The sequence below is a fragment of the Zea mays genome, chromosome 8 (genome assembly GCF_902167145.1).
Source record: "Zea mays cultivar B73 chromosome 8, Zm-B73-REFERENCE-NAM-5.0, whole genome shotgun sequence".
In the NCBI taxonomy this organism is placed as follows: domain Eukaryota; kingdom Viridiplantae; phylum Streptophyta; class Magnoliopsida; order Poales; family Poaceae; genus Zea; species Zea mays.
Genome location: NC_050103.1, coordinates 30,738,182 through 31,026,539, shown reverse-complemented (window position 1 = coordinate 31,026,539; position 288,358 = coordinate 30,738,182). Strand labels below are relative to the sequence as shown.

The window sequence follows — 288,358 nt, the reverse complement described above, 5'->3', positions numbered from 1 at the left end:
AAGTCTTGTTGCGCAAGAGCTAAGAACTGAGTAAGCAAGAGCAGATGGCAAAGAAAGCGTACCAAATGACATTGCGGTGTGCTCTTATTTATACGCCTGGTGCATTGAGAACAGGAAGGTGTTTTTTCGGACCTTCAGCTTAGGGCCTTCGTCCATATCGCAATTTGAATTTATAATCCCAACAAATTAATATTGCGAGGGGCTACTGTTGGGGGCCTTCGGCTTCCGAAGGTCCTCAAAAACATGATTTAACAATGTTTCTGGAGTACAATGTGTGAACAGGTATCTTCGGACATGAGTTAAAACCACAACGTGAAGAAGCACAGAAGGGGTACGAAGGATGGCGCGGAGCCGAAGCTGTGTGTAGAAAAGCTTCGGCATGATAACGGAAAGGGAAACCGACTTAAAGATGAAAAGGCTATTTGGACCTTGATGAATTATTATAGAGTTATTAGCAGATGTAAAGGGCATAGGTGTAATTTTACATGGATTACGTCTCGTGCCTATAAATAGATGAACAGTAACCCTGTACTGTTCACGCTGACTTGGCATTTGCTTTTGCGTCACGCTTGTACTTTTACCTTCTTTCAAGTCAAAGGTACATTTGTAACCCGATACCATTTTTATTTCTTCATAGCAATAAAATAGAAATGAGTTGATAATAATACATAACTGTTTATGTTATTTTTTATATTCCATGTAATTCCTTTTTCATTATGATATGTAGTAGTTATGAAGGTATGGCCTTCATGACCTTCGTCCGAAAATCATTATATCCCAAGGGAAATAATGCTTCGAAGGACGAAGGACCTTAACGTTTAACATTTTATGTGTTGCCTTGTTCTTAACTCAAAGCATTTGAGAACGAGTCCCCAACAAGGTTTGTATTGTATCTAAAGGAAGTGAAGTATATTGATAAATGCAGCATGCCATATGCATTGCATGATTCATTTGCATCTGAAGTTTTGTCGTGACCTATGGTCCGACCGTACCGGTACAACTTAGCATCGTACGTTGCTCGAGGAGGGGTACGATGCGGTTTCATACCCTCAGAGGTATGAAGGCAGAGGGCATATGCATTGCATTCACATGCATTCATTGAAGAGATATTTGTAGATATTGTTGACACATGGAAGTGTTATACAAACTATTGTGGTTGTTCGAGGAAATGAGATGTTATTGGTTATATGGGGACTATTGAGTTCTATATCTACAAGTATTTCTGATCTTAATTGTATTTCCTGTAAAATGTTGATTAATTCATCTTGTGGTTTAAATATCTCGTCAAAACAATTTGCTTGCTGAGATGTTTCATGTCACTCTTGCATATATTACTCAATGCAGGTACTTGATGCTTATCAAGGGGAGTGGGAAGTAGCGGCACGTTGCACACATTGTTTAAAGAACCAAATAATTAGTTTGGTTATTGACTTTTGAGGTTCCTACTTTAAAGTATGATGTAGGCATAAGCTGGTTCATTCGTGGTTAATCGTCCTTGATGAGAATTATATCATACTAGTATGGTTCATTTTGTATTGATATATCTATTTTGCTTCTGCAATGCTTATAAATACAAAGGAGACGCTGCCAAGTTTTATTTTTTTAGTGTTCGGTTGTTGGTAGTGAAGTCCAGTAGCATCTCGGGGTGTTTGTGGATCTCGGGGTGTTACACCACCCTTTTCTATTTATGTGGTCAAGCCTCGACTCATGACATACGTGAGCTGGAATGTGTGTACCATCTAAGGCTCATATGCACCCATCAAAGATAGGGGCATAAGGTCTAAGCTTGTTATGCACTTTAGAAAATGTTGGATCCTTTGGACATATAATGGTTTGTGCAAAACCATACATTGCATCTGCCACCATAGCCATTTTTCTACTAATGGTATCCAAAGACCTTTCGAATCTGTCTCTAATTTGGCGTGTCGCTTGTTGTGTCCCACATGCCCATAAGAACATCCCTAATGTCTCACACGACTTGTGTTGACCTTAACCCGTGATACCTTACTAAAGTATCATGCAATTCTATAAAATAATTTGGAGTCATACAAAAATTGTCATGACACTTCCTAAAGTCCCTCATATTAAGTTCCACCCATTACCGTCCTGTCACGTGTGGCAATGGAGATGGAAGGTAATCATAGGAGCAAGAGTATACGAACGAGAAGCGAAAGCAGCTAGAACGGCCGCTGCACCAGCTTGCTGGAATATGATGGAGCTATCATCATTTGTCGTGTCGCTATGGCCGGAGTCTTCTGCACTACTCATCTCGGAGTTGCCTACATTTAACAAAAATGCAATACTCATCTCAAATTTGATTGTAAATCATTCAAAATAGAAATGCAATACTTAACTTGTATGTTATAAAACTGAAGTGCACAAGCACATAAATAAAACTGAACTGCAATATGTCCGCAAACATCAAAGCGACCCAGAGTTATTACAACACACACATACTGTTGGGGGCCTTCGTCTTTTGAAGGTCCTCAAAAACATGATTTAACAATGTTTCCCAAGTGTAATATACATACAGGTACCTTCTGACTCGAAATAAAACTGTACACGATATGGAAAGCATGGTCGAGACGAAGGTTGATGCAGTTCCGAAGCTACGCGCAAGGGAGCTTCGGCTCAACGGCAAAAAGAGAAACCGACTTAAAGGGGAAAAGGCTATCTAGTCCTCGATGGATTGTCCTTAAGTCAATAGTAAACATAAAGGGCATGAATGTAAATTTACACAGGATGCGCCCTATGCCTATAAATAGATGAACAGTACCCTCGTACTGTTCACGCTGACTTGTATTCATTCATACGTCACGCTTGGACTTTTTGCCTTCTGTCAAGCCAAAGGTACAAATGTAATTCGATATTGTTCTTATTTATCCATGATGATATAATAAAGATATATTAATAATATCATATGATTATTCATGTTATTTCTCATGTTTCATATGCTTCTTCTTTCATTAATGCATACTATGATGATGAAGGCACGTCCTTCATGACCTTCGTCCGAAGATCGTTATATCCTAAGGGCAAAAATGCTTCGAAGGATGAAGGGCAATAACCTTTAACATTTTGTGTTGCCTTGTTCTTAACTCTTAGCATTTGAGAACAAGTCCCCAACATTGGTGCCCACCTCCGGTGTACTCACTTCCATAATCTTCGGCAAAGCATCAACCTTCGTCATGCTGCCGAAGAAGATAACAGCGCTAGGGGCTGCACTGCAGCCACTGGACACAAACCAGGAGACTTTCTCTCTCCGAGAGGCCAGAAGCCAAAAGAGAAAGGCCACCAGTCCAACACTTCAGGAGGAGGAGTTGGACCAGGAGATCAGGAACATGGAGATCATTCACCAGCAGTTGTAAAGGAAAAAGGAGAAGATGGCTCGGCTGGCCGACCTTCAGAGGAAGATCGATGAAGCTACTAAGGAAGTGCGTCATCTTACTCAAGATGATCATGACCGAAGGCCCCAACACTGGGAGCTTCGTCAAGAGGGCTCATTCAACAAATACGAATGGTACGATGATTTTAATCATGGTACCTTTACTTTTGATGATGCTTCTCTCCTGGCAGCAGAATTGCAGGCTATTCCATGGCCACAATCCTACAAGCCACCTTAGCTACCCATGTACGATGGGCACTCGGACCCAAAGCAATTTTTGATGAGCTATGAGGCGACAATATCCTCATATAGAGGTAACGCAGCTGTCATGGCAAAGTCCTTCATCATGGCAGTCTGATATGTGGCCCAAACATGGTACTCTTCTCTTCGGCCAGGGACAATCACGTCATGGCAGAAGCTCAAGGACATGCTGGTTACCAGTTCAGGGCTTTCAGATGAAGCCAGTCATAGCTCAGGCCTTGTTCCAGTGCACACAAGACCCTGAGGAATACCTTCAGGCGTATGTCCAAAGGTTCTCGTTACTAAGAGCACAAGCGCCCCAATGAAATTGTCATTGAGGCCATGATCAAGGGTCTTTGGCCAGGACCTACGGCCCAATACTTCGCCAAGAAACCTCCCCAAACTCTGGAGAAGCTACTTCAGAAAATGGATGTGTACATCCGGGCTGACAATGACTTCCGACAAAGAAGGGAAGAGGCCTACAAATTTTCTGAGATTAGTAGGGGTTTCGAAGGGAGAATCCACCCTAGGCATGTTAGATCAATCCATAGTTCTAGTCAGAATGATGACAAAGGAAGCCAGCTTCAGAGGCCACAGCACACCTCACAGTCTTCGGGATAGCAGCAAAGCTCCTTCAGGCCGCCAGCTCCAAGGGGCAGAGGCGGCAGGGGCTTCGGAGGAAGATATGGAGATCAGCCCAGGAAAATTTATTGCTTATTCGGTGGTGAGGACAAAGGCCACACTACAAGAACCTGCCAGATCACCATCCTGAAGCAAAAAGAGATTGCCGAAGCACAAGCTTGGCAGAATCAGCCGAAGCAAGTCCTACATACTGCTTCGTGCCATTCTCCCTACATACCAGAATATGTGGGCAACCAACCTGCAGCTTCTGTTGCTTTAGCAAGCCATTCAGAGGCTTCTTGGCCTCAGCTCCCACCGTCGCCACTACTGCAACCTACTTACTCTCGAAGCCAGCAGCCAGAAGGGCGCCAGCACTCCCAACAACAACGTGAATTCAGGGAGGAGTCCGAAGCTCATACATTCAATAGTACTGTACCAGAATCAAAACACATATACTGAACAATATCCTGCTTTTGAGATACTTTTACCTTCTAGGCTATTTTACTTTTTGAATAAGGAACAAACAATGAAAATTTAGTTTTAAATTCTTGATTTTTGCTTCTATCAGAATGAATTTTTGCTTCTATTAGAATGAAATATATCTTCTTCACAGATTTACGAAGCTCAAAAGTCATTCCTAAGGGAATGCAGATAAAAACCAAAGCTACAAAAAGGCGTTCCTAAGGGAGCGCAGCGTAAGTTTTGTGCTCAAAAGTCGTTCCTAATGGAATGCAGATCAAAAATTGATGAAGCTACAAAAAGTCGTTCCTGAGGGAGCGCAGCGTAAGTTTTGTGCTCAAAAGTCATTCCTAAGGGAATGCAGAGCAAAAATTGACGAAGCTACAAAAAGTCGTCCCTAAGGGAGTGCAGCGTAAGTTTTCTGCTCAAAAGTCGTTCCAAAGGGAATGCAGAGCCAAATACCGCTGAAATATAAGGCGAAGAAGTTCAAAAGACGTTCCTAAGGGAATGCAGAACTTATACCGCCGAAATAGAAGGCGAAGAAGTTCAAAAGACATTCCTAAGGGGATGCAGAACTTATATCACCGAAATAGAAGGTGAAGAAGCTCAAAAGTTGTTCCTAATGGGATGCAGAGCTTGTGTGTTCCAGTGTGGGCGTGTGGGTGTGTGTCTTCGGCTTTCTCATCATTTCGCATCATATCATCACATCATTTCGCATAACATCACATCATATATCATATTGCATCAATGACACAAGAATCGAATATGGAGCTGATCTACGACAAATGCTTCGTCAAAATGAAAATGTGCTAAGGCACGAAGTAAGCTTCGGGAAATATAGTTTCATCCGCCTTGCATAAAAGAAGGGATCTCTCTTTGCGAAGCATGGATATCTTTACAAAGCATGGATCTTTTTCTTTACGAAGCATGAAGAGAAGGGAAGGTGTTTTTTCGCCGAAGGCTCAAAAACGGTATGTATGTAAGTTTCATGCATCGCAAAGAAATAAATTGCAATAATTTACATATTTGATTCAAAGTTACACACATCAAATATCATAGTTTTGTTACAATAGAAACCTAATCTTCCTTCATCTATTATATACATCAAGCTTTTCAAAATGTTTATTACAACACAATCTATTCCTCTTTAAGAACTTCCTCTGCAACTTCGTTCAGTAATTTGTTAACAACTTCGTCGACAATAGATTCAGCCATGTTTATGATCTCCAGTGCTTCCTTCATTTTTGGATCAGCTAGGGGATCGAACGGTTTCGGCGATGGAGATAATTCAGCTGAAGTAGGAAAAATTATTTAGTCCGAAGCCACAAAAACAAATGCCGAAGCTAAAAACCAAGAAATAATACCTATACGCTTTTCGCGCTCTGCAGCTTCTTCAGCTCGTCTTGCTTCTGTTCGGGCATCATACTTTTCTTTATAATTTCATGGGCCATCTCTCGGCCACCATTCACCCAGACATCATTATAGAATTTTCCTCCCATCAAGGTTGCTTCAGCAGAAGGATCCTTTGTTTCATCCACGGTAAAGACAGCTTCGGCCCGGGCTATGGTTTTAATATGATCGCATCCGGCCTTCTCCAAGATGGATGAAATCCCCCACGCACCGGAAAACACGCAGACATCCCCGTGATCACTCAAAATTTCTTCGAAGGTTTTCGCTTCTCCACTTATCCATTCAACGACGCCTTCAGGGTCGCCTTGTATGAAGTTTTCCTCGGTAGAGTAGGCACCCACTTTGGCGAAACTAGTCTTCAATTTCTTCACACAATCCAAGGATTTCTCGAAGCACCTTTCATTGGATTGGCGAAGTTCTTCAACATTTTTCTCTAGATAATTTTTCCAGTACTCGCTGATCTCTCGGTTGGCCTGTGTGAGTGCGCAATTCTCTTTAGCTTCGGCCAGCTGTTTACGAAGATCTTCAATTTCTGCTTTCTGGGCTTCGGCCTGAACTTTATAGTTAGCTTCGTCCTCTTTTACTTTATTTACCAAAGAAATCAAAATTTTATCCTTTTCTAGACCTCCGTTTCTTAGTTCAATCACTTCTGAACGAAGGTTATTCAGAGCCATTGTATAGTCTTCGTCTTCAATATTCTTCTGTGCCCTCAGGGCATTACTAAGAATCAGGTCCTGTAAAAAAGAAGAAAGAATTAAGAAAGAATTAAGTATGACAATGAAATATGCTAGTTTCCAACTTAAAAGTAAACTTTTATACCTTTATACGGTTGTATGCTAGGGTATCGGCAAGAACATCCTTTGACAAAATTGAAAGGCCATCTTCCAGCTTCGGGAATCCCATGCTTTTACCTATCTCCCGGCAAACGGATATTTCTTTGTTGTCCGGGAGACAGTATAAGAAATCATCTTCATTGCTTCCATTTAAAACTAAGGCTCCTTTAGGATATTTCAGTTTTTGAGCATAATGCCTTGCTTCAGCGATTTCATCTTCGGACAATTTCTTCCCCGAAGCATGTCGAACGATGTCGTCAATATTTTCAATTGGAGCTTCGAGAGCAGCAGTCTCGATCTTTTCAGGTGCAATCTGCCCTGCCATTTCTTCCTTAGGCGTGGTAGGTTTCGCTGCGACAGGCGCTGAAGGCCCAGCTTCGGTTTCAGCTTGAGCTTTTGTAGCTTCGACTTCTGCTTGCTTAGTTTCAGTTTCGGTTTGCGCTTTGGCAGCTTCAGCAACTTTCTTTGTAGCAGCAGGGCTCAAGGCCTTCGTAGTTTCTAGCACAGCATCAAGCACGTTGTCCATCCTCCTCCTCTTGGGAGTTGTGGCAGAAGTGTTGTGCACCTTCGGCAGTTTCGCCTTTGTCGGAGGGCTCAGAATTTTTGGCATTCTTATTATTTCTTCAACCTTTGACTCTTCAACCTTATTTTCGACTGGCTCGACTGCATGCATCTTCGGCATTACGGTCGGCTCTTCAATGCTCTGTGTAATCGAAGCAGTTTGTGTTGCTTCGGCTGCTGAAGTAGACCCTGTGCCAAATTCAGGCACTATGACCGGTTCAATGTAGCACGGCCGGTGGGTCACAACCTTAATCTTTTTGCCCTTCGACTCAGCTACAGTGGCCGAAGTGGCAGTCTTCCTCTTTTTCTCTTGCCCTTTTATTGGATAATGATAATCAGGGTATACGAAGCCAATAGCATCAAATACCCTGTTCAGTCTTTTCTTCCCCCGACCTCCAAAGGTTGCGAACAGAGCATTATATTCGGCCTTGGAGTATGCTTCAAGCATTTCATCACTGGTAGCTTCGATGCACTTCAGCCAGTCATCGTTTGGCTCATTAAACTTCTCCCTAAATCTGAAGGTATACTTCGGTCGGACTAGACCACCTTCACTAGAATCGGTGGTGGTCTCCTTCGACATATCCCAGCTTTCCACAAGTGGCCATACCCTGAAGGACATATGCTCTTGAACCAGATCCCTTGTGCCAATGAAGGCACACACAGTGCTAAAAACCCTCTGACATGCTTCGACATTGCTATCAATTTCCACCTTTGGTCTTCGGAGGCCGAAGCGGGACCAGATGGGTCGCTGCATAATTTCTTTGATGTCTTCCCTTGCCTTTAAATCATTTTTAACAGAAAACCACTCCTCCATCCAGGCTCCGAGCCATCTCTTCCGGAATGTTGGCACCGAGTGGCTTGCATTCGGGCGAGCAATGAACCCGTAACAACCGAAGTTGTTGTGGTACTGTTCCTTACAAATAGCCTTCGTCTCATATAAAAGCTCGTGCATGCTGCAGAAGCATTTCACGTTTGGCTCTAGCGCCTGACTCCTTACAGCATAGACAAAAATCCCCATCCTCATTATAGCTTTGGGGGTGATCTGATGAAGGAAAATCTGGTATATCTTCAGCACTTCAACCACAAACATGCTTAAAGGGAATCGAAGACCAGCCTTAAAAAAGCTTCGGTAGATAGCAACTTCGTTTTCCTCAGGAGCAGGAACGTTGTTGTCTCTGCCAGCTCTCACGATAGACATGTCCCAAAAATACCTTCCTCTCATGTTGTCAAGATGACTCTGTTTAATAGTCGATTTTCCGAAGACAGTATGGCTTGGTTGCCAGGGCCGATCTTCAGAATCTTCGTCTCCGCTTTCCACGTCATAACTATCACTCTCATCAGAATCTTTGGATAAACCCTCCAGGATCTCCTTAGTGATTTTCTCTGTATTTGTTTTTGTTGTGGACTAAATAAATCCAGTAATGTAAGGATCTGCAACCTTCTTCTCTTCAAATAGCTTCGTCTCCTCAGTCAGCTTCATCTCCTCAATCATTTTTCCCCAGACATGGTGCAAACGCGTCTTTAAGCCAAAGCTCAAAAAGATTGAAAATCTAGCGAGAGCTAGTGAGCAAGAACTAGAAGTATGAGAAAATATTGCAAATGGCAGAGATGGCGTGTAGAATGCTACCGGCGTGGGTTCATATTTATATGCCCAGTGTGTTGCAACTTGGAGGGCCCCATTTGTCATTGACTATTGCTATTCTAGCAAAGGGAAGGTGTTTTTTCGGACCTTCGGCTTAAGGCCTTCATTCATGTCGCAGTCTGAATTCATTGTTATAACAAATTAATACTGCGAGGGGCTGCTGTTGGGGGCCTTCGTCTTCTGAAGGTCCTCAAAAACATGATTTAACAATGTTTTCGAAGTGTAATATACATACAGGTACCTTCGGACTCAGAATAAAAATGTACACGATATGGAAAGCATGGTCGAGACGAAGGTTGATGCAGTTCCCAAGCTACGCGCAAGGGAGCTTTGGCTCAACGACAGAAAGTGAAACCGACTTAAAGGGGAAAACGCTATCTAGTCCTCGATGGATTGTCCTTAAGTCAATAGTAAACATAAAGGGCATGAATGTAATTTTACATAGGCTGTGCCCTGTGCCTATAAATAGATGAACAGTACCCCCGTACTGTTCACGCTGACTTGTATTCATTCATACGTCACGCTTGGACTTTTTGCCTTCTGTCAAGCCGAAGGTACAAATTTAATTCGATATTGTTCTTATTTATCCATGATAATATAATAAAGATATATTAATAATATCATATGATTATTCATGTTATTTCTCATGTTTCATATGCTTCTTCTTTCATTAACGCATACTGTGATGATGAAGGCACGTCCTTCATGACCTTCGTCCGAAGATCGTTATATCCTAAGGGAAATCTCTACTACTACATAAGTCTCTATTGTAGACGTCCACATTGGCTGTGGTGCACGGTTATGCCCTGAGCGCTCGCCCGCCCGCAGCACTCCTTTCCATCGATGGCGTCGCTGCGGCATCCCCCGCAATCAACTCCCAGATCCCGTGCTCATCTCCCCGCGATCCCCCTCCCCAGCTCTTCCACCCTGAAGCACCACACCTCCCACCATGCACTGCATCGCCCCCCGCCTGCTCCTCCTCCCACTCCCGACCGCCTCCCACCATGCGCTATCGCCAACCCAGACGCCACCTCTTCCTCCCCTTCTCCCCTCCCGCGCCTATAAGTTCCACCTCGCCTCGGCACGCTCGCCGTCCCGCGCCGCCGCTTCGGTTTTCGGCGACGACGAGGATGAGATGGCGCGTGCGTGCAGGGCTGCTGCTGCTGCTCGTCCTGTGCCTTCTCCCCCCGCGACGACGCACTCTCGTCCCCCTCCGCCTGCGCGCACCGCCTCAAGCCTTGGTCTTGGCGTGCCCAATCCCCCACCTCGTCCTCCTAACGCTTGTCCCCGCCCGCTCCCCACCCTGATCTACCTGTCTCTACCCTTACCTCTTCCATTTCTACTTCTCCCCGTTGCTGCTCTGCTCCTGCTGCCACAAGAGTATTCGCCTTCAATCGTTGCTCACGCCTGTGATTTCGTGCAGCACGCCGACTTGTTTGCCGTTTTTTTTTGCCGTCTTCTGTTGGATCGGATTTGTCTGGATCGCTTCCGAGATCGGATCTACGCTGTTGCGGGTCAGGTAGCATCCTGGATACCCCTTCTCTTGTTATGGTTAATGTATGTATAGCGAATATACTACCGTAGTACTGTATTAGTCTACCACAAGCTTAATTCGTGCCACTCAGGATCGGCCTTTGCTATGCGGCTATGCCTGGAGTTCGTTCACCTTCACGATTGCATCTCTGGAACTTAGTATTAGCATCTAAATCTGGATGTATGTGGTATGTCTATGAGGATTGAGGAGGAATAACAGCTACATCTGTTCTTGTCCATGTTTCTGTAGCATCAGTAGCGCAGCGTGGTTGTACGTTTGCTGTGTTGTTGTATCACTCTTTGTCTCTGCAAGTGCTAAACCAGTCACTTTATGGACGGTGGTTCCTGTGGTCTCGAGGGAGCGTCGGTAGTGACATCTACTACCAGCGCTGGTATTCAGCTTCTGCCAGAGAAGCACTGCACCGATGAAGCTTGTGGAGCCATGGCGGGCAGTAATGGTCCTGAAGGAGTGCCAGTAGTGACTTCTGCTGATGACCCTCCGACCCATGCCGATATTCCATTTCTCTGCAATTCAGTTGATGAAACCTGTGAAGCCACAGGGGACGGCAGTGCTCCCTTGGATGCTCAGATATGTACGGGTTTCTCTAAGTTGATCAGCTTGGAGGTGAAGAAAGGCCTCCAGAAGTGCGCGACGTTCCCACCCTCGTCTAGTCAGCCTCAGCAGGAGGATTGTTCATGCTCCCATGTAGGTGATGGCCTCACGGGTGCTCCTACTTTCTGGCGATCTGTGTCCTTACCTGTGAGTACCTCATGTTAAATTATTTTACCATTTGTCTTAAATGATTGCTATTGTACTTAAAGTTCTACTGATAAGTCGTACGCTCTGTACTTGAATGAGATCTTTTGGTTGCGATCATTATGTATGTTCAAAGTAATAGATGGACTCCATCTTGGTTATTTTAGTGTTCGCTAGCAGCCTTAATACCTAATCAAATCAGGTTCATATTAGCTTTCCAGTTTATCATGCTCATACAAAATTAGCAACCACCTTTTGGAATGCAATAATACTTTGAACTAATTGAAAGACATACTGGTTTTGTTGTGTTGACTGAGTGTTTTCTGGCTAAAGCTGAACACAAACTCACCATATAAGCATTTCTTTCTATTGATTATCTTCGAAAAAACAGAGCTCAGTTCCAATTGTTTAAAGTTGCACATGACCTGACATCCGCTGTCCAAATGTAATTAATTGTTTGTTCTTACTTTGGCTATATTGGTAAGCTTGCATGTGAATTGAAAGCTTGCTCCAATACTGTAATTGGTAATGAAGAAATGTTTAACATTTCAGGTGATAAATACATGTGTGAGCTAAATCTATTGATCTGCTTGTTTATGTAACGGTACTTCAAAACTGTATCACCGGTTATGTCTTGGCATGCTTCTTTACGGATCTGTTATCCATGCATGGCAGACAATAGTTGGCATTTTAGCAGCACAACAATATTTCTAACTATTAAGTGTTAATTATCTAATGTTATTTCTAACTATTAAGTGTTAATTATCTAATGTATTTAATGAAGTAACACAGTTAGACTTGCCTAAAGAGGCCAGTGAAGCTTCACTGGCTGCATAGAGAAGTACTTTTTTATTATCATGTAAATGCATGGTTCTTTGGAACCATTTGGCCTATCTGATTAATTATTACTATAACCGGGAACGGGAGCCCGAGGCTATAACCCGGACTCCTCGCCCTCGTACCTTGTTGCTGGCGAAGAGCGTCATCAATGGCGAGTGGAGGTTCACTACACAGTAAGCTCCCTCACTCGTTTCTTCCCCTCCCCCAAACTCTAGAGATTCCATCCGTGATCGAGGCCGGTTCTCTGACCAAGGAGGCCCGCCGGATCTTGGAGCATCATTCGCGGTCTTGGCGCGTCTACACAACTGTATCCTAAGGGCGTCGAAGAGGAGAGACGGTACGCCGGTGGCGACAAGGTACGGTAGATTTGAACTGGAGTGTGGAGGTATCGTCGGCCAGTGCCATCAGCGATGGGTGGAGGTTTCCGTCGAGTCGAGGAAGAAGGAGCGCTTCGTGTAAAGGTAGCACTGCTTGCTCACGTTAATCTTCCCTATGCCTACATCTATGTTTTGGTTTTGCTGACCTGCATGAATACAGCCACTTGTTTTGGTCCTTGGTATGTTTTCTATGTTTTGGTTTTTCTAATCTGCATTGGAAGGCATGCTGTTGGTAAGCATTGTCGATGCTCTGGTAGAATATATCTTGAGTTACAAATGCGAGCTTCAGTTTTCACGCAACTTCATGAAAGCTTAGCTTTATAGCGCAGTTCAGTGTTAATTATTTAATTTTGTAGGCAATAAAAATGCATTTCTTATCCTTTATGGTAGACATTTCTGTCCTTTGCTACTGTCTAACTGAATAGCTGAAATACAATGTTTTCATTGGTCGATTAATATTCTATCCACTTGAATCACAATCACTCCCATAAAGAAAATTTCTTTTCCGTAATTGAAGTTAATGAACAATACAACCAGGGAATTGTTTTGCATCCATTGCATGTCATTTTTAGGTACCAAAGTAAACAAGCTCTGGACAGATTCACTTTCAGTTTCAGTGATCCTGTTTGCAACATCCAAGCATCCTGTAATCACCTGTATAGCAGTTACACCTGTTCATGTACATGCTTTTAACAATAAATCAACAACCGACATGATAGCTTTATTGTAGATGTTGTTTGTTTATTGTTATTATCTTATCGGAAGTGTCGTCAAGGAAGATGACGATGGTGGTAGGGATCGACGATAGCGAGCACAACTTCTACACGCTGAAGTGGGCGCACTACAGCACTTCTTCCCGCCGACCAAGCTGCAACACTACTGCCTTGTTGTCGTCACCGCCAAGCCCTCTGTCGCCTCCATTGTTCGCCCTGCCAGCCCAGGTATGGGAATCTCCAATCCATGTGAGGATTCAAAGCTAGACTAGATGTAGCTTCTGACCTATATGATTAGTTATATATGTATTGTAATTGATCAGTGCAGGCACCGCGGATGTGCTGTCGTATGTGGGGAGCAGACAGTCAACTTGCATCTAGGTCTAAATAAAATAGTAGTGATTAAATCTTTGAATCTGTAGATCAAACCATCTCAAGTAATTTTAGTTTTGTTATGAAAATTTTTAGCTTAGATGAAATAATTGCATTTTGATTATTAAGATTTAACATACATCTAGTTCTATGAGGAAGGAAATCATAAGTGGAGATTGAAGTTGATCAACTTGACACTCGAATAAAAGAATCAACAAGTATTGCAAGTGCTGAAAGTTGTGACTACTCAAGTCCAATTGCTTTATCGCACAAGTTCTGGTGGAGATACTTATTCTGGAATCTTCAAAAGCATCAACGTTAGTGTTCAAGGTTAGTATAACAAGTATTGCAAGTGTTCAAGGTTAGTATAACAGAATCATTTTAAAACGAAGCAACAGGTCAGTGCCTTTGAAATTAAACAACCAAAATCACTGTAAATTAAAGTCCCTTTGAGAGCTCCTCAAAAACAATCTGACCATATTTTATGCTTTTCTCCACCTTATTTTTTGACTTTTTCTGGACTTTCAACTTAATGCTTCTCTACCTGTTGTCATACCGAAGCTACTGCTCCTGGAAGAGCATCACCAACATATCCCTGATGGCCCTCTCTGCTTCATGCTCCAAGCACTTGGATGTTCACCTTGAAATATAATTATTAATAGGGACTGTCCAAATACTTCAGCTAAGCAAAATAGCGACCTCCATAAAAAAGCAACCTGTAACTATCTCTGAAAATTTTGAAAAAACTGATGGTAACTGATAAGCTGCTGCTAGCAACTACCGTCGCCTATTTGTTTTGTTTCAGAAAGTTAAGGTGCATGAACCTCTGATATAGCATTTGACACACTGTACTTTACACAGCACCCAGGAGGAACTCTTGTGTGGGTGTGGGCAGGGCTAGAAGGAAGAACCATGCATGCTACTACATTCATATAATCTTTTTCAGAGGTTTAAGATATCAACACTAATCTAACTTTGATTGTCTGAAAGAATTTATCATGCTGCTGCTTACTGTTTTCGGTAGGGGGTCAATGCTTACTTTAGATGTGCAATAATTCCTCAATATTAAACCGAGTTTGATCAAGTACCTTGAAGCTACAAGTAGCAGTGATTTGACAGGTTAACTACTGCCTGAAACATGATTGCAAGTGTTCTTAGTATATAGCTCTTCTGTTTTGATATGTACAGGTTAAATGACTTGTACCAGAGAGGTAGTACACGGTTTGGTTAGTTTCAAAGTTCTTTTGTTTCTCTTATAACTCATGCACTGTGTCCGTTCTTTAATAAAACTTTGTAGTGGCGTTGCCCCTCCTGATCTTCAAAAAAACAAATGTTCTTGGTGTTAGATGTTTTCTGTGCTGATTATAAAGAGGAACTAGGAGAAAGGAGACTAGGAGGGGCTGGATATCAAAAAGGTGCTTAGGGATTTTATTTTTGTCAATTGGTGTCTAAAGGTGTTAGCTCGGTAATGGAATGATGTTTTGTAAAATTAGACTGATTTAATTTCTCTCTCTCTCTCAATATATATATATATATATATGATAGAACCTGAGGAAATTTCTCTTTACTTATTGGGATCCCTTACTTATTTCAAGAAGAACAAGTGACCATGTAGCACCATACGACACTAGGTTGAATGGCTGATATTGTGGGTGGGCAGCGAGATGACCAAGGACTGATCACTGGTTACGGAGAACGAGTAAGAAGCAATTGTGCTAGGATAGGCCATAGATGTATTGTCGCTCAATATTTTTTCACTTTGTCTATGAAACCAGGGGGTTTCGTGGGTGCTAGATTCTTCATTTTTTTCTACGATGTCATCGACGATCGCATGGTTTGATGGCTTATGGTTTTGGGATTGGTTTAGCCGACTTGCTAGGATTGAAATTGTTGTATGATTGCTAGGATTGAAATAATTATAGGATTCAGAGGAGAAACCTGACTCTGATCTGATGACAATTTGAAGGAACAATCAGGCTCAACTCAGAGAATGCACACCCCCTGCATTACATTTATCGTTCTTCATGTACCGTCCCTTATGAATGAGTGAACATACAGAATGGGAAGTCGCTGCAACTGTTTCAAGCTGCGAGTTGTAGCTGGAACATTTCTAAAGGTATTAGTAGGTGACTTGCTGCAGCAAACTTGAACACACAAGCAACAAACATATGCTTCAGGTCCTTGATGCTACCAACAGGTTTGCAATCCTATGTTTACAAATTTCACCTATGCATCTACTCGTCTGACTGTATAATTTTTGTTTTTAGAATTTGTAGCAGCTAAAAATATCATCACTTTGTGCATGGACTGGGCCCATTTTTATATATTTTCAATTCTTTGTTTAATTATTGCAGGTAAACTCTTTTAATACTTTGGTTCACCTAATGGTAGGAACAGATGATATACCACAAATGTTTTCGACCTAACAAAGAGGGCATAGAAAGTAGAAGTTGGCTGCTCCTTTAAAGCATCAGTTTCAAGTAGCCATCAGCTGAAATCTGCCATTGCTGAAACAAGGTGAAAAAATGCAGAATGGACTACTTAGAGATAGCTACACTATCGATGCATCTACATCATTTTGGACTATATGGGACACCATCCGTAATGGTTGATCTTGTCTACTGTGCTTTGGAGTTCCTTTCAACTTTGCTTGGAGCCTTTCATGCCACTGATGGAGTCATATGCCTCTGCCCAGAAATTCAGTTTCTGACTGAACTAAACGGTGGTGGTTTGAATCATCGTGGTTCACTAGTTTTCACAATATTGGGATTCTTGGCAACCATGAGGACATTATAAGATTCTTGGCTACCATGAGGACAAGTTGGTATCCATCTTTTGCATAATCTTTTACTATCTGACGTGCCATTTGGAAAGTGGGGGAAATCTATGCATCTAAAAATTCAAACATATTTAGCAAATGCATTCTCAAAATATTCACCCAGATGACAATCGCATGTTTTGTACATGGCTAAATTGGCCACTAACTCAGGGTCTTGGTTGCAGATTGTTGAATTACATTTTCTACGTCTATTTCGAAGCGTCGATGGCGGATGTCCGCACACAAAATGCCTTGATGGGTCTGGAGGTTAGTGCTGTGCCATCTACATACTCTATAGTCTAGGGATGACTCGATTTATTTACAATCCTTCTTCTGAAACATAATCAGTATCAAACATCTATTTTAAATAAGTGTTAAGCATGTGTCGAGAGTGTTTGCATCCTTCTCCTAAGTTATTAACCCATGGGTTTATGTGTTTTTACAGGAAGTTGCAAGTTTCCTGCGTGTCCTTGGCTGCTATCCGTGCAACACAATAACGATCTGAGCTGCAACACAATAACGATCTGAGCTGTTGCGTCACACTGTCTATCTTGGTTGCTCCGCCTTGGAAGACCAGAGTGGGAGATGGTTGCTATTTCTGCTCGAGTTAGCGAGAATAAATACTTTGTTTCGATGGCATATCGGTTGTGGTTCTATTATGACATATATAACATACTGATGTTATTATTACTCACATTATCTATGCTATGTTGAATAATCATGTTTTTAGTTATATTTCTCCTTCAATTCTATTCTTTCGTACTAATTATGTCTTGTAGCGTTAAGCAAGGGCAATATACAAATTGGTTTCAATGATTCATTGCATCATATTACTCCTGTCTTTAAGCAATATAGTTTGGATTCACATTAGCCTTGTAACAAAAGTAATTTCTAAACGTTATTATGATACTCCTAATTGGATTGTTACGCTAGACAATGTGACATACAACTAGGTCATTTGAATTTTGCATGCAGTTGAATAACAGTTTCCTCTTCCCTTGTTTGGAAGAGATTATGGTCATTATACACTCCCGACTGAATATGAACACTCTTGAAATACATTGCGAAGCTACAGAGGATCGTCATTAGAATTGCATGAAGGTGCTGATGGTTTCAGCATGGATGCACTGCCCCACATCATGTGGTTCTAGAGCATATACTTGTCTTGTAGCGCCTAAAAGTTTTAGTAGCATCAAATGTCAAAAATATATCTTCATCCCCAGAAAATATTAGTACTTCATAGGATGAAAATTGTTCAACCTAAAATAATTTATTTCTTCCATCCTTTAGGTTGTATGCGAAACCACTGGATTGAACAATTCGAGAAATCTACAGAGGAAGTCGTGAACAGCTATGCGCAAGATTGAGTCTAAGGTCTGTAGACCCTTTACTTCATACAAGGGCATGCCATTTCCCCGTAACTTTGATGCAGCTCCTTTAGCTATATAACAATAAAAACCAGCGATCCTGCAATCCTGAAAGGGTGAATTTATGGGAGAAGCATACAACTCCTTTAGCCAATGATTCCAATGAAGCACCACCCTACAAGAATAAGATATATAAATTAACAGGGTATAAAAATGATACTAATCACATGTAGTAAAAGAAACTTAATCTTTCCACTGCATCACGTATATCTGAGTGCTCCCTCTTTTTTTCATTACAGTCTTTTGATTTCCATTTTATTCACGTGTAAGTGCTCGATGTAGGTATACGCATCTGATGGAGGACATGTTGTCTCTACTTTCGCATATGAAGAAGGACAACCAGGACAAGGTCGAGTCCAAGCAGAGCAAGGGGAACACGCCGAACAAGCTGCTTGAGCTCAGGAGTTGCTCCAGCTGCCTTTCTTCGAGGTATAGATATTCTTTACAATATTAAGAAGTTTAAAGCTGTCGAAATGGTATGATCTGTTATAAGAATAACGCTAAAAACATATATTCTTTCAATTTAAGCGGTATCTTGTGACATGAAGTCTTTTTGTTTTGCTTGCTTTTACAAGATTTGATTTCACATCCACTTCCTAGATAACAAACGAGCATGTTTAAGACATTTGTTGGACTTGCTCTAACACTCATATTTTGTGGAATATTTTGTACTCCGTTGCAACGCATGGGCACATACCTAGTAATGCTTTGAAGGATGAAGGGCAATAACCTTTAACATTTTGTGTTTCCTTGTTCTTAACTCTTAGCATTTGAGAACAAGTCCCCAACAAAAACTAAACTCGAAAACTTAACAGTGAACGTCAAAGCATTATTACAAGACCACACAACAAGCTACTTCGAAATATGATTCCATTGGAACCTAATCCAATGGAGGCATCCCTCTTTAGTATTCAAGTGAAGGAAAAACCTCCTATCTATACATTTTTGCATAGAATATTTTCCATGCAGTACAAATCAGAGTCTTCATCAAGTCCATCTTGCTTTAAGACTACAACTTCGTCAACTTCTTCTTGTCCACGACTAAGAGTTCTCCGGTTTCTGATGCAAATGGACTAAGAAATATTAGCAATGTGCTCTTCCAAATTCATCTTTATCTTAGGAGGGCTATCCACTGTGGCTTCCCTGATTGGCCTTTTGGACGATGATCTAATATTGGAGAAACCCACACCATCATCAGGAGTATCCTGGCTGCCATAGCTTCGCGGGGGCTCACAGACACCTCTAGAACTAATCAAATTGCCACTATCGTGTGTGGTTCGACCAAACAAACTGTAAAGCTCATCAAGTAAGGGTGGTGGTTTTCCTCGACTGCCCTGAGTACTAGGATCTGCATTTGAACATAGTGCAGATTTAGTATTGGTCCACAAAATAAAAAACTTGTAATCAATTCATGAGCAAGGTACCCCTTCCTGGGACCCCCAGTACGAATCATCAGCCACTATACCACCAGTCCTTGAGTCAAGGCCAAACCCAGTATGGTTCTGCAAGTATTGCCAATGCTGGAAAGACCTTCGGAGCATGTTAAATTTGTTTTGCAGTTTTTTGTTTTCATAATCAAGACCAGTCTGCTCTTTGAAGCTACTATACACTTGTTGCCATCCATATTTAGTTAAGCCTATGCTATTGAAGTTATTAAGGTTCTTCTGAATGATGCATAGGTCAATGAATATTTTAGGTGTCATCGCATCCCAGCTAGCACGGTCCAAACTCATCTGTGAGAAAGTTGCACATCCACGTAACTATTTGGAGCAGAGGACATGTAGTAAAAGAAACAAGAACTTGCCATGGTAAAAGAAACAAGATAAGAACTTGTTGTAGGTCAATGAATACAAAGGCACATTTAACAATTTCTAAAACAGAGAACATGTAGTAAAAGAAACAAGATAAGTTATGCACATAAGAACTTGTCGTGGTAGTTGTTTTGGCACGCTTCTAGCGTAGGTTGTACTGAATAGGTGCAGTTGTCTTGCCACATAGGTTGTACTGAGTAGGTTTGTCTGGGGAACAAGAATCAGTGAATGAAGGTGCCAGATTGGGCTATCTTATGCAGGAACAGGGCCAAAAAGGAAGAGTGATGTAAGACATTAAAATGGAGGCATGAGGGCAGATAGCAACAGTAAAATGGAGGAACTAAGTAGTTGACCTAGATCCACATCTTGGTGTTTGGCACGCGGTGTGCAGTCGACGGCCGAGCCTGCTGCCTACTTCACTTCGGTTAGGACGACGGAGGGAGGCCGGATCCGGCAACGACCACAAAGGGAGGCACGAGGTGGCACGTCGGCGGCTGGAGCAAGAATGGAGAGTAGGGACAGTACAAGGGCGTCTAGAGCAGCGGACTGCGAGGAGACTATTGAGGTGTATATACTTAAAATGATTTCTACTGGTGGTTCTTACAAAGAACTGCCCGTAGAAATGATTTCCACAGGCGGTTCCTTAAGCCAGCCGCCAATGTTAATTGAGCGTTTTCACTAGCGGTTCCTTAAGCCAGCCTCCAGTGTTAATTTTTTTCATTGGCGGTTCTTTAAGAGAAACGCTAGTGGAAAGTATTTTTGGGTTCTAAATCATCAGATTTCATCAGAAATGTATTAGTTAACAAGAACTATGCTTTATTCATTAAAAAGGATTGTTTCATCCTAGTACAAACTACTACTTTTCCTACCAGAATAAGCAACCATGCAGCAGTCGACGACCCTTGCTAGGAGGCATCTCATCGCATATTTGGCTTGCCCCGCCATCATCATCGTCGTCATCGTCGCCACTGCTATCATAGTCACTGCTACTGTCATCGTTCTCGTCATCGTCGTTCGAGGAGTCGATGCTCATCCAATGTCCAGACGTCGGGTCGTCATCCTTGTCGAAGGACTCCACATTCGACGATTCTCCGTCGTACGTCCAAGATCAGTCAGTGCTGGTGTCGGAGTCCAGTTCCCCGTCAACGAGGAACTAGAGGTCGTCCCCCTCGGTGAGGTCGCCGTCGGATTCCGATGCAGCCTCAAAGTCCCATCCATCTGCATCCCAGTGCAAAGGGGCCTGTTTCTCATATGCCGGTATAGGATCCCACTCTGGGATTGGTTCACGGATAGAGGAATGGGAGACAAAAGAAGCAGAGGAATCACTCGGTGATGTCGCCATGGGTGGAAGGAAGCAAGATAGTTTTTTTCTGAGTTTGTAGGCGATGAATAGTGGAAATGTGGTCGATGAGCATTTAAATAGATTAAAATCGAGAACTGGATAGACATTTACGCGAACTTCGAGGAGCAAAGAGGCATTCAAAGTTGCCGCTTCGTGATTGGCGAGCATAATTGTCGTTTCAATTCTACAGGGACAGTTGAAAAGACACAATTGTTTAACATGAAATGGTTTCCACTCACGGTTCCATAAGACAACCGCCAGTGATATTTTCACTGGCGGTTTCTGAAGCAACCCACCTCTGAACTTTGTATTATAAATACCCCTTTCTCCCCTTACAGGAATCTCGGAACCAACTTCCATTGGAGGCGATTTTGGAGGTCTAGATTACATAAAATACAATGGGGGAGGTTTTGATCTTCATTTTTGGAGGAAGGTTGCTAAGAAAGGTTGGTTCTATGTTTATTTGTCAATTTCTATTCATATTATTTCTCATTTTAGCCAAATTTTGGATCTAGCCTTTTACCATGTGAGAGAGAAGAGTGTAGCCACGTTTTGTATCTAGGGTTTCACCATGTTTGGGATAGAGGGAGAAATGTTTGGTAATTACGGATTATTTTTAATTTATTAGTTGTTATGAGGTAATTGGTTTATAATTATGTTTGAATTGTCGATTATTGTTAGAGATATGTTAATTGGGTATTAAGTTTAGTTGTTATGAGGTTGGTTTATTAATTATGTTTGAAGTGCCAATTTTTGTTAGAGATATGTTAATTGGGTATTAAGATTTTTTTGTTTATTAGTTGCTAGGAAATTAAGTTTGGCTTATGTTTCTGTTGCCAACTTTCATTGGAATGTCAGATATTTCACAAAATACAAGTGGTAGGTTTCGTTCTTTAGTTGTTAGGAAATGTTAGTTTTTTCCCTTGCCAATTTGTGTTCTTGTGTGTTTTATATTACTTTTTATAAGTAGTGATGGAGAGGACATCCTAGATGTATAACTTATCCAGGCTAGATCCATCATACATATCCGAGGTCCATAGCTTTATTGATGTCGCTATGAAACATGCTTAGAGAACAAAGACAAAGCACATATATTGTCCATGCATGGACTGAAAAATGTTGTTGTATTTGATGACACAAACCAAATCATATCTCATCTGGTCTGCTGAGGATTTGTGAAGGATTACATAGTTTGGACAAAGCATGGAGAGGGTAGCTCTTCGCCTTATATGACTGGAAACCCTAAGGATGACAGATTCCAGTTCATTCATGGGACACACCAACCTCTTCCACAGAGCGAACATGTAGTGCCAAATGTTACTGATCATGGTTACTGTGGAGAAAATGAACATGATAGAACTCATGTTCTGCCAAATGTTATGGATTAGGAAGATGCAGAGTTGTTAGATGCAATGTTGCGTCGTCATACGGATTCATCGATGTTCTTCAAGAAAGGTATGGAGTCCCTGAAGAAGGCAGCAGAAGAGCCTTTGTACGATGAGTCTAAAGGTTGTACCAAAGAGTTCACGACGCTCCGGTCTGTGTTAAAGCTATTGATGTTAAAAGCTAGATATGGTCTGTCTGATGCTGGCTTTGATGCGTTCTTGAGTATTATCGCAGACATGCTTCCAAAGGAGAACAAAGTGTCTGCCAACACGTACTATGAAAAGAAACTAATCAGTTCGTTCGCTATGGATGTGGAGAAGATCCACGCGTGTAGAAATCATTGTATCCTTTTTTGAGGTGATGATTATAAAGACCTGGAGAGCTGCCCAAATTGCAATGCAAGTAGGTACAAGATGAATAAAGACTATCCAGAGGAAGATTTTGTTGCATCCGTGTGTAAAGGAAAGAAGCAAAAGAAAGTCCCAAAGAAGTCTTCTTTGGTGATGTGGTACCTCCCCGTTGTCAATCGATTGAGGTGTTTGTTCGCTAACCCTGAGGATGCCAAACTTATGAACCAATGCTTTTGATGAGCACAAAAACGATGGGAAGCTTCGACATCCAGCGAATGGGAAGCAGTGGCAAGATTTCAATGTAAACCACCGAGACTTTGTCGATGAACCAAGAAATGTTAGGTTCACACTGAGTACTGATGGAATGAATACATTTGTTAAGAGGAGCAGCAAGCATAGCACATGGTCGGTGATCCGTCACACCCGGATTTAAGGGATAAAGCCGGGTGCGTCTCATATGTGCGCCAAAGAAGAACATCACATATCATTATTACATAGCGGAAGTCTTACAAAAATAAATGATAACAATAAAGCGAACTAAATATTATTCCTTGGTGCCATTAAGCTGATTGGGAGACGCCACCTAGATAAGCTCGTACTCTTCGTTGTAAGGCTCCTCCTAGACCACCTGTTCTTCTCCTGTGGGGGGGGGTTATATATCGCAAGTGTGAGCTCACAAAAGATCATAGCTCAACAAGTTGTGGGGAATAATGTGCATGAACTCACCAAAGGTGGGAGATCATGTGAAATGTATGGCTGATCGACAATTAAAGGTTAAAGTTGAGCATCGCTTTTAATAAGTTGGTCAAATTTTATTAGCAGTTACTAAATGTAAGTAGATATGAAACCAGAGTAATAATATATCAAAATTAATAATAAACCACAATGCGATGCAAATGACAAATTGAATTTAATTCCATAAATTAATCATGCGAGAGTCCTGAGCTGCTCATGACCGAGAGCACGGCTAGTATACTAGTTTTACACTCTGCAGAGGTGGTACCCTTTACCCACAAGTCGTGTATCCCATCTAGCCAAGGTTTGCAAGGCCCTTAGACACTACCGAGGTGAATGGCTAGGGATTCACTACGAGGCCTTTACAAAGTTCCACTAGCTACAGAAAACACGCTACAATTTCTAGGAAGAGCAATGCAGGAATCCCCCCGTCTGACCGCCATCGCAGCAAAAACAACCCGAGAACCTCCCTACACGCCAACTCCCCTACTGCTCTTGCCCCTTTCGGGTAAGGTCATCCTCCAATAGCTTTCCTAGTTAGTCAGCCAAGGGCGTCCTATTCCACCCTTGTGGTGGCACGTGTTTCTCAAGTTAAGCTCGATGTTAAAATTAACATAATTTTCTTACCATGAACAGAAATAGAACAATAATAAAGAATGATCATGTGTAATAGTTATCTCATCACCCAAAACCATATATAGCAATAGCAAAGACTACCCAAAAGTTCAGGGGTAAACAAGGTGAAAAGATATCCAAACTAGGGTGGCCTATTGGGTCCCATCACAATTAAGCCTATGCATGATAAAATGATTATAGAGAACATTAATGGGTAAATAAAAGTGGTCAAATGCACAACTTGCTTTCAATGAGCTCTTGCTCAGCAACTTCTACTTGCTGAACACCTAGATCCTCGGCCACTGGCTCGTCTACTCGAAGCAATACAAACAAACATGGTACAAAGGATAAATTAACATCACACCAAACATGAATACAGAATACATAGTAATAATCTATGCAACATAACAAGATTATAGGAACAAGAATTACTAAATTCGAAGTTACGACTTTTAAGTTATGATTTTTCGAAGGTTTCATGTGTTCGGTACAGAAATGATTAAGTGATCAATTTTAATACAGGTTTCATGATAAAATAGAGACACTATGTGATAAACAATATTAATACCAAATTAATGCAACTGGAATGGGTTCAAAAGGAATTAAAATAAATTTTCTATGAATTAAACAAGTTCTTGGAATTAATTTTGCACTAAAATCATTTTCTGAATAAATTTCTCTATTTTACTTAAAGGTCTGGACTACACGCACTAATAACAGATTGCTCAGGGGCTTCTACGTAAAAAGTCTTAAGACTCATAACCCATCTGTCCTGGACTGCAGGTTGGTTTAGTTAAAACACAGGGGCTGTTACACAATTCTGTCGCGGCGAAGAGGTATGTAAAGATGTCGGTTGTCCGATCCTACGTGAGTGGTTCAGATCAAATCACAAGGGCAACAAAACGGTACACTCTATGGGTCGTCAGATCGCAGATGAACGGTCGACATCAACCGCGACTATGTAAGCGATCAGGGCCATCTATCACCAGATCAACGCCCCGGTTCGATTAAGCCGAAAGGGTATTCGAAGATCTAATCCTGGCCACCCCATCTGAATCCAACGATTCAAGATGATCCTACCCAATTCGCCGTTGGCGACAACGCGATGAAACACGCGCCCACGGTGGCGCCATTGTTGCGCGCGGCGCGCCGACATCCCGACCCAAATTTTTCCCCTGATAGTGCTAGAAATCATTCTGGAGACCTATACGGACTAGGGGCACGACTGGTTACCCCAGATTAGTGTGGCTACGACCTGATCCATGCGACACCGTGGCACTGCGACAATGGCCGAGCGTCGATGAGAAATTCTCACCATCTAGGGTCACAATTACGGGTGCTTGTTGGTGCAACACAAGGTGAGGCCCCTAATTGCAGATCGGGATGAGGATAACCTAGATAAGGTAGCGCGGAGGCTCCAGTCCACGGTGACGCGCGACCGCGGCCAAAATCCCGTGCCGCCGATGTGCTTCAACTGGCCACGCGTGGTTGCTTCCTTCAGTTGGCGAAACGGCACGCCCCCAGAGCAACCTGAGGACTTCAGAGTCGCACACGAATGCTTGGTCACGAATTGGCAAGCGGCAGCGACAATGAATCCGTGCGATAGCAGCGACGCCCAACTTCCCGAGGTGACCCGAGGACTATGAGAGGAGGAAGAAGGGGTGAGGGACACCGGGCGTAGGGTTTTATACCCTGGAGGGGTCGGTGGCATCCGGCCAGAAGGGAGCGCATGGCGCAACATGTTCAATCGTGATTGTCGTGAGGTGGTTGAAGAGATGGAACTGACAAGAGTGGTCCACCCTGCAGCAAGAGTGCAGGAGTCGCACAGTGCGTGGATGACGGGTGGGGTCCTAGGAACAATGAGCGTACAATGGCTAGCGTGCGAAATCCGTCTGGGTGGATGGATGGTGGGGCCCATCAGTCAGGACTGAGAGCGATTTGGCGTGCGCGAGGCAGTCGCAGGTAAGTGGGTTTGGCGTAACAGTCAATGGTTGCGCGCGGGCGAGCGACTGACCGGGGCGGTCCACTTGTCGGCGCCACCCATATGCTAGGCTTAGGGGATGTGGGACGAAAGGTGAAGTCTGGCCCAGGTAGGTTTTCTTTCTTCTTTTCTTTTTCCTTTCTTTCTATTTTTTCCAAATTCAAGTGTTCAAATTGTGACACCCCAGTGTCACCTAGGGTTTCTCTCAAGTGCTAACCCAATAACCATCATCTTATGTGAACCAAATTGAGCATGAACATCAAATTGACTTAAAGAATAAAGGATCCACTAAGTTTATACTTAAAAGCATCATGATTCAAAAACAAATGAGTTTTCAAAAGGGCAAAATGTTGGAACCCTAATAACAACCCTAATTGAGCTCTAAAAGCAAAATTTAAGAGATAAGGCAAAAGAATATGAAAAATATAGAATCATGACTTGGTCCAAATATAAACATTGAAGTATAATTAATAAGCAACAATAAAGATTGAGGAAGCTTGGCCAAAATAAGTTAAATAAAACCCCAAGCAAGCTTCTCAAGTGGGGACTCAATAGGGAATTCTGAATTTCAGACCTTGAGTCAAAGATCAAGCGTGTTCACCTTGATCCCTAGCTCAAATCCTAATGACCCCATTGACAAAAACGTGTCTCACTAACCCCTCTATCGCATGCTAGAAGATGGCATTGGGACGCATGCCCTAGACATGACAAAACCTTGGATTTGCCTCGGGTTTGAGCAGAGAGACAGACCAGATTTCCTGGCTCCAAATCTCTGAAAACCAGTAGGCAAAATCCTATGACCCTCACACAAGATCGGTAGCTTGTAGGGAGGAGAAGAGGTTTTGTGCACTGACCAAGGTGAGAGCAGGCTCGGATGAGTGACCACACGCGCCAGAACTTGGGCAGAACGAACGGGCACACGTGTTCGACCCTGGTCGGCACGCCGGCGCTCTCCCAACCCGCGCGCGCTCGCCCCAGCGTTCAGTCAAGTCCACTGCATGCCCTTGCCCTCGGTCGTGCCTGCCCGCGCCTATAAAGCCTCCCCAGGCGCGTCTCACCCCACCCCGTGCTCACCTTCGCCGGCCAGACGCCCCTCCTTAGCTCCGGCGAGCTCTTTTCCGCCCGCCATTGCCGCCAGAGCCTCGGCCACCGTGGCCAGCTAACTCCAGTCACTTCCAAGCCGCGCTAGCCGCTCGGTTAGCTTCGCCCTTAGCTTGTGAAGCTTCCCCAGCCCTCGGACCCGGCAGAACTTCACCAGAAGCCCAAGATCGCCCTCACCGGACTTCGGCCGCCCGCCCGCGCGTGTAGACCGAGCAATCCGGTGAGCCGTTCTTCAATTCCTCGCGTGCACACCTTCCTTGATCCCTGGTGAAGCTCTCTGACCCGTTTGATTAGTCAATTGTGCCCTAGATAGGCCGGACTCCTCGCCACCGACAAGCTCCCCCGCCTGCGCACGTGGACCGGCCGACTCCGACCATCCCCGACGGCGACCCGCACATCGCTGTGACCCTCAAGACCTCCCCTACACCCTCGGCCACCTCACCGGAGCAGTCTCGCCGCCGGTAAGCCCCTCTGCCCTTTCTTCCGCCGTGGGTACTGTTTAAATTGGGGGAAGGACCTCGGGTTAGGATTAGAAGAATCCCGTGGGTTTTCTGAATTGTCAGCGACTCAATTGAATAGTAGCCCAAGGGCTAGTCTGTAAGGAAACATAAAAACACCCGCCAGGGACCCCGTTGCAAAGCAGTTTTCCATTTAATCATTTCTGTTTAATCTTTTTTATAAACAGAGAACTTAGAAAATTCATAACTTGAAGAATACTTAACCAAAAATTGTCAAACCAATTTTGCTGGATTGTAAATATTATGGACTACCAATTAAAAATGCTAAACCCTATGCTTTTTGTTCTAAATTTTAGAGTTTAGAATTAAATACAGAAACTGACCAAACCTTGTTTAATTAAGGAAAATTAGTTATGCTTTTGTGCTGAACGTAAGAAAATTTGTAGATGTTCAAACCCCATTTAACCACTGTTTAAAAATAGTAGGAACCCCAGTATTGAAAATTCAAGTAGGGATATCTATTAAAAGCTATTTTTACCCAAAACTTAGGAAAATCAGAAAGACCTTAGAAATTAGTGACCAGTGGATGAAATTATTTTTCCTAGTCTACTTCAGTAACAAAGAACCTAGGAAAAATAGAAAGACCTCTAGTCTAGAACAGATTCCAAGTGAAATGTTTTATTTAGCACTATTTCAACTAAAAATAATTATTAGAATTATAAAACTAGACCCAAAGTTATTAATAAAAATTTAGTGAACTAGTGATCACCAAAACCCCACTGCAAAAATAACAAACACCCCAGCCCATCATTTTAAGTAGGGTAGATAAATAGAACATGATAATGAGTCATATTTTGAATAAATCATTGGTAACCCAAATGATGCAATAATGGGCAAATAAAATTTTGCTAGATCACTAATGAGATAGGCCACCAGAGAAAAAAAATGCAAACCCATTTAAAGGATGCACAATAATGCCTATTACAAATACTTCATGAAAAAGGCCATTTAATCCAAAGAATTCCTACCACCCCTTCCTTTAAGCAAAAGGATGCCAAACTTTAGAATGATTGCTCTTGCGCAAAATAGAAGCTAGGAAAAATCAGAAATCTGTTGTTTGATGTTTTTCAAATATAGTGGTAGTAGAAAGCACCCCTTTGGCTAGAAACTTGGGAAAAACATAATTAAATAACTGGTAAGTATTAATGGCTAGAAAATTTTGCCAAGTCATGTCTAAACGCCAGCAAAAATAAGAATTAGAAAATTTCCCACTATTAAATGGTAGTTGTAGTTCAAATCACCTCTTCTGCCATAAAATTTGGTAATTTTGTCTAGAGAAAACTGTTCACTTTTTGAACCCCAAATTTTGAGACAGAGAATTATACACCAGTGATAAGCCATTGTAATTTTTACAGAATTTTTGAAAAATTATTAAGATAACTTGTAGTTCAAACCTACTCTAAAAACATAAAGGAAATCAAGGGAAAGAAAGGAAAGATAAATCTCGCCCCAATAAGTCCAAATTGAAATCTTGACAATTCTCGCTAAGACTTTAAAAAGAAGTCAGTGGAACACCAAAATGAACTTACCACTTAGTTTAACTGAGTGTGATCTAAATTACTAAGTATACCACCTAAAAATCTTTAATAGCAAGATTTAACTCTATCTAATTTAAGTGGATCATTCACCATCAAAGTTAATTGCTAAAGCACATATCATACCATGCATGTATCTTACTCATTGCATTCATTAGATTGTAATCTCGCTGACGGAGAGTACGTGCTCATTCCCGAGCATGGAACTGTCCAAGAGGAGGACCAGGACCAAGCTCCCGAGGCTGCTATCGAGAATCTCCCCGCAGCCCCAGCTATTGAAGGCAAGCCCCGGTTTTATGCATAACCGTATTATTATATGCTACTTTACTACACTTAATGCCTGTAGGATTGTAATGTGCACTTAAGTGTAGGAGTTGCTTGAAACCTCTAGTTGCATGAACTTAGGATACCTTTTTTGAGATGGATACTAGTATGCTAGGTCGAGTAGTTGCTATGCTAAATCAGGATCTCGGTAGAAGTCGAGTGATTTTTCTAGCACTCGCGCGAGGTCAGGAATTGATTGTATTCATCTTGATAACGGGATCTATGTTAGTCTATGGACTTGGATCCAGGGAGGATGCCTTGTCCATGAGATAGGAAAAAGGAATTAAGGATAAATGTGTGGATACCTGAGTCAAGCTTTTGAACGTACTAAGCACATGTCGGGAAATATGGTAACCGGTAAACCTAGTACCTGAGTGAAGCCGAGCGTGGACTTTATCCCTCACGCGACCTGAGACTGGGTCTCCCATGCTAGCTATGGTGGGTACAAGTGCGGTCACTGCACGACGGCAGCCGGGGTCAGTGGAGCATTGTATGCCAAGGCGGTGAGGCCTGGACGCGAATGGGGAATCGATGGGGACGGTTGGCATGTGTGGGGTCGGAGTACCCTGACATGTCGTGTGTTTAGGTTTACCTTGCAAGGATAAAAACCCGATTCGAATCGTCTGCTTCTCGCAGCTAATGAGACTGCTTGACCCCTTGTACTACATTGAATAAGAAGTGAAATGAGGTTACATGAGATAACTTGTTGATTGTACTAAATGCTTGTTACCATGTATGCTTAGAAGGAGCAAACTTAGCCATGATAATGATGCTAGAATTTGAAAAGCTAAAAATTGATTTTTGAAATAGCTAGTGCTTTTGGCAAACCAAACCCCCTCAGCCAAACAGCTGCATGGTCTAGAGGTAGAGGAGTAGTTTCCTCACACCGGGTAAGTCTAGCTGAGTATTAGTATACTCAGCCTTGCTTGTTGCATAATTTTGCAGGTACGCTACAGGATATGGTTGATGGTGTGACTTGGCCTACCACCCTGCCACCGGGTTGGACGGTCGAGTGGGATGCTGCTTCGGCAGGAGAGGAGCACGAGGAGTAGTGGGTTAGGCCTTGCCCATTTCCTCGCTATCGACGACATCGATTATCCGCTGCATTTTATTTCATGAACTCTTATCAGCAACTTGAAAAACTCTGATTCATGTAATAACTTCAGTACTTAATTTGAGGTTTCCTGCTTTATTGTATTTCTTCTGTGACTCACCTTTGAGTGAGAATGTGGAATTTGATCCTGGTTAAGTGGCTTTATCAGACTGGATCTGAGGGACTAACGGGTTATTCCGATTTAAGTGTGTTATGGCCCATGAGGCGTGACTTAGGCACTTAAGCTGGAATAATTCGGGCGGTTCCGCCACATAAATGGATTTGAATTGGTAATTTGAATTTCATACTTTCATGTGGCTAATAAAACCTTATTATGAATGATACTACCTCCTTTTGAAATAATTATCACTTATTTATTGGCATAGTTATTAGATATCCTCCATTCTTTAACTCTATTATTCCCATTTTATTTGGTGCCCTAATTTGAATTCGAAACTAGACTCACCTCCATTATAAATTTTGTGTTTGATGCACAACCAAACAAAAGAAGTCCAACATGATGCATGGGTTACTTATGTGTCATTTATTAATTATTCCCTTTAAACATGGTTGTTCTCATGTTCTAATAAATAGAGACAAAACACATAAGAGAATTATCTCCTTTAATATGGTTTACAAGTTTGGGTATTACAAATCCTACCCCTTTAAAATGAATCTCGTCCTCGAGATTAGGAAGGACTAGAGAAGAGATGGGGAAATTCTATTCGTAGCTCTTCTTCTCTCTCCCATGTAGCCTCATCTTCACCGTGATGACTCCATTGCACTTTGCACATCTTTATCACCTTATTCCTTGTAACTCGAGTCAAAGTGTCGATGATCTTGATTGGATATTCCGTGTAAGTCAGATCACCTTGAACACTGAGTTCCTCCATTGGTAATTGTTCCTCGGGAACACGGAGACACTTCTTGAGTTGAGATACTTGGAATACATTGTGTACATCAGACAAATGATCATGTAGCTCCAATTGGTAGGCCATCTCCCCAACTCGCCTAAAGATTTTGAAGGGTCCAATAAAGCGAGGGGATAACTTGCCTTTAACTTTGAATCTTCTCATTCCACGAATTGGTGACACCTTGAGGTACACGTGATCACCCTCTTCGAATTCCAGTGGTCTTCTTCGATTATCAGCATAGCTCTTCTATCGAGTCTATGCTACCCTCAAGTTCTCTCGGATCATACGAACCTATTCTGCTGTCTCTTGAATAATCTCAGGCCCAAAGAACTGTCTTTCACCAGTCTGATCCCAATACAAAGGAGTTCTGCACTTTCTGCAATATAAAGCTTCAAATGGTGACATTTTCAGACTGGCCTGGTAACTATTATTATACGAGAACTCAGCATATGGTAGACTCTTGTCCCAACTGCCTCCATGCTTAAGGGCACAAGCTCTCAACATATCCTCAAGTACTTGGTTAGTCCTCTCAGTTTGGCCATCAGTTTGAGGATGATAGGCCGAACTGAAGTTCAACTTCGTATCCATGTTCTCATGAAGGCTCTTCCAAAATTTTGAGGTAAACTGTGATCCTCTATCAGAAACAATCTTCTTCGGTACACCGTGCAAGCACACAATTCGAGCCATGTATATTTTTGCCAATTGAGAACCCTTGTAAGTGGTCTTGACCAGAATGAAGTGAGCCACTTTGGTCAGTCTATCCACGATCACTCATATGGAATCATAACCCTTCAGAGTGCGAGGCAATCCAGTGATGAAACCCATACCAATTTCTTCCCACTTCCATTCAGGTACTTTTAATGGGTGTAGCAGTCCAGATGGTCTTTGATGTTCAACTTTGACTCTTTGACATACATCACACACAGCCACGTGTGCGGCTACATCTCTTTTCAGCCCATACCACCAGTACTTTTGCTTTAGATCCTGATACATCTTAGTGCTACCAGGATGAATGGAGTAATCAAAGTCATGGGCTTTCCTTAGTAAGGTTTCTCGGAGGCTGTCTATCTCAGGAACACATATCCGGTTCTTGAACCATATTGTGCCTTGCTCATCCTCCGTAAAGTCTGGACCTCTACCTTCAGCAATTAGATCTTTGATCTCTTGGATTTTAGCATCACTGATCTGACCCTTTCGTATTTCCTGCTCCAAGGTAGGTTCCACTTCTAAAATTATCCCTTAAGTGTGTGCAACTATTCCTACATTGAGTCTTCTAAAATCCTCTACTAACTCATCAGGTAGCTGGGCGACAATAGCTGCATGGACATGCTCTTTTCGATTCAAGTCATCTGCAACTAGATTTGCCTTGCCCGGGTGATAGTGAATCTCCAAGTCATAATCCTTAATGAGCTCCAACCAACAGCGTTGCCTGAGGTTGAGGTCTTTCTAAGTGAAGATGTACTTTAAGCTCTTATGATCAGTGTAGACTTGGCATTTGGTTCCCATAATGTAATGCCTCCAAATCTTGAGAGCATGCACTACAGCTGCCAGTTCTAACTCATGAGTGGGGTAGTTCAGCTCATGTTTTCGCAACTGGCGAGACGCGTAGGCGATCATATGTCCCTCTTGCATAAGAACACATCCCAAGCCCTAGCGGCTCGCATCACAATATATATCAAATCCCTTCTATAAATCTGGCATAATCAACACTAGGGTTGACATCAATTTAAACCTCAGTTGATTGAAACTCTCTTGGCATTCATGAGTCCACTTAAACTCTTTCCCCTTCTCCAATAATGAGGTCAAAGGTTTCTCTATCTTGGAGAATCCTTCAATGAAACGCCGGTAATAGCCCGCGAGTCCTAGGAAACTCCAGACCTTCGTGACTGAACTTGGTATCTTCCAACCTACTAATGTTGTTACTTTAGCTAGATCCATTGAGATTCCGTCCTTGGAGATGATGTGCCCAAGGAATGGTACTTCATCAATCCAGAACTCGCACTTGCTGAACTTGGCATAGGGTTGATTATCCCGTAACTTCTGTAGAACCAAGCAGATGTTCCTCATGATCAATATCATTCTTGGAATAAATAAGAATGTCGTCGATGAATACCACGACAAATCTATCAATATACTCCCTGAACACCTTATTCATCAGATTCATGAAGTAGGCTGGTGCATTAGTTAAGCCAAACGACATGACTGTTAATTCATATAGACCATATCGGGTCGAGAAAGCCGTCTTGGGAATATGAGATGGCCTAATCTTCATTTGATGATAACCCGATCGAAGATCACTTTTAGAGAATACTCTAGCACCTCTCATCTGATCAAATAAATCTTCAATACGAGGTAAAGGATAATTGTTCTTAATTGTGACATCACTAAGTGATCTATAATCAACGCACATCCTTTGTGAACCATCCTTCTTCTGTACAAACATAACCGGTGCTCCCCAAGGTGAGGAACTCGGTCGAATGTACCCAGCCTCCTGTAACTCCGTTAACTATTTCTTAAGTTCCTTTAGTTCTTCTACTGACATCCTATATGGCCTTTTTGAAATAGGAGCAGTTCCAGGTAAGAGGTCAATGACAAATTCAACTTTCCTATCTGGTGGCATCCCGGGTAACTCCTCTGGAAAGACATCGGGGAAATCTCTAACCACACGGATGTTGCTGCCTACAAATTTCCCATCTACTAGATATACAGAGGGTTTGGTAGAGGCGGTTATGGTAATCTCGACTTCGAATCTTTCTCCTTTAGAGCTGGTGAGTTCTACGGTTCCCCTAGCACAATGTATAACTGCCTTTTCTTTTCTTAACCATGACATACCAAGGATTAGGTCTATACTCCTCTCCTCTAATACTATAGGTGTAGCCCAGAATTCCCTTCTCATATGTCAAGGTTAATCTGTTTGTCATATAATTTGCTTCAACGGGCCCTTTAGGGGTAATTACTATAAGTGGCTTTTCCATATTTTGAAGCGGTAACTCATTTGTGTTGGCGTAACTAGCAGAAATGAATGAATGCGTACCACCAGAATCAAATAGTATTGCTACAGGAATTGAATTAATATAAAACATACCAATAGCGATGTCAGCTAAGTCAGCGTAGCATCAACACTGACTTGATTGAACCTGGCAATGTTGAATCCCTTGCCAGAACCTAGAGTTGGTTGCTTGCTTTGGACGGGTGTGCTGGGAACCCTCTTCAGACAAACATTGGCATAGTGCCCAACCTGACCACACTTGAAGCATGTGGTGCATGTGCTCTGTCCTACAGGTCTCGCCAGGGTGCTAGTGGGGGCAGCCTGACGAGTATGTGCAGTCTGTGGAGTCCCCTGTGGTGCATACTACGCTGATCGCTGTCCTCCTCTAGGACGAGCTGGTGTACCCTAGGGCAGAACATAGCGAGGACGAATGCTACTGCTCCCCTGCCCTAGGTGATCGCCTTCCTCTTCATTTCACACAGCTAAACACGCTTGTGTTCAATAGCTAGAGCCTTGTCTAGGAGCCTCTGGAATGATGGAAAGGTGGGAGCAACCAGTGAATATTGAAGTGGTCCATTAAGTCCCTCCATGAAATGCTCCTGGTTTCTTTCATCATCTGCCACTTCGTCTGGAGCATACCGTGATAGCTGAATAAACTTGTCATGATATTCACTGACTGACATGTTGCCCTGCTTTAGTGATAAGAATTCCTTCTTCTTGATTTTCATCAGGCCAGCAGGAATATGGTAGTTTCTGAACTGAGTAGTGAATTCTACCCAAGTAATATTATTGGCATCATCATGGGCAGCAGTGTAGGAATCCACGAATTAGCAGCGGGACCAGTAAGACGACCAGAAGCATAAAGCACCTTCTCCCGGTCAGAGCATTGAGCAATATTTAGCATCTTCTCCACTGATTTTAACCAATCATCAGCATGTAATGGATCTAGAGAGCTGGCGAACGTAGGTGGCTTATGACTCATGAACTCCCGGTGCTTGTCCCGGGGTGGTGCTGGTGGTGGTGGTGGAGGCATTGGTGATTGTTGTTATCGTACCATTCTCTCTTGCCTAATTTCTTCTCTCATCTCCTGCCTTTCCTACCGCATCTCCTGGCGTTCATGCCTCATCTGAGCTTGCATTTCTATCATAGCATTTGACATCTGTTTCAGCATCTGCATCTGAGCTACGACCACTGGATCTGTCCTAGCCGGTGGAGGATTTAGAGGATTCATTTCTGCTTGTTGTTGTCTAATAACCCTCATGTTGTGTGGGTTGTCAAGTAGATCGATTCCACCTCCCTTCATGGTATTGACCATCTAGGTTAGAAACACATGGTAAGAAAGAATTGTAGACAAGATGAGTAGCTACGAGACATGATCTTTTGGGGTCTTATTAGCTAAGTAGATTAGTGTGTCACCTACTAAGGCTAATACATTACCTTATGGTGGTACATGCTAAAATGCCCTGCTAGACTATTTCAATCAATCAAAGAAGCAAATCAGGCATTTATCATCAGAACAATCATCCAAACACTTTAGATAGAGAAAATAATTTTAATTTTGTCTTAGGTCTCCTATCTCTTTAGAGGGTCACACATGTAGGATTCCAAGGTGTGAAATCCTTCTTGTCTTTCTAGAGTAGAAAAGATAAGAATAATCAGAGGAGAACAACAAAAGGTGAGACAGGATCAAGATAAGTATAGAAAGAATCAAAGTAATGGTAAGTAGGTAAGGGTTTTGTCCAGTTCTATCTACGTCCTATAGTCAACATTTCCTCTGATACCACTTCTATCACACCCGGATTTAAGGGATAAAGCCAAGTGCGTCTCATATGTGCGCCAAAAAAGAACATCATATATAATGACAAAGTGTATAGAGATAAATGTCACAAGTATCATTAATACATAGCAGAAGTCTTACAAAAATAAATCATTACAATAAAGCGAACTAAATATTATTCCTTAGCGTCATTAAGCTGACTGGGAGACGCCACCTAGATAAGCTCGTACTCTTCGTTGTAAGGCTCCTCCTGGACCACCTGTTCTTCTCCTGTGGGGGGGGTTTATATATCGCAAGTGTGAGCTCACAAAAGATCATAGCTCAACAAGTTGTGGGGAATAATGTGCATGAACTCACCAAAGGTGGGAGCTCATGTGAAGTGTAAGTCTGATCAACAATTAAGGGTTAAAGCTGAGCATTGCTTTTAATAAGTTGGTCAAATTTTATTAGCAGTTACTAAATGTAAGTAGATACCAAACCAGAGTAATAATAGATAAAATTATTAATAAACCACAATGCGATGCAAATGACAAATTGAATTTAATTCCATAAATAAATCATGCGAGAGTCCTGAGCTGCTCATGACCGCGAGCACGGCTAGTATACCAGTTTTACACTCTGCAGAGGTGGTACCCGTTACCCACAAGTCGTGTATCCCGTCTAGACAGGGTTTGTAAGGCCCTTAGAAACTACCGAGGTGAATGGCGAGGGATTCACTATGAGGCCTTTACAAAGTTCCACTAGCTTTAGGAAACCCGCTACAGTTCTAGGAAGAGCAATGCAGGAATCCCCCTTCTGACCACCATCGTAGCAAAATCTAGTAATAGTTATCTCATCACCCAGAACCATATATAGCAATAGCAAAGACTACCCAAAAGTTCAGGGGTAAACAAGGTCAAAAGATAACCATACTAGGGTGGCCTATTGGGTCCCATCAAAATTAAGCCTATGCATGATAAAATGATTATAGAGAACATTAATGGGTAAATAAAAGTGGTCAAGGGCACAGCTTGCCTTCAATGAGCTTCTGCTCAGCAACTTCTACCTGCTGAACAGCTGGATCCTCGGCCACTGGGTCGTCTACTCGAAGCAATACAAACAAACATGGTACAAAAGATAAATTAACGCCACACCAAACATGAATACAAAATACATACTAATAATTTATGCTTGTAACGAGATTGTAGGAACAAGAATCACTAAATTAGGAGTTACAGCTTTTAAGTTATGATTTTCCGAAGGTTTCATCTGTTCGGTACATAAATAATTAAGTGATCAATTTTAATACAGGTTTCATGCTTAAATAGAGACACTATGTGATAAACAATATTAATACCAAATTAATGAAACTAAATGGGTTCAAAAGAAGTTAAAATAAATTTTCTATGAATTAAACAAATTCTTGGAATTAATTTTGCACTAAATTCCTTTTCTGAATAAATTTCTATATTTTACTTAAAGGTCTGGACTGCGCGCACTAATAATAGATAGCTCAGGGCCTTCTACGTAAAAAGTCCTAAGACTCAGAACCCATCTGCCGTGGACAGTGGGTTGGTTTAGTTAAAACACAGGGGCTCTTAAGCAATTCTGTCGTGGCGAAGGGGTATGTTAAGATGTCGGTCGTCCGATCCTACGTGAGTGGTTTAGATCAAATCCCAAGGGCGACAAAATGGTACACTCTATGGGTCATCGTATCGCAGATCAGCGGTCCACATCAACCGCGACCATGTAAGCGATTAGGGTCGTCTATCACCAGATCAACGCCCCGGTTCGATTAAGCCAAAAGGGTATTCGAAGATCTAATGCTGGCCGCCCCATCTGAATCCAACGATTCAAGATGATCCTACCCAATTCGCCGCTGGCGACGACGATGAAACACGCGCCCACGGCGACGCCATTGTTGCGCACGGCCCACCGACATCCCGACCCAAATTTCCCCCTAAGGCCATGTTCGTTTGATCCCAAAACCATAGGGATTGAGGGGGATTGGAAGGGATTGGAGAGGATTTTGACTTGTAGGGGATTTAATCCCCCTCAATCCCTATGGATTGGCACAAAACGAACATGGCCTAAGGGCTTGTTTGGGACAAAGGGTAATGGAGGAGATTGAGGGGGCTATAATCCCTCACTATTCAAAATTAAGTAGTATAGGATTCTAGCCCCCTCAATCCACTCCATTACCTTTGATCCCAAACAAGCCCTAATAGTACTAGAAATCATTCCGGAGACCTATACGGACTAGGGGCACGACTAGTTACCCCAGATTAGTGTGGGTACGACCTGATCCACGCGACACCGCAACACTGCGACAATGGTCGAGCGCCGATTAGAAATTCCCGCCATCTAGGTAGGGATGGCAATGGGTACGGATATGGGTAAATAACTGCGGATAATTATCCATTGGATATGGGTATGGTGGAATTTGATATCCGCGGGTACAGTTATGGATATAATAAGGTATCCACGGATATTTTTTTCGCGGGTATGGATATCCAGTATCCATACCCGTTACCCAATGGATATCTAACAAATGGGCCATCTGGATTTATATATTATCATAAATTCTTATTTTTCAATTTTTATCCATAACATGTTGTTTGGTGTTGAAATTATCATTTAATGTTATTAGAATGATAATTATTTTGAAATCTAATAAAATTGTTGTTTGGTGTTTAATGTTAAAATTGTAGTGGGTGGGCGGGTAACGGGTATCCACTGGATAGCGGATACCCGGCGGGTACGGGTATGGATACAGATCCGTACCCACGAACGTTTATGGTTACGGGTATGGGTTGAGTTTTCTCTCGCGGGTATGGATTCGCGAACTATATATCCGTGTACTACCCGCCCGATTGCCATCCATACATCTAGGGTCACGATTATGGGTGCTTATCGGTACAACACAAGGCGAGGCCCCTAATTGCAGATCGAAATGAGGACTACCTGGTTAAGGTAGCGCAGAGGCTCCAGTCCACGGTGACGCGCGGCCGCGGCCAAAATCCCGTGCCACCGATGTGCTTCAACCGGCCATGCGTGGTTGCTTCCTTTAGTTGGGGAAACGGCACGCCCCCAGAGCAACCCGAGGACTTCAGAGTTGCACACGAACGCTCGGTCACGAATTGGCAAGCGGCAGCGACAATGGCTCCGTGCGGTAGCGGCGACGCCCAACTTCCTGAGGTGACCCGAGGACTATGAGGGGAGGAAGAAGGGTGAGGGATGCTAGGCGTAGGGTTTTATACCCTAGAGGGGTCTGTGGCATCCGGCCAGAAGGGAGCACAGGGCGCGGCACGTTCAGCTGTTATTGTCGCGAGGTGGTTGAGGAGACGGAACTGACGGGAGTGGTCCACCCGGCAGCGAGACTGTAGGAGTCGCGTAGTGAGTAGGTGGGGTCCCAGGAACAGCGAGCGTACTAAGGCTGGCGTGCGGACTCCATCTGGGTGGATGGCCAGTGGGGCCCATCAGTCGGGATTGAGAGCGATCTAGAACGTGCGAGGTAGTCGCAGGTAAGTGGGTTTGGTGTAACAGTCAATGGTTGCGTGGGGGCGAGCGACTGACTGGGTCGGTCCACCTATCAACGCCACCCATCCGTTGGGCTAAGGCGATGTGGGCCGAATGGTGAAGTCTGGCCCAGGTAGGTTTTCTTTCTTCTTTTCTTTTTCCTTTCTTTCTATTTTTCCAAATTCAAGTGTTCAAATGGTTTTGAATTGGTGATTCGAACTTCATACTTTCATGTGGCTAATAAAACCTTATTATGAATGATACTACCTCCTTTTGAAATAATTATCACTTATTTATTGGCATAGTTATTAGATATCCTCCATTCTTTAACTCTACTATTCCCATTTTATTTGGTGCCCTAATTTGAATTCAAAACTAGACTCGCCTCCATTATAAATTTTGTGTTCGATGCCCAACCAAACAAAAGAAGTCCAGCATGATGCATGGGTTACTTATGTGTCATTTATTAATTATTCACTTTAAATGTGGTTGTTCTCATGTTCTAATAAATAGAGACAAAACACATAAGAGAATTATCTCCTTTAATATGGTTTACATGTTTGGGTATTACATGATCCTCACCATATACAACCTTCCTCCATGGTTGATGCAGAAATGAAAGTACATTTAGCTAACCATTCTTATTTCTGGCCCTACACAACCTGGAGTTGACATGGATGTATTTTTGGTGCCCTTAATGGAGGATATGAAAATATTGTGGGAAACAGGTGTTCAAATGTTGGATGAGTATCGTAAAGATTCGTTCACACTAAGACAAATTATTTTTGTTACGATCAATGATTACACTGCTCTCTTCACATTATCAGACCAGTTTAAGGGAAAGGTTGGTTGCACAATATGTATTGATGGAACTGCTTACGTGTCCCTTACTGCATCTAAGAATATAGTGTACATGAGGCACAGACGTTTTTTATTGAAAGAACACAGGTACCTCATACGAAAGATGGATAAGTACTTCGACAATAATGGTGAACTACATTCTACTCCTCCATTGGGTAACAATAGAGGTCATAGAGTTTTTGAAATAGACAGGAATATCAACTTTGTTTTCGGGAAGAAGACAAAATACGGGAAAACAAGGAAGGATGCCAAACCCACTCTGGGGGCTATATTCAAAAAGAAGTTTATTTTCTTCGAGTACTTGCCTTATTGGAAAGAGTTAGATGTGCGGCATGCGATCTATGGTATGCACGTTCAGAAGAACATGTTTGAAAGCATAATTGGCACCTTGCTAGACACAAAGGGCAAAACAAAAGAAGGGCTCAATTCACGCGTGGACTTGGTAAATTTACGCATAAAAAGGAACTATATCCTGTTCTTCAAGAAAATGGGAAGTACCATCTCTCGGCAACAAGCTATAATCTTAATGTAGATGAGAAACATGCGATGTGTGTTTGGCTCAAGAATTTAAGAGTCCCATCTGGATTCTGCTCTAGTATACGGAGTATTGTGTCAATGGAAGACCTGGCGGTCACCAACTACAACTCACATGATTGTCATGTCATGTTGACTATATTCCTACCTATTGCCATCAAGGCTATAAATCCTTTGTTTTTAAAGATGACAATCACACGGTTGTGCTACTTTTTAAATAGAATTTCACAAAAGGTAATTGACCGTGATGAGTTAGCATCCCTTCAGGAATTCGCAGTGGAGACAATATCACAGTTTGAGATGTGTTTCCCTCCATCGTTCTTTGATATTATGGTGCACCTTGTGGTGCACTTGATACCACAAATAGAGGCATTGGGTCCTATGTACTTGCATGAAATGTGGACGTATGAGCGTTTCATGTCAATACTGAATGGCTATGTATCAACCCGTGCTCGTCCCGAAGCATCCATGATAGAGGGGTACTGTACCGAAGAGGCCATTGAGTTCGAAGGTCCATTCTGCAATAGTATCCTAAAAGACAAGGTTGCAATAGGTTTGCCTCCATCACGACACGAGGGTAGACTATATGGAAGCGGTAGGATGGGACAGAAATCCTTCATCCCACTGGATTACAATACAGTACTTTAGGCACATCATAGCATCCTACATCAGCTGCGATAATGGAGCCATTTATCCAACAACACATCAATGAGCTTCACAAGCAAAATCCTGGGCATACAGATGATTGGATAATGAAGCAACATAAGTAGCGGTCCAACACATGGCTAATGGTGAAGGACATTCCACACGGAGATACAATAGAAGAACAAACCATCAAGGGGTTGGCATCTGGACCATCACACCAGGTCACGACATGGCAAACCTATGATATTAGTGGATTTGCATTTTGTACCAAGTCCAAGGACAAAAGGAGCATGTCACAAAATAGTGGTGTTCGATGTGAGGCCATAGACGATGAAACTTGTGAGACTATTACATATTTTGCCTTTATTGAGGAGATATGGGAACTAGACTGTGGTACATTTAATATCTCATTTTTCTGATGTCAATGGGTTGAAGACAAACATGTCATAATATACAAATATGGGGTGAGAGTTCTTGATCTAAGTAAGGTAGGTTACAAAGATGACCCATGGATCCTTGCTAATCGTGTTGCATAGGACTTCTATGCTGAATAGATCATTTCTAACAATTAGAAGAAAAGCACCGACAAATCGAAGCATGTAGTTTTTCATGGAAAACAACAAGCTATAAGAGTTGATGGTGTATCTGATATGGAGGATTTTAACCAATTCAATGACATGTCTCTTTTCATAGACCATCCAACCAAGATAAGGAACATTGAGCGAAGCATCCCACGTAAATTGTTGCCCTGGGTACGCCACGATGGACAAGGCAGAATAATAGCTACCTAGATTATAAACTTGTCTTGTAATTGATTATTGTTAGGACCATGTCTACTATAAGTTCGAGATCAATATATATATTTCTTCATTGTCTTAATTCAATTTTTGTGTCTAAGGAAAGATGTTTAATTCCATTAGTGAGGGAGAGAGAGGGGGCGGGGGAGGAGGGAGAATATATAAAATTAGTTTACTTCCATTGTCTTAATTTACAATGGATTAATCGAGTATTTCCATTGTATAGTGTAATTTTTATATATACTATAGTATACTTAATGTAATATATAAAATGGGAATACTTGATTAATCCATTGTAAATATTTTATACTAGCGGTTCTCAACGACCAAGTTGTCCTTGTCGTAGAAGATATAAAAGTATACTTAATGTAATATATATATATATATATATAAAGTACACAAGACAATGGAAATACAATTGTTGGGGCGAAGGCAAAGACGCCACCCTTCGCTCGATGCCTTCGCCGTAATCGTTGGACCAACGGAGACAGGACAACGGGCGGGCTCACCCATCGTCCCATACGTCACCGGACAAAGACCTGTGACGAGGTCGTCCCATCTTGCGACCTCGTCCAGCACGCAGGCCCACGGCCACATGGCCCATTGTAACAGGCCCTGCGTGGCCACTGCGCATTACAGGCCTAATTTGTAAAGGCATCCCTGTAATTATGGTCTATAACCCCGCTTTATGGGAATATTCCGGGGACGACCTAGGTGTCTGAGGGCACATGCGTCCTTAGCACAGGACGCTGGGCACTCAGATACCTATAAATACCCCCGCACAGTGCCCTTGAGAGGCTAGAGGAACAGAGCTTTTGCCATTACGTGCTGAAACCCTGTTTGCGCTATTACACCCCCCCGTTGGATCAACTTGCGCCAGTGAGCAAGTTCCAACATTTGGCGCCCACCGTTCGTGCTACAAAAAAACCACCCGCGATGGCACCCAAGAAAGCTAGCTCGAAGGCTGACGAGGCTGCGAAGGCAGCACTGCTGGCCGCAAAAAAGGGCAAGGCCCTCGCACTCACCCACTCCACCCACCAAGAGGCTGCCGAAGACGACGTTCCCCGCACCTGCGAAGACGACGCTCTCCGCACCAGCGGCCTTGAAGGACAACCGCAACCTCCCCCAGGCTTCGCCCCACCGGAGGGCGCGGACCTCACTGAGGACGGTGAAGTCCTCGGCGTTTCAGCGGAAGAACAGCTACAGCTGCGCGCCCTGCGCCTCAAGAACCGCAATCTCCAGAGGCAAAAAGAGATACTGGAGGCCAAGCGCCAGCGCGTGTCTGCACTAGTCAAGGTGCGGCAAATGATACGCGACAAAGAGCAGAAGGCCCAGGACCTCGAGCGGGAGATCGTGCTGATGCAGCGCGAAGGCCACCTCGGCCTGCAGCATGGGCCACCCCTGCAACAGCGCGCGCAAATGGAAGACCCGCACTTCGCCTCCCCGCACGCCATGCCATTTCAAGGGGTCAACTACCTCGACGAGTGAAGTCCCCTGGCGCCACATCTGCAAGTGACACCCTGGCCTGCCAACTTCCGGGCAGGGACCTATCCCAAGTACAACGACAGCACGGACCCAGCACAGTACATCATGAGTTATCAGGTCGCCGTTGCATCTTCCGGAGGGGATGACGCCACAATGGCCAAGTCTTTCATCATCGCCCTCGAAGGCCCAGCTCTCACCTGGTTCACCAGGTTGCCCCCGCTGTCCATTGACTCCTGGAGAAACCTCCGGGACAAATTCCTGCTCAACTTCCAAGGGTACCGCCCAGACACCGACGCCTTGGCCGAACTCTCACTCTGCAAGCAGCTAGAAAAAGAGACTCTTCGGGAGTATTACCGCAAGTTTCTAACACTCAAGTCACAGCTGCCCTCAGTTGATGACCAGATCGCCATCCACTACGCCATCAGTGGCCTTCACGCCGGCGTCCTTTACAACCACTGCATCAGGGACCCGCCCAAGAACCTCCAGGAATTATATCAGCTATTTGAAAAATACGCCAAATCCGAAGAGCTCCACCAGCGCAAGGTCGAGTCTCAGAGGAAACCCAAAGATGCTCCACAGTCCATCCGCATGTGGACGAGGACTCCACAGCCAGACTCCGGTCGAGACAGCCGCAATCAGCAGCAAGTGCACAACATCGCCAACCAGCACCCCGCAGCTGACGCCCCTCGCCGCCAGGAGTATCCCCCCCAGGGCCGCGGAAACGGAACTCGCGGTAGGGGTCGGGGGCGTGCGCAGCCGCCGCGCCGATTCTACTGTCTCTTTCACGGCGAAGACTGCGCCCACCAAACCAAGGACTGCGCAGAAACGAAGGCCACCAAAGATAGGATGGCACAGGCGCAGCCAGCCGACAACCCCAGAGTTGTTGCGCACACTTATCAGCAACCCCCTCCACCATACATCCACGCCCCCGCCCCGCATTCACCGCACCACGCATACCAACACCACCAGGAGGTACAAATCGTACCTCCCCCACCCCCACCTCCACACCAGCAACATCAGAACATCCCCCACCCCCACGCCCCAAAACAAGAAGACTTCGCCGATCAGCCGTATCGCGGAGTCATTCATATGATCACTGGGGGGTCCAGCACCGACTTCGACACAAAGCGGCAGAAGCGGGACCACTACCGCAGCATCAACCACGTCACCATCACCGGCCCAGTCGTGCAGACAAAGTGGTCCCACGTACTGCTAACCTTCGACGCACGAGACGTCGACCTGCGCAGCGCCCCCCACATCGACGCCATGGTTATCAACTGCAGCGTGGCAGGCTGGGACCTGCACAAAAGTCCTAGTCGACAATGGCAGTCAAGCAGACATCATTTTCCTCCATGCCTTCGACCGCATGGGCATAAGCCACAGCATGCTCAAGCCTTCGGACAACCCATTGTATGGTTCGGCTGGGGCTGGGCAAAAAACCCGTAACCCGAAACCCGAACCCGGAATACCCGAACCCGAACCCGAAATACCCGAAAACCGAATTTTGTTCGGGAATTTCGGGTAGCAACTTGCAAAACCCGAATTTAGTTCGGGTAATTCGGGTATCACAATCGGGTACCCGAAATACCCGAATTACCCGAACTTTAATGTGTCATGTACTCATGTCATGCTTAATTATTAATTTGTACATTTATAATTATGTGTATGTGTCCATAACTTGTGATTGTAGATTGCTTGTGTTTTATATGTCCATGTGTATCATTATTCAAACTAGATTTTTATACTAATTTAATAGGGTGTATGTGTTTTTATGAAGGTGACACAATAGTTCGGGTAGTTCGGGAATACCCGAACCCGAACCCGCCGAAATTTCGGGTATTGCAAAACCCGTTGTAATTTCGGGTATCGATTCTCAAAACCCGAAATTCTAAAAACCCGAATTACCCGACCCGAAACTTTCGGCGGCAAGGGCACTTTTCCTGTCGGCAAAATAGAACTGCCTCTCTCCTTCGGTGTAGCACCCAATGCCCGAAGTGAGCAAATAACCTTTGATATCGTCGATATGGTGTATCCATACAATGCCATCATGGGCCGGGGCTCTATCAACAAGTTTGAGGCAGCCATTCATGGACTGTACCTGTGCATGAAGATACCAGGTCCGTTAGGCGCCATTGCGGTCTACGGCAATCAGCAGACTGCGCGCAACATAGAGGGGGACTTCGTCCCCGGACAAAGAAATGTGCACTGCCTCATGGCCCAGCGCGAAGTCCCTGCGTCCGTCAGGCCAACCGACAAAGAGCACAAGGCACAGCTGTAGAGCAACGGCGGGACCAAGACTGTTCCCCTCGACTAGGCCACGCCCAAGCAGACAGTCACCATCAGCGAAGACCTCACTTCGCAGGAAGAGGAGAAACTCCTCTGCTGCTTGTCCAAGAACAAAGACGTCTTCGCTTGGTCAGCCCTCGACCTGGTCGGGGTCAGCCGATCCATAATTGAGCATAGCTTGGGAATCGATCCCTCGGTGAGACCGAAAAAACAGCGGCTTCGCAAAATGTCCGACGAGAAGACAGAGGCCGCCAAGGTAGAGGTACACCGCCTCCTGGAAGCCAAATTTATCGAGCCAGTGGCTTACCCCACGTGGCTCTCCAACGTTGTGATGGTGCAGAAAAAGAGTGGCAAGTGGCGAATGTGCATCGACTTCACTAGTCTCAACAAGGCCTGCCCAAAGGACAACTTCCCTTTGCCGCGGATCGACAAAATAGTCGATAGCGCGGCCGGATGCGAAGTCATGTCACTCCTCGACTGCTTCTCCGGTTACCACCAAATATACATGAAGGAGGAAGACAAGGCTAGCACCAGTTTTATAACACCCTTCGGTACATATTGCTTCATCAGAATGCCGGAGGGACTCAAGAACACCAGGTCCACCTTCTCCCGGCTTACCAAAACTGTGCTCGAGGGGCAAGTTGGCAGAAACATATTCACATATGTGGACGACATTGTCGTCGCCAGCAGGAGCAAGGAGGACCATCTCGCTGACCTCGCCGAGACATTCGCGAACATGCGAGACGCACGACTTCGCCTCAACCCGGAAAAGTGCGTCTTCGGCGTTCGCCAAGGGAAAATATTGGGCTACCTGGTATCCCACCGCGGCATCGAGGCCAACACAACCAAAATTCAGGCCATCGTCAACATGACGCCCCCACAGTCGGCAAGAGAGGTCCAGCGTCTGACGGGCAGATTGGCTGCCCTCAACAGATTCATCTCCAAATCTGCTGAGTGAAGTCTTCCCTTCCTCAAAACACTCCGCGGCGCAAAAGACTTCGCTTGGGGACCAGAGCAGGCGGCGGCCTTCGCATCACTAAAACAGTACCTGTTGGAGTTGGCGGTTCTTACAAGCCCCGACTCTTCGCTACCCCTGTTGCTTTACGTGGCGGCCTCGCCGCACGCGGTCGGCGCGGCGCTAGTTCAGGAGCAGATAGTAGAGGGTGTGATCAGACAGTGCCCAGTTTATTACGTCTCCGAAGTGCTCACACCGTCAAAGTGTAACATGACAGAACTCGAAAAGATTGCATATGCAGTTGTTATGTCTTCGCGCAAACTGCGCCACTACTTTGAAGCATTCAAGGTCCACGTCACCTCAGATAGGGGACTCGGTGAATTATTCAGAAACCCGGAGGCATCGGTACGGATCGCCAAATGGGCGGTCGAACTCTCCGGCTACCACATCACTTTTGAGCCTAGGACGGCGATCAAGTCACAAGTTCTAGCAGACTTCATCGTCGATTGGACCGGGCCAATAACATAGCCGGACCCGTCTGCAGAGAAAGTTTGGACAATCCACTGCGACGGCGCTTGGTGCCATGCGGGGGCAGGCGCTGCTGCAGTCATCACCTCACCCGCCGGGGTCAAGCACAAATACGCGGCACGCTTAAGCTTCGCTCTGGAATCTGACAGATGCACAAACAACATAGCAGAATACGAGGCTGTCATCCTCGGCCTCCGCAAACTAAGAGCCCTCGGTGTCACCACCTGCATAGTCCGCACAGACTCCAAAGTGGTCGCCGGCCAGGTCGAGAAAGATTATGCAGCAAAGGACCCCGCTCTTATGCAATACCTCGCGTCCATCCGAAGTCTCGAGAAACAATTCAAGGGATTCACATTGCAGCATGTGGACCGGGCCAAGAATGAAGAAGCCGACGCATTGGCCAAGGCAGCCGCCAGGGGTGAAGCCCTACCCTCCGACGTGTTCTACCACGTCATCGGCACGCCAGCCGTCCGCAGCCCCAAAGGGCTCCAAATAACCAACGACAGCAAGGGCCACCGCATAATCAACCTCATCATGACCGAAGACTGGCGGGCGCCAATAACCCTGTACCTGCAGGGGTACTATCATCCAATCGACAGCAATGAGGCCAAGCGCCTCCACACCGAAGCCGGGACTTCGCACTGATCGACGGCCAACTTTACAAGAAGGGGGTCAGTCAACCGATGCTTAAGTGCGTCACCGAGACCGAAGGCGTCCAAATCCTGCGCGAAGTCCACAAGGGGACCTGCGGCTCCCACGCGGGGCCTTGGGCCCTAGCAGCAAAGGTGATTCGCCAAGGTTTCTACTGGCCCGCCATTATTTGCGCCGCAAATCGGGTCGTCAGATCCTGCGAAGCCTGTCAGAAATTTTCCCCACGCTCGGGGCGCCCCTCGCAGTTCACGAAGCTAATCGCCCACACGTGGCCCCTTCAGTGCTGTGGCCTAGACATTGTTGGGCCCCTGCCCACGGCTCAGGGGAACCTCAAGTTCACCTTCGTCGCCGTTGAATACTTCACCAAATGGATTGAAGCGAGGGCAGTATCCACCATCACATCGAAGACAGCCCAGAAATTCTTCTGGCAAAATATTGTTTGCCGCTTCGGAGTACCGTCCGAACTCACGGTCGACAATGGCAAGCAGTTCGACAACCAAGATTTCAAAGACTTTTGTTTCTCCATCGGCACCAAGCTTGCCTTCGCCTCCGTGTACCACCCCCAGTCCAACGGAGTCGTGGAGTGCGCCAACGGCAAAATTTTCACAGCCGTCAAGAAAATGCTCCTCGACGACAAAAAAGGCAATTGGCCCGACCTGTTGCCCGAAGTGGTCTGGGCACTGAATACAACCGAGTTCAGGGCGACTGGGTTCACCCCCTTCCGCCTATTATACGGATTAGAGGCCATGACTCCGCAAGAAATAAAGCATGGGTCGCCTCGGACAGCCGCGTCGGCCGTCCCAGACGTAGACGAGCCGACTTCGAAGGACCTCATCGACGGAGACCGCGTCTTCGCCCTACAAGCCCTTGACAAATACCAAGCCCAGACAAACGCATGGCGCGATCAGGCAGTCATCCCAAGGGAATTCAGCGAAGGGGACCTCGTACTCGTCCGTACAGCTCGAACAGAGTCCAGGGGCAAGCTGGAGCCTAAGTGGGAGGGCCCTTCCATTGTCAAGACGAAGGCCTCCCCCAGCGCATACAGGCTCGCAACGCCAAATGGTGAAGACCTGGAGCATTCCTGGAACATCGATAATCTCCACAAATTTTTTGTTTGACTCATCAGGGCCAGCTCGCCCTTGTAATTCGCAAAGACAATTTTTATTCTGGCCCGCACTCTTTTCCTCCCGGGGGGTGAGGTTTTTAACGAGGCGGAGTCGTGTAATATACAAGTGCAAAATCCCCCGCAAAATCTACGTCGAAAAAAGACCGCGCCGACGGTCTTCGACATTCCACCAATACATAGTCACCGCGAGGCCCAGCATCAGTCACCCTCGCGTGCGACAAATCTGTGCAGAAGTCGCCTAAGGGTGCAGCCGGACTAGCACAACAATTGCGAAAAATCGAAGTCTTCCGCGAAGACTATCCGTGCAGAAGTCGCCTAAGGGTGCAGCCAGACTAGCAAAGCAAGTGCGAAAAATCGAAGTCTTCCGCGAAGACTATCCGGGCAGAAGTCGCCTAAGGGTGCAGCCGGACTAGCACAGCAAGTGCGAAAAATCGAAGTCTTCCGCGAAGACTATCCGTGCAGAAGTCGCCTAAGGGTGCAGCCGGACTAGCACAGCAAGTGCGAAAAATCGAAGTCTTCCGCGAAGACTATCCGTGTAGAAGTCGCCTAAGGGTGCAGCCGGACTAGCACAGCAAGTGAGAAAAATCGAAGTCTTCCGCGAAGACTATACATGCAGAAGTCGCCTAAGGGTGCAGCCGGACTAGCACAGCAAGTGCGAAAAATCGAAGTCTTCCGCGAAGACTATCCGTGCAACAGTCGCCTAAGGGTGTAGCCGGACGAAGCCTAACAAGTGCGAAAACGACTACACCAAACCGTCTGCACAAAGAACGACTACATGCGCACCAGCGCAACATAACGAACACACCAGACCAAGTACGCAACTTCTTCTTGAGCATAGCCGAAGGCACATAACTTCATCATACAAGCTAATACATATGTACAAGCGAGGGCATCACACTTTACATCGGCTCAACCTTCGGAATAATTCCCATCTCCCTATAGTTAAAAAAGCATTATCCTCAGCTCCTCACCCGCAAAAAGACTTCGCAGCTCCCCCTCACCTGCATTCACAGCGGCCGGCAAGGACAGCAGTTCCTGCCTGCCAGCCCTACTCACACGAAGCTGACCACCGTCCATCTCACTCACTCTACGCTTCGCGACCGCCCTTCGTCGCCTACGCCCAGCACTCGGACTAGGCACAACTTCAGCATCCGCAGCATGCAGCGAAGCCTCCGCCTCCGCCACATCCAAAGCCGCAAAATAGTCCAAGTCCTCATCCGACGACTCTTCGGTCCACTCAACCGAGCCCCAGAGTCACCAAAATCAGAAAACTTAGATGCAGACTCATCCGATTTATTCCCATCATCCACGGTCGAAGCCGCCAAAAAATTAGTAGTAGCGGTTGCGTGCGCAGGCCCAAAATCTTGAACCTGCGCAGCAACCAAGGTTCAACAACATATCCAAAATTCCCTAACTACCCACACCCACTAAGCCACCTGCGAAGACCCAGCCATCGCGGGAGCCTCCGCTGCCGGCTCCGCCGCCATCTCCACAGGATCCTTAGCCCTCGGCGCGGCAGTTGGCGATGGGCCTCCGCCGGCCGCAGTGGTTGCGGGAGCATCGGGAACGCCTTCGATAGTTTCCGGGGGCGGCTCCGGGGCGGTCTCGGACACAGCCACCATCGGGTTTGCCTCCGAGTCAGGCTGCGCGCTGTTCAAAGCCCCGAAGTCATCCACCCTCTCGCCACGCGCCGCCTGAGACACAGCACCTAGATTCAGCAAACCCACATTTAACCCACATTCAACAAACACCAAACAAAAGCCAAACATTACCTGACCCCTCGCCGTCTCAGCCCGCTCCCTGACCACCTCCCGACCGTGGGGGCCCCACATCCGGTCGTAGAGGGCTCCCACGGATTCCTTCACCACAGGGTCCTCAACCTTGTAAATATCGCGCTTGAAATCCTCATCAGCTTGGTCGAAGACCTCATAGTGCCGGCACCCTTCGCGAGATAGCGCGTTCATCGCCCCCTCGCAGGTGACTAGGGAGGCATAGGACATAAACCCCTCCACAATGGTGGGGAGCGCCAGCAGCTCCTCTTGTATCCACTCGAAGCAGCGAAGTCCGGGCTCTCGGTCCAGCACTTCGAAGTCAGCGGTCCGCGGGCCCAGCTCATGGTATAAATCCACAAGCTGTTTGCGTGTCCGCTCAGCCTCCGAGCGCGTCGAAGCCTCGGCCCTCTCCACTCGGGCCTGAAGAGCGTTGAGTCGCCCCTCCAACTCCTCGGCGCGCTGCTTGGCAAGACTGCCCTCCGCCCGCGCCAAATTGGCTTTCGCCTGCGCAGACTGCGCCTTGGCAAGGGCCTCATTAGCCTCCTTCCTTTCCTCCGCCAGTTGGCGCCGGAGGTCAGTCCTCTCCCCCTCCAACGCGGCCACCTTATCCGCCAGCTTGCGGCATTTGCTGTCGGTGGCCGACTTTTCCCGGACGGCGTCAGCATGTTGCGTCCGAAGTCTCTCGACTTCGGCAGACACAACTGCCGTCAGGGCCCCCGACGCCGTGCGGTCAGCGAAGTCAGCCGCCTACAAGACACACATAAGACCACAGCCCCAGCAAAGCGGGTAAAAAACCGAAGTCTAGCTCAACGTACCTGACTTAGTGCCTCCTTCAGCTCCTTCAGCCGGCGGGACACAGCACCTGCCTCGTCCCTAACAGCAGCGAGTGCCGGAATCTCACCACCGGCACTAAGAGCACTGCCCTTCGCCCCGGGCACCACGGCAGCCGCCGCGGTCGCCACGGCAGGTGGAACAACAACAAGTTGGCCTTCGTCCGACCCTGCGACATATCAACATATTAAAAGAAAAAACTCGAGCCAGCGACTTACCAACAAGATAATCTTCCACACTAATGTCGGTGGCGAAGTCGGTGACGCGCTTGCCTGGCGGCGGCAACTCTCGGCCGCCTTCGCAGCCTCCGGCACCCCGCTGGGCACAGGGGCGGCCTTCGCAGACTTGGAACCACCGGCGGCAGCCGCCTTTGCAGCCTCCGGCGCTCTGCTGGATGCAGGGACGGCCGACTTCACCGCCAGCGGCGGCTGGCTTTCGCCGGGGGCAGCAGCTTTCGCAGCCCCCCGCGGCCTCTTCGGCCTGGCCTCATGAAGCCTAACGACCGCCTAGCGCTTCTGTGCAGCTCCCTGACGATCCTTGTCCATCACTGCCGACACAACAGCAGCAATATTCCGCCCGTAAGGAAACACTTTCCAGTCACGAACCATGCGAGATGTAAAAAAGTCTTCGCCGGCCGTGCGGGGGACAGGAACATTCTTAGGCCACCAACCCCCGGTAACCCTCATTATCCGCGCTGAAGACTCCCGGAGCTCGGGCGAAGACATCCTTCCCCCTGGGGCCGCGCATGTCCTCATCAATTCCCTAGCAAAACTATCAGACACACCCAGTCCTCCCACAGCAATACCTAGTTTCCTCTTCTTAGAGGATGGGGCAGCCACCGGCGCGGGGTCGTCTCCAGTCTCTACCACCGGCTTCTTCCCGCGACGATCCACATCGTCTTGGCCGGGATAACCGCCATACGGCAGACGGTTCAACTCGAAAACCCTGTTCAATCGGTCATTGGACCCGCGAATATCCCAGCTACGCTGGCCCTCTGTCCTCGGCACGTACCGACCGACGATCCGCACCGCCCCATCCTCCGCCTCACGCACAAAGGCGGCTGGATCGCGGCTACGCAGATCCAGCGCGAAGGCGGGACTTCGCACCAGCTTCCCACCATGGGAAGGCATCTGGCGAGGGCATACTTCGCCCAGCGCCCAGCCATGCGCGAAAGGCCACACCCCGTATGCCACAAACTCATCAACCAAATCACGCCCGCTGCTCAGGCCGGCGGCGCACCGAAGGGCCCCTTCGTCCGCATCCCCCTCCGCCACTTCAAACGATGGGTATGCTGAGTAATAATGCGAGCACATCTCGGCCACGGGGAGCCCCGGATGGTCTTCGACTGTGCCCTCCGCAACGTAGAACCAAAACTCATGCCAGTTGCCCCACTTGTTGCGGGCGCAAGGAACCAACTCAACTACCTCCATCGTGGTCTTGCCGGTCTTCGGCGTAAATGTACAGGACCCAAACTGGGCAACCTCATTTCTGATCATCCTTTTCTGCCAATGCAGGCAATAGTACTTCGTGAAGACTTCGACCGATGGCTGTCTGCCGTACGAAGTCGTTGCCCAGACATACTTCGATAGAGCCACCACGGCATTCGGAGTCAGCTGATGAATCTGGACGTTAAATTTGCGCAGGACTTCTCCCACAAATCTGTGTGCAGTCAGGCGAAGACCAGCGGCAAAGAACGCGTCGAACACAACCAACTCGCCTTCCGACTCGGGGACCTCCTCCGTCCCCGGGACACGAGCGACTCCGCCGCCAAAGTAACCAAGCCGCTGCATATCTTGCATGCGGACCGAGGACATCCGTGACACACCGAAATCCACCGTATCGCCGGCGCGCAACTCCTCCGCCGCCACAGTGCTCAACGTCTCCTCAGACAACGCGTTGGCCGGCGACGTAGCGGCAGCAGAAGAAGAAGAGGTCGGCATCGCTACGTACCGGCGGCGGCGGCGGGCGGTCTGCTTCACTCGGGCCAGATCTCCGGCGAACAAGAGCAAGGAAGGCAGACGAGCAGCAAGAAGGTGGAAAAAGCGGCTAGGGTTTTCACGGAGCGCGGAAGGATAAAGTTCAAAACACGCCGCCCCCCGCCCCCTTTTATACACAGGGCGCGACGCTTCGGGAAACCCGCAGTCCAACAGTACGGTGTCAATCAACGGTCATGCCAAAAACCCCCGCGGAACCACTTTGAGCGAGGGCAGCGTCTCCGCCATCTAGCGACGTCTTCGGCACCAGATGACTTAGTCGAACTGGTCCCTCGGAGGGCAAATGTTGGGGCGAAGGCAAAGACGCCACCCTTCGCTCGATGCCTTCGCCGTAATCGTTGGACCAACGGAGACGGGACAACGGGCGGGCTCACCCTTCGTCCCATACGTCACCGAACGAAGACCTGTGACGAGGTCGTCCCATCTTGCGACCTCATCCAGCACGCAGGCCCACGGCCACACGACCCATTGTAATAGGCCCTGCGTGGCCGCTGCGCATTACGGGCCTAATTTGTAAAGGCATCCCTGTAATTACGGTCTGTAACCCCGCTTTATGGGAATATTCCGGGGACAACCTAGGTGTCTGAGGGCACATGCGTCCTTAGCACAGGACGCTGGGCACTCAGATACCTATAAATACCCACGCACAGTGCCCTTGAGAGGCTAGAGGAACAGAGCTTTTGCCATTACGTGCTGAAACCCTGTTTGCGCTATTACACCCCCCCGTTGGATCAACTTGCGCCAGTGAGCAAGTTCCAACAACAATCCATTGTATATATTTTATACTGGCAGTTCTCAAAGACAACCAAAAGTGGAAAACAATTTATACTTGCAGTTCTTAAAGACAACGTCTCCGGCAAAGAATGCCTCGAACACAACCAACTCGCCTTCCGACTCGGGGACCTCCTCAGTCCCCGGGACACGAGCGACTCCGCCGCCAAAGTAACCAAGCCGCTGCATATCTTGCATGCGGACCGAGGACATCCGTGACACACCGAAATCCACCGTATCGCCGGCGCACAACTCCTCCGCCGCCACAGTGCTCAACGTCTCCTCAGACAACGCGTTGGCCGGCGACGTAGCGGCAGCAGAAGAAGAAGAGGTCGGCATCGCTACGTACCGGCGGCGGCGGCGGGCGGTCTGCTTCACTCGGGCCAGATCTCCGGCGAACAAGAGCAAGGAAGGCAGACGAGCAGCAAGAAGGTGGAAAAAGCGGCTAGGGTTTTCACGGAGCGCGGAAGGATAAAGTTCAAAACGCGTCGCCCCCCGCCCCCTTTTATACATAGGGCGCGACGCTTCGGGAAACCCGTAGTCCAACAGTACGGTGTCAATCAACGGTCATGTCAAAAACCCCCGCGGAACCACTTTGAGCGAGGGCAGCGTCTCCGCCATCTAGCGACGTCTTCGGCACCAGATGACTTAGTCGAACTGGTCCCTCGGAGGGCAAATGTTGGGGCGAAGGCAAAGACGCCACCCTTCGCTCGATGCCTTCGCCGTAATCGTTGGACCAACGGAGACGGGACAACGGGCGGGCTCACCCTTCGTCCCATACGTCACCGGACGAAGACCTGTGACGAGGTCGTCCCATCTTGCGACCTCGTCCAGCACGCAGGCCCACGGCCACACGACCCATTGTAATAGGCCCTGCGTGGCCGCTGCGCATTACGGGCCTAATTTGTAAAGGCATCCCTATAATTACGGTCTGTAACCCCGCTTTATGGGAATATTCCGGGGACAACCTAGGTGTCTGAGGGCACATGCGTCCTTAGCACAGGACGCTGGGCACTCAGATACCTATAAATACCCACGCACAGTGCCCTTGAGAGGCTAGAGGAACAGAGCTTTTGCCATTACGTGCTGAAACCCTGTTTGCTCTATTACACCCCCCCCCCGTTGGATCAACTTGCGCCAGTGAGCAAGTTCCAACAACAATCCATTGTATATATTTTATACTGGCAGTTCTCAAAGACAACCAACAGTGGAAAACAATTTATACTTGCAGTTCTTAAAGACAACCTCTAGTGGAAAACAATTTATACTGGCGGTTCTCTATGACACCCGCCAGTGGAAATAATTTGTACTAGCGGTCCGCTATGACAACCGCGAGTAGAAATTGCGCCTATATAACAGGTGGTGAGGGGGAGCCAAAAAATTTACAAGTCCCCTAGAGCCGGTTCATTTAATCACGCTGTTAGGCTACCAGATTTTGTCCCCGAGGGTTTCTTCACCGGTGATCCTCTGCGCCGTCCCCGCGCCCCCGTGCCATCGTAAGGTTTTCCTCTATCCCTTTCTTTACTCTTACCCTTACCCCTCTGCCACCACCGCCGTCATCAGCCACGCCGGTCACCGTGTTCGCCGTTGGTCGTAAGCCCTAGGGTGCTGCCGGTTAGTGAACCCTAGTTTGGGTGTGCTATGGCCATTGCGCGCTCGACGCGCTAGCTATGGCGGCCACGCGCGCTAGCTATGATGGTGGCCGCCACGCGCTAGCTATGGCAGCCGCCGCCGGTTACTGCCTGTAACACCCTGAATTTGGGGGGTAGAATTTTTTCTTCTTTTTACTCACCAAATTCAGGTGTTACTCCCTTTTCTTTTCTCGTTTCGCTCCTTCTTCCCAATTTCAAAGCAGTATAGCGACTGGTGTCCATATCATGTGTAAACAAAACCTAAGTGTCATGAGTGTTGCATCATGCCGAATCATATGTCTTTTGTCTGATGTCGTGTTTAATCGCGTGTGTTGCTTAGTCTCATTTCGGATTTTGCTTCATGAATTGAATTCCGATCGGTGGTTGTGCATGCCACGGGATTTTGACCCGCGGTGCGGCCCAGCCCAATCCAGCCCAGCCCGACCCAGCCTAGCCCGACCCGGTCCGGCACAGTCCGGCCCGGCGCGCCCCTAGCGCCCGTGCCCTCCCCTATGCGCGCCCCCTCCCCTGGTCTCTTCCTCTCAGTTGATTTTTCCCGCGCAGCAACCTCCCTCTCTCTCCTCGTGGTGCCCTAGGTTTTGGATACGGTGATCGCCAGAATTTGGATCCCCGAGGTGAGCTCCCCTCTCCCTCTCCCTCTCTTCCTCTCCCCCTCCCCTTTCTTCCCCTGTGCGCCCCCTTGTTTTCCCTCTGCGCGCGCACCCCCCTGCGCGGCCCCCTGCTCCCCCGGCGGCGTGGCCCCTGCCCTCCTCCGCTGTGGCCTCAGCCCCCGGTGGCACGCTCACTCGGCGTGGCCCCCGGCCCCCTCGGCGCGGCCCCCCGGCCCTCCCCGCGGTGGCCCCGGCTTCCCCGGCGACGCGCCCCCTCGCGCGTGGCTCCCTCGCCCCGGCGCGGCGTCCTGGCCCACCGCGGCGCGACTCCATCGCCTCCCCCCGGCATGGCCGTCCTGGCCCCGGTGGCGTGCCCCCTCGGTGCGGCTCCCTGGCCCCCTCGCGCGCGGCCCCCAGCCCCGTGCGCGCGGCCTTCAGCCCCGGCAGCGCGGCTCCCCGTCCCCGTGCGCGCGACCCCTCGGCCCCCTACGCGCGGCCGTCCCGACCCCGATGCGCGGCCCCTACCTTCGGCAGCGTGGACCCCAGCGCGGCTCGCGTGGCCTTGGCGCGGCCTGCGCGGCCTCGCGCCCCCCATTCACCCTACGTGTTCCCGCGTGCGCAGCCCCACGCGCGCGGTGATTGATTCTTGGTTTTTAATTAACTTTAAACTCTGTTTAGTTAGCATGCTCGACGGAATTGAATTAAGAAATAAACAACTCGTCGCGGGACGAAGCGCGCGACGGATTTGTTTAATTTCAGATTCTATTAATGTGCGGCGTCGCTCGCTTCGTCGCGCGACGGTCCAATTTAATTTCAGGTTGTTTAATGCATGACGTCACGCGCCCTGTTGCGCGACGTTCCATTCTAAATTCAGTTTGGATGATGTATGCCATCGTGCGTTTCGTCGCACGATGCTTAACATTTATTTATAATTAATGCAAGAGTCCCGTTGCGCGCTTCGTCACGCGACGAGTTGTTTATTTCTTAATTCAATTCAAATGCTATGTCGAGCGTCTCCCCGCGCGACCATTTCCTTTAATTCACCTTTATCTGCTTATAATGGTTAAACATGGAACATGACTTTACCTTATGCTAAACGCGATGGCCAAATTAATACCATTCTATTTAGATGAGTATTTTAATTTATAATCATCTAACGTGATCGCTCTCCGACCATAGCCTCGACCGTTACTTTTTCTTTCTCGCTTAGCCGTAGGTGTGAGCCATGCGTCGAACGTTTGTTTATTTATTGCATTCTATTGTATGGTGTACTATTCTTTTGTATTAAATGTGTGGAATGTATGTTTGAACTCGTATAGATAACGGTCAGTTGGCAGAGTCTGAATGAGTTGCAGGTGAAGAACCTGAGCAGCAGTCGGTTGGTGAAGGCAAGTGTCCCTTGACCCATCTATGTCCTACTCATTCTTATAATTCATTCCCCGCATTTACACAGTTTATACCTAAGGATTGACTAGCTTTTGTCTATCTTGTCCTTGTTTACCTATTCTGGTTGGGTTATTTCATTTTAGCTTTATGCTAGTGCTTCACATTAATCAATGAACATGATGAGATATTTATGATACGTTGTTTTCCCTTTTGATTATGATGATGATACTGTGACATTTAAGGGGACTCGAGCTATTTCTCGAGTGCCTCTCCGTAAGGACCGGTTCGTTGGATGACCACCCGGGAAAACAGTGCAACCATGAGGGTGGAGTGGGATGCCCTTAGCTGAGTAATTAGAGGAACTGGGGTGTAGTTCGCTTCGCCGTCATGCCGTTAATGGGGCTCGGTGTATGCGGCTCGCTCTGCCAAGGTTGGTTCGCCCCTTGGGGAGGAGTTCGGTGCATTTAGGAAACCTAACGGGCGGCTACAGCCCTAGGGAATCTTTGTAAAGGCTACGTAGTGAGACCCTGCCTATTCACCATGGTAGTGTTTAAGGGTTTGATCGGCCCGAGGCAAGAGGGAATCAAGGCTTGTGGGTATAGTGCACAACCTCTGTAGAGTGTTATGAAACTGATATATCAGCCATGCTCGCGGTTATGAGCGGCTAAGGGAGCTCCATTGATTAGTGATACTTGATCAGAGATGTTTGGATTATAGGTGGTGATGAGAATGATGGTTTTGGTATTGCTTATGGTAATGGTAAGTGGTATTCTTTCCGTTTGGAAAGGGTACTTTGGGTTAATAACTTGGGTTAATGCTAAAACCTGGCTTTCTACTATTAAATAATAACATGACCAACTAAAAGCAACTGCTTGACTTAACTCCACATAAAGCTAGTCCACTACAGCCCAACACAGGACATTTTGCTGAGTATGTTGATGTGTACTCACCCTTGCTTTACACACCAAACCCCCTAGGTTGTCCACGTTGCAACCACTGCTCAGGTGAAGATGAAGTCATGGAGGAGGACTTCCAGGAGTTCCAAGAGTATGATGAGTTCTAGGCATGGGTTAGCGGCAAACCCCCAGTCGGCTGCCTGTGTAGGCCGTGTGTATCTACGTTTCTTTTCCGCACTTTGATTATTGATAAAGACTATGTGGATGTCTCGGACATCATGATGTAATCGACTATTATACCCTCTTTTATGTCATTATTTGAGCACTGTGTGATGATGTCCAGTTATGTAACTACTGTGTACGTGAATTGCTGATCCTGGCACATACATGGTTCGCATTCGGTTTGCCTTCTAAAACCGGGTGTGACATAGGTGGTATCAAAGTCGTGCTAACAGTAGGACCGCTAACCTAGAGAAGAATGGCCGTTCTAAGGATTATAGACCCCTATTATCACCTTGACTTTGGTATCCCTCATATCGACCAAACCTATGAACTACTATATATTATACCTTGCTAAAAATCTTTTGTTTATTCTAATTCCTCATTTATTTATGGTTTACTTGTTGGTCATATTAGTTCTGTTCTCACTCTTATGCTTACGGTGTCTTTTGTAGATGGCTCGTCTTAGACACACTACACGGAAGTCAGTCATTCCTTTCTTGCCTTCTCATCTTGCGGAGCGTCCGCTTCGCCGTCCAGTGACTGGTCAGTCTAGCCACTTGGAGAGGCTGCACCACCGCCTGCACGAGGAGCAGAAGCATCGACGACAGGAGCTGGAGCAGCAGGGCTCTTCTTTCTCGCTTCAGCGGGAGATAGAGTCTGTGAGGAGTTGTTCCCCTGTGCTCCCGCTGGAGGCGCCCCCTGCACCACCACTGAGTGCCCCAGCCGCTGGAGGAGACCCAGACGACGGAGGTGGCGACAGCAGCTCGAGCCATAGCATCGACCTTTTTGAGGAGCAGGAGTTGGAAGGATGGGTTGCCCGACCCATCACCCGTGACGCCTCTCGCGGGTGTCACTTCCACGACGCGCTCGACACCCTGCTGCGCCAAGCACTCGACCGATGCACTTGGTCTATCGAGTATCGCTGTGTTGTCTTTTAGAATAGTCGCGAGGTTTACCCGGACCGCTGGGAGGTGACCTGCTTGGTGCGCCGTTCGGAGAACAGTCTCTGGGGTGCGGAGGTCTGCTCAGAGCACTATTCCATCTCTGAGCGGGACTCAGCTGAGGCAGCCATGCAAGATGCCGCACGGCGTGCGCTTTCGCACTACTGCTCAGTGCTCGGCAGGGTAGCCGATGGTCTCAACCTGAAGTATTACCCCCACCGTCCATCTGGCAGCACAAGAGGCGTGGTTGTCTCACATGTCGGTGAGGACAATCCTAGGTTGAGCAGCACAGTCAACCTAGCCGCCGTGCTAAACACGGAGCTAGACCATGCATTAGATGAGATGAGTAGGGCTCGTGCTGAGATCGCCCAGCTGCGAGCTGAGCGCGCGGGGCATCGTCACCTAGAGGATGGCTCCCTCGCTCCCGTCGGGACTCAGCACCCGTACCGCTCACCTCAGCGTGGACACGAGGCATATGGCAACCCCGACTGCAGGACCAAGATAAATTTAGAACCATAGATTGTCAGCGTCAGATCTTGTAATTAATACGAAAATATATGCATAGAAGCTATATTCTTAGTATCGGTCTTACTCTTAGTTAGTCTTAGTTAGACAGGGTAGTTTGCTTATCCTGTGCCTTTATGTTTGTCATGATGAACTATGTTGGATTTGGATCTTTGTAATGACTGTCACTAGAGTGTGGGTATCCCTTGCACTTTGCTTTACCTGTTAAGTGTTAATAAAATTAGTTACCTAGTTGGGAAGCCCTCTTGTTCTACTTTCCTCTTTATATGAGAAGCTGTGTTGGAGATCAGTGAAGATGTTCATCTGTTCAGTGTTGTGGAATAATTCTATACTCTTTTCTTATGCTACAAGTTGCAAGATTAGTTCTGATGTGTGATTGCATTCTGCAGATGTCAGAAAACAGGAGCAGAGGAGGAAGGCGTGCTCAGCAGGAGCGGTCAGCTCAGCAGGATGAGGCACCCCAGCAAAAGCAGCTGCCACCACCACCTCTGATGACCATCGAGCAGATGTTCCTAATGCAGACTCAGGCAGTTCAAGCCATCGGTCAGACTCTAGCCACCATTCAGCAACAGCAGCAGGCACCACCTCAGCCTCAGATGCCTCAGATGCCCAGGGACAAGCGTGCTGAATTCATGAGAGGTCATCCCCCAACATTCGCTCATTCTTCTAACCCCATGGATGCTGAAGATTGGTTGCGCACTGTGGAGCGGGAGTTGCACACCGCTCAGTGTGACGACAGGGAGAAAGTTCTGTATGGTCCCCGTCTGTTGAGAGGAGTAGCCCAGTCTTGGTGGGAGTCTTACCTCGCCACCCATGCCAACCCCGACACTATCACTTGGGAAGAATTCAGAAACAATTTCCGTCAGTACCATGTTCCAACAGGCCTGATGACAATGAAGAAGGAGGAGTTCCTGGCACTCAAGCAAGGGTCAATGTCCATCAGTGAGTACCGAGACAAGTTTCTGCAGCTGTCCCGCTATGCTCCTGAGGATGTCAACACAGATGCCAAGCGGTAGTATCGTTTCTTGAGAGGCTTGGTCGACTCTCTGCAGTATCATCTGATGAATTTGCCTTCCCCACATTTTAGCACCTGATTGACAGAGCGATCATGACAGAGAGGAAGCGCAAAGAGATGGAGGATCGCAAGCGTAACATCAGTGGACCTCAGCCCGGAAGCAGCAACCGCCCCCGTTTCTCAGGCAATCCACCTCAGCAGTTCAGGCAGAACCAGCACCCACCTCAACAGCAGCAGTTTCAAAGGCAGTACCCTCAGCACCAGCAGCAGAATTGCTAGAACAATCAATCAGGAGGAGGTCAGTTCTAGAGACAGAATCAGCAGGCACCTCGCGTTCCCGCCCTAGCAACCAACCAGAACACTCAAGCAGCACCAGTTCAAGGCGGAAGCAGAGCATGTTTCCATTGTGGAGATCAAGGCCATTGGGTGATGCAATGTCCAAAGAAGGCAGCCCAGCAGCAGTCAGGCCCTAGTGCCCTAGCAAAGCAGAATGTGTCTCGGCCTGGAGCAAGCAACCGCTCTCAGCCACGCTATAACCATGGGAGACTGAACCATTTGGAGGCTAAAGCAGTTCAGGAAACCCCCGGCATGACAGTAGGTATGTTCCCAGTCGACTCCCATATTGCAGAAGTGTTATTTGATACTAGAGCAACACATTCATTTATTACTGCATCATGGGTAGAAGCACATAACCTTCAAATAACTACCATGTCAACCCCCATTCAAATTGATTCAGCCGGTGGTAGAATTCGAGCCGATAGCATTTTCTTGAATGTAAGTGTGGAAATAAGGGGGATAGCTTTTCCCGCTAATCTCATAGTAATGGGTACTCAGGGAATAGAAGTCATCCTAGGGATGAATTGGCTAGATAAGTATCAGGCAGTTATCAATTGTGATAAGAGGACAATCAAGTTGATGTCTCCACTAGGAGAGGAAGTGGTGACCGAGTTAGTCCCGCCTGAGCCAAAGAAAGGAAGTTGTTATCAGATGGCTGTTGATAGCAGTGAAGCAGATCCACTCGAGATTATCAAGGTTGTGTCAGAATTTCCATATGTGTTTTCGGAAGATTTACCAGGTATGCCACCTGAGCAGAAAGTTGAGTTTGCTATAGAGCTTCTTCCAGACACCGCCCCCATTTCTAAAAGAGCGTACAGAGTATCTGGACCAGAGTTAGTTGAACTTAAGAAGCAGATTGATGAGCTGTCAGGGAAAGGTTACATCCGGCCAAGCACCTTGCCTTGGGCCGCCCCTGTCCTATTCGTGGAGAAGAAAGATGGCACCAGAAGGATGTGTATCGATTATCGAGCTCTGAATGAGGTCACGATCAAGAATAAGTACCCCTTGCCCAGAATAGAAGATCTGTTCGACCAGTTGAGAGGAGCCAGCGTGTTCTCAAAGATAGATTTGAGGTCAGGTTATCATCAGCTCAGGATCCGACCTTCAGACATTCCGAAGACGACATTCATTAGCAAGTATGGGTTGTATGAATTCACTGTTATGTCTTTTGGCCTAACAAATGCACCAGCCTTCTTCATGAATCTGATGAACAGTGTATTCATGGATTATCATGACAAGTTTGTGGTGGTATTTATTGATGACATTCTTATATATTCTCAAAGTGAAGAAGAGCACGCGGATCATTTGAGGATGGTATTGCAGAGATTGCGAGAGCACCAGCTGTATGCAAAGTTGAGCAAGTGTGAGTTCTAGATTGATGAAGTCCTGTTCTTGGGTCACATAATTAACAAAGAAGGATTAGCTATGGATCCGAAGAAAGTAGCAGACATTATGAACTAGAAAGCGCTAACAGATGCTCGAGGAATCAAGAGCTTTATTGGAATGGCCGGATATTATTGGCGATTCATTGAAGGGTTCTTGAAGATTGCGAAACCAATGACAGCTTTGCTAGGCAACAAGGTTGAGTTCAAGTGGACCCAGAAATGCTAAGAAGCCTTCGAAGCGCTGAAAGAGAAGTTGACTACAACAACTGTCTTAGTCTTACCTGATGTGCACAAGCCCTTCTCAGTGTATTGCGATGCTTGTTACACTGGTTTGGGATGCGTGTTGATGCAAGAGGGAAGAGTTGTGGCTTACTCGTCCCGACAGCTGAAGGTTCATGAGAAGAATTACCCAATCCATGACCTAGAATTGGTAGCAGTGGTTCATGCACTGAAGACATGGAGGCACTATCTGTATGGGCAGAAATGCGATGTTTACACAGACCACAAGAGTCTGAAGTACATATTCACTCAGTTAGAGCTGAATATCAGGCAACGAAGATGGTTAGAGTTGATCAAAGACTATGAATCCAGGCAAAGCGAACGTAGTGGCAGAAGCATTGAGCAGGAAGAGTCAAGTCAACCTGATGGTCGCTCATCCGATGCCTTATGAGTTGGCCAAAGAGTTTGACAAGTTGAGCCTCAGATTTCTGAACAATACGCGAGGAGTAACAGTTGAGTTAGAGCCTACCCTAGAGTGGGAAATCAAAGAAGCGCAAAAGAATGATGAGAAGATCGGTGAAATCCGGCAGCTGATTCTGGAAGGCAGAGGTAAAGATTTTCGGGAAGATGCAGAAGGTGTGATATGGTTCAAGGACCGCTTGTGTGTTCCCAATGTTCAGTCCATTCAGGAGTTGATCCTCAAGGAAGCTCATGAGTCAGCTTATTCTATACACCCTGGAAGTGAGAAGATGTACCAGGATCTGAAGAAGGAATTCTAGTGGTACGAAATGAAAAGAGAGATCGCAGAGCATGTGGCTATATGTGATAGTTGTCAAAGGATCAAGGCAGAGCATCAGAGGCCAGCTAGATTGTTGCAACCGTTGCGAATTTCTCAGTCGAAATGGAATGAAATCGGGATGGATTTCATAGTCGGATTGCCTCGCACTCGAGCCGGCTACGATTCCATTTGGGAAGTGGTGGATCTCTTAACCAAGTCAGCCCACTTCATACCTGTCAAGACCAACTACAGCAGTGCAGTATTGGCAGAGTTGTACATGTCCTGGATCGTTTGTATTCATGGTGTGCCAAAGAAGATAGTGTCAGACAGAGGAACACAGTTCACCTCTCATTTTTTGCAGCAGTTGCATGAAGCCTTGGGTACACATCTGAATGTCAGTTCAACTTACCATCCGCAGATAGATGGTCAGACTGAAAGAACCAATCAAATCCTCGAAGATATGTTGAGAGCTTGTGCGTTGCAAGATCAGTCCAGATGCGACAAGAGGTTACCTTATGCAGAGTTCTCCTATAACAACAGTTACCAGGCTAGCTTGAAGATGTCACCATTTCAGGCGCTTTATGGAAGGAGTTGTAGAACTCCGTTGCAATGGGATCAGCCTAGAGAAAAGCAAGTGTTTGGGCCAGACATTTTGCTCAAAGCTGAAGAGAACATCAAGATGGTTCGAGAGAACCTGAAGATAGCACAATCAAGGCAGCGAAGCTATGCAGACACAAGAAGGAGAGAGCTGAGTTTCGAAGTCGGAGATTTTGTCTACCTGAAAGTTTCGCCTATCAGAGGAGTCAGAAGATTCGGAGTCAAAGGCAAGCTAGCGCCCCGCTATGTCGGTCCATACCAGATTCTCGCGAGGCGTGGAGAAGTGGCCTATCAGCTCAGTTTGCCAGAAGGCTTGTCCGCAGTGCATGATGTCTTTCATGTGTCTCAGTTGAAGAAGTGTCTGCGTGTGCCAGAAGAGCAGTTGCCAGTGGAAGGTCTGGAGGTCCAAGAGGACCTGACCTACATAGAGAAGCCAACGCAGATTCTTGAGACTGCAGACAGAGTCACCCGGAGGAAGACTATTAGAATGTGCAAAGTCAGATGGAGTCACCACTCTAAGGAAGAAACAACTTGGGAGCGTGAAGATGACCTGATGGCCAAATATCCTAAACTCTTTGCTGGCCAACCTTGAATCTCGAGAGCGAGATTCTTTTAAGGGGGATAGGTTTGTAACGCCCTAAATTTGGGGGTAGAATTTTTTCTTCTTTTTACTCACCAAATTCAGGCGTTACTCCCTTTTCTTTTCCCGTTTCACACCTTCTTCCCAATTTCAAAGCAGTATAGCGGCTGGTGTCCATATCGTGTGTAAACAAAACCTAAGTGTCATGAGTGTTGCATCATGCTGAATCATATGTCTTTTGTCTAATGTCGTGTTTAATCACGTGCGTTGCTTAGTCTCGTTTCGGATTTTGCTTCGTGAATTGAATTCCGATCGGTGGTTCGCGTGCCATGGGATTTTGACTCACGGTGCGGCCCAGCCCAGTCCAGCCCAGCCTGACCCGGTCCGGCCCAGTCCGGCCCGGCGCGCCCCTGGCGCCAGTGCCATCCCCTATGCGCGCGCCCACTCCCCTGGTCTCTTCCTCTCATTTGATTTTTCCCGCACAACAACCTCCCTCTCTCTCCCATCTCTCTCTCTCCGTGGTGCCCTAGGTTTTGGAGACGGTGATCGCCGGAATTTGGATCCCCGAGGTGAGCTCCCCCCCCTCTCCCTCTCCCTCTCCCTCTCTTCCTCTCCCCCTCCCCTTTCTTCCCCTGCGCCCCCTATTTTCCCCCTGCGCGCGCACCCCCCTGCGCGGTCCCCTACTCCTCGGCGGCGTGCCCCCCTGCTCCCCCGGCGACGCGGCCCTCGCCCTCCCTCGCGGTGGCCTCGGCCCCCGGCCCCCTCGGCGCAGCCCCCCGGCCCTCCCCGCGGTAGCCCCGGCTTCCCCCGCGGCGTGGCTCCCTCGCCCCGGCGCGACCGTCCTGGCCCCGGCGGCGCCCCCCGGCCCCCTACGCGCGGCCTCTGGCCCCGGCGGCGTGGCTCCCTGTCCCCCTGCGCGCGACCCCTCGGCCCCCTGCGCGCGACCGTCCTGGCCCCGGTGCGTGGCCCCTGCCTTCGGCAGCGTGGACCCCCTCGCGCCCCCCGTTCACCCAACGCGTTCCCTCATGCGCAGACCCACGTGCGCAGTGATTGATTATTGGTTTTTAGTTAATTTTAAACTCTGTTTAGTTAGCGTGCTGCGTCGCGCGCTTCGTCGCGCGACGGATTTGTTTAATTTCAGAATCTATTAATGTGCGGCGTCGCGCGCTTCGTCGTAAGACGGTCCAATTTAATTTCAGATTTTTTAATGTATGACGTCGTGCGCCTAGTTGCGCGACGTTTCATTCTAAATTCAGTTTGGATGACGTATGCCGTCGTGCGTTTCGTCGTGCGACACTTAACATTTATTTATAATTAATGCAAGAGTCTTGTTGCGCGCCCCGACGCGCGACGAGTCGTTTATTTCTTAATTCAATTCAAATGCTGTGTCGCGCGTCTCGTCGCGCGACCATTTCCTTTAATTCACCTTTATCTACTTATAATGGTTAAACATGGAACATGACTGTTGGGGGTATGCTTTGTAGCCGAAGATCCTAAAGAAAGAAACACCTTCGGCAGATCCTCTCAAAAGCAGTGCCGAAGCTATCGCCTATAAAGCTTCGACACAGTGACATGTCTCAAGACGAAGGGGTGAACCGACTTAAAGATGAAATGACCTAAAGACCCATGATATTCTGTGTCATTATTGTAGTTGATTGTAAAGGGCGTAAATGTAATTATACACAGGTTGCGCCCTGTACCTATAAATAGGTGAACAGTACCCCTGTACTGTTCACGCAATCTTGTAATCGCTGGCACATTAAGCTGGAATTACAGCTTTCTATCAAGGCGAAGGTATAAATGTACCTAAATATTATGTTTTAAGATTTAGGTTTTGTATAATAAAATATGTGAGTAATCTTATGTGTTTTTGATATATCATTCCCTTATGTTTCATATTTTTTATACTTCATCCTACATTGTTTTATAACTCTAAACACGAAGGTATGACCTTCGTGATATCTTGCTCATGGCCTTCGTCCGAAGTTCATTAAATCCTTGGGGAGATAATGCTTCAGTGGACGAAGGGCATTAATATTTAACATTTTATGTTGCCTTGTTCTTAATTCATAGCATTTGAGAACAAGTCCCCAACATTAACTCCACCCGCGCTAGGGGCTCCTCTGCTATTGTATGTGGCAGCTTCACACTCTGCAGTGAGTGCGGCACTTGTACAAGAAAAGCTTGAAGGACAAAATAAAAAGCAAGTCCCAGTATATTTTGTCTCTGAAGTGTTAAGCTTATCAAAGAAAAATTACACAAAGTTGGAGAAAGTGTTGTATGCTGTATTAATGGCTTCCAGGAAGCTTCGGCATTATTTCCAAGATTACCATATAATTGTTCCCTCATCACAGCCTCTGAAGGATATTATGAGGAACAGAGAAGCTACTGGAAGGGTTGGAAAGTGGGCTGCGGAGCTCAATGAATTTACCATTGATTACGTGCACAGATCTTCAATTCAAACCCAGGCGCTAGCAGACTTCATTGCCGACTGGACGCCAGGGGCTCACGAAGAAGGGACAAACAAGGATACCGAAGCTTGGACGGTGTTCTGTGATGGTTCTTGGGGAACCTTCGGTGCAGGAGCAGCTGCAGTCCTAGTAGCACCTTCAAAAGTCAAAACATGTTTTGCAGTCAAACTGGACTTCAGTTGCACAAATAATATTGCTGAGTACAAAGCACTTCTTTTGGGGATTCAAAAACTAAGGGCAATGGGAATAAGAAGGGACATCTTAAAGACCGATTCTCAAGTTATTGCTGGCCATGTGGATAAGAGCAGCAGGGCATGAGACCCGAAGCTAGAAAAATATCTGGATGCAGTCCGAAGGTTGGAAGCTTTCTTCGAATGGTTTTCCATCAAAAATATTCCAAGAGGTGAAAATGAGCATGCGGATTTGCTAGCCAAATCAGCGGCTCAGGGGCTCCCTTTACCCTCCAAAGTATTTTTTGAAACAATAAAAGCACCTTCGGTTGAGCTCATGGAAAGAGCAGTGCTCACTATTTCTCCAGTGCACAGTGAAGATTGGAGAACTGAAATAATATCTTTCCTTCAAGGAAATTGTCTTTCAAGTGACGAAGCTTATAACAAAAGAATGGAGGCAAGAACAAGACCATATGTCATGATAGAAGGGGAATTGTATAAACATGAAGTTTGTTCACCACTCCTCAAATATTTATCAAGAACCGAAGGTATCAAATTGATGAAGGAGATACACGCAGGTCTATGTGGATCTCACATCGGATCTAGGCCCTTGCTGGGAAAAAATTTTCGTCAAGGATTTTATTGGCCGAAGGCAGCTTCGGATGCAGCAGAGTTAGTTCAAAAATGTGAAGGCTGTCAAAAATGTGCAAAAGATCAGAAACAACCTTCATCTCTAACTCAGTTAATACAGCCCACTTGGTCATTGCAAAGGTGGGGCCTCGATTTGCTAGACCCACTTCCACACTACGACAGATCATGCTATATGAGACGGTTAATTTTCAGTTATTAAGACGCTTATGAAGTGTCCAATTTTGATGGAGTCACAAAAGATGTCCCACATTTAAGATGGTTATAAACCGTCTTAAAAGATATTATATAAGACAGTTTTTAATTTATAACCGTCTGAAAAAGTTATTTGTTAAAGTCATTTTGTCCGATAAACTGTCTGAAAAAGGTATCTGTTTAAGTCATTTTGTCCGATAAACCGTCTTGAATTAGGTTTTTTTAAGACACTCCTTCTAAAGAACCGTATAGAATACAAACATTAAAAGTCATAAAGTATTTGTCAAACTGTCTCGAACATCCTACAATAATAGACGATTACAATAGGAAAACCATCTTATTTAGGTGACTAATAATAGACGTTTTAGAAACCGTCTTATTTAAGAGACTGATATTAGACATTTTGGTGTCTGTCTTATTAAGATTTAAACGAAATGACTTACACGGCAGTACATTCTTCAATTTATAATCATTTGTTCAGACATCATGTTATAATAATTTGAAAGAGAAATATACATACACATATATTGAACAACATTATAATTAATATAATATAAATAAGTACCATTCAATATATCATAAATAAGCATTGTCAAACAAGGCATACATAAGTGTACTCTAAATCTAAACTAAAAGACAACTGTTTGCACTAATGTTAAGCCTAACTTTATATGAATTCAAGTCTCCACACTTTTGCGACCACCAAATTTGAATTCCATTCTATGTTTTCCTGTACAACAAATAGGAGAAAACTAGACATAGCATGCAAAAAACTCCAAGCAGCACGTCAATGACCTCGAAGATGCCCTTGTGCTTCTCCCGGTTCTTGATCATTCCTACACGCCCGGTGTTCCTCCCGCCGGTCACCATGACCACGTTGCCAACGTCAAACTGAAGATAACACCAATGGGAACAACTATGACCCCGACGATGAAGAAACACGATCACCGGGATGTTATAGCAAACCTACAGGCAGAGAAGGATTTCCATTTAATCAGAACACTCATGAACCAGAAGCACAAATTACCAGTCACTTACCCAGGTGACCACATCGGTCTGCCAGTTTGAAGATGTAGTGTACTGTAATCCTCCAAGGAAGATAACAATGATCTTTTCTTTATGTCCGTGTAACCCTAAGACACATATTTCTGTTAGTTCCAACTGCCAATATCTAGAGCAGAGCAAAAACCTGGAAAAGCTGAACGTGAAAGCAACTTACAACTGCCTTCGCAAGTGCTTTGGCAAGCAAGTCAGCTGCAGACAGACTGGAAGAGCTTAGCAACTGCTCTGCTTGCTGCCTGAAGATAGGAATAACACTGCACGACACACATCCACATTCTTAATGACAAATCAATAAACAAAAGAAACATGATTGTCCCAAAATGATGATGGAAATATCTTACCTGTCTGACACACTCGCAGTGGCATCTGCAGCTTCACTGCCAGCAGATTGTGCTACATCAGTGGGTTGTGGCGCAGAGATATGCTCAAATTTAACTCCAGACTCCCTTTCTAGTATGCTGACACTGTGCTTATATCTGGGCTCATAAAGCATGACAGCAACACCAGTATTACCTGAAAATCAAATGATTGCCAAGGTTATTAAATCGATAAAACGTTGAAACGCTCATGGGTGAAGTTTTGACTTTTAAATGTTTAAATAAAGTTTAAACATAGTTTTAAACAACATAGGAAAAATACCAATATGTCATAATTTCAGACAATAACATGAAGTTAAGTACCAAAACAGAGAGGTTAGTGGCTTACCAAAACTTCACCCATGAGCCAGATTGGACCCCAAAAGTAACTAACGGACTGGGTCCATAAGTAGCTAATGGTCTAAAATGCATGAAATACTCTGTTTTACAGTTTAGAACGCTAAAGCACGGTCTCAACCTCTAATTAGAGTTTTGACGTTTAAATGTAGTTTAAACGTCGTTTAAACGTATTGATTGCATTAACTTGTAGCAATTATAAACAGTACTTTACACAAACAAACATCTAACATTTAGTATACCTGCTCTCCATGTCCGACCTGACCGGTGTATGTAAGCTTCAACATCCCGGGGAGGTTCACACTGGAAGGTTTAAATGCAAATAGTAAGTAAATAATCAAGCAAAGGCCTACGTATTATAACATTTTTTTTGGAGAAACAGGTGATACCTGAATGATAAGCTGCACATCATTAATATCCAGACCACGAGCCGCCACATTTGTCGCAACCAAAACTTGGAACTTCCCGCTACGGAATCCAGCAAGAATTACCTAAATCATCCAAAAACACATCAATTATCTGCACCTTGCAAATTGCAACTATTACAACAATGTGAATGGGCATGCAGATCAATTAAAAATTTAACAAATAAAATTTAGAACTGAGTACAACAGATTAAGTTCACATGTATTGAGGATTAGAACAACATTTCTAATTTTTTATGGTATATATTACATGTGTAGTATTCCACATCAGCATGAATTACAAACAAAGTACACACATGCCAATAACATTTAGAAAGGCGTGTTTATACAGACAGTATTGTGGATTAATCAATTATATCATCATATTGATATGTGATCAAAGAAGAATTCACATACTTCACGCTGCGCTTGCGCTACATCTCCATGCTAGGCACGGGATCCAGGAATCAAACCAGAAAGCTCTGATGCAGAATCCTTCGTCTCAGTGAAGATGATGGTACGACCTCCACTGAAGCACAGAAAAGTTTAGCGAAGTCATTGGAAATCAAACAACATACTGAAAAACAACCATCTATGAGGTAGTACATACTGCCTATAACATCAGATAATGTCTGGAATAACTTGTGCCCTTGCTGCCTTCTTCCTTTACACGGCAGTGGCTTATAAGACAGAGGCTGACTTTGCCCTGTGGGCCACACACGCATATGACATACCAACACCAAAAAGCCGGCTGTAAACATGTTCCCGCCGTTGACACGGTACCAGCCATGACATCATGCAATCCTTTTTGCACATGCTTGGGTGCTCGTTCAGTAGTGGATAATCCATCACAATCACAATGCCTTGTCCTTGGATGATTTCTAGTTACAGTGCGGACCGTGGAGGTATCTGAGTTATTGATGCATATGAATATGTCTGTTCTTCAGCGCTTGATGTAAATTATGTGTACAGGGAATATTTGCCGGAGTCCTGCTGCTGAAGCTGTGTTTCGGACCCTCGTAAGCAAGCGTGGGCTTGACTCCAAGTTTCTCATAGACTCTGCTGGTACCATCGGGTATCATGAGGTTGCATCATATGTTTACTATGCTCTTTGGTACATTTACTCAGAGCAATGATGGCATCAGTGCTAATGATGTTTTTTTAGGCTTTAGGGTAATAAGGCAGACTCAAGGATGAGAGCAGCTTCAAAGAAGCGGGGGATTGAGGTCACATCAATATCCAGGCCTATCAAACCCTCGGATTTTCATGATTTTGATCTTATCCTTGCAATGGACAGGCAGAACTATGGTTGTCTCTCAGGCTCTATTATTTGTGTTTCAGTACCTCTCTAAATTTGTTGTTATATGCTGCTTGATGCATTGGAGCATTTCTGTTTTGAACAATATGCAGAAGATATATTGAACTCTTTTGAGAGATGGAGACGCAAAGAGCCCCTCCCTGATAGTGCACCCAATAAGGTTAGTGTGTAGATTATTAATCTCAATATGTCTCGTGCAATCTTGGCCAGCTAGAATTTAGCTCCTAATCTCCTATGCATTTGTCACTTCGATTTTCTAGACATGTCCTTTCCCCTTTAAAGCAGCCATGTGAAGTGATGTGTGTTTGGGACTGCTCTAGCTCTAGAGAATTTGGTGGAGTTGGTGGAGCAAGTTATTAGGTGCTCCAGAAAATCGTGGAGCTGGAGTTGTGTTGTGAACCTTTAGAAGACATTTGGATGAGTCATTTTGTTTATTATTTAGATTTACAATATTTTTTAAAACTATTTAAATTTGTACTATAAACTACCACTCCACGCAGGAGTTGGAACCTAGAGCAGTTCGAACATCTGATTTACTTTCTTTCCTTATGTTTTACTGTCTGTAGACTAGTATAGTATAGCCTTCTTCATTTTTTATCAGTTGTTAACTTAGTTAAGGAGCATATCTTGTATCTTCTGCTTGACCTTATGTAGCTTTTATTCTTGCTTTAGCTTTTTTATGTAGGGGAATTACTAATATAATATTGATCCTTTTTGTTAACTTAAGGTATGCAATGGCATCATTTTTTATATGTTTTCTTCATTCTTGAAAGTTCACACTTACTGAATTGGTACTCGCATGTCATTAGGTTAAGCTGATGTGCTCCTACTGCAAACATCATACTGAGTCTGAAGTTCCAGATCCTTATTATGGAGGCCCTCAGGGATTTGAAAAGGTCAGTACCATGATGTACTTGTTAGCACAAAATTTTCAATCATGTTCTCGATCTTATTAGTTGAGATTTTGTCCCAGTGACCAATGAGTATGAATGCCATAGCCTATCTACGCTAATCACTCGGTTTTGGTTCCTGTCCAATTAAAATAGCTTTTGCATGAGTCTGGCATATCTTTAATTAAATAAACAACTGTCTAGACTGTAGACTGATGACAAGAGATATTCTCAGTTCCACCAATGCCAAGTATTTGTGCACTAGTGTTAAATGTAATCAGCTCATGAACTTTACATGACTTGTATATTTATCACATGCTAGCATTCACTTATATAGTTCTCAAATATGATTATACCACAGAGATTTAAGCAATTTGACTTCTTCTGATACAAATTGTCAAATCAGGTCTGGGCACAACTACATTATGCCCAGGAGTTTGCACGAGGAACTACATGACATACAATAAGTCAGTAACAAACTAGTATGACACTAACAAACCTCAGAAAATGAAAATGTCTAAAACCCTAGATATACATTTGCAGGCAAGCTGATACTGGATCACCAATCCACAGCTACACTGAGGCCAGAGATATAACCTTACTAAGCCCTTTGGATATAACAATAATTTATCCTATGATGTATCTTTCTAACTTTTTAAGCAAGTGGTTTTGAACGCAGGGGTGTCACAACGACTCTTAATAGAAGATTTTTAGAGGTCAGAGCATCCAGCGAAGTTTCTCTAGCTTTTAGAGTGCTGTCTATGATCAACAAGTAAAGATCTTCCTCAGGATTATCTCAAAACCCCAACCTTTTTGAGACGACTGCTACAAGAACCTAGATGGCAGCCCTATCTTAAATGATTTTCTGAGCTGGAACTGGAATCATCTCGGATGGAAGTATAGAACAAAATTTGACATAATTCTCAAGGAAGGATGAGATAAACGGGAAGCGCGGGAATTGGAATGGAAAGGGGCCTCACCTTGGAATGAGGCCATCAGGCCGGATACTGTGCTCGAGGCAGTAGAGCTCCCAGCAAGAATTCCCTACCTAGATGCCTGCCTGCCCGATATGGATGCTAATGATCTCCCTCACGCCCCTTGCTCTGCCTCTGAATCAGGTTATGCAGCCTCGGGAGATCAGAAGCAATCATCCCTGCATTTGCACAGGGATGAAGCCTGAGGACCGAAAAGACCTGCACCACAGCAAACAGAAAAGGTGTGTGCGGCAGGGTATAAGGGAAGGGAACGTATCTGGTGCTCAAAGGGGTACGGTGCTCATGTGCACATTTTAAATCTGGTGCATCCATCTTGCATTCAACGGCACCAGCTAATTTTACGAAGAACCCCTCCCACCAAGGGAGGAAGGTGTAAGGGGTGCTTCACAAAATTGGTGTTGTTGTTAGATGCGAAATGGATGCACCAGATTTAAAATGTGCACATGAGCACCGTACCCCTTTGAGCACCAGATACGTTCCCATAAGGGAAGGAAAGAAGACAAGGCAGCATAGCGGCGTCAACCAGAATGAATGTTCTTCAGAAAGTAGACAGCGACCGATGGGTTATGCTACACTACACACGTTAGCCGGGAAGCAACCTGGACAGATAGAGTTCTCAGCGAGCGCGGCGCGGAGGAGAGGGAGGAGGTGCGCACGATGGTGCTGCGAGATATCTCAGGGAAAGAAGCCATGGCCCAGTGGGGTCGCGTAGGTGTGGCACGGGTTGGAGAGGATGCCGCCCGGGACGGAGACCAGCCGATGCTGATCTTCTTCCTCAAGGGCTCCAGCCCCAACGCTAGCGGGCCCGGGGGACGACGGTTCACTGAAGATGGAGACGAGGACATGGCGGCGGCGGTGCTAGGGTTATGGGGTTTGTGGAAGACGAATGAGAGGGAAGTCGGCTCGCTGCTCACGTCAAACATGGAAGTTTAGGAGAAACCAACCCAATTTTGGGCTACTGTCGGTGACTCATTAGGTTTAGCATGAGGGTAGGTAGGATGGATTAAATTAAAAGAAAGTATAATGATATTTAAAGAAAAGATGACACAAGATGATCATTAAAACTAGTGTTTTAATATAGTATAAAATATATAAAAGATTTGTCAAATTAGTTTTATAATTAGGCTACATTTAATACCCGTAATTATCATTCAAATATTTGATATGGTAGTGACTAAACTTTATTTGGGTGGAACCAAACATTCCCTCAAATATTTTTTTTAGTCTGAAGTCGCCCATAATTTTGATAAATTTTTTCAGGTCCGAAGTCAGAGCACATCCACATATCTGCATGCTTGAGCACGCGGCACGTAGAAACGCAATGAAAGCTACAAACCCAGTGGGTTTTAATAAGAAAAGATTAAAAGAAATCATTTAGGGCTAGTTTGGGAACCCTGTTTTTCTAAGGGATTTCCATTTTCCCAAGAGAAATTAGTTCATTTTCCCTTGGGAAAATTGGAATCCCTTGGGAAAACGGTGTTCCCAAACTAGCTCTTAGACGGGTTTCCTTGTTTAGTCCGAAACTCTAAAGTGGTCGGGTTTTTGGAGTTTGGCAATGTAAATGTAAAAGTACTGATATATTCATCATAGATGGTTATATCTTCCTAAACCCCTTGGTAGGTAAATGATAGGAATTAGGGCTAGTTTGGGAACACTAATTTCCCATGGGATTTTCGTTTTCCCAAGGGAAAATGAACTAATTTCCCTTAGGAAAATGAAAATCCCATGGGAAATTAGTGCTCCCAAAATAGCCCTTAAAGGAAAATGATGACTTATGTCTCTTGTGTGACACATTAATGATCGTGTCACATGTGGGTCTATTTTACCATCTATATCGAGTTGCAGAAATAAGTTTTACATTTTATATCATATATATAATCAAACTAAGCCGAATTCACTATTCACTACGTTTTTTCATAATACGTCTTATTAGAAATATCATACAAAGAAGGTTTCATATTTAGAAGTGTCTAGTATACTTACTAACATTTAAGACAGTCCTTATAGTCTACGCGACTCTAATACTATCTTTATTTGAGATGGTTTCATATATAGGCGTGTCTAATATACTAACCAAAATCTAAGACAATTCTTGCAATCTTAATGACTCAAAAGGTATATTTATTTTAGGCGGTTTTCAATAACAATCCATCTTAAATTAATATAAGACATTTCTTACGATGTAACTGTCTCAAAACACTTCTTTATTAAAGACGGATCTCTAACAAACCGTCTTACCTTACTCATCACCATATGATAAAAGACGCTTCTATAAAATACACTAATATCCGTCTTAAAATGTGCGTCTTAAATAAGCATATCTCTAGTAGTGCCACTAGCTCAAGGAAATCTAAAATATCTTGTAGTGGCGGTAGAATATTTTTCCAAGTGGATTGAGGCGAAGCCTTTAGCCACAATAACTTCGGACACTGTCCAGAAATTTTTCTGGCAAAATATTGTTTGCCGCTTCGGAGTGCCGAAGGCTATTACTGTGGACAATGGAACACAGTTCGATGCTGAAGCATTCAAAGAGTTTTGTGAACAAATTGGCACGAAGATTCACTTTGCATCGGTCAGACATCCGGAGTCAAATGGACTTGTTGAAAGAGCTAATGGCATTATAATGACGGGAATAATAAAGTTAATCTTCAATCAGCCCAGAGGAAAGTGGCCAGATGAATTGATCAAAGTGGTGTGGAGCCACAACACAACAATATCAAGGTCAACAGGCTTTACACCATTCAAATTATTGTTTGATGACGAAGCAATAACCCCAGAAGAAGCTAAAGCAGGATCAATAATAACAGTGGCTTCGGCAGAGGACGAAGCTGATTATTCTGTGGCAAAAGATGCTATAGAAGGGATCAGGATGTGGAGAACATCAATAAATATCAAGCCGAAACAATAAAATGGTGTGACAGAAAAGTTCGGTTAAAAAACATCAAGCCAGGGCACTTGGTACTTCGGAGAGTTGCCAACCCAGATACAGTAGGCAAGCTACAGTTGAAGTGGGAAGGACCTTTCTGGTAGTATCTTCGTCAAGACCCGGTTCTTACAGATTGAAGGATATGGACGGCAACGACATTCCTAGATCTTGGAATGCGGATGAGCTTCGACGATATTATGTATAGCTTGATGTAATCTTTTTATTTTTTTTCCTATGGCACCCTTTTCCTTTCTAGAGGGGGAGAAAGGTTTTTAATGGGGCCATAGCATGTAATTTCTCTTTTTCTTATTTCAGCTCTACAAGAGCAATATCCCCCAAAAATGTAAATGTAAAAGCTGAGCATGCACCATCGAGTGCAAAGAGAAAAGAAAAAACAGGGAGAAGCTCGAAAGACGTCCCTAAGGGGATGCAGAGCACGACGAAGCTACAAAAAGTCGTTCCTAAGGGAGCGCAGTGTAAGTTTTCTGCTCAAAAGTCGTTCCTAAGGGAATGCAGAGCTTACAGCGAAAAGTCAACGCTTATTCCGCCGAAATATAAGGTGAAGTGCGAAAAGTCAACGCGATACCGCCGAAATAGAAGGCGAAGAAGTTCAAAAGTCGTTCCTAAGGGAATGCAGAACTTACAGCGAAAATTCAGCGTTGATACACCGAAAAATAAGCGGTGAAGCCGAAAAATGAACGGCAAAGAGACTTTGGTTATTCCTAAGGGGATGAAGGCTATGGTTGTGGCTTCATATGCGTGTGTTTGGACATTCATTTGCGCGACACATTACATCATACATTTGCATTCATAAACATTCATTTAGACATACATAGGATCATCATCATCATAACATAGGCAGTTGCTTCTGCACTAAGGACAAGGCTTCGGCAAAAAGAAAAAGAAGCAGTTTTTATGCTTCACTGTGTACGAAAAGAAGGGAAGGTGTTTTTCGCCTTCGGCTCAAAAATGCTAATTTCGTTCACACCGAAGCACTTTATACATTGATGGAAGGGTAAGAATATATTACAAGGTATGGACAAAGTTCACAAAGTAAAATTTAGTTACATTATTCTTTACAAAGGTTATTACAAGAGATCTTAAAGTTTTTTCTACAATTATCTATTCAAGCTTCATTAGTATCCATTAAGCTTCGGCTTCGTCGTCCGTTAAGCTTCGGCTTCGGTTTCGTCTTCTTACTCTTCAGCTTCGTCGGCTTCGTCATCCTGTACACATTAAAGTATTGTAAGGAAGATTCAAGTTTGAAGGAAGAGGTAAGCACAAGGTATGATTTTGTTACCGGCTTAAGATGACTCCGAGCTTCATCACCAGCTATGCTTCGTCCACCCTTTGTCCATACCAGTTTTATAAATCTATTTGCTATGCTTCGGGCAAGGTTGGGAATATTATCCAAATCTGCTGGTGATAAACTGAAATTGGGTCAATTGACAACCTTTCCATGTTCGCAACCAGATTTCAGGAAGGCGACAGCTGTGCCCCGAGAAGCTACCAGGGCACAGAAGTCACCATGTCCAGCTATAATTTCGTCAAGGTCATCAATTTCACCCTCGATATGTTCCAAGGCCCCCGGCAGGTCTTCAGTCGAAGGATTAAATTTTTCGCAGCTGGCTCCAACCGAATTGAAGATCTGCTTCAGCCGTTGTACACATCGATTACTGAACTCCAAACATTTGTTTTGAAGCCCTGTCAATGATTTTTGCAAATCTGAACTTTTCTGGACCTCGGCCTCAAATTTTGCATTAAGCTTCTGCTTTTCTTGTTCGAAGCTTTCTGACTGGGAGAGAAGCTTCGTATTTAATTCTGCTATTTTAGCTTCAGCTTCTGCCAATAAGCCTTCGGTTGTCTGAAGCTCGAAGTCCTTCTTTTCAAGAGAAGCTGATTGGTCTTTTATTTTGCTTTCTAAACTATCAATTATAGCTTCGTGTTTTTTATCTGCAAAATCTTGTTGCATTTTCAAAGCTTTACTCAACAGCATACTCTGCATACAGACAACCTTCATTAGAGAACATCTTCGTTGTTAAAAATAATAAAAGTTAAAGAAAAGTTGTTTACCTTGAAATTGGAATAGAATAAACTACCGACGATGTGCTGTCGTCGATAGCGGCTAATGTCTATCTCGAGCTTCGGGAAACCAATACTCTTTGATAGAGTACCAATAACCTTCGCTTCGGTATGATCGCGGACACAGCACAACTTTTCGTCATCAACGCCACCGAAGAGAAGTGCCCCCGGCCGATATCCGCAAGATATGGCATATTCTTTTAGCTCTTCTTTTTCAGCCTTCGTCAACTCTTGCCCAACTAAGTTTTGAAAGTTGAATATTTCATCTTCTGAAGTGTCTTCGGTTATTTCTTTCTCCTTTTCAAGCTCTGGGGCCATAATCTCTTCGGTGGCTGCAGCAACTTCTTCTGCGGCCATGTCTAGCAGTATCTTATCAATATTAGCAATTGTGCTTTCTAAGTGAATATCTTCGGCTGTGGCAGCTTCGGCAGCTGTAGCTTCCGAAGGTGCAGCTTCGGTAGCTGTTGTGCTCTCAACAGCTGGTGCCTTCAGAGCTGAAGCTTGTGGTGGTGTCCCTTTAATGACTTTCCATCACTGTAATGATTCTTTGTTTTTCGGCCTAGCTGCCTTCTTCGTTTTTGCGGGCTCCTTTTCCTTCTGAAAAAGCTTCGTCAGATGTGGCCCCAGTGGACTTAGCTTGACAGGCAAAGATTCAGTCATTACCTTTAAGATTTCCTCCACGTCGGTGGCAGAGGGTGTTGCAGCAGTTTCTTCTTCTAAATCAATTGCCTTCTGCTTCGGAGCTGTAGCTTTTCTCTTCTTCGAAGCATCTGTTTTCGGCTTAGGCTTCAGCTTTTTCTTTTTTAATTGTTCTTAATCGTCTTTCATCGATTTAGTAGCTTCTTTATTCAAAGCACCAGCCACTCTCTTTCTCTTCTGCCCTTTGGCATCTTTGTCTAGCCGCTCGTAGTCAGGATACTCAATGTCCAAAGCATCCATTACTCGGTTCAACCTTCGCTTCGGACGGGTGCCGAAGGCTGTATTCATTAGTTGATCTTCTTTTTTAGAGTAATTGCCGAGAATTTCATTGCACATTACTTCAATCGTGTCCAGCCACTCTTGGCAAGGCACTTTGAAATGTTTCTTGAATTTATAATGATAAGGCAACCAAATAAGTTCCCCTTTCTTCTTTTCTCCCTTAAGCTTCAGCATGTCCCACTCTTTCAAAGTTGGGAACACTCTGAAAGCCAAGAATTCTTGCACTAAGTCCCTAGTGCCTATATGCTCCGCAATAACTCTAAATTCAACCAGAGCAATTTGGCTTGGACTCCCTGGTGTCATGCTGCACTGGGGTCTGGTATCTCCGAAGATTAATTCTAGCGGATTCTAGACCAACTTCTCCTTTTCTTCGTCAACTTTGACGTAAAACCACTCAGACTTCCAACCAGCTGGCCACTTGCTACGATAGCTGATCACTGGAAATTTTGTACTCTTGCGATAGGCAAAATTGTAGCAGCCAAAGTTTTCATGCAGCCCATCTCCTCTAGCCTTGGTCTGATAATGAAGCTCGTGCACTCGGCAGAAGCCTTCGGCAAATGGTTCCACCCCTTGGCTTCGGAGATCCCAGATATAAACGCTAAGCATAACGATAGCGTTAGGAGTTAGTTGATGAAGATAGATCACAAACTTCTTCAAAACATCAGCAATCATCTTGTTTAAAGGAAATCTTAAACCAGCTTTAAAGAAGATTTTGAAGACCACTACTTCATCCTTTCCTGGCTTCGGAGTAATCTCCTCCCCGCCGAAACGAACCAGCTCCTTCTTCACTTCACTGAAATAGCCCAAATTCATCAGCTTCGGCATGTCACCTTCGGAAATGGTGGATTTCCCAAACTCTAGGTGGCTGGGTTTAGTTGGCACTGCGCTATAATCATCTTCTGACTCAACTTCCTCAACATCAGCCTGCTCAGCTTCAGTGGCAGGTGCATCCTCCGATACTACCAGCCCTGAATGCTTCATCACTTCAGAGATTGGAGCAGTTTCGGCATCTTCGGCTTCCTCTCCGTCACGAGTAATCGTAGCTGTTGAACATACTATGGCCATCTGATGATTGAATTTCTTGTTTTTCGAATTAAGTTGAAAATTTTTAACTTTGCCGAAGCTCTTTCTTGCTACGAAGCTTGAGTAAAACAAATAGCTTCGAATGAGGATGCATTAAGCAAGCTTCGGCTTTGGTCAATATTTTGGCAGCAAAACAGCGCAATAGCAATGAATGTTGTGGTAACTTCACACCTACCCATCTGTTTATATAGTGCTGCAGGTGGGAAGGTGAATCGTCAAGGTCTTCCGCACCGGACAAACAGCCACACACACTCACTGAACGGTGGGCCACAGAGTCCGAGAAGGTGAATCACCAGGGCGCGCGTAACTGCTGGAAGATGGGGCCACCTCACGCACGGATTATTTTAATCGTTTCTTGCCAACGATCTCAGGGAAGGTGTTTTTCGGATCTTGGGCATCCCAAAGCTTAAAAGATTTTTTCACTGATCAAGCTCGTTACGAAAAACGATCTAGCACCGCGAAGGGGCTACTGTTGGGGGTATGCTTCGTAGCCGAAGATCCTAAAGAAAGAAACACCTTCGGAAGATCCTCTCAAAAGCAGTGCCGAAGCTATCGCCTATAAAGCTTCGGCACAGTGACATGTCTCAAGACGAAGGGGTGAACCGAATTAAAGATGAAATGACCTAAAGACCCATGATATTCTGTGTCATTATTGTAGTTGATTGTAAAGGGCATAAATGTAATTATACACAGGCTGCACCCTATACCTATAAATAGGTCAACAGTACCACTGTACTGTTCACGCAATCTTGTAATCGCTGGCACATTACGCTGGAATTACTGCTTTCTATCAAGGCGAAGGTATAAATGTACCTAAATATTATGTTTTAATATTTAGGTTTTGTATAATAAAATATGTGAGTAATCTTATGTGTTTTTGATATATCATTCCCTTATGTTTCATATTTTTATACTTCATCCTACATTGTTTTATAACTCTAATCATGAAGGTATGACCTTCGTGATATCTTGCTCATGGCCTTCGTTCGAAGTTCATTAAATCCTTGGGGAGATAATGCTTCAGTGGACGAAGGGCATTAATATTTAACATTTTATGTTGCCTTGTTCTTAATTCATAGCATTTGAGAACAAGTCCCCAACAATGACTTTTTCTTATGCTAAACGCGATGGCCAAATTAATACCATTCTGTTTAGACGAGTATTTTAATTTATAATCATCTAACATGATCGCTCTCCGACCGTAGCCTCGACCGTTACTTTCTCTTTCTCGCTTAGCCGTAGGTGTGAGCCCTGCGTCGAACGTCTGTTTATTTATTGCATTCTATTGTATGGTGTACTGTTCTTTTGTATTAAATGTGTGGAATGTATGTTTGAACTCGTATAGATAACGGTCAGTTGACGGAGTCTGAAGGAGTTGCAGGTGAAGAACCTGAGCAGCAGTCGGTTGGTGAAGGCAAGTGTCCCTTGACCCATCTATGTCCTACTCATTCTTATAATTCATTCCCCGCATTTACACAGTTTATACCTAAGGATTGACTAGCTTTTTTCTATCTTGTCCTTGTTTACCTATTCTGGTTAGGTTATTTCATTTTAGCTTTATGCTAGTGCTTCACATTAATCAATGAACATGATGAGATATCTATGATACGCTGTTTTCCCTTTTGATTATGATGATGGTACTATGACATTTAAGGGGACTCGAGCTGTTTCTCGAGTGCCTCTCCGTAAGGACCTGTTCATTGGATGACCGTCCGGGAAAACAGTACAACCATGAGGGTGGAGTGGGACAACCTTAGCTGAGTAATTAGAGGAACTGGGGTGTAGTTCGCTTCGCCATCGTGTCGTTAATGGGGCTCAGAGTATGCGGCTCGCTCTGCCATGGTTGGTTCGCCCCTTGGGAGGAGTTCGGTGCATTTAGGAAACCTAACGGGCGGCTACAGCCCTAGGGAATCTTTGTAAAGGCTACGTAGTGAGACCCTGCCTATTCACCTTGGTAGTGTTTAAGGGTTTGATCAGCCCGAGGCAAGAGGGAATCATGGCTTGTGGGTAAAGTGCGCAACCTCTGCAGAGTGTTATGAAACTGATATATCAGCCGTGCTCGCAGTTATGAGCGGCCAAGGGAGCTCCATTGATTAGTGATACTTGATCAGAGATGTTTGGATTACAGGTGGTGATGAGAATGATGGTTTTGGTATTGCTTATGGTAATGGTAAGTGGTATTCTTTTCGTTTGGAAAGGGTACTTTGGGTTAATAACTTGGGTTAATGCTAAAACCTAGCTTTCTACTAGTAAATAATAACCTGACCAACTAAAAGCAACTGCTTGACTTAACTCCACATAAAGCTAGTCCACTACAGCCCAAAACAGGACATTTTGCTGAGTATGTTGATGTGTACTCACCCTTGCTTTACACACCAAACCACCCCCCCTAGGTTGTTCGCGTTGCAACCACTGCTCAGGTGAAGATGAAGTCGTGGAGGAGGACTTCCATGAGTTCCAACAGTATGATGAGTTCTAGGCGTGGGTTAGCGGCAAACCCCCAGTCGGATGCCTGTGTAGGCCGTGTGTATCTATGTTTCTTTTCCGCACTTTGATTATTGTTAAAGACTATGTGGATGTCTCGGACATCATGATGTAATCGACTATTATACTCTCTTTTATGTCATTATTTGAGCACTATGTGATGATGTGTAACACCCTAAATCTAGCAAATGCAAACAAACCTATTAGAATTATTAAATTTCAGTAGAAAGGAAAAATACTTATGATTTCTAATAATAAAATGGTAATATATATAATTTGAAGAATTTCTTTAATAGATAAAATTTAATCAAGTGTTGTTGCACTCATGCCAAAGCATATATTTTGTTTGAATTGATTTGCAAATCCAATTTATGAATTTGACCTTATGATGAAAATCTCATTTTACAAAACAATAATGAATTGCTAAATAAGGTTTTTGGAAAATATGTATATTAATAATCCTAATTTACAATGGTAATCTGGGTAATAAGTTTTTCATTAATTGTGTGTCATTTATTTGCATTTGGAATAATTTTGATTGCGCACAATTGGTTTTTTGAATATTTAATAACATTTCTTCTTGAATGAAAATTCACAAAAATAATATAATTATTAGTAAAAAAATATTATATTATAAATAATTTTGGGTTAATTTTTATAAATTTTAGGGTTATTTACATATGTATTTCGAAAAAATAGAAAAAAAGAGAAAAAAAACCTAAACTAAACCTAATCGGCCCATTAGGCCCAATACCCCTAAACCTAGCCTGCCGCGCGCGCCACTTCCCTGCATCTGCCGCTCCCCTGCCCCTTCACTGCTCCAACCGCCGCCAACGTCTCCCACCCAGCCTCTCTCTCTTCCTTCCATCCCTTCCTCTCCCCTGCTCTCTCTGATGCACCGAGCCTCGACGCCCTGCTTCCACCGCGACACCGCCGCGCCAGGAGCACCAGCAGCCAAGCCGCGCCTCATCCCGAGCAGTCGCCAACACCGGCCGGACCCGACGCCTAGCCTCCCCGACGTTCGGAGCCCGACCAGCGCCCAGACCCACGACACCGCCTCGCGCCCACGCCCCGACCTGCGGTGCGCAGTAGTCGCGACCCCGACTCTATACGGCCCCGATGCGCCCTGCACGCGAGTAGACCAAGCGACCCCAGCCGCGCAGGATGCCGCACCGGCGCCAGGAAGTCCGGCCGAGCCCCTGCGCCCAACCACGGAGCCGAATCGACGACCGCGATCGTTCCTCTGCGTTAATCGAGTTTTATTGCAGTCATTACTTCTCCCTCCGTTGAACCGACGCCATCAATGGTACCTTGAAGCCTTGAAACCGATGGCCATGTCTCTCTCCCTTCCTCGGCGTCTCTCTCTCCCTCCCATCCTCTATAAACTGGACGCCGAGCTCCTCTCTTCTCCATCCCACAACTGAGCTCTCTTCCTCCCCGAGCTTCCTCTCTCTCTCCCACTCGCCCATGTCGTCGCCAGAGTTCGTCTACGCCGTCGCCGTCCGCCCCGCTGTCCGTGGAACCTCGCCGGAGCCTCGCCAGTGTCGACGCCACCACGATAGAGCTCGCCCGCGCAGCACCCCGGCCGGACCTCGCGCCCGTTCCCTACCCGCCAAACCACTCCCCCTCATCGACATTCATTCCTGCGTATTAGCAAACTCAAGGTTGAAGACAACCCCAACCCGTTAATTTATTGTCTAAATCATGTGTTGAATGAATTTGTGAATTATCGTTGTAATATTATGCGACTTGGTGATTCGTGTATAATTTTAGAGATTCCGATGTATACGTGTAACCAAAATCGAACCCTGCGACAATATTTTAAAATGCGTGTGATTTTATAGTTCTAAAAATGAACACGATCACTATTCACTAACTTAGTGATTTTCATACTAGAAATGTTTATAATTAATTTTGTTTTAGTGTGTGGAGCGATAATCGGTTAGTATTGATATAAGTATAATTTTAGTGATATAAGAAATTGAAATAGAAGAAAAACTAAGCCACGTATTTCCAGTCAAATGAAAATGTATATTTTACTATTCATAATAAAAGTATTCATAAGTATAGCACTAAATTACGTAGAATTAAGTAAAATATTTATGTATGTAGTAATAACCATGAATATGTTATTAAAAGTCTCATTTAGTAATTTACAATTAATTCTTAGTATATTAATGTTAGAAGAATTAAATAAACAATTTTTAGTTATACATATAAATTCTATTTAGAAAAGAAAGGAGAAAAACCGAAATAGTAGAATTTATAATAATGTTAAAATGACTTAATTAGGCGCTCATACTTTTCTAATAAAGAAATTGATAGTTATGTTGGTAAACATAGGTTTCTTACTAAAGAATTAGATAACCTGTTTCTAGTTTAAAATGATCTTTTTAATAGATATTGTATTAAACAAGGTTCGTTATAGATGTTTAAGTATAGCCGTATTAAATAGAAACTTAAGAGAATATGTAGACATATGTTTCTTAATAAAAATAGAAGATAAATATATGTCCAATTAATAGATTATTTATATTTTCTTAATTAAAGTATAACAAGGGTCATTGCTTTTATAAACTAAAATGATAGTTTATACATAATTTCCTTTCTAATGAATTAGATAATTTATTCCTACAAAAGAATTAAAGATAATTAATAGATTAATTATCCTTTATCATAATTTATTAATCAAACCTATAGTCAATTTGTTCTTAACTAAATTTATGGCATGATTAATGATTTCATAAAATTTAGTCCACATTATATACGAATCACTTAGCTTTTCCTAAAGGATAAAATAAAGTAATAGGAGTTTAAGTTCTTTTAAACTTAAAATGTTACTTTATATATTAACTTCGAATATAATAATATAGGCTATGTGTTTTCCAATGAAAATAAAAGATAGTTATTTGTTCATTATCTTTTGCATGAAAATCCACTTAAGGGCCTATAACCTAGTTTTTCATAAAATAGGTATGTAATAATAATGATCTTTTCATATAAAACCTATTTAGACTTATATCTTAGTTTATCATAAGTGAAGGTTTAACAGCGAATTATAATGTGTTCCATAATGCTTCTAAAATTAATGAAGTATTTCATAACGCATTAACCTTAGATTTATAACTTATATCTGTTCTAAAAGGTTAAAAAGGTTTAATATTGTTATAACATGTTTTATCGTCTTATAAACCCTTAATCTTAGACATATCACATATGACGTTTTATAAAAAATTAAATTGGTGAACCTAATATTTGTATATTTTAATTAAGATATTTTAAGCTCATGACTTGTGTTATAAAGTATAGATCACACATTTGTGAAAAGAATACCTTTTTATTATAACCCTTGTGTGTAATGTTTTTGAAAAGCGAACACTCTTTTTGTTAGCCTTTCTTTTAGCTTTACGTATGATGAATGTTGTATGTTATTGAGTGGTGTTTGTTCTTCTTGTTTGTTTGTGTGATATTTAGTGGTTGATCTAGTAGTTAAGAATCAAGATCTATTCCTATCCGTGGAAGAACCTCAAGTTTTCAATAAGCAAGGCAAGTGGACTTCTCCATCTGCATACTCTGTTTGATCCCAAACAATACATTTAATAAAGTTTACTCTTTTGGATATATATGCATAACTTGACGGGTTACCGATCTAGATAACCTTTCCAACCTTACTCCTTGTTTATCCTGGGATTATGATTTAATCAAGTAGCTATGCTATTGCTACAACTTAACTTTATGCAGTCACTCCCGCTTATGATATTAATGTTCCAAAATGGTAAGTTTACATTATTGTTGTTAACCCGATGGTTAAACAAGATTATTGCATATTAATTGGAACATGGAGTGACCACCCGGGAAAACAGTGCTACCATGAGAACTATCATGGCTCTGGTCTTGGCTAAATAACTAGGGAAGTCTTATGTTGGGTGTTGGTCATGGTCGACCAGGAACGGGGGCACCTGGCAAGCGCTTATAGTACCGGCTCAGGAAGATTGGATACGGGCATAGTTCCCAAAGCTTTACCCTGTGGACTGGACTATAAGTTGGTTACGATAGGTGTACCTTATGCAGTTGACCATTTCCGGCATTTGCGTAATGAGGACTCTAGTGAGAAGCCTCGTAGTGAGACCCTAGCCATTCACCTCGGAAGTGAATACGGGTCTAGCTAACCCGGGCTAGAAGGGAATCATGACTCATGGGTAAAGATGCGCCACCTCTGCAGAGTGTAAAACTGATATATCAGCCGTGCTCACGGTTAAGAGCAGCCTGGACTCCTCACATGATAATTGAACTTGAAGATGGAAATAAATTAAGATCTGATGATATACCAATGGTTTGCTTAAGTGGTTTCAGTTAAGTGTTTTTGATATACTCTTGTACCTTTGTTTAATGGGAATACTTGGGATTCACACTTATTAGTAATACATGTGTTGTTAATAAAATGTTGACCAACTAAAATGCTTACTGCTCAACCTTAGCCTCACCTTGTTAAACTTGCATTAGTTTTTCTCCCACTTGCTGAGCCCCGACCATAAGTGAGCTCACCCTTGCTTAAATTTTGATCAGAAGCTTGCAGATGAAGATATGATGCTGAAATCCGTGGATGCTAGTCTAGTGATACCCCCGGTCATCTTCTTGTGGATGGATGTCCATGTTTCGCTGTACTTTGATGAATAAAGGTTTAATACATTGTGTGTGGCGGAACTGCCCGAATTATTCCGACTTAAGTGTCTAAGTCCCACCTTAGAGGCTAGACCACACTTAAATGGGAATAACCCGTCAATCCCTCGGATCTAGTCCGACAAGGCCACTGACAGGATCAAGTACCACAATCTCACTCGATGGTGAGTCACAGAGCAAATACAATAAAGCATAAAACCATGCATTATGGAGTATTAAATTATTACATCACCATCGGAGTTTTGCAAAAGTCGTCATCATTGTTCGAGTGCAGCGGAATAAAACTAATGATAAATAAATGGAGGGATGGGGAAGCCTGTCCCATCACTCCTCATGCTCCTCCTCAGCCGAGGCAGGGTCCCACTCGACAGTCCAACCCGGTGGCAAGATGGACGGCCAAGTCACTCCAGCAACCATGTACTCCAAGGAACCTGTAAAATTGTGCCACAAGCAAGGCTGAGTATACTAATACTCAGCTAGACTTACCCGGTGTGAGGAGTCTACTCCTCTACCTCTAGACATGCAGTTGTTTGGCTGTGGGGTTTGGTTGCCAAAAGCACTAGCTCATTTTCTAAATCAAGTTTTAACTTTGTCAAATTTAAGTGTGACTCTCTTAAGGCTAAATATGTACTATCTACTCATACATAGTAGCAAACATTTTTAGCAATCAACATCTTGTATCAACTCATCATATTTCCACTTGTTACTCAATGCAGTACAATGGATCAAGCAGTCTCATTAGCTGCGAGAAGTAGACGATTCGAATCGAGTTTTTATCCTTGCAAGGTAAACCTAAACACACGACATGCAGGGGCACTCCGTCCCCACACATATCAACCGTCCCCATCGATTCCCTGGCAACAGATCAGGGCTCACCGCCTTGGCGTACAATGCCTCACTGACCCCGACTGCCGTCGTGCAGTGACCGCACTTGTACCCACCATAACCGAAATGGGAGACCACGTCTCAGGTCACGTGAGGGGCAAAGTCTGCGGGCAGGTTCACTCAGGTACTAAGCTTACCGATTTACCATATTTCTCGGTATGTGTTTAGTACGTTCAAACGCTTGACACAGGTATCCGCACGTTAATCCTTATTCCAAATTTTCCATCTCGTAGACAACCAATCCCCATGGATTGTTGTCCACAGACTAGTATCATGATGATATGAAAGTGGGTACAACCAATTCCTGATCTCGCGTGAGTGCTAGAAAAATCACTCGTCTTCTACCGAGATCCTAATTAAATAAAGCAGCTACTCGACCTAGCATACTAGTATCCATCTCAAAAGGATTCCTGAGATCATGCAACTAGGGTTTCAAACAACTCCTACACCTAAGTGCACATTAAATCCTACAATCATTAAGTATAGTAAAATAGTATAAATAATAGGTTATGCATAAACCAGGGCTTGCCTTCCAAAGTTGTGGCAGACAGATCCTCTGGTGCAGGCTCTGGTGCTGTATCCGGGGCTACCTCCTGAGCAGCTCCTTGCTCCGGCATGAGGACGTACTCTCCGTCAGCGAGGTTACAGTCTATCGAAATGCAATGAATATGTATGTCATGATTATGCAGGATTTAATAACATTCTGCTAAAGGAAGAAAAACTAAGTTAATGAGTAACTTAGGGTTTCTTGGTCATACGTGGCTTTTAGTGGTTTATGCTTATCACTCTAGGTTTAGGTTTTGTTAGGGATAAGCATAGTGGATTTGTATTTCCTTTATACATTTCAGTGGACAATTTACAAAAGGGTTTTAGGATGACATTAATTTCCATTATTCATTTTCCTTTCTTTATTTTCTCTTTATGAATTCTAGTGGAGGTTTGAACTACAACAGTGGTTTAACTTTTTCCAAAAATTTTGTAAAAATTACAGGAGGTTGCCATTGGTCAATATAGCTCATTCTAGGAAGTTGAGGTTCAAAATAAAAAGGCTATGCTTTAGACAAAAATAATCAAAAGTTGTGTAAAAGGGCCACTTTGCACTACAACTCTCAACTAGGAGTGGGTTCTGTCCTAAGGGTTATTTTTGTTGGCATCTAACAGTAATAATAAGCTTCTGTGCCAAAAATCACAGAAAGCTAAGGGATGGTTATTTAGTTGTGATTTTCCAAAGTTTAATGCCAAAAAGGCACTTTCCACTACCTTGCTATTTGAAAAATGTCAAACAACAGATTTAATATTTTTCCTATGTCCTTCATAACGAAAGATTTACTATCCCAAGGGTTGGGGTGTTTTCACCTTGGGGTTATTTTTGTAGGGATTTTCTAAGTTTTCCTTGTTTTCTTAAAATAAAAGGTATCCTATTTATTTTATACTAAATCAGGGTATAATCAATTTTTCTAGTAACCTACACTGAATAAGTATACTAACAAAAATATGGGGGCTCCCTGGTTCTTTATTTAAATCACCTTTCCTATTTTCTTTAACCTTAAGCATAATGTAAACTAAATGGCAAACTCTACCTTAATGGGGTGTACAGAGGGGTTTAGCATTTTTAAATAGGTCAGTAGGTGGTCATAAACTTCTCCAAATTTTCTTAACTCCAGTTAAATAGTGCAACTATTTTTCTTCCCATTATTTAGCTTTTGGTCAAATCAGTATTTAAATCAGAACCCTAAAGTTTTCTGTAGTACATAGGGGTTTTATATTTTTCTTAAGTAGTTTATATTATTTGAGATCTGGCAAAATTGGTTTGACTAAATTTGGATGAATAAAACAGAAGATATGAATTATTCAAGTTATGTTCAAATTTTAAATCAGATTTAATAAAAGGTTTCCTGGAAAACCACTTTGCACCAAGGTCCTTGGGTTATGTCCAAACTAACTCTCTCAGTTATACCCCCGCGCTACTATTTATCTGAGTCACTGACAATGCGCAAAACCCCCTAGCTTTCTTTTCTTCTCCCTCGCGGTCCCTCCCTAGGTTTAAACAGCACCCGCGAGAAAGAAAAGGGTGGCGTGGCTTACCAGCGGCGAGAGAGGTCCGGCGAGGGGCGGGGTTGGCTTCGGGAGGTCCTGGCGGTCACAACGGTGTACGGCTCGACGGCGGGGGTGGCCGGAATCGTCCGGTCCACGTGCGCTGGCGGGGGCTCTCGTCGGCGGCGAGTGTTCCGGTCAAACCACGGCGATCTAGTTCAATCCAGTGGCACGGTGAGCTTCACGGGGTGATGTAGAGGCTATCTGTGCATTGAATCGAAAAATGGCGCAGTGACTTACCCGGTCCACGTGCGCCGGCGGGGTTCTGAACTCCGGCGAGCACGATTTCGCTATTCCGGTGGCGCGGGTTCTCGGTTCAAGCTCGTGCAAGCTTCACGGCCTCTCAGGGAAGCTATCCGAGGGCTTGGACCGAGCGTAGGAGGGCGGGAAAGGGGTTGGCCACGGTGGTTGCCCTCGGGCGGCTCTGGCGGGTCGCGGGGAGGTCGCCGGAGCTATGGGCGAGCTCGGGGGAGTTAGGCGTGGTACGGAGGAGGCAACGGGGAAGGCAGCCGGGCACTGGGACGAGCTTTATAGCCGTGGCGCGGGCGTGGTCACGGGCGGCCGCGGGCGCGCGGGGGTTCGCGCACAGGCGTGCTCTGAGCGCACCCCCGAGTGTCAGCCCGCGTCGAACACATGGGAGCTAGCTTCTGCCATGGTTCAACGGCGGATTTGAGCACCTTAGCGTGCGTATCTTGGCAAAACCACTGTGTACGGTCTCTTCCCTGCTCCATATCCTACCTTTTTGCTGTGAGTTCCAAGCCAAGATATGGTCGGGGTAGGGAGATAGAGGGGTGAGAAGTTGCCTATGTCATAGCTGTCCAAACGGGGACAAAAGCTATGCCAAGTCGTGTCAAACGACTTAGGGTAGGTGTCAACTTCCTCCAGGGCATTCTAGGGGTAATTTGGCGCCACTTTGTCAATTGGGTTGAAGTGTTTTGAATTTTGGATGAGGGTGAACATGTGTGATCTTTGTCCAAAGGTTAGTTTTGGACTTAGACAATTTCTGATTTTTCTTTCATTCTCAATCCTTTGGTGAAACTTTTGGGGTTTTTCTGAAATCTTTTTGGGGTTACTTTCTTACTATTATTTGTAGGTTATTTTGTGTACTACAACTTTTATATTTGGCTTAAGCCATGATCAAAAGGTTTTCATGACCTTTTGGTCATACTTACATCTAGGGTTCCCATTGCCCAAGGGGTGTGCTTCAGGGTTTTGGGCAATTCTCCCCTTTAGATGTGCATGATAAGTTAGGGTATGATATCCAAGATGGGTTGCACTTGCTTAGGACCTTGAATTCTATGTTTGATGTACTTTGCTCAAACTAGCCCACATGTGATAGTAGATTTAAATGGTGTAGCCCTGGGTGGACACCCTGAGTAACACCTGGGGTGTTACAGCCCTCCCCCCTTAAAGGAATCTCATCCCGAGATTTTTGGTAGAGTCCCTTGGAGGGGTGCCGTGAAGGTGTGTTGGTGTGCTACTCTTTCTTTTACCCAAGTTTCTCTTGTTAACTGCTCTTCGAATGTCATTCTCTTTGCAACTTCAGAAGGAAGTCCTTTTTAAGTTAAATCCACAACTTAGACTACCCTTGTTATCTAAGTTTTTCTTATAATTGTATTCAGAGGGCAGGTGGGGGTGGGGTTTTTGGGGTTACGTACCGACTCCTTTGGGTAGAAAGTCGGGGAAGCGAGAGCGTAGAAAATCCTCAGTCTCCCATGTAGCTTCTTCTACTGAATGGTGACTCCACTGAACCTTATACATTCTGATCGACTTTGCCCGTGTTGACCTCTCTTTCTGATCCAATACCTTGACGGGATACTCTTGATAGGACAAGTCTGGTTCTATCTCAATGTCTGGTTTAGGTAGCACTTCAGTGGGCAGGCGGACACATTTTCGCAGCTGAGATACATGAAACACATTGTGGACTGCTGACATGTGTGGTGGCAATTCCAATTGATAGGCTACGGGTCCACAACTTGCTTTGATCTCATAGGGTCCAATGTAGCGAGGAGCTAACTTGCCCTTGATCCCAAATCTCTGGACGCCCTTGGTGGGTGATACCTTAAGATAAACATGTTCTCCCACTTCAAACTGTAGGGGCTTCCACCTCTTGTCATGATAGCTCTTTTGCCTGGCCTGAGCAGCTTCTAAGTTCTTCTTAATGACTCTGACCTTTTCCTCTGCTTCAAGTACCAAGTCTGGCCCAAATATTTCCCTCTCTCCTGCTTGAGACCAATTCAGCGGGGTCCTACACCTTCTCCCGTACAAGGCTTCAAAAGGTGCCATCTTCAAACTGGATTGGTAGCTGTTATTATAAGAAAACTCTACCAAGGAAAGACACTTGTCCCAATCCTTTCCGTAGTGTAGTACACATGCCAGCAACATGTCTTCCAAAATCTGATTTACCCTTTCTGTCTGGCCATCTGTTTGAGGATGGTATGCCGAGCTTCGTATTACCTGGGTCCCAAGTGAGTCTTGCAGCTGCTCCCAAAAGCGTGCCACAAACAGTGCTCCTCTGTCAGATACAATGGTTTTTGGAATACCATGCAACCGCACTATTTGATCAACATAAATTTCTGCATATTTCTCTGTCTTGTGGGTGGTATGCACTAGTAAGAAATGAGCGGTCTTGGTCAATCTGTCCACAATAACCCAAATGGAATCATGGTGCCTGGAGGTATTGGGCAATCCCACGATAAAGTCCATGCAAATGTCCTCCCATTTCCAAGATGGTATGGGAAGGGGTTGCAAAGGGCCTGCTGCCTTCAAATGACTGGCTTTGATTCTCTGGCAGGTATCGCACTCGGATATGTACTTGGCAATTTCCCTCTTCATCCTGGTCCACCAGTATCATGGTACATCTTGTTGCTACCAGGGTGCATGGAGAATTTGGAAAGGTGAGCTTCATCCAATATCCTCTTTCTGAGTTCAGGGTCCTTGGGGACAACCAATCGATCTCCAAACCATAGAATTCCCTTGTTGTCCTGACGGAAGCACTTGTATTTCTGTGCCTTCTGCTTGATCATTTCCTTGATAACCTGAACACCCTTGTCTTCATTCTGTGCCCTGACTATTTGCTCTTGTAATGTGGGCTCCACCGAGATATAATTTAATTCACCTGAAGGAACAACTTCCAGGTTCAGCTTGCACAATTCATCACACAGGGTGGTAACTCTTGCATCCATGCTCATACAATTGCACTAGGCCTTTCTGCTCAAGGCATCTGCCACAACATTGGCTTTGCCCGGATGGTAATGCACCTCCAAATCATAGTCCTTGATTAACTCCAACCATCTCCTCTACCTCATGTTCAGATCTGCCTGGGTGAAAATGTATTTGAGGCTCTTGTGATCCGTGTAAATATTACAGTGAGCTCCCATCAAGTAGTGTCTCCATATCTTGAGAGCATGAACCACGGCTGCTAACTCCAGATCATGTGTAGGGTAGTTCTGCTCATGGGGTCTGAGTGCTCGGGAGGCATAAGCAATTACTCTGTTATCTTGCATTAATACACATCCCAATCCAGTGCCGGAAGCATCACAATAAACTTCAAAGGGCTTGGTGTTATCAGGTTGAGCCAGCACTGGGGCTGTTGTCAAATGCTGCCTCAGTGTATGAAAAGCATCTTCGCACTTTTGGCTCTAATTATACTTGACTCCCTTCTTTAATAGTTCAGTCATTGGTTTGGCAATTCTGGAGAAATCCAGAATAAATCGTCGATAATACCCTGCCAATCCTAGAAAACTCCGAATCTGCCTTACTGTAGTCGGGGGTTTCCAATCCATTACCTCTTGTACCTTCTCAGGATCAACTGATATCCCATCTTGAGAAATTGTGTGACCCAAGAATTTAATTTCCTTCAGCCAGAATTCGCATTTAGACAATTTGGCATACAACTGATGGTCACGTAGCCTCTGAAGTACAGTATGCAAATGTTTGGTGTGCTCGGCTTCATTCTTGGAATAGACCAGAATATCATCAATGAAAACGACCACGAATTTGTCCAGCTCTGGCATGAATACTGAGTTCATCAGGTACATAAAATAAGCCGAGGCATTGGTCAGCCCAAAATACATCACCAAAAACTCATAAAGCCCATATCTGGTTGAGAAGGCCGTCTTGGGAATATTGCTGGCACGGATTTTAATCTGATGGTAACCCGAGCGAAGATCTATCTTGGAGAATACTTTGGCTCCCACCAACTGATCGAACAAAACATCAATGCGGGGCAGTGGGTATTTGTTCTTGATAGTCATCGCATTGAGAGGGCGGTAATCGACACACATTCTCAAACTCTCGTCCTTTTTCTTCACAAATAAAGCAGGACATCCCCAAGGTGAAGTACTGGGGCAAATGAACCCCTTGTCCAACAACTCCTGCATTTGCTTTTTCAGTTCTGCTAATTCTGCGGGAGGCATCCTATAGGGTCTCTTGGAGATAGGAGCAGTCTCGGGTTGCAATTCAATGGCGAACTCAATGTCTCGGTCAGGTGGCATCCCTGGCAATTCATCCAGAAAAACATCTGGGTAATCACGGACCACTGAGATCCCTTCCACTAGTGACTCTATCATAGTGAATGCACAAGAACGGGTACAACCCTGGTTGGGTAGATACAAGGTGATCTCGCCATCCAAAGGGGAGTGGATTTCTATGGCTCTGGCTGCGACATCAATCACCGTGTGGTGTCGTGATAACCAATCAGTACCTAGGATGATATCCACACTATCCAATCCCATTATCAAGAGAGTGGTTTTAAAAATGAAACTACCCAGCTTAATTGGTACGTGTCTATTGATCTGATAGGTGGCAATCCTGCCTCCTGGTGTTGAAATTGTAATACACCCATTGGTGTGGAGGAAAGGTAACTGACACTTGGCACTAAATTTGGTACTGATAAAACTGTGTGATGCACCAGAATCAAAAAGAACAATAGCAGGATAATTCAAAACTGTAAAGATACCAGTCAAGACGGGTGCTCCCTCTAGAATATCAGCCATGGTGGTGAAGTTCAGCCTGCCTTGCCTCACTTGCACCTTCTGCCTCTTGCCTTGGTTCTGATTAACATTCTGCCCCTGCCTCTGCTGGTTTCTGGGGCAATTCTTGGCATAATGTCCGGTGTTGCCGCATGTGAAACACCTGTTGTCATTTGCCTGGCGATATTGCTGCTGCTGCTGATTGTTCCTCTGAGCTGGAAACTGGGTACGGTTGGGTGTCTGCTGCTGCTGCTGTGGTCGGATCACCCAACGCCCTTGCTGCTGCTGAGGTCCCCTGCTCTGAGTGTCAGACACAATCCTGAAGCGCTGTGGCTGAGCTGAGGGTCCTGCCACAGGGGTCTTCCTCTTCTTCTCTGCCTGACGAGCGGTGATACAGTCCTCCTGGGAGATGGCCATGTTGACCAACTCATTATAGCTATTGGCCCTGACGGTGTTGAGATGGTCACGGAGCTTAGTGCTGAGCCCCCTCCTGAACCTGTCTCTTCTTCTCGTCTGTATCTGCATGATACTCGGCATACTGGCACAGGTCATTAAAGGCCTGAGCATACTGCAATATTGTCCGGTTGCCCTGAGTGAGTGCCAGAAAATCGTTGAACTTTCGGTCCATAATTCCGGCTGGTATATGGTGCCCCCTGAAAGCTGCCTTGAATTCTCTCCATTCCACCTCTCGGTCCTCTGGCTGCATAGCAAGAAAATGGTCCCACCAAGACCTTGCGAGTCCGCGAAGCTGCTGGGTGGCGAACCTGACCTTAGTGACCTCTGAGCAAACCCCATGGAGTAATGGGAATTCGGATTCTACTACTCTTGACCATACATCTGCATCAAGTGGGTCCTCTGCCCTGGTGAACAATGGAGGCTGGGTACTGAGGAACTCCTGGTAGGTAGCTGCCGCGGGGTGACGTTGATGATCTCCACCACCATAGTGCTGAGGTGGTGGCCGGCGCTGAGCTAGCTGCCTCAAGATCTCATTCTGCTGAGCCATTAGCTCCTGCAGAGTGGGAGGCGGTGGCGGTGGTGGAGGAACACGCTCATTCTGGCCACGACGCGCTCTCCCGGCCATCTGAAAAATCACATATTTTCTTAATACCACATCTTCAAGTTTAAGGTTTAATCGCGGTGAAAGAGTCAAAAGGCGAAATTGATAGATTCTTGCATAAATATAAAGGATTTCTTAAGGCATAAACTTTTCTTCCCAAATTAAGACTAACATCATCCATCAACCATGCTTTCAAAAGAGTTTATCACGATTACATCAATGGCCCAAAAGACTCAACTCTATCTAGCCTAGTACCCCAAGGGTGCAAAAGCTAAGCTAGCTTGGAGGAGTCCCACCATTACGGACTTCTAGCCCTACTCCTGATACCTAGTGAGCGAACGAGGCAACACTCGACTTGGGGAAAGGTGGTCTCCCTGAGCCAGCAGTGTCCAAGCTGGAGGCAGGCTCCTCTCCTCCCTCAATGTCGACGTCCTCGTTGGCCTCCATGTCCTGGATCTCCTGGTGATGCATATCCAGGTGATCATTAGCCTCGGCCAGCTGCTGCTGGGTGTTGATAAGCTGATCCTCGAGAACCTCAATGGTGTTCTCTCTGGTTCCCACTAATTCCTCTAGCTCTTGGATCTCATTTGACAGCTGCTCCACCTGCAAATCCTTTTCCACCATCTCAGTGGACAAATCAACCACAAGCTCCTCTCTGTTGTCCAGGGTGATCTTTGTTGCCTCCAGCAATGCCATCAGATGGGACATTGCCTCACCACGCATCACTTGCAGATGGTACAGGGCATTCATGCACCGCACTGTCAAGTGAGCCGTCTGGCCCGGGTAGATAGCCCAGATGTCCTTGGCATGCTCCACCCGATCCTTCCACATTGGGTCGTCCTCCCTCTCCGCGGGGAACAAGCCAATGGGGTGGGTGGACAGCTCCAAGGGGTGGAATCCGCAGAGAGTGGTCAATCCGTGCAGCGCAATCGCCTCGATCGTATCCTCAGCCTGGTATCCAAAGGACTCAAAGTCCAGCGAACGCCAGCCTAGCTGCAGGGGATGAGGCTCCAAGGTCATCCTCACCCTATAGCGGGGCACTCAGTGCTTCTCGAACTGCTGCACCGCGTACTAAGGAGGTGTCGTGTATCCGGCCCCCTGAAGTACCTCCCACAAAATATGGGGAAAGCCCTCTCGTGCAAGCCCGTCAGTGTGGGACAGTGCATTCCCGTCGTCTGAGGATCCGTGGGAAGTCATCTGTGTACGGTTAAGCGTAAGTAAAAGAAAAAGAATTATAAAAAGAAAAAGGAAACACAACTTAGCCTCTCTCTAAATATAACAATGGTACTGGGGTACTTAGTTGGTCATCATTTTGTATTTAAGTCCTTACTCAATTATCCATTTGTTTAATTTAAGAATGCATGCATGCTCGTCCTGAACGACCTCACATCAATATAAAGGGAATAGGGAATAACTCCCACCCCTTATAGTAGCCTGTAGGGCTTAATCACTTAGCCACCTAACTACCCCTCTATCATCCTAAGGCTTCACGTCCTAGGTCTATCCTGATCGTCCAATGATCTATCCAACATTGTTTCTATCAAGTTTTACTTCGGAAAAGGATGGTATTTATATTTTATTGATTCCTCTGTGGTGGTACAAGCTCCGATACCAGCTGTGGCGGAACTGCCCGAATTATTCCGACTTAAGTGTCTAAGTCCCACCTTAGAGGCTAGACGACACTTAAATGGGAATAACCCGTCAATCCCTCGGATCTAGTCCGACAAGGCCACTGACAGGATCAAGTACTACAATCTCACTCGATGGTGAGTCACAGAGCAAATACAATAAAGCATAAAACCATGCATTAAGGAGTATTAAATTATTACATCACCATCGGAGTTTTGCAAAAGTAGTCATCATTGTTCGAGTGCAGCGGAATAAAACTAACGATAAATAAATGGAGGGATGGGGAAGCCTGTCCCATCACTCCTCATGCTCCTCCTCAGCCGAGGCAGGGTCCCACTTGATAGTCCAACCCGGTGGCAAGATGGACGACCAAGTCACTCCAGCAACCATGTCCTCCAAGGAACCTGTAAAATTGTGCCACAAGCAAGGCTGAGTATACTAATACTCAGCTAGACTTACCCGGTGTGAGGAGTCTACTCCTCTACCTCTAGACATGCAGCTGTTTGGCTGTGGGGTTTGGTTGCCAAAAGCACTAGCTGAGTTTCTAAATCAAGTTTTAACTTTGTCAAATTTAAGTGTGACTCTCTTAAGGCTAAATATGTACTATCTACTCATACATAGTAGCAAACATTTTTAGCAATCAACATCTTGTATCAACTCATAATATTTCCACTTGTTACTCAATGCAGTACAATGGATCAAGCAGTCTCATTAGCTGCGAGAAGGAGACAATTCGAATCGAGTTTTTATCCTTGCAAGGTAAACCTAAACACACGACATGCAGGGGCACTCCATCCCCACACACATCAACCGTCCCCATCGATTCCCTGGCAATAGATCAGGGCTCACCGCCTTGGCGTACAATGCCTCACTGACCCCGACTGCCGTCGTGCAGTGACCGCACTTGTACCCACCATAACCGGAATGGGAGACCACGTCTCAGGTCGCGTGAGGGGCAAAGTTTGCGGGCAGGTTCACTCAGGTACTAGGCTTACCGATTTACCATATTTCTCGGTATGTGTTTAGTACGTTCAAACGCTTGACACAGGTATCCGCACGTTAATCCTTATTCCAAATTTTCCATCTCATAGACAACCAATCCCCATGGATTGTTGTCCACAGACTAGTATCATGATGATATGAAAGTGGGTACAACCAATTCCTAATCTCGCGCGAGTGCTAGAAAAATCACTCGTCTTCTACCGAGATCCTAATTAAATAAAGCAGCTACTCGACCTAGCATACTAGTATCCATCTCAAAAGGATTCCTGAGATCATGCAACTAGGGTTTCAAACAACTCCTACACCTAAGTGCACATTCAATCCTACAATCATTAAGTATAGTAAAATAGCATAAATAACAGGTTATGCATAAACCAGGGCTTGCCTTCCAAAGCTGTGGCAGGCAGATCCTTTGGTGCAGGCTCTGGTGCTGTATCCGGGGCTACCTCCTAAGCAGCTCGTTGCTCCGGCACGAGGACGTACTCTCCGTCAGCGAGGTTACAGTCTATCGAAATGCAATGAATATGTATGTCATGATTATGTAGGATTTAATAACATTCTGCTAAAGGAAGAAAAACTAAGTTAATGAGTAACTTAGGGTTTCTTGGTCATACATGGCTTTTAGTGGTTTATGCTTATCACTCTAGGTTTAGGTTTTGTTAGGGATAAGCATAGTGGATTTGTATTTCCTTTATACATTTCAGTGGACAATTTACAAAAGGGTTTTAGGATGACATTAATTTCCATTATTCATTTTCCTTTCTTTATTTTCTATTTATGAATTCTAGTGGAGGTTTGAACTACAATAGTGGTTTAACTTTTTCCAAAAATTTTGTAAAAATTACAGGAGGTTGCCATTGGTCAATATAGCTCATTCTAGGAAGTTGAGGTTAAAAATAAAAAGGCTATGCTTTAGACAAAAATAATCAAAAGTTGTGTAAATGGGCCACTTTGCACTACAACTCTCAACTAGGAGAGGGTTCGTCCTAAGGGTTATTTTTGTTGGCATCTAACAGTAATAATAAGCTTCTGTGCCAAAAACCACATAAAGCTAAGGGATGGTTATTTAGTTGTGATTTTCCAAAGTTTAATGCCAAAAAGGCACTTTCCACTACCTTGCTATTTGAAAAATGTCAAACAGGAGATTTCATATTTTTCCTATGTCCTTCATAACAAAAGATTTACTATCCCAAGGGTAGGGGTGTTTTCACCTTGGGGTTATTTTTGTAGGGCTTTTCTAAGTTTTCCTTGTTTTCTTAAAATAAAAAGTATCCTATTTATTTTATACTAAACTAGGGTATAATCAATTTTTCTAGTAACCTACACTGAATAAGTATACTAACAAAAATATAGGGGCTCCCTGGTTCTTTATTTAAATCACCTTTCCTATTTTCTTTAACCTTAAGCATAATGTAAAATAAATGGCAAACTCTACCTTAATGGGGTGTACAGAGGGGTTTAGCATTTTTAAACAGGTCAGTAGGTGGTCATAAACTTCTCCAAATTTTCTTAACTCCAGTTAAATAGTGCAACTATTTTTCTTCCCATTATTTAGCTTTTGGTCAAATCAGTATTTAAATCAGAACCCTAAAGTTTTCTGTAGTACATAGGGGTTTTATATTTTTCTTAAGTAGTTTATATTATTTAAGATCTGGCAAAATTGGTTTGACTAAATTTGGATGAATAAAACAGAAGATATGAATTATTCAAGTTCTGTTCAAATTTTAAATCAGATTTAATAAAAGGTTTCCTGGAAAACCACTTTGCACCGAGGTCCTTGGGTTATTTCCAAACTAACTCTCTCAGTTATACCCCCGCGCTACTATTTATCTGAGTCACTGACAATGCGCAAAACCCCCTAGCTTTCTTTTCTTCTCCCCCGCGGTCCCTCCCTAGGTTTAAACAGTACCCGCGAGAAAGAAAAGGGTGGCGCGGCTTACCGGCGGCAAGAGAGGTCCGGCGAGGGGCGGGGTTGGCTTCGGGAGGTCCAGGCGGTCACAACGGTGTACGGCTCAACGGCGGGGGTGGCCGGAATCATCCGGTCCACGTGCGCAGGCGGGGGCTCTCGTCGGCGGCGAGTGTTCCGGTCAAACCACGGCGATCTAGTTCAATCCAGTGGCACGGTGAGCTTCACGGGGTGATGTAGAGGCTATCTGTGCATTGAATCGAAAAATGGCGCAGTGACTTACCCGGTCCACGTGCGCCGGCGGGGTTCTGAACTCCGGCGAGCACGATTTCGCTATTCCAGTGGCGCGAGTTCTCGGTGCAAGCTCGTGCAAGCTTCACGGCCTCTCAAGGAAGCTATCCGAGGGCTTGGACCGAGCGGAGGAGGGTGGGAAAGGGGTTGGCCACGGTGGTTGCCCTCGGCGGCTCTGGTGGGTCGTGGGGAGGTCGCCGGAGCTATGGGCGAGCTCGGGGGAGTTAGGCGTGGTACGGAGGAGGCAACGGGGAAGGCAGCCGGGCACTGGGACGGGCTTTATAGCCATGGCACGGGCGTGGTCATGGGCGGCCGCGGGTGCGCGGGGGTTCACACACGGGCGTGCTCTGAGCGCGCCCCCGAGTGTCAGCCCGCGTCGAACACGTGGGAGCTCGCTTCTGCCATGGTTCAACGGCGGATTTGATCACCTTAGCGTGCGTATCTTGGCAAAACCACTGTGTACGGTCTCTTCCCTGCTCCATATCCTACCTTTTTGCTGTGAGTTCCAAGCCAAGATACGGTCGGGGTAGGGAGATAGAGGGGTGAGATGTTGCCTATGTCATAGCTGTCCAAACTGGGACAAAAGGTATGCCAAGTCGTGTCAAACGACTTAGGGTAGTTGTCAACTTCCTCCAGGGCATTCTAGGGGTAATTTGGCGCCACTTTGTCAATTGGGTCGAAGTGTTTTGAATTTTGGATGAGAGTGAACATGTGTGATCTTTGTCCAAAGGTTAGTTTTGGACTTAGACAATTTCTGATTTTTCTTTCATTCTCAATCCTTTGGTGAAACTTTTGGGGTTTTTCTGAAATCTTTTTGGGGTTACTTTCTTACTATTATTTGTAGGTTATTTAGTGTACTACAACTTTTATATTTGGCCCAAGCCATGATCAAAAGGTTTTCATGACCTTTTGGTCATACTTACATCTAGGGTTCCCATTGCCCAAGGGGTGTGCTTTAGGGTTTTGGGCAATTCTCCCCTTTAGATGTGCATGATAAGTTAGGGTATGATATCCAAGATGGGTTGCACTTGCTTAGGACCTTGAATTCTAAGTTTGATGTACTTTGCTCAAACTAGCCCACATGTGATAGTAGATTTAAATGGTGTAGCCCTGGGTGGACACCCTGAGTAACACCTGGGGTGTTACATTATGTCTGTTCGAAGTGTAATAAGTTAATATAATCGTTATTTACGCTTTTATGCATTGTTCTTTTGATACATTACACTTGTGACGTCATCATATGTGTGGAAATAGATCCTGGCACACATATGTGATGCACCCGGCTCTGCCCATTGGAAACGTGTGTGACAGAAGTGGTATCAAAGAAATGTGACCGTAGGTTGCTAGATTAGTTAGAAATCAAAAGCCCAGTCAGTCTTTCAAAGCCTGATATATTTTCCTCCATAAAAACTTACCTTATATCAAAACTCGTCTCTTTTATTTTCAACTCTTCTATTCTGATTTTGGTCTATCAGAAGACTCTACTCAGAAGCACTACAAGATGATCAAGTTAGGATTGTAGAACTTGAAGTGAAGTCTACCTAAAGGAACCCTTTCGAAGCTATCAACGATGCCCTATTCTCTGTCTTATCCCCACCTGCAAGAAGTTTTCGTTATAGATCTCCTGGATCTATTACCATTCTTCTTGGTTAGGTTGATAGGATAGTTTTATAGTGTTAAGTTTTCGACTAGATCGGTAAAGACGACGTTATATTGTGGTTGTTTTATAACTCATAATATTGCTATATAACCCTTGTTTTGTTCTACTCTTGTTTTCTTGCCATTGTATTGTCATCCTTGGACAATATCTACCTTGATATATTGAACCCTTTGTCTCTCTACTTCTCTCCTTGATAATGCCCTAGTATTTTGTATCCTTAAAAAAATTCTCATATCCTTGGTTGTATAATTTATCCTCGCTTCATCAATTAGTGGTTATCTTATTTCACCCTTGGTCATTAACAATAATGTTTTGATCTTGTCTATCTCCTTGTTATTTCTGTTCTTATTCCTTGATTTTATAATCTCTTCCTTATTCCTAACCTTGTCCTGCCTTTCGAAAAAAACTACAAGAAATTGTTTTCCCTAGGCAAGATTGCCTTTTGATTGAATGAATAACATCGAGTTGTGTTGTGCTGATATGTTTGAGTTCATGTTAGTTATCTTTGTGACTATGTTTGATTTGCTTCTTTGTAATGATTGTTGTTGTATTGTGTGACTTTTGTCCACAATGACAACAGTTAGCTAGGTTAAACCTTAGATAGTTGGGTTCTCTCTACTCTTTATAGTCTGTCTTATCTCAATCTTTTCGTCCCTTCTTTCCTTACTATATCCATATAGATGTCAGACCTTGGAATGTCAACTACAAGTGATGTCACTAAGTGCAAAGAATACATTGTGTTGGCAACTCCTCCAGCTAAGTCTCAGATGGAACACTTCTAGAAGGCGCACACACAGTTTCTGCAAGCAACCTATCAAGTGGTAGCTAGACTCCAACAAGTTGATTTAGCAGAATTTATAGCACATGAGCAGGCTACCGTTACCCATATGACATCAACCACAACATCACCCTCGATAGTTGACTTAGAGAAGTTGTTACATGCACAAGCTCTAATAATACAGAAAGCATCTCAACTCACCTCATCATACCAGCAAGTGTTGGCAAGTCGAAACGTCACTAGAAATGAAACAACTAATGAACAAACATAAAAGGATGCACACCAACAGACAAATGATCTTGGAACATGTTGTTGTTGTGAGTACTATGGAATTCCTTGTCACCAGATCAGTATAAACGAAAGTGAAACTACAAAGCAGAAGAACCAGATTTTGTTTTCTGGCATAAAAAGTCAATGGTCTTTCCAAGAACAACTAATAGCAGATGCACTGTCAGACGATGAATTGTCAGGTATTCCAAAAAGGAAACATCACAAGGATGCCCAGCTCCAAAAAGAAGCACATGAGTGTTACATTGATGGATGGACTATCACCTGCACATAGTTTCAGCCCCATTGCCGCATCAGGTCCAAGAAACAAAAATGGAAACATGGAAAAAGTCAAGAAATAACTCCAAGAAAAGCTTGCTATCTATGTGGACGTGAAGATCATTACCTTCGTAACTGTTCTGAGAAGAGTTCACTACCGCACACCTCCGAGCTAAAGCTATCTCAGTCTCCAGACATGGAATATGAACAAAAATGCATAGAAACTTCTATCAACATAGTGAAGAACAACAAAAGGAATAGGAAAATGTTTGGATACATGACTAGTCCACCTCAACCACAAGCAAAAGCCCCGAAACACATGGATACCCAAACATAAGAATCAAGCCAGACTCAGCTATATGAGATACAGACACCCAATCATCCCTCATCACCAGTGGGTCAAGCAAAGTTGACTCGCAAAGAACTCAAAGCAAGAGGTGCTTGCTTCTACTGCAAGAGCGAAGGACATGTTATTCGTCAATGCCCCAAGACGCAACTTGAACGACTAGAGAAGAAGACTACAGAGCAAGACCCAAACAATAATCAAGAAGACCAACCAGTTATAAGTACGATGATAAAGATCGCCTGATTTGTAGTCGTTGTGGAGCAAAGAAACAATAAGTTCCTTAAGTTTAGAAGAGATCAATGTGAACCAAGAACCTACAGTAACCATATATCACCATTGTTTTCTTGCTAGCCTTCCCTAATCTCGAGGACGAGATTCTTTTTAAGGGGGTAGATTTTGTAACACCCTAAATCTAGCAAATGCAAACAAACCTATTAGAATTATTAAATTTCAGTAGAAAGGAAAAATACTTATGATTTCTAATAATAAAATGGTAATATATATAATTTGAAGAATTTCTTGAATAGATAAAATTTAACCAAGTGTTGTTGCACTCATGCCAAAGCATATATTTTGTTTGAATTGATTTGCAAATCCAATTTATGAATTTGATCTTGTGATGAAAATCTCATTTTACAAAACAATAATAAATTGCTAAATAAGGTTTTTGGAAAATATGTGTATTAATAATCCTAGTTTATAATGGTAATCAGGGTAATAAGTTTTTCATTAATTGTGTGTCATTTATTTGCATTTGGAATAATTTTGATTGCACACAATTGGTTTTTTGAATATTTAATAACATTTCTTCTTGAATGAAAATTCACAAAAAATAATAAAATTATTAGTCAAAATAAAAATATTATATTTATAAATAATTTTGGGTTAATTTTTATAAATTTTAGGGTTATTTAGATATGTATTTCGAAAAACATAGAAAAAAAGAGAAAAAAACCTAAACTAAACCTAATCGGCCCATTAGGCCCAATACCCCTAAACCTAGCCTGCCGCGCCGCACGCGCCACTTCCCTGCAGCCGCCGCTCCCCTGCCCCTTCACTGCTCCATCCACCGCCAACGTCTCCCACCCGGCCTCTCTCTCTTCCTTCCATCCCTCCCTCTCCCCTGCTCTCTCTGCTGCACCGCGACGCCCTGCTTCCGCCACGACACCGCCGCGCCAGGAGCTCTAGCAGCCGAGCCGTGCCCCATCCCGAGCAGCCGCCAACACCGGCCGGACCCGACGCCTCGCCTCCCCGACGTCCGAAGCCCGACCAGCGCCCAGACCCGCGACACCGCCTCGCGCCCACGCCCTGACCTGCGCTGCGCAGTAGCCGCGACCCCGACTCTAGCCGGCCTCGACGCGCCCTGCACGCGAGGAGACCAAGCGACCCCAGCCGCGCAGGACGCCGCACCCGCGCCAGGAAGTTTGGCCGAGCCCCTGCGCCCAACCACGGAGCCGAATGGACGACCGCGACCGTTCCTCTGTGTTAATGGAGTTTTATTGCAGTCGTTACTTCTCCCTCCATTGAACCAACGCCATCAATGGCACCTTGAAGCCTTCAAACTGACGGCCATGTCTCTCTCCCTTCCTCGGCGTCTCTCTCTCTCTCCCTCCCATCCTCTATAAATTGGACGCCGAGCTCCTCTCTTCTCCCTCCCACAACTAAGCTCTCTTCCTCCCCGAGCTTCCTCTCTCTCTCCCACTCGCCCATGCCATTGCCGGAGTTCGTCTACACCGTCGCCGTCCGCCCCACTGTCCGTGGAACCTCGCCGGAGCCTCGCCAGTGTCGATGCCACCGCGCTAGAGCTCGCCCGCGCAGCACCCTGGCCGGACCTCACGCCCGTTCCCTACCCGCCAAACCACTCCCCCTCGTCGACATTCGTTCCTGCGCATGAGCAAACCCAAGGTTGAAGACAACCCCAACCCGTTAATTTATTGTCTAAATCATATGTTGAATGAATTTGTGAATTATTGTTGTAATATTATGCGACTTGGCGAGTCGTGTATGATTTTAGAGATTCCGATGTATACGTGTAACCAAAATCGAACCCGCGACAATATTTTAAAATGCATGTGATTTTATAGTTCTAAAAATGAACACGGTCACTATTCACTAACTTAGTGATTTTCATACTAGAAATGTTTATAATTAATTTCGTTTTAGTGTGTCAAGCGATAATCTGTTAGTATTGATATAAGTATAATTTTAGTGATATAAGAAATTAAAAATAGAAGAAATACTAAGCAACGTATTTCCGGTCAAATGAAAATGTATATTTTACTATTTATAATAAAAGTATTCATAAGTATAGCACTAAATTACGTAGAATTAAGTAAAATATTTATGTATGTAGTAATAACCATGATATGTTATTAAAAGTCTCATTTAGTAATTTACAATTAATTCTTAGTATATTAATGTTAGAAGAATTAAATAAACAATTTTTAGTTATACGTATAAATTCTATTTAGAAAAGAAAGGAGAAAAACCGAAATAGTAGAATTTATAATAATGTTAAAATGACTTAATTAGGCGCTCATACTTTTCTAATAAAGAAATTGATAGTTATGTTGGTAAACGTAGGTTTCTTACTAAAGAATTAGATAACCTGTGTCTAGTTTAAAATGACCTTTTAAACAGATATTATATTTAACAAGGTTCGTTATAGATGTTTAAGTATAGCCGTATTAAATAGAAACTTTAAGAGGATATGTAGACATATGTTTCTTAATAAAAATAGAAGATAAATATATGTCCAATTAATAGATTATTTACATTTTCTTAATTAAAAGATAACAAGGGTCATTGCTTTTATAAACTAAAATGATAGTTTATACATAATTTCCTTTCTAATGAATTAGATAATTTATTCATACAAAAGAATTAAAGATAATTAATAGATTAATTATCCTTTATCATAATTTATTAATCAAACCTATAGTCAATTTGTTCTTAACTAAATTTATGGCATGATTAATGATTTCATAAAATTTAGTCCACATTATATACGAATCACTTAGCTTTTCCTAAAGGAACAAATAAAGTAATAGGAGTTTAAGTTCTTTTAAACTTAAAATGTTACTTTATATATTATCTTTGAATATAATAATATAGGCTATGTGTTTTCTAATGAAAATAAAAGATAGTTATTTGTTCATTATCTTTTGCATGAAATCCACTTAAGGGCCTATAACCTAGTTTTTCATAAAATAGGTATGTAATAATAATGATCTTTTCATATAAAACCTATTTAGACTTATATCTTAGTTTATCATAAGTGAAGGTTTAACAACGAATTATAATGCGTTCCATAATGCTTCTAAAATTAATGAGGTATTTCATAACGCATTAACCTTAGATTTATAACTTATATCTCTTCTATAAGGTTAAAAAGGTTTAATATTGTTATAATGTGTTTTATCGTCTTATAAACTCTTAATCTTAGACATATCACATATGACGTTTTATAAAAAATTAAATTGGTGAACCTAATATTTGTATATTTTAATTAAGATATTTTAAGCTCATGTCTTGTTTTATAAAGTATAGATCACACATTTGTGAAAAGAATACTTTTTTATTATAACCCTTGCGTGTAATGTTTTTGAAAAGCGAACGCCCTTTTCGTTAGCCTTTCTTTTAGCTTTACGTATGATGAATGTTGTATGTTATTGAGTGGTGTTTGTTCTTCTTGTTTGTTTGTGTGATATTCAGTGGTTGATCTAGTAGTTAAGAATCAAGATCTATTCCTATCCGTGGAAGAACCTCAAGTTTTCAATAAGCAAGGCAAGTGGACTTCTCCCTCTACATACTCTGTTTGATCCCAAACAATACATTTAATAAAGTTTACTCTTTTGGATATATATGCATAACTTGATGGGTTACCTGTTTAGATAACCTTTCCAACCTTACTCCTTGTTTAACCTGGGATTATGATTTAATCAAGTAGCTATGCTATTGCTACAACTTAACTTTATGCAGTCACTCCCGCTTATGATATTAATGTTCCAAAATGGTAAGTTTACATTATTGTTGTTAACCTGATGATTAAACAAGATTATTGCATATTAATTGGAACATGGAGTGACCACCCGGGAAAACAGTGCTACCATGAGAACTATCATGGCTCTGGGCTTGGCTAAATAACTAGGGAAGTCTTATGTTGGGTGTTGGTCGTGGTCGACCAGGAACGGGGGCACCTAGCAAGCCCTTATAGTACCGGCTCAGGAAGATTGGATACGGGCATAGTTCCCAAAGCTTTACCCTGTGCACTGGACTATAAGTTGGTTACGGTAGGTGTACCTTATGCAGTTGACCATTTCTAGCATTTGCGTAATGAGGACTCTAGGGAGAAGCCTCGTAGTGAGACCCTGGCCATTCACCTAGGAAGTGAATACGGGTCTAGCTAAACCGGGCTAGAAGGGAATAGCGACTCATGGGTAAAGATGTGCCACCTCTGCAGAGTGTAAAACTGATATATCAGTCGTGCTCACGGTTAAGAGCAGCCTGGACTCCTCACATGATAATTGAACTTGAAGATGGAAATAAATCGAGATCCGATGATCTGCCAATATTTTGCTTAAGTGGTTTCACTTAAGTGTTTTTAATATACTATTGTACCTTTGTTTAATGGGAATACTTGGGATTCACACTTATTAGTAAGACAGGTGTTGTTAATAAAATGTTGACCAACTAAAATGCTTACTGCTCAACCTTAGCCTCACCTTGTTAAACTTGCATTAGTTTTTCCCCCACTTGCTGAGCCCTGACCATAAGTGAGCTCACCCTTGATTAAATTTTGATCAGAAGCTTGCAGATGAAGATATGATGCTGAACTCCGTGGATGCTAGTCTAGTGATACCCCCGGTCATCTTCCTGTGGATGGATGTCCATGTTTCGTTGTACTTTGATGAATAAAGGTTTAAGACATTATGTCTGTTCGAAGTGTAATATGTTAATATAATCGTTATTTACGCTATTATGCATTGTTCTTTTGATATATTACACTTGTGACGTCAACATATGTGTGGAAATAGATCCTGGCAAACATATGCGATGCACCCGGCTCTGCCCATTGGAAACGGGTGTGACATGATGTCCAGTTATGTAACTACTGTGTACGTGAATTGCTGATCTTGGCACATACATGGTTCGCATTCGGTTTGCCTTCTAAGACCGGGTGTGACACTGCCCCTTCGACCACCTGCAGTATATAGTTCAAGCTAGACTTTCCCGTCGTCGACGCAGCCTCAAAATGGACCCAGTGGATGCCATCGCTGCGTGTCTCAAGGCACATACACTAGTGAAGCGGCTGGCAACGGTGCGGCTCATGCATCGCCGCCACCTCGAGCTCCTGCGCCAGTCAAGGCTCAATCATCAAGACGTCGTACGTCGTATTTTCATGTGCGCCTGTAGAGTTCTCCCAAAGCGTCACCGTCAACATGTCGCCGCTGTGGGACCATCTACTCACCACCATGATGTGGGCTCCTCAGCTTCGATGACTGCACGTGAGGTTGTCTCCATGCCCGTGCATGTGGAGCCGGTAGTGCCAGTCATCATCCTCTCCAACGATGAAGATGGGGAGATCGATTGGACGACATTGATGGACAACGACGAGTAGAAATTACGATATATGTTCTAATCTTAGTATGATGGACGACGTACTATCTAAGAACTTATGATGGACTGTGTATTATGTAAGAACTTAGTGTGATTTTATATATATTGTTTTCTAATCTTCTGTTCGAATCTTTGTGTTCAATTTTTTTTAATCTTTGTTGCAATCTTATATATATAGCTCAATGAGTTCTCTAAAGAAGGACCAAGGGTTAATGCCCGACCACATGAACAAGGGTGTTTCTCAAGAACATTCAAGTGATGAAGGATATGAAACGCCTACCGACCCTTATCCTAGCATAGATAGGGCCGCTCAGCGTGATTTGCAATGTGACCCTAATTATGATCCACAAGAGTGTGAGGTAAAGTACACATCTTTAGTTTTGTGTGTGTACCTAATTAGTTGATTTCACAATGTCGATTACACATGCATGTTTTGCATTTTATTACATGAATAGGAGGTCTTGTCTCAATATCGTGCGATACTTGATGAAGCTGTGGCACGATACCAAGAAGCACTAGGGCTGAACCAAGACAAAGACGCACCTGTACCGACCAATACAACCACCGAGAGGTCAAGGAAAAGGAAGCAGAGCGATCAGAAAAAAGGTGACAGGGGACTGAACCAGTTTCCTGACAAAAGATATAAAATCTCAGATGTGAGCATGAAAGGTCAGCCTCTAGCTCCAGAAGAGGCATTCCCTAAGTTCCGGAATGAACTTGGGTTCTTAGGGATAATCTTGACATCACAATCCGATATTGGAAAGATGTGTCAGTTGATGTCAAGAATCAAATATGGAATAAGCTATTAACGAGGTTTTTTCTACCTCGGGGTTTAGAAGAACTCGTGAAGGAATAAATGATGAAGCAGCTTGCAATCAATTTTCGAAACTGGAGGTCTGAGATGAATACAAAATTTGCAAAGAAAGGCCTACACCCGACAAAAAAATATAAAATCTCAGAAGGTCAGTGGGCAGTATTTTTAGAGTAGAGGAGCAGCCCTGAATTCATATCTCTAAGCGAGGCAAATTCAGAACTATCTAAGAAGAACAAGTACCACCACCACTTAGGCATAGGTGGTTACAAGCGTCATGTTAATAAATGGAGACAAGAAGACGCCGAGAAGAAGTCCGTAGGGTTGCTGACACTTTCCGAGCAACTTGGTGAAAGGATGGCTAATTGGATCCATGCTAGAAAACCCAGGGAAACTGAGGCGAGTGTATCTTTTGATATTCAAATGTCGAAGAAGCTGCGAAAAACATATATGCAATGGTAGCTAAGCAGAGCCAAGGATCATTTAAGCCACAAAAGGAGAGAGACATCCTAAGGAAGGATGGAAGGAAGGATGGAAGGAACCCTGCGCATCATGGTCGTGTACGAGGAATCTCGTCTAAGGAAGGATGGAAGGAAGGATTTGGACCACAGTGGGAAGGTTTGTACAAGAAACTTGATCGATACAAAGAAGAGTTGTCAGATTATTTTAAGCTGGAGGCAAAGAAAGAGTTCAAAGACATGATGCCTCAAATGCTATCAAATCCTCTACCAGAATTGATACAGTAGTTGGCGAGTGCCATGTCTGTTCAACAGATGACCACTCCACAGCTGCAAATAATTTTAGCAGCTCAACTACTGGCTTCCACCGATTGTACAACCGTCCCAAGTTTTGTCGCATCAACGAGAAATAAGGTCTGTTATCCAGTTGATGACATAACAAGGCCAGTGAGGTGCACACTAGTTATAAGATATGGTATTAACAATAATCACATGAAGAAATTAGGAACAGACGTTGCGATCCCAGGACGTAAGTTTCATGGAAGCGACATACTAGATGATTATTGTAGGGTAGAAGTGACGGCGGTCGTTTAAGGATCCGAGGACGACATGGTAGACATCCCTGGGCCCGAAGGAATCGAGACACTTGGACAAGCCATCAAAAATTTCATCTTTTGGCCTCGAAGGGATGTCGAATTGGTTGATCCACCAACGTCGTCGTTGTCTCATCCCCAACCATCTCTGCCTCCTCAAACTTTAGTACCTGTACATCCATCATCACCTCCACAATCTTCACATGTTGCTCCTCATCCTTTTTCTAACCCACCGTCTCCGCCACAAGCATCAACATTTAGGACACCACCACCTTCTCCACAGCAATCAAGGGATTCACGACAATCAAAGAAATATAAATTCCTTGTACCAAAATTGTTGTCCACATTCGAGAAAAAGAAGAGTAAAGCTACTACTGCTGGCACAGCTCGATTTTTGAAAGGAATTGCACGGGACCTCACGTCACATACTGTTGATTTGGCCGAGCACGAGGAGTCTGCAGAAAAGGCTAAGGCAATGGCTGCAAAGATAAAGATCCCAACTAAGGCAGATTATAAAAATGTGCCTAAACAATATGTGCCTGGCAGACCTCTACTAACTCTTGAGAAATTAAGGAAGGTCCCTGCTGGTATTAAAAGGTTGCATGACTGGTATATGCGTGCATCATTAGTTGGCATTGACGCCATTAGTGTGCATATACCAGACCATGCTTTTATTGGTTCGGACGAAAAGGTCTTTCTTGCATTCGAGGATATGTGGTTAATGGTGAACCTTCAGAAACTCGATGTGCACCTTGTGACTCTGTTTGCACTGTAAGTGTCACTCATATTTCCACATATATGTGTTATTATTATTAGTGAGTCGTATACATTTTCAATATATGACACATGAACGTGTGACTTGTAGAATGCAACATGATCAACAAGAGATCCTTTACGGTACCAAGCCCAGTGCTAGTGCTGGTAAAAGGATTGGGTATCTGAACCCAATACTGATATCTGAGGAAAGCCACACTTTCAGAATCGGCAAAGACAATGAAGAGTTAAAGGGAAAGACAGACGAAGAAGTTGAGAAGTGTGTAAATACTATGAAGAAGGATTTTGAAGCAAGATACGCCACCTACATAGAAAATGCTATGCTTAAATTTCAAGACAGGGAAGCCATAATGGCCCGTACAACTTTAAGTAAGTGTGATTTTGCATAAAAATTAATAATTTCAATACACATGCAACACAAATTAATTTGATTTGTACAGGGACCACTGGATATGCTTCCTCATTTACCCTAAGGTTGGAAAGGTGCTGGTGCTCGACTCCTTGAACTACGACCCTTCAACCTATGCAAAATTCCTTAGTATCTTAGAGTTGTAAGCCTTTTCTATGCATGCATACTTATATCGATGAGAATTTTAAAATAACATGGAGATTCTACTTGAGATAATAGAGCATTTAGGTTCTATAAGTTTAAAGGTGAAAAGTACGACAAGTCCAAAAAATGTGTGCCACTAGACATCCATCATCACTAGCCGGTAAGTATGTGAATTTATGACCACATATCGTACACAATGTTGTAATTAAATAATCAATCTCCCGTTATGTATGTAGTGCCACAAACAACCACAAGGATCGGTCCTATGTGGGTTCTATGCGTGCGAGTTTATGAGAATGAACGAACGATACATCATAAACCCTAGCAAGGTATTATTAGTAATAGTCATGTTTGTATTTGTCATTAAAGATGCAAATGTGTTATCGAGTGTGAATAGATGATGTTTATAAACTTCCTTTACAGGAATTTCAAAAAGGAAATCTGGAGAACTTGACCGAAGGTGCATTGTATGGTATAGTTGAAGACCTATGCACATTCATATTAAAAGAGGTCATTCCCGCTGAAGGGAAATATCACGATGCTTCCAGTACATTAGCTATGACAGAGTTTATAATATTAATAGAAGTTAGTATATTATCTCTTAAACGAGATAGTTACTAGGGCATAGGTGAAAACAATTGATGTATAGAATGTGTGAAGTATATATGGTTGTAAATAGAATAATTTGATGTATAGAATGTATGATAGTATTTAATTCAGTTTTGTTTGAAAATTTATGGTTGTAAACAGAAGAATATATAGTTGTAAACAGAATAATTTATTATAAACAGAAGAATATATTGTAAACAGAAGAATTTGTGTTAATCAATATAAAATTCAGTTTTGTTTGAAAATTTGAAAAAAAGGCGGGAAAACTTATACTGGCGGGAAATGTTAAGGAAACCGCTAGTGGAAATAATATTTCTAATGGCGATAACATTTTCACTAGCGGTTTCCTTAAACAAACCGCGAGTGAATTAAAATTAGCACTGGCGGGGTGCTTAGAAAACTTTCTAAGCACCCCGCCAGTGCTAATGTTATTTTCACTAGCGGGTTGCTTAAGAAAACTTTCTAAGCACCCCGCTAGTGCTAATGTTATTTCCACTGGCGGTTGCTTAAGAAAATCGCCAGTGGAAATCTTGTTTCCACAGGCGGTGTTGGTCACTTGTTCTCAAATGCTGTGAATCAAGAATAAGGTGAGAAAATTGTTAATTATTACGGACCTTTATCTTCTGAAGAATTATCTCCACGTGGGTATAATGTTCATAAGACGAAGGTCAAGAAGGACATACCTTCATCATTTAATATGTGAATAAAAATACAAAAAGATGAAGACAATAACTGCATTTCGTTAATTCTTTCATATTTGCATTCCACCAAACATGTATGAATATTAACTGAATTCATATTACATTGATACCTTTGGCTTCCTCGAAGGTGAAGACGCGAGAGAATGATTACAATTTAGCGTGAACAGTACGGTGCTACTGTTCACCTATTTATAGGCACGAGAGGCAGCCCGAGTAAAAGTACATTTATGTCCCTAATATGCATATATGATCACAATACAAATTACTAAGGACTAAGTAGTCTTTTCCTCCTTCGGTCAGCATCATCATTGTACTTCATCTTCGTTGTGAGCCAAAACTGTCCATCTGGTGATAGCTTCGGCGTTCACTCTTATCCTCTTTAGATCTGTCTTCATCTTGAATGCCTTCGTCATGAGGGAGAGGCTTGCATCCTGAAGACAAAGCTTCCTGTAATTGCTTATGCTGAAAGCAAATGGTTAATTATGTTTTTGAGGACCTTCGGAAGGAGAAGGCCCCCAACAGTAGCCCCTTGCAGTATTTATTTGTTTTATTGTAACAAATTCAGACTGCGACGAGAACGAAGGCCTTTAGCCGAAGGTCCGAAAAACACCTTCCTTTCGCTAGAATGGCGAGTCATTCTGACCCGTGGGACCCACCGAGCTGTGGGGCTCTGAGCATATATAGAAGCCTGTGTCGTGAATATTTTCTGTTCTGTCTGGCTGTTTGTACTGTGTGTGGCATTTTAACTTTCTTTGCTTTCTCGAGCTTGATTGACTTTTGAGCTTCGGCATCTGCCCAACCATCGTCTGAATGGCTGAGGAGAAGAAGATCACTGACCCCGCTCTGGCCGGGTTTTATGAAGCTATGGAGAAGACCAATATGGAGAAAATCACCAATGAGATGTTGGCTGGGTTGTCTGAGAACTCCAGCGATAGTGAGAGTTTTGACGTAGAGAGTGGAAATGAAGATGTTGAAGATCGGCCATGGAGGCCGAGCCATGTTGTTTTTGGAAGGTCAACTGTTAAGCAAGGGCAAATCAAAGCAATGAAAGGCTATACTTTCGTGATATTTCTATTGTGAGGGCTGGAGGGGAGAATATAGTTCCTCTTCCCAAAGCTAATGAGGTGGTGGTTTTCAAGAGCTTCATGAAAGCTGGACTTCGGTTCCCACTGCATAAGATGTTGGTCGAAGTTCTGAAGACTTTTGAAATATATCTTCATCAACTTACCTCTGAAGCTCTTATCAAAGTTGGGGTTTTATATGGGACCATGAGGAGTCAAGGGTTAGAGCCAGATGCTAGGTGCTTCTGTAATATTCATGAGTTGTCTTATCGGACGAAAGCGACTAGAAAAGAGCAATACCACAACAACTTTGGCTGCTACAGCTTCATGCCCCACTCTGAGGCCAGTTCTCATGTGCCTACATTTCGAAAAAAGTGGCCGGGTTCTTGGATGCAGCACCTCTAAAACCCCAGGTGTTACTTAGGGTCTTCACTCAAGACTACAAAAGCCAAGCCCATCATCGCATGTGGTTTAACTGGAGCAAAGTACTCCAAACTTGGAACTCAAGATCCTAAGTAAGTGCAACCCATCTTAGATGTCATGCCCTAACTTATCATGCACATATAATGGGGAGAATTGCCCAAACCCTAATTCAAACCCCTTTGGACAAGTGGAGCACTAGAAGTAAGTATGAACAAAAGGGTATGAAAACCACATGATCATGACTTGGGCCAATTATAAAAGATGTAGTACACTTAATACCCTACAAATGATAGTAAGAAAGTGACCCCAAAAAGAATTCAGAAAAGCCCCAAAAGGTTCACCAAAGGGTTGAGCATAAGAGAAAAATCAGAATTCTTCTAAGGCCAAAACCACCCCTTTTCCAAAGATCAAACATGTTCACCTTGATCCCAAACTCAAAACCACTTGGCCCAATTGACAAAGTAGCGCCAAAATACCCCTAGAACACCCTGGAAAAGTTTGAACCCAACCCTAAGTCGTTTGGCATGACTTGGCACAAGATTTGTCTCGGTTTGGACAGCTGGGACAAAGACAACTTCCCACCCCCATATCTCTCTAACCCGACCACATCTCCCCTTGGAACTCACATGAACTAGGTAGCCCTAGGTGCAGGGAAGAGATCTCTCACAAGTCTTAGGGCAAGATCCGCACGTTTTGGCCGCTCAGCAGAGGGTAGAACAAGAACAGAAACAAAGAGCCACGTGTTCGACGCGCTCTGAGCTCGCCAGAGCACGCCCGACGCGTGCCCCCGCGTGCCCCGCATCGTGCCAAAGCCGAGCCAGCGCCGTTGCCCACGCCCGCGCCTATAAAGCCCCTAGGGACTTCGACCGTACTCCTCCGCGCGCGCTCGACCTCACCGGAGCACCAGATCACCGGCATTGCCCCACGCACGGCGTGCCCGCGGCCACCCGATCCCCCGCCACCGTAGACCGGCCAGCAGAGCCTCTCCCAGCCGCGTCCGACCCTCGGAGTAGACCGTGCATGCCTCGGTGAAGCTCCCCGAGCAAGGAATCGAACTTTGCCTCGCCGGAGAAGCCAGTCCACGGTCATCGGACTTCACCCGACCGCCGGTGAACATAGATCGAGCTCCACGGTGAGTTGTTCTTCAATTCCTTGCACGTGTCGACTCATTAACACCCCGTGAAGCTTCCCGTGCCCTTGGATTGACCTATGCCGCCGTGGTTAGGCCGGAGCACTCGCCGCCGTCGAGTTCACCCGCCTGCGCACGTGGACCGGCCGATTCCGACCACCACCGTCGTTGAGCCGTACCTCGCTGTGACCGCCAGGACCTCCCGGAGCCAACCCCGCCCCTCGCCGGACCTGTCTCGCTGCCTATAAGCCGCGCCGCCCTTTTTCCTTCCTCGGTTACTGTTTTCATAAGGGGAGGGACCTCACGGGAGAAGAAGAAAAGTGCAGGGGGTTTTGTGCACTGTCAGCGACTCAAAGGAATAGTGGCGCAGGGGTATAAATGAAGGGATTGATTTAGAAAGAACCCAGGGTCTTCGGTGCAAAGTGGATTTCCAGGAAACCTTTTTAAATATTCTGATTTAAATGCCAACAGAACTTGAGAAATTCATAACTTCAGTTTGGTTCATCTAAATCAAGTCAAACCAATTTTGCCAGATCCTAAATAATATAAACTACTTAGGAAAAATATAAAACCCCTAAGTGTTGCAGAAAACTTTAAAGTTATGATTTAATTGATTAACTGGTCAAAAGCTAAAGAAAATAAGGAAAAATAGCTACACTATTAGACTAGGGTTAAGAAAATTCAGAGAAGTACTTAATCACTTCCTAACCTGTCTAAAAATAATAAACCCCTTTGTACACCAAATTAAGGTAGAGTTTGCCACTTAAATCATTTTTAGCGTAAAGTTAGAGAAAATATAAAAGATAGTTTAAAATAAGAACCAGGGAGCACCTATATTTTTGTTGGCTCCCTTATTCAGTGTAGTTCACTAGAAAAATTTATTATACCTTTGTTTAGTACAAGAGAAAGGAGATACCTTTCATTTTAGGAAAACAAGGAAAACTTAGAAAAATCCTAGAAAAATAACCCTGAGGAGAAAACACCCCAAACCTTGGATAACTAATGTTTTGTTATTGTAAATAGAGAAAAATTATGAGTTCTGCTGTTTGACATTTTTCAAATAACAAGTTGGTTATAAGTATCTTTTTAGCATTAAAATTTAGAAAATCATAACTAAATAACCACTAGGTAACCTTCTGTGATTTTTGGCACAGAAGCATGTTATTACCTATAGATACCAGCAAAAATGACTCTTAGTACAGAACCCACCCCTAGTTAAGAGTTGTAGTGCAAAGTGACCCCTTTGCCCCAACTTTTGTTATTTTTGTCCAGGGCATATTCTATTTATTCTGGACCTCAAATTTATAGGACAGACTGCAGTGACAAAAAGTAACGCACTGTAATTTTTACAGAATTTTTAGAAAAAGTCAAATCACTGTTGTAGTTCAAACCCACACTAAAATTCATAAATAGAAAATAAAAAAGGGGAATTAATAGTGGAGACTAATGTTACCCTAACCCAACCAGCAAAACCCCTTGAGTGCCTACTAAAGCATATAAGAGGCAATCCAAGTCTTAATCCATTATGCTTAGGCAAAAGCTCAAACCTAAATTGGTAAGCATAAACCACTAAGAGCCTCTTATGATAAGGAAACCCTAAGTTATCAACTAACTTGGTTTTTCTTCACTAGGCATAATTGTTAATAAATTTTACATATCATAGCATGCATATATCTTATTCATTGCATTCGATAGATTGTAACCTCGCGGACGGAGAATACATCCTCGTGCCGGAGCCAGGAGTTGCTCAGGAGGTAGCCCCAGATCCAGCACCAGAGCCTGCCCCAGAGGATCTGCCTGCCCTAGCTTTGGAAGGCAAGCCCCCGGTTTATGCATAACCAGTTCTATATATTATTTTACTACACTTAATGATTGTAGGCTTGTATTGTGCACTTAAGTGTAGGAGTTGCCTGAAACCCTTGTTGCATTACCTCAGGATTTCCTTTGAGATGGATACTAGTATGCTAGGTCGAGTAGCTGCTTTGCTAATTAGGGATCTCGATAGAAGTCGAGTGATTTTTCTAGCACTCGCGCGAGGTCAGGAATTTGGTTGTATCTACTTTCATATCATACTGATATTGGTTGGTAGACACAGATCCATGGGGATGCGTGGGCTACAAGATTGAATTGGAATAAGGATCAACGTGCGGATACTTGTGTCAAGCGTTTGAACATACTAAGCACATGCCGAGAAATATGGTAAATCGGTAAGCCTAGTACCTGATTGAACCTGGCAGTGGACTTTACCCCTCACATGACCTGAGACGTGGTCTCCCATTCCGGTTATGGTGGGTACAAGTGCGGTCACTGCACGACGGCAGTCGGGGTCAGTGAGGCATTGTACGCCAAGGCGGTGAGCCCTGATTTGCTGACGGGGAATCGATGGGGACGGTTGATGTGTGTGGGGACGGAGTGCCTCACCACATCGTGTGTTTAGGTTTACCTTGCAAGGATAAAAACTCGATTCGAATCGTCTGCTTCTCGCAGCTAATGAGACTGCTTGATCCATTGTACTACATTGAGTAACAAGTGGAAATGTGATGATGTGGCAAAAGATGTTGATTGCTAAATTGCTTGATACCATGAATGAGTAGATAGTACACATTTAGTATTAAGAGAGTCACACTAAAACTTGACAAAGCTAAAACTTGATTTTTAGACTCAGCTAGTGCTTTTGGCAACCAAACCCCTCAGCCAAACAACTGCATGTCTAGAGGTAGAGGAGTAGACTCCTCACACTAGGTAAGTCTAGCTGAGTATTAGTATACTCAGCCTTGCTTGTGGCATAATTTTACAGGTTCTCTGGAGGACATGGTTGCTAGAGTGACTTGGCCGTCCATCTTGCCACCGGGCTGGACAGTCGAGTGGGACCCTACCTCGGCTGAGGAGGAGCATGAGGAGTGATGGGACAGGCTTCCCTATCTCTCTGTTTATTTATCGTTAGTTTTATTCCGCTGCATTCCAAACAATGACGACTACTTTTGCTGAAACTCCGATGATGATGTAATAAATTTAATACTCCTCAATGTATGGTTTTATGCTTTATTGTATTTGCTCTGTGCCTCACCATCGAGTGAGTACGTGGTACTTGATCCTGTTAGTGGCCTCGTCGGACTAGATCCGAGGGACTGACGTGTTATTCCCATTTAAGTGTGGTCTAGCCTCTAAGGCGGGACTTAGGCACTTAAGTTGGAATAATTCGGGCGGTTCCGCCACAGCTAGTATCGGAGCTCGTACCACCACAGAGGAATCAATAAACTATAAATACCATCCTTTTTCAAAGTAAAACTTGGTAGAAACAAATGTTGGATAGACCGTAGGACGATCAGGATAGACCTAGGACGTGGAGCCTTAGGATGATAGAGGGGTAGCTAGGTGGCTAATTGAGTAATCCCTACAGGCTACTATAAGGGATGGGAGTCCCCCCTATTCCCTCTAAATTGAAGTGAGGTCGTTCAGGATGAGCATGCAAGCATCCTTAATTAAACTACTTAATAATTGGGTAAGAACTCTAATACACAATGATGACCAATTTAAGTACCCCAGTACCATTGTCGTAGTTATAGACAAGCTGAGTTGCGACCCCTTTTCTTTTTATAATTCTTTTTCTTTTACTTACGCTTAACCGTACACAGATGACTTCTCACGGATCCTCGGACGAAGGGAATGCACAGTCCCACATGGACGGACTTGCACGAGAGGGTTTCCCCCGTATCTTGTGGGAGGTACTTCAGGGAGCTAGTTACATGACGCCTCCCCAGTACGTGGTGCAGCTGTTTGAGAAGCACCGAGTGCCCCGCTATAGGGTGAGGATGACCCTAGAGCCTCACCCCTGCAGCCAAGGTGGCGTTTGCTGGATTCTGAGTCTTTTGGATACCGGGCTGAGGATACTATCGAGGCGATTGCTCTTCATGGACTGACCACCTTCTGTGGTTTCCATCCCTTGGAGCTGTCCACTCACCCCATTGGTTTGTTCCCCACGGAGAAGGAGGATGACCCAATGTGGAAGGACCGAGTGGAGCATGCCAAGGATATATGGGCTATCTACCCAGGTCAGACTGCTCACTTGACGGTGCTGTGTATGAATGCCATGTATCGTCTGCAAGTAATGCGAGGAGAGGCAATGGCTCATCTAATGGCATTATTGGAGGCTACCAAGATCACCTTAGATAACAGGGAGGAACTTGTGGTAGACTTGTCCACTGAGATGGTGGAAAAAGACTTACAAGTGGAACAATTGTCAAATGAGATCCAAGAGCTTGAGGAGCTAGTGGGAACCAGGGAGAACACCATCGAGGTTCTCGAGGATCAGCTAATCAACACTCAGCAGCAGCATGCGGAGGCTAACCAGCATCTGGATATGCACCACCAGGAGATCTAGGACATGGAGGCCAACAAGGATGTCGACATCGAGGGAGGAGAGGAGCCTGCCTCCAGCTTGGACACTGCTGGCTCAGGGAGACCACCTTCCCCTGAGTCAAGCGTTGCCTCGTTTGCTCACTAGGTCGCAGAGATAGAGTTAGAAGTCTGTGACGGTAGAACTCCTCGAAGCTAGCTTAGCTTTTGCACCCTTGGGGTACTAGGCTAGATAGAGTTGAGTCTTTTGAGTTATTGATGTAATCATGACAAACTATTTTGGAAGCATGGTTGATGAATGATGTGAGTCTTAATTTAAGAAGAAAAGTTTATGCCATGTGGAATCTTTTATAACAATGCAAGAATATATTGGTTTTACCCCTTTGACTCTTTCACCACGATTGAACCTTGAACCTCAGAAATATGATATTGAGAATATCCATGACTTTTCAGATGGCAGGAAGAGCGCGTCGTGGATAGAATGAGCGCATTCCCCCACCACCGCCACCGCCTCCTACTCTGCAGGAGCTGATGGCTCAGCAGAACGAGATCTTGCGATAGCTAGCTCAGCGTCAGCCACCACCTCAGCACTATGGTGGTGGTGATCATCAGCGTCACCCGCGGCAGCCACTTATCAGGAGTTCCTCAGTACCCAACCATCGTTGTTCACCAGGGCAGAGGACCCACTTGAAGCTGATGTATGGCTTAGGGTAGTGGAATCCAAATTCCCACTACTCAATGGAGTTTGTTCCGAGGTGACTAAGGTCAGGTTCGCCACACAGCAGCTTCGCGGACCTGTGCGGACATGGTGGGACCACTACCTTGCTATGCAACCAGTTGACCATGAGGTGGAATGGAGAGAGTTCAAGGCAGCTTTCAGGGGACATCATATTCCAGCAGACATTATGGACCGCAAGCTCAATGAGTTTCTGGCACTAACTCAGGGGAACCAGACAGTGTTACAGTATGCTCAGGCCTTCAATGACCTGTGCCAGTATGCCAGATATCATGCAGACACCGACGAGAAGAAGAGGGACAGGTTAAGGAGGGGGCTTAGCACTAAGCTCCGTGACCGTCTCAACACAGTCAGGGCCAACAGCTATAATGAGTTAGTCAACATGGCCATTTCTCAGGTGGATTGTATCACAGCTCGTCAGGCAGAGAAGAAGAGGAAGACCCATGTGGCGGGACCTTCAGCTCAGCCACAACGCTTCAGGATCGTGTCTCACACTCAGAACAGAGGACCTCAGCAGCAGCAAGGACGTTGGGTGATCCGACCACAACAGCAGCAGCAGGCACCCAGCCGCACCTAGTTTCCAGTTCAGAGGAACAATCAGCCACAGCAGCAGCAGTACCGTCAGGCCAATGACAACAAGTGTTTCACTTGTGGTAACACCGGACATTATGCTAAGAATTGCCCTAGAAACCAGCAGAGGCAGGGATAGAATGCCAACCAGAACCAAGGCAAGAGTCAGAAGGTGCAAGTGAGGCAAGGCAGACTGAACTTCACCACCATGGCTGACATTCCAGAGGGAGCACCAGTCATGACTGGTATCTTTTCAGTTTTGAATTATGTTGCTATTATTCTTTTTGATTCTGGTGCATCACATAGTTTTATTAGTGCCAAATTTAGTGCCAAGTGCCAATTACCTTTTCACCACACCAATGGGGATATTACAATTTCAACACCAGGAGGCAGGGTTGCCACCTATCAAATCAACAGACATGTGCCTATAAAGTTTGGTAATCTGATAATTAAAACCACCCTCCTCATATTGGGTTTGGATAGTGTGGATATCATATTGGGAACTGACTGGTTAACAAGACATCAGGCAGTAATTGATATTGCAGCTAGGGCCATTGAGGTGCACTCGCCGACTTGTGGTGAAACCACGTTATATTTGCCCGATCAGGGTTGTACCCGCTCTTGTGCATTCACTATGATAGAGTCCCCGGTTGAGAGAATCCCTGTGGTCTGTGACTACTCAGATGTTTTTCCGGATGAATTGCCAGAGATACCACCCGATAGAGACATAGAGTTCGCAATTGAATTGCAACCCGGGACTGCTCCTATATCCAAGAGGCCTTATAGGATGCCTCCAGCAGAATTGGCAGAATTGAAAAAGCAACGACAAGAGTTGTTGGACAAAGGGTTTATTCGCCCAAGTACTTCACCATGGGGATGCCCAGCCTTGTTTGTAAAGAAGAAGGATGAAAGTCTGAGAATGTGTGTCGATTACCGCCCTCTCAATGCGGTGACCATCAAGAACAAAAACCCACTGCCCCGCATTGATGTTTTGTTTGATTAGTTGGTGGGAGCCAAAGTGTTCTCCAAGATAGACCTTCGCTCGGGCTACCATCAAATCAAGATCCGTGCCAGCGATATTCCCAAGACGGCTTTCTCTACCAGATATGGGCTTTATGAGTTTTTGGTGATGTCTTTTGGGCTGACCAATGCCCTGGCTTATTTCATGTATCTAATGAACTCAGTATTCATGCCAGAGCTGGACAAATTTGTGGTGGTTTTCATTGATGATATTCTGGTCTATTCCAAGAATGAAGACGATCATACTGAGCATCTACACATCGTGCTTCAGCGACTGCGCGATCATCGTTTATATGCTAAGTTGTCTAAATGTGAATTCTAGCTGAGGGAAATTAAATTTTTGGGTCACACAATTTCTTAGGATGAGATATCAATTGATCCTGAGAAGGTACAAGAAGTAATGGATTGGAAACCTCCTACCACAGTGCGGCAGATTCGGAGTTTTCTAGGATTGGCAGGGTATTATCGACGATTCATTCCGGATTTCTCCAGAATTGCCAAGCCAATGACTGAATTGTTGAAGAAAGGAGTCAAGTATGATTGGAGCCAGAATTGTGAGGATGCCTTTCATACACTAAGGCAGCATTTGACAACAGCACCAGTGCTAGCTCAACCTGACAACACCAAGCCCTTTGAAGTTTATTGCGATGCTTCCGGTACTGGATTGGGATGTGTCTTAATGCAAGACAACAGAGTCATTGCTTATGCCTCCCGAGCACTCAGACCCCATGAGCAGAACTACCCCACACATGATTTGGAGTTAGCAGCTGTGGTTCATGCTATCAAGATATGGAGACATTACTTGATGGGAGCTCACTGTAACATTTACACTGATCATAAGAGTCTCAAATATATCTTCACCTAGGCTGATCTTAATATGAGGCAGAGGAGATGGTTAGAGCTAATCAAGGACTATGATTTGGAACTGCATTACCATCCTGGCAAAGCCAATGTTGTGGCAGATGCCTTAAGCAGGAAGGCCGAGTGCAATTGTATGAATATGGATGCAAGAATCACCACCCTATGTGATGAGTTGTGCAAGTTGAAAATAGAAGTCGTTTCCTCCGGTGCCTTGAGTTATATCTCAGTGGAGCCCACTTTACAAGAACAAATAGTCATGACACAGATTGGTGACAAGGGTGTTTAGGTTATCAAGGAAATGATCGAACAGAAAGCAGAAAAATACAAATGCTTCCGTCAGGACAGCAAAGGAATTCTATGGTTTGGAGACTGACTGGTTGTCCCCAAGAACCTTGAGCTCAGAAAGAAGATATTGGATGAAGCTCACCTTTCTAAATTCTCCATGCACCCCGGCAGTAATAAGATGTATCATGACCTCAGATCCTTATACTGGTGGACCAGAATGAAGAGGGAAATTGCTAAGTATATATCCGAATGCGACACCTGCTGGAGAGTCAAGGCCAGTCATTTGAAGGTAGCAGGTACCTTGCAGCCCCTCCCCATACCATCTTGGAAATGGGAGGATATTTGCATGGATTTTATCGTGGGATTGCCCAATACCACCTGGCACCATGATTCTATTTGGGTCATTGTGGATAGGTTGACCAAGACCGCTCATTTCTTGCCAGTGCATACCACCCACAAGACAGAGAAATATGCAGAAATCTATGTTGATCAAATAGTGCGTTTGCATGACATTCCGAAGACCATTGTATCTGACAAAGGAGCACTATTTGTGGCACGCTTTTGGGAGCAGCTACAAGAATCACTTGGGACCCATGCAATAAGAAGCTCAGCATACCATCCACAGACAAATGGTCACACAGAAAGAGTGAATCAAATCCTCGAAGACATGTTGCGAGCCTGTGTGCTACACTATGGTAAAAATTGGGACAAGTGTCTTTCTTTGGCAGAGTTCTCCTATAAGAACAGCTACCAGTCTAGTCTAAAGATGGCACCTTTTGAGGCCTTATATGGGAGAAGGTGTAGGACACCGCTCAATTGGTCTCAAGCGGGAGAGAGGGAAATATTTGGACCAGACATGGTACTTGAAGCAGAGGAAAAGGTCAGAGTCATTAAGAAGAACCTAGAAGCTGCTAATGCCCGACAGAAGAGCTATCATGATAAGAGGAGGAAGCCTCTACAGTTTGAAGTGGGAGATCATGTTTATCTTAAGGTGTCACCCACCAAAGGTGTTCGGAGATTTGGAATCAAGGGCAAGTTAGCTCCTCGCTACATTGGACCCTATGAGATCAAAGCAAATTGTGGACCCGTAGCATATCAATTGAAGTTGCCACCCCACATGTCAGTAGTTCATGATGTGTTCCATGTATCCCAGCTACAGAAATGTGTCCGCTTACCCACTGAATTACTACCTGAACCAGAAATTGAGATAGAACCAGACTTGTCCTATCAAGAGCACCCCATCAAAGTATTGGATCAAAAGGAGAGATCAAAGCGGGCAAAGTCGATTAGAATGTATAAGGTTCAGTGGAGTCACCATTCAGTGGAAGAAGCTACCTGGGAGACTGAGGATTTTCTACGTTCTCGCTGCCCCAGGGAGTCGGTACGTAATCCAAAAACCCCACCCCCACCTGCCCTTTGAATTTAAATATAAGAAAAACTTAGATGTTAAAGGTATTGTAAGCTTTAGAAATGACTCAAAAGGACTTCCTTCTAAAGTTGCAAAGAGAATGACATTCGAAGAGCAGTTAACTAGAGAAACTTGGATAAAGGAAGGAGCAACAGACCAGCACACCTTCATGGCACGCCTCCAAAGGACTCTACCTAAAATCTCGGGACAAGATTCCTTTAAGGGGGAGGGCTGTAACAGCCCAGATGTTACTTAGGGTCTTCACTCAAGACTACACAAGCCAAGCCCATCATCACATGTGGTTTAACTGGAGCAAAGTACTCCAAACTTGGAATTCAAGATCATAAGTAAGTGCAACCCATCTTAGATGTCATGCCCTAACTTATCATGCACATATAATGGGGAGAATAGCCCAAACCCTAATTCAAACCCCTTTGGACAAGTGGAGCACTAGAAGTAAGTATGAACAAAAGGGTATGAAAACCACATGATCATGGCTGGGGCCAATTATAAAAGATGTAGTACACTTAATACCCTACAAATGATAGTAAGAAAGTGACCCCAAAAAGAATTCAGAAAATCCCCAAAAGGTTCACCAAAGGGTTGAGCATAAGAGAAAAATCAGAATTCTTCTAAGTCCAAAACCACCCCTTTTCCAAAGATCAAACATGTTCACCTTGATCCCAAACTCAAAACCACTTGGCCCAATTGACAAAGTGGCGCCAAAATACCCCTAGAACACCCTGGAAATGTTTGAACCCAACCCTAAGTCGTTTGACATGACATGGCACAAGATTTGTCTCGGTTTGGACAGCAAGGACAAAGACAACTTCCCACCCCCATATCTCTCTAACCCGACCACATCTCCCCTTGGAACTCACATGAACTAGGTAGCCCTAGGTGCAGGGAAGAGATCTCTCACAGGTCTTAGGGCAAGATTCGCACGTTTTGGCCGCTCAGCAGAGGGTAGAACAAGAACAGAAACAAAGAGCCATGTGTTCGACGCGCTTTGAGCTCGCCAGAGCATGCCCGACGCGCGCCCCCGCGTGCCCCACGTCGCGCAAAAGCCGAGCCAGCGTCGTTGCCCACGCCCGCGCCTATAAAGCCCACAGGGACTTCGACCGTACTCCTCCACGCGCGCTCGACCTCACCGGAGCACCTGATCACCGGCATTACCCCGCGCACGGCGTGCCCACGGCCACCCGATCCCCCTCCACCGTAGACCGACCAGCAGAGCCTCTCCCAGCCGCGTCCGACCCTCGGAGTAGACCGTGCATGCCTCGGTGAAGCTCCCCGAGCAAGGAATCGAACTTTGCCTCGCCGGAGAAGCCAGTCCACGGTCGCCGGACTTCACCCGACCGCCAGTGAACGTAGACCGAGCTCCACAGTGAGTTTTTCTTCAATTCCTTGCACGTGTCGACTCATTAACACCCCGTGAAGCTTCTCGTGCCCTTGGATTGACCTATGCCGCCGTGGTTAGGCCGGAGCACTTGCCGCCGATGAGTTCACCCGCCTGCGCACGTGGACCGGTCGATTCCAACCACCACCGCCAACGAGCCGTACCTCGCTGTGACCGCCAGGACCTCCCAGAGCCAACCCCGCCCCTCGCCGGACCTCTCTCACCGCCGGTAAGCCGCGCCGCCCTTTTTCCTTTCGCTGTTACTGTTTTCATATGGGGAGGGACCTCAGGGGAGAAGAAGAAAAGGGCAGGGGGTTTTGTGGACTGTCAGCGACTCAAAGGAATAGTGGCGCAGGGGTATAAATGAAGGGATTGATTTAGAAAGAACCCAGGGTCTTCGGTGCAAAGTGGATTTCCAGGAAACCTTTTTAAATATTCTGATTTAAATGCCAATAGAACTTGAGAAATTCATAACCTCAGTTTGGTTCGTCCAAATCAAGTCAAACCAATTTTGCCAGATCCTAAATAATATAAACTACTTAGGAAAAATATAAAACCCCTAAGTGTTGTAGAAAACTTTAAAGTTATGATTTAATTGATTAACTAGTCAAAAGCTAAAGAAAATAAGGAAAATAGCTACACTATTAGACTGGGGTTAAGAAAATTCAGAGAAGTACTTAATCACTTCCTAACCTGTCTAAATATAATAAACCCCTCTGTGCACCAAATTAAGGTAGAGTTTGCCACTTAAATCATTTTTAGCGTACAATTAGAGAAAATATAAAAGGTAGTTTAAAATAAGAACCAGGGAGCACCCACATTTTTGTTGGCTCTCTTATTCAGTGTAGTTCACTAGAAAAATTTATTATACCTTTGTTTAGTACAAGAGAACGGAGATACCTTTTATTTTAGGAAAACAAGGAAAACTTAGAAAAATCCTAGAAAAATAACCCTGAGGAGAAAACACCCCAAACCTTGGGACAACTAATGTTTTGTTATTGTAAATTGAGAAAAATTATGAGTTCTGCTGTTTGACATTTTTCAAATAACAAGTTAGTTATAAGTATCTTTTTAGCATTAAACTTTAGAAAATCATAACTAAATAACCACTAAGTAACCTTCTGTGATTTTTGGCATAGAAGCATGTTATTACCTATAGATACCAGCAAAAATGACTCTTAGTACAGAACCCACCCCTAGTTAAGAGTTATAGTGCAAAGTGACCCCTTTGCCCCAACTTTTGTTATTTTTGTCCAGGGCATATTCTATTTATTCTAGACCTCCAATTTATAGGACACACTGCAGTGACAAATAGTAACCCACTGTAATTTTTACAAAATTTTTAGAAAAAGTCAAATCACTGTTGTAGTTCAAACCCACACTAAAATTCATAAATAGAAAATGAAAAAGGGGAATTAATAGTGGAGACTAATGTTACCCTAACCCAACCAGCAAAACCCCTTGAGTGCATACTAAAGCATTTAAGAGGCAATCCAAGTCTTAATCCATTATGCTTAGGCAATATCTCAAACCTAAATTGGTAAGCATAAACCACTAAGAGCCTCTTATGATAAGGAAACCCTAAGTTATCGACTAACTTGGTTTTTCTTCACTAGGCATAATTGTTAATAAATTTTACATATCATAGCATGCATATATCTTATTCATTGCATTCGATAGATTGTAACCTCGCGGACGGAGAATACATCCTCGTGCCGGAGCTAGGAGTTGCTCAGGAGGTAGCCCCGGATCCAGCACCAGAGCCTGCCCCAGAGGATTTGCCTGCCCCAGCTTTAGAAGGCAAGCCCTGGTTTATGCATAACCAGTTCTATATATTATTGTACTGCACTTAATGATTGTAGGCTTGTATTGTGCACTTAAGTGTAGGAGTTGCCTGAAACCCTAGTTGCATTACCTCAGGATTTCCTTTGAGATGGATACTAGTATGCTAGGTCGAGTAGCTGCTTTGCTAATTAGGGATCTCGGTAGAAGTCGAGTGATTTTTCTAGCACTCGTGCGAGGTTAGGAATTTGGTTGTATCTACTTTCATATCATACTGATATTGGTCGGTAGACACGGATGCATGGGGATGCGTGGGCTACAAGATGGAATTGGAATAAGGATCATCGTGCGGATACCTGTGTCAAGCGTTTGAACGTACTAAGCACATGCCGAGAAATATGGTAAATCGGTAAGCCTAGTACCTTATTGTTAGAAATATTCCCTAGAGATAATCATAGAGATGAGCATATTTCTTTGTATCCATGATATATATATTGCTTAATTGAATATCCATGGAAGGCACCTTGTATTGATTAGCAATTATGTGAATTGTTTGTGAGATTCTTTACTTATATGGTTATTCTAAATGATGTCCCTAGTCAGAGTCGATGACTAGCATATGTATTAGTTGATGACTACATTTCACAAGTCATGAACATGGAGATGTTAAACTAATAATGTGGGCGCATGTATGACATGAGGCTGGACCGACCCAACGTGAGATATTGTAATATAGTTCTCTTTTTGCAACATAAATACTGTATCCTTAGACCTGAGATTGTCCCATGTTCTCAAGATGTGAATTGACTTACTTAGGGACTATCAAACGCTATTCCGTAACTGGGTAGGTATAAAGGTAGTTTTGGGTTTGTCAGGAAGCATGTTGTGAGGCATGGTCAGTCAAGATGGAATTTGTCCCTCTCTTTGTGAGAGAGATATCTCTGGGCCCCTCGAGTGATTGGATCAAGAAATGCATGGTCGTGCTAGGGTTAAGAGTTAACCATTGAAAGGATTCCAATTCACAGTATCGAGAAAGAGAGGTCAGCTTAGAGCCAGACCAAATATCGTGAGACAAAGGGAACAACATGTACGTAATGTTGCAATGGTTCGTCTGATATGATCTTTACATGCGCATAGGAGTTGACATGTCTTGCTAGAGGCCGCTGTCAATTATTGGGCCAAGTAATAGTACTCGGGCTATGTCTATTTGTACGTGAACCTATAGGGTCACACACTTAAGGGGAAGGAAGCCTAACTCGGATTAGATCCGAGATTAGACTGGGCTTTAGGGTTACTGATGGGCCTCGGTGTTAGAAGCCCACCATAACGCCTATATAATGAGGGGCGGGGGCGCGGTTAGGTTTAACCTAATTGGCCACCAACAATCGAGTAACCGCTCGCCTCCCGCCCTCGCCAAGCCGCAGTCGCGAACCTAGCAGTTCGGTACGCGGTGCTTCCTCCCTGTACGTGTGGATACCTCGGAGGTGCTGCATCTGGAGCACTAGGACGAACCGTGCGAGGACGTGAAGGACGCCGACGACTGCACGACACTGCTCGACGCGTTCGTCTACATCGAGACGTCTTCCGCTGCTCTGCGCGTCTAGTGGTAATTCTATGACCTATAACCGCAGTAGTTCTTGGTATTATGGGGTTGAAAATTTTGTTTTGCGCTAGCGTAGCCTCCCCGTAATCCTTCAGTGGTATCGGAGCAGGTTCTGCGTAGTTTTAGGTCTGGATCTAGGTTCATGAGATGGATCTACTTGATGCACGGTTTGATTAGATCAATTGGTTATAAAGGGTTGAAGTAGATTACATCGGATATGACTGAAGAGATTAGTTCGTCCTTCTCTGTTATGTGCGCGACTTGCCCCTACCGGCTGGAATCACCATCGGGGCTAACTGCGTACACAACCAGCAGATTGACGTAACAGATCGACGTCATGAGTGTAATCTTCTTCGGGTCGAAAGTCTCGGATTTGGGTTGATTTGATCAACCGCATGAGATTTTCAGTGGACCGCCGTGGCTATCTGCTGTAGTGGCGAACATATAGAAACGTGTTTGTCTAACCTGTTTTTGCAGGACATCTTGTGATCGGTATGGCTATTGTGTGTATATGATGCATATTAATGAATTATTCATGACCTGCGTGTCGTGACCAGGGCAATACGGCTGGAGCCACATGTATTGTCCAAATTTTAATGTAATGACCTGCGTGTCAACATGTGATGATCCAAAGCGTATATGTAATTTATTTACCAGCATACGTTAGATAGGTCTTGAAGGACTCATCACCTGAAGGATGGCATACCTATATCATGGAGATGGAGATCATCGTGATGGACAGATTATTGGAGATGGGGATCACCATGTGACAGCAAGCCATACCGAATCACAACTGTTGTGTGAATGCCATTCTTAATGTTCTACTTGTTCATATTGCATATATGTCCTTGCGTGCGATGATATAAGTAGGACGATCCCTCATAAATGTTTAAGCTTAAATGCCTCTCCAAACCTTGCACTATCATAAGTCTTGTACAATTAGTGGTGGGTCTATGAAATTAGGGTGCCACCAGTTTTCCTTGACTAGATAGGTTTGTATTGGATACGAACTGCAGAAAGGGTTGGTTAACTTAAACAAAGTCAGCTTAATGGTTAAGAACTTTGGGGCATAAGGTTGGGAGCCGAGACATAGAGATGTCACCCAACAACAGAAGTCATATATATGATATGATTAGCAAGGAGTTGCTTACCGATCTACATTGTCTTCTAGCGGTGATGCTAAAGCTCACTAGTAGACTTGTTAGTTGTGGGTTCTGAATCACTAAGTATCAATCGAGGGATATTGATTTTAGTGGGAGTAGACTATTAAATGTTTAATATGATTTACTCTGTCATGGATATTTTTGTCTTAGTATTTTGCGTTATTTTGTTGTAGATAAATGGCACCTAGCACACCAACATTTACTTTGCGATCAATTCTTGAAAAGGATAAGTTAAATGGAACAAACTATACGGATTGGATCCGTAACCTGAGAATTGTTCTCAGGGCTGAAAAAAAGGAAGACGTTCTAGACACCCCACCACCAGAGGATCCTGGTGAAAATGCAAATGCTGCAGCTAAAACCGCTTACAAGAAAGCAATGGATGCTAATCTTGAAGTGAGTTGCCTAATGCTTGCTTGCATGGAGCCTGAGCTACAGATGCAGTTTGAGACAAACCATGAGGTGCACGATATGATCGTGGCGCTCAAGGATATGTTCCAGACTCAGGCTAGGACTGAAAGGTTTAATGTGTCCAAAGCCTTTCTGGAATGTAAGCTAGCAGAAGGCGCAGCAGTTGGGCCACACGTAATCGAAATGGTGGGTTACAGTCAGAGGTCGGAGAAGCTAGGCTTCCCAATAAGCCAAGAGTTGGCCACTGACTTCATTTTGGCATCTCTTCCGCCCAGCTATGGAAACTTCATTACAAACTACCATATGCATGGGGCGGAGAGGGGCCTCAATGAACTATGTGGCATGCTGAAAACAGCAGAGGGGGACATAAAGAAAAGCGCTGGCAGCAGCGGCCATGTGATGGCGGTCCAAAACAAACCCAACTTTAAGAAGAAGGGTAAATCTCAAAAGAAGAAGGGCAAGGCAAAGGATACAGTATCCAAGCCAAATCAAAAGCCCAAGGCTGGACCAGCTGCAGATGCAGAGTGCTTTTATTGCAAAGAACTTGGTCACTGGAAAAGGAATTGCAAGCAGTACTTGGTCTCTATTAAGGATCGCGGCGGTAAGGGTACATCCGCAGCAGGTACACTTGCTACTCACATTACAGAAATTTTTCTTGCTGATTCTTATATTAATTCTTGGGTATTTGATACCGGATCGGTTGCCCATATTTGCAATTCGATGCAGGGAATGATAAGAAGTAGAAGCGTGAAAAGAGGAGAAGTTGATTTCCGGGTAGGCAATAATGCAAGAGTTGCTGCGTTGACCGTCGGGACGATGCAACTCCACCTCCCATCAGGATTTATTTTGGAGTTAAATAATTGTTATATAGTTCCTAGTATGAGTCAAAACATTATGTCTCCTTCATGTTTGATGAAGGATGGTTATTCATTTGCGAGTGAAAACAATGGTTGTGTGATCTCTAAGAATGGCATGTTTGTGGCTTTCGCATCCATTATGAATGGGTTATTCATTTTAAATCTTGATGATGCACCTATCTGTAATATTAGTGCTAAAAGGCCTCGGCCTAATGATTTAAGTCCTACCTGCATGTGGCACTGTCGTTTGGGTCATATAAGTGAGAATCGCATGAAGAAGCTTCATTCTGATGGGCTTTTAACTTCGTTTGATTTTGAATCATACGAGACATGTGAAGCTTGCTTACTTGGTAAGATGACCAAGGCGCCCTTCACGGGTTTACCGGAGAGGACATTAGATTTATTAGAACTCATACATACTGATGTGTGCGGACCAATGAGTACGACAGCTAGGGGAGGATTCCAATACTTCATAACCTTCACTGATTATTTTAGTAGATATGGGTATGTCTACTTAATGAAACATAAGTCTGAATCCTTAGAAAAGTTCAAAGAGTTTCAGAATGAAGTAGAAAATCAGCGTGGCAAGAAAATTAAAGCACTGCGATCGGATCGTGGAGGTGAATATTTGAGTCATGAGTTTAGCAATCATCTAAGGAGTTGTGGAATTGTTCCACAGCTTACGCCGCCTGGAACGCCTCAGAGGAATGGCGTGTCTGAGCGACGTAATCGGACTTTATTGGATATGGTTCGATCAATGATGAGCCAGTCAGACCTACCTTTGTCGTTTTGGGGATACGCTCTAGAAACAGCAGCTTTCACACTAAATAGGGTACCGTCTAAGTCCGTAGTTAAGACACCATATGAGATGTGGACTGGGAAGACTCCCAGTTTGTCTTTTCTGAAGATTTGGGGTTGTGAGGTTTACGTCAAGCGACTTCAGTCGGATAAACTCACTCCAAAATCGGACAAGTGCATGTTCGTGGGATATCCAAAGGAAACTTTAGGATATTACTTTTACCACCGGTCAGAGGGCAAAGTGTTTGTCGCCCGGAACGGTGTGTTCTTAGAGAAAGAGTTTCTCAAAAGAGAGAAAAGTAAACAAAAGGTGTATCTTGAAGAAGTTCAGGATGAGCCAGTGGGACAAGATTGTAACACCCCGGGATCCACAAACACCCCAGAATGCTACTAAACTACACATCTAACATTCGTATATAAAATTTCGACAGCATCTCCTTTGAAAATGGCATAAACGGGGAAGCAACAAAGTATAAATAGATATCATGATAAGAAAACATAATAGACATTAATAGTTTGCTAGCAATGGGAAGACAACCATAACGGCATGAGCTAAATTATCCAGTGCGCACAACTAGTTAGAAACAAACGTCCTTTGACAAGAAGCTTCTAATTAAATCATGACTGCGCCTAAGCAGTGTTATTATAAGAGTGAAGGTGGATGTGCTGCTACTTCCCACTTCCCTTGATGAGCAACAAGCACCTGCATTGAGTAATGCAAGAGTGAGATGAAACATCTCAGCAAGCGAATAATTTTGACGAGATCTTTAAACCACAAATTGAATTCATCAACATTTTAAAAGAGTCACAATTAAAATCAGAAATACTTGTAGATATGGAACTCAGTAGTCCCACTATAACCAATACCATCTCATTTCCTCGAACAACCACAATAGGTTCTATAACACTTCCGTGCGTCAATAATACCTGCAAATATCACTTCAATGTATGCATAGGAATGCAATGTGTAGGTACTCTATCTTCATACCTCTGAGAGTATAAAACCACATCATCTGCAAATATCACTTCAATGAATGCATATAAATGCAATGCATATGTCCTCTGCCTTCATACCTCTAAAGGTATGAAGCCGCATCGTACCCCTCCTCGGGCAACGTACGATGCTAAATTATACCGGTACGGTCGGACCATAGGTCACGACAAAACTTCAGATGCAAATGAGTCATGCAATGTATATGGCATGCTGCATTTATCAATAACCTTCACTTCCTTCAGATACAATACAAACCTCAAATAATACTTTATTTACCTTCAGATACAATACCAACCTCAAATAATACTTCATTTACCTTCAGATACAATACCAACCTCAAATAATACTTCATTTACCTTCAGGGTGTGAATTAATCTCATGAATCATACTCGAATCATAATCATCATCAATATATGATTGAGCATCAGTATAATGCAAGCAAGTAAAGCATCACCATAGAGTCCAATTATGAAAGAATCCAATACTTCTGAATATTAGAGTGTAGGCAATAGAAATAACAGGTCAGAACGGAAGCAACCACCGCTACATTCACTTGCCTTCATCGAAGAAGAAGAAATGTACTAGACATGATCTGGAGTATAGCCACCTGCTAGTGGGCATAAAACTTAGTACAAATATTTCACAAACATTTGCCATCAATCAACAAAACACTCCTACACTTGAAACCAAGACCCAGTGGAAAGACTCCCACCCTGAACCACATGCCATACAGCAGCAGCGCTGTTTGTTAATTTTGTATCTTTAAAATTAAAACAGCGGTGATATCAAACAAATACTCTAGGAGTATCTACACAAAATACTCTACAACTTCAGTATTCAATGGATAATTAAATTCTGCCATCTACAAGTTCTAAAACATCTGACAAGATAACTGACTGTATCTGTTTTAGACAGCAGTATGGTTAACTTTAAAATTCGATATCTCCCAAACTACTGAACCAAAAATTATGCAATTATGTTGGAGGTAAGAACTTTTATCCCTCTACAAAAGTCTCCATAGTTGGAAGAGCCAATTTGGCCATTTACTAGATGAAACCCACCAGTGAACAGACCCACTCATTTTTGTTAGACAAACAGGAACAGCCACAGTAAAACAAACATAACTGGAGTTTCACAAATCATATGAATGCACTCTTTAACAATCTGGAAAGCTTATGAAATTATCTACAACTTCTTTTACTAACCCACAGTTTAATTCTGTTGATAAAATTGCCTAACTCTTAAGAGAACAGATTCTGCACAGAATTATGAGACTGAAAAACTGCTATAAGCAAACTGTCATAACTTTCTGTTCTGATGTCCGATTGAGGTGTTCTTCGCGGCCACGGAAAGATCTACAAATTATCTACGACTCATATATAGACTTTTTATTTTTTGAGGCCACTAAGACCACGGAAAACTGACATGAACAGAAACTGTCGAATCTGTCATTCTGCAGAAATTAAATTCGAGATCAAAACCTAAGCCCACATCTAATCCAACCTCTAATCCTTCAATCCACATGATCCACAACCTCCAAAAGCATATAATTATAGGGAGGAACAAGGATCCTATCCTTACCTAGGGTTTCCCCAAGAAAATCTGCAAGAGATGGGGGTAGAACATCTCCTTGATCCTCTCTTCCTCTTCAATCCATCTTGCCCCTCCTCTTCTCGATCCTTGCTGCGTGGGGGGAGATCTAGAGGGAGGAGGAAGTAGTGGAGGGTGGCTGCAAGGGGAAGGGGGAGGGGCGGCCAAGGGTGGGGAAAAGGGGGGGTTGGCGGCCAAGAAAAGGGGAAAATAAGGGGGCGACCACTAGGGTTTTGTGGGAAAAAGAAACGACGCCTCAGATGTCTCTTGACTTTGCATCCAACGGCCCACAACTCTTTCCCCACATCCACGCACCGAAGATAAACCTTTGGCAACATTTTTTTTGGGATATTACAAAGATTCAACAAGTGAAGCTAATGTAGCAGAACAAGTTGAGACGTCTATGGCAAGAGAATCACCACCACAACCACGAAGGTCAGCAAGGCTTCACGAGGCACGAGGAGAAGTGCTATTGTTGGGCAATGGGGAAGTGTTGTTGTTAGACAACGACGAACCTGCAACATATGCAGAAGCGATGATGGACCCAGATTCCGAGAAATGGCAAGTCGCCATGAGATCCGAGATAGATTCCATGGGAGAAAATCAAGTTTGGAACTTGGTTGACCCGCCTGATGGGGTTAGACCCATAGAATGCAAATGGATCTATAAACGAGACATTCTCGCCAGTAGCGATGCTTAAATCTATTCGGATCATTCTAGCTATTGCCGCATATTTCGATTATGAGATTTGGCAGATGGATGTCAAAACAGCTTTCCTTAATGGAAACCTAGATGAGGACGTGTATATGATACAGCCCGAGGGTTTTGTCGATCCGATCAATGCTGGAAAGATATGCAAACTTCAGAAATCCATTTATGGGTTGAAGCAAGCATCTCGGAGTTGGAACATTCGTTTTGATGAAGTGATCAAAGGGCTTGGTTTTCATCAGAATGAAGAAGAAGCTTGTGTTTACAAGAAGGAAAGTGGGAGCATTGTTGTATTTCTGATCTTGTATGTGGATGACATATTATTGATTGGGAATGACATTCCAATGCTGGAGTCCGTCAAGGCTTCACTGAAAAAGAGTTTTTCTATGAAGGACTTAGGGGAAGCAGCATATATTTTGGGCATAAGGATCTATAGAGATAGGTCGAAGAGGCTTATAGGATTAAGTCAAGATACGTACATTGACAAGGTTTTGAAACGGTTCAACATGGAACAGTCCAAGAAAGGGTTCATACCTATGTCACATGGTAAACACCTTAGCCAGATGTAATGTCCTGCGACGGCTAATGAGCGGGAGCGCATGAGTAAGGTACCATACGCCTCGGCAATTGGATCAATCATGTATGCCATGATAAGTACACGCCCAGATGTTTCATACGCTATAAGTGCTACGAGTAGGTACCAGGCTGATCCAGGTGAGGATCACTGGACAGCGGTAAAAGGCATTCTTAAGTATTTAAGAAGGACTAAAGATATGTTCCTGGTATATGGGGGTAAGGAGGAGCTCGTTGTAACTGGTTACACCGATGCTAGCTTCCAAACTGACCCAGACGAGTTAAAATCGCAATCAGGTTTTGTGTTCACAATAAATGGTGGTGCTGTTAGTTGGAAGAGTTCCAAACAGGAGACTGTGACTGATTCTACAACAGAAGCCGAGTACATTGTAGCTTCTGAATCTGCGAAAGAAGGTGTTTGGATAAGAAAGTTCCTCATCGAGCTTGGTGTGTTTCCTAATGCTTCTAGTCCATTGAACCTCTACTGCGACAACAATGGGGCTATTGCGCAAGCTAAGGAGCCAAGGAACCACCAGAAAAACAAACACGTACTGCAGAAGTTTCACCTCATACGGGAATTCATTAGGCGGGGTGAGATAAAGATATGCAAAATACATATGGATTTGAATGTTGCTGATCCTTTGACAAAACCTCTTCCACAACCTAAGCATGAGGCACACATGAGATCTATGGGTATTAGATATCTTCTAGATTAACTCTAGTGCAAGTGGGAGACTGTTAGAAATATGCCCTAGAGATAATCATAGAGATGAGCATATTTCTTTGTATCCATGATATATATATTGCTTAATTGAATATCCATGGAAGGCACCTTGTATTGATTAGCAATTATGTGAATTGTTTGTGAGATTCTTTACTTATATGGTTATTCTAAATGATGTCCCTAGTCAGAGTCGATGACTAGCATATGTATTAGTTGATGACTACATTTCACAAGTCATGAACATGGAGATGTTAAACTAATAATGTGGGCGCATGTATGACATGAGGCTGGACCGACCCAACGTGAGATATTGTAATATAGTTCTCTTTTTGCAACATGAATAATGTATCCTTAGACCTGAGATTGTCGCATGTTCTCAAGATGTGAATTGACTTACTTAGGGACTATCAAACGCTATTCCGTAACTGGGTAGTTATAAAGGTAGTTTTGGGTTTGTCAGGAAGCATGCTGTGAGGCATGGTCAGTCAAGATGGAATTTGTCCCCCTCTTTGTGAGAGAGATATCTCTGGGCCCCTCGAGTGATTGGATCAAGAAATGCATGGCCGTGCTAGGGTGAAGAGTTAACCATTGAAAGGATTCCAATTCACAGTATCGAGAAAGAGAGGTCAGCTTAGAGCCAGACCAAATATCGTGAGACAAAGGGAACGGCATGTACGTAATGTTGCAATGGTTCGTCTGATATGATCTTTACGTGCGCATAGGAGTTGACATGTCTTGCTAGAGGCCGCTGTCAATTATTGGGCCAAGTAATAGTACTCGGGCTATGTCTATTTGTACGTGAACCTATAGGGTCACACACTTAAGGGGAAGGAAGCCTAACTCGGATTAGATCCGAGATTAGACTGGGCTTTAGGGTTACTGATGGGCCTCGGTGTTAGAAGCCCACCATAACGCCTATATAATGAGGGGCGGGGGCGCGGTTAGGTTTAACCTAATTGGCCACCAGCAAACGAGTAACCGCTCGCCTCCCGCCCCCGCCAAGCCACCATCGCGAACCTAGCAGTTCGGTACGCGGTGCTTCCTCCCTGTACGTGTGGATACCTCGAAGGTGCTGCATCTGGAGCACTAGGACGAACCGTGCGAGGACGTGAAGGACGCCGACGACTGCACGGCACTGCTCGACGCGTTCGTCTACATCGAGACGTCTTCCGCTGCTCTGCGCGTCTAGTGGTAATTCTATGACCTATAACCGCAGGAGTTCTTGGTATTATGGGGTTGAAAATTTTGTTTTGCGCTAGCGTAGCCTCCCCGTAATCCTTCACTTATTGAACCTGGCAGTGGACTTTACCCCTCACGCGACCTGAGACGTGGTCTCCCATACCAGTTATGGTGGGTACAAGTGCGGTCACTGCACGACGGCAGTCGGGGTCAGTGAGGCATTGTACGCGAATGCGGTGAGCCCTGATCTGCTGACGGGGAATCGATGGGGACGGTTGATGTGTGTGGGGACGGAGTGCCTCGCCACGTCGTGTGTTTAGGTTTACCTTGCAAGGATAAAAACTCGATTCGAATCATCTGCTTCTCGCAGCTAATGAGACTGCTTGATCCATTGTACTGCATTGAGTAACAAGTGGAAATGTGATGATGTGGCAAAAGATGTTGATTGCTAAATTGCTTGATACCATGAATGAGTAGATAGTACACATTTAGTCTTAAGAGAGTCACACTAAAAGTTGACAAAGCTAAAACTTGATTTTTAGACTCAGCTAGTGCTTTTGGCAACCAAACCCCTCAGCCAAACAACTGCATGTCTAGAGGTAGAGGAGTAGACTCCTCACACCGGGTAAGTCTAGCTGAGTATTAGTATACTCAGCCTTGCTTGTGGCATAATTTTACAGGTTCTCTAGAGGACATGGTTGCTGGAGTGACTTGGCCGTCCATCTTGCCACCGGGCTGGACAGTCGAGTGGGACCCTACCTCGACTGAGGAGGAGCATGAGGAGTGATGGGACAGGCTTCCCCATCTCTCTGTTTATTTATCATTAGTTTTATTCCGCTGCATTCCGAACAATGACGACTACTTTTGCTAAAACTCCGATGATGATGTAATAAATTTAATATTCCTCAATGTATGGTTTTATGCTTTATTGTATTTGCTCTGTGCCTCACCATCAAGTGAGTACGTGGTACTTGATCCTGTTAGTGGCCTCGTCGGACTAGATCCGAGGGACTGACGTGTTATTCCCATTTAAGTGTGGTCTAGCCTCTAAGGCGGGACTTAGGCACTTAAGTTGGAATAATTCGGGCGGTTCCGCCACAATAGTGGTTTTATGTGAAGAACGACCTGGATTGGAGGGAGGATGTGAAAGGGATTATTCAACGCCCTATATGGTCTCGCTTCGGCATTAGGAGGCCACACATTGGGAATGACATGCAAGCATGTGAGGCAGCTTTCAACATAGTGTGCACCTATATTGGCACAAGAGACTTGGTTCAAGAGCACATTGCTTACAGAGTATGGCCTCTTGCAAGTGGATGGGAAATGCCGAAGGAGGCTGCCACTGGCTCCTGCCAAAATGGCCTGGTCTATCTCAAGTATACCTTCCGATACATAAGTCAATTTGATGAACCAAATGATGACTGGTTAGATGCTATAGAGGCAACAAGTGATGAGCTGCTTGGGGCCTACTCAAGGGTTGAAGACGAAGCTATGATAGTCACCTTCGGCGCTCGAGGAAAAAAGAGGCTAAATAGGGTTTTGATGTTATCGGGTTTATTTACCCTCATTACTGCATTCCTATTCGGAAACAAAAGGGGAAAAGAAAAACTGTAGCTTTAGCATCTTCTAGTGCGCCGAAGGCAAAGAAAGTGAAGGTCTTGACACGTAGACCGAGACGCATTGAGACGGTCGATGTGCCAAAGCTAATTGAACGTGTAGAAGTCGTCCCTTCTGCCCCAGAATCAAGTCCTGCTATGTCGATCTAATCTAGCACAGACCCGCCCGAAGAGCCGAAATTAGAGAAGGCAGCATATCAATTGAGGGTGTTGAGCCCACCAGCTACAATAGGACTGTCGAAGCCATCAAGTGTTTCCACGGTGACTCCAAGAAAAAGTAGAATGGCTAGCGTGTTAGACATTATTTTGGAATTCGTAAAGACATCATGAAGCGTCCCGATCCTTTGGGACTCAAATGTGATACAATTACTAGTCCCAGGAGGCTAGTAATCACATTCCTTACTTCAAATAGTACAGAGTTTAATGAATGTTATTACAATACCAGGGTACATGCTCGAGAGAGCCAGAAATACAAAGCACAGTAGAAGATAAACTAGCCCAAGCCATAGGAAGAACTGGATGCAGACACAGCCCCCTCAATCAAGCATAGCAGAAAAGAAGTCTTCAAATGCTGAAAAACATAAATAAAACTGGGTGAATACACTAGGTATTCCGCAAGCCCATCCCGCTCCCGTAAAGAGAAGGGGACCTATATCATACATGCTTTATATGGTGGAGTTGAAGTCACTGTTCTTTTTCTCAGAGAAAGGCAGCACTTTTAGGGTTTTTCCCAAAGAAATAGAAATAACACATTACTCAACCACCACTGAGCTTCCCGCTCCCGTGACATCTGTAACACCCTAGGTGTTACTCAGGGTGTCCACCCAGGGCTACACCATTTAAACCTACTATCACATGTGGGTTAGTTTGAGCAAAGTACATCAAACTTAGAATTTCAAATCCTAAGCAAGTGCAACCCATCTTAGATGTCATACCTTAACCTATCATGCATCTCTAAAGTGGAGAATTGCCCAAAACCCTAATGCAAACCCCTTTAGACCATGGAAACCCTATAAGAAAGTATGACCAAAAGGTCATAAAAACCTTATGATCATGGCTTGGGCCAAATATAAAAGTTGTAGTACACTTAATAACCTACAAATAATAGTAAGAAAGTAACCCCAAAAAGATTTCAGAAAAACCCCAAAAGTTTCACCAAAGGGTTGAGCATGAAAGAAAAATCAGAAATTGTCTAAGTCCAAAACTAACCTTTGGCAAAGATCACACATGTTCACCCTCATTCAAACTTCAAAACACTTCGACCCAATTGACAAAGTGGCGCAAAATTACCCCTAGAATGCCCTGGAGAAAGTTGACACCTACCCTAAGTCGTTTGACACGACTTGGCATAGCCTTTGTCCCGGTTTGGACAGCTATGACATAGGCAACTTCTCACCCCTCTATCTCCCTACCCCGAACGTATCTTGGCTTGGAACTCACAGCAAAAAGGTAGGATATGGAGCAGGGAAGAGACCGTACACAGTGGTTTTGCCAAGATACGCACGCTAAGGTGCTCAAATCCGCCGTTGAACCATGGCAGAAGCGAGCTCCCACGTGTTCGACGCGGGCTGACACTCGGGGGCGCGCTCAGAGCACGCCCGTGCGCGAACCCCCGCGCGCCCGCGGCCGCCCGTGACCACGCCCGCGCCACGACTATAAAGCCCGTCCCAGTGCCCGGCTGCCTTCCCCATTGCCTCCTCCGTACCACGCCTAACTCCCCCGAGCTCGCCCATAGCTCCGGCGACCTCCCCGCGAACCGCCAGAGCCGCCCGAGGGCAACCACCGTGGCCAACCCCTTTTCCGCCCTCCTCCGCTTGATCCAAGCCCTCGGATAGCTTCCCTGGGAGGCCGTGAAGCTTGCACGAGCTTGAACCGAGGACCCGCGCCACCAAAATAGCGGAATCGTGCTCGCCGGAGTTCAGAACCCCGCCGGCGCACGTGGACCGGGTAAGTCACTGCGCCATTTTTTGATTCAATGCACAGATAGCCTCTACATCACCCCGTGAAGCTCACCGTGCCACTGGATTGAACTAGATCGCCGTGGTTTGGCCGGAACACCCGGCACCGACGAGAGCACCCGCCTGCGCACGTGGACCGGACGATTCCGGCCACCCCCGCCGTCGAGCCGTACACCATTGTGACCGTCAGAACCTCCCGGAGCCAACCCCGCTCCTCGCCGGACCTCTCTCGCTGCCGGTAAGCCGCGCCGCCCTTTTCTTTCTCGCGGGTACTGTTTAAACCTAGGGAGGGACCGCGGGGGAGAAGAAGTGAAAGCTAGGGGGTTTTGCGCATTGTCAATGACTCAGATGAATAGTAGCGTGGGGGTATAACTGAGAGAGTTAGTTTGGAAATAACCCGAGGACTTCAGTGCAAAGTGGTTTTCTAGGAAACCTTTTATTAAATTGGATTTAAAATTTAAAACAGAACTTGAATAATTCATATCTTATGTTTTATTCATCTAAACTGAGTCAAACCAATTTTGCCAGATCTTAAATAATATAAACTACTTAAGAAAAATATAAAACCCCTAAGTGCTACAGAAAACTTTAGGGTTCTGATTTAATTATTGTTTTGGCCAAAAGCTAAATAATAGAAAGAAAAATAGTTGCACTATTTAACTGAGGTTAAGAAAATTTGGAGAAGTACATGACCACCTACTGACCTATTTAAAAATAATAAACCCCTCTGTACACCCCATTAAGGTAAAGTTTGCCATTTATTTCACATTATGCTTAAATTTAAAGAAAATAGGAAAGGTGATTTAATTAAGGAACCAGGGGGCACCCCTATTTTTGTTAGGGTACTTATTCAATGTAGTTTACTAGAAAAATTTAGTATACCCTGGTTTAGTATAAAATAAATAGGATACCTTTTATTTTAAGAAAACAAGAAAAACTTAGAAAAACCCTACAAAAATAACCCCAAGGTGAAAACACCCCAACCCTTGGGATAGTTAGTATTTTGTTATGAAGAACATAGGAAAAATATGAAATTTGCTGTTTGACATTTTTCAAATAACAAGGTAGTGGAAAGTGCCATTTTGACATTAAGCTTTGGAAACTCACAACTAAATAACCATCCCTTAGCTTTCTGTGATTTTTGGCACAGAAGCTTGTTATTACTATTAGATGCCAACAAAAATAACCCTTAGGACAGAACCCACCCCTAGTTAAGAGTTGTAGTACAAAGTGGCCCATTTACACAACTTTTGTTATTTTTGTCTAAAGCATAGCCTTTTTATTTTGAACCTCAAATTCCTAGAACAGGCTATATTGACCAATGGCAAGCCACTGTAATTTTTACAGAATTTTTGGAAAAAGTTAATTCACTGTTGTAGTTCAAACCTACACTAGAATTCATAAATAGAAAATAAAGAAAGGGAAAATGAATAATGGAAATTAGTGTCATCCTAAAACCCTTTGTAAATTGTCCACTGAAATATATAAAGGAAATACCAATCCACTATGCTTATCCTTAACAAAACCTAAACCTAGAGTGATAAGCATAAACCACTAAAAGCCACGTATGACCAAGAAACCCTAAGTTGCCAACTAACTTAGTTTTTCTTCCTTTAGCATAATGTTATTAAATCCTGCATAATCATGACATACATATTCATTGCATTTCGATAGACTGTAACCTCGCTGACGGAGAGTACGTCCTCGTGCCGGAGCAAGGAGCTGCTCAGGAGGTAGCCCCGGATCCAGCACCAGAGCCTGCACCAGAGGATCTGCCTGCCACTGCTTTGGAAGGCAAGCCCCGATTTATGCATAACCTGTTATTTATGCTATTTTATTATAATTAATGATTGTAGGATTGAATGTGCACTTAGGTGTAGGAGTTGTTTGAAACCCTAGTTGCATGATCTCAGGAACCCTATTGAGATGAATACTCGTATGCTAGGTCGAGTAGCTGCTTTATTAATTAGGATCTCGGTAGAAGTCGAGTGATTTTTCTAGCACTCGCGCGAGGTCAGAAATTGGTTGTACCCACTTTCATATCATAATGATGCGAGTCTGTGGACAACAATCCATGGGGATTGGTTGTCTACGAGATGGAAAATTGGAATAAGGATTAACGTGCGGATACCTGTGTCAAGCGATTGAACGTACTAAGCACATGCCGAGAAATATGGTAAATCGGTAAGCCTAGTACCTGATTGAACCTGGCCGTGGACTTTACCCCTCACGCGACGTGAGACGTGGTCTCCCATTCCGGTTATGGTGGGTACAAGTGCGGTCACTGCACGACGGCAGTCGGGGTCAGTGAGGCATTGTACGCCAAGGCGGTGAGCCCTGATCTGCTGACGGGGAATCGATGGGGACGGTTGATGTGTGTGGGGACGGAGTGCCCCTACACGTCATGTGTTTAGGTTTACCTTGCAAGGATAAAAAAACTCGATTCGAATCGTCTGCTTCTCGCAGCTAATGAGACTGCTTGATCCATTGTACTACATTGAGTAACAAGTGGAAATATGATGAGTTGATACAAGATGTTGATTGCTAATAATGTTTGCTACTATGTATGAGTAGATAGTACATATTTAGCCTTAAGAGAGTCACACTTAAATTGACAAAGTTAAAACTTGATTTAGAAACTCAGCTAGTGCTTTTGGCAACCAAACCCCACAGCCAAACAGCTACATGTCTAGAGGTAGAGGAGTAGACTCCTCACACCGGGTAAGTCTAGCTGAGTATTAGTATACTCAGCTTTGCTTGTGGCACAATTTTACAGGTTCTTTGGTGGACATGGTTGCTGGAGTGACTTGGCCGTCCATCTTGCCACCGGGTTGGACTGTCGAGTGGGACCCCGCCTCGGCCGAGGAGGAGCATGAGGAGTGATGGGACAGGCTTCCCCATCCCTCCATTTATTTATCGTTAGTTTTATTCCGCTGCACTTCGAACAATGATGACTACTTTTGCAAAACTCCGATGATGCTGTAATAATTTAATAGTCCTTAATGTATGGTTTTATGCTTTATTGTATTTGCTCTGTGACTCACCATCGAGTGAGATTGTGGTACTTGATCCTGTCAGTGGCCTCGTCGGACTAGATTCGAGGGATTGACTGGTTATTCCCATTTAAGTATGGTCTTGCCTCTAAGGTGGGACTTAGGCACTTAAGTCGGAATAATTCGGGCAGTTCCGCCACAGCTGGTATCAGAGCTTGTACCACCACAGAGGAATCAATAAAATATAAATAACGTCCTTTTCCGAAGTAAAACTTGATAGAAACAAATGTTGGATAGATCGTTGTAACACCCGGCTTTAAGGAACAAAGCCAGGTGCATCTCATACATGCGCCAAGAAGACAACATATATAATAACAGAGTGTATAGAGATAAATGTCAATAACATCAGAGTACTTATTACATAGCGGAAGACTTATTACAAAATAAAATAATAAAGATAAACGAACTAAGGATCGTCGGCGCCAATGTCAACTGAGAAACGCCACCTAGATCAGATCATACTCCTCGCCTTGTGGCTCCTCCTGAACCACCTGCTCTTCTCCTGTGGGGGGGTGTGAGACAGCAAGGGTGAGCTCACACATGATCATAGCTCAACAAGTTGTGGGGAACCAGTGGACATAAACTCACAAAGGTGTGAGTTCATGTGATGTGTAAGGCTAATCAATGATAGGGGTTAAAGCTGAGCATTGCTTTTAAGTAGTTGGTCAAACTTTTATTAGCAGTTACTAAGTGTAAGTAAATACCAAACCATAAGTAAAGTAATAGAACAAAATTAATAATAAACCCATGCAATGCATATGACAAAATTGAATTTAAGTTCCATAATTTAAACATCAGAGAGTCCTGAGCCGCTCATGACCGTGAGCTCGGCTAGTATACCAGTTTTACACTCTACAGAGGTTGTACCCTTTACCCACAAGTCATGCTACCCATCTGCCAAGGGGTCGCGAATCCCATACACCTCTACCTAGGAAGCGCGGCAGGGCAACACTACGAGGCCTTTACAAAGTTCCACTAGCTTCCGAAAACCCGCTACAGTTTATAGGAAGTTCCAATGCAGGGTTCTTGGCCGACCGCCATCGCAGCAAAATCAACCAAGGACCTCCCTACACTGACCACTCCCCTACTGCCCTTGCCCCTTTCGGGTAAGGTAGTCTTCCACTAGCTTTCCTAATTAGTCAGCCAAGGGCGTCCCATTAAACCCTTGTGGTGGCACGTGGTTCTCAAGTTAAGCTCTATGTTCCAATTAACATTAATGATCTCAATATGAACATAAATAGAATAACAAAAGAATTGGAACATAGAGGTAATAAATGATTATCCCAAAACCATGTAAAGCAATAGCAAACTACACAAGTGATTCAGGGGTAAACAAGGTAATGAGATAAACAATCTAGGGTGACCTATTGGGTCCCATCAAAATTAACCTATGCATGGATAAGTGATATTAAAGAACATTATTAGGTAAAAAGTGGTCAAGGGCACAACTTGCCTTCAATGAGCTCCTGCTCAGCTACTTCAACCTGCTGCTCACCAGGATCCTCGGTCACGGGCTCTTCTACTCGCCATAATACAAACAAGCACAATGTGCAGGGAAAAATTAACATCACACCAAGCATGTAAACAAAATACACAGTAATAATCTACATATTAAAATAAAATCCTAGGAACAGAAATCATAATTTTTGGAGTTATAGATTTTAAGATATGAATTTCCAAAGGTTTTATGTGCTTAAAATAGGATTAAGTGAGGAATTAATTTTCTTACTATTTTCATGACAAGACAGAGACTCTAAGTGATAGAGAATAAAATTACAAAATTTTAGAAAGTGGAATGGATTAATTTGGAGCTCATATGAAATTTCTATGAATTATTAAAGTTCTAGCACTTATTTTTGTATTAAAAAGCAATTTCTAATTAATTCTTCTCTGATTTTCAATGCTCTGGACTGGGCCTCAAATCCTAGAAAGTGTAGGGGCCACGGGGTAAAACTCCTAAGACACAGAGCACAGTGTACTAGGACGGCGGGTTGTTTCTTAACTCTCGCGGGGTTTCTTATGCAAATAAACCAGCGAAAGGGTATCGGTGAGTCCAGGTCGTCCGATCCGGAACTATCGCGCCAGATTAGATCTACGCGATTTACACACCCGCGCACAATCCTGCTCGACGGATCGAAGATCCACGGTCCTAGTGATACGATTCCCCTCGACCACACTGCACCGCACGATCGAAAACCAAGGATTCTGATTTTATAACATGAAAGGGTATTCTTCATTTTAATCCTGGCCCTCGAATCCCGAATCAACGGCCATCGGACCCTCCACTCCTCGCACACACACATCCGCCCCCAACCACCGGAGCAGACCCCGGACACGGCGGCGCCCATGGCCGGCCACTACAATCGCTCTCTCTAGCGCCCTATCCTCTAATCAACTGGTTGCATCGAGTAGCGCTAAGCAAAACGAAACGGTAGAGCCAAAACTCACCGAGGATGGCACGCTCAGGCGGTCAGTCCGCGGTGAACTGCGGCACAACGCAGATGTCGCGCCTCGATGAAGAAATTTGCTTGTTCCACACAACGATTGGTTCTGCAGCGGCGTCGATCACACTCCCTAGGGTGCGGCGAAGGTCATTGGCCAACTGTGCGCCCTAATTGGCTTCACCGGCGAAGAACGTGTGTAGCAGCGACCGCCTCCCTTCTCGGTCCGCGGCGACGCTCAAACAGGTGGAACAGGGCTAGGGCGCACACGCGGTCAGGAAAGGGAATGCGAGGATTTATCCTCATGTAGCGCCATCGAGCGCAACAACCCCCACTTTCCCCGGCCATGGTGAAGTCGCGTTCGGTTCGCCCGCCATCCGCGCGAAGCTCGGACGAGCTATTGACGACGCCCATGTCTGACGCGCGAGCCCCAGGTGTCAGCGGAAAGGAGAAGGCGCGCGCGCGACGAGGCTGACAGCGGGTCCCCAGTGGAGGCGAGACCGCGTTTGCGTGCGGCGCGGAGTGGGTGGCTGACTCGTCGGCCCCACGGGTCAGTGACTTCAACTGACCAATGCTGGAGAGCGGCACAGCGAGCATGAGACGCGAGCGAGCGGGGCCCGCCTGTCGGCGCGTGTTCACCAGGCTGGGCCGCGCAGGGTGACTTGAGTTTGGGCCGAATTGGTGTTCTGAGCCCAGTTAGAGTTTTATTCTTTTCCCTTTTTCTTTTCTTTTCATTTCTTTTCAAATTCAAACTTCAATTCAAATCCAAACTTTGTGGCACTTTGTATACTGGCTAATTATTTATTTTGATCATATCAACTGTGATGAAGTTATTTTAATGACAATTTTATTTGTATTGAATAGTATTCCTTTCTCTTCTCTATTTTCATGGTTTTATTTTCAAGTTAAACTTTAAATTCTATGGATCCATTGATATGCTATTAATGGTATATTTATCTTATTAAGCACAAATGCACAACCAAATAAAAACTCAGCATGATGCATAAACTTTATTAGTATATCCTTTTATTACTTATTTGTTTTTGAATGTAGTGTTCACATGTGATGATGCATAAAGGTCAAACTCATATAAAGAGAAATTGTTTCTCTATTGGTATTATTTCTAGCGAATTACAAAGTGGTGTTACAATCGTAGGACGATCAGGATAGACCTAGGACGTGAAGCCTTAGGATGATAGAGGGATATTTAGGTGGCTAAGTGATTAAGCCCTATAGGCTACTATAAGGGATGGGAGTTTTTCCCTATTCCCTTTATATTGATGTGAGGTCGTTCAGGACGAGCATGCATGCATTCTTAACTAAACTAATGGATAATTGAGTTAGAACTTAATACAAATAATGACCAACTAAGTACCCCAGTACCATTGTTGTAGTTAGAGAGAGGCTGAGTTGTGTTTCCTTTTTCTTTTTAATTCTTTTCTTTTACTTACGCTTAACCATACACAGATGACTTCCCACGTATCCTCAGACGACGAGAATGCACTGTCCCACACTGACGGGCTTGCACGAGTGGGCTTTCCCCGTATTTTGTGGGAGGTACTTTAGGGGGCCGGATACACGACACCTCCTCAGTACGTGGTGCAGCAGTCGAAAAGCACCGAGTGCCCTGCTGTAGGGTAAGGATGACTCTGGAGCCTCATCCTCTACAGCCAGGCTAGCGTTCGCTGGACTCTGAGTCCTTTGGATACCGGGCTAAGGATACGATCGAGGCGATTGCTCTGCACGGGTTGACCACTTTCTGCGGGTTCCACCCCTTGGAGCTGTCCACCCACCCCATTGGCTTGTTCCCCGCGGAGAAGGAGGACGACCCAATGTGGAAGGACCGAGTGGAGCATGCCAAGGACATCTGGGCTATCTACCCGGGTCAGACTGCTCACTTGACAGTGTGGTGCATGAATGCCCGGTACCGTCTGCAAGTGATGTGTGGTGAGGCAATGTCCCATCTGATGGCATTGTTGGAGGCAACTACGATCACCCTGGACAATAGAGAGGAGCTTGTGGTTGATTTGTCCACTGAGATGGTGGAAAATGACTTACAGGTGGAGCAGCTGTCAAATGAGATCCAAGAGCTGGAGGAATTAGTGGGAACAAGGGAGAACACCATCGAGGTTCTCGAGGATCAGCTTATCAACACCCAGCAGCAGCTTGCCGAGGCTAATGAGCACCTGGATATGCATCACCAGGAGATCCAGGACATGGAGGCCAACGAGGACGTCGACATTGAGGGAGGAGAGGAGCCTGCCTCCAGTTTGGACACTGCTGGCTCAGGGAGACCATCTTCCCCCGAGTCGAGTGTTGCCTCGTTCGCTCACTAGGTATCAGGAGTAGGGCTAGAAGTCGGTAATGGTGGGACTCCTCAAAGCTAGCTTAGCTTTTGCACCCTTGGGGTACTAGGCTAGATAGAGTTGAGTCTTTTGGGCCATTGATGTAATCATGATAAACTCTTTTGGAAGCATGGTTGATTGATGATGTTAGTCTTAATTTGGGAAGAAAAGTTATGCCTTGTGAAATCCTTTATGATTATGCAAGAATCTATCAGTTTCGCCTTTTGACTCTTCCACCGCGATTAAACCTTAAACTTGAAGATGTGTTATTGAGAATATATGTGATTTTTCAGATGGCCGGGAGAGCGCGTCGTGGTCAGAATGAGCGCGTTCCTCCACCGCCGCCACCGCCTCCCACTCTGCAGGAGCTGATGGCTCAGCAGAATGAGATCTTGAGGCAGCTAGCTCAGCGCCAGCCACCACCTCAGCACTATGGTGGTGGAGATCATCAGCGTCACCCCACGACAGCTACCTACCAAGAGTTCCTCAGTACCCAGCCTCCATTGTTCACCAGGGCAGAGGACCCACTGGATGCGGATGTATGGTTGAGAGTAGTGGAATCCAAATTCCCACTACTCCATGGAGTTTGCTCAGAGGTCACAAAAGTCAGGTTCGCCACCCAGCAGCTTCGCGGACCCGCAAGGACTTGGTGGGACCATTTTCTTGCTATGCAGCTAGATAATCGAGAGGTGGAATGGAGAGAGTTCAAGGCAGCTTTCAGGGGGCACCATATACCAGCCGGAATTATGGACCGAAAGCTCAACGAGTTTCTGGCACTCACTCAGGGCAACAGGACAGTGTTGCAGTATGCTCAGGCTTTTAATGACATGTGCCAGTATGCCGGGTATCATGCAGACACGGATGAGAAGAGAGAGAGGTTTAGGAGGGGGCTCAGCACTAAGCTCTGTGACCGTCTCAACACTGTCAGGGCCAACAGCTATAATGAGTTGGTCAACATGGCCATTTCTCAAGTGGACTGTATCACCGCTCGTCAGGCAGAGAAGAAGAGGAAGACCCCTGTGGCAGGACCTTCAGCTCAGCCACAGCGTTTCAGGATTGTGTCTGACACTCAGAACAGGGGGCCTCAGTAGCAGCAAGGGCGATGGGTGATCCGACCACAGCAGCAGCAGGCACCCAACCGTACCCAGTTTCCAGCTCCGAGGAACAATCAACAGCAGCAACAGCATCGTCAGGCAAATGACAACAGGTGTTTCACATGTGGCAACACTGGACATTATGCCAAAAATTGCCCCAGAAACCAGAAGAGGCAGGGACAGAATGTTAATCAGAATCAAGGCAAGAGACAGAAGGTGCAAGTGAGGCAGGGCAGGCTGAACTTCACCACCATGGCTGATATTCCAGAGGGAGCACCCGTCATGACTGGTATCTTTACAGTTTTGAATTATCCTGCTATTATTCTTTTTGATTCTGGTGCATCACATAGCTTTATCAGTACCAAATTTAGTGTCAAGTGTCAATTGCCTTTTCACTACACCAATGGGGGTATTACAATTTCGACACCAGGAGGCAGGGTTGCCACCTACCAAGTCAACAGACATGTGCCCATAAGGTTTGGTAGTCTAATAATTAAAACCACCCTCCTAATATTGGGTTTGGATAGAGTGGATATTATATTGGGAACTGACTGGTTAACCAGGCATCAGGCAGTTATTGACATTGCAGCTAGGGCCATTGAGGTGCACTCACCAACTTGTGGTGAAACCACACTATATTTGCCCGACCAAGGTTGTACCCGTTCTTGTGCCTTCGTTATGATAGAATCCCCAGTGGAAAAGATCCCAGTGGTCTGTGACTACCCAGATGTTTTTCTGGATGAATTGCCAGGAATGCCACCTGATAGAGACATTGAGTTCGCCATTGAATTGCAACCCAGGACTGCTCCTATCTCCAAGAGACCCTATAGGATGCCTCCCGCGGAATTGGCAGAATTGAAAAAGCAAATGCAGGAGTTGTTGGACAAGGGGTTTATTCGCCCAAGTACTTCACCATGGGAATGTCCGACCTTATTTGTGAAGAAAAAGGATGAGAGTTTGAGAATGTGTGTTGATTACCGCCCTCTCAATGCGGTGACTATCAAGAACAAATACCCACTGCCCCGCATTGATGTTTTGTTCGATCAGTTGGTGGGAGCCAAGGTGTTCTCCAAGATAGACCTTCGCTCAGGTTACCATCAGATCAAGATCCGTGCCAACGATATTCCCAAGACGGCCTTCTCAACCAGATATGGGCTTTATGAGTTTTTGGTGATGTCTTTTGGGCTAACAAATGCCCCGGCTTATTTTATGTACCTAATGAACTCAGTATTCATGCCAGAGTTAGACAAGTTCGTGGTCGTTTTCATTGATGATATTCTGGTCTATTCCCAAAATGAAGACGAACATACTGAGCATCTGCACATCGTGCTTCAGCGGCTACGCGATCATCATCTTTATGCTAAGTTGTCTAAATGTGAGTTCTCGCTAAAGGAAATTAAATTCTTGGGTCACACAATTTCTCAGGATGGGATATCAGTTGATCCTGAGAAGGTACAAGAGGTAATGGATTGGAAACCCCCGACTACAGTGAGGCAGATTCAAAGTTTTCTGGGATTGGCAGGGTATTATCGACGATTTATTCCGGATTTCTCCAGAATTGCCAAACCAATGACTGAACTGTTAAAGAAGGGAGTCAAGTATAATTGGAGCCAAAAGTGCGAAGATGTCTTTCATACACTAAGGCAGCATTTGACAACAGCCCCAGTGCTGGCTCAACCTGATAACACCAAGCCCTTTGAAGTTTATTGTGATGCTTCTGGTACGGGATTGGGATGTGTCTTAATGCAAGATAACAGAGTAATTGCTTATGCCTCCCGAGCACTCAGACCCCATGAGCAGAACTACCCTACACATGATCTAGAGTTAGCAGCCATGGTTCATGCTCTCAAGATATGGAGACACTACTTGATGGGAGCTCATTGTAACATTTACACTGATCACAAGAGTCTCAAATACATTTTCACTCAGGCAGATCTGAACATGAGGCAGAGGAGATGGTTAGAATTAATCAAGGACTATGATTTGGAGGTGCATTACCATCCTGGCAAGGCCAATGTTGTGGCAGATGCCTTGAGCAGAAAGGCCCAGTGCAATTGTATGAGCATGGATGCAAGAGTTACCACCCTGTGTGATGAGTTGTGCAAGCTGAACCTAGAAGTTGTTTCTTCAGGTGAATTAAATTATATCTCGGTGGAGCCCACATTACAAGGGCAAATATTCAGGGCCCAGATTGAAGACAAGGGTGTTCAGGTTATCAAAGAAATGATCAAGCAGAAGGCGGAGAAATACAAGTGTTCCGTCAGGACAGCAAGGGAATTCTATGGTTTGGAGATCGATTGGTTGTTCCCAAGGACCCTGAGCTCAGAAAGAAGATATTGGATGAAGCTCACCTTTCAAAATTCTCCATGCACCCTGGCAGCAACAAGATGTACCATGATCTCAGATCCTTATATTGGTGGACCAGAATGAAGAGGGAAATTGCCAAGTACATATCCGAGTGTGACACCTGCCAGAGGATCAAAGCCAGTCATTTGAAGGCAACAGGCCCTTTGCAACCCCTTCCCATACCATCTTGGAAATGGGAGGACATTTGCATGGACTTTATCGTGGGATTGCCCAATACCTCCAGGCACCATGATTCAATTTGGGTTATTGTGGACAGATTGACCAAGACCGCTCATTTCTTACCAGTGCATACCACCCACAAGACCAAGAGGTATGCAGAAATTTATGTTGATCAAATAGTGCGGTTGCATGGTATTCCAAGGACCATTGTATCTGACAGAGGAGCACTGTTTGTGCCACTCTTTTGGGAGCAGCTGCAAGAGTCACTTGGGACCCAGGTAATACGAAGCTCAGCATACCATCCTCAAACAGATGGCCAGACGGAAAGGGTAAATCAGATTTTGGAAGACATGTTGAGGGCATGTGTGCTACACTATGGAAAGGATTGGGACAAGTGTCTTCCTTTGGCAGAATTTTCTTATAATAACAGCTACCAGTCCAGTTTGAAGATGGCACCTTTTGAAGCCTTATATGGGAGGAGATGTATGACCCCGCTGAATTGGTCGCAAGCTGGAGAGAGAGAAATATTTGGGCCAGATTTGGTACTTGAAGCAGAGGAAAAGGTCAGAGTCATTAAGAAGAACTTAGAAGCTGCTCAGGCCAGGCAAAAGAGCTATCATGACAAGAGGCGGAAGCCTCTGCAGTTTGAAGTGGGAGAACATGTTTATCTTAAGGTATCACCCACCAAGGGTGTCCAGAGATTTGGGATCAAGGGCAAGTTAGCTCCTCGCTACATTGGACCCTATGAGATCAAAGCAAGTTGTGGACCCGTAGCCTATCAATTGAAATTGCCACCTCACATGTCAGCAGTTCACAATGTGTTTCATGTATCTCAGGTGCGGAAATGTGTCCGCCTACCCACTGAAGTGCTACCTGAACCAGATATTGAGATAGAACCAGACTTGTCCTATCAAGAGTACCCCGTCAAGGTATTGGATCAGAAAGAGAGGTCAACACGGGCAAAGTCGATCAGAATGTATAAGGTTCAGTGGAGTCACCATTCAGTAGAAGAAGCTACATGGGAGACTGAGGATTTTCAACGCTCTCGCTTCCCCAACTTTCTGCCCAAAGGAGTCGGTACGTAACCCCAAAACCCCACCCCCACCTGCCCTTTGAATACAATTATAAGAAAAACTTAGATGACAAGGGTAGTCTAAGTTGTGGATTTAACTTAAAAAGGACTTCCTTCTGAAGTTGCAAAGAGAATGACATTCGAAGAGCAGTTAACAAGAGAAACATGGGTAAAAGAAAGGGTAGCACACCAACACACCTTCACGCACCCCTCCAAGGGACTCTACCTAAAATCTCGGGACGAGATTCCTTTAAGGGGGGAGGGCTGTAACACCCTAGGTGTTACTCAGGGTGTCCACCCAGGGCTACACCATTTAAACCTACTATCACATGTGGGTTAGTTTGAGCAAAGTACATCAAACTTAGAATTTCAAATCCTAAGCAAGTGCAACTCATCTTAGATGTCATACCTTAACCTATCATGCATCTCTAAAGTGGACAATTGCCCAAAACCCTAATGCAAACCCCTTTAGACCATGGAAACCCTATAAGAAAGTATGACCAAAAGGTCATAAAAACCTTATGATCATGGCTTGGGCCAAATATAAAAGTTGTAGTACACTTAATAACCTACAAATAATATTCAGAAAGTAACCCCAAAAAGATTCCAGAAAAACCCCAAAAGTATCACCAAAGGGTTGAGCATGAAAGAAAAATCAGAAATTGTTTAAGTCCAAAACTAACCTTTGGCCAAAGATCACACATGTTCACCCTCATTCAAACTTCAAAACACTTCGACCCAATTGACAAAGTGGCGCCAAATTACCCCTAGAATGCCCTGGAGAAAGTTGACACCTACCCTAAGTCGTTTGACACGACTTGGCATAGCTTTTGTCCCGGTTTGGACAGCTATGACATAGGCAACTTCTCACCCCTCTATCTCCCTACCACGACCGTATCTTGGCTTGGAACTCACAGCAAAAAGGTAGGATATGGAGCAGGGAAGAGACCGTACACAGTGGTTTTGCCAAGATACACAAGCTAAGGTGCTCAAATCCGCCGTTGAACCATGGCAGAAGCGAGCTCCCACGTGTTCGACGCGGGCTGACACTCGGGGGCGCCCTCAGAGCACGCCCGTGCGCAAACCCCGGCACGCCCACGGCCGCCCGTGACCACGCCCGCGCCACGGCTATAAAGCCCGTCCCAGTGCCCGACTGCCTTCCCCGTTGCCTCCTCCGTACCACGCCTAACTCCCCCGAGGTCACCCATAGCTTCAGCGACCTCCGCGCGAACCGCAAGAGCCGCCCGAGGGCAACCACCGTGGCCAACCCCTTTCCCGCCCTCCTCCGCTCGATCCAAGCCGTCGGATAGCTTCCCTAGGAGGCCGTGAAGCTTGCACGAGCTTGAACTGAGGCCCCGTGCCACCAGAATAGCGGAATCGTGCTCGCCGGAGTTCAGAACCCCGCCGGCGCACGTGGACCGGGTAATTCACTGCGCCATTTTTCGATTCAATGCACAGATAGCCTCTACATCACCCCGTGAAGCTCACCGTGCCATTGGATTGAACTAGATCGCCATGGTTTGGCCGGAACACCCGCCTGCGCACGTGGACCAGACGATTCCGGCCACCCCCGCCGTCGAGCCGTACACCGTTGTGACCGCCAGAACCTCCTGGAGCCAACCCCGCCCCTCGCCGGACCTCTCTCACTGCCGGTAAGCCGCGTCGCCCTTTTCTTTCTCGCGGGTACTGTTTAAACCTAGGGAGGGACCGCGGGGGAGAAGAAGTGAAAGCTAGGGGGTTTTGCGCATTGTCAGTGACTCAGATGAATAGTAGCGCGGGGGTATAACTGAGAGAGTTAGTTTGGAAATAACCCGAGGACTTCGGTGCAAAGTGGTTTTCCAGGAAACTTTTTATTAAATTGGATTTAAAATTTAAAACAGAACTTGAATAATTCATATCTTCTGTTTTATTCATCCAAACTGAGTCAAATCAATTTTGCCAGATCTTAAATAATATAAACTACTTAAGAAAAATATAAAACCCCTAAGTGCTACAGAAAACTTTAGGGTTCTGATTTAATTATTGTTTTGGCCAAAAGCTAAATAATAGGAATAAAAATAGTTGCACTATTTAACTGAGGTTAAGAAAATTTGGAGAAGTACATGACCACCTACTGACCTATTTAAAAATAATAAACCCCTCTGTACACCCCATTAAGGTAAAGTTTGCCATTTATTTCACATTGTGCTTAAAGTTAAAGAAAATAGGAAAGGTGATTTAATTAAGGAACCACGGGGCACCCCTATTTTTGTTAGGGTACTTATTCAGTGTAGTTTACTAGAAAAATTTATTATACCCTGGTTTAGTATAAAATAAATAGGATACCTTTTATTTTAAGAAAACAAGGAAAACTTAGAAAACCCTTACAAAAATAACCCCAAGGTGAAAACACCCCAACCCTTGGGATAGTTAATATTTTGTTATGAAGAACATAGGAAAAATATGAAATCTATTGTTTGACATTTTTCAAATAACAAGGTAGTGGAAAGTGCCTTTTTGGCATTAAACTTTGGAAAATCACAACTAAATAACCATCCCTTAGCTTTCTGTGATTTTTGGCACAGAAGCTTGTTATTACTATTAGATGCCAACAAAAATAACCCTTAGGACAGAACCCACCCCTAGTTAAGAGTTGTAGTACAAAGTGGCCCATTTACACAACTTTTGTTATTTTTGTCTAAAGCATAGCCTTTTTATTTTGAACCTTAAATTCCTAGAACAGGCTATATTGACCAATGGCAAGCCACTGTAATTTTTACAGAATTTTTGGAAAAAGTTAATTCACTGTTGTAGTTCAAACCTACACTAGAATTCATAAATAGAAAATAAAGAAAGGGAAAATGAATAATGGAAATTAGTGTCATCCTAAAACCCTTTGTAAATTGTCCACTGAAATATATAAAGGAAATACCAATCCACTATGCTTATCCTTAACAAAACCTAAACCTAGAGTGATAAGCATAAACCACTAAAAGCCACGTATGACCAAGAAACCCCAAGTTGCCAACTAACTTAGTTTTTCTTCCTTTAGCATAATGTTATTAAATCCTGCATAATCATGACATACATATTCATTGCATTTCGATAGACTGTAACCTCGCTGACGGAGAGTACGTCCTCGTGCCGGAGCAAGGAGCTGCTCAGGAGGTAGCCCCGGATCCAGCACCAGAGCCTACACCAGAGGATCTGCCTGCCACTGCTTTGGAAGGCAAGCCCCAGTTTATGCATAACCTGTTATTTATGCTATTTTACTATACTTAATGATTGTAGGATTGAATGTGCACTTAGGTATAGGAGTAGTTTGAAACCCTAGTTGCATGATCTCAGGAACCCTATTGAGATTAATACTCGTATGCTAGGTCGAGTAGCTGCTTTATTAATTAGGATCTCGGTAGAAGTCGAGTGATTTTTCTAGCACTCGCGCGAGGTCAGGAATTGGTTGTACCCACTTTCATATCATAATGATGCGAGTCTGTGGACAACAATCCATGGGGATTGGTTGTCTACGAGATGGAAAATTGGAATAAGGATTAACGTGCGGATACCTGTGTCAAGCGTTTGAACGTACTAAGCACATGTCGAGAAATATGGTAAATCGGTAAGCCTAGTACCTGATTGAACCTGGCAGTGGACTTTACCCCTCACGCGACCTGAGACGTGGTCTCCCATTCCGGTTATGGTGGGTACAAGTGCGGTCACTGCACGACGGCAGTCGGGGTCAGTGAGGCATTGTACGCTAAGGCGGTGAGCCCTGATCTGCTGACGGGGAATCGATGGGGACGGTTGATATGTGTGGGGACGGAGTGCCCCTACACGTCGTGTGTTTAGGTTTACCTTGCAAGGATAAAAAAACTCGATTCGAATCGTCTGCTTCTCGCAGCTAATGAGACTGCTTGATCCATTGTACTGCATTGAGTAACAAGTGGAAATATGATGAGTTGATACAAGATGTTGATTGCTAATAATGTTTGCTACTATGTATGAGTAGATAGTACATATTTAGCCTTAAGAGAGTCACACTTAAATTGACAAAGTTAAAACTTGATTTAGAAACTCAGCTAGTGCTTTTGGCAACCAAACCCCACAGCCAAACAGCTGCATGTCTAGAGGTAGAGGAGTAGACTCCTCACACCGGGTAAGTCTAGCTGAGTATTAGTATACTCAGCCTTGCTTGTGGCACAATTTTACAGGTTCTTTGGAGGACATGGTTGCTGTAGTGACTTGGCCGTCCATCTTGCCACCGGGTTGAACTGTCGAGTGGGACCCCGCCTCGGCCGAGGAGGAGCATGAGGAGTGATGGGACAGGCTTCCCCATCCCTCCATTTATTTATCGTTAGTTTTATTCCGCTGCACTTCGAACAATGATGACTACTTTTGCAAAACTCCGATGATGCTGTAATAATTTAATACTCCTTAAAGTATGGTTTTATGTTTTATTGTATTTGCTCTATGACTCACCATCGAGTGAGATTGTGGTACTTGATCCTGTCAGTGGCCTCGTCAGACTAGATCCGAGGGATTGACTGGTTATTCCCATTTAAGTGTGGTCTTGCCTCTAAGGTGGGACTTAGGCACTTAAGTCGGAATAATTCAGGCAGTTCCGCCACAACATCGTTTTCTTTTCCAAAAACACACTCACACACACATTTCCCTGTTCACGGAGGTTGTAAAACACTAATTGTCATACCACACCAGACTCGTCCATACCAGTGGACACGAACTATTCGAATAGGTTTGAACTCTGCGCAGAGGGGTACACTTTACCCACTACTCCGGCTCTGCGATCCCATGGCCTATGAGATCCGAATCTGAATCTCTTTCTTTCCTCGCACGTCCTAACCTTAACCGTTATACCGGAAAAAGTCAGGCCACCGTCATGTCCAAACCGGACAAAACATTCCCCCTCCTTATCCTCCCGGTGCTCCCCAGCCTTCATAACCCTGGGGTTGGACCGTACGAGTTCAGATTGAGTGACTGCCCATACAGTCTCGAGTGGTTGTACTTATCATGAGTACAGGTAGTGAAGGATGACAAACCGGTCCTTATATGAGGGTACAATCCTTCTGCTCACACCTAAACCAGTTGAGCCATCACCTTAGGCCCTCCCCTAAACCAGGGAGTCCCTGATTATCCCACTCACAAGGTGATGAGGGTGAATACCCTTCATCGCACACTTTTTGAAAACATCGTTTAGTCAAAACCACTGCCCTTTTCCCATCCCACATTTAGTACTCAAAAGATGTTTATTAATGCGGGCTATCTCTCCGCTCACAATGCAAATGTTCCAACCCTTAATCCCAGCTTAAGTTGTGGTAGAAAGAATAGGTAAATTATGCATCAAGGGAAGGATGGACTTGCCTTCGTCGAAGCTTTCCTGGCACAAAAGATTTATCTCGGAGGGGTCGGTTTCCTGCCTTTCTTCTGGAGCTATAAATTCCGGAGGATCAGATCCCTCTTCCGCTAACAAACACGGATAAGGAACAATACATCAATCATGGTGACTTGGTGGGGTGTGCCAATTATTATACCTTATTATTTTTGTGCCCTATAATTTATTTAAACTATTTTTGGTGCATAAAATATCAGCATATATATATATATATATATATATATATATGAAAATGGGAAAAAGAAATGGGAAAAGGAAAAAGAAAAGGAATTCTCAGCTAGCTGGGCCGGGGGGGGATTTCGGCACAGCCGAGCGCGGGCGTACGCGCGGGCAGGCGGCCCACTAGGCCCGCCAGCGGGGGATGGCGCGGGGACGGCGCCGTGAGCGTGGGCCCATGTTCCACAGGAAGGGGGGCTGATGGCGTGGAGCGGTGACGGGGGGCGAACCGGTCGGGGCTCGATCGTCGGGGCTCCGGTTCCGCGACGGGGGAGTGGTAGCGAGGCACAGGCAGGGGTAGTGGATCATGGTGGAGGGGCCAATTTGGCCGGAGGGTGTCTGGGGTGGCCGGTCCACGGCGTGGTGGCAGGCGCTCGCGGCGGTGAGGTCGCTGGCGAGGCCAACGGTGCAATAGGCGAGGGGAAAGGGTGAGTCGTTCTCGCGGTGAAGTGGCGGAGGTCCATAGCTACACTAATTTGACTTGAACTCAACAGAGGGGGCAGAGTGGAGGTCATCGGAGAGGGGAGGGACGACAGCGGCGAGCTCGGTTGAGTCTGACGGAGGTAGGTAGAGTGGCTAAGGCCTAGTGCGGTGGAGTCAGGAGCTCGGGGCAGCCCTTTTATAGGCGGCCGAGAAGAGAAAGGGCGGTGAGGTGGCGCACAGCAGCGACGCTTGCCACGGCGGCAAAAATGGGGGGGTGACGGGATAGCTCGGGCAGGCGCAAGGGACAGGGCCACAAGGCGCCAAGGCTCACTGGGGAGGAGTAATGGCGAGGCGACGAGGCGGGGCTCCGGCCAGCGTTGATCGCGTCGATTGCAGATCACGGGCGAGGGGAGGGAGCTGACGGGCGGGGCACGCCGGCCAGAGAGGGGGTGATCGCGAGGGAGGGGAGGGCGGGCTGATGGGTGGGGCCGAGCTGACAGTGGAAGAGCGACGAGAGAGGGGGGCAGCTGACGGGTGGGGCCGGGGTGTGAGTGGCGGGCGCGGGCGCGCGGGAGAGAGAGGTGGCCTAGGCCGGAAGCGGCCCAGTTGAGGGGGGTTCCCCTTTTTTTGATCTTTTTCTATTTCTTATTTCTATTTTCTATTTCTATTTCTTTTATCTCCTTTTCTTTTGAACAAATAAATAGCTAAATAATCTTGGGTGCTAGAAAATAATAATCTATGTGAGGTGCTTCTAACAATCAAGTATATGCATATGATGAGATGACCTATGGGGGAGAATTTAGGGGAGATAAAAAGGGGGGTTAGGAGATTAGGGTTCCAAACCTCGGGTTGAATTTTTGGGATGTTACAAACCTACCCCACTTAAAGGAATCTCGCCCTCGAGATTCAGACGGGGCTCGAGAAAAGGTAAGGGTATTCCCTCCTCAAAGAGTCCTCACTTTCCCAGGTAGCTTCCTCTTCTCCTTCTCTGCTCCACTGGACTTTACAGAGTTTCACTTCTGAGTTGCGGGTCTTTCGGACTGCTGAGTCAAGAATCTTTATTGGCTTTTCTCGATACTGAAGATCTTTCTGAATCTGGATTGTCTCTTCTTCGACATGATTTCCTGTTACTTGTAGGCATTTGCGGAGCTAGGACACATGAAACATGTTGTGGATATCAGACATGGATTCTGGTAATTCAAGAAGGTATGCTGCGGGTCCCACTCGGCCAATGATGGGATAGGGGCCGACGAATTGCGGTGCTAGCTTTCCTTTCACTTGGAACCTTTTGACACCACGCATTGGGGAGACCTTGAGGTAGACGAAGTCTCCTTCCTCAAATGTGAGTTCTCTCCGCCTGTTGTCCTCATAACTTTTCTGCTGACTCTGAGCTTCAAGTAATCGTTTGCGGATCAGGGCAACTTTCTCTTCAGCCTCTTTAACAAAGGTAGGTCCTTCCTGTGTCTTTTCCCCTACGTTGGACCACATGAGAGGGGCTGGCACTTTCGTCCATATAATGCTTCGAATGGTGACATCTTGATACTGGCCTGATGGTTGTTGTTATACGAGAACTCTACATAAGGCAAACTAGACTCCTAGTATATGTCGAACGTTAACACACAGGCTCTTAACAAATCTTCGAGGACCTTGTTGACCCTTTCTATCTGACCATCTGACTGGGGGTGATAGGCAGTGCTGAAGTCTAAGCCCATAGCTTGCTGAAGGCTCATCCAAAATTTGGAGGTAAACTGGGTTCCCCTGTCTGACACTATCTTCCTTGGAATGCCATGGAGTCTGACTATCTCTTTAAGATAAATCCGGGCAAAGGTGGCTCCTCCAAAGGTAGTTTTCACTGGGATGAAGTGGGCTACCTTGGTAAGACGTTCTATTATTACCCAGATTGAGTCATTCCCTTTTTGCGTCCGGGGTAGTCCGGTTACAAAATCCATGCCTATTTCATCCCACTTCCATTCGGGCACTGGAAGGGGTTGCAATAGGCCGGCAGGTTTCTGGTGCTCGGCTTTTGTTCATTGGCAAGTGTCACACCGGGCCACATACTGTGCTATCTCTTTCTTCATCCCTCTCCACCAGTATCTGGTTTTGAGGTCTAGGTACATCTTGGTGGTTCCTAGGTGGATGGAGTAGGCTGAGTTGTGAGCTTCATCGAGCAGGACTTCCCGTGCCTCTCCTTTTGGTACACACAGACGGTTCTTGAACCAAAGGACTCCTTGTTCATCTGTCCTGAGGTCCGGAAGTTGTTCTTTGCGAGATTTTGCCATAAGTCTTGCTGTCTCTGTGTCTAGGCGTTGAGCCTTGCATATGAGGTCTTCTAGCATTGGCTTGACTTCTAGGCTGCCGTTGTTTCCCAGACATGCATTCAGCTGAGCTGATTCCTTCTTCCAATCTTCTAAAAAGTTGGTTCCCTTTAACCCGAAAGGTTTTTGGCTGAGGGCGTCTGCTACCACGTTGGCCTTTCCGGGGTGGTAATGAATCTCAAGGTCATAATCTTTGATCAGTTCCAGCCATCTTCTTTGACGGAGGTTGAGATCTGGCTGAGTGAAGATATACTTCAGACTCTTGTGATCGGTGAAGATGTGACATTTGTTCCCAATTAGATAGTGCCTCCATATTTTTAGGGCATGCACTATGGCTGCCAATTCCAAATCATGGGTGGGATAATTCTGCTCATGTGGCTTGAGTAAGCGTGATGCATAAGCAATGACTTTCTCATTTTGCATCAGAACACACCGTAAGCCTTGCCTTGAAGCATCACAGAAGACGACGAAGTCTTGGTGTATATCTGGTAGTGTCAAAACGGGCGCGGTCGTGAGCTTTTCCTTTATGATCTGGAAACTTTCCTCACACTTCAGGGTCCACACAAACTTATTGTCTTTCTTAAGGAGCTCGGTCATCAGTCTTGCTATGCTGAAGAATCCCTTGATAAAGCGGCAGTAATATCCTGCCATTCCCAGAAAGCTTCGAACTTCACTGACGTTGGATGGCTGCTTCCATTTTGATACTACTTCTACCTTGGATAGATCTACTTCTATTCCTTCTGCAGTCAAGATATGCCCAAGGAAGGCTATCTTTTCTAACCAGAATTCACATTTGCTGAGCTTAGCATAGAGTTAATGTGCCCTGAGTCTTCCGAGGATGATCCGGACGTGACGCTCATGATCTTCACGATTCTTGGAGTAGATAAGGATGTCGTCAATGAAGACTACGACAAACTTATCCAGATCTTCCATGAATACCTTATTCATGAGGTTCATGAAAAAGGCGGGTGCGTTCGTTAGTCCGAAAGGCATTACTGTGAACTCATATTGTCCGTACCGGGTGACAAATGCAGTCTTCTGAATATCTGCTTCCTTGATTCTCAGTTGGTGATAACCAGACCTCAGGTCTATCTTGGAGAAATATTTGGCCCCTTGAAGCTGGTCGAAGAGGTCGTCGATTTGAGGGAGTGGATACTTGTTTTTTATTGTAACTTCATTTAAAGATCGGTAATCAATACACATCCTCATACTTCCATCCTTTTTAGTGACGAAAAAGACTGGTGCTCCCCAAGGGGATGAGCTGGGACGGATGTACCCTTTTGTTGAAGCTCTGCGATCTGGAGTTTTAATTCTGCTAACTCGGTAGGAGCCATGCGTTATGGTCTCTTTGCAATGGGTGTCGTACCAGGGATCAGATCTATGTAGAACTCCACTTCTCTTTCTGGCGGCATTCCTGGCAACTCTTCTGGGAATATATCCACGAATTCTTCTATCACTGACATGCTTTCTGCTATTAGATTAAACACCATTGGATCATTGGCGGGTGGATGAGCCTGACAAGAGACTGACTTTCCTTGGTGGTTCGTGAGAAGGACTATCTTATTTGCGCAACTTATGATGCCTTTGTGCTTGGTTAGCCAATCCATTCCTAAGATCACATCAATTCCTTGGGATGGCAAGACGGTTAAGTCTGTCATGAATACTACCCCACTTAAAAGAATTCTGACTTGGGAGCATTTGAGCTGGCACAGAAGGTCTGACCCTGGGGTTCGGGTGACCAAGGGAATTTCTAGGTGGGTAGAGGGAATGCCATGCTTTTCCACAAAACTAGTGGCTATAAAGAATGGGATGCTCCTGAATCAAAAAGTATAGTAGCGGGAGTAAATTCAACGAGGAACTCACCGAGTACTACTCCTGGAGCTTGTTGAGCCTCCTGAGCATCGACGTGGTTTACTCGTGCCCTTCCTTGATACTGGGTCTTGTTCTGCTGGCTGATGGAGGAGGGCGCCTTAGGGGCGGGTGCTGAGGTATTCTTGGGGCCATTCACCGAGTTGGAGTAAGCAGGTCCTGATGCCTTCAACTAGGGGCAGTTGTTCTTGAAGTGACTAGGGTCTACGCAGTGCCAACAGGCATTTGCTGGTGGTTGGTTGCTTGCAACCGAGGGGGCTTGAAAGGAGCTCTAACTCTGCTGACTGAAACATGACGGAGTGGGTCCAGCTAGTCAATTGAAGCTTGGTCCCTTGGGTGGAAACCCAAAGGATCGAGTTCTCTGGTGTCGGTACTTTTGCTGAGCTCGGAGGACTTGGAATTTCCTCTTGAGGTGACCTTTTTCTTCTTCCCTTGCCATTTCCACTTGTATGGCTTTGTTTGAGAGGTGCGAGAAGCTGAGGAAATCTTGGCTGGCTAGGATGGTCTTGAGTTCTGGTCTGAGCCCTTTCAAAAAGTGGGCCATCTTCTTGGCTTCTATGCTGACGTCATCAGGCATGTAGCGGGCTAATTCTTTGAATTTGTGCACGTACTCGCTGACAGATCTTCCACCATGAGTTAGTTCCCGAAATTCATCTTCCTTGAGCTGAACAATCCCTTGGGGCACATGGTGCTCTCGGAAAGCAGTTTCAAACTCTTTCTAGGTAGCATCTCTGACGGCAGCGTTGAAGGTATCCCACCAAGCTAGGGCCATCCCGGAAAGTTGATGAGCAGCCAATTGAACACGCTGATTCTCTAGGCATCCGATGGCTTCTAACTTTCTTTTAATTGTGCGCAGCCAGTCATCAGCGTCGAGGGGATTGCTGGATCCAGCGAATGTGGGAGGCTTGAGTCTCAGAAAATCTCCCATCCTGTCTTGTGGTCTTCCACCATTCGGGCGTTGATTCTCCAGACTTCTAGTGAGGACCTCAATGAGTCGGGTTTGGTTGGCTAGAACTTGGTCAAAATCTAATGGCAGCTCCGAAGGTGCGGGGAGGTGGGTCTCACTCCCTTCTCCACCGGCTTCTCCTTCGGCTCCTAGGGGAAACCCTGCTCCAATCCCGGAGGCGGTAGGCGTGGTTTTATCCGAAGCCATCTGCTAGAGGGGAGAGAGTTACTGCTATGCATATGTCAAATTTCTTTTTCAACCAAGTTATTTTATTCATTACACCAGTTCATTACAAGCATACAGTTACCACAAGTCGCACTACACGCGAGCGCTTTCTAAGGTACTTCCGAACACCTTTTCTAAGGTGTCCCCAAATTCGTTGAGAAGGTCATCGAGGCTAGCTAGGGACATATCCTCGACGTTGGACAAATTCTCTATCCTGGAGAGAGGTGGAGCTGGAGGGGCTTTCTTCTTCCGCTCAGTCTGGCATCCTTGGCTCTTAGTCTTCTTTTGGATTTTCTTCGTGGGAGCGAGCTTCTTCAGCTTCTTATTGTAATCCATCTTCAGGGTTTGGTAGGCTTCACGAGTGTTGGCCTCTTCACCTTCTGCTATATCGAGACACTCTTGGAGGGACGCCTTCTCCTTTTTAAGTTCCTTGACCTGCTGCTCTAAGCTTTCCACTCGGGAGTTTAGGTGGGTGCAGTGGGAGGAAAGGTCATCGTAGTGGTTATCGAGAGTGTGGAGATATCTGGCCATGTAGACGATGATGGGGTCATCTTTGGTAGGATCTCTTCCTAACAGGGCCTGAAGTCTTTTCCTCCAGGTAGGGGTATTTTTGTTGCTAGGTGGGAAGTAACAAAGGGGGGTTTCAAAAACCTCTTTGTAGTAGTTTTGGCGTAGCTGTCGGAGGGCTTTTCGGGCAACATTTTGGCAAGTGTCTGGGAAGTGGTGTCCAGTGAAGGTAACTTGGAAAGGAGGGTGGTTTGGGTAGCTTCGGCTTTCTCCCAGGTAGACTGCCATAGAGCACTTCTCAATTCCGTTTTTGTGGTATTCCTTCCAGACATACTCCAGCTTCTTGCGGATCCCCATGTGAAGCGCACAACTTTGCAAGAGATGAGGGAATCCTTCCTCCTCTGAGCAGTAGGATCTCCTAATGACCCAAGAGCCTTCCATCTGGTAGAAGAAAAGAAAGGTCTATTAACATTGGGGGAAAGGAGAGGAGATTTTTCTTAGGGGTAAGAGGTGTTTTTTTGTTAAGGCAAACTTTTATGGTCGGGGTTGCGATCTACGGCCAGTCCTATGGCTCCGATACCACCTGAAGCGTCCCGATCCTTCGGGACTCAAATGTGATACAATTACTAGTCCTAGGAGGCTAGTAATCACATTACTTACTTCAAATAGTACAGAGTTTAAATGAATGTTATTACAATACCAGGGTACAAGCTCGAGAGAGCCAGAAATACAAAGCGTAGTAGAAGATAAACAAGCCCAAGCCACAGGCAGAACTGGGTGTAGACACAGCCCCCTCAATCAAGCATAGCAGAAAAGAAGTCTTCAGCTGCTGAAAAACATAAATAAAACTGGGTGAATACACTAGGTATTCCGCAAGCCCATCCCGCTCTCGTAAAGAGAAGGGGACCTATATCATACATGCTTTATATGGTGGAGTTGAAGTCACTCTTCTTTTTCTCAGAGAAAGGCAGTACTTTTAGGGTTTTTTCCATAGAAATAGAAATAACACATTACTCAAACACCAATGAGCTTCCCGCTCCCGTGGCATCGTTCTCTTTTCCAAAAACACACACACACACACATTTCCCTGTTCACAGAGCTTGTAAAACACTAATTGTCATACCACACCAGACTCGTCCATACCAGTGGACACAGACTATTCGAATAGGTTTGAACTCTGCGTAGAGGGGTACACTTTACCCACTAGTCCGGCTCTACGATCCCATGGCCAATGAGATCCGAATCTGAATCTCTTTCTTTCCTCGCATGTCCTAACCTCAACGGTTATACCGGAAGGAGTTAGGCCACCGCCATGTCCAAACCTAACAAAACATTCCCCCTCCTTATCCTCCCGGTGCTCCCCAGCCTTCATAACCCTGGGGTTGGACCGTACGAGTTCAGATTGAGTGACTGCCCATACAGTCTCGAGTGGTTGTACTTATCATGAGTACAGGTAGTGAAGGATGACAAACCGGTCCTTATATGAGGGGATAATCCTTCTGCTCACACCTAAACCAGTTGAGCCATCACCTTAGGCCCTCCCCTAAACCAGGGAGTCCCTGATTATCCCACTCACAAGGTGATGAGGGTGAATACCCTTCATCGCACACTTTTTGAAAACATCGTTTAGTCAAAACCACTGCCCTTTTCCCATCCCATATTTAGTACTCAAAAGATGTTTATTAATGTGGGTTATCTCTCCGCTCACAATGCAAATGTTCCAACCCTTAATCCCGGCTTAGGTAGTGGTAGAAAGAATAGGTAAATTATGCATCAAGGGAAGGATGGACTTGCCTTCGTCGAAGCTTTCCTGGCACAAAAGATTTATCTCGGAGGGGTCGGGTTCCTGCCCTTCTTCCGGAGCTATAAATTCCGGAGGATCGGATCCCTCTTCCGCTAACAAACACAGATAAGGAACAATACATCAATCATGGTGACTTGGTGGGGTGTGCTAATTATTATACCTTATTATTTTTGTGCCCTATAATTTATTTAAACTATTTTTGGTGCACAAAATATCAGCATATAAATATATATATGAAAATGGGAAAAAGAAATGGGAAAAGGAAAAAGAAAAGGAATTCTCAGCTAGCTGGGCTGGGGGGAATTTCGGCCCAGCCGAGCGCAGGCACGCGCGCGGGGCAGGCGGCCCACTAGGCCCGCCTGCGGGCCCACGTGCCAGAGGAAGGGGGGCTGACGGCGTGGAGCGGTGACGGGGGGGCGAACCGGTCGGGGCTCGACCGCCGGGGCCCGGTTCCACGACGAGGGAGTGGTGGCGAGGCACGGGTGGGGGTAGGAGATCATGGTGCAGGGGCCAATTTGGTTGGAGGGTGTCTGGGGTGGCCGGTCCACGGCGTGGTGGCGGGCGCTCGCGGCGGTGAGGTTGCCGGCGAGGCCAACGGTGCAATAGGCGAGGGGAAAGGGTGAGTCATGCTCGCGTTGAAGTGGTGGAGGTCCATAGCTACACTAATTTGACTTGAACTCAACAGAGGGGGAAGAGCGGAGCTCAACGGAGAGGGGAGGGACGACGGCGGCGAGCTTGATTGAGTCCGAGGGAGGTAGGTAGAGTGGCTAAGGCCTAGTGCGGTGGAGTTAGGAGCTTGGGGTGGTCCTTTCATAGGAGGTCGGGAAGGGGAAGGGGGTGAGGTGGCGCACACCAGCGACGCTTGCCGCGGCGGCAAAAATGGCGCACAGTTGCGACGACGAGACGGCTCGGGCAGGGGGGTGACGGGATAGCTCGGGCAGGCACAAGGGACAGGGCCGCAAGGCGCCAAGGCTCGCTGGGGAGGAGTAATGGCGAGGCGACGAGGCAGGGCTCCGGCCGGCAGTGATCGCGTCGATTGCAGATCACGGGCGAGGGGAGGGAGCTGACAGGCGGGGCCTACCTGCCAGAGAGGGGGCGGTCGCGAGGGAGGGGAGCGCGGGCTGACAGGTGGTGCCGAGCTGATAGCGGAAGAGCGACGAGAGAGGGGGGGCAGTTGACGGGTGGGGCCGAGGTGTCAGTGGCGGGCGCACGGGAGAGAGAGGTGGCCTGAGCCGGAAGCGGCCTAGCCGAGGGGGGTTTCCCTTTTTTTGATCTTTTTCTATTTCTTATTTCTATTTTCTATTTCTATTTCTTTTATCTCCTTTTCTTTTGAACAAATAAATATCTAAATAATCTTGGGTGCTAGAAAATAATAATCTATGTGAGGTGCTTCTTACAATCAAGTATATGCATATGATAAGATGACCTATGGGGGAGAATTTAGGGGAGATAAAAAGGGGGGTTAGGAGATTAGGGTTCCAAACCTCGGGTTGAATTTTTGGGATGTTACACATCAGCTCGTGCCTTTGTCGAAGCTCCTAGCGAACAAATTAAGGATGCAAGAGAAGCTGCTGCTACGAGCTCGACCAATGCTTCTGCCAAAGCTGGACCTTCGGAAACTATGCCTATAGCACTGGTGGAAGAGAGTGCTCCTGAGAAATCTAAATCTCTTGCTCCTGAAGTACCTCTTAAATAGTTGGACTTCATTATTCGACATGCTTCGGGAAAGCAGCTATCTTCAGAGCAGATTGTCGAAGTAGAACATTATGCCAGGGACATAAAGTACCCCCGAGTGTCCTTGGTATACGGAGGGGATGATGAAGATGACTTCTTCTATTGCCTCCCCAACAATAAGGAAATCAACGTGTTCCACAAAATGATGAACAACATGGGATTTCCGAAGCTCGAGCTCAGTTTATCTGCTATGTCAAAGGATCAACTTGTGGAAAGTCTTGCTTTCAATAGCTTGAAGGTTTGCAAATTTTGGCTTCATGTTTAAGTACTTTCCGAACTATTTTTCAGTAGTTCTTACATTTGTTGTTTACTCACTTGTTTTATTTTGCAGGGTCTAATCCTAAGTAAAGCTTTGAAGGCCCAAAAGGATGCTAAAGACGAGAGCTGTCAAATGACACATAGTAATCTCCGATCGGAGGTTATAACTTTGAGAAATGAAGCTCTCGCTAAAGATAAGATCCTCCTATCTCTGGTCAAAATACTGAAGTCTAGTGAAGCCAAGATGTCTGCTCAAGCAGAGGCTCACAAAACCGAAGTACAAGAACTAAAGAGGAAGGTTGCTGAAGCAACTGAAATGTTTGAAGTTGAAGCGGTGAAGCATGAGATATGTGAAATCAAAAGATCAAGGGCGCAAAAGAATGTCGATGAGCTTCACGTGGGCAAGGAAAAATGCTATGAGATATCCATGGAGTACGCTAAAAAATTAAAAAACATCTTTTCTAAACTTGGAGCCTTCTCCTCCGAGCAAAAATTCATCCGCGGTGACCCTGATGGAGTTATCCAGTGGATCAGTGGGGAGGTCGAAGCTTTTGAAGAAATTCTCAATTACAGAGGGGATTTTTGTGCCTTCGCCGGTGCCCGTGGGGTTGTTTCAATTCTGGAAAAGGTCGGATGTGATCATGTCAAGGCTGTTGTTCAGCCAGAATTTGTTTTCTCAGCCGACGACATTAAAAACCCTTCAACCGAAGCTTCTGCATTAGGTGGGAAATTTTACTCCGAAGTATGGATGAAGGGCGACCGTGAGGTAGCTGATGAAGCTATTAGGAAAAATGAAAATTATCTCACGATGCTCAAGAAGAAACCAAAAGAGCTGAAGAAACTGCTGAGCACTCCAGGCTTATAGGTACATCTATTGTGGTCTTGCTTCGTAATCTGTTTTAGCTTCGGAACAAACAAACACATACTATGGTGCAGCTGAACTATCTCCTCTGCTGGAGCCATACGACCTAGAAGCCGACCCAACCCGACCCTGAAGGAAGCGCTCGAGACGATTAGAATTGCCAACGAAGTTGTCGACGAAGCTGTCAACAAACTGTTAGATGAAGCCGCCGAGAAAGTCTTGAATGAAGATTAAAGCTCTGTATATTTGAGAGTTTAGTCTTTGTACATAGCTTTTGCCTTTGTAAGAACCAAGTATCAACTATTTGCATGTGTATTAATGTAATATATTTCTTTGTGATGCATGAAATCTTCGTACATAGCGTTTTTGAGCCACTAGCGAAAAAACACCTTCCCTTCTTTTCATGCTTCACGAAAAAAAATCCCCTTCTATTGATTCAATACTGGGTATTATGCCACGGTTGATGTGTAGTAATACTGCTGACGAAGATTCCCCTCCTATGTAAAATTATGTCTTCTGAAGGCATATCTTGTGTTACAGCACATTCTTTCATGATCGACAGGTATTTTCAAAGGAGCAAATTTCCTTCTTCTCCATGGCTTTTTGATAATGCAAAATGACGTATGATGCGATGCTATGCGATATGATATGATGGTATGATGCAAAATGATGTTTATGCCGAAGGTAAAAACCCACGCGAATACACACCCAAACTCTGCATCCCCTTAGGAACGACTTTAGAGTCTCTTCACCTTTTACTTAGGTGGTATTTCAGCTCTGGATTCCCTTAGGAATGACTTTGGAGCTAAGCTCTACATCTCCTTAGGAACGACTTTGTAGCTTCTTCACCTTTTACTTAGGTGGCATTTAATTCTGCATCCCCTTAGGAACGACTTTGGAGCTTCTTCACCTTTTACTTAGGTGGCATTTAAGCTCTGCATCCCCTTAGTAACAACTTTGGAGCTTCTTCACCCTTCCTGTTACACTCGATGGTGTAACCACAAATTTTTTACAACAGGTCGAAGGTTAAACCCTCTTATATTGTCTTCGAGGGGGAGCAACATAAGGACAGAAAGGTAAAGAGTACATTAGATATGAAATTTTTTTAATGGAGCCCCTATGTGACTTCAGTAAATGTGCCTTAACTCAGGCACAGTGTTGTTGACTATGCGAGCTTCAAATTCTTCACGCGCGTCACGCTGTTGCTGTGTTTAGTGGTGCCCTTCTAGCTGCTGATTGTGGGTCAGGGCTGGTGCCATAGGTGGTGGTGGCGGTAGCGGGACCCATGTAGCTTGAGAGTGACTTGCCGAAACAACTGATGTTGTGGGCTGTTGGTTGCCCACATACTCGAGAATGTATGGAGAATAGCACGAAGCGGTATGCAGGACCTGCTTCGGCTGATTCTGCCATGCTTCGGCTTCAGCTATCTCTTTTTGCTTCTGGATCGTGACTTGGCATGTCCTTGTTGTATGTCCTTTATCCTCCCCGCAGAATAAATAGAACAATCTCCTGGGCTAGGAGCTAAACCTTGCTCCGAAGCTTCTGCCTCCCCTGCCTCTTGGAGCTGGTGGCCTGTAAGGGCTTTGTTGCGTCCCTGAAGTCTGGGAGCTCTGGTGATGTCCTTGAGCATGGTTTCCTCTGTCATCACCTGAGATGGGATTATGGATTGTCTTGACATGCCTAGGGTGGAGCCTTCCTCCGAAGCCCCTGGTCATCTCAGAATACCTATAAGCTTCCTCTCTTCTCTGGCGAAAAGCATTGTCAGCTCGGATGTACTCATCCATTATCTGGAGGAGCTTCTTCAAGGTTTGTGGTGGCTTCCTTGCAAAATATTGCGCCGTTATTCCTGGTCTGAGCCCCTTGATCATGGCGTCAATGACAATCTCATTAGGCACTATAGGCGCCTGAGCTCTAAGGCACAAGAACCTTCGTACGTACACCTGCAAGTACTCCTCATGGTCTTGCGTACATTGGAACAGTGCTTGGGTAGTCACTGGCTTCGTCTAGAAACCTTGGAAGCTAGTGACTAGCATATCCTTCAACTTCTGCCATGAAGTGATTGTTCCTGGACGAAGAGAAGAATACCATGTTTGAGCCACACTTCTGACTGTCATGACGAAGGACTTTGCCATGACAGTAGTGTTGCCCCCATATGAAGATATGGTTGCTTTGTAGCTCATTAGAAACTGCTTCGGATCTGAGTGCCCATCATACATGGGGAGCTGAGGTGGCTTGTAAAGTGGTGGCCATGGGGTAGCCTGTAACTCTGCTGCTAGAGGAGAAGCATCATCAAAAGCAAAGTTACCATGATGAAAGTCATCATACCATTCATCATCATTAATTGGGTTTTCTTGATGAAGCTCCCTATGTTGGGGCCTTCGGCCTTGGTCATCCTGAGTAATGTGATGCATTTTTTCAGCAGCTTCGTCGATCTTCCTCTGAAGGTCGGCTAGCCGAAGCATCTTTTCTCTCTTCTTTTGCAGTTGCTGGTGAATAGCCTCCAAGTCCCTGATCTCTTCGTCCAACTCCTCCTCCTAAGGTGTTGGGCTAGTAGCCTTTCTCTTCTGGCTCCTAGCTTCTCATAGTGAGAGTGTCTCCTGATTTGTGTCCAGTGGCTACAGGGCAGCCCCTGACGCTGTTGTCTTCTTCGGTGGCATGACGAAGGTGAATGCTTGCCGAAGGTGGTCGTTTGAGTTCACCGGAGGTGGGCGCCAATGTTGGTCACTTGTTCTCAAATGCTATGAATCAAGAACAAGGCAACACAATTGTTAATTATTGCGGACCTTCGTCTTCTGAAGCACTATCTCCACGTGGGTATAATGTTCATCAGACGAAGGTCAAGAAGGACATACCTTCATCATTTAATATGTGAAAAAATGCAAAAAGATGAAGAAAATAACTGCATTTCGTTAATTCATTCATATTTGCATTCCACCGAACATGTATGAATATTAACAGAATTCATATTACATTGATACCTTGGGCTTGCTCGAAGGTGAAGACACGAGAGATTGATTACAATTCAGCGTGAACAGTACGGTGTTACTGTTCATCTAATTATAGGCACGGGACGTAGCCCGAGTAAAAGTACATTTATGTCCCCAATATGCACATATGATCACAATACAAATTACTAAGATTAAGTAGTCTTTTTCTCTTTCGGTCAACATCATCATTATACTTCATCTCCGTTGTGAGCCAAAGCTGTCCATCTGGTGATAGCTTCGGCATTCACTCTTATCGTCTTTAGATCTGTCTTCATCTTGAATGCCTTCGTCATGAGGGAGAGGCTTGCATCCTGAAGACTAAGCTTCCTGTAATAGCTTATACTGAAAGCAAATGGTTAATTATGTTTTTGAGGACCTTCGGAAGGAGAAGGCCCCCAACAAGCGGTTTTCTTAAGCACCCCGCTAGTGCTAATGTTATTTCCACTGGCGGTTGCTTAAGAAAACCGCTAGTGAAAATCTTGTTTCCACGGGTGGTTTTCTTAAACAACCCACCAGTGCTAATGTTATTTCTAGTGGCGGTTGCAAAACAACAGCCAGTGAAAAGGCCAATTTCTACTGGCCCCTAGCACTAGCAGCACTGAAAAACGCCAGTGCAAATAGCTCTAGGACTGTCACTATAGAGCTTCTGTGTACTAGTGATCTCTTCGAGCTCTAAGATTGTCCTTTGTTTTTTCAAAATTCATGTAGGTGTGTATGAGGGCTTCAGCAACATTACTTTTTTGGTGCATGACATGAATGTTATGCACAAGAATCAATGACCGCATATAAGAGAGCTCCCACAGACCACATATATGTGTCCAATTGTGGTCCACTCTGAATACTTGGTACTTGTCCCCTTTTTCATTTAGGGCAAGGTTATTTAGCTAAGCATAAATTTCTGCTGCATTTAGACATTTTGGCGGTACTTTCGTGACCAAAGGGTTCTTTATAAAGTTTTCCTTATCGCTCCTAAAGGGGTGTTTCCTGGGCAACTAGCATCGATGACAATTTAAGTAACTGATCTTTCCAGCATGAGCAAGACGGAAGCAATCTGTATCTAAACCGCAATACGGACATGTCAATCTACCATGTGTACTCCAACCGGCAAAAAAATCATATGTCATGAATTCATGCACCGACCACAAATATGCGACTCGAAGTTTGAATATCTGTTTTTTAAAAACATTGTATGCTTCGACTCCATTCTAAATATCCTTCAACTCTTCAATCAAGGGTTTTAACATGACATTGAGTTTTTTTCAGGATGGTCCAGTCCAAGTATGATCAAGCAAAGAAATATAAATTTATATTTCATACAAAAAGAAGGTGAAAGGTTGTATGGAATAACAAAGGCGGACTAGCATGAGCATCATGATGCCCTTTGACCAAAAGGTGTGAATCCATTGGTCGCGAGGCCGATTCGAACATTTCTTGATTCAGCAGCAAAATCTCGATCAAACATGTCGAGAGCCTTCCAAGCATCCCCATCTGATGGTTGCACCATTAGCTCATCGTTCTCACAGACACCGTTTTTATGCGATCTCATGTGCATGGCGGTTTTTTTGATAGAAACAACCATTTCACTCGAGGAGTTAGTGGCAAGGAGCGAAGCTGCTTATGTGCAACATCTATTATCACCTTGACACCCTCATCATTATCAACTTCCACGAATCTAGATTGTCTATATTGCAGACATTTTTCTCTCAATCTTTTCATAATCCATACCGAGACCTCTAATAATTATCTTTGAATGGTACATGTCTTTACGTAACTTATTGGACTTTGGTAGCACATCCCCGAATAACTTTAGAATCTCATCGTAACAGTTGTTCAAGAAAAGTACTTGGACTTAATGGCCATGAGCAGGGTCACAAAAACGAGTATACTCACATCTATGTGTTCATGCAATGGCTCTTCAGAGTCTTTTAGTAGCTTCAAAAATCTCGAAACCTTTGGTGTGGGAGGATCCTCAGAGCATAGGTTTAACTCTTGACGTAGCGAATCTAGCATCTCAGGCATCGTATCACTGCCAACCCAACCATTGTTCTCCTCTTCTACATTCGGGTTGGGTAATACCTCACCATTATGTTCCAACACCTCATATCCGAGTTATAAATAATCCAAACTGACAGAAATCTAGGATAACTCTTTTGTTATTAAGGAATATATTATTTTCGTGTCATCTACAATCACAACCGGAAACGGGCGCTTTGCCGAGTGCCCGAAGCACTCGGCAAAGCCTTAAAAACACTCGGCAAAGAAGGCTCGGCAAACAGTGCATCGGCAAAGGCTTCTTTGCTGAGTACTTTTTCTCGGGCACTAGGCAAAGAGGTTTGTCGAGTGCCAGGGAGCACTAGGCAAAGAAAAGCGGCCGTTACGGTGACGGGTGATGGAGACGGCGTCTTTGCCGAGTGTCACGGATGACACTCGGCAAAGGAGTTACCTTTGTCGAGTGTCTTTCCAGAAGCACTCGGCAAAGAATACATCTTTGCCGAGTGCCCTCTGGGACACTCGGCAAAGTGCCACCAGGGAGGGTCCCCATGTCAGGCTCTTTGCCGAGTGCTCTGTGCGGCACTCGGCAAAGCCGGCCTCTTTGCCGAGTTCCAGTGACATAACACTCGGCAAAGTCCCTAAACCGGTGCCCAGGTTTTTGCTCTTTGCCGAGTGTTATGACCCTGACACTCGGCAAAGCGCCTCTTTGCCGAGTGTTACACTCGGCAAAGTGACCAGTATATACCTTTTTTATTTGTTTTTTCTATTCCATCCACACAAACAAAAGATATCACATATATATCTGAGAGCACCTAGAGGGGGGGGTGAATAGGTGATCCTGTGAAACTTAAACTTATAGCCACAAAAACTTGTTAAGTGTTAGCACAATAATCGCCAAGTGGCTAGAGATGAGTCTCAACAAAACACAATACCACAAAAGATCAACACAGAGAAGACACATTGGTTTATCCCGTGGTTCGGCCAAGTACAAAACTTGCCTACTCCACGTTGTGGCGTCCCAACGGACGAGAGTTGCACTCAACTCCTCTCAAGTGATCCAATGATCAACTTGAATACCATAGTGTTATGCTTTTCCTTTCAATATCCCGTTTGCGAGGAATCTCCACAACTTGGAGTCTCTCGCCCTTACACTTGAGATTCACAAAGAAATATGGAGTAAGGATGGGAAGCAACACACACAAATCCACAGCAAAATGCGCATACACACGGCCAAGAATCGAGCTCAAAAGACTATCTCAAAGTTCTCACTAGAACGGAGCTCGAATCACTGAGAATGACAAACGAATGCGCAAAGACTGAGTGTGGATGATCAAGAATGCTCTAAGGTTGCTTGGTGTCCTCCTCCATGCGCCTAGGGGTCCCTTTTATAGCCCCAAGGCAGCTAGGAGCCGTTGAGAGCAATTCTGGAAGGCTGATCTTGCCTTCTGTCATCGGGCGCACCGGACAGTCCGGTGCACACCGGACACTGTCCGGTGCCCGATCTCCTTCCTAAAATGGCGCAGCCGACCGTTGCTGATCTGGGAGCCGTTGGCGCACCGGACAGTCCGGTGCACACCGGACAGTCCGGTGCCCCCTTCCGACCGTTGGCTCGGCCACGTGTCGCGAGCGGATTCCGCGGCCGACCGTTGGCCCAGCCGACCGATGGCTCACCGGACAGTCCGGTGCACACCGGACAGTCCGGTGAATTTTAGCCGTACGCCGTCGGCGAATTCCCGAGGGCGGCCACTTCGGTCGAGGCAGCCTGGCGCACCGGACACTGTCCGGTGCACCACCGGACAGTCCGGTGCCCCAGACCGAAACAGCCTATTGGCTGTACACAGCCAACTCTTCCTTTTCTTCTTCTTTCTGTTTCTAACACTTAGACAAGTATATTAGTACACAAAACCAATGTACTAAGGCTTAGAAACATACCTTTACTCTTGATTTGCACTTTGTCCATCCATGAGCATAAATTCACATTTAAGCACTTGTGTTGGCACTCAATCACCAAAATACTTAGAAATGGCCCAAGGGCACATTTCCCTTTCAATATCACATATATACATCACAGATATCATCACAAACATAAATAGCCAACACAAACATAAAACCGTCACCACAAACATAAATATCCATCACAAACATAAGTGTTCAACACAAGTATCAAACACAAACATAAGTCTCAAACGTCGCAAGCTCTCACATAAGTATCAAACACAGACATAAGTATTATACACAAGTTCTGAAGTCTAAAACAATGAAAACACAACACTCATGGAGGTGGGCGGCTTTACCGGGGCTGCGTTGGGCTGAACCCTTCCGGAGGGTTGTTGGATGCCGCCCCAGATTGGCCCTGCACAGAGAAGAGATTGCATGTGTTATACCAGATGCATTACAAACATCTAACTACAATTTTGGTACTCACAGGAGTGTGGAAGAGAGCAGGGTCAACAAGAGGGAACAATGGAAGTGGCGGAGCGATGCCCTGTGCGGCGCCAAGGCTCTACATGTACTGGAACATCTCCACCATCCTCTGATGATCTGCCCGGCGCTCCGCCTCCCGCTCCGCCATCATCCTCGCCTCCATCTCATGACGTTCTCTCCTCTCTTCTTCTAGTTGGGTCTGTAATATTACAAGCCAACGTTATAGTAACTCAAAGAGTAGGTATATAACTCAAGGACGGACGAGTTACAGAAGCACTAACCTCGAGTTGTTGTATGCGATGCTGTGAGCTGTCGTGCCGAGGTCGTATGGCTGGACTCGAGCCCGTGCTCCTTGCTCTCACCTAAGACAGAGTGGGAGTGGAGGACGAGTCGATTGCCCCGTCGGCAATCCAGTACCGCCCATGTCTCTTGCCTCCTCCGACCCTCATGAGCACATCGGGGTCGATCGACTCAGTGCTCGGATCATAGTCTAGGCCATGGACCTCATGCGCCATGGTGGTTTAGTCATGGAGGCGACTGTAGACGGCGGGGTTTGTGTAGGCCTCGGGCCCGTCCTCCGGGTTGTAGGTGACGTCGAACGTCGCCTTACCCTTATGGGCCATAGCATAGGTCGAGAAGGTGGAGCAAGGCCAGCCACCATGTGACGCCGACTGCAACGAAAACCAACGAGATAGTTAGAAATAATATCTAACTTAGTGTTATATATCTAAATAAAAAAGATGGCATACCCATGCTTCGGCATATTGGCCCAGGCTCCGGCTGCCTTGGTGGTGGGAGGGGGCCTTGCATCATCAAACGCCGTTCCCGGCTAGCGGTGTGCGCCTCGTCCCACTCAGCCGAACACCACCTATCCACCATCTGCTCCCAGCACAGAGGATGTGCGGCGCACCAATATGGAATCATCTACAAAGTAAACACGTAAAGTGCATATCAGAAGATAAAATAAAATTCATGCATGGAGTACTGGTACCAAACATGAATGACTTTACCTGCAGGTACTGCTCCCTGGTCAACGACATGGTTCGGGCTTGAGGTTTGGTCACCCTCTCCCCAAGGACGGAGCCATGGTAGGTGATGATGGACTGGATTCGGGCCTCATAGTGCATGTCCACGACGAGCTTCTTACAGCTCGTGGTGGCCACCACATCCGCCCTAGCCTCGTATCCAGCATCGCATCTGAAGAAATCCTGCATACAAAAACGATGTATCCATACATTATTTCAAAAATTTGCAACGAATGCGACATATTTTACATTATACTAAGACTTACCCACAGCTCTTGCTTCACCCGCTCTGCCTTGTTATTGAATTCCCGGCCATCCCGGGCTACTGCATCGGGGGCAACGACGTAGTGGTCGAAGGTGAAGGCTGGGCCCGTCACTCCGGCGTACTCCACAAGTCCAGGGAAGTGTTCCCTGCACAGCAGGCCGAGGATGCCATTGGGGGAGCGACGATGACCCCCAGCATAATCCAAAACCGTCCAAGACGTGTCCAAGTGATAAATAAAAAGTATTAGTTTATATTATGGTTTTGAACACATAATATGAACAAGAATGAAGAACATAAAGTTACATACCTCTCCCCTTCCGGCCGAATCAGCGGCCGCCTGTCCCGAAGTATGGGACGCTGAGGGAGACTCGCGGGGCCTCGCAGGTAGATGCTCCTCGAATTTGAGCCGCCTGAACCTGAGGCGTCCTGCTACTGGTCGTCGTCGTCCTGAGGCGCCGCCTGCTGCTGTGCTGCCTGCTTTGCCTCATTCGCCGTCCTACTCCTCCTCCCCATCCTCCTCCTACTCAGCCAATTACCGTTGACCATATTTGTCCAACAACCTGCAATTAAGAGTAAACAAATAAGCACATATAAAAAGATGTATTTAAAAACAGGTGCGAAATAAAAAGTCATATAGCATTACATCGATTAAAAATAATCTTCATATGTGTCGGGGTTAGCCGGATCATAACTCTCATCATCACTATCAACCATTTCAATCTCAACACCATCGGAAGACGCAAGTTCGTCATTAATGTCATTGCCTTCAAGGATTACTAAGTCATTATCATTTTGCACCTCATCATCCTCCTCATCAACAACCATTTCAATATCTACGTCCATTCCGATAGCTTCGGTTAAGTCTATCTCAAATCGCCCTTCTAGCCCATCTTCTTGGAAGAACTCTCCATCATATGTGTCCGGGTCTAAGTTGTAATCTTCATCATTAGGAACAGGTAACCTCCCGTGCGGCGATACCTTATACACAACATCCCAACCCTTAAGATGTTCTTTCGTTTGACACGCATATGGGAGGTAATACACTTGTGTGGCCTGTTGGGCCACGATATAGACATCGTCTCCAGCTAAGGTGGAATCTTGTCGAATTTCGACTATCCCAAGATTAGAATGTGTCCGTCTCGTCACTTGAGGGTCAAACCAATGACATTTGAATATCACTGGAGTAAGAGGTTTGGAACCATAAAAATTGAGCTCATATATTTCTTCGATTCGTCCAAAATAATCGACATTGTCAAGGCCGGGCGTAAAGACTCCAGAACACGTTGTTTTCCGATTGGGCCGACTTTTGTCGTAGTTTGTTGTGCAAAAACGGTATCCATTGACGTCATACCCAGAATATTTCTTGACTCTATAAGCAAAGCCGTTGGCTACTTGTCTCAACTCGGCACTCATAGACGGATCTCTTTGGCCCTACAAGTATTCGGAAGTTAAAAGACGCTAAATTGAGTTCAAAGACGTATCTCTTTTACAAACTAAGCACGTACCTTACGTTTGAACCAGGAAATGAAATCGGGCAACCCATTTCTCGCACCCTTTCTAAGAAGAGCGTCATATTCCTGTGGAGTGGGGTCCCTTGATCGACGCCAGAATTCATGAAGAAATTGTTCCATGTATGGCGTCACCTCTTCAAGGTTGGTCAATACGTATAGCATGATATGCCTCCACTCTTCATTTGTCAGGGTCTTGGTGGTCGAGCCACTTGCGCTTCCGAGTTGGCCTCGAAATATGCTAAGGTTCGATTCATTGTCGCCATCATTGTAACGAGGGGGTGGATTATGCACGCTCGGCAGTTTGTCACCATAATAAGTTGTTGTGAAGTTTGAGACCTCCTCTAGAATGTATGCCTCTGCAATGGAAGCCTCGATTTTGCATTTATTTCTACATTTCTTTCGAATAGTCTTTAGACATCTCTCGATTGGATAGCACCAACGTCCCTGCATGGGTCACCCCATTCATGCCTCATAGGGGAGATGAAGAATCAAATGCTGTATTGGATTGAAGAAGCCGGGTGGAAATATCTTCTCAAGCTTACATAGTAACACGGGTGCCAATCTTTCCAAGTCTGCAACCACGGTCTGAGATAACTCTTTTGCACAAAGCTGACGGAAGAAATAGCTCAACTCAGAAAGCGCTAGCCAGACATGCTCAGGGACATAGCCTCGAACCATCGCAGGAAGAATCCGTTCAATCCTTATGTGGAAGTCATGACTCTTCATCCCTAAGACTCGCATAGTAGATAAGTTCACCCCCTACTCAGGTTAGCTGCATACCCATCAAGGAACATCAACATCTTGATCCACTGAAGTACTTCCTTCCTCTGGGCCCTGCTTAGGTCGAAATCGGCCTTAGGCCTTCTCCACGTCTTTCCGCCACTTGGCGGCTTCATCTCTAGTTTTGGTCTATCACATAACGCTGCCAGATCCACTCTTGCCTTCACATTATCCTTTGACTTATCAGGAATGTCCATAATTGTTGCCCACAGTGCCTCGACAACATTCTTTTCAGTGTGCATCATGTCAATGTTGTGTGGAAGGAGTAGGTCGTCATAATAGGGGAGCCGAGTCAAGCCAAACTTATGTGTCCACATATGCTGCTCACCATATCCAACAAAACCACCTTCTGTATTGGCCACGAGCCCATCTATCTATTGACGAATTTTGGCACCAGTCATCGTTGCATGTGGGCGGTCTGTCACTACAACACCTTTCGTAAAGTTCTTGATGTCTAGGCGGAATGGATGGTCAGCAGGAAGAAATTGTCGATGTTTATCGAAGGACGAATATTTGACACCCTTTTTCAACCAAATGAACCTGAGAGCTTCCTTGCAAACTGGGCATGGGAACTTACCATGAACACACCAGGCACAGAATAGCCCATACGCCGGTAAGTCATGCATGGAGTACTAGTACCAAACATGCATTCTGAAGTTTGTCTTCGTAGCTCGGTCATATGTCCATACCCCTTCCTCCCAGGCACGTACCAATTCATCGATCAAACGCTCCATGTACACGCCCATTTTGTTCCCCGGGTGTCCGGGAATTATCAACGACACGAATATATTCTGCCTTTGAAAGCACACACCAGACGGGAGATTGATTGGGATAACAAACAAGTGCCAACATGTGTACGGGGCAGCGCCCATTCCATAGGGATTGAACCCATCTGTGGCCAACGCAACACATACATTACGAGCCTCTTCGGCTTTCTCACGGTGAATGTCATCAAAGTGTTTCCATGCTTCACCATCGGATGCGTGCACCATCTTGTCAGGATTGTATCGTTTTCCATTTTTATGCCATGTCATCTGTTTCGTGGATTCCTCTGTTATGTACAGACGCTGGATCCTCGGTATGAACGGAAGGTGCCGTAGGATTGTCAAGGGGATGTCGAGCTGCCTCTTCTGTCCATCACCAGAGTCTACCTCCATGAACCTAGATGAATTACACTTGGGACAGTACTTTGCCTCCGCATATTCTTTCCTAAATAGCACGCATCCCTTCGGACAAGCATGAATCTGCTCATACATCATCTTGAGTGCACGAAGGAGTTTCTGTGCCTCGTACATGCTCTTTGGCAGAAAGTGATCATCCGGAAGCAGGCTCCCAATAACCGTCAACAAGCCATCGAATGCGTCTCTACTCATGCTGTACTGCGACTTGAACGCCATTACACGCCCAATGGCATCCAGTTGAGAAACCTTTGTCTGGCCGTGAAGGGGCTTCTGTGCCGCGTCGAACATGTCGTAGAACGCCTTTGCAGTCGGCTCTGGCTCGTCATCCATACATCCTCCCATGTACTGTGCCTCTTCATAGTCGTTCAACATATCTGCTATCCCCGCATCCGCGTCATAATCCTCGACACGTTGTCTCAGCACCTCCTCTCTCGTACGATGCGCTTCACCATGAAATATCCACCGAGTATAGCTCGGCGTAAATCCATTCTTCCAAATATGTTCTACCATGGACTTCTTTGGTTTTCTTTTCCAGTTGGCACATTTGCTGCACGGGCATGGGACTAGACTCGCTCCTTTAGCAGCTTCGCCATATGCCCGTTCCACGAAATCATCGGTCTTTCTAATCCATTCAGTGGTGACATCGTTCCTTTCTTTACGGCCCATGTACATCCACTCACTGTCCTCCATCCTCTAACAGGAAATTTCGGCAGCACCTCCCCTGCACGGGGAGGTTTCCAAATCCTGCAAATAAAATTATCAGCACGATGGCTGACATCCACACATAATTCAACGGCACGATGGCCGACAATCATCAATACTCAATATTAACCTAATCATACACGTACATAAATTTAACACAAGAAAACTAAATATTAATCTAATCAACACAATATTAAACCTAATCATACCCAACGGGTGGGACGACGGGTCGCGGACGAATCGACGGGTCGCGGACAAGTCGGCGGGTCGCGGGGCGAGGCGGCGGGGGCACGGCAAGGGCACGGCGAGGGCACGACGAGGGCACGCACGGCGGGGACGCAGCGGGGGCACGGCGAGGGCAAGCACGGCGGGGACGCAGCGGGGGCATGGCGTACGGCGTACGGCGTACAGCGTGGTCGCGGCTGCGGTGGCTACGGCCTCGCGGCGAGGGCGTGGGCGGGCGCGGGCGCGGCGGTGTCGCGGCGGCGCGACGGTGTCATGGCGGGGTCGCGGCGGGGCGGCGGGGTCGCAGCGGCGATCTACGGCGGCGGCGCGGCTGTGAGAGAGTGAGAGAGTGAGAGAGAAAGAAGGAAATACCAGCTATGTAAACGCGCTTTGCCGAGTGCCCGTGATCTGGCACTCGGCAAAGATTTTTTTATTTTTAAAATAAGCTTTGCCGAGTGCCAGACCGGGGACACTCGACAAAGGCTCCTTTGCCAAGTGTCGACGAGGTGACACTCGGCAAAGTCTAACTTACACTTCTTTGTCGAGTGTCACCCAGGGGCACTCGGCAAAGCCTCCTTTACCGAGTGTCAACCAGCTAACACTCGGCAAAGTACATTTGTATTTTTTTGTTTTTGCCCCAAAACTTTTTATGGTATGTTCCTACACTATGTAGACCTACATTTTTCATTTGTGGACAATTATAACAGAGTTTTAAATCGTTAGTAGATTTAGTTCGTTTATTTGAATTTCTTCAGAAAATTGAGATTTGAACTGCAGGTCACTCGAAACTTAGAAAACCGTGCATGCAAAAATGATATTCATGTTAATTAGCATAAGTTACGACCGATTCCAGAAGCGGACCGGAAACTTCGAGCAACATGCTCACTAAACATGGCCATGAACTTGCCATCCACATGTTTAAAAATTGTATAAAACACAAACAAAGTCAGAAAATCATGAAACTTGTCCACGTGTCATGATATCATATGTACAGGCTGTGATAAAAATTTTAGAATGTTTGGAGAAAGTTGTGAGACACTATGTGTAGAAACATAAGAGAACTACACATGAAATCATAGAGTTTCAATGTGGATCTCTTAGGTTTGTAAACATAGCGCGTCATAGTTTTTTCAAAACATTTTCAATTTTTTATCATAGCCTGTACATATGATATCATGACACGTGGACAAGTTTCATGATTTCCTGACTTTGTTTGTGTTTTATACAATTTTTAAACATGTGGATGGCAAGTTCACGGCCATGTTTAGTAAGCATGTTGCTCGAAGTTTCCGGTCCGCTTCTGGAATCGGTCGTTACTTATGCTAAGTAACATGAATATCATTTTTTCATGCACGATTTTCCAAGTTTCGAGTGACCTGCAGTTCAAATCTGAATTTTCCAAAGAAATTCAAATAAACGAACTAAATCTACTAATGATTGAAAACTCTGTTATAATTGTCCACAAATGATATATGTAGGTCTACATAGTGTAGGAACATACCACAAAAAGTTTGGGAGACAAAATCAAAAAAAAATATACTTTGCCGAGTGTCTAGAGAAGACACTCGGCAAAGAGTCCTTTGCCGAGTGCCCACTATTTGGCACTCGGCAAAGAAGTCTCTTTGCCGAGTGCCAACCCTTGGCTCTCGGCAAAGACTGGCGGCCGTCAGCTTTGGGACGGCCGCTGACGGCCCTTTGCCGAGCGCCCCCTTTGCCGAGTGTTTGACACTCGGCAAACGTGTCTTTACCGAGTGGGGTCCTGTGCCGAGTGTCCAGCACTCGGCAAAGATGCTCGTTGCCGAGAGCCTAACTTTACCGAGTGCGGCTCTCGGCAAAGCCTTCTTTGCCGAGTGCCCGTCAAAAGGCACTCGGCAAAGAGGCCGACACTCGGCAAAGCCTCGGATTCCGGTAGTGAATGACATCTAACACTAACGGTTAATGACAAAGAGAAAGCACAGTCTACAAAATCTTTAGTCTTGGCTACCCACTCATCATAATGACATCGATTCCTACTCCAACCATTTTACATCCATTCACGATCTTTAGCCATGTCTGAGAAAGTTAAAGCGGACCATATTGTAATTTATATTTGTCATATCACTTTTGTATTTGTCATGTAGTAATTTTGCACGTAACGTACGTAGTGGCATTGAAAAAATGAAACAAGAGGAACAAATAAAAAGCACTTGCTTTGACTAGATTACAAATGATCCGTGAGCTAACTAGCTAGCTAATTAACGTTTCTGGAAGTTGAAGAACTTGATGGAATAGCCGAATACGAAGAAGAAGACAATGACGTAGGCGAAATGGACGAGCACAACATAGCCGAGTAAGTCATGCTGGATGCCGAGATTATCCTTCAAGAATTGATTCACCAGCATGGGCTTCCCGCCGGGAACTGAAAGCTCACCTTGGTTCTCGCCAAACTGAGACGCAACAACACCGTAGATGGTCCACGACACAGGGTTCGCCCAGTAGTACCACCTCCACCAAATTGGTATTGCCGGTCTAACGATGAGGAACCCAGCAAAGAGGTTCCAAAAGGGTAGAGCAAAGGTGATGAGAATGTTGGCAAGCAATGCAGAGGGAGTGCATGCTACCAACATCATGCCGAACAATGTGAAGTAGTTGAAGCTTGCAGTGATGAAAAACAGGAAATAGAAGAATTTATCTGATTTCCAGTCATATCCGATCATCCCATATATGATGACAGTGTACAGTATCCCTTGTAAGGTGGTGTAGATGACCTCCACACATGTCTGAAAAAACCAAATAATATATATATTGCCAATTAAGGAGCTAGCTAGCTAGCCAAAAGAGGTTAAATAAATTAAGCAGCTGCTGCTGGTTTATTACCTGAGCAAATGCATAGGATAATGGAGAGTACATCCCCGCTGCCTTTTCACGATAGAAAACTGCTCGCTCAATCGATACAACAGGCTGAACAGTGATGCAATTTGAAGCCCCAAGAAAGAAGATAGCAGCATAAGTGGCTCCAAGTAGATTATATAAATCTTGTTGTGAATCTCTGTATATATATCATAAATAAAAAGAATTATTGCCACACCAAAGCAAAAAGTATTAACACCAAATTAAGCTAAATAGATAGCTGGAGGCCCATGCGTACGTACATGTTCTTTCCTTTTTGCCAAAATACTGTACCAAATACAAGGCCAAAGAGAGATGTCATCAGATAGCGCATAGCATTGTAGGGCGGATTCTTCCAATAGGAACGGCATTGCTTCCAAAAGTTTGCGACGCATTGACCGTAGAAATTCTGCGAATATTTTGTAGGAAATGACAGGTCCTGGTAGTCTGGTGGGGGGATACTCAACTCCTTGATAAGCTCTTGATTTTTCCTGATCATATTATAGTTGTGAAGAAAGGGAGAGAATATTTGTTAACAATATAAATTAACCTGCATTATATATTTCACAGTTTTTGAAAAATAAAGATTGAATTGATATAACAAATCAGTACGTGATAAAGAATGGTACGTCTTGTTGAAAAATTTAGGCAGGCGGCTCTGGTTACCTATAAAGCACAGAGTTCGCATAAATTTCAGCAAAATTCATGTTCAATCGAGCCTCCGATAGAGGAGAGCTGACTTCCAGCACCCATGTTGCAGGATTATATCCTTCTGTGATCTTTGGAACACCAGAAATCGACTGCAGGAAAATGAGATCAATAAAAGTCTCAATACATATATCCCAAACTCGATGAACACACATAAGAAAAAGAGATCGGACCTCAAAATATTCAACTAGTTTGTGAGAGTGGCGACCAAGTTCACCAGCATAAATAACCTGACCTCCACGTTTCAAAAGCAGAAGCTGGAAAATTAACAAACCAACTGTTGTGAGGATATTGGAAAAAAAATAATAATCAGCTGTTGTGAGGGAGCTAGGGGGATAGGAGACCTCATCAAAAGACTCAAATATGTCGATGCTGGGCTGATGGATTGTGCAGACCACAGTACGGCCAGTGTTAACCGTATTTCTTACTGTACGCATGACAATGGCAGCAGCTCGAGCATCAAGACCAGAAGTTGGCTCATCCATGAAGATGATTGAAGGGTTTGCTACCAGCTCCACGGCAATTGTCAGCCTTTTTCTTTGCTCAGTTGATAACCCATTAACTCCAGGGAGACCCACAAGAGCGTCGCGCAACACATCAAGCTCTACAAGGGTCATCACTTCCTCCACAAACATCTAAAAATAAGTGGTTTAAGTTGAAGCAACTTGGTCATATTAGAAACAAAACAAAATTGTTGCTTGCTTGCTGCTTGGAATTTCAGGGTAGTACCTTTTTTGTACCATCATCAATATCTGAGGAAAGACGCAGCCAGGCAGAGTAGGTGATGGATTCAAATACAGTAACATTTGGAGAATGGATATCAGTTTGTTCACAATAACCACTGATCCGGGCAAAAGTTTCTTGTTTTTTGGGGTATCCCGACAGGGTAATATCTCCTTCAATAGCTCCACTAGTTTTCCTTCCTGCCAGGACATCCATTAAAGTGGTCTTTCCAGCTCCACTAAAACCAACTAGTGCTGTTAGAACCCCTGGCCTAAAAGTGCCACTGATATCAGAGAGCAGTTGTAAACGGCTTTCTGTGAATCCTTGTTCCTTCATTTCCTGAAAACATGACCTCAATATCAGATTCTATATGTTATGGTTTTAGACGACAGAGATTATTGTTTTCTAATTCATGTCCGCCTTTAAGTTTTTATGTATATATTTACTTACTGCAGGCATGTCGACGTAATAGTTTACATGGTTGAAGCAAAGTGCAAGAGGCTGGAAAGGCAAAGTGACTCGTGACGACTGAGCTACTGTGTTTGTCGCTCCATTAGTGCCTGCAACAATAGTATAGGATACAAAGATATGCACAATACATTAATCCATGCACCAGAAATTTAATAGAAGGCATCGTTACCTCGTAAATTAAAAGATGAAAAGTCCAACCAATATACAAGACAAAAGATTGGTATTATATTGCATTAAGAAAAAAAAAATCTTCATGCAAGCGGAGAAATTGAAACATGCATGTGTGTTTGCACCTGGATCACTGTATACAACTTGGGACATTTCATCTTTGCTTCTTCCTTTCAATACCATTACATCATCTTCACCTTCTGAAACTAGGGCATTGGAGCCACTACTAGCTGAAAAGAACAAAACATATAAAAATAAGTCTCGATCGTTTACCAAAAAGTGTCCACAACAAATATATGAAGAAAAGAAGAATAGTGCTTACGACTTAAATATGTAAGGGCCCAAAGGTAGAGCATGTTGAACAAAATAATGAATCCTACAAGGGCTCCAATGGAAAGCCAAAATCCCCATTCTCCAGTAAACAAGCCTTTGGATATAAGAATTGCTTTGCCTACTGTTGGCGCGTCAATAATCGTGTCATTATTTGGCTGTAGTAAAAAAAAAGACTATCATTAATCCAAAACTAAAAAAACACCTTTCCAAGATTAGTATATTAAATCCTGGTTATATAAAAAAACTTGGTCGGCACTGGAACGACCGCCCGGCCCCACGATATTATATTAATAAAAAGTGAGTCCTGGTTATATGAGCCTCAAGAAAAAAATGAGCAGGTGTGGAGTGATAGAAAAAACTTACACTAGCCCACCTACTAGCAAGGAATTCGTTGACAGATAGTGCATTTTGGCTATACATCATAGGTGATGCCCAGTAACCCCAGATCCACCATGGTTTGATGTCATCTGTTAACATCGTAATCAGAGGTTAAAAGGTTATTTTTCCATCCATACAAATGATAGGATTTTTATAGATTTCTTGTGCCTAGAGAAATAAAAAATGAATGAGAATTGCGCATACTTACTTCTACGTATGACAAATCCTCCAAAAATGAAAATAATGAGCAGCACAAACATCCCAAAAGTATTGGCCACAACCATTGTTTTCAAAACAGCTCCAAGAAACCGGAATAAAGCCATTGCCATTTGGTGTGTGGCAAAGAAAGCTATAAACTGACGAAAGAACCTATTACCAAAAGAGAGATGACACATGAAGCAGCTACTACTGTAATGTCAAAATCCAACTATATATATATGTAAATGATGAAACTTGCATTTGGTGGAAGGATTATGCATGGATACCTTCCTGCAGCAGGTGCAAAGCCCATCACATAGTATGTGAGAACAACCCATACTAGTGATTCCACGAATGAGATAGGAACTTTTAAGAGTATGTTTGCCACTCCTAAGGTCCAAGCGGGGAAGAATAAGAAATCCCTATGTTTGTAGAAGACTGGAAGCTTCTTTATTGTCATTTGTAGCTCAGCGAACCCATTGAACATGATCGTTATTAAACCAAAAGTCAGAGCCCCAAAGAATTTGTTGCCATCAGCAATCTGCCCATGGGGCATCTTTATTCTGAGGAACACGGTCATGGACATGAGTGCAAGGATGATCAACTGGGTGACCTTGAAAATATAGACGAAAGAGTTGCGCTTCATCAATAGCTGCTCTCTTGACATCACTACCTTGAATGATTCCCAGCTGGAAAGCCCATATTTTGTGGTGGTCAAGGCAGCAGGATGGGTTTTGGACTTGTCAAAAGGTATTTGCAACTCCTTGTGCATCTGCTGGCAAGCATGGAATGATTTGAAACGTTCGGCAAAGTCGGGTACAGATACATAACGATACTGCTCCTGATCAAGATACCAGTACTGTTGTTGGTCTTTCTTGGAAGTAACCTCTTGAAGAAAGTCAGCGACACCTTTCCTGTCAGGGCACCGAAAACCGGCAGACTCAAAGAACTCCAGGATATTCTCGCGTGGCCCATGGTACACTATGTATCCTTCTGATAGCAAGATTATGTCATCAAAAAGATTATAGGTCTCTGGCGGTGGCTGGAGCAGAGAGATCATGACAGTTTCATTCATGACATGGACCAATTGCCTCATAAACTTTACAATCTGAAATGTGCTTGAGCTATCCAAACCAGTGGATATCTCGTCCATAAATAAAGCCCTTGCTGTCCCTGTTAGCATCTCCCCTACACAAAATTAAACAGGATATAAATAAATTGATGCATGATTATGGGTCTGCGTAAGGCGGGATTGCAATATATCTAATGCATGCATACCAGTTGTCACACGTTTCTTTTGCCCGCCAGAAATTCCTCTGATCATCTCATCGCCAATAATAACATCAGCACAAATGTCCAGCCCAAGCACCTGCAGAGAGAGGTTTTATTAAGTACATTTTTCCCTGCAGCCTATATGTCTGTAAAAATCAGAATAATTATACCTTGAGAGTGAAATCCGTTATAATATTTGTCTCCTGTCCTTGTACTGCAGTAGCTTTCATGAAAGCATCAATCTCAGGATCTGGCTTAATGCCTGCATCCCGCTCCCTTCTAGCAAGTTCTGCAATCATCTCATATCTGGCACCAACGCCTAGGCACCGCCTGGAGAAATCAAGCGTCTCTCTTACAGTCATCTCGGCGTTATGGAGATCATACTGACCAACATATGCGCTAGTCCTCTCTGGATAGAACTCTGAAATTGGATGGCCACAATATGTGATGTTGCCAGAGACCTGGGTTTTTTTTTTTTTTTTTTTGCGGCAGAAGGAAGGATTTAGCATGCATGTCGATCGTACACACAAGCCAAACTGACAGAATATAATGGTGGAACAACCTTGAGATTTTTGTCAAGCTTGCCAGCGAGTGCTCGCATGAGTGTGCTCTTCCCTGAGGATGGAGGCCCAAGAAGAAGCGTCATCCTAAAAAAATAATAGGATAAGCAATAATAATGTATATTAAGAAAATATGGTAATCACTTTTTTTCGCTGAGGATGGATGACGTACGTAAGACTAAGAGCAGTATATAGTTGGGTTGGATGCAAGAAAAGTAATGAATGGCATGTACTACCTGGATGGCTTGAGGATACCATTGACATTCTTAAGTATGGTGATGTTCCTCTTGTTTGAGGAACCAAACCGTCCAATGAGACCCTGCAATGGCATCAATCACATGATCGATCGAGTAAGTTAATTAGCTAGTAGTATCACTAGTAAACAAAAGAAAACGGAAAGCTAGCTGATGCATGGCAGAGACCTGGAGAAAATTGGTGGCCGCGTTCCAGAGCGTGGGGAGGGCGCGGCCGGCAGCAACCACGTCAGCCTGCACCGTCAACTGCTCGTAGCGAACTTCCACGGTGGGGAGCTCGATGCCAACCATGTCGATTCTGTCCCTGAGCCGGCGCAGGAATGGGTCGCTGTCCTCCTGGAAGAGGCGCTCCAAGAGCGCACGGCCCCCGTCGCCGGCGGCCAGCTTGTGGATGTCGACGACCTCGACGTCGCCGTCTCCGCTCTGCTGTTCTTGGTCGTCGAGCGCCCGGCGGAGGATACCCTGGCGCATGCGGTCGTAGGTGGGCAGCTTCTGCAGCGCGGCCCAGCGCAGGTTCTCCTCGTCGTCGTCCCGGTGCTCATGCTCCGACTGTGCCCGCGCGAAGGGGTCATCCGTACTGTCCATCTGCCGGAACGACTGCGAGATGGAGGACCCCAAGCTGAGGCTCCGACGGCTAGACGTCGACGCCAGCCCCGCCGCCGCGTGCGGATGTGGATGCGACTCCGGCATGATCGATCGATCGATGATATGCAATTGCTACTACTCAGCTAGCTAATAACCCCTGCATGCATGCATGCGTATATATATAGAGAGCGATGAGGTAGAGAGATCGAGGGTTATGTGTGAGCTAGAGAGAAATATATGTGTGCGCCATGCCATGCCATGCATGTGCTACTAGCATATATGCATGTGCGACCACCACAACCACAGGAAATTATATTAGCTGCTAGCCATCATCATCAGTTGCTTCATTCGTTGACCAAATAATAATAATAATATTATTATTATTATTATTTATTATTATTATTATTATTATTATTAAGATGCATAGTCGTCGTCCAAATTCGTTCCTTCCTTCGTCTACCTCGCGCGCGTGGGGTATGATAATGTGCTAGCTGCCTCCTTTGATTCGTCCAAAAAAATACACTTCTTATTTTCTAATTAATATGACCTTTATATAGTGCTGCAACGATTTTAAATTTAATTAGACATATATAGAGAAGAAATATGTACGTAATAATATATAACTCGGATCCATCTAGCTAGCTACGACTGTTCCCACCAACAAAACAAACCGCTTGCACATGAGATATTGACCGGACGAACAATATAATGAGACTGGGCGGTCGCAGCCGGCGGCTAGTAGCAAGCCTACTCATCTCTCTACCGGCCGGTAAAACAAATAATATGCCAGCCAACAAATAACCAAATATCATACGCCATCTTAATAATGCGGCGAACCCATCGAATTAATTAATTACTACATATATAATGCTGATGTTGTACATCTGAATTCATTTGCCTTTAACTAATTAGAGCTTGTTTGAAAGCATCTAGTTTTTAAGAAACTTGTTTATAAAAACAGAGGTGGTTCAAAACACTACTAGAATTCGGCTGTTTGCCGAGTGTCAAATGATATGCCGAGTGTTTTTTTCGGTCACTCGGCAAAAAAGCTCATTGCCAAGTACCAAGCAAAAAACTCTCGGTAAAAAAAACTCGGCAAAAAACTATTCGCCAAGTGTTTTATTTTTAACACTCGGCAAAGAGTTTGTTTGTCGAGTGTTTGTTTTTTGACAATCGGCAAAGAGTCTTTGCCGAGTGTTTTATTTTTGACACTCGGCAAAGAGTTCTTTTGCCGAGCTTTTTATTTTGGACACTAGACAAAGACAATTTAAAAATCACATTTTAAAGCAGTAAATTAATTCAAATGAAAAAGTTTTCAACTACAAATTTGTATAACTCATCAAGATGTACAATTTATATTTTCATCATTTTTTCATATGACAAAATAAAAATAAATTTGTTTATAAAATTTGTATCTCTCTCGTAATTTATGAACACTACACCATGACACAATTTTAGCGTCAAACATCTGACGGTAAAAATAGATGTTTGGCGACAGCAAGTATGTCACAAAATAATACCATCACACTATCTGTCGGTAATTATTGCGTTGGCGTCAACAAATCTGTCGGCAATAATTTCGAGTTATTGTGGCGGTTCATCCGTCGGTATAAATGATTATGCGTGGCACACCGACTGTCGGGAAAACATAGCATCAGATCATCTGCCGATACATGAATGTCTTGAGTAATTAATAAATTAATTTCAACTAATATATTTATATAAGTGTATATGCTGTACCGCTGTAGTGCTGTACCAATTAAGCTTCTGCCCACGCCCTGGCATGTGGGCAGCACGCTACAAGCCTAAAAGGCAACAAAAAAATAGAGCAACCCAGGATTCGAACCTGTCATCAATTGCTCCAAAGCAACAACTTTAACCAGCTGAGCTAGAGATCATTTGTGTTATGAGGTGGAGAAATATTCTTAAGACGTAAGATCTATACAAATAAATTAATGAACCATTTTTCCTTGGCCGAAGAAGCGCTCTGTTATTCTGTACGCATCTTCTCCGATCCGTGAGTTCATATCCGCCGCGCGCTGCCAAAAACCTAAACCACCACGCCGCCGTAAACCACCGCGTCGCCGCCCCTAACGCCATCTTACTTCGCCCTGTTCTTGCCCCTTGAGAGTACTCGGACCTCCAGCCGCCTGTCCTGTGGTGCGCAGACGTGTTCTTGCTCCTGTAGGATCTTTGATCTCTTGTTGCTCGGCTAATCGAAACGGAAGCGCCTGGTGGACGCCCTGCGCCGACACGTCCTCCTCCGGTCCCTCCCCCATCGACCACCGCAGCACCGCCCAACATTGTGCCCTGTGATCGTGCGGTGGTGTAGTTTGCTGCTGGTGCCCAAGACTGAAGAAAGATAGTTCAGGTTTCAGAATATTTATTAGTGCCATTGTAAATTTGTGATAAAAATTTATGGTGAAGAACTGAAGATATTTATTTGTGTTTGGCATAAGTCTACTGCTGCTGCTAGCGAGGACGAGGGCGAGCGCCGGACCACCTGAAGGAGAAGTGCGTGAACAACGCTTGGACGACATCCATTGATCAGTGGTAATCTTTACTTGTTACTTTTCCATCTCCTGTTGATTTGCACCGGAAAAAACTAATTAATTCAGCTTTTATCTTTGATACTTGTAATGATTCCCCCTTTTCCAGCCTTTTTGCACTTACATTGTGAAGCTGGGAAGGGTACATTTCATCTTATTATTTGTTAAGGTACAACATGGATAAAAGGTGGATGAATGAACCTAGGTATATTTCTAACAAGGTACTATAAACCATTATTTTGTAGTAATCACCTTTGACCAACATATTGTTATTGTACCTAATATTTATAGGCACACGAAGGTCTACATAGATGGGGTAGCTGGATTTATTGAGTTTGCGTTTAGCAATTCTATAGGTGGAAACAAAATTCTATGTCCTTGTAGAAAATGTGTTAATTCTCTATGGAAAGATGAAAATGAAGTTCGTGCGCACTTGATATGTGATGGCTTTCAAGAGGGATACAAAAGGTGGACTTATCATGGGGAAAGAGACTATGTGCCTATTAATAGCCATGACTATAGTGATATAGAGGCTGCAAACAATTCAGATGAAGATGACATAGCCAATTTGGTTCAAGACATGGCTGGTGGTCTAGATGATAAAGGGGATTTTGAAGAATCTGATGGTTTAGATGAAACTGTTGTAGATTTAGAAGCCATCAATCAGTTAGTGATAGATAATACCCAAGAGCTATACCCAGGGTGTAAGAAGTTCTCAAAGTTGCATTTCTTAATAAGAATTCTTCACTTGAAATTGCTTGGAGGGTGGACAGATAAAAGTTTTGATATGCTACTAGATCTACTAATGGAGGCTTTCCCTGATGGCTTGGCATTGCCAAAAAATTTCAATGAAGCAAAGAAAGTAATTAAGTGTTTAGGACTCGGGTATATCAAAATTGATGCATGTGAAAATGATTGCATTTTGTTTAGGAAGGAGTATGCTAATTGTGATGCATGTCCCACATGTGAAAGGTCACGCTGGAAATCAAAAAGGAGAAGTTTAAATGGAAAACATGTACACAAGGTTCCATGCAAAGTTCTTCGCTATTTTCCAATAAAAAGAAGGCTTCAGAGGTTATTTCTATCATCTAAGAAAGCAAGTGACATGAGGTGGCATGATGAGGAGCGTATACAAGATGGATTACTAAGGCATCCTGCAGATTCACCTCTCTGGAAGGATTTTGACCAAAAACACCCAGTGTTTGCTTCTGACAGTCGCAACATTAGACTTGCTTTAGGTACAGATGGTTTTAATCCGTTAAGGTCCATGAATGTTAGTTATAGCATTTGGCCTGTTATTCTCATCCCATATAACTTTGCACAATGGTTGTGTATGAAGCAAACAAATTTCATTATCTCATTGCTGATTCCGGGCCGTAGATCTCCTGGTAGTGATATAGATGTTTATTTTGAGCCACTAATTGATGATCTGCTAGATATGTTTGTTGAAGGGGTGAGAACATACGATTCTGCAAAGCATGAGTATTTTCAATTACGTGCTGCAATAATATGGACCATATCTGATTATCCAGGCCTAGGGTACATTGCAGCATGTATTACATCAGGTGAAGTAGCATGTATTGAATGCCACTCATATACATGTTGTCTACGATTGAAACAAGGTACAAAAAATTGTTATATGGGACACCGTAGATTCCTGGGCCCAAACCATCCATATAGATTTGATCTAGATTCGTTTGATGGTAAAGTTGAGGACAGGCCAGCGCCTAGACCACTTTCTGGAGAGGATGTTTTATTGCAAACAGAGAATATGCACACAGTGCATGGGAAAGGTTGCCAAGATAAAAAGAAAGCAAAAAAGAAGGAAGGGGAGCCTACTATCATATGGAAAAGGAGGTCTATTTTTTAGGCTTCCATATTGGAAGGATTTAATGTTACAACATAATTTAGATGTCATGCATATCGAGAAGAATGTGTGTTGTAACATTGTCAACACCCTCCTAGGCATTCAACGAAAGTCCAAGGATAACTTGAAATATCGTTTGGATCTTCAGTCCCTAGGCATTCGAACTGAGCTTCATCCTATTCCAGTGGGTGACAAGTTATATTTACCACCAGCATCATATACAATGAGTGCGTCTGAGAAGACGTTATTTTGTGAGGTACTGAAAGGAGTAAAATTTCCACATGGATATGCATCAGATATAAGAAACAATGTGGATGTGAAGGAGAAGAAGCTTGTTGGGCTAAAGAGCCATGATAACCATGTTTTGATACAATATTTACTCCCACTTGCTGTGAGAAGGATTTTACCAGAAATAGTTAGTGCTGCACTTATTCGTGTGAGCAATTTTTTCAAGCAAATCTATTCGCCAGTTATTCGTATAAGCGATATGCATAAGCTAGAGTCAGAAATAGCTGAGACTCTAAGCATTCTTGAGACTATATTCTTGCCATCCTTTTTTGATATTATGGTACACTTAATGGTTCATCTCCCTACTCAAGTCAGAATTGCTAGCCCTGTTCAATTTCGTAATATGTACCCAGTGGAGAGGTAAATTTTAATATATTTTAGCAATAAATTAAACTTAGTTTTACTCAAAGGAAGGTTTAACATATATGCCATTTCTCCTTTATAGGTTTTTAATGAGATGTCAGGGCCATGTTCGCACTAGGAGTCACCCAGCGGGGTCAATTGCAGAAAGTTATCTATTTGATGAGAGTCTCACATTCTGTTCTCGCTATTTACATGGTGAAACTAGATTTAACCGAAAAAAAGAAATGATGATGGCTTGAATGTTGATTTAATCAATACCACCCCTTTCTTCCATAACATAGGTCGTGGATTGGTTGGTAAGCGTAGTGTCACATTAGACCACAAAACATGGCTTCAAGCACATAGATATGTCTTGTTCAACTATGACCATATAGAGCCTTACTTGAAGTAAGTTGAACATTATATTTTATAATCAATATCATCCATTTATTTCATGATTACTAAATTATAATGTTTGTTTAGTAAACATATAGAATACCTTTACTCTGCTGGTCATCAAAATCAAAGATCAATCAGTCGTTTACACTATGAGACTTTTCACGAGTGGTTTAAGTCACACGTAAGTATCTAGGAAACTGTTTATATAGAGTATAGTTCCACATTATTTTTTTAGTGCAATAACAATCTTCAATATCATCAGGTGGAAACAACGAGTGAGGAAGTACCTGAGGAGATAACAATATTAGCTAAGGAGCCTAACATGGTTGCACATTCTTATGATAGTTATTCTATAAATGGGATAAATTTCCATACACATTCTTATGATGTGGGTAGGTCAGTGCAGTGTAGTGGTGTAGCCCTAGTTGCACATGCAACAAGTTTTGATGGGACAAACAATAATAACCCAGTATCAATGAGCAAAACTTATTATGGTGTTATAAAAGACATTCTTGAGCTGAACTACCATCACCAGGGAAAAATAGTATTGTTCAAATGTGATTGGATTGATAACCGAGTACGAGACAAATGGGTCAAAATAGACAAGTTTGGGGTGACAATGGTCAACTTCAAGCATTTATTCAATACCGATGACAAGGAATTAGATGAGCCATTTATTTTTGCATCTCAGGCAACTCAAGTTTACTATGTGCAAGATCCTATTGATGCTGATTGGTTTGCTGTTTTAAAGTCAAAACAACGTGACATGTATGATATGGAAGAAAGGCTAGACAATAGTACAGAAATAGGTTCTTTCTTGCCAGATTTGGATGCAAACACGCAAGTTAATGTATCTATTGGTGGTAGTTGTGTTAGGACTGATATAGATGGAATAATGATTGCTGAAAACCAACCTAGCAAGTAAGATATGTTTATATCTGTTTACACAAAAATGTTTCATTTTACGTTGTAATCTCTTTGTCTTGAATCTTGATTGTAATCTCTTTATGTCTTGATTCAGGAGGAAAGTTTGTAAGAGGAAGAGGAATGGGTAAAGAAACGGAGCTCAATGAATATGAACTACAAAGGGCTACCAAATAAAAGAAAATTTGAAGCGGATGAGATCTCTTAATCTCCATGTACCTAGTACTATGGTTAATGAAGAAGCAAATGGCTCACATCAAGCCAATAAGAAACATAAGGTTAATGTATTTCCCTATTTAATAAGTTCATGTTTTTTACATTTAATTTAATAATACCACAATCTATCTCAATACATGCGGAACTAGAATTTTCTTTCTTATAGAAGGAACTAGAATTATAGAAGGAACTAGAATTTTCTGCGAGAGGCATATAAATTCACCTGTGCATTCTGCAGCCTCTGCTTCTTGCCTTCTGCTCTAGTCAATAGTCACAGGTAGGTACTGCATTAGCATTACTGCTTGTACTTTCTTTCCAATATTTTAGTTTCAGACTTTCAGTTCTGCTGCTACTGCTATATTTCTGTTCCAATTTTAGGCTTTCATTTCTGCTGCTTCACTGCTTGTAATTTCAGACTCAGTGACCATTGAATTCACTAGTGACCATTGAAATTCACCAGTCACAAGTAACTAGAATTTTCTGCCATAGCCACATAAATTCACTAGTGACCATTGAAAATGGGCTGTTAGGCCCTTGGGATTTTCAGATGATAAATAGTAGTCAGTGCCAATTTCAGTGTTTGACTCAAACCTTGGAGAGTTCCTGTAGCTTAGTTGTAGGGATTTGGGCAAAGATATCTTTGGTAAGTGGTAGCTTAATTCAAGAAGAATAAAGGGACTGAGGTAATTAAGCCTCGCACTACATCAAAAATTTAAAAGAAAATCAATGCTCATATGGACTGATAGGTAGTGGCAACTGAGGGTTATTCAGTCGCTAAAGAACCATAGGACTGCATGTGGCACCTAGATTGGGGCTCTTTGGTACTCAAACCATGCAGTTTTTGGCTGAAGCTTCTGTAGTAAGTTGGTAGACCATAGTAAGTATAACAACCTTCTTATAGGTTGTATGGCTTGGTGCTACACAAAATGGGAGGAAAGTGATTCCCAATTTGCCCTGTCAGACTGTGCAGATGGAGTTGGTTTCAGATAACAGAAATAAAAACCAGGGCAGGGTGCTCGACTTTGGGGCAATGTAACACAAAATTCATGTATTATTAGATATGTAATGTTATAGCAAAGTGGAAGACCAATACTTGGTGAACAAGTTTGGTGTAATGGGCAAGGTCTGTCCTTATGTGGAATTGGAAGGGAAGCGGGGAGGAAATTAATATTTCAGTCGATTGATCATATTCTAGTTTTTCTTTTTCAAAATGTCTGAAGAATATCCTGATCCCTTATCCTTTCTAGCAGATTCTGGGCAGCTTGTAGATAGAGTTAACTTGGGATTCGAAAGTGGAGTATTGGAAATATTTTTTAACTACCCTGAGTGCAGAGAGGAGATAAGTGTGGGGCATGTTCCTTGAAGATGACTCAGTTGCTGATTTGCTTTGTTGAAGATGACATAGCCAATTTACTAACAAGTTTTACCTCAAGGAACTCCACTGTTTTGCTAAACTCAAAGTTCATTTTTTTTGACTCATCCAATTCCTGCTCTTTTTGCGTAAGACGACCGTGTAATTCCAACTTCTGCCTTTTTAGATCAGCAATTAGATTCTGAAGAGAACTGCACTCTTCAATAAGACTCTCAACCGTAGATTGTAGTTTACTGAACCAATACCTCCTTTGTCAACCGTGTAGTTTACTGAACCAATACCTCCTCTGTCAATCGTGTTCTGAAGAGAGCTGCACTCTTCAATAAGACTCTCGACCGTGTTGTATAAACTTTGGAGTAAAATGCACCAATACCTCCTCTGTCAGACTGTCTATGGGCTATTTCAGTTAACTGAAACAAATATTCAAGGAGCTGGGTTCATTTTGAGCCCATGCAGTTTCTGTTCTAGGTAATTTCGACCTGGGATTGTTGACAGTATGAGCCCATGCATTTTGAGCCCATGCAGTTTCTGTTCTGGGTAACTGAAACAAATTCAGTATGAGCACTGAACCTTGGATCATATTTGGGGTGCAGAAAACGTCTGGATCATAGAACTCAAGAAAACTAGAACTTCTGAGATTAAATTGCCCTCAGAGTTAGTTCCATGCTTATTCAGAGTAAAACTTCAATACACACAACTTGTATAGATTCTGAAAAAGGAGCACAATTCATCTGTAGAAAAATGAACCATACTAAGACAGGATTAATAAAAGATCGCCCAAGAAGATGATGATCATCAAAGGTAATATTTTTGAAGATGTCTCGACAACATCAAGACTGCTTGAAATGTCAACATGGAACAAGCACCTAGAAGCCCGATGATCAGGACTCATCACGCCAATTCAAGATGTCTCGACAACATCAAGACCTGCAATATAGTATTACTGTTGTCCTGCTAGACAACTATAGTGTATTGGTGTCCTGCAATATAGTATTACTGTTGTCCTGCTAGACAGGTATAGTGTATTGCTGTCATGCTACAGCTATATTATATTACAACTATATTACTGCTTGAAATTTCTGCTGCTTCACTGGCAATTGGTTGACTGCTTTAATTTCTGAACCTTAAGTTTTAATGTTTTCATTTCTTTGAGTGTAGACAAGGACATTAGCAGCTTCAACTAATGGACCTACTTTGCGATCAAGGACTGAAAGGGATATTGTTGATGAAGAATCTGAAAATAGTTACGAAGAATCTGAAAATCCCATCAATGATGAAGGTAAAAATCAAACAAACTTTAAATTTATTGTAGCAATTTTGAAAATAGTTATGAACAAAGGTTTTCATCTGTTTTATCTCCTGTAATAAGCAGAGCAACCTATTGGGCATCAAAATATAAGGAAAGGAAGGGGCCCAACCTTGAAGAAGAACATATATTCAAGTAGTGGTGGGCCTAAAATCTGCATTACCCTTAATGAATATGGACAACCAGTTGGTAGGAACAACGAAGAGTTTGGTAATTTCATAGGAACTTTGGTGAGGAAAAATATCCCTGTTTCTTGTGAGGATTGGAGACTAGTTGATTCTAAAAAGAAGTTTGAGTTATGGACAAAAGTGAAGGTAATCTTATTTAGTGAGATAATTTGTCTTAGCCTATTGTCAGTAGATTTGGTAAGCAACTACATTTTTGTTGAAACAGGAATACTATGAAGTGGATGAATCTGGTATAGATTATGTTATAACATCTGCAGCAAAAAAGTGGAGAGAGTTTAAGGCTGACCTAAAGAACAAATATTTTGATGAAACATTGAGTTTTGAAGAGTTTATTGCTAAAAGGGATGAAAGGGTGAAAGAATCTGATTGGGAGTGGTTGATAACTTATTGGATGTCTCCAGAAGCCGAGGTACATGCTGATTTGTTTTGAATTCTTTTTTGAGATATAAACCTTCATTAAACTATTGTATGAATGAATTTGTATTATTGTTTTGATATATTCATATTTATGTTGTAGGTTCGTACAAACAGAGGTAAAGATAACCGTTCAAAGCTGACTATGTCGCATGCAGCTGGCAGCAAGAGTTATGCTCGTGTGTGGCATGAACTGGTAAAAAATTATAATCACTAGTTTGTATAATCATTAGTTTAATTTATGAAAAATATAGTCAATTACTGGACCAAATCATTTTTTCTTGTAGGCCGAGCAACAAGGACGCCCTGCGAGAAGAGATGAAATATATGTTAGAACACACACGCGTAAGAACAAAGAAGGGGATATTGTGCCTCTACCTGGAGCAGAAATATTCATTGTGAGTACACACATATTTTTGATTTATGTAATAATTAAAATATAAGTGAACAAAATATAATATATGTGTGGTCCTCTTAAGAATAAATTTGAAGAAGTTGTTGCTGAGAACCCAGAACTGAAGGACAGAAGTATTGAAGATGGTGATTTATATGCACATGTTTTTGGAGAGAAAGAACCAAGAGGTCATATTCGTGGTTTAGGCTTAGGACCAACTCCACAAGATGTAGGCACCCCTGGAACTCAAATGAAAATTTCAACAAAGCTTCAAATGGCATTGCAAGCTCGCAGTCAGTCTGAGCAAGAGGTTAGAGCCTTAAGACAGGATATGAATCAAATGAAAGAAAAAATGGATCAAATTTATCAAATGATGGTAGCAGCTCAAGGGGTGAAACATATAGAAATCCCATCACAACATGGGTCTAATTCTTGACAGGTGATATAATATTGCATATGTTTAGTCAGTGTAGCATATATCGAGCAGTTCGTCGTCTATCCTGTTAATTAGGCTTGTTTCCTTTATCTCACTAACACTTTTTCCCTTTTTATTTTTCTTTAGAACTCAAGGGTGCATCGGTCAGATGAGGTGGCACATGATTACAATGGTAATGACCATTCACAAAATATGGTTGAAGATGACTTGCAGGTTATTACTAGGCGAGTTGCAAGCACTATGGGCCGTCCAAGGAATCGTGAAGATGTTAATACTATTGAAGAGCAAAGTCGCAGGCTAGACATTGCAACAATGGTACCTCAAAGAAATCATGGAGCACCTCAAAATGCAGACGATAATCATGTAATTTCTCATCTATCACTTCATATTTATGTTTCATTATTTGAACTTTGTAATCTTACTTCGCATATTTTATTAGGTTGGTAAAGAAGTCATATTATATTCTATGATGAGATCAGAAGTTCCTGTTGCAATAGCAAATATTATCTCAACCGACCCAACCACTAAGGTTGCAGATGTTCCTCTTGGAAGGGAGTTTACACAGGTTTTTGTGACTCGCATGCTAAAAAGGGAAAGTACTCTACCACGACCATACTTAGGTGTAGAGAGTATGGGGGGATGCTCTTTTTATGCCCGTTGCATGGCCAACAAACAAGGTAATACTACAACCTTGTATTTTATTTATGTAATTAATGGAACAAGCTTCTAATGTTCTGTATTTTTAGATGGGTCGTAACAAAAAATCAACATTGACCCAAGGTTCTACAGCAGCAGGTAAATATTTTGCCTGAAAATATGTTTTCAGACTCTTGAATAAATGACATCTAGTTTACAGCAGGTAAATAGTTTACAGTTTACAGCAGTTTACAGTTTAGTTTCAGGCTCTTGTATTTTTAGGGAAGGCGCCACTTGTTGTTCTGATCATGATGTGCGGACCAAACTTTCTTGAACCTAGCTAAGTCTGAGTCGGTCTTCCAAGTCTAGGGGTCCCTGTCCAAGTTACTTAGTCTAAGTCAAAATTCCTGACTAGACCTAGGTTAGTTTCTCTTCTCTTTTGATGTTTTAGCCATCAATGTACCTAGGATCGATCTTCCTGGGTTCTGTTTTATCAAGATTTGTAACTCAGCCTTCCTGGGATCGATCTTCTATAAAGTTTAGAACCTGAAAGGATTGGTGCTCTATGTTGGATGGAAGCATAGCCTCAAATCTGTACACTAGAAAGAATGAGGTCTCGCCCGTAGTAGAACTCAGAGACATTCGAAGCCTCAAATCGTTGTTTGACCCATCTTCCTGCATAAGGATGTGTCACATTGCTATACTTATATACAGATCAGATATATGCTTGATTAAAAGTGAAAATATGATCAGATATATGTTGTTGTTAACTGGCAGCACTTCCATATAAGTAGAGGAAATGGCACCAGACACAAACTATTTTCTTCATATATTTTCTGCATGCTGTCTCTATTTTGTCTTAATTTTTAATGTCCAAATTCATGTCTCTGTTTTGTCCTCTTCAGAACTTTTTTGGTGATCTTTTGGCACATCTTTGCTGATACCGACAAAGTACGCATGATGACGTTGTCAAGGTATAGTATGTGCCCACCTAAATGACTTCATAAAACTCCATCTCTCCATTCACCCTTAAACTTTCATCTGCAGTACACCGAACTTTGTGATTTACTTTCATCTTTGTGATTTACTTTCATCAGCAGTATCACCGAACTTTTTGCAATTTAATACTTTTATTAAACTTTCAGTTTGAATTTTCTGTTGGGAGTTTATAGACCTGTTGATATAGTAATTGGCAAATTATCAAAATATGTTGTAGGGGAGGTGCTGGAAGCAAGGATCAGAGTGCTTGAAGTGTGTGAAAAATGATTACTCGCATGCATGCTAGCCGTTGGCGTAACATCACCCAGCTGATGGAGAGATTTTAGTTTGCTAGCTAGATGAATCTTTAGACTTTGCATGTAATAGAACTGAAAGATCACTTCAGAATTTAGAAAACATGTATGCTATTATTTTTATATGTTCATCACACAAATTGTGTTCCAAAACAATATATGTTGGAATTCAAAGTCAAAGATTGATCTCTTTCTTTTAGTAATCAAATTTCATATATTCTGAGCTACATATTATTCAAGTCGTCCTGTAATGTGCATCATAATCAGTTTATTATTTGTTTCATTAGCATATATTTGTATACATGTGTTTTTAACTGCACATAGGGAATAACATCAGACAATCTGTCGGTATATAGACTTTTTAGCGACACACAAGCTGTTGGCACAAGAATCTGTCGGGAAAAATTTGTCCGACGGCAAAGATATGTCTATCAGCAATAATATAAACATTACCGACAGATAGACTGTCGGTAGATCTATGTCTGCCGGTAAAGGTTATTGCCGACAGGACTTTCGCTGACACACATTATCTGTCGGCAAAGCTCTTTACCGACGGACTGTGCGACACTATTTAGGTGTTTTACCATCAGACAATCCGTTGGTAATATTGTGTCATGGTGTAGTGGAAACTACATGAGAGATGTACAAATTTTTTTAATAATGTTAGAACCATCATGTGAGATAAACAAATGACCAAACAATCAAAATAAACTTTATAGATCACGAGAAGTTATAGAATTTTGTAGTTGACAACTTTTTCATTTTGAAGTCATCTTGTCAACGAAAACTACGTCTGAATTTAAAAAAATTAAAATTTGAATTTTGAAAACGACGTCGAATGGAAAAACCACCAACAGAAAAGTTGTAGGTCTTGAAAAGTATGAAACTTTGTAGTTGACAATGTTATGGTTTGAAATCATCTTGTCATACAAAACTATGCTTGAATTTTAAAATTTGAATTTTTAAACTACCTCGTATGGAAGAACCACCAAAATAAAAGTTGTAGGCCTTGAAATGTAATGAAACTTTATAATTGACAATTTTTTGATTTGAAATCATTTTATCATTGAAAAATTCGTGTGAAGTTTTCAAATTTGAAATGTAAATTTTGTAAACGGCCTCGGATGTAGAAACTATCAAAATAGAACCTGTAGATCTTGAAAAGTTATGCAACTTTATAGTTGGTCACATTTTCAAATGAATTTATTTAGTGCCTCAAATAATCAAATTACTCTCAATGTGTTATAGTACATGTTGGGTCTATGCTTCGTCGCCGAAGGTCTTCAAGGGAGAAGCTCAAAAGATACAAAGGTTGACACAGCGCCGAAGCTGTGAAGCAGGAAAGCTTCGGCATGTTCGCAGAAAAGGGAACCGACTTAAAGATGAAAAGGCCATTTAGACCTCGATAGAGTGCTATAGAATTATCACCAAATGTAAAGGGCATGTATGTAATTTTGTATGGGTCGTACCCCGTGCCTATAAATAGGTGAACAGTACCCCCGTACTGTTCACACGGACTTGACATTTGCTTTTGCGTCATACTTGTATTTTCATCTCCTTCCAAGCCGAAGGTACATTTATAATTCGATATTGTTTCTATTTCTCTATGATGATATAATAAAGTTAAATGAATAATGTTATATGATTATTCATGCTATCTTTTATGTTTCATATGCTTCGTCTTTCATTAATGTTTACTGTGATGATGAAGGTTCGTCCTTCATGACCTTCGTCCGAAGATCGTTATATCCTAAGGGAAATAATGCTTCAAAGGACGAAGGACTTTATCGTTTAACATTCTCTGTGTTGCCTTGTTCTTAACTCATAGCATTTGAGAACAAGTCCCCAACATTGGCGCCCACCTCCGGTGAACTCACTTCCACTTTTTGAGCTGATGGCTTCGTTCAATGACCAAGCTGGAGCTGCTTCGGACCCGAAGCTGGTGCTCCCGATCACAGGTGGCTCGTCCTCAGAGCCAGCTAACAAGAAACAGAAGAAGGAAGCACAGAGAAGGGTACAGCATGTTGGGGTGCAAGGACCCTTCATCAAGTCAAGATGGTCTCACATTCCTATTACCTTCTCCCAAGAGGACCTTCAGCTCAAAGATTACCCACACAACGATGTCATGGTTATCTCTTGTGTTATCAAAGGATTTTTGGTCCACAATGTCTTGGTTGACACAGGCAGTGCAGCTGACATCATATTTGCTAAGGCCTTCAGACAAATGCAAGAGCCAGAAGATAAGATTCATGATGCTACACATCCTCTCTGTGGCTTCGGAGGAAGACATATTGTAGCATTGGGCAAGATCACCATGTCAGTGACCTTCGGGTTCATCAACAACACTAGAACTGAGCAAGTTGTGTTTGACATTGTCGACATGGAATACCCTTACAATGCAATTATTGGTCGTGGTAATCTCAATGCCTTCGAAGCAATCCTTCATCCTGCCTATCTTTGCATGAAGATACCTTCGGATCAGGGACCCATCGCTATCCATGGAAGTCAGGAAGCTGCAAGAAGGGCCGAAGGTAATTGGACTGACTCAAAAGCAATCCATAACATCGATGGAGCTGAAGCTTGTGAACAGTACAAATTCAGAAGGGAGAAAGCAGCTTCAGCAGACCAGCCGAAGCCTATGCTCTTATGTGAGGACATAGCAGAGCAGAAGGTGCTGTTAGGCTCTCAGTTATCCGAAGAGCAGGAGAAAACCTTGATAAGGTTTTTGTTCAATAACAAGGATGTTTTTGCATGGTCAGCCAATGATCTCTGCGGAGTTAATAGAGATGTTATCGAGCACTCACTCAATGTCGATCCATCCTTCAGACCCAGAAAGCAAAGGCTTCAGAAAATGTCAGATGATAAGGCTGAAGGTGCTCGCAGCGAAGTCAAAAGACTCCTTAGTGCAGGAGTTATCAGAGAAGTGAAGTACCCAGAATGGCTAGCTAACACTGTTATGGTAAAAAAGGCCAATGGCAAGTGGCGAATGTGCATCGATTTTACAGATCTTAACAAAGCTTGCCCGAAGGATGAATTCCCACTCCCAAGGATAGATTCTTTAGTTGATGCAGCAGCTTCTTCAGAGCTCATGAGTCTGTTAGACTGTTATTCAGGCTATCACCAAATTTGGATGAAGAAGGAAGATGAGCCGAAGACTAGCTTCATAACTCCAAGTGGCACATATTGCTATCTTCGGATGCCTGAGGGGCTCAAAAACGCTGGAGGAAGTTTCAGCCGAATGACTGCGAAGGTTCTCCAATCTCAAATAGGCAGAAACGTGCTAACTTATGTTGATGACATCATTGTCAAAAGCACGAAGCAGGAAGATCATATTGCTGATCTGCAGGAGACCTTCGCCAGTTTTAGGCAAGCTGGCTTGAAGTTAAATCCAGAAAAATGTGTCTTCGGAGTGAAGAAGGGGAAATTTCTTGGATGCTTGGTTTCAACAAAGGGGATTGAAGCTAATCCAAGTAAAATTGAAGCTATACTTCGGATGGAGCCACCAACTACAAAGAAGGGGGCTCAAAGATTGACAGGAAGATTGGCATCTCTCAATAGATTCATATCCAGATCAGCAGAGAGAAACTTACCATTCTTCGAAGTACTGAAGTCAGCCGAAGTCTTTCAATGGGGACCAATCCAACAGAAGGCCTTTGAAGAGCTAAAACAGTATTTAATAGATCTAACAACATTGACTCCACCAATGCCAGGGGCTCCTTTGTTATTATATGTGGCAGCTTCGCACTCAGCGGTAAGTGCAGCGCTTGTCCAGGAGAAGCTTGATGGTCAAGTCAAGAGGCAGGCCCCAATATATTTTGTATCCGAGGTTCTTAGTTTGTCAAAGAAAAATTATACAGAGCTGGAGAAGGTATTGTATGCTGTCTTGATGGCCTCCAGGAAGCTTCGGCACTATTTCCAAGCTTACAACATAATTGTTCCTTCATCACAACCTCTGAAGGATATTATGAGGAATCGAGAAGCTACTGGAAGGATTGGAAAATGGGCTGCAGAGCTCAATGAATTTTGTATTGAATATGTTCATAGATCTTCGATTCAGTCACAGGCGCTGGCAGACTTTATTGCTGATTGGACGCCAGGGGCTCAGGAGGAGGAAACGAATAAAGACAACGAAGCCTGGACAGTGTTTTGTGATGGATCTTGGGGAACCTTCGGAGCAGGAGCGGCTGCTGTGTTGGTTTCACCTTCCAAAGTCAAAATTTGTTATGCGGCAAAACTTGATTTTAATTGCACAAATAACATTGCTGAGTACGAAGCATTGGTTCTAGGTCTTCGGAAGTTAAAAGCAATGGGAATCAGAAGGGCCATACTTAAAACTGATTCCCAGGTTGTTTCGGGTCATATTGACAAAAGTTGTAAGGCTAAGGATCCGAAGCTTGAAAAATATCTGGATATGGTTCGAAGAGTCGAAGCTTCCTTCGAAGGGTTTTCTGTCAAGAATATTCCTCGAGGACAAAATGAGCATGCAGATCTGCTAGCTAAGTCAGCAGCACAGGGGCTGCCTTTACCTTCGGATGTGTTCTTCGAAACAATAAAAGCACCTTCGGTGGAACTTCTTGAAAGAGCAGTTCTTAATATATCTCATGTTTTTAGCGAAGATTGGAGAACCGAGATCATCTCTTACCTTCAGGGTAAATTTCTTTCAGATGACGAAGCTTATAACAAGAGGATAAAAGCAAGAGCTCGTCCATATGTCATGATAGAAGGAGAGTTGTACAAACATGGAGTTTGTGCTCCGCTGCTCAAATGCTTATCCAGAACCGAAGGTATAGAGTTAATGAAAGAAATACATGCAGGCCTGTGTGGATCTCACATCGGATCTAGGCCGTTACTCGGAAAAATTTTCCGTCAAGGGTTTTATTGGCCGAAGGCAGCTTCGGATGCAGCAGAATTGGTTCAAAAGTGCGAAGGTTGTCAGAAATGTGCAAGAGATCAAAAACAACCTTCGTCCCTAACACAGCTCATACAACCCACTTGGCCATTGCAAAGGTGGGGCCTTGACTTGTTAGGTCCGTTACCACCGGCCCAAGGGAACCTGAGATATGTTGTAGTAGCTGTGGAATATTTTTCTAAATGGATTGAGGCGAAGCCTTTAGCAACAATAACTTCGGCCACCGTCCAAAAGTTTTTCTGGCAGAATATTGTTTGTCGTTTCGGGGTGCCAAAGGCCATCACTGTGGACAATGGGACACAGTTTGACTCCGAAGCTTTCAGGGATTTCTGTGACCAAATTGGCACGAAGATCCATTTTGCATCAGTTAGGCACCCGGAGTCAAATGGACTCGTTGAAAGAGCCAACGGCATTATAATGACAGGAATAATGAAGTTAATCTTCAATCAACCCAGAGGAAAATGGCCAGATCAGTTAACCAAAGTGGTGTGGAGCCACAACACGACAACATCAAGGTCTACAGGCTTCACTCCATTCAAGTTGTTATTCGGTGATGAAGCAATAACTCCAGAGGAAGCTAAAACCGGATCAATAAGGATAGTAGCTTCGGCAGAATCAGATTCCGAAGCTGCTTATTCTATAGAAAAAGATGCTTTAGAAGGGATCAGACTGCAAGCCGTGGAGAATATCAATAAGTATCAAGCTGAAACAGTTAAATGGCGGGATAGAAAGGTTCGGCTAAAAAATATTGAGCCAGGGCACTTGGTGCTTCGGAGGGTGGCCAACCCGGAAACAGTGGGCAAATTGCAGTTGAAATGGGACGGGCCTTTCTTAGTAGCATCTTCGTCAAGACCCGGTTCATACAGATTGAAAGATATGGACGGCAATGACATTCCTAGATCTTGGAATGCGGATGAGCTTCGGCGATATTATGTATAATTCGATGTAATTTTTCATATTTTTTATTTTTATTTCTTCTTTCATGGCACCCTTTTCCTTTCCGAAGGGGGAGAAAGGTTTTTAATGGGGCCATCACGTGTAATTTTCTTTTTTAGTTCTATAAGAGCAAAATCCCCCAAAGAATGTAAATGTAAAAGCTGAGAATGCACCATCGAGTGCCAAAAAGAAAAAACGAAGCTCCAAAGACGTTCCTAAGGGAATGCAGAGCTTACAGCGAAAAGTCAACGCTGATTCCGCCAAAAGTAAAGGCGAAGAAGCTCCAAAGACGTTCCTAAGGGAATGCAGAGCTTAGAGCGAAAAGTCAACGCTGATTCCGCCAAAAGTAAAGGCGAAGAAGCTCCAAAGACGTTCCTAAGGGAATGCAGAGCTTACAGCGAAAAGTCAACGCTGATTCCGCCAAAAGTAAAGGCGAAGAAGCTCCAAAGTCGTTCCTAAGGGAATGCAGAGCTGAGGTGTGATTGTTTTTAAGAAAATAATGGCTATGAATATGGCTTCGGATACGTGTTTGGCCATTCATTTGCACATCACATTACATCATAGCATTTGCATTCATAAACATTCATCTAGGCATATGTAGGATAATCATCTTCATCGCATAAAATGGTCGTTTCGGCAAGAAGAGAAAAAAGAAAGGGAAAAATTTCTATGAAGGAGAGCTTCGGAGAAAAGGAAAATGTTGTTTTTTATGAAGGAGAGCTTCGGAAAAAAGGAAAATGTTGTTTTCTATGCTTCGTTGCGTACGAAAAGAAGGGAAGGTGTTTTTTCGCCTTCGGCTCAAAAAAGGAAATTTCGTCCACATCAAAGCATTTCTCATACATCAGTGAAAGGTTAAGGATATATTACAAGGTATGAACAACATACATTAAAAACAAGTTTTTGTTTACATTTACAAAAGTTATCTAAAAAGTTTTTCAAGTACTGTCTGCAGTCTACTATCTAAATCTCCAAGAAGCTTCGGCTTCGGCGTTATTTTTGATCATCAGCTTCGGCTTCGTCATCCTACATGAATAAGGTCGTTGGAAGTCAGAATCAAGTTTACAGGAAAAGGTAAGCACAAGGTATGATTTCTTACTGGATCAAGGTGGCTACGAGCTTCGTCTCCAGCTTTCTCTCGACCACCTTTTGTCCATATCATTTTTACAAATCGATTCGAGATGCTTCGGGCGAGATCAGGGATGTCATCCAGGATTGATGGTGACAAAGTAAAATTTGGCCTATTGACAATTTTCCCATGATCACAGCCAGCCTTCATGAAGGCTGCAGCAGTCCCTCGAGAAGCCACCCAGGCACAGAAGTCACCATGCCCAGCTATGACTTCGTCGAGCTCGTCAATCTCCCCCTCAATGTGTTCGAAGGTTTTTGGTAGATCTTCAGCTGAGGGGGTAAATTTTCCACTACTGGCTCCAACCGAGTAAAAAATCTTTCTTAGTCGTTGAATGCACTTGTTGCTAAATTCCAGGCATTTTTCTTGAAGATTTGTCAGTAGTTTTCTCAAATCCGAATTTTGCTGAGCTTCGGCTTCAAGTTTTGCATTGAGATCTTGATTTTCCCGTTCGAACTGCTCAGACTGGCGGAGAAGCTTTGTGTTCAGTTCTGATATTTTTGCTTCAGCTTCCGCCAGTAAACCTTCGGCTGCCTGGAGCTCAAAGTTCTTTTTCTCAAAAGCATCTGTTTGCTCCTTTATTTTGTTTTCCAAATTTCCAATTATAACTTCATGCTTTTTATCTTCAAGATCTTGCTGCATTTGCAAGGCTTTGCTCAATAGCATACTCTACATGAACACAACCTTCGTCAGACATGTTTTTATTAGAAGCAATAAAAGTTAAGGGACAAGTCATTCACCTTGAAGTTGGAGTAAAATAAACTACCAACGACATGTTGTCGTCGGTAGCGGCTGATGTCTATTTCTAGCTTCGGGAATCCAATACTCTTGGACAGAGTACTGATAACTTTGGCCCCTGTTTGGTCCCGAATACACTCTAATTTCTCGTCATCAACGCCTCCGAAGAGGAGTGCCCCAGGTTTGTATCCACAGGATTGGGCATACTCTTTAAGCTCTTCTATTTCAGCTTTTGTTAGATGTTCTCCAACTAAGTTTTGGAACGCGAAGGCTTCGTTTTCTGAAGCTTCATCAGCAATTTCTTTTCCTTTCTTTGACGCTGCGGTCACAGTCTCTTCGGCAGCAGTGGCAGCTTCTTCTGCAGCCATGTCTAGCAGCATTTGGTCAATATGTTCAATTGTGCTCTCTAAATTCAAATCTTCAGCTGAGGTAACTTCGGCGGCTGCGGCCTCCGAAGGTGCAATTTCAATATCTGCCCCCTCTAAAGCTGCTCGTGTTTTTTGGGCCGAAGCTCTTGGCGGCGTTTTGTCAATTACCTCTGTCACGGTAATGATTCTTTGTTTCCTTGCCTTGATTGTTTTCTTCGATTTCTCGGGCTCCTTGTCCTTCTGAAAAAACTTTGTCAGTTGAGGACCCAGTGGACTTAGCTTCGCAGGTAAGGATTCAGTCATTACCTTCAGAATTTCCTCAACAACAGCAGCAGAAGGTGATGCGGGAGTTTCTTCTGCTTCGGATATTTGTTGCTTCGGAGAAGAAGTTTTCCTTTTCTTCGGAATTTTCTTCGTTACTGGCTCTTTTTCACCTTCATCTAAGGCTTCAGTTACCCTTTTCCTTTTTTGGCCTCCGGCACCTTTGTTCAGATTTTCGTAGTCTGGGTATTCGAAACCCAAGGCGTCCAACACTCGATTTAGCCTTCGTTTCGGACGAGTGCCGAAGGCTGCGGTCATCAATTGATCTTCTTTTTTGGAATAATTGCCAAGTATTTCATTACACATTGCTTCAATCGTATCTAGCCACTCTTGGCAAGGTGCTTTAAAGTACTTTTTAAACTTGAAATAGTAAGGTAAACGTACGAGTTCACCTTCTTTCTTTTCCCCCTGTAGCTTCGGCATTTCCCATTCTCTCAAACTGGGAAAAACTTTGAATGCTAAAAACTCTTGAACCAGGTCCCTTGTGCTGATATGCTCTGCAATAATTCTGAATTCGCTCATTGCTTGTTGTGTTGGACCTTCGGGTGTCATATTGCAGCGAGGTCGGGTTTCTCCGAAGATTAATTCCAGCGGGCTTTGTACAAGCTTTTCCTTGTCGTCATCAACCTTGACATAGAACCACTCTGATTTCCAGCCTGCTGCCCACTTGCTTCGGTAGCTAATTACAGGGAACTTTGTAGTTTTCCGATATGCAAAGTTATAGCAACCAAAATTATCGTGCAATCCATCTTTTCTAGCCTTTGTTTGATAATGTAGCTCGTGAACTCGGCAGAAGCTGTCTGCAAATGGTTCCACTGCTTGGCTTCGGAGTGCCCAGATATAAACAATAAGCCTAACGATAGCGTTAGGGGTCAGCTGATGAAAATAGATACCGAACCTCTTCAGTACCTCTCCAATAATCCCATGAAGGGGGAACCTTAATCCAGCCTTTAGAAAACTTTTAAAAATAACAATCTCATCCTTCTCTGGCTTCGGGGTAGTCTCTTCTCCACCGAAGCGCAACAACTTCTTCTGATTTTCAGTAAAAAAGCCCGCTTTTACCATCTTGGACAAATCAGCCTTCAAAACAGTAGATTTCCCGAAGTCCAAGTGGCTCGGCTTGCTTGGCATGGCAATGCGGTAATCATCTTCGGAATCAGTTTCCTCAATATCTTCTTCCTCTGCTTCAGCGATTGCTTGTTCTGCTTGTTTTGCATCATCATGAGGGATCTTTTCTGAAGTCAGTAGACCCGATCGTTGCATGGCTTCGGAGATGGGAAGAGTCTCCGAAGCTTCAGTTTCCTCCCCCTCGCGCTCAACCCTGGCGGTAGAGCGGACTCTGGCCATTCAATTATGAACTTGTGAAACTTTAAAATTTTCTTCCTCCGAAGCAGGTTTCAAACTGCAGCTTCGTTCGGTTCTAACAGACAAGCTTCGGTGATGGTTAAAAATTTTGGCAGGGAAACAGTGCAAATAGCAATGAATGCTGTGGTAACTTCACACCTACTCGTCTGTTTATATAGTGCTGCAGGTAAGAAGGCGAAGCGCCAGAGTTTTTACACCAGGCGCACACCCGCTTGCGCTCGCTGCGCAGTGGACCGCAGGGACAAACAGTAAACTCTGCAAGGTGGGACCGCTACGTGCTGGGAAATTAAATCGTTTCTCGGCAACGAGCTCAGGGAAGGTGTTTTTTGGACCTTCGGCTCCCCGAAGCTTAAGAGACTTTTTTCACGGATCAAGCTCGTTACGAAAAACGATCTAGCACCGCGAAAGGGGCTACTGTTGGGTCTATGCTTCGTCGCCGAAGGTCTTCAAGGGAGAAGCTCAAAAGATACAAAGGTTGACACAGCGCCGAAGCTGTGAAGCAGGAAAGCTTCGGCATGTTCGCAGAAAAGGGAACCGACTTAAAGATGAAAAGGCCATTTAGACCTCGATAGAGTGCTATAGAATTATCACCAAATGTAAAGGGCATGTATGTAATTTTGTATGGGTCGTACCCCGTGCCTATAAATAGGTGAACAGTACCCCCGTACTGTTCACACGGACTTGACATTTGCTTTTGCGTCATACTTGTATTTTCATCTCCTTCCAAGCCGAAGGTACATTTATAATTCGATATTGTTTCTATTTCTCTATGATGATATAATAAAGTTAAATGAATAATGTTATATGATTATTCATGCTATCTTTTATGTTTCATATGCTTCGTCTTTCATTAATGTTTACTGTGATGATGAAGGTTCGTCCTTCATGACCTTCGTCCGAAGATCGTTATATCCTAAGGGAAATAATGCTTCAAAGGACGAAGGACTTTATCGTTTAACATTCTCTGTGTTGCCTTGTTCTTAACTCATAGCATTTGAGAACAAGTCCCCAACAGTACATAAGGAATAAAAACGTAATATAGACATAATTTATATTGTAGTATAGTGGTAAAGGAGGGTATGCGCGAGAGATAGGTTGCGAGTGCGAATCTCATCATTCACAATACATCATTTGATTTAAAATGATAGGGCGATGGGTAGTGGTTGGATAGTTGTTCCCATAATTTAAAATTTGGTTTACTGTTTTTTGGGGGTTTTTTCGATTCTTAATTTGCCGAGTGCTGCACTCGGCAAAGTCCGAAAAAAGTACTCGGCAAATAATCCTTTACCGATAAAATATTTGTCGAATGTAACACTGTGTCTAAAACACTCGGCAAAGACCGCGAGTTCGGTAGCGAAACATATCTCTACCCTCTACTATACTTAAAGCACCAGTTTCAACGGTTATCCTACATCATATTTTTACAAAAAAAGTCCCTACATTTCTTCCAAATCAACTCAGCGTAAAATGTTAAAAAGCGGTGCAGGAGGTGGGTTATGTTAAAAAGCGATGCAGGAGGTAAAAATTGGTTTACTGTTTTGGGGGTTTTTTCGATTCTTAATTTGCCGAGTGCTGCACTCGACAAAGTCGAGTGTCCGAAAAAAAGTACTCGACAAATAATTATTTGCCGATAAAATATTGCCGAATGTAACATTGTGTCTAAGACACTCGGCAAAGGCCGCGAGTCCGGTAGTGAAACATATCTCTACTCTTTACTATACTTAAAGCACCAGTTTCAACGATTGTCCTGCGTCATCTTTTTACAAAAAAGTCCCTATATTTCTTCCAAATAAACTCAGCGTAAAATGTTAAAAAGCGGTGCAGGAGGTGGGTTATGTTAAAAAGCGATGCAGGAGGTGGGGTTTGAAACCCACACTCTGATGGAAGAAGGGTGGGAGACACTGGGCGAATCTCTCTAAACAATAGAACATCATGCTCAAGTGTTTATAATATTTAATATAAATTGTACATATGTATATATGATTTTTGTAAAATAAAAAATAATCGTGTCGGGCCGGGCCAGCAATACGGGCCGAGGCTAAGGCCCAAGCACCGCACGGCGCTCGTGCTAGGTTGGCCCAGACACTATTAAATAGGTCGTGCCTCGGGCCGACTCGCCAACACAGCTCATTTGGCCATCTATACCTTCACACGATAATAATGGTCCTCGCCTCAATTGCCACCACCTTGTTCGCCATTCTACTTCTTTTCTCTCTCCCCTCATGCCTCCACCTCCACGCCACCCCATTCTCGACAGAGGGCGTATGTAACGCCCTGAATTTGGCGGTAGAATTTTTTCTTCTTTTCTCTCACCAAATTCGGGTGTTACTCACTTTTCTCTTCCTGTTTCGCTCTTTCTTCCCAATTTTAAACCAGTATAGTGACAGGTGTCCGTGTCATGTATAAACCAAAACCTAAGTGTCATGGGTATTGCATCATGCCGAAGCGCATTTCTTTGTCTGATGTCGCGTGTTCGTCTCGTTCCGTCTCGGTTTTTGGTTCGCGATTGTAGTTTGTTTGATAGTCGTGCGCGTCGTGGGTTTCGATCCGCGAAGTGGCCCGGCCCAATCCAGCCCAGCCCAGCCCGGCCCAGCCGGCCCGCGCGCCCCCGGCGCCCCACACTCCTCATGCGCCCCCTCCTCCTATCCCTCTCTCATTTGGATTTCCCACGCAGCAACCTCCCTCTCCCTCTCCCACCTCTCTCTCCCCGTGGTGCCCTAGGTTTAGGAGACGGTGATCGCCGGAGTTGGATCCTCGGAGGTGAGTTTTTCCCCTCCCCTTCCCTTCTCCTCTCTCTCCCTCTCCCTCCCCTTCTCTTCCCTGCGCGCGTGCCCCTGCCCGTGGCGGCGCTCGCCCAGCTTGCCCCTGCGCGCGGCGGCCTGCCCCGGTGGCGCTCGCCCCCGCCCCGGCCCCCCTGCGTGGCGGCGCCCGCCCCCGCCTTGGCCCCGGCGCGGTGCCCGCCCTGCCCCTACCCCTCCCCCTGCGCGGCGGCGCCCGCCCCCGTCCCGGCCCCTGCGCGGCGGCGCCCACCCCTGCCCCCTCCCCGCGGCGGCACCCCCGTCCCCGGCGTGGTCCGCCCGCCCACTGCACGCTCCCCGGCGCGGCGGCCTTGCCCCCGACGCGGCCCGGCCCGGCGCGGCGTTCGGCCCCTGACGCGGCCTCCCCGGCCCCTCGGCGCGGTCCCCTGCCCCCGGCGCGGCCCCTGCCCCGGCGCGCGGCCTCAGCCCCCGGCGCGACTCGCTTGGCCTCCCCCTAACGCGTTCCCGCGTGCGCAAACCCACGCGCGCGGTGATTATTTTTGGGTTTGTAGTTAATTTCAAACTCCGTAAGTTAGCGTGCTGCGTCGCGCGCTTCATCGCGCGATGAATTTATCTAATTTCAGATCCTATTGATGTGTTGCGTCGTGCGCTTCGTCGTACGACGATCCATTTTAATTTCAAGTTGTTTAATGTGTGACGTCGCGCGTGTAGTCACGCGACGTTCCACTTTAAACTTAGTTCAGTTGACGTATGCTGTCGTGCGTTTCGTCGCGCGAAGCTTAACGTCTCTTTATAATTAATGCAAGTGTCTCGTTGTGCGCTCGGTCGCACGACGAGTCGTTGATTTCTTAATTCAATTTAAAGTGCTATGTCGCGCGTCTGGCCGCGCGACAATCCTTTAAATTTATCTTCAATCGCTTACAATGATTAGACATGAAACATGACTTTACTTTATGCTAAACGTAGTGTCCACATTAATGCCCTTCAATCGAACGAGTGGTTTAATTTATAATAATGTAACATGATCGTTTCTCGACTGTCTTTTCCTCTTTCTCTCTTAACCGTAATTGCGAGCCCGCGTGGAACGTCTGTTTATTTATTGCATCCTATTGTATGGTGTACTGTTCTTTTGTATTAAATGTGTGGATGTATGTATGTTTGCGCTCGCATAGAGAACGATCCGGTTGAAGAGCCCGAAGAACTCGCAGGAGAAGCCCCTGAGCAGCAGTCGGTTGGTGGAGGCAAGTGTCCCTTGACCTATCTCTGTCCTATACATTCTTTAATTCACCTCCCGCATTACACATTTATACCTAAGGATTGACTAGCTTTTGTTATCCATGTCCTTGTTACCTATCTGGGTTGGATTATTATTGCTTAGTTTTATGCTATTGCTCAACTCTAATCAATGAACATGATGAGAATTATCAATGATACGCTGTTTTCCCCTCTTTTATTATGATGTTATACTTGTGTCCTTCAAGGGGGCTCGAGCGGTTTCTCGAGTGCCTCTCCGTAAGGACCTGTTCGTTGGATGACCGCCCGGGAAAACAGTGCAACCATGAGGGTGGAATGGGGTGCCCTTAGCTGAATAATTAGAGGAGTCGGGGTGTAGTTTGCTTAGCCGTCGTGCCGTCAATGGGGCTCTATGTATGCGGCTCGCTCTGCCAAGCTTGGGTTCGCCCCTTGGGGAGGAGTGCAGTGCATTTAGGAAACCTAACGGGCGGCTACAGCCCCGGGGAATCTTTGTAAAGGCTACGTAGTGATGCCCTGCTGGACCACCTAGGTAGTGGTCAATGGGGAGTAGCTCTCTCCGGGCAGAAAGGGAATCACGGCTTGTGGGTAAAGTGCACAACCTCTGCAGAGTGTTTGAAAACTGATATATCAGCCGTGCTCACGGTTATGAGCGGCCAAGGGAGCTCCAATGATTAGTGATACTTGAATAGAGATGTTCGGATTTGTAGGTGGCAATGAGATTGATGGTTCTTGGTTTTGACTCTGGTAATGGTAAGTGGTACTCTTTTTGTTTGGAAAGGAGTACGTTTGGGTTAATAACGTGGGCTAAATCTAAAACTTGGCTTTCTCTACTAGTAATAATAATCTGACCAACTAAAAGCAACTGCTTGACTTACCCCCACATAAAGCTAGTCCACTACAGCCAAACAGGATACTTGTTGAGTATGTTGATGTGTACTCACCCTTGCTCTACACACCAAACCCCCCCCCATCCCCAGGTTGTCAGCATTGCAACCACTGCTCAGGAGAAGATGAAGCCGTGGAAGGAGACTTCCAGGAGTTCCAAGACTACGACGAGTTCTAGGCGTGGGTTAGCGATAACCCCTAGTCGACTGCCTGTGAAGGCCGCGTTTATCTACGTTTCGTTTTCGCACTTTGATTTATTGTAAAGACTATATGGATGTCTCAGAAATATGATGTAATCGACTATTTCCCTTTTTAATACTATTTGAGCACTGTGTGATGATGTCCATGTTATGTAACTGCTGTGTACGTGAATTGCTGATCCTGGCACGTACATGGTTCGCATTCGGTTTGCCTTCTAAAACCAGGTGTGACATAAGTGGTATCAAAGCCGTGCTGACTGTAGGACCGCTAACCTAGAGTAGAATGGTCGTTCTAAGGATTATAGACCTATGTCCCTGCCTTGACTTTGGTATCCCTTCAAAAGTTGGTCATATCGACCAAACCTATGTTCTACTATATATTATACCTTGCTGAAAATTGTGTTTTATTCTAATCCTTCATTTATTTATGGTTCATTACTTGTTGGTCATACTAGTTCTGTTCTCACTCTTTTGCTTGCGGTGTCTTTTGTAGATGGCTCGTCTTAGACACACCGCACGGAAGTCTGTCATCCCCTTCTTACCTTCCCGTCTCGCGGAGCGTCCGCTTCACCGTCCCGTGGCCGGTCAGTCCAGCCAATTGGAGAGACTGCACCACCGCCTGCATGAGGAGCAGGAACGTCGACGACAGGAGCAGCAGGGCTCTTCTTTCTCGCTCCAGCAGGAGATAGAGTCTGTGAGGAGCTGCTCCCCTGTGCTTCCCTTGGAGGTGCCCCCTACACCACCACATGACGCCCCAGCCCCTGGAGTAGCTGCTGGAGGAGGCCCAGACGACGGAGGTGGCGACGACAGCTCGAGCCACGACACCGACTTTTCTGCTGACCAAGAGTCGGAAGGATGGGTTGCTCGACCCATCACTCGCGACGCTGCTCGCGGGTGTCACTTCCACGATGCGCTCGACACCCTGCTACGTCGGGCACTTGACCGACGTACCTGGTTTATCGAGTATCGATGTATGGTCTTCCAGCACAATCGCGGGGTCTACCCGGACCGCTGGGAGGTGACCTGCTTGGTGCGCCGTCCGGAGAACAGTCTCTGGGGTGCTGAGGTCTGCTCAGAGCACTATTCCATCTCTGAGCGGGACTCAGCTGAGGCGGCCATGCAGGATGCCGCACGGCGTGCGCTTTCACACTACTGCTCAGTTCTCGGCGGGGTAGCCGACGGTCTCAACCTGAAGTATTACCCCTGTCATCCATCTGGCAGCACAAGAGGCGTGATTATTTCACCTGTCGGTGAGGACAATCCTAGGTTGAGCAGCACAGTCAACCTAGCCGCCGTGCTAAACACAGAGCTGGACCATGCACTAGACGAGTTGAGTAGGGTCGTGCTGAGATCGCCCAGTTGCGGGCTGAGCGCGCGGAGCGTTGTCACCTGGATGATGGTTCCCCCGCTCCCGTCGGGACTCAGCACCCATACCGCTCACCTCGACGTGGACACCAGCCTTATGGCAATCCCGACTGCAAGACCAAGATAGACTTAGAACCATAGATCGTCAGAGTCGGATCTTGTAATTAATACGAAATATATACGTAGAAGCTACAGTCTTAGTGTTAGTCTCGCTTTTAGTTAGTCTTAGTTAGACATGGTAGTTTGATATATCTTGTGCATTTATGTTTGTCATGATGAACTATGTTTGATTTGGATCTTTGTAATGACTGTCACCAGAGTGTGGGTACCCCCTGCATTTTGGTTTACCTGTTATGTTAATGGAGTTAGTTATCTAGTTGGGAAGCCTTTTATTCCACTTTCCTCTATATCTGAGAAGTTGTGTGGTCTGTGTTGGAGATCAGTGAAGATGCTCATCTGTTCAGTGTTGTTGAAGAATTCTATACTCTTTTCTTATGCTGCAAGACTTGCAAGATCAGTTCTGATGTGTGGTTTCATTATGCAGATGTCAGACAACAGGCGCAGAGGAGGAAGGCGTGCTCAGCAGGAGCAAGCCACTCAGCAGGAAGAGGTATCCCAGCAACAGCAACTGCCGCCCCCACCCCCGATGTCCATCGAGCAGATGTTCCTGATGCAGACTCAGGCAGTCCAAGCCATCGGTCAGACTCTGGCCGCCATTTAGCAGCAGCAGCAGCAACAGCCACCACCTCAACTTCAGATGCCTCAGATGCTCAGGGACAAGCGTGCTGAATTCATGAGAGGTCATCCACCAACGTTCGCTCACTCTTCTGACCCCATGGATGCTGAAGACTAGCTGCGCACTGTGGAGCGGGAGTTGCATACCGCTCAGTGCGATGACAGGGAGAAAGTTCTGTATGGTCCCCGTCTGTTGAGAGGAGCAGCCCAGTCATGGTGGGAGTCTTATCTCGCCACCCATGCCAACCCCGACACCATCACTTGGGAGGAATTCAGAGGAAGCTTTCATCAGTACCATGTTCCTGCAGGTCTGATGACAGTGAAGAAGGAGGAGTTCCTGGCCCTCAAGCAAGGGTCATCGTCTATCAGTGAGTACCGTGACAGGTTTATGCACCTGTCTCGCTATGCTCCTGAAGATGTCAACACCGACGCCAAGAGACAGTATCGTTTCCTGAGAGTCTTGGTTGACCCTCTGCAGTATCATCTGATGAACTGTTGGGGTTGTGCTTCGGTGCGCCGAAGGTCTCACACGAAGAAACAGCTTCGACTGAAGTCGTCTCCAAGAGATGGCCGAAGGTCCCTTTTCATGGAGCTTCGGCGTTTTAAACCGACATAGAGATAGAATGACCTTTTTATACATATAGGTCTGAGTCAATGCTGTAAACTTTCGCAGGGGATATAATTGTAATTTGTCACAGGCTGCGACCTGTGCCTATAAATAGATGAACAGTACCTCTGTACTGTTCAGGTGAACCTGTCATTTGCTTTCACATCACGCTTGTACTTTTGCCTTCTGCAGGACCGAAGGTACATTTGTAATTCAAAATCATTTATATTCATTAATACAAGTAGAGATAATTCTATGACGATATTTAAATGTTTATTTCATATTCTATGATTTATGTGAATGCTTCATTCTTCGTTGTTATGCTTACGAAGGTATGTCCTTCGTAACCTTCGTCTGAGATGCTTTATATCCCGAAGGGATATATCGTTATGGAGGACGAAGGACCTTAACACTTAACATTTTTTGTGTTGCCTTGTTCTTAATTCTTAGCATTTGAGAACAAGTTCCCAACATTGGCGCCCACCTCCGGTCAACTCACTTCCACCTTTCTGAGCTGATGGCTTCGTTCAACACTCAAGCTGGAGCTGCTTCGGCTTCGAAGCTGGTGCTCCCGATAACAGGCGGTTCTTGCTCAGAGCCAGCTAACAAAAAGCAGAAGAAGGAGGCTCAGAGAAGGGTGCAGCATGTTGGAGTACAGGGACCCTTTATCAAGTCAAAATGGTCTCACATTCCAATTACCTTCTCTCAGGAAGATCTTCAGCTCAAGGATTATCCTCACAATGATGCTATGGTCATTTCTTGTGTGATCAAAGGGTTTCTGGTTCACAATGTCCTAGTTGACACAGGCAGTGCAGCTGACATTATATTTGCCAAGGCCTTCAGACAGATGCAAGAGCCTGAAGACAAGATTCATGATGCTACGCACCCTCTTTGTGGCTTCGGAGGGCGGCAGATTGTGGCACTCGGGAAGATTACCATGCCAGTAACCTTCGGATTTGTTAATAACACAAGGACTGAGCAAATTGTGTTTGATATTGTTGACATGGAATACCCCTACAACGCCATCATTGGTCGTGGTACCCTAAATGCTTTTGAAGCAATTCTTCACCCAGCTTATCTCTGCATGAAGATACCTTCGGACCAAGGGCCTATTGCTATTCATGGGAGTCAGGAAGCTGCCAGAAGGGCCGAAGGAAGCTGGACTGATTCCAAGGCAATCCATAATATAGATGGAGTTGAAGCTTGTGAACAGTATAAGTTCAGGAGGGAAAAAGCAGCTTCGGCTGATCAGCCGAAGCCCATGCTGCTGTGTGAGGATATAGCAGAGCAGAAGGTGCTATTGGGCTCGCAATTATCTGAAGATCAAGAGAAAACCTTGATAAGATTTTTATTCAACAATAAAGATGTTTTTGCATGGTCAGCCAATGATCTTTGTGGAGTGAATCGGGATGTTATTGAACATTCGCTCAATGTTGACCCATCCTTCAGACCCCGCAAGCAGAGGCTTCGGAAAATGTCTGATGACAAGGCCGAAGGGGCTCGCAACGAAGTAAAAAGACTCCTAAGTGCAGGAGTTATCAGAGAAGTGAAGTATCCAGAATGGCTAGCTAACACTGTTATGGTGAAGAAGGCCAATGGAAAGTGGAGAATGTGTATTGATTTCACAGATCTCAACAAGGCTTGTCCGAAGGATGAGTTCCCGCTGCCAAGGATAGACTCTTTAGTTGATGCAGCAGCTTCTTCGGAACTCATGAGTCTCCTGGATTGTTACTCAGGCTATCATCAAATCTGGATGAAAAAGGAGGATGAGCCGAAGACTAGTTTCATAACCCCAAGTGGTACATATTGCTATCTTCGGATGCCTGAGGGGCTTAAGAATGCTGGAGGGAGTTTCAGCAGGATGACTGCGAAGGTTCTCCAATCTCAGATAGGCAGAAATGTGTTGACCTATGTTGATGACATTATTGTAAAAAGCACGAAGCAAGAAGACCATATTGCTGATCTGCAGGAGACCTTCGCCAGTTTCAGACAAGCTGGTCTGAAGCTGAATCCAGAAAAATGTGTCTTCGGAGTAAAGAAGGGTAAGTTCCTTGGATGCTTGGTTTCAACAAAGGGGATTGAAGCTAACCCAAATAAAATCGAAGCTATACTTCGAATGGAACCACCAACCACAAGAAAGGGGGCCCAAAGATTGACAGGAAGACTGGCATCTCTTAACAGATTTATATCCAGATCAGCGGAAAGAAATCTACCCTTCTTCGAGGTGCTAAAATCAGCTGAAGTCTTTCAATGGGGCCCAGCTCAACAAAAAGCTTTCGAAGAACTCAAGCAATACCTGATAGATCTAACAACATTAACTCCACCAATGCCAGGGGCTCCTCTGTTGTTGTATGTGGCAGCTTCGCACTCAGCAGTAAGTGCGGCACTTGTGCAGGAGAAGTTTGATGGACAAATCAAGAAGCAGGTCCCAGTATATTTTGTATCTGAAGTCCTTAGTGTCTCAAAGAAAAATTATACAGAACTGGAGAAGGTGTTGTATGCCGTTCTAATGGCATCCAGGAAGCTTCGGCATTATTTTCAGGCATATAATATTATTGTTCCTTCTTCGCAGCCGTTGAAAGATATCATGAGAAATAAAGAAGCTACTGGCCGAATTGGAAAATGGGCTGCGGAGCTTAATGAATTTTACATTGATTATGTGCACAGATCCTCGATCCAGTCTCAAGCATTGGCAGATTTTATTGCCGACTGGACGCCAGGGGCTCAGGGTGAAGAAGCGAATAAAGATACCGAAGCTTGGACAGTGTTTTGTGATGGATCCTGGGGAACCTTCGGAGCAGGAGCAGCTGCTGTTTTGGTTTCACCGTCCAAGGTTAAAACTTGCTATGCAGCAAGACTGGACTTCAGCTGCACAAATAATATTGCTGAGTACGAAGCCTTGCTCCTGGGTCTTCGGAAACTAAAGGCGATGGGGATCAGAAGGGCGATCCTTAAAACTGATTCTCAGATTGTTTCGGGTCATATTGACAAAAGTTGCAAGGCTAAAGACCCGAAGCTTGAAAAATACTTAGACACAGTCCGAAGGATCGAAGCTTCCTTCGAAGGATTTTCTGTTAAGAATATCCCTCGAGGACAAAATGAGCATGCTGATTTGTTAGCCAGGTCTGCAGCACAGGGGCTGCCGCTACCTTCGGATGTATTCTTCGAAACAATAAAGGCACCTTCAGTAGAGTTACTTGAAAGAGCAGTTCTTACTATTTCTCCTGTGTACAGTGAAGATTGGAGAACTGAAATAATTTCTTACCTTCAGGGCAACTTCCTATCAGATGACGAAGCTTATAATAAAAGAATAGAGGCAAGAGCTCGCCCGTATATCATTATAGAAGGGGAGTTATACAAGCATGGAGTTTGTGCCCCGCTGCTCAAGTGCTTGTCTAGAGCCGAAGGTATAGAGTTGATGAAGGAGATACATGCAGGCCTTTGTGGATCCCACATCGGATCCAGGCCGTTACTTGGAAAAGTGTTCCGTCAAGGATTTTATTGGCCGAAGGCAGCTTCGGATGCAGCTGAGTTAGTTCAAAAGTGCGAAGGTTGTCAGAAATGTGCAAGAGATCAAAAACAACCTTCGTCTTTGACACAGCTAATACAACCCATCTGGCCATTGCAAAGGTGGGGCCTCGATTTGCTGGGCCCATTACCACCGGCTCAAGGCAATCTGAAATATGTTGTAGTTGCTGTGGAATATTTTTCCAAGTGGATTGAGGCGAAGCCATTAGCTACAATAACTTCGGCCACTGTCCAAAAATTTTTCTGGCAGAATATTGTCTGTCGCTTCGGAGTGCCGAAGGCTATAACTGTAGATAATGGAACACAATTCGACTCCAAAGAATTCAGAAATTTTTGTGATCAAATTGGCACGAAGATCCACTTTGCGTCAGTCAGGCACCCGGAGTCGAATGGTCTTGTTGAAAGGGCCAACGGCATCATAATGACAGGAATAATGAAGCTAATCTTTAATCAACCAAGGGGAAAGTGGCCAGATCAGCTTACCAAAGTGGTATGGAGCCATAACACAACAACATCAAGATCTACAGGCTTTACCCCATTTAAGTTGTTATTTGGTGACGAAGCAATAACCCCGGAAGAAGCCAAAGCTGGATCAATAAGAGTGGTAGCTTCGGCAGAATCAGGTCCCGAAGATACTTGTCTCGTGGAAAAAGATGCCTTAGAAGGGATCAGGCTCCAGGCCGTGGAGAATATCAATAAGTACCAGGCTGAAACAGTTAAATGGCGAGATAGAAAGGTCCGGCTAAAAAATATTGAGCCAGGGCACTTGGTGCTTCGGAGAGTGGCCAATCCGGATACAGTGGGCAAATTGCAACTGAAATGGGAAGGGCCTTTCTTAGTAGCATCTTCGTCAAGGCCTGGTTCGTACAGACTGAAGGACATGGATGGCAATGAAATTCCAAGATCTTGGAATGCGGATGAGCTTCGACGGTTTTATGTATAACTCGATGTAATTTTGACTTTTCTTTTCTTTTTCATGGCACCCTTTTCCTTTCTAAAGGGGGAGAAAGGTTTTTAATGGGGCCATCACATGTAATTTTTCTTTTTAGTTTTATAAGAGCAAAATCCCCCAAAGATGTACATGTAAAAGCTGAGAGCGCACCATCGAGTGCCAAAACTGAAAAAGAGAAAAAGCTCCGAAGACGTCCCTAAGGGGATGCAGAGCTTACAGCGAAAAGTCAACGCTGATTCCGCCGAAAGTAAAAGGCGAAGAAGCTCCAAAGACGTTCCCAAGGGAATGCAGAGCTTATACCGTCTAAGTAAAAGACGAAGAAGCTCCAAAGACGTCCCTAAGGGGATGCAGAGCTTACAGCGAAAAGTCAACGCTGATATTGCCTAAGTAAGAGGCGAAGAAGCTCCAAAGTCGTTCCTAAGGGAATGCAGAGCTAATGTGTGGTTGTTTCCAAGTAATGGCTGACAATATGGCTTCGGACATATGCTTCGGACATTCATTCGTGCATTACATTACATCATAACATTCGCATGCATAAGCATTCATTCATAGCATTTGTGTTCCCAAGTGGCTGCTTCGGCAAAAAAGCTTCGGAGAAGTGCCTTTTTATGACTTGATACGCTATGTTGTGTGTAAAAGTGAAAAGTTCCGTTGCTTTGGCACAAAGAAAAGTTTCAGTATAAGGGAGAACTGGATTTTTATGAATCGTTGTATATAAGAGTAGTAGTCTTTTATGTCTTGCTATGTAAAAGCCTCGGCAGAAAGAAGAAGTAGTCTTTTATGTCTTGCTATGTAAAAGCTTCGGCAGAAAGAAGAAGTAGTCTTTTATGTCTTGCTATGTAAAAGCTTCGGCAGAAAAAAGAAGTAGTTTTTTATGTTTTGCTATGTGAAGAAAAGCTTTGGCAAAAAGAGGAAGCGACCGTTTAGGCTTCGTTGTGTACGAAAAGAAGGGAAGGTGTTTTTTCGCCTTCGGCTCAAAATACTGATTTCGTCCACATCAAAGCGACCCAATCGAAGGGTAAGGATATATTACAAGGTATGTACAAAGTTCCTTGAGAACAGTTCAATTGTATTTACAAAACTTGTTACAAAAGTATCCTGAGTTTTTTCCTACAGAACATTTCTACTGATCTTCATTAAGCTTCAGCTTCGGCGACAGTTTCGGCGACATAACTTAGGCATCATCTTCACCTTCGTCATCCTACATAAATCAAGGAATCGTGAGTAAAAATCAAGTGCAAAGAAAAAGGTAAGTACAAAGTATTATCTCTTACTGGTTCAAGATGGCTTCGTGCTTCATCTCCAGCCTTCTCCCGCCCGCCTTTTGTCCATATCATTTTTATAAATCTGTTGGAGATACTTCGGGCAAGGTCAGGCATATCATCCAGGATTGATGGAGATAAGGCGAAGTTGGGCCTGTTAACAACTTTTCCATGTTCACAGCCAGCCTTCATGAAGGCTGCAGCAGTCCCTCGAGAAGCTACCCAGGCACAGAAATCACCATGCCCAGCTATGACTTCGTCGAGCTCGTCAATTTCCCCCTCAATGTGATCGAAGGTTTGTGGTAGGTCTTCAGCTGAGGGGGTAAATTTTTCGCTGCTAGCTCCAACCGAATGAAAAATCTTTCTTAGTCGCTGAATGCACTTGCTGCTAAATTCTAGGCATTTTTCTTGAAGATTTGTCAGTAGTTTTCTCAAATCCGAATTTTGCTGAGCTTCGGCTTCAAGTTTTGCATTGAGATCTTGTTTTTCTTGTTCGAACTGCTCAGACTGGCGGAGAAGCTTCGTGTTCAGTTCTAATATTTTTGCTTCAGCTTCCGCCAGCAAACCTTCGGCTGCCTGGAGTTCGAAGTTCTTTTTCTCAAAAGCATCTGATTGTTCCTTTATTTTGTTTTCCAAATTTTCAATTATAACTTCATGCTTTTTATCTTCAAGATCCTGCTGCATTTGCAAGGCCTTGCTCAATAGCATACTCTACACAAACACAACCTTCATCAGACATGTTTTTGTTAGGAGCAATAAAAGTTAGGGGACAAGTCATTTACCTTGAAGTTGGAGTAAAACAAACTACCAACGACATGCTGTCGTCGGTAGCGGCTGATATCTGCTTCTAGCTTCGGAAATCCAATACTCTTGGACAGAGTACTAATAACTCTGGCCCCTGTTTGGTCCCGAATACACTTTAACTTCTCATCATCAACACCTCCGAAGAGGAGTGCCCCAGGTTTGTATCCGCAGGATTGGGCATACTCTTTAAGCTCTTCTATTTCAGCTTGTGTTAGATGTTCTCCAACTAAGTTTTGAAACGCGAAGGTTTCGTTTTTTGAAGCTTCGTCAGCAATTTCTTTTCCTTTCTTTGACGCTACGGTCACAGTTTCTCCGACAGCAGTAGCAGCTTCTTCTGCAGCCATGCCTAGCAGCATTTGGTCAATATGTTCAATTGTGCTCTCTAAATTAAAATCTTCAGCTGAGGTAACTTCGGCGGCTGCGGCCTCCGAAGGTGCAATTTCAATATCTGCTCCCTCTGCAGCCGCTCGTGTTTTTTGGGCCGAAGCTCTTGGCGGCGTTTTGTCAATTACCTCTGTCACGGTAATGATTCTTTGTTTTTTCGCCTTGATTGTTTTCCTTGATTTCTCGGGCTCCTTGTCCTTCTGAAAAAACTTTGTCAGTTGAGGACCTAGTGGACTTAGCTTCGCAGGTAAGGATTCAGTCATTACCTTCAGAATTTCCCCAACAACAGCAGCAGAAGGCGATGCGGGGGGTTCTTCTGCTTCGGATGTTTGTTGCTTCGGAGAAGAAGCTTTCTTTTTCTTCTGAATTTTCTTCTTTATTGGTTCTTTTTCACCTTCATCTAAGGCTTCAGTTGCCCTTTTCCTTTTTTGGCCCCTGGCACCTTTGTTCAGCTCTTCGTAGTCTGGGTATTCGAAGCCCAGGGCGTCCAATACTCGATTCAGCCTTCGTTTTGGACGGCTGCCGAAGGCTGCAGTCATCAATTGATCTTCTTTCTTGGAATAATTACCAAGTATTTCGTTGCACATCACTTCAATCGTATCTAGCCACTCTTGGCAAGGAGTTTTAAAGAATTTCTTAAATTTGAAGTAGTAAGGCAAGCGTACAAGTTCACCCTTTTTCTTTTCCCCTTCCAGCTTCGGCATTTCCCACTCTTTTACACTAGGGAAAACTTTGAAAGCCAAGAATTCCTGGACCAGGTCCCTTGTACTGATATTTTCTGCAATTATTTTGAATTCATACATTGCTTTTTGAGTTGGACCCTCTGGTAACATGTGGCACTGGGGGCGGGTTTCTCCGAAGGTCAGTTCCAGTGGGCTTTGCACAAGCTTCTCTTTATCATCATCAACCTTAACATAGAACCATTCCGATTTCCACCCTGCTGCCCATTTGCTTCGGTAGCTAATCACAGGACACTTTGTAGTTTTCCGATAAGCAAAATTATAGCAACCAAAGTTGTCATGTAATCCATCCTTTCTAGCCTTTGTCTGATAGTGCAGTTCATGAACTCGGCAAAAGCTGTCCGCAAACGGTTCCACCGCCTGGCTTCGGAGTGCCCAAATATAAACACTAAGCCTAACGATAGCGTTAGGGGTTAGCTGGTGAAAATAGATTCCAAAATTATTCAATATCTCTGCAATAATCCCATGAAGGGGGAATCTCAACCCAGCCTTTAAGAAGCTTTTAAAAATAACAATTTCATCTTTCTCCGGCTTTGGAGTAGTCTCTTCTCCTCCGAAGCGTAGTAGCTTCCTTTGATTTTCAGTAAAATAGCCTGACTTTACCATCTTGGACAAATCAGCCTTCGAAACAGTAGATTTCCCGAAGTCCAAATGGCTGGGTTTGCTTGGTGTGGCAAGGTGATAATCATCTTCGGAGTCTGTTTCCTCAGCTTCTTCTCCTTCTGCTTCAGCGATTGCTTGTTCTGCATCATCAATAGGAATCTTTTCCGAAATCACTAGCCCGGACCGTTGCATGGCTTCGGAGATAGGGACGGTCTCCGAAGCTTCAGTTTCCTCCCCCTCGCGTTCAATCCTAGCGGTAGAGCGGATTCTGGCCATTTAACTATGAACTTGTGAAACTTTAATACTTTTTTCTCCGAAGCAGGTTTCAAGATGGAGCTTCGTTCAATTCTGACAAACAAGCTTCGGCGATGGTTAAAAATTTTGGCAGCAAAACAGTGCAAATAGCAATGAATGCTGTGGTAACTTCACAACTACTTGTCAGTTTATATAGTGCTGCAGGTAAGAAGGCGAAGCGGCGGAATTGTTACACCAGGCGCGCAGTAACTTGTACCCGCTGCGCAGTGGACCGCAAGGATCAAACAGTAACTCTGCAAGGTGGGACCGACACGCGCTCGGAAGTCGGATCGTTTCTCCGCAACGAGCTCAGGGAAGGTGTTTTTTGGACCTTCGGCTTCCCGAAGCTGAAGAGGCTTTTTTCACGGGTCAAGCTCGTTACGAAGAACGATCTAGCACCGCGAAAGGGGCTACTGTTGGGGTTGTGCTTCGGTGCGCCGAAGGTCTCACACGAAGAAACAGCTTCGACTGAAGTCGTCTCCAAGAGATGGCCGAAGGTCCCTTTTCATGGAGCTTCGGCGTTTTAAACCGACATAGAGATAGAATGACCTTTTTATACATATAGGTCTGAGTCAATGCTGTAAACTTTCGCAGGGGATATAATTGTAATTTGTCACAGGCTGCGACCTGTGCCTATAAATAGATGAACAGTACCTCTGTACTGTTCAGGTGAACCTGTCATTTGCTTTCACATCACGCTTGTACTTTTGCCTTCTGCAGGACCGAAGGTACATTTGTAATTCAAAATCATTTATATTCATTAATACAAGTAGAGATAATTCTATGACGATATTTAAATGTTTATTTCATATTCTATGATTTATGTGAATGCTTCATTCTTCGTTGTTATGCTTACGAAGGTATGTCCTTCGTAACCTTCGTCTGAGATGCTTTATATCCCGAAGGGATATATCGTTATGGAGGACGAAGGACCTTAACACTTAACATTTTTTGTGTTGCCTTGTTCTTAATTCTTAGCATTTGAGAACAAGTTCCCAACATGAACCATACCTTCCCGACATTTCAGCACCTGATTGACAGAGCAATCATGATAGAGAGGAAGCGCAAGGAGATGGAGGATCGCAAGCGCAAGATTAGTGGACCCCAGCCTGAAAGCAGCAATCGTCCTCGTTTCTCAGGCAATCATCCTTAGCAGTTCAGGCAGAACCAGCGTCCACCTCAGCAGCAGCAGCAGTTTCAAAGGCAGTATCCTCAGCATCAGTATCAGAATCGCCTGAACAATCAGTCAGGAGGAGGTCAGTTTCAGAGGCAGAATCAGCAGGCACCTCGTCTTCCTGCCCCAGCAAGCCAGCAGAACAGTCAGACAACAATAGCTCAGGTTGGAAACAGAGCATGCTTCCACTGTGGAGAGCAAGGCCACTGGGTGATGCGATGTCCGAAGAAGGCAGCCCAGCAGCAATCAGGCCCCAATGCCCCAGCAAAGCAGAATGTGTCTCAGCCAGGAGCAGGCAACCGCTCTCAGCCACGCTATAACCATGGGAGACTGAACCACTTGGAAGCTGAAGCAGTTCAGGAGACCCCCGGCATGATAGTAGGTATGCTCCCAGTCGACTCCCATATTGCAGAGGTGTTATTTGATACTAGAGCAACGCATTCTTTCATTACTGCATCATGGGTAAAAGCACATAATCTTCCAATTATTACCATGTCAACCCCCATTCAAATTGACTCAGCCGGTGGTAGAATTCGAGCCGATAGCATTTGTTTGAATGTAAGTGTGGAAATAAGGGGGATAGCGTTTCCCGCTAACCTCATAGTAATGGGTACTCAGGGAATAGATGTCATCCTAAGGATGAATTGGCTAGATAAGTATCAGACAGTTATCAGTTGTGATAAGAGGACAATCAAGTTGGTGTCTCCACTAGGAGAGGAAGTGGTGACCGAGTTAGTCCCGCCTGAGCCGAAGAAAGGAAGTTGTTATCAGATGGCTATCGATAGCAGTGAAGCAGACCCAATTGAGAGTATCAAGGTTGTGTCCGAGTTCCCAGATGTGTTTCCAAAGGACTTACCGGGTATGCCACCAGAGCGAAAAGTTGAATTTGCCATAGAGCTTCTTCCTGGAACCGCCCCCATCTTTAAGAGAGCTTACAGAGTATCTGGACCAGAGTTGGTTGAGCTTAAGAAGCAGATCGATGAGCTGTCAGAGAAAGGTTACATCCGGCCAAGCACCTCGCCTTGGGCCGCCCCTGTCCTATTTATGGAAAAGAAAGATGGCACCAGAAGGATGTGTATCGATTATCGAGCTCTGAATGAGGTCACCATCAAGAACAAGTACCCCTTGCCCAGAATACAAGACTTGTTCGACCAGTTGAGAGGAGCTAGTGTGTTCTCCAAGATAGATCTGAGGTCAGGTTATCATCAGCTCAGGATTCGACCTTCGGACATTCCGAAGACGGCGTTCATTACCAAGTATGGGTTGTATGAGTTCACGGTGATGTCTTTCGGTCTAACAAATGCACCGACCTTCTTCATGAACTTGATGAACAGTGTATTCATGGACTATCTTGATAAGTTTGTGGTGGTATTTATTGATGATATTCTGATCTATTCTCAAAGCGAAGAAGAACATGCAGATCATTTGAGGATGGTATTGCAGAGATTGCGAGAGCACCAGTTGTATGCAAAGTTGAGCAAGTGCGAGTTCTGGATCAGTGAAGTTATGTTCCTGGGTCATATAATCAACAAGGAAGGATTGGCTATGGATCCGAAGAAAGTGGCAGACATTCTGAACTGGGAAGCGCCAACAGATGCTCGAGGAATCAAGAGCTTCATTGGAATGGCCGGATACTATCGGCGATTCATTGAAGGGTTTTCGAAGATTGCGAAACCAATGACAGCGTTGCTAGGCAATAAGGTTGAGTTCAAGTGGACTCAAAAATGCTAAGAGGCCTTTGAAGCGCTGAAAGAGAAGTTGACTACAGCGCCTGTCTTAGTCTTGTCTGATGTGCACAAGCCTTTCTCGGTGTATTGCGATGCTTGTTACACAGGTTTGGGATGTGTGTTGATGCAAGAGGGAAGAGTTGTGGCTTACTCGTCCCGACAGCTGAAGGTTCATGAAAAGAATTACCCAATCCATGACCTAGAGTTGGCAGCAGTGGTTCACACACTGAAGACATGGAGGCACTATCTGTATGGACAGAAATGTGATGTTTACACAGACCACAAGAGTCTGAAGTACATATTCACTCAGTCAGAGCTGAATATGAGGCAGCGAAGATGGTTAGAGCTGATCAAAGACTACGAGTTGGAGATTCATTACCATCCAGGCAAAGCGAACGTGGTGGCAGATGCTTTGAGCAGGAAGAGTCGGGTCAATCTGATGGTCGCTCGTCCGATGCCTTATGAGTTGGCCAAAGAGTTTGATAGGTTGAGTCTCAGATTTCTGAACAACACGCGAGGAGTCACAATTGAGTTGGAACCTACCCTAGAGTGGGAAATCAAAGAAGCACAGAAGAATGATAAGAAGATCAGTGAGATCCGATGACTGATTCTAGACGATAGAGGCAAAGATTTTCGGGAAGATGCAGAAGGTGTGATATGGTTCAAGGACCGCTTGTGCGTTCCCAATGTTCAATCTATTCGGGAGTTGATCCTCAAGGAAGCTCATGAGACAGCTTATTCGATTCACCCTGGTAGTGAGAAGATGTATCAAGATCTGAAGAAGAAATCCTGGTGGTACGGAATGAAGAGGGAAATCGCAGAGCATGTGGCTATGTGTGATAGTTGTCGGCGGATCAAGGCAGAGCACCAGAGACCCGCTGGATTGTTGCAACCGTTGCAAATCCCTCAATGGAAATGGGATGAAATCGGCATGGATTTCATAGTCGGATTGCCTCGTACTCGAGCCGGCTACGATTCCATTTGGGTAGTAGTGGACCGCTTAACCAAGTCAGCCCACTTCATACCAGTTAAGACCAACTACAGTAGTGCAGTATTGGCAGAATTGTACATGTCTCGGATCATTTGTCTTCATGGTGTGCCAAAGAAGATAGTGTCAGACAGAGGAACACAGTTCACCTCTCATTTCTGGCAGCAGTTGCATGAAGCCTTGGGCACATATCTGAATTTCAGTTCCACCTATCATCCGCAGAAAGATGGTCAGACCGAAAGGACCAATCAAATCCTCGAAGACACGTTGAGAGCCTGTGCGTTGCAAGATCAGTCCGGATGGGATAAGAGATTGCCTTATGTAGAGTTTTCCTATAACAACAGTTACCAGGCCAGCTTGAAGATGTCACCATTTCAGGCGCTCTATGGGAGAAGTTGTAGAACTCCATTGCAATGGGATCAGCCTGGAGAAAAGCAAGTGTTCGGGCCAGACATTTTGCTTGAAGCTGAAGAGAACATCAAGATGGTTCGAGAGAATCTGAAGATAGCGCAATCAAGACAGCGAAGCTATGCAGACACAAGAAGAAGAAATCTAAGTTTCAAAGTTGGAGACTTCGTCTATCTGAAAGTGTCACCGATCAGAGGAGTCAGACGATTCGGAGTCAAAGGCAAGCTAGCACCCCGCTACATCGGTCTGTATCAAATTCTCGCAAAGCGTGGAGAAGTGGCCTATCAGCTCAGTTTGCCAGAAGGCTTGTCCGCAGTGCATGATGTCTTTCATGTGTCTCAGTTGAAGAAGTGTCTGCGAGTGCCAAAAGAGCAGTTGCCAGTGGAAGGTCTGGAAGTCTAGGAGGACTTGACCTACACAGAGAAACTAGCGCAAATCCTTGAGACTGCAGACAGAGTCACCCGAAGGAAGACCATCAGAATGTGCAAAATCAGATGGAGTCATCACTCTTAGGAAGAAGCAACCTGGGAGCGTGAAGATGATCTGATGGCCAAATATCCTGAGCTCTTTGCTAGCCAACCCTGAATCTCGAGGGCGAGATTCTTTTAAGGGGGATAGGTTTGTAACGCCCTAAATTTGGGGGTAGAATTTTTCTTCTTTTCTCTCACCAAATTCGGGCGTTACTCTTTTTTCTCTTCCTGTTTCGCTCTTTCTTCCCAATTTCAAACCAGTATAGTGACAGGTGTCCGTGTCATGTATAAACCAAAACCTAAGTGTCATGGGTGTTGCATCATGCCGAAGCGCATTTCTTTGTCTGATGTCGCGTGTTTGTCTCGTTCCATCTCGGTTTTCGGTTCGCGATTGTAGTTTGTTTAATAGTCGTGCGCGTCATGGGTTTCGATCCGCAAAGTGGCCCGGCCCAACCCAGCCCAGCCCAGCCCAGCCCGGCCCGGCACGCGCGCCCCCGGCGCCCCACACCTCCCCATGAGCCCCCTCCTCCTCTCCCTCTCTCATTTGGATTTCCCGCGCAGCAACCTCCCTCTCCCTCTCCCACCTCTCTCTCCCTGTGGTGCCCTAGGTTTTGGAGAAGGTGATCCCCGGAGTTGGATCCCCGGAGGTGAGTTTTTCCCCTCCCCTTCCCTTCTCCTCTCTCTCCCTCTCCCTCCCCTTCTCTTCCCTGCGCGCGCCCTCCCTCTCTCCCCTGCACGCGTGCCCCTGCCCGTGGCGACGCTCGCCCAGCTCGCCCCTGCGCGCGGCGGCCTGCCCCGGCGGCGCCCGCCCCCGCCCCCGCCCCTCCCTCCTCGGCCCCGGCGCGACCCTGCCCTGGCACCCCTGCGCGGCAGCGCCCGCGCCCGCCCCCGTCCCGGCCCCTGCGAGGCGGCGCCCGCCCCCGTCCCGGCCCCTGCGAGGCGGCGCCCGCCCCCTCCTTGGCCCCGGCGCGGTGCCCGCCCCTGCCCCTCCCCCTGCGCGGCGGTGCCCGCCCCCGTCCCGGCCCCTGCGCGGCGGCGCCCGCCCCTGCCTTGGCCCCGACGTGGTGCCCGCCCCTGCCCCACCCCGCGGCGGCGCCCCCGGCCCTGGCGTGGTCCGCCTGCCCCCTGCACGCTCCCGGGCGCGGCGGCCTTGCCCTCGGCGTGGCTTGGCCCCCCGGCGCGGCGTTCGGCCCTCGGCGCGGCCTCCCCGGCCCCTCGGCGCGGTCCCCTGCCCCCGGCGCGGCCCCTGCCCCGGCGCGCAGCCCCCTGCGCGTGGCCTCGGCCCCCTGCGCGCGGCCTTCGGCCCCTGCGCGCGGCGTCCCGGCCCCCGGCGCGACTCGCGTGGCCTCCCCCTAACGCGTTCCCACGTGCGCAAACCCACGCGCGCGGTGATTATTTTTGGGTTTGTAGTTAATTTCAAACTCCGTAAGTTAGCATGTTGCGTCGCGTGCTTCGTCGCGCGACGAATTTATCTAATTTCAGATCCTATTGATGTGTTGCGTCGTGCGCTTCGTCGCGCGACGATCTATTTTAATTTCAGGTTTTTTAATGTGTGACGTCGCGCGTGTAGTCACGCGACGTTCCACTTTAAACTTAGTTCAGTTGACGTATGCTGTCGTGCATTTCGTCGCGCGAAGCTTAACGTCTCTTTATAATTAATGCAAGTGTCTCATTGTGCGCTCGGTCGCACGACGAGTCGTTGATTTCTTAATTCAATTTAAAGTGCTATGTCGCGCGTCTGGCCGTACGACAATCCTTTTAATTTATCTTCAACCGCTTACAATGATTAGACATGAAACATGACTTTACTTTATGCTAAACGTAGTGTCCACATTAATGCCCTTCAATCGAACGAGTGGTTTAATTTATAATAATGTAACGTGATCGTTTCTCGACTGTCTTTTCCTCTTTCTCTCTTAACCATAATTGCGAGCCCGCGTGGAACGTCTGTTTATTTATTGCATCCTATTGTATAGTGTACTGTTCTTTTGTATTAAATGTGTGGATGTATGTATGTTTGCGCTCGCATAGAGAACGATCCGGTTGAAGAGCCCGAAGAACTTGCAGGAGAAGCCCCTGAGCAGCAGTCGGTTGGTGGAGGCAAGTGTCCCTTGACCTATCTCTGTCCTATACATTCTTTAATTCACCTCCCGCATTACACATTTATACCTAAGGATTGACTAGCTTTTGTTATCCATGTCCTTGTTACCTATCTGGGTTGGATTATTATTGCTTAGTTTTATGCTATTGCTCAACTCTAATCAATGAACATGATGAGAACTATCAATGATACGCGGTTTTCCCCTCTTTTATTATGATGTTATACTTGTGTCCTTCAAGGGGGCTCGAGCGGTTTCTCGAGTGCCTCTCCGTAAGGACCTGTTCGTTGGATGACCACCCGGGAAAACAGTGCAACCATGAGGGTGGAATGGGGTGCCCTTAGCTGAATAATTAGAGGAGCCGGGGTGTAGTTTGCTTAGCCGTCGTGCCGTCAATGGGGCTCGGTGTATGCGGCTCGCTCTGCCAAGCTTGGGTTCGCCCCTTGGGGAGGAGTGCGGTGCATTTAGGAAACCTAACGGGCGGCTACAGCCCCAGGGAATCTTTATAAAGGCTACGTAGTGATGCCCTGCTGGACCACCTAGGTAGTGGTCAATGGGGAGTAGCTCTCTCCGGGCAGAAAGGGAATCACGACTTGTGGGTAAAGTGCACAACCTCTGCAGAGTGTTTGAAAACTGATATATCAGCCGTGCTCGTGGTTATGAGCGGCCAAGGGAGCTCCAGTGATTAGTGATACTTGATCAGAGATGTTCGGATTTGCAGGTGGCAATGAGATTGATGGTTCTTGGTTTTGACTCTGGTAATGGTAAGTGGTACTCTTTCCGTTTGGAAAGGAGTACGTTTGGGTTAATAACGTGGGCTAAATCTAGAACTTGGCTTTCTCTACTAGTAATAATAATCTGACCAACTGAAAGCAAATGCTTGACTTACCCCCACATAAAGCTAGTCCACTACAACCAAACAGGATACTTGCTGAGTATGTTGATGTGTACTCACCCTTGATCTACACACCAAACCCCCCATCCCCAGGTTGTCAGCATTGCAACCACTGCTCAGGAGAAGATGAAGCCGTGGAAGGAGACTTCTAGGAGTTCCAAGACTACGACGAGTTCTAGGCGTGGGTTAGCGGTAACCCCCAGTCGGCTGCCTGTGAAGGCCGCGTTTATCTACGTTTCGTTTTCGCACTTTGATTTATTGTAAAGACTATATGGATGTCTCAGACATATGATGTAATCGACTATTTCCCTTTTTAATACTATTTGAGCACTGTGTGATGATGTCCATGTTATGTAACTGCTGTGTGCGTGAATTGCTGATCCTGGCACGTACATGGTTCGCATTCGGTTTGCCTTCTAAAACTGGGTGTGACAGCGTAAGAGCATGCGCCTACTCCCCCGTATTCGTCCGACACCAGCCCCGACATCGACTCGCGTAGTGGCTATTGTACATCCACGAGGACGTTTCACATCATGTGTGCACCATCGTTTTCGCCGTCGTGGGACGTCCTATTCGTCTTCCTGGCCTTCGCCCTGTTCTTCCTCCCCAACCTACTGCCCTCGCCCACGGTCGCAGTCGCGAGCCGACCGATGCTCGTCGACGCGGGTACGGGGCGAGTCGGTCATGCTCTTGGCCTTTCTTCTTGTGTGCCATCGAGGAGGACATGGTGGCGACTGCCACTCTTAGGTTATCTTGGTGATGAGGAGTCCAAGTATGAGATATTGGACAACTAAGGCCAGTAGCGTGGCAGCAGTCGGTATATGCTATGGAGTTGGTGGTGGTGTTGTGTCGCTTCGACGGGTCTAGGGCTTGGAAGACACTCGCATTCTCTCACACTTCTCGGATTGACTGAGAGCACCTAGAGAGGGTGAGTAGGTGATCCTATAAAAATCAACACTAAATGACACAAACTTGGTTTATGAAATGTTAGTGGAATCAATACCAAGGTGATATGTCTAGAGAGAAAGAGATGACCTCTTCACTTAATTGCTCTTCACAGGGTGAGTATTAAACTTAGAACAATTATCAAGTGAGTAGAAGCAGAGAGAATCGCACACAAATAACAATAGATGACACAACGATTTTATCCCGTGGTTCGGCCAAGTAGAACACTTGCCTACTTCCACGTTGTGGTGTCCCAATGGACGAGGGTTGCACTCAGCCCCTTTCAAGCGATCCAATGATCCACTTGAATACCACGGTTTTCTTCCTTATAGCAGATGTTTCCCTTTGTGAGGAATCTCCACAAGTTGGAGCCTCTCACGCTTACAATATTGATCACAGTGAAAACCACAAGAGTAAGGGAGGGAATAGAAACACACGCAAGAGCTAGAATCGTAGCAACGACACGCACACAAGTTAAGAAGCAAGCACACAGACACAGCACAGCGAGTTCACAACTCAACAAGTGCTCAAATCTTAAACACAATGATCCGGATGCGTGCTTGTGCAGTCTAGGCGTCTTAGGATGTTCAATGGAGGCTTGGTGTTCTACTCCATGCGCCTAGGTGTCCCTTTTATAGCCCAAGGCAGCTAGGAGCCGTTGGAGCTTGTGACGGAACCTCCCAAGTAATTAGACCCACCTACAGTTGTCCTTGTCCAACAGACATCAGACAACCCTGTAGATGTTCCTGAATTACTTGACAAGTTCGGTATCTTCTTTTCTCACCTTTCCAGGAACGTTTCACCCGTCTTGCAGACATTACAGAACATCGGAGATATAGAAATGCGGAAGCGATTACATAAACTTTACATTTATTTAGAAAGTAAGATCAAGTTACTTATTACAGACCAGAGCTATAAAACGAGTGCTGAGTAGTATTATTACAATATCAAGGGAGGTAAAAACTCCTCCCGATAGTTTTAAACAAAAGTTCTATATGGAGGACCAAGTCCTCCCGCGGCTTCACTCTTGTTTTTCCTCCTTTGGAACCACCTTGGAGCAAAAGCAACAAAAATTTGTCGCTTCCTCACCTAAAAACAACGGAGGGATAAACCCTGAGTATGGAATTACTCAGCAAGTCTTACCCGACTAAAGAAAAGACTCTCAAGGGGATGCTGGTTTAAGGGAGTCAAGGTAAGGCTTTTCAATAATCAAAGACTCTGTTTTGCAGAAATGCTTACTAAAGTGGATCCTTAAAAATCAAATTTTATTTGTCAAGTTAAGTAAAATTACCTGTAACTAGAGTTCTTTCTACCCTAGTTCAATCACTTGTCCTACACTAGCCAATTTCTTAACAAAACCATCATCTTTAGTGGATTGCTACGTGTAAGTCAGTGACCAAGTCTTCATAACCACGAAGGTACGGCGATCCGAATCGATTATACTCAGCTGAGGATCTCCAATCACATGACATATGTAGCACTTAATCCTTGCATATGTCAACCCGCCACCGGGGTTCTTAAGACCAGATCAGGTTCACGCAAACCGAGAGCACAGATACACCACCGTCCAGCCTGTTGCCACGGAGGGTACACGCTACTCTCGCCACCGCTCCACGCCCATTTCGTGTTATCTTATTCTGGCCTTAGTCTGCCCGAGGCAAGGCTTACCCATGACGAGGCATGTAACCAGTTAAAGGGTCCTCGGTCAGCAGGCCTACATCGAGACGGTCCTTAATCGACTCAGACGGAGACACTACACCGAGACTCTCTTCTCGTGCAAGTCACCCGCCCGGTCTCAGCTTAATCATTAAACCCAAAAACTTGGTACCTGGCAGAGGTACATCTTTTCCGATGTCGAATCCATCACGGCCGTGATGGATTCACCATCAAGTTTTATTTTCGAAAACACCCTACCACGTTGCCAATCATCTTTTGTAAAACAAATCATTTTGTTTTTTTAAAGCAGTACTAAGCATAGAAAAACCTTTTTTTGTAAAAACAGGGTTTCAAGGAAGGTAATCAAGTTCAAGGAAGGTAATGCAGGAATTGTTTAAGCATTCAACTCCTATCACCTAATGCAACAATCAAGTGAGAAAGATTTTAAAAACATCAAGGAAGGTGGCAAATGCACTGGGGCTTGCCTTCGTTAGTAGGTGAGTCTGGCTCAGGCCCGCAGATGTCAAAATAAAGACAAGATCCTGCCTGAGAGTCCGAAGGTGGTGGTGCCTTTTCTTCACTTACTTCAGTTTCTTCTTTGTTTTCTAAACATAACCACATATATGTATAAAAATGAATGCCATGTAATGCTCATGAGAGTGCAAAGATAATATAAATTTATTATCTAAGTCTTGAATACAACTTTCCTTCATGGAACTCCGAGAACTTAGGGTTTCCGGAGTCAGTTAAGGAGTTCAAAGGGCAGGGGGGTAGGGTTTTGGGTTCTAGTTATCAAACAAGGTTCAAATCAAACCAAACTCTACCCATGGCTTCTAAATAATGTGTAGAGCTTATGTAAAAAGTTTGAACATTTTTGGAATTACTATATGTTTTCTAAAAATCCAGAACTAATACTTTAAACTACTTTAAATGTCTTAAAATTCCTTATTTAATCTAAAAATCATGAAACTATTTTTATTAAATTCTATGGAAAATAAGAAGTCTGAGAAAATTGGTTTCACAATTTTAGGATTTTTTGCAATTTCTTATAAATTTCTAAACTCCCACTGAAAAAAGAAAAAGAAAAGGATTGAACAGTGTTGGGCTGGTTCTAGCCCAGCCGGCCCAGTACTAGGGGAAAGCGCGCGCGTGCCCGCACCCTGGCGACTTTGCGCAGAGGCCCTCGGGGTTTGGCTAATCAGAACTGGCTTCTCTCACTGTTACACTGTGTCGCTGACAGATTGCAAAGAAGCCCCTGCAGTTCTAATTCTTTGCAGAGGGAGGTCCCCGACGACGGCGCACGCGGCCGAGCTCCGACGAGATCGTAGGCTGGCCGATAGGGGCAACGGCTAGGGTTCCCGAGCGGCGGACATCAAATCGGACCTATCCCGAGCATTTCCCCTAACCTAATTTCATCTATGGCCAACTAATGAGCTCTGGCCACGACGACCGCGAGCGGAGCTAAGGGTTGATCGCGTTCCCGGCGATTAAGGGGGACTTAGTTCAATTGGGTTGGTCAGTGAGCATCACAGGTACACGAGAGCACTCAAACGAGGGAGCAATCGGTATGAACTAACCTGAGCTGAGCTAGCCGCAGCGAGGTGTGTTTCACAGCGGCGGAGACCGAAATTGGGGGAAGTTTGAAATTGGTGAGCTCTGGAGGACGATTGAGGGTGGGAGTGGGGGCTCTGGTTTCATGATGAGGTAGCGCAGCTGCCCGCGCCATCAATTTATAGAGGGCATCGACGATGGCCGGGAATTTGGAGAAGGACGCGCGGCGGCCGGAGGTGAAGAAGAACGCGGGTGCGGTGAATTCGTGTCCACCGTCGTGGCAACTTCACCGGCGTTGAGAAGACAGCGGGAGGGAGTCACAGCGACGCGGTGGAAAGGCAGAGCCACGCGGCGCAAGGCCGGGAGGCGGTGGTTCACCGGCGAGCCTATTGTTCCAGCCGCAAAGCGGAAAGGGAGGCCACGGTGAGTCACCGGAGTGACCTCCAGCTCACCGGCGACAGAGATTCTTTTACCCGAGAGGTTATCCACTAGCCACAAGCGCGAATCCGGACAGCGGCAGCACGAATCGCGGCGAAGGTCGTCGGCGGTGAGCTGAGCTGGTGTTCTGATCCGATCGGCTACTGTACCATGGAATTCCTCATTCAGATGAACTGACAGCCCGATTTGCAGAGCTATTTACTCCCATTTTTGTTGAATAACATGATCGACACTCTTTAGCAAAGTTATAGTCCTAAGATCTAGCTACAACATTGTTATAGCAATACTAAGCAAATTCTTGCTCAATCATGCATTAATTCATGTCCAAAGTCACTGTAGTTGCACTGTCAGTCTGAAATTCAGAATTCAACCAGCCTGACAGCCCATCTTTGGTTGAAATTTTCTCCAATTTCTTTTCAATAACTATGCTTACACTCTTAAGAAAAGTTGTTCTCCTTTGTTAGGTCTACAAGTTTGATGTGGTGACCTAGGGCAAAAACCCTTTTGTTTAGAAGTTACAAGGTCACAAAGATGAGCACAGTACACTGAAATTCAGACTTAGTCAAAAGAGTTCAAATGTGGCTCTTTTGCAAGTAAGTCCAAAACTCAGGGTTTGGCTTGTAAATCATCCTAAATGTGAACCATGTGACTTTATATACTTTAACATAGTAGTTTTGACACTTTAGTCCAAATGTGCATAGTTTTTGCACATAGGCCCCTAGGGTTTGGATTTAGGGTTTTCCAGGGTTCAAATGGGGTTTTTGGTATCTCAGGGGTATAAATGTGATTCAACTTTATTTTTGGGGACATTTTATGACTATTTCCCTAAAGCCTTTAGGTTTTCTAAATTTGGGCTAGGTCTTACCCCTTTAATCCCTATTTAGGGTTAAGTTCCCTATCCAGGGTTCTATTTGCAAAGTGCTATAACATTACAACTTGTTTGAAATTTTTGCCTAGTGAATGCACTCTAGGTGTGTCAAACATATGAAATGCCAATGCTTATGATGCCATGCTCAAGTTTTAGTTACAGTAACACCAGGGGTGTTACATTCTTCCCCCCATAAAAGAATCTCGTCCCGAGATTAAAAGTCCTAGGGTAAGTAATGGAAAAGGAAACGCGACATACTTTTATTTCCTTATTTCTGGTACAAGGCAGGGGTGGTTTGGGAATCACTCCTTTATTACAACATCTACACATGCTTTACAATTTACAGGAGGCTAAAAAGCCTGGGAAATTCTTATCTAAAAAGTCCTGAGTTTCCCATGTAGCCTCATCTTCGGAATGCTGGTTCCACTGTATCTTATAGAACTTGAGAGTTTTTCTCTGGGTAATCCTGTCCTTTTGGTCCAAGACTCGAATAGGGTGCTCAGAATATGTCAAGTCCGGCTCAAGGACAACATCTGTCCCTTCAACGGTTCGATCGGGAACCCAAAGACACTTCTTCAATTGTGACACGTGGAACACATTATGCACAGCAGACAAGGTTTCGGGTAACTGGAGTCGGTATGCCACTGGCCCATATCTTTCCAGAATAAGAAAAGGACCAATATATCGTGGTGCAAGTTTTCCCTTAACCCCGAAACGCGATACGCCCTTCATTGGTGAAACCTTTAAGTAGACATAGTCTCCCTCAAGGAAATATAAGGGCATTCGCCGTTTGTCTGCATAACTCTTCTGACGAGCTTGGGCTTTCTTCATATTATGAATTATTTTCTGAACCTTTTCTTCAGTCTCTTTCACCATATCAGGCCTGAAGAAGTACCTTTCACCAGGTTCAGACCAATTTAGCGGAGTACGACATCGTCGTCCATATAAAGCTTCAAAGGGTGCCATCTTGATGCTTTCTTGATAGCTATTATTATATGAAAACTCCGCTAACGGCAAACATTCATCCCATTTTTGTGGAAATTCCAGAACACATGCCCATAGCATATCTTCCAGTATTTGGTTCACTCTCTCAGTCTGTCCACTGGTTTGAGGATGATAGGCCGAACTGTGGAGCAACTTAGTACCCAAGGATTTGTGAAGTGCTTCCCAAAACTTGGCTACAAATTGAGGTCCACGATCCGACACTATGGTCTTCGGAACACCATGCAGACTAAGAATACGAGCAATGTACAATTGGGCATAGAAAGTAACCGGGTGATTTGTCTTGACCGGCAGAAAGTGAGCAATCTTCGTAAGCCGATCAATTATAACCCAGATAGAATCATACCCTTTTGTAGTCCTGGGTAATCCCACAATGAAGTCCATACTAATATCTTCCCATTTCCATGTTGGGATCGGCAAAGATTGTAGTGGACCAGCTGTCTTCATGTGTATGGCCTTGACACGTCTGCAAGTGTCACACTTAGCCACATAGCGTGCAATCTCAATTTTCATATTCGCCCACCAGTAGTGCTGCTTTAGATCATGATACATATTAGTGCTTCCCGGATGAATAGAATAGCGACTAAGATGCGCTTCATCTAAGATTTGCTGGCGAAGCTCTTCATTCTTTGGCACCACTATGCGGTTATTGAACCATATCACACCTTGATCGTTTTCTTTGAAACATTTGGCTGTTCCAGCCATTATCTTCTCACGTATGTGCTTCACACCCTCATCATCTTTTTGTGCGTCAATTATTCTTTATAAGATGACTGACTCTAGCTTCAAATGATTTGAAGTCCCATGTTGAATCATTCCCAGGTTTAATTTCTCCATCTCCTGGCATAATGTAATGTCAGAAGTCCTCACTGTTAAACAATGGCAGCAAGCCTTGCGACTGAGCGCATCTGCCACTACATTTGCTTTTCCTGGGTGATAATGGATTTCTAATTCATAATCCTTGATCAGCTCGAGCCATCGCCTTTGTCTCATATTCAATTCTGACTGGTGAAGATGTATTTTAAGCTTTTATGGTCTGTATAAATATGACAGACATTACCCAGCAGATAATGACGCCAGATCTTTAGGGCACGAACCACCGCAGCTAACTCCAGATCATGAGTAGGATAATGTTCCTCATGTCGGCGTAACTGCCTTGAAGCATATGCAATTACTTGGCCTTCTTGCATTAGCACACAGCCGAGTCCACTTCCGGATGCATCACAATATACATCAAAGGGCTTGGTGATGTCCGGTTGAGCTAATACCGGAGCAGTGGTTAATAATGTCTTCAATTGTTCAAAAGCTTCACCACACTTTGAAGACCAATTGAATTTAACATCATTCTTCAATAAACTTGTGATTGGCTTCACAAGCTTCGAAAAATCTGGTATGAATCGGCGGTAATATCCAGCCAGTCCAAGGAAACTTCGGACCTGATGAACAGTGGTCGGGAGTTTCCACTCCAAAATGTCCTTGACTTTGCTGGGATCTACCGCAATCCCCCTGGCAGATAGTACATGTCCCAAAAATTGGATTTCCTCCAGCCAAAACGCGCATTTGCTGAACTTGGCATATAACTGATGTTCTCTCAAGCGCGTTAACACGATCCATAAATGTTGGGCGTGCTCCTCTTCATTCTTGGAATATATCAAAATGTCATCAATGAAGACCACCACAAACTTGTCCAACTCGGGCATGAATGCCGAGTTCATCAAATATGTGAAGTGGGCAGGAGCATTTGTTAATCCGAAAGACATTACCAGATATTCAAATAACCCATACCGCGTAGTAAATGCAGTCTTTGGTATATCTTCGGGCCGAATACGGATCTGGTGATAGCCCAATCTGAGGTCAATCTTGGAAAATACCCTTGCTCCAGTCAGTTGATCAAATAGAATATCAATCCTTGGAAGAGGGTACTTGGTTTTGATGGTGACCTCATTCAGGGGTCGATAATCCACACACATCCGTAAAGTTTGATCCTTCTTTTTGACGAATATGGCTGGACAACCCCATGGCGATGAGCTTGGCTGGATAAATCCTTTCTCAAGCAGATCTTGTAATTGAATCTTCAATTCTGCCAACTCATTAGGAGGCATTCAGTACGATCTTCTAGATATGGGAGCCGTACCGGGCTTCAACTCAATTACAAACTCTACCTCCCGTTCAGGTGGCAGCCCGGGCAAATCCTCGGGAAAGACATCGGGAAACTCGCATGCCACCGGGATATCCTTGATTTCCGATATAATAGCTTCATAAGCTCTGCCAGTAGCTTTGGTTGGAATGGGGATAGGCAAAAGAATTTCTTCTTGATTGTGACTCAACCTGATGGTTCTTTGATCAATGTTGAGAGTTGCTTTATGTCTGGCTATCCAATTCATACCCAAAATGACATCTATATCTTGGCCTTTCAGAACGATCATATTAGTAGGAAAGTCCCGTCCGGCCAAGGTTACGGGCACTTGATAGGCCACTTCTCTAGTAAATATTTGTCCCCCTGGTGAGTGAATTTTAAACCCCTCTTTTGATTCATGGCATGCAATGTGATGTTGCTCCACAAATTTCTTACTAATGAACATATGCGAAGCACCAGAATCAAAAAGAATGACTGCAGGATGATTGGCCACGAGGAACATACCCATCATTACCGGCTCTCCGTCCGGTGTAGTGGCCACTTGTGTATAATATATGTGTCCCGTCTTCTTGATATTTTTGCCCTTAACATTTCCCTTGCTTTGAGATGAATTCCCCGATCCTTGCTGATTATTCGACTGGTTCTGCTTGGGATAGGGGCAATCTTTGATGAAATGCCTAGACTTGCCACAATTGAAACATCCGGTTGAAGAGCTGGGCAAAGCAGGGAATCGAGTGCATGGGGCACCCGGCTGACTTGGGGCAGTGGGGGCATTATTGGGACGAATAATTATTGGCTGCTTGAAAGGGAAGGATGGTGCATGTGAACGATTCTGGTTAGAAGGCCGGAGAATAAACCGCTGCCTCTTTACCGGGCCCTGACTAGGCCTATCACCTCCAAATCCCTTAGATTTTCCGACACCTGCATACTTTGCTTCCACAGCCAAGGCTGTACTGACAGCTCTTCCATACGTAAGATCTATGCAGGTTGCCATTTTTCTCTGCAGTCGATCATTTAATCCTCTCATAAAGCAATTATTTTTCTTCAGATCAGTGTTCACTTGATCGATTGCATATTGCGACAAATGATTGAACTTATTGAGATACTGGTTAACAATATCCCCTCCTTGTTTTAGCTTCATAGATTCTTCTTGCTTCATGTGAAGAACACCTTCGGGTATATAATGCTCACGGAAGGCCACCTTGAATTCTTCCCAAGTTATCTGATGATTGGCCGGTTGAACGGCCACAAAATTGCCCCACCAGGTGCTGGCAGGTCTGCGCAGTTGCTGGGCTGCGAATAAAGGCTTCTGGGTTTCTGAACATCGCAACAGTCCGAACTTTTGCTCAATCACACGAAGCCATTCATCTGCTTCTAACGGGTCTTCGGCTTTGACAAATAGGGGTGGACGTGTCTCTGAGAAGTCCAGGTAAGAAGTTTCGCGGGGACCCTGTTGATAACCCCGTCCACCTTGCTGCTGGAGCTGTTGGCCCGCCATTTCTCTCAGAAAGCGGGTATTATCAGCAGTCGCATTCACTAAGGCGGCAATCACCTCGGCCAGTGTGGGAGGAACAGGAGGTGGATTTGGGGTAGACTCCCTCCCACTGGAAGTTCCAGCTGCATCCTATGATCGGGTCTTGGAAGGCATCTGTGGCAACAACATTTGAAAACAATATGATATGCCAAAGAAAAACCATCCAGTTTACATTACCAAAAAGAGTAATGTACAGACTCGAATTTTTACAACAGGATACATTACCTATTATACAAATACACTACCTATTATACAATAGTATAACCTGTTATACAATAGTACAACATGTTGTACAATACACTACTTCTACTTCTACTACACCATTATTCTTGCTTTCCGTTGCCTTTGGCAGCCTCGTCGTCGGGTGTGGGAGACCATTCGTCGACCAGCCTCATGGAAGGAGGGGGCTGAAAAAGGTCTAACTCACCACCAAGCGCGTGTCCTGCAACATGCGAGGGTCCGGCTTCCGACTCAACAGGGTGCGCAGGTGCACTAGGGTGTAATTGCGAATACAATACATGGACTTCCTCATGTAAAGTATTTGCAATAGACCTGCAGGTTGTCGATAGCTGAGCTAAGTTCCTTGACTCGGGCTTGAGCCCTTGCCTCTTTAGCACAAGCAAGCAAACGAGACTGAACTGCCCAGTCGAGCGCCAAGTCCCGATCAGCAAGCTGATCCCGCGGGCGGCGGATGTCGCTTCTTAATTCATTTATTCTATCTCCATTCGCAACCCATATGTTGGTCCTGCGTTGCAATTCTGTTAGAAGTTGATTTACTCGTGCTTCAAGATCTCCTATTGGATCATTGCTCCCGCTGCTACTATCCTCATGTCGAGGGGCAAGTTGAGGCTGGGGCACACCGATTGGGCCAGTTGACTTGCGCGTTGTTTTCCTTGTGCGCGGCGGCATCTTTCTAAGGGGGAAAATTTTATTAGTATAGTTCTTAGCATGATGCATGTGTAATTACAGAATCAACCTTAGTTGATTCACACCTTCTATATGTTGCACCCTTACTACCTGGTCTTTAAGATAGACTCTTCAGAATACTTAGATAAGAAGGGAAAAGATTTTATAGATAAGACTTTTAGAAAATCCTTTTGAAGATGCCTAATAATATCTGCAGAGAAGGGCTACGCTCCGATACCAGCTGTGACGGAACCTCCCAAGTAATTAGGCCCACCTATAGTTGTCCTTGTCCAACAGACATCAGACAACCCTGTAGATGTTCCTGAATTACTTGACAAGTTCGGTATCTTCTTTTCTCACCTTTCCAGGAATGTTTCACCCGTCTTGCAGACATTACAGAACATCGGAGATATAGAAATGCGGAAGCGATTACATAAACTTTACATTTATTTAGAAAGTAAGATCAAGTTACTTATTACAGACCAGAGCTATAAAACGAGTGCTGAGTAGTATTATTACAATACCAAGGGAGGTAAAAACTCCTCCCGATAGTTTTAAACAAAAGTTCTATATGGAGGACCAAGTCCTCCCACGGCTTCACTCTTGTTTTTCCTCCTTTGGAACCACCTTGGAGCAAAAGCAACAAAAATTTGTCGCTTCCCCACCTAAAAACAACGGAGGGATAAACCCTGAGTATGGAATTACTCAGCAAATCTTACCCAACTAAAGAAAAGACTCTCAAGGGGATGCTGGTTTAAGGGAGTCAAGGTAAGGCTTTTCAATAATCAAAGACTCTGTTTTGCAGAAATGCTTACTAAAGTGGATCCTTAAAATCAAATTTTATTTGTCAAGTTAAGTAAAATTACCTGTAACTAGAGTTCTTTCTACCCTAGTTCAATCACTTGTCCTGCACTAGCCAATTTCTTAACAAAACCATCATCTTTAGTGGATTGCTACGTGTATGTCAGTGACCAAGTCTTCATAACCGCGAAGGTACGGCGATCCGAATCGATTATACTCAGCTGAGGATCTCCAATCACACGACATATGTAGCACTTAACCCTTGCATATGTCAACCCGCCACCGGGGTTCTTAAGACCAGATCAGGTTCACGCAAACCGAGAGCACAGATACACCACCGTCCAGCGTGTTGCCACGAAGGGTACACGCTACTCTCGCCACCGCTCCATGCCCATTTCGTGTTATCTTATTCTGGCCTTAGTCTGCCCGAGGCAAGGCTTACCCATGACGAGGCATGTGACCAGTTAAAGGGTCCTCGGTCAGCAGGCCTACATCGAGACGGTCCTTAATCGACTCAGACGGAGACACTACACCGAGACTCTCTTCTCGTGCAAGTCACCCGCCCGGTCTCAGCTTAATCATTAAACCCAAAAACTTGGTACCTGGCAGAGGTACATCTTTTCCGATGTCGAATCCATCACGGCCGTGATGGATTCACCATCAAGTTTTATTTTCGAAAACACCCTCCCACTTTGCCAATCATCTTTTGTAAAACAAATCCTTTTGTTTTTTTAAAGCAGTACTAAGCATAGAAAAACCTTTTTTGTAAAAACAGGGTTTAAAGGAAGGTAATCAAGTTCAAGGAAGGTAATGCAGGAATTGTTTAAGCATTCAACTCCTATCACCTAATGCAGCAATCAAGTGAGAAAGATTTTAAAAACATCAAGGAAGGTGGCAAATGCACCGGGGCTTGCCTCCGTTAGTAGGTGAGTCTGGCTCAGGCCCGCAGATGTCAAAATAAAGACAAGATCCTGCCTGAGAGTCCGAAGGTGGTGGTGCCTTTTCTTCACTTACTTCAGTTTCTTCTTTGTTTTCTAAACATAACCACATATATGTATAAAAATGAATGCCATGTAATGCTCATGAGAGTGCAAAGATAATATAAATTTATTATCTAAGTCTTGAATACAACTTTCCTTCATGGAACTCCGAGAACTTACGGTTTCCGGAGTCAGTAAAGGAGTTCAAAGGGCAGGGGGGTAGGGTTTTGGGTTCTAGTTATCAAACAAGGTTCAAATCAAACCAAACTCTACCCATGGCTTCTAAATAATGTGTAGAGCTTATGTAAAAAGTTTGAACATTTTTGGAATTACTATATGTTTTCTAAAAATCCAGAACTAATACTTTAAACTACTTTAAATGTCTTAAAATTCCTTATTTAATCTAAAAATCATGAAACTATTTTTATTAAATTCTATGGAAAATAAGAAGTCTGAGAAAATTGGTTTCACAATTTTAGGATTTTTTTTGCAATTTCTTATAAATTTCTAAACTCCCACTGAAAAAAGAAAAAGAAAAGGATTGAACAGTGTTGGGCTGGTTCTAGCCCAGCCGGCCCAGTACTAGGGGAAAGCGCGCGCGCGCCCGCACCCTGGCGACTTTGCGCAGAGGCCCTCGGGGTTTGGCTAATCAGAACTGGCTTCTCTCACTGTTACACTGTGTCGCTGACAGATTGCAAAGAAGCCCCTGCAGTTCTAATTCTTTGCAGAGGGAGGTCCCCGACGACGGCGCACGCAGCCGAGCTCCGACGAGATCGTAGGCTGGCCGATAGGGGCAACGGCTAGGGTTCCCGGGCGGCGGACATCAAATCGGACCTATCCCGAGCATTTCCCCTAACCTAATTTCATCTATGGCCAACTAATGAGCTCTGGCCACGACGACCGCGAGCGGAGCTAAGGGTTGATCGCGTTCCCGGCGATTAAGGGGGACTTAGTTCAATTGGGTTGGTCAGTGAGCATCACAGGTACACGAGAGCACTCAAACGAGGGAGCAATCGGTATGAACTAACCTGAGCTGAGCTAGCCGCAGCGAGGTGTGTTTCACGGCGGCGGAGACCGAAATTGGGGGAAGTTTGAAATTGGTGAGCTCTGGAGGACGATTGAGGGTGGGAGTGGGGGCTCTGGTTTCATGATGAGGTAGCGCAGCTGCCCGCGCCATCAATTTATAGAGGGCATCGACGATGGCCGGGAATTTGGAGAAGGACGCGCGGCGGCCGGAGGTGAAGAAGAACGCGGGTGCGGTGAATTCGTGTCCACCGTCGTGGCAACTTCACCGGCGTTGAGAAGACAGCGGGAGGGAGTCACAGCGACGCGGTGGAAAGGCAGAGCCACGCGGCGCAAGGCCGGGAGGCGGTGGTTCACCGGCGAGCCTATTGTTCCAGCCACAAAGCGGAAAGGGAGGCCACGGTGAGTCACCGGAGTGACCTCCAGCTCACCGGCGACAGAGATTCTTTTACCCGAGAGGTTATCCACTAGCCACAAGCGCGAATCTGGACAGCGGCAGCACGAATCGCGGCGAAGGTCGTCGGCGGTGAGCTGAGCTGGTGTTCTGATACGATCGGCTACTGTACCATGGAATTCCTCATTCAGATGAACTGAGAGCCCGATTTGCAGAGCTATTTACTCCCATTTTTGTTGAATAACATGATCGACACTCTTTAGCAAAGTTATAGTCCTAAGATCCAGCTACAACATTGTTATAGCAATACTAAGCAAATTCTTGCTCAATCATGCATTAATTCATGTCCAAAGTCACTGTAGTTGCACTGTCAGTCTGAAATTCAGAATTCAACCAGCCTGACAGCCCATCTTTGGTTGAAATTTTCTCCAATTTCTTTTCAATAACTATGCTTACACTCTTAAGAAAAGTTGTTCTCCTTTGTTAGGTCTACAAGTTTGATGTGGTGACCTAGGGCAAAAACCCTTTTGTTTAGAAGTTACAAGGTCACAAAGATGAGCACAGTACACTGAAATTCAGACTTAGTCAAAAGAGTTCAAATGTGGCTCTTTTGCAAGTAAGTCCAAAACTCAGGGTTTGGCTTGTAAATCATCCTAAATGTGAACCATGTGACTTTATATACTTTAACATAGTAGTTTTGACACTTTAGTCCAAATGTGCACAGTTTTTGCACATAGGCCCCTAGGGTTTGGATTTAGGGTTTTCCAGGGTTCAAATGGGGTTTTTGGTATCTCAGGGGTATAAATGTGATTCAACTTTATTTTTGGGGACATTTTATGACTATTTCCCTAAAGTTTTTAGGTTTTCTCAATTTGGGTTAGGTCTTACCCCTTTAATCCCTATTTAGGGTTAAGTTCCCTATCCAGGGTTCTATTTGCAAAGTGCTATAACATTACAACTTGTTTGAAATTTTTGCCTAGTGAATGCACTCTAGGTGTGTCAAACATATGCAATGCCAATGCTTATGATGCCATACTCAAGTTTTAGTTACAGTAACACTAGGGGTGTTACAGAGCTCCATTTGGTACGCAATTCTTGCCTTCTGTCCGTTGGCGCACCGGACAGTCCGGTGCACCACCGGACATGCACAGTGCATGATTTCTTTCCTTGTTTGGCGAAGCCAACCGTTGAACCCTCGGTCCCTATGGCACACTGGACACTGTCCGATGCATACCAGACAGTCCAGTGTTGCCTAGTGACCCTTGGCTCTGGCCACGCATCGCCCATTGATTGCGCGCAGATCGCGCTGCCGACCGTTGGTGTGGATGTTGTTGGCTCACCGGACAGTCCGGTGCACACCAGACAGTCCGGTGATTTTTAGCCGCAGCGTCCTCGGCAATTCCTGAGAGCAGCGAGTTCGTTGTTGGGCCGGCCTGGGCACCGGACAGTGTTCGGTGCACACCAGACAGTGTCTGGTGCACCCGTAGCTGGTGTAATACTGGCTGTTTCAGTTGAACTCTTTTTCCTTCTATGGACTTGAATAATTGAGTTCCTGGCACTTAGACAAGCATGTTTAGCACATAAAACAATTGGCTAAGTGTCTAGAACATACCTTCACACTTGATCCATCTAGATATTCATTTGCTCCATATTATGTTAGTTCACACATAGTGTGTTGTGCATCTAATCACCAAAACAATATAGAAATAGCCCAGGGCACATTTCCCTTTCAATCTCCCCCTTTTGGTGATTTATGCCAACACATTAAAAAACAACTCATTTCGAACTAACATATCTAGAAGAGCTCAAAAATGCAAATTGAAGACCAATAAGATTTTCAAGGAATTTGGCATATTTAGATCACTTTTGCCACCACTTGGTTTATTTTCACAAAAAAAAAATCTTTTTCCTGTCTTTAATGTCAAACATACTTGTTTTCGCAAATCAAGAGATCTTTCAAGAGTAAATTTGATCAAATACCAAAAACTCCCCCTTTTCCCATACTCAATTTTCTCTATCACAAGAGAACAGTTTCTGCAATAAGAGGGTTTTGATTAAACATAAAAAGTCTAACTCTAAAATTTTCTCCCCTTTGTTGAGGTCTAGATGTCCGTCCGTTCCCATCGGTGTCTTTGTGGGCTTTGCATCCTTCATCCCCAACCTCTTGAGAAAATCTTGAGTATACTTTGTTTGAGAGATGAAGGTTCCTTCCTTGAGTTGCTTCACTTGTAATCCAAGGAAGTAGTTCAACTCGCCCATCATTGACATTTTAAATTTCTGCATCATCACCCTGCTAAACTCCTCACAAGACTTTTGATTAGTAGAACCAAATATTATGTCATCAACATATATTTGGCATACAAAGAGATCACCATTACAAGTCTTAGTAAAGAGAGTAGGATCAAGTTTCCCAACCTTGAAAGCTTTAGAAATAAGGAAATCTCTAAGAAATTCATACCATGCTCTTAGGGTTTGCTTAAGTCCATAGAGCGTCTTAGAGAGCTTAGACGTGGTCGGGATACCTGTCATCCTCAAAGCCAGGGGGTTGTTCCACATACACTTCCTCCTTAATTGGTCCATTAAGGAAGGTGCTCTTTACGTCCATTTGAAACAACTTAAAAGAGTGGTGAGCAGCATAGGCCAATAATATTTTAATTGATTCTAGCCTAGCTACAGGAGCAAAAGTCTCATCAAAATTCAAACCTATGACTTGGCATAACCTTTTGCCACAAGTCAAGCCTTGTTTCTTATCACCACACCGTGTTCATCTTGTTTGTTGCGGAACACCCACTTGGTTCCCACAACATTTTGCTTCGGACGTGGCACCAGGCCCCAAACTTCATTTCTCTTGAAGTTGCTGAGCTCTTCCTGCATGGCCAACACCCAGTCCGGATCCTGCAAGGCTTCTTCTACCTTAAAAGGCTCAATAGAAGAAACAAACGAGTAATGCTCACAAAAATTAGCTAAACGTGAGCGAGTGGTTACTCCATTGCTGATATCACCCAGAATCAGATCCACTAGATGATTTCTTTGAATAGTTGACCGGACTTGAGTTGGAGGAACTTGTGACGCTTCTTCCTCCTTATCATGTTCTTCATGTGCTACCCCTTGATCCAGACCTTCATCTAGAGGTACATGTTCCTCATCTTGAGTTGGGGGATGCACCAATGTAGAGGAAGAAGATTGATCTTGCTCTTGTTGTTCCTGCGGTCGCACATCACCTATTGCCATTGTTCGCATTGCAGCCATCGGAACCTCATCCTCATCTACATCATCAAGATCAACTTGCTCTCTTGGAGAGCCATTAGTTTCATCAAATGCAACGTCGCTAGAGACTTCAACTAATCCCAATGACTTGTTGAAGACCCTATACGCCTTTGTATTTGAGTCATAACCTAGTAAAACCCCTTCTACAGCTTTGGGAGCAAACTTCGAATGCCTATCTTTCTTTACCAAGATGTAGCATTTGCTCCCAAATACACGAAAATAGGAAACATTGGGTTTGTTACCGGTTAGGAGTTCATATGATGTCTTCTTGAGGAGGCGATGCAGATAGAGCCGGTTTATGGCATGGCAGGTTGTATTCACAGCTTCTGACCAAAACCGCTCAGGTGTCTTGTATTCTCCAAGCATTGTCCTTGCCATGTCAATTAGTGTCTTGTTCTTCCTTTCTACCACACCATTTTGTTGTGGTGTGTAGGGAGCAGAGAACTCGTGCTTGATGCCTTCCTCCTCAAGATATTCTTCAACTTGAAGGTTCTTGAACTCAGATCCATTATCGCTCCTTATCTTTTTCACCTTTAGCTCAAATTCATTTCGAGCTCTCATTAAGAAGCGCTTTAGAGTTCCTTGGGTTTCAGATTTCTCCTGCAAAAAGAAACCCAAGTGAAGTGGGAAAAACATCAACAATGACAAGACCATACTTACTTCCCTCGATACTAAGATAAGCAATGGGCCCAAAGAGATCCATATGTAGGATTTTCAATGGTCTTTATGTTGACATCACATTCTTGCTTTGATGATTACTTCCCACTTGCTTCTCTGCCTGGCATGCTGCACAAGGTCTGTCTTTCTCAAAATAGACATCGGTTAGTCCTAACACATGTTCTCCCTTTAGGAGTTTATGAAGGTTCTTCATCCCAACATGTGCTAGGCGGCGGTGCCAGATGTAACACCCCAGGTGTTATCTCCCATTAAACAACAATTATGGATGTAAGTAAGAAAGGCGGGGTGAATAACGATTTCGATATTAGCCCCCGTCTCCGATTACCGAGATTATTCGAGAAATCTCATTTAGCTTGGAATTTGATCATCTCACAAAAGTTCGAGTTTGGTGCCGTTTTCGTTTCAATAATCTACGCAATTAAAAAGGGTTCAAGAAACTTTTGGATTACCGAATCTTCGTTTGCTGGCGAATTTTGAACTGTTCGGATCACGAGCGTGAGTGAATACGAAAATCAAAAGACTTCTGATTTTATGTAAAATTTGGAGCCCCACGCTATCCGAAAAGAACAACGCGCACAACTTCTTGCCCACATGTGCGATGTGTGACATCGCTTTTGGAAGAACCGCACTCTTGATGTCGTATCTATATCGCGCATTTATTTCGTGATATGTCGAGTTGTGTGTTCATTTAAAAGTTATAGATTAGCGAATACAAATTTGGAAGCCCGACCTACTCTTATGATTTTTATCCCGGGCAAATTAATTTGAACTCGACGACTAAAATGTTCGGGGCAAAATAATTTGAATCGCGCATTGTCTGAGAGAAATCATGCGCGAGGTTGATAATCAAGGAATTATAATTGAGATTCGATTCACCATGCAAATCACTCGTGACTATGGAATTAGGTGTTCAGACCGCAGATAAAATTTATCGGGTTTTGAATCAAATTAAACCGTGTCACAAGTACCGTCGACCCTTTAGGTTATCGCTGAAAATCCTAATTTCAAAATATCTGTGATTCTCTCTTAAAAAAAGAAGAGAAATTAAAAAAGAAAATATCATTTGCTGCCGCTCCCCCTGTTGATCTTTCTTCTTCGCGCTTTGGCCCTTGGCCTTATCCTCTGGACGCACCGCTCGGCACCTGGGAGAAAAAATCTCGCCGCTCTAGCCGTGGTGTCCATCTCCTGCGTCCATCCAAGTTTCTCCCTTATCTCATCCGCGCGCCCTAGCCCCTGCTCATCTTCCTCCACGCGACGTGCGCTTACCCGAGCAGCTCCCTGCCGCGCGCCCAAATCTTCTTCCTCCCTGCGCCCCTCCCTAGATTTTTCCCTTAGCCGCGTGCCTGACAGTCGCTTCCTCAAGCTCAGTGCTCCCTGCGCGCGCCGGTCCCCGGCCTTGCCCTGAGCCATGGCGCTGGCCGTCGCGCCCATGCCGACTCCCTGCTCGGCCGCCCATCCCCCTTGCCATGGCCATGCCCCCCCCTTAGCTCGCCTCCCTCAAGCACGCCACGCTCCTCCCTGCTCAGCCATGGAAGTCGCGCCGTCGACCCCGCCTGAACCCCTCCGCCGAGCCCCCTGCTTCTCTCTCCCTCCTCTCCATCTCCATAGTTGCGCCCCTCTGTTTCTCCCTGACGCACGCTCGTCCTCTGCCGAGGCCCCATCTCGCCTGCGCTCGGACCGCGCCCTCGCTGTCGGTGCTTGCCTACTGCGGCCGTCCTGCTCCTTGCTGCGACCATGCTCACCCGCGATGCCTAGCGTCCTGCCTGCTCTGCTCGCCGTACCCATGCCAAGCTCCCCTATGCGCTGGTCGTCGAGTCCTCTCCCTGCTCGCCATGGCCCTGGTCCTCGCATCGCTGTGTGTAGCGGAAGCATGGTGAGTTTTGGTCGCGGGCATGGTCGTGCGACTTGGGATCTGGGCACGCTGTTGTGGACTCCCCATCGATGCCCCTCCTGTCCTAACTCGACCATCCTAGCCTGCGCATGTCGTCGAATCGTCGGATTCCATCCCCCATGGCGCTTCCATTTCCTCGCCATTCCACGTCACCAGCTTCGTTCCAATTCACTGGCCATCTTTCTCTCCACGTCATAGTTCTATTAAGGGAAACGATGTTGCTTGAGTATTGGTCAGGATGTGTGTAGAGATGAGCTTGAAGATGGGACTGTGGATAGGGAAGATAGTGAAGTTCCGTATGTCACTCATCAGATGTTCGACGAAAACCCCAAACCAAAAATCATCGGTGTTCTTGCAAATTTGAGCCGAGTATAGTTCGGGAGAAGTCTATGGATGTCAATTGGTGAAGAAGTGAGGCCCATGTGCATCGCTTATCAAGTGCTCGGTCGAAGACTTCAATCGAAGGTCGTCATCGTTCGTGTGATGATCGAGTCAAATTGCAATATGGTGAGTTGATTCGCTATTTCTATTATTAGTTCGATGATTAGATTAGCTAGATTTATTAGTCATGATGATTCTCGTGTTTAGCAGGCGTGCTGTGTGATGAGCTCCATATTCTTACTATTTTAGGTATGCTGCTCTGTTGCGTTGTTCCTAAATAAATTGGAAGCGAGTAGCGTTAGCGAGCCAATTTCAGTCGAAATATGAGAAACCCCATGATAAAGTCAATAATTTTATCTGGTAGTTATTGTATTCTATGTTTAGTAATAGACTCAGTGTCATGGATGAATGTTGATTGCTACTAGAATAATTTAAATGAATAGCATTGACAAGTCTGTTTTGGTTAAAATATGAGAATTTCATGATAAAGGGTCTACATTAATGTTTTAAGTCATTAGGCCTTAAAATTATGGTCTTATAAAGATCTACAGTCCTTGATAATACTCTACTTACGAGACTATGGAATAGTAATTTTAAAGTTAATTGTAAAGCTACTAATTGTTATTCTAAGTCCGAGGTATACTAGATTAATTAACCTAAGTATTGTTAGTCTTTGGTATTATGTGTTAGCTAAGAAAGATATAAAATTCATGCTTAGTGTGTTGTTCGTGATGTTGAGCTAGCACCAGATGAGCATAAGAAGCACAAATATTATCGTTAGTATTATATCGACAGCTGGCATTTCTTGTAATTGGTTCTAAGGACTTGTTAGTAGTGTGTAATCCTCAACCGTATAAAATTATCTAGTATTGTGCTAGTTCTTTTTAAATTCATACATGTGCATTATGCATTTCATTTAGGTACGATAATTAATCACGTGATGCGGAGGATCATAACTGAGTCGACCACAAGATGCTGGAAAGCGTGAGCCATTCGCAAGATGATGCTGATGAACGAAACTGAAGATGGACACACAAAGCAAGTATCGGAACAAAAGCTGATCGCCAAGTGGACGTCACCTAACAAACACTAATGTAGTGTTTATTCTAGGCAAGCCCCGATGCATTTGCCACCTCCTTGCTGTTTTAAAATTTTTATCACCTTGAATGATGCATTAGGTAATAGGAGTTGTGTGATTAAACAATTGATGCATTTCCTTCCTTGATTAAACAACCCTAATACCTATTTTATGAAAATTTAGTGATGCTTAGCCCTGCTTATTAATTTAGGATGGTTTTTAAAAGATGATGTGTAACACGGGATATGGGAGTTTGTGAAATAAAAGGACTTGTGATGATGAACCCATTGTCGCCATGATGGTTTCATCATTCAAGTAGGGTATCTCTCTCAGGTATCAAGTTTTGGGAAATAATATGTAATGTAGACCAGACGTTGAGCAAGAAAGTTTGCCCGTCTGTGTCTATTAAGGACCGTTCGATGTAGGCCTGTTGTGGTGGAGACTTTGCAATTATCCACATGCTCCGATAAGCCTGAACCCGGCTATTCCATACGTGAAAAGACAACCGCGCACTGGGCATGGGAGATGGTGGGAGTAGCGTGTACCCTCCTGGCTAGAGGCTGGATGGAGGAGTATTGTGCTCCCGGGTAGCGCGGACCGATTCACGTTGTGGAGGATCTGTGGGAACGATTGACATATGTAAGGGTTAAGTGCTACATATGTCGTGTGGTTAGGGATCCCGAGCTGGGTATAATCGGTTCGAATCGTCGTTGCTCCTCGGTCATGGAGACTTTACCCTCCGACCACTCATCGTAGTTTATAAGTAAAATAAGAATTTGGGTAAAAGAAAGCTAGACCAGGACAAGTGAATGCTCTAGATTAGGCAAATCTAGATTTAGGAAAAGTACTTAACTTATGAAGTAAAATTTTGGCATAAGGATTCACTACTAGTAAGCTCTTCTGCAAATGAGTCTTTGAAATTTGATAAGCCTTACCTTGATTCCCGACAAGCTAGCATATCCTTGAGAGTCTTTTCTTTAGTCGGTAAGTCTTGCTGAGTACTTGCGTACTTAGGGTTTTATTCCCATTGTTGCTGCAGGTTACGAGTCACTTTGATTGTGATTGATGTTAAGTGCCGGTGGGCTCGGCCTTCTTATATAAGTATATCCCATCTTTAGCTTCTTTATTGAGGATTGTCATTGAGCTAACATATATTTCAAAATTATAAATAATTTATAACATTTCAAAGTATATTTCTTTGAATCACTTTTGTAATCACTCCGATAAATATAATGTAAATTTGATGTAACTTGTAACTTTTTGTAATAAAGAAATTCCGCTGCAAATGTTGGTGTGTGATTTGTGTTTATTTAATCTTGTGATCCTGGTTGTAAGTGGTTTATCCGGGGTCCCTGGGACACTCCGACGGATCCTGTTAAGTTATCTGGTGCACATGCATAGTCGTCTGAGGTCTTTGAGACAAGGGCAGGCACATGTGGGCCCAATAACTTGGGAGGTTCTGCCACACCAGAGCCAACCCATATTAGTCTTAGCGATTAAGCATGCATCTAGATCGGCATTCTCTTTTGAGAAATCAACTAAGTAGAGCTTGTCGTCTAATACACCCTCAAAGCTAATGAACCATCACTTCTTCTAAAGACAGATACATCAATATTTGTAAATAAGCAATTATAACCCATATGACATAATTGGCTTACAGACAACAAATTATACCCGAGCGATTCTACTAGAAACACATTTGAAATCGAATGCTCGATTGTGATGGCTATTTTGCCTAAGCCCTTAACCTTGCCTTGGTTCCCATCTCCAAAGATGATAGTGTCTTGGGAATCCCTGTTCTTGACGTAGGAAGTGAACATTTTCTTCTCCCATGTCATGTGGTTTGTGCATCTGATATCAATAATCCAGCTTGAGCCCCCGGATGCATAAACCTGCAAATAATTAAGCCTGGGTTTTAGGTACCCAACTCTTGTTGGGTCCTACTGGGTTAGTCACAACAGACTTTGGAACCCAGATGCAAGTTTTGTCTCTCTTACACTTAGGTCTCAAACTTCTAGCAACTACTTTTTCGTTTTTGCATATAAGAACAAATGAAGCATCACATGTTTGATAGAACATAGTTGGTCTAGTTGATGCTCTCCTAGGCGCATGAGAAGCAACATGATTGTGCCTAGGTCTATTCCTACCATGAGCATATGAAGAGCTAGATGCAAACATGGCATGAGAATTAAATGTAGCATCATGACGAGTAGGAAAAACAACATGATTATAACACTTATCATGATGAGCAGCACTAGAAATATTCCTGACGTGAGCATAAAGATAAGCATGGTTCTTTTGGTCATTTGAAGAATAAGAGCTACTAGCCATAGTAGCCTTTCCTTTCTCCTTGTTGAGATTGAAAGTCCTTTGGCTTGTTAAGTTCTTGGTCTCCTTTTGGAAACCAAGTCCATCCTTAATAGACGGGTGTCTGCCAATGGTGTAGGCATCCCTGGCAAATTTTAGTTTCTCATAATTGTCTTTGCAAGTCCTAAGTTGAGCATTAAGACTTGCAACATCATTATTTAACTTAAGAATTGTAGAGGCATGTTCATTACAAGCATCAATGTTAAAATCTTTGCACCTATTGCAGATAACAACATGCTCTATAGATGAACTAGCAAAATTTACTTCTTCTAACTTAGCATTTAAATCAACATTTAAATTCTTAAGCTTAGAGATAGAGTCATTGCAAGCAGACGACTCAGAAGTCAATAGTTCATTTTTCTTAATTTCTAGAGCAAGAGATTTTTGAACATTAATGAATTTATCATGTTCCTCATAAAGAATATCTTCTTGCTTTTCTAGAAGACTATCTTTTTTATTAAGAGCATCAATCAATTCATTTATATTATCTACCTTAGATCTATCTAATCCTTTAAATAGGTCACTATAATCTACTTCATCGTCAGAAGATTCCTCATCACTAGAAGAAGTGTACTTAGGTGTATCTCATGTATGTACCTTCTTCTCCTTAGCCATAAGGCACGTGTGGCGTTCGTTGGGGAAGAGGAAGGAATTGTTGAAGGCTGGGGCAACTAGTCCTTCATCATCGGAGTCGGATGAAGAACAATCGGAGTCTCATTCTTTTCCCATGTGCGCCTCGCCCTTTGCCTTCCTATAGTTCTTATTCCTTTCCTTCTTCCCTTTCTTTTCTTGTGCCTGGTCATTGTCATTATCGGGACATTGTGCTATAAAATGACCAGACTTACCGAACTTGAAGTAGGAGCGCTTTCCCTTAGACTTGCTTGTTGGAGCGAAGGCAGAAACGCCACCCTTCGCTCGAAGTCTCCGCTGCATAGCCGCTGCTCTGACAGAGACAAAGCAGGCAGGGACACCCTTCGCTTGATCGGCACCAGACGAAGATCGGCGACGAAGGCATCCCACGGTGCGGCCTCGTCCAGCTCAGAGGCCCACGTGCGATCCGGCCCATTGTAACAGGCCCTGCGTGGCCGCCGCGTGTTACGGGCCTAATTTGTAAAGGCATCCCTGTAATTACAGTCTATAACCCTGCTTTATGGGAATATTCTGGGGATAACCTAGGTAGCTGAGGGCACATGCATCCTTAACACAAGGCGCTGGGCGTTCAGGTACCTATAAATACCCCCGCACAGTGCCCGTGAGAGGCCTGGTTAACAGAGCTATTTGCCATCTCACGCGTAACCCTACTGTCTACACTGTTCACCCCTGTTGGCCTCCTTGCGACTGATAGCAAGTTCCAACATTTGGCGCCCACCGTTCGTGCTACGACAAAACCACCCGCGATGGCACCCAAGAGAGCTAACCCGAAGGCTGACGAGGCTGCGAAGGCAGCACTGCTAGCCACAAGAAAGGGCAAGGCCCTCGCCCTCACCCAATCCACCCACCAAGAGCCCACTGAAGACAATGTCCCCCACACCTGCGAAGACGACACCTTCCACACCTGCGGGCCCGAAGGACAATCGCAGCCGCCCCCAGGCTTCGCCCCACTGGAAGGCGCGGACCTCACCGAGGAAGGTGAGGTCCTCGGCGTCTCAACAGAAGAACAGCTACAGCTGCGCGCCCTGCGCCTCAAGAACCGTAATCTCCAGAGGCAGAAAGAAATACTGGAAGCCAAGCGCCAGCGTGTGTCCGCACTAGCCAAAGTGCAGCAAATGATACGCGACGAGGAGCAGAAGGCCCAAGACCTCGAGCGCGAGATCGCGCTGATGCAGCGCGAAGGCCACCTCGGCCTGCACCAAGAGCCACCCCTCCAGCAGCGCGCACAACCGGAAGACACGCGCGAAGGCCACCTCGGCCTGCAGCATGGGCCACCCCTGCAACACCGAGCACAGCCGGAGAACCCGCGTTTCCCCCAGCGTGACTACACCTTCCAGCACGTCGCGCCATTCCAAGGGGTCAACTACCTCGACGAGCGAAGTCCCCTGGCGCCACACCTGCAAGTGACGCCTTGGCCAGCTAACTTCCGAGCAGGGACCTATCCCAAGTACAACGGCAGCACCGACCCGGCGCAATACATAATGAGTTATCAGGTCGCCGTTTCATCCGCCGGAGGGGACGACGCCACAATGGAGAAGTCTTTCATCATCGCCCTAGAGGGCCCAGCACTCACCTGGTTCACCAGGTTGCCTCCGCTGTCCATTGATTCATGGAGAAGTCTCAGGGACAAGTTCCTGCTCAACTTCCAAGGGTACCGCCCAGACACTGACGCCTTGGCCGAGCTCTCGCTTTGCAAGCAGCTGGAAAAGGAGACTCTGCGGGAGTATTACCGCAAATTCTTAACACTCAAGTCACAGCTGCCCTCCGTCGATGATCAGATCGCTATCCACTACGCCATCAGTGGCCTTCGTGCCGGCGTCCTCTACAGTCATTGTATCAGAGATCCACCCAAGAACCTCCAGGAGCTATATCAGCTCTTTGAAAAATATGCCAAATCCGAAGAGCTCCACCAGCGCAAGGTTGAGTCACAGCGGAAGCCCAAAGATGCCCCGCAGTCCAGCTGCACATGGACGAGGACTCCGCAGCCAGACTCCGGTCGAGACGGCCGCAGTCAGCAGCAAGTGCACAACATCGCCAACCAGCATCCCGCTGCTGACCCCCCTCGCCGCCAGGAATATCCCCCCCAAGGCCGCGGAAATGGAACTCATGGCAGGGGCCGAGGGCGCGCACAGCCGCCGCGCCGATTCTACTGCCTTTTTCACGGCGAAGACTGCGCCCACCAAACCAAAGACTGCCCCGAAACGAAGGCCACCAGAGACAGAATGGCACGGGCGCAGCCAGCCGACAACCCCAGAATTGTCGCGCACAATTACCAGCAACCCCCTCCACCATATATCCACGCCCCCGCTCCGCATCCACCGCACCACGCTTACCAACACCATCAGGAAGTACAAATCGTACCTCCTCCACCCCCACCTCCACACCAGCAACATCAAAACATCCCCCATGCCCCAAAGCAGGAAGACTTCGCCGATCAACCATATCGCGGAGTCATTCACATGATAACAGGGGGGTCAAGCACTGACTTCGACACCAAGCGGCAGAAGCGGGACCACTACCGCAGCATCAACCATGTCGCCGTCACTGGCCCAGTCGTGCAGACAAAGTGGTCCCACATACCGCTAACCTTCGACGCACGAGACGTCGACCTGCGCAGCGCCCCCCACATCGACGCCATGGTCATCAATTGCAGCGTGGCAGGCTGGGACTTACACAAAGTCCTAGTCGACAACGGCAGTCAGGCGGACATCATCTTCCTCCACGCCTTCGACCGCATGGGTATAAGCCACAGCCTGCTCAAGCCTTCGGACAACCCGTTGTATGGCTTCGGCGGCAAGGGCACCTTTCCCGTTGGCAAGATAGAGTTGCCCCTCTCCTTCGGTGTAGCACCCAATGCCCGAAGTGAGCAAGTAACCTTTGATATCGTGGACATGGTATATCCATACAACGCCATCATGGGCCGGGGCTCCATCAATAAGTTCGAAGCTGCCATCCACGGGCTGTACCTATGTATGAAGATACCAGGTCCGCTAGGCGCTATTACGGTCTACGGCAACCAGCAGACGGCGCGCAACATAGAGCGGGACTTCGTGCCTGGTCAGAGGAACGTGCACTGTCTCACGACCCAGCGCGAGGTCCCTGCGCCCGCCAGCCCAACCGATAAACAGCACAACAAGGCACAGCTGCAGAGCCAAGACGGGACCAAGACTGTCTCCCTCGATCAGGCCACGCCCAAGCAGACAGTCACTATCAGCGAAGACCTTACCTCACATGAAGAAGAGAAGCTTCTCTGCTGCCTGGCCAAGAATAAAGATGTCTTCGCCTGGTCCGCCCTCGACCTGGTCGGAGTCAGCCGATCCATAATTGAGCACGGTTTGGGAATCGACCCTTCGGTGCGACCAAAAAAGCAAAGGCTTCACAAAATGTCCGACGAAAAGACAGAGGCCGCCAAGGCGGAGGTGCACCGCCTCCTAGAGGCTAAATTCATCAAGCCAGTGGCTTACCCCACGTGGCTCTCCAATGTTGTAATGGTGCAGAAAAAAAGCGGGAAATGGCGAATGTGCATAGACTTCACCAGTCTCAATAAGGCCTGCCCAAAGGACAATTTCCCGTTGCCACGGATCGACAAAATAGTCGATAGCACAGCCGGATGCGAGGTCATGTCACTCCTCGACTGCTTCTCCGGATATCACCAGATATACATGAAGGAGGAAGACAAGGCCAGCACCAGCTTTATAACACCCTTCGGCACTTATTGCTTCATCAGAATGTCGGGTCCACCTTCTCCAGACTCACCAAAATAGTACTCGAAGGGCAGGTTGGCAGAAATATATTTACATATGTGGACGACATCGTCGTCGCCAGCAAGAATAAGGAGGACCATCTCGCCGACCTCGCCGAGACATTCGCGAACATGCGAGACGCACGACTCCGCCTAAACCTGGAAAAGTGCGTCTTCGGTGTTCGCCAGGGCAAGATATTGGGCTACCTGGTATCACATCGCGGCATTGAGGCCAACCCAACCAAGATCCAGGCCATCATAAACATGACGCCTCCGCAGTCCGCTAGGGACGTCCAGCGTCTGACAGGCAGATTGGCCGCTCTCAACAGGTTCATCTCCAGGTTCGCCGAGCGAAGTCTCCCCTTCCTCAAAACACTCCGCGGTGCAAAATACTTCGCCTAGGGACCGGAGCAGGCAGCGGCCTTCGCCTCACTGAAACAGTACCTGTCGGAGCTGGCAATCCTCACGAGCCCCGACTCCTCACTCCCCCTATTGCTCTATGTCGCGGCTTCGCCGCACGCGGTCAGCGCGGCACTAGTGCAAGAGCAGACGGTTGAGGGCGCGGTCAGACAGTGCCCTGTTTACTATGTCTCCGAAGTACTGACACCGTCCAAGTGCAACATGACAGAGCTGGAGAAGATCGCCTACGCAGTCGTTATGTCTTCGCGCAAGCTGCGCCATTACTTTGAAGCATTCAAGGTCTGAGTCACCTCAGACAGGGGACTCGGCGAACTATTCAGAAACCCGGAGGCATCGGTGAGGATTGCCAAGTGGGCAGCCGAACTATCCGGCTACCACATCAGCTTCGAGCCCAGGACAGCCATCAAGTCACAGGTCCTGGCAGACTTCGTCGTCGACTGGACTGGGCCAATAACGCAGCCAGACCCGTCCACAGAGAAGGTTTGGACTATCCACTACGACGGCGCATGGTGCCATGCGGGGGCAGGCGTCGCTGCAGTCGTCACCTCACCAGCCGGAGTCAAACATAGATATGCAGCACGCCTCAGCTTCGCTCTGGAATCCGACAGATGCACAAACAATATAGCAGAGTATGAAGCGGTTATCCTCGGCCTCCGCAAGCTAAGGGCCCTCGGAGTCACCACATGTATCATCAAAACAGACTCCAAGATAGTTGCCGACCAGGTCGAGAAAGACTATGCAGCAAAAGACCCCGCGCTCATGCAATACCTCGCAGCCATCCGAAGTCTCGAGAGACAGTTCAAGGGATTCACCTTGCAGCATGTGGATAGGGCCAAGAACGAGGAGGCCGATGCATTGGCCAAGGCTGCCGCCAGGGGCGAGCCCCTGCCCTCCGACGTGTTCTTTCACACCATCGGCACGCCAGCCGTCCGGAGCCCCGAAGGGCTCCAAATAACTAATGATAGCGAGGGCCACCGCATAGTCAACCTAATCATGACCGAAGACTGGCGGGCACCAATAACCCTGTTCCTACAAGGGTACTATCATCCAACCGACGTCAGTGAGGCCAAGCGCCTCAGACATCGAAGCCGGGACTTCGCACTGATTGAGGGCCAACTCTACAAGAAAGGGGTCAGTCAGCCAATGCTTAAGTGCGTCACCGAAACCGAAGGCATGCAGATCCTACGTGAAGTCCACAGTGGCACGTGCGGCTCGCACGCAGGGCTAAGGGCCCTAGCTGCCAAGGTGATCCACCAAGGGTTTTACTGGCCCGCAATGATCTGCGCCGCAAATCGGGTCACAAGGTCTTGAGAAGCCTGCCAGAAGTTTTCTCCTCGGTCAGGCAGCCCCTCGCAGTATACAAAGCTGATTGCCCATACATGGCCTCTCCAGCGCTGGGGCCTGGACATTGTCGGGCCCCTGCCCACCGCTCAGGGGAACCTCAAGTTCGCCTTCGTAGCCGTCGAATACTTCACCAAATGGATCGAAGCGAGGGCTGTTTCTACAATAACATCAAAGACTGCCCAAAAATTCTTCTGGCAAAACATTGTTTGCCGCTTCGGAGTACCGTCCGAGCTAACAGTTGACAACGGCAAGCAGTTTGACAGCCAAGATTTCAAGGATTTTTATTTCTCCATCGGCACCAAGCTTGCCTTCGCTTCAGTCTATCACCCGCAGTCCAACGGGGTCGTGGAGCGCGCCAATGGGAAAATCTTCACAGCTGTCAAGAAGATGCTCCTCGATGAAAAAAAGGCAGATGGACCGATTTGTTACCGGAGGCAGTCTGGGCGCTAAACACAACTGAGTGCAGGGCGACTGGGTTCACTCCTTTCCGCCTTCTATACGGGTCGGAGGCCATGACCCCGCAAGAAATAAAGCATGGGTCCCCGCGTACAGTTCCGTCAGCCGTCCCCGACGTGGACGAGCCAACTTCAAAAGATCTCATTGACGGAGACCGGGTCTTCGCCCTACAGGCCCTAAACAAATACCAAGCCCAGACCAAAGCATGGCGCGACCACGCAGTCATCCCGAGGGAGTTCAGCGAAGGGGACCTCGTACTTGTCCGAACAGCTCGGACGGAGTCCAGGGGCAAGCTGGAGCCCAAGTGGGAGGGCCCCTTTATAGTCAAGACAAAAGCTTCCTCCAGCGCCTACAGGCTCACAACGCCAAACGGCGAGGACCTGGAGCACTCCTGGAACATCGACAACCTTCGCAAATTTTTTGTTTGACTCATCGGGGCTGATTCTGCCCTTGTAATTCGCCAAAAACAATCTTGTACCATCCCGCACTCTTTTCCTCCCGGGGGGTGAGGTTTTTAACGAGGCGGAGCCATGTAATATATGTGTGAAAAATCCCCCACAAAAACATGCGTCGAAAAAAGACCGCGACGACGGTCTTCGACATTCGACCAATTCGAGGTCACCGCGAGGCTAAGCGCTAGCCACCCTCGCGTGCGACAAATCCGCGCAGAAGTCGCCTAAGGGTGCAGCCGGACTAGCACAACAAGTGCGAAAAAAACACGAAGTCTATCGCGAAGATTATCCACGCAGAAGTCGCCTAAGGGTGCAGCCGGACTAGCACAACAAGTGCGGAAAAAACACGAAGTCTATCGCGAAGACTATCCGCGCAGAAGTCGCCTAAGGGTGCAGCCGGACTAGCACAACAAGTGCGGGAAAAACACGAAGTCTATCGCGAAGACTATCCGCGCCGAAGTCGCCTAAGGGTGCAGCCGGACTAGCACAACAAGTGCGAAAAAACACGAAGTCTATCGCGAAGACTATCCGCGCCGAAGTCGCCTAAGGGTGCAGCCGGACTAGCACAACAAGTGCGAAAAAACACGAAGTCTATCGCGAAGACTATCCGCGCCGAAGTCGCCTAAGGGTGCAGCCGGACTAGCACAACAAGTGCGAAAAAACACGAAGTCTATCGCGAAGACTATCCGCGCAAAAGTCGCCTAAGGGTGCAGCCGGACTAGTATAACAAAAGCAGAAACGACAGCATCAAACCGTCCACGCTAAGACCGACTATAATCACACCAGCACAGCATAACAAAACATACCAGACAAAATACACAACGCCTTCGCAGGCACAGGCAAGCGAGGGCACTCGACTTCATCATACAAGCCTTTACACATATACACGCGAAGGCGCCACACTCTACATCGGCTCAACCTTAGGAATAATTCCCATCTCCCTATAATTAAATAACATTATCCTAAGCTCCTCACCCGCAAAAAGACTTCGCAGTTCCCCTTCCCCTATACTCGCGGCGTCCGGCATAGACAACAGTTACCGCCGACCAGCCCTACTCACACGAAGCCGAGACCTTTCCTCCGTGCTAACTCTACGCTTTGCAACCGCCCTTCGCCGTCGGCGCCCGGTGCTAGGACCTGGCACATCTTGCGCATCCGCAGCGTGCGGCGAGGTCTCCGCCGCAGCCACATCCAAAGCCGCGAAATAGTCCAAATCCTCCTCCGACGACTCCTCAGTCCACTCAACCGAGCTCCCAGAATCAGCAACATCAAAAAACTTAGAAAATTCAGATGCAGATCCACCACATTCATTACCACCTTCCGCGGTCGAAGCCGCCAAAAATTTAGCAGTAGCGATTGCGTGCGCAGGCCCAAAATCTTGAACCTGCGCAGCAACCAAAATTCAGTAACATATCCAAAATTCCCCAACCCTATTACACCCACTACGCCACCTGCGAAGGCCCTGGCGCTGCGGAAGCCTCAGCCATTGGCTCCGCCGCCGCTTCCGCTGTTGTTTCTGCTGCCGCCGCCGCGGGGTCTTCAGCACTCGGCGCAGCGGCCGTGGGGGCATCAGGTGCGCCTTCGTCCACCTTCGGGGGCAGGTCCTCGCCGGCCGCTGCGGATGTGGGGGCATCCGGTGCGTCTTCCGCGGTCTCCGGGGTTGGCTCCAGGGCGACCTCGGACGCGGCCTCCGCAGGGGTCGGCTCCGGGTCAGGCAGCGCGTTGTTCAACGCCCCGAGGTCGTCCACCCGCTCGCCGCGCAACGCCTAAGACAAAACACGCAAAATTCAGCAAACACACGCGCCCCCCACTTCCAACAAACGCCAAACAAACGAAAATGTTACCTGAGCCATCGCCGTCTCCGCCCGCTCCCTGACCACCTCGCGACCGTGCGGACCCCACATCCGGTCGTAGAGGGCCCCGGCAGAATCCTTCACCACGAGGTCTTCAACCTTATAGACATCTCGATCAAAATCTTCATCCGCCTGGTCGAAGACCTCGAAGTGTCGGCACCCTTCGCGGGAGAGCACGTTCATCGCCCCCTCGCAGGTGACCAGGGAGGCGTACGACATAAACCCCCCCACGACAGCGGGGAGTTCCTGCAGCTCCTCCTGCACCCACTGCAGACAGCGAAGCCCGGGCTCTCGGTCCGGCACCTCGAAGTCACCGGTCCGCGCACCCAGCTCACGATATGTATCCATAAGCTGCGTGCGCGTCCGGTCGGCCTCCGCACGCATCGCGGCCTCGGCCCCCTTCGTGCGGCTCTCCAGGGCGGTGAGCCGCTCTTGCAGATGTTCGGCGAGCTCCTTGGCAAGATTGCCCTCCGCCCGCGCCAGCTTGGCCTCCGCCTGCGCAGCCTGCTCCTTGGCGATGGCCTCGTTGGCCTCCCTCCTCTCCGCCGCCAGTTGGCGCCGGAGGTTAGCCTTCTCCCTCTCCAATGCGGCCACCTTGTCCGTCAGTTTACGGCACTTGCTGTCGGAGGCTGATTTCTCACGGACAGCGTCAGCATGTTGCGTCCGAAGTCTCTCGACTTCGGTAGACACAGCTGCCGTGAGGGCCCCCGACGCAGTACGGCTGGCGAAGTCAGCCACCTGCAGAGCACACGTAAGGCCGTTGCCCTAAGAGAAAGGGGGGAGAGAGTATAGCTCAGCGGACCTGACTCAGCGCCTCCGTCACCTCCTTCAGCCGGCGGGTCGCTGCGTCCGCCTCGTCCCTGACAACCGCGAGGGCCGACACCTCGCCTCCGGAGCCAAGAGCCTCGCCCCTCGCCTTCGGCACTATGGCAGCCGTCGCGATCGCCGCGGCAGGCGCAGCTATAGCAAGCTGGCCCTCGTCCGACCCTGCAACGCATCAACAAAAAATAATAATACATTAAAAAAAGAGCCAGCGACTTACCACCAAGATAGTCCTCCACACAAATGTCGGTGGCGAAGTCGGCGACACGCTTGCCCGCCGACGGCAACGCTCGGGCTGCCTTCGCGGCCTCCGCCACCCTGCTGGGCGGCGGCACAACCTTCGCCAGTTTGGAGCCTCCGGCGCCTGCCGCTGTCTCTGGCGCCTTGCTAGGTGCAGGGACGCCCGCCTTCGCCGCCAGCGGCGGCTTGCCTCCGCCGTGGGCCGCAGCCTTCGCCGAGGGCCGCTGCCTCTTCGGCCTGGCTTCAACAAGCCTGACAGCCGCCTGGCGTTTTTGTGCAGCCCCCTGGCGATCCTTGTCCATCACTGCCGACACAACAGCAGCAATATTCTGCCCGTAAGGAAAAACTCTCCATTTGCGAACCATGCGAGATGTAAAAACGTCCCCGCTGGCCGCGCGGGGGATAGGAACATTCCTAGGCCAGCGGCCCCCGGTAACCTTCAGCATCCGAGCCGAAGACTCCCGGAGCTCGGGCGAAGACATCCTTTCCCCCGGGGCCGCGCATGTCCTCATCGACTCTCTAGCAAACCCGTCGGAAACCCCAAGTCCTCCCATGGCAGTACCTAGTTTCCTCTTCCTAGAGGATGGGGCGGCCGCCGGCGCAGGGTCGTCTTTAGTCTCCACCACCGGTTTCTTCCCCAGGCGGTCCGCATCGTCTTGACCAGGATAGCCGTCATATGGCAGTTGGTTCAATTCGAAGACCCTATTCAGATGGTCATTTGACCCGCGGATCTCCCAGCTGCGCTGGCCCTCGGTCCTCGGCACATAACGCCCAACGAGCCGCACCGCCTCATCCTCAGCTTCACACACAAAGGCGGCCGGATCACGGTTTCGCAGATTTAGCGCGAAGGCGGGACTCCGCACCACCTCTCCACCACGGAAAGGCATCTGGCGAGGGCATACTTCGCCCAACGCCCAACCATGCGCCAAGGGCCATACCCCGTACGCCACAAACTCTTCAACCAAGTCGCGCCCACTGCTCCGGCCGGCGGCACAACGAAGGGCCCCTTCGTCCACATCATCCTCCGCCACTTCAAATGGCGGGTACGCCGAGTAAAAATGAGAGCACATCTCGGACACGGGAAGTCCCTCGTGGCCTTCGACGGTACCCTCAGCAACGTAAAACCAAAATTCATTCCAGTTGCCCCACTTGTTGCGGGCGCAAGGGACCAACTCGACTACTTGCATTGTGGTCTTGCCGGTCTTCGGCGTGAATGTGCAGGACCCAAACTGAGCAACTTCGTCCCTGATCATCCTCTTCTGCCAGTGTAAACAATAATGCTTCGCAAAAACTTCGACCGATGGCTGTCCGCCGTACGAAGTCGTCGCCCAGACATACTTCGATAGGGCCACCACGGCATTCGGCGTCAGCTGATGTATTTGCACGTTGAACCTGCGCAGGACTTCGCCAACAAACCGATGTGCAGGCAAGCGGAGACCGGCGGCGAAAAATGCCTCGAAAACAACCAACTCGCCCTCCGGCTCGGGGACTTTCTCCGTCCCCGAGGCACGGGCAACTCCGCCGCCGAAGTAGCCCAACCGCTGCATATCCTCCACGCGGGCCGACGACATGCGCGACACGCTGAAATCAACAGAATCGCCGGCGCGCAACTCCTCCGGCATCAAACTGCTCAGCGTCTCCTCCGACGAGGCGGCGGCCGGCGGCGAGGAACCGGCCGGCGGCGTAGCGGCAGCGGAAGAAGAGGAAGACGGCATCGCTACGTACCGTCGGCGGCGGCGGGCAGTCTGCTTCACTCGCGCCAGATCTCCGGCGAACAAGAGCACGGCGAGCAGACGAGCAGCAAGACGGCGGGCGGCTAGGGTTTTTGCGGAGCGCGGAAAGTAAAGTTCAAAAAGCGCCGGCCCCCGCCCCCTTTTATAGGCAGGGCGCGGCTCTTCGGGAAACCCGTAATCCAACAGAGCGCGGCGCTTCAGGAAACCCGCAATCCAACAGTACGCGGTCAATCAACGGTCACATCAAAAACCCCCGCGGAACCACTTCGAGCGAGGGCAGCGTCTCCGCCATCTAGCAACGTCTTCGGCACCAGGTGACTTTGTCGAACTGGTCCCTCGGAGGGCAAATGTTGGAGCGAAGGCAGAAACGCCACCCTTCGCTCGAAGTCTCCGCTGCATAGCCGCTGCTCTGACAGAGACAAAGCAGGCAGGGACACCCTTCGCTTGATCGGCACCAGACAAAGACCGGCGACGAAGGCATCCCACGGTGCGGCCTCGTCCAGCTCAGAGGCCCACGTGCGATCCGGCCCATTGTAACAGGCCCTGCGTGGCCGCCGCGTGTTACGGGCCTAATTTGTAAAGGCATCCCTGTAATTACAGTCTGTAACCCTGCTTTATGGGAATATTCTGGGGATAACCTAGGTAGCTGAGGGCACATGCGTCCTTAACACAAGGCGCTGGGCGTTCAGGTACCTATAAATACCCCCGCACAGTGCCCGTGAGAGGCCTGATTAACAGAGTTATTTGCCATCTCACGCGTAACCCTACTGTCTACACTGTTCACCCCTGTTGGCCTCCTTGCGACTGATAGCAAGTTCCAACATTGCTCTTGTTGGGATACTCCTTGCGTCCCTTTAAAGCAATCTTGAAATGCTTGATTATAAGCGCCATTTCGTCCTCGTTGAGTCCGGTAGCCTCCACTTGTGCTACCTTGCTAGGTAGCGCCTCCTTGCTACTCGTTGCTTTGAGAGCAATGAGCGATGGCTCATAGAGAGGAAGCGGTCCATTTGCAGCATCGTCCACGTATCTTGCTTCCTTCACCATCATGCGCACGCTTACAAATTTTCCGAGAATTTCCTCGTGCGTCATCTTGGTGTACCTGTGATTCTCACAGATAAGATTCACAAGATGAGGATCAATAACGGTAAAAGACCTTAGCATGAGTTGGACGACGTCATGATGTGTCCATCTTGTACTCCCATAGCTTCGAATCTTGTTGACCAGGGTCTTGAGCCTGTTGTAGGTTTGAGTTGGCTCCTCTCCCCTTATCATGGCGAACCTCCCCAGCTCGCCTTCCACCAGTTCCACCTTGGTCATCATGGTGGCATCATTACCCTTGTGAGAGATCTTGAGGGTATCCCATATTTGCTTGGCATTGTCCAAGCCGCTTACTTTCTTGTATTCATCCCTGCAAAGAGATGCTAGCAAAACTATCGTAGCTTGAGCATTTTTATGTATTTGCTCATTAATAAATACAAGATTGTCAGTGTTATCGAAATGCATTCCATTTTCAACAATTTCCCAAATACTAGGATGAAGAGAAAATAAATGACTGCGCATTTTATGACTCCAAAATGAATAGTCCTCTCCATCAAAGTGTGGGGGTTTTCCAAGTGGAATAGATAGTAAATGGGCATTCAAATTATAAGGGATGCGAGAATAATCAAAAGAATAGTTTTGATTAACCATTTTCTTTTTCGATGAAGAGTCTTCATCGTCGTCATCCCTTAGTGAAGAGGAGGAGACGTCGCTGTCATAGTAGATGATCTTCTTTATGCGCCTCTTCTTCTTCCCATCCCTCTTCTTGTGACTTAAGCCTGAGTCAGTGGGCTTGTCGTCTTTTGGCTCGTCAACGTAGAGGGTCTCCTTCTCCTTATCGTTGATCACCATCCCTTTACCTTTAGGATCCATCTCTTCGGGCGGTTAGTCCCTAAATGAAGAGTACCGCTCCGATACCAATTGAGAGCACCGAGAGGGGGTGAATAGGTGGTCCTATAAAAATCAATACTAAATGACACAAACTTGGTTTATGAAATGTTAGTGGAATCAAAACCAAGGTGCTATGTCTAGAGAGAAAGAGATGACTTCTTCACTTAATTGCTCTTCACAAGGTGAGTATTAAACTTAGAGCAATTATCAAGTGAGTAGAAGCAGAGAGAATCGCACACGAATAACAACAGATGACACAGCGATTTTATCCCGTGGTTCGGCCAAGTAGAACACTTGCCTACTTCCACGTTGTGCTGTCCCAATGGACGAGGGTTGCACTCAACCCCTTTCAAGCGATCCAATGATCCACTTGAATACCATGGTTTTCTTCCTTATAACAGATGTTTTCCTTTGTGAGGAATCTCCATAAGTTGGAGCCTCTCACCCTTACAATATTGGTCATAGTGAAAACCACAAGAGTAAGGGACGGAATAGAAACACACGCAAGAGCTAGAATCGCAGCAACGACACGCACACAAGTTAAGAATCAAGCACACAGACACAGCACAGCGAGTTCACAACTCAACAAGTGCTCAAATCTTAAACACAATGATCCAAATGCATGCTTGCGGAGTCTAGGCGTCTTAGGATGTTCAATGGAGGCTTGGTGTTCTGCTCCATGCGCCTAGGGGTCCCTTTTATAGCCTTAAACACATGATCACTTGGAGCTCCATTTGGTAGGAAATTCTTGCCTTCTGTCCATTGGTGCACCGGACAGTCCGGTGCACCACCGGACATGAACAGTGCACAATTTTTTTCCTTGTCTGGCGAAGCCGATCGTTAAACCCTCGGTCCCCTTGGCACACCGGACAGTCCGGTCCTGCCTAGTGACCGTTGGCTCTGGCCACGCGTCACCTGCTGATTGCGCTCCGATCTCGCTACCGACCGTTGGTGCGGATGCTGTTAGCTCACCGGATAGTCCAGTACACACTGGACAGTCCGATGAATTTTAGCTGTAGCGTCCTCGGCGATTCTCGAGAGCAGTGAGTTCGTCGTGGGGCCGGCCTGGGCACCAGACAATGTCCGTTGCACCCGCAACTGGTGCAATACTAGTTGTTTCAGCTGAACTCTTTTTTCCTTCTATGGACTTGACTTAATTGAATTCCTGGCACTTAGACAAGCATGTTTCGCACATAAAATAATTGACTAAGTGTCTAGAACATACCTTCATACTTGACCTATCTAGATATTCCTTTGCTCAATATTATGTTTGTTCACACATAGTGTGTTGTGCATCTAATCACCAAAACAATATAGAAATAGCCTAGGGCACATTTCCCTTTCATTGACGCCTGGTGCGGATGCCTCTCGATTTGGAGCTGCTCTTCCTGGGCTTTTTTCTCCACTTGTGTGCTCTCTCCCTATATATCTAGCGTTATACTACCTATGTCGCCTCCAGATGCCCAGGTCCTCGTCGTGTCCTTCTCCGGCAATGAACAGGTATGTCTGCCTCTTCCCTTCCCCTCCCGCTCTACGAAACCTTGGAAGTGGGGGAGGCGAGGGATGGGGTCTCTGATTTGCTGCCAATGGTACCCGTGCGTTCATAAAAAATATTATGCGAAGAGCGGAGACAATCAATAAAAATCTTGAGATCTTTTTTGGTGGATAATTTACGTGGGTATTGTTGTGAGCCGTCGCAAAGCACGGGTAACCGACTAGTACTAGTTTATGTTATAGTTTATAGAAACTGGATTCTAAGTTTCTTAAAAAACAAGAAGCTAGCATCTTCTAGCTAAAGCCAGTTTATGAAACCTGAGGTGGTTCACCATTAATCAGTTTTATTTCATAAACCAGTTTCTAAAACTGAAAATAGAAATTAGATTCTTAAAAACTAGATTGCTTCCAACATGGCCTAAGCTATATAGCTAGTTGCTTCTTGCTTTCATAAGTACACAATCAAATAAACCAGTAAATACACTGCACCAGCAGAGAAATAAGCGCGCTCCAGCCGCCTCCGCTATACTGATCTGCGTTGTTCGCGGTGCCGTGGTGGTTTAGATGACTGCATCAGCTCGAATGGAAGATATAGGTCGTCTACCCCTTTCCGGTGTCGTGGGTTGGGGTTGGTTTCGCCAACACGCTGGGTCCCTAAGGTAAAAGTCAGAATATATGGTTTCTTTTGTAGATCCCATCATCACTGTTGCATGGCTTCTAGATGCTTCCATTGGGCCTTCTGTTGGTGAAAGCTTCACAACTGCTGGGGGCAAGAAACTTGACACCCAAGCTGCATCGCAAAGCCACGTTGCTGCATCTTCCAAGATTGCAAGCCTTTTCGTAAGACCCCTTATACCAAGGATCAAATAGAGGCAATTATAGAGCTAGCAAGTCAAGGGAAGGAGAAGAAAGGGAGCAAGATCGAAGGGCGCAAGGTTTCACCACTTCAGGCCCCATCATCAAGGCTATGGTGGAAAACTGAGTTGCTTGTAGTAGTGTCACACCGGGATTTAAGGACAAATCTAGATGCATCTCAAATATGTGTCAGGATCAAATCTCACACATATGATAACTCAGGGTACAGAAATCAATGTCACGTCTTTATTACATAATAGGAGTTCTATATAAAATACTAAATAATTTATACGATATAACGACGACGATCCTCCACAAACCATAGTTGACTGGGAGGTGACGACCTAAACCTCTCCGAACTCATCCTAGCATCCTTCATGCTCCTCCGACGGTACCTGTTCTTGATCTGATGTGATTATAGCAAACATGAGCTCATGTACGGTCATCGCTCAGCAAGTGTGGAAATGAGTGTTATGAGTTCACTTATAGTTGGGGCTCATGTGGTGTAAGGCTTACAAAGGATAATGGTTAAGGCTAAGCATTGCTTTTAACTTTATTGGTCAAAATTTTATTAGCAATTACTAAGTATAAGTAAATATCATTACAATTAAATAATAGATCATAATGAAGAATAAATCCCACCATGCAATGCAATGCATGATAGGTTTATTTTAATTCCATAAATTACTCATGTGAGGGTTCAAGCCGCTCTTGACCATGAGCACGACTGATATATCAGTTCTATACTCTGTAGAGGTTGCTACATCTTTACCCACAAGACATGTTTCCCATTTAGACAGGGTTTGCAAGGCCCTTAGACACTTCCAAGGTGAATGACTAGGGATCCCTGCGAGGCCTTTACAAAGTTCCACTAGTTCGAGAAAACCCACTACGGTTTTAGGCAAAATGGAGCATAGGCCTTTTTCCACGATTTGTAACTCCATCATAGTAATTATAGCCAGCACTATGCTCTACAACGATTCCCTTCCCGCTTGCCCCTTTCGGGTAAGGTAATCTCTAGCTAGCTTTCCTAATTAATTGGCCAAGGGTATCCCATTCCACACTTGTGGTAGCATTGTTTTATCGAGTGGTCGCTCCATGTTCCGATTAACAATATGATCTTATCATGAACAATAAATAATCCATTAACAATTAAATAATTAACAGAGATAACAAGGCATGATCATGATTCATAAGTATCATTAACCTAAAAATCAGGTAGAGCAATAGCAAGACTACCTAATAATTCATTTGTATACAAGGTGTAGGGTAAGCAAACTAGGTAACCTATTAGGTCCTATCAATTAAGCCTAACTGTGCAGCGGTGATTAACAGAATCATAAATATTATTAGGCCAAAGATGTGATCAAGGACACAACTTGCCTTTTACGTGTGATAACCTGATGTTCAGATGCTTTTCCCAATGTTGGTCTTCAAGTTCCTCGTAACCCCTCTTCTATTCGCACCAAAACATACACATAAGCAGATAATAAATAAAAGTAAAATTACATCCAAAGATGGAAACAAATCACAAAAAATATTCTACGTGTCACTACGAGATAGTAGGTTCAAGAACCACTAAATTAGAAGTTAAAATGAATAAGTTATGAATTTTCTAAGTTTCTAGAATTGTTTTTATACTAAAATCATTTTCTCGGGATTATTTTCTTGATTATTAGGAAGTTGGACTATGGTTCAGGTTATCTAGGAATTCAGGGGCCTAAACAGAAAGGAAAAGGACCAATTTGTAATATAAACTGAACTAGGGTGGACGACGGGTTGGTTAACGGATTCTATAGGGATTCTTTTATAATTTGGTCGTGGCGAATGGGTATCGTGGTGCCTCGGCCGTCTAGATCTATATCGATGGCGAAGATTAGACTATGCCTTAAGTGAACCGGTATGAAATCTTAGCCGCCAGATTAAAGGTCTCCAGTTGAAATATTTCCACACCTAGATCCAATCTCCACTGTCCCTCTCTCGATCAATGGCTCACATTCAATGAGACAAAGCGTTATCCATCTTCTATTATAACTAGTTATGTACTCGTGTGTTACCACAAGGCGCCTAGGCTACAAATATAATTATTGTTTATTTCTAAACACTAAGGTTTGTGTGGTCTGTTGGTTAGCCCCAAATTTTTAGAGCAGGGGAGCATGGATTCGAGTGATCGTTTTGCACTATTTTTTGTGTGTTTTGCGTGGGCGCTAGGAGTGAAGTTGTGGTAGCATCAGGTGCCCACATTAGGTTCTTAATAGGGTAGTATAGATTTTTGGAGCAGGGGGTGTGGATTCGAGTGGTTGCTTTGCACTATTTTTTGCACGTTTTGCGCGGGCGCTGGGAGTGAAGTTGTGGTAGCACCAGGTGCGCACATTAGGTTCTTAATAGGATAGTATAGATGTAGGATCTAAGACACCAGCTAGAGGGGTGTGAATAGACGGTTTTAACTAAAATCAATGATACTAGAAAAATTTAATCAAAGCAACAACAGATAAATTTTCTAGCTATGATAGGCAAACAAAATATAATGAGCAATTTTTATCAATACTACAAATGATAGACAATACACAATTTACTAACTACTTGCAAGTAATGAGTAAAGAGTGAGAGAATGACACCAAAATTTATCCCGTGGTATCGGTGATTTGCCGATCACCCCTAATCCACGTTGAGGTGGACTTCAAGCTCTCACTTGCTCCTCTATCAAGACACAACTTGATCTTTAAGCCAAGTGGACAAGAACTCACTCAATACCTCGATTCCACTAGCGACGCCTTTGTCGCTCCGGCAAGGTGGACGTGAACCCCTCACAATCAACATCGCGGCTCCTCCACAATCTTCACGGAGAGCTCGACGGAGACAACACCCGACCCATCTTGGAGGTGGCAACCTCCAAGAGTAACAAGTCAAAGATACTTGCCCGGTGTACCATCTAGTACCTCAAAAGATCACAATGGATGCAAATGCACTAGAAGCTCTCAATCACTCACTAGAATGCAATCTCAAGCAACGAGTATGAGAGTTTGAGTTAGAGGATCACAAATGAGCTCAATGAGTGCTAGGAATGGCCAAGAGAGCCCTCACACATGAGCTCCACTTCTATTTATAGCCCCCAACACAAAGCTAGCCGTTATGTGCAACTAGCACAAGTTTAGCGCACACGCGGACGATCCGCACCCTAAGGTTGGACGGTCCGTCGTACTAGTAATGGCTATAATTCCCGTTTGAAACCTGTCAGAGATGTCAGAAAAAGTCAAGCTCGAACCGTTCGCCAGCCTAGGGCAAACGGTCCGGGACCTGTCAACATGAGATCCCAGAGCACTGACAATATTGAACAACACGGGCGGACTATCCGCCAACCATGGTCGGACTGTCCGCCCCTGGACCACGTACTATCTGGTCAAAAACCCCGGACAATTCGTAGTACAAGGCCTCAAAAACACACCGTTCCTAGCCAAAATCATTTTGGCACATGCGGACGGTCCGACGACCTTGGCCGGACGGTCCGCGCACGAGCATAGGGATAGGTGCGCCAGCAGACCCCTCTGGCAGTCGCAGACGGTCCAGCCTCCTAGCCCAGACGGTCCGCCTACCCCAGACTTCAGAAATTTTAGATAGCGCTTATCAAAAGACTTTTGACCTTTGGAACCGAAACGATGTTAGTCCTCATGCAAATGCAACATTATATGCTCTATGAGGCATTAAGTTTTACACCGATCAAATTTATTGACCCCTCTTAATAGTACGGCTATCTAGCCTACTAATCCTATCAATTTCTTCTCTAAACTGATGATGACCGGCAAAAACAAAACCTACATTATACCTTTGCCTTCACTTGATCCACAACCAATGGTTATAAGTCTCCAAGACTTTCCTGTTTCCTATGGTCTAATCCTACATTCTTATTTCTCCAAGAACTATTAGTCCACAGGCAGTTTTCATTAAACCAAAACACCACTAAGGCATAGATGATTAACAATAGATACGTTTGTGCCAGATCCGACAACACTGGTACCTCACTACCGGAATTCGGCTCTTTGCCGAGTGCCGGCGGCTTTGCCGAGTACTTTTTATCGGGCACTCGGCAAAGTCGACTTTGCCGAGGGCCGCTCTCGGCAGAGTCCTGCGCTCGGTAAAGATCTTGTTTACCGAGTGCAGGGCACTCGGCATAGCCAAGCACTCGGCAAAGACTGTTTTGCCGAGCGTCAAGCACTCGGCAAACATGGCTCTCGGCAAAGGGCCGTTAGCGGCCGTCTACAACTGACGGCCGTCAGCCTTTGCCGAGTGTCAAATATCTGGCACTCGGCAAAGAGAGTCTTTGCCGAGTGTCCTATGTAGACACTCGGCAAAGCATATTTTTATTTTTTTTATTTTGGTCACCAAACTTTTTGTGGTATGTTCCTACACTATGTAGACCTACATGTACCATTGTGGGACGATTATAACAGTGTTTTCTATAGCTAGTACATTTAGTTTGTTTATTTGAATTTCTTCGGAAAATTCAGATTTGAACTGCAGGTCACTCGAAACTTGGAAAACCGTGCATGCAAAAATGATATCCATACTACTTAGCACAAGTTACGACCGATTTCAGGAGCGGACCAGAAACTTCGAGCAACATGCTCACTCAACATGACCGTAAACTTTCCATCTAGGTGTTTAAAAAATTGTATAAAACAGAAACAAAGTCAGAAAATCATGAAACCTGTCCACGTGTCATGATATCATATGTAGAGGCTGTGATAAAAATTTGAAAAAGTTTCGAGAAAGCTGTAACGCACTATGTGTACAAACCTAAGAGATCCACATTGAAACTCTATGATTTCATGTGTGGTTCTCTTAGGTTTCTACACATAATGTCTCACAACTTTCTCCAAACATTCTAAATTTTTTATCACATACTCTACATATGATATTATGACATGTGGACAAGTTTCATGATTTTCTAAGTTTGTTTGCGTTTTATAAATTTTTTAAACAGCTGTGTGGCAAGTTCACGGCCATGTTGAGTTAGCATGGTGCTCGAAGTTTCCGGTCCGATCCTGAAATCGGTCGTAACTTGTGCTAAGTAGAATGGATATTATTTTTGCATGCATAGTTTTCCATGTTTCGAGAGACCTGCAGTTCAAATTTGAGTTTTCCGAAGAAATTCAAATAAAAAAACTAAATGTATTAGCTATAGAAAACACTGTTCTAATTATCTCAAAATGGTACATGTAGGTCTATATAGTGTAGGAACATACCACAAAAAATTTGGTAGGGAAAATAAAAAAAATTAAAAAGTGTTTTGCCGAGTGTCCACAAATGACACTCGGCAAAGCATGCTTTGCCGAGTGCCAGCGGGGCGACACTCGGCAAA

The 288,358-nt window shown here is 45.1% G+C and overlaps 5 protein-coding genes and 1 long non-coding RNA gene across 7 annotated transcripts; 4 read left to right on the top strand and 2 right to left on the bottom strand.

Moving 5' to 3' along the window:
• Nucleotides 1–10,601: 10,601 nt before the first annotated feature.
• On the top strand, nucleotides 10,602–14,580 carry LOC103635036 (uncharacterized). 2 transcript variants are annotated; one of them, XM_023300864.2, is made up of 3 exons: nucleotides 10,602–10,670; nucleotides 10,935–11,444; nucleotides 11,994–14,580. In XM_023300864.2, the coding sequence occupies exons 2-3, from the start codon at nucleotides 11,016–11,018 to the stop codon at nucleotides 12,015–12,017; spliced, it is 453 nt and encodes a 150-aa protein (XP_023156632.1). In that variant the 5' UTR covers nucleotides 10,602–10,670; nucleotides 10,935–11,015; the 3' UTR covers nucleotides 12,018–14,580. The 2 variants fall into 2 exon arrangements, with proteins under 2 accessions (XP_023156632.1, XP_020398452.1); XM_020542863.3 differs by having other exon boundaries at nucleotides 10,624–11,444.
• Nucleotides 14,581–70,701: 56,121 nt separating this feature from the next.
• Nucleotides 70,702–72,768, bottom strand: LOC103636853 (DEAD-box ATP-dependent RNA helicase 7-like). Its single transcript, XM_008659169.3, has 7 exons — nucleotides 72,762–72,768; nucleotides 72,585–72,684; nucleotides 72,452–72,507; nucleotides 71,203–71,374; nucleotides 71,019–71,115; nucleotides 70,838–70,932; nucleotides 70,702–70,765 (listed from the first exon to the last, which is right to left on the bottom strand). Exons 1-7 carry the CDS (start codon nucleotides 72,766–72,768, stop codon nucleotides 70,744–70,746), a joined length of 549 nt encoding a protein of 182 aa, XP_008657391.1. The 3' UTR covers nucleotides 70,702–70,743.
• On the top strand, nucleotides 72,632–188,419 carry LOC103636852 (putative low molecular weight protein-tyrosine-phosphatase slr0328). Its single transcript, XM_020542943.2, has 5 exons — nucleotides 72,632–73,063; nucleotides 73,151–73,286; nucleotides 73,389–73,456; nucleotides 74,106–74,192; nucleotides 188,261–188,419. The coding sequence occupies exons 1-5, from the start codon at nucleotides 72,941–72,943 to the stop codon at nucleotides 188,417–188,419; spliced, it is 573 nt and encodes a 190-aa protein (XP_020398532.1). The 5' UTR covers nucleotides 72,632–72,940.
• A 1,704-nt stretch (nucleotides 188,420–190,123) lies between these two features.
• LOC103635032 (ABC transporter G family member 48) lies at nucleotides 190,124–196,810 on the bottom strand. The gene is made up of 18 exons (XM_020543097.1): nucleotides 196,176–196,810; nucleotides 195,990–196,072; nucleotides 195,756–195,840; nucleotides 195,364–195,654; nucleotides 195,200–195,290; nucleotides 194,209–195,109; nucleotides 193,932–194,092; nucleotides 193,709–193,812; nucleotides 193,335–193,500; nucleotides 193,138–193,242; nucleotides 192,824–192,933; nucleotides 192,380–192,712; nucleotides 191,995–192,285; nucleotides 191,824–191,907; nucleotides 191,609–191,742; nucleotides 191,206–191,433; nucleotides 190,931–191,102; nucleotides 190,124–190,833 (listed from the first exon to the last, which is right to left on the bottom strand). Exons 1-18 carry the CDS (start codon nucleotides 196,695–196,697, stop codon nucleotides 190,309–190,311), a joined length of 4,386 nt encoding a protein of 1,461 aa, XP_020398686.1. The 5' UTR covers nucleotides 196,698–196,810; the 3' UTR covers nucleotides 190,124–190,308.
• Nucleotides 196,811–205,053: 8,243 nt separating this feature from the next.
• On the top strand, nucleotides 205,054–206,855 carry LOC103635030 (uncharacterized). The gene is made up of 6 exons (XM_020542942.1): nucleotides 205,054–205,086; nucleotides 205,708–205,828; nucleotides 206,042–206,169; nucleotides 206,249–206,452; nucleotides 206,561–206,576; nucleotides 206,745–206,855. The coding sequence occupies exons 1-6, from the start codon at nucleotides 205,054–205,056 to the stop codon at nucleotides 206,777–206,779; spliced, it is 537 nt and encodes a 178-aa protein (XP_020398531.1). The 3' UTR covers nucleotides 206,780–206,855.
• A 55,569-nt stretch (nucleotides 206,856–262,424) lies between these two features.
• Nucleotides 262,425–264,924, top strand: LOC109941979 (uncharacterized). The gene is made up of 2 exons (XR_002264465.2): nucleotides 262,425–263,689; nucleotides 264,484–264,924. It is a non-coding gene; the product is annotated as an uncharacterized lncRNA (long non-coding RNA).
• The last annotated feature ends 23,434 nt before the right edge of the window (nucleotides 264,925–288,358 follow it).

Coding starts and splice junctions, on each gene's coding strand:
- LOC103635036 (XM_023300864.2), top strand. CDS start 11,016: ATGGACGGTGGTTCCTGTGGTCTCGAGGGAGCGTCGGTAGTGACATCT. Junction 11,445..11,993: donor GGCGATCTGTGTCCTTACCT/GTGAGTACCTCA, acceptor TTAACATTTCAG/GTGATAAATACATGTGTGAG.
- LOC103636853 (XM_008659169.3), bottom strand. Junction 71,116..71,202: donor ACTGCGAGTGTGTCAGACAG/GTAAGATATTTC, acceptor TGTGTCGTGCAG/TGTTATTCCTATCTTCAGGC. Junction 70,766..70,837: donor AGACCGATGTGGTCACCTGG/GTAAGTGACTGG, acceptor CTCTGCCTGTAG/GTTTGCTATAACATCCCGGT.
- LOC103636852 (XM_020542943.2), top strand. CDS start 72,941: ATGTGTACAGGGAATATTTGCCGGAGTCCTGCTGCTGAAGCTGTGTTT. Junction 73,287..73,388: donor AATGGACAGGCAGAACTATG/GTTGTCTCTCAG, acceptor AACAATATGCAG/AAGATATATTGAACTCTTTT. Junction 73,457..74,105: donor CTGATAGTGCACCCAATAAG/GTTAGTGTGTAG, acceptor GCATGTCATTAG/GTTAAGCTGATGTGCTCCTA.
- LOC103635032 (XM_020543097.1), bottom strand. CDS start 196,697: ATGCCGGAGTCGCATCCACATCCGCACGCGGCGGCGGGGCTGGCGTCG. Junction 192,286..192,379: donor TTGATGATGGTACAAAAAAG/GTACTACCCTGA, acceptor ACTTATTTTTAG/ATGTTTGTGGAGGAAGTGAT. Junction 191,103..191,205: donor TGGCAAAAAGGAAAGAACAT/GTACGTACGCAT, acceptor ATATATATACAG/AGATTCACAACAAGATTTAT.
- LOC103635030 (XM_020542942.1), top strand. CDS start 205,054: ATGCATTTTGAGCCCATGCAGTTTCTGTTCTGG. Junction 205,087..205,707: donor CCATGCAGTTTCTGTTCTGG/GTAACTGAAACA, acceptor CTTTGAGTGTAG/ACAAGGACATTAGCAGCTTC. Junction 206,170..206,248: donor AGTTATGGACAAAAGTGAAG/GTAATCTTATTT, acceptor TTGTTGAAACAG/GAATACTATGAAGTGGATGA.